At 39.9% G+C, this 288,358-nt stretch overlaps 6 protein-coding genes and 3 long non-coding RNA genes across 16 annotated transcripts; 5 read left to right on the forward strand and 4 right to left on the reverse strand.

The window, feature by feature from the left end:
• Nucleotides 1–11,476: 11,476 nt before the first annotated feature.
• Nucleotides 11,477–13,984, reverse strand: TMEM74 (transmembrane protein 74). 5 transcript variants are annotated; one of them, XM_053994988.1, is made up of 2 exons: nucleotides 13,900–13,984; nucleotides 11,477–12,830 (listed from the first exon to the last, which is right to left on the reverse strand). In XM_053994988.1, exon 2 carries the CDS (start codon nucleotides 12,665–12,667, stop codon nucleotides 11,717–11,719), a length of 951 nt encoding a protein of 316 aa, XP_053850963.1. In that variant the 5' UTR covers nucleotides 12,668–12,830; nucleotides 13,900–13,984; the 3' UTR covers nucleotides 11,477–11,716. The 5 variants fall into 5 exon arrangements, with proteins under 5 accessions (XP_053850963.1, XP_053850955.1, XP_053850972.1 ...); XM_053994980.1 differs by having other exon boundaries at nucleotides 11,477–12,878; nucleotides 13,900–13,961; XM_053994997.1 differs by lacking the exon at nucleotides 13,900–13,984 and adding an exon at nucleotides 13,617–13,876.
• A 15,289-nt stretch (nucleotides 13,985–29,273) lies between these two features.
• Nucleotides 29,274–30,128, forward strand: LOC128813652 (uncharacterized). Its single transcript, XR_008439125.1, has 2 exons — nucleotides 29,274–29,346; nucleotides 29,431–30,128. It is a non-coding gene; the product is annotated as an uncharacterized LOC128813652 (long non-coding RNA).
• Nucleotides 30,129–49,361: 19,233 nt separating this feature from the next.
• Nucleotides 49,362–55,734, forward strand: LOC128819864 (uncharacterized). Its single transcript, XR_008440772.1, has 3 exons — nucleotides 49,362–49,575; nucleotides 51,234–51,558; nucleotides 52,862–55,734. It is a non-coding gene; the product is annotated as an uncharacterized LOC128819864 (long non-coding RNA).
• A 14,580-nt stretch (nucleotides 55,735–70,314) lies between these two features.
• On the forward strand, nucleotides 70,315–81,962 carry TRHR (thyrotropin releasing hormone receptor). The gene is made up of 4 exons (XM_053981267.1): nucleotides 70,315–71,109; nucleotides 77,248–77,544; nucleotides 79,964–80,020; nucleotides 81,933–81,962. Exons 1-4 carry the CDS (start codon nucleotides 70,315–70,317, stop codon nucleotides 81,960–81,962), a joined length of 1,179 nt encoding a protein of 392 aa, XP_053837242.1.
• A 20,413-nt stretch (nucleotides 81,963–102,375) lies between these two features.
• NUDCD1 (NudC domain containing 1) lies at nucleotides 102,376–140,095 on the reverse strand. The gene is made up of 10 exons (XM_053983980.1): nucleotides 139,909–140,095; nucleotides 130,619–130,773; nucleotides 120,515–120,700; nucleotides 118,594–118,774; nucleotides 115,850–116,035; nucleotides 113,218–113,425; nucleotides 111,016–111,160; nucleotides 109,593–109,718; nucleotides 107,725–107,884; nucleotides 102,376–106,065 (listed from the first exon to the last, which is right to left on the reverse strand). Exons 1-10 carry the CDS (start codon nucleotides 140,024–140,026, stop codon nucleotides 105,773–105,775), a joined length of 1,758 nt encoding a protein of 585 aa, XP_053839955.1. The 5' UTR covers nucleotides 140,027–140,095; the 3' UTR covers nucleotides 102,376–105,772.
• A 158-nt stretch (nucleotides 140,096–140,253) lies between these two features.
• ENY2 (ENY2 transcription and export complex 2 subunit) lies at nucleotides 140,254–144,682 on the forward strand. 2 transcript variants are annotated; one of them, XM_053992925.1, is made up of 5 exons: nucleotides 140,254–140,336; nucleotides 140,720–140,813; nucleotides 142,586–142,656; nucleotides 143,451–143,525; nucleotides 144,450–144,682. In XM_053992925.1, the coding sequence occupies exons 2-5, from the start codon at nucleotides 140,746–140,748 to the stop codon at nucleotides 144,524–144,526; spliced, it is 291 nt and encodes a 96-aa protein (XP_053848900.1). In that variant the 5' UTR covers nucleotides 140,254–140,336; nucleotides 140,720–140,745; the 3' UTR covers nucleotides 144,527–144,682. The 2 variants fall into 2 exon arrangements, with proteins under 2 accessions (XP_053848900.1, XP_053848908.1); XM_053992933.1 differs by lacking the exon at nucleotides 140,254–140,336 and adding an exon at nucleotides 140,454–140,548.
• Nucleotides 144,683–148,016: 3,334 nt separating this feature from the next.
• LOC128816545 (uncharacterized) lies at nucleotides 148,017–155,025 on the reverse strand. Its single transcript, XR_008439941.1, has 3 exons — nucleotides 154,866–155,025; nucleotides 150,104–150,196; nucleotides 148,017–148,096 (listed from the first exon to the last, which is right to left on the reverse strand). It is a non-coding gene; the product is annotated as an uncharacterized LOC128816545 (long non-coding RNA).
• Nucleotides 155,026–155,136: 111 nt separating this feature from the next.
• Nucleotides 155,137–173,234, forward strand: EBAG9 (estrogen receptor binding site associated antigen 9). 2 transcript variants are annotated; one of them, XM_053986754.1, is made up of 8 exons: nucleotides 155,137–155,298; nucleotides 161,015–161,189; nucleotides 162,066–162,163; nucleotides 165,502–165,580; nucleotides 165,803–165,961; nucleotides 167,625–167,732; nucleotides 168,753–168,844; nucleotides 172,703–173,234. In XM_053986754.1, the coding sequence occupies exons 3-8, from the start codon at nucleotides 162,081–162,083 to the stop codon at nucleotides 172,821–172,823; spliced, it is 642 nt and encodes a 213-aa protein (XP_053842729.1). In that variant the 5' UTR covers nucleotides 155,137–155,298; nucleotides 161,015–161,189; nucleotides 162,066–162,080; the 3' UTR covers nucleotides 172,824–173,234. The 2 variants fall into 2 exon arrangements, with proteins under 2 accessions (XP_053842729.1, XP_053842737.1); XM_053986762.1 differs by lacking the exon at nucleotides 161,015–161,189.
• A 4,716-nt stretch (nucleotides 173,235–177,950) lies between these two features.
• Nucleotides 177,951–218,025, reverse strand: SYBU (syntabulin). Of its 2 annotated transcripts, XM_053997039.1 has the most exons (7): nucleotides 217,902–218,025; nucleotides 217,536–217,722; nucleotides 204,152–204,346; nucleotides 184,882–184,984; nucleotides 182,307–182,510; nucleotides 181,180–181,329; nucleotides 177,951–179,998 (listed from the first exon to the last, which is right to left on the reverse strand). In XM_053997039.1, exons 1-7 carry the CDS (start codon nucleotides 217,926–217,928, stop codon nucleotides 178,900–178,902), a joined length of 1,965 nt encoding a protein of 654 aa, XP_053853014.1. In that variant the 5' UTR covers nucleotides 217,929–218,025; the 3' UTR covers nucleotides 177,951–178,899. The 2 variants fall into 2 exon arrangements, with proteins under 2 accessions (XP_053853014.1, XP_053853022.1); XM_053997047.1 differs by lacking the exons at nucleotides 204,152–204,346; nucleotides 217,536–217,722; nucleotides 217,902–218,025 and adding an exon at nucleotides 186,765–186,867.
• Between the last annotated feature and the right edge of the window lie 70,333 nt (nucleotides 218,026–288,358).

The following is a 288,358-nucleotide window of genomic DNA, read 5'->3' on the forward strand; positions in this document are numbered from 1 at the left end:
GAGTAATACAAGAGAGATAAATTTAACAGGAGAGGAGGTGCTGAACAAGGAGAGGGGTGAGGACACAAGCAGAGCTGGCAGAGCAGTGAGGACAGTTGCTGTGACGATTAAGGACATAAGGACATAGAGGCAATTGCACTCCACTCAAGCTACCTTTGTCCAGACCTGGATGAAGCAGGCAGGAAACACTTCCAGCCCATGACCCACACAGCTGTGTGATGTGCTGAGAGGCACAGCACAGTGCTCAGGCCCTGTGCCCTCCTGCAGCAGCTCTGTGCTGCCTGGGACAGCCTGCACAGCTCAAGCCAGGGTCTGTCTGCCCCACACACACAGCTGGGCCCTGAGAAGCAAATTCCCAGGAGCATCTCAGTTTTTCCCCAAGGTGCTCATGAGTCTCTAACTAGTTCTGAAACTAGTTCTGAAACAAGATGAGAAAGAGAAATATATTGCAAAGTAAAGTAAATGGGTCATATAAAATGGAAAAAAGTGATAAAAATTATGCTAATAATCATCAAATAGTCTGGGCCTACCATTGGTATATAAGGGGGCTGATGCACAAGGCAGAGAGGGACTGCAAGACTGGGAGAGGTGGGAGGGGGAGTGAAAGTATAAAAAGAGAAAAACAAGATCCCCTTTTGGTACATCACAAGATGGCTGGATTTGTTCAGTGGTTCATGAAGACTCTAGCTAAGGTTTTCAGGTGATTTGTGCCTTTAGGGAAACTTGAAGAATATAGAGTGTTCTGGAATAAAATGCAAAATCAACTTTTATTCTGAAAGACAACAGAATGATGTGAGAGAGAATTTAAGGTCTGTCCAAAGCAACTAAATTATAAAAATTAACTGGAAACATAACTGGTCTTATACAGTGTAGTGTAAAAAAAACTCCTGGAATCTATCTCTTCCATTAAAGCAGACAAGAGATAGGAACCTTTGAAAACACTGGATGGAACTAGAGGACATATTTTATGAAAATGAGTCATTGCTTTCAAAATCAGGACTTTCTATTACTGCTGATAAATTGGCTTACTAGTATAAATAATGACTAAACTGTAAGGGCTTACCTTTGGATTTTGATTCTTTTTTTTTTATTCCCAGTCTTGATTAGCCTCCTGTATTACAACAGCATCAATCAAGCTGACTACAATCAATTCAATATGAATTGTGAAATCTATTTCCACAATAATTATTGACTGTAGCTATTAACTTTATGATATCCATGTTCCAACCTGCTTGCTGACAAGACCTTCACCTCCCTTCCATTTTCTTCTTTTTACTTCCACATACTTTCCCTGACAAAAAAACCCAACAAAACAAAACAAACAAACTTTTCTTATTTTTCCCCCTTCTGTTCACTGAGGTAAAATAGTAAGAGGCACAGGTAACTGTATGGTAAACTACCTTCTTTTGAAGAGGAACTAAACCAAACATTCTCCTATATAAATGACAGTAAACATCATGGGATCCTGTGTGGACATAGAAGTTAACCTAGGGTTCCCACAAGAGCTCAAGCTAAAGAAAGATGGTATTTTTGTGACAAACTCAACTCCTGTGGTGTTTGGATACACACCTTCCAATGCATTGGTCCATCCTGTGTGTAAGTAAGTAGTGTAGTTATTTATGTAAGTTTATTGTTATGTATCCTGGAACTTTTAATGGAATGTGGGGTAGTTTCAGTGAAGGATTCTTAAATAGTGTACAAATTTTCCACATCTGTCCTCCATGGCCTTCATTCTAGTCTTCACCTTGAAAAAAAAGCCATTAAACCCAGCTCTGTATACTGTAGTTAAGACAGTGATTTTAAACAATAGACTTGAGCTATTAGTGCTGTGCTGTGCAGCATGCCCAGGAGCTGTTTATCTCTCCAATTCACAACTACTTTCCTTTCATCTTGCTCTGTGCAGGAGTAGTAACTTATTACTGGCCTCAAATTTTATCTCAGGCTACCTCAGCCACCCAGCTGAAATGCAGGCTTAATCCCATCTGAATTGAAGGGGAGGTATAAGAGAATTGCCTTTTATTTCTATGCACTGGACACAGAACCAGATAATAGTAGGGCAGTCAAAGAGGAGGAGCCAGTTCTTTGCTGGGCCACAGAGCACACACACAGCATTCCCACAGACAGATGAGATTTGGGCTCTCAGATGACAATGCATCAATGAGATGTCCATGCATATTTAAATTATTATTTAAGACTCTCTATGAGAGCAAGTATTCCATTTCCAAGGCTCACACATGCACTCTTGGAGCTGCAGCAGTGCCATGTGTCACCTGGACACTGCCCACTGCCACCAAGCAGGAGTGGTTCTGTTTGCACACGTGGCTGCATGAGGCTGACCAAGAACTGCGGAGCTGGCATCAAAGTGAAAAGCAAGAACACCACAAGCAGAAATAATGTATGACCCTAAAGCACCCCAGACCTGAACACAAGTGGGAGTTATCTGGATAGAGGAAGATAGACAGCTCTTTGAATCTAAGCACTAAATAAATACATGCATTTGTGGTGCTCCTAGAAAGGCTCTGTTTCCAGAAATCAGTGCAAATAGTTGTTCAGCGCAGTGTGCAGCATTTTTCTCCCCTTCTCAGGCAGCCTAATTTTACCTAGAAACTTGCTGCCTACGTTATATCTCCTCTGTATTTTTTCTGCAGATGATAAGGCATTGTCCAAAACTGACTTAATAACAGCAATAAGAGAGATGGATTGTCACTTTAGGTTACTCAGACAGTGGTTAAAGTTAATAAAGGTTGAGACTGCTTCTTTGTGCTAGCTACAAATGCTGTGCAAAAGATTAGCCTGCTGGGGAGCACAATTGGAGGTGCTGGTTCCCCAATCACTCCTCAGATGCCAAGATAGTGGCTAGAGCATTCATTTTCTCATGAAGACATCTGACATTTGCTTCTCTCCATAATTCTCTATCCCTGCTGGAAAGCTGCAAGCTTAACCTCAGCAGTTAATTTTCTTCTCTCACACATCAGGACAAGAAATACCATTAGTGTGTGAATGATGTATGAGGTGTAGGGCTCCTGCAACCCTCCCTTTTTGTTCAGGGGTTGAACATGAGCTGTTCTTGCTCTCCTTCCCTCTCACAGTCCATCATGGATCTAAAGCTTTGACCCTCACTCTCTGAATGCACTTCTCCTATGTACAACTGCTTCCCAACAGGGCCTGCAGAATTAGACACAAGGCAGCAGCATATGAAAAATGATGCTTTTTTTGTAGACTGTGCAGATCTGGAGGTCAAGCACACTATTAATAATTCTCTGACTTTTTAAAAGCTGTATTTCCTCCATTTGTTGGCAACATGATTTGAAAGGTCTGTACAAGGCACTTAAAACAGCAGCTGAACAGAGGCATTTCAGCATTGCACAATATTGATTTTTGCTTCTAACTCACCTCTTTGCTAAGACTGGTTTCAATATCCTGTGAAGTTTAAGTGAAGACATTTCCCATCTCAATAGCTGTGCGTTGTAATTTGATCCCACAGACAAGCCCAGAGTATTTTCCTTAGCAACATGGCTTGGCTCAAAGAGCAAGACTAACACAAAATCTCCACCTTGGACCACTGCTGCCCACACTGAAGAAAGGCTGAGTAGGGAACAAATGGAGGTGGGCAGGAGTGGGGATTGTAGTCACCAGGCTGTTCACTGAGCTCAGCTGTACAAAAAAAAAAAAAACCTCACAATATAGGGCTGTTACAACAGAGTATTTCTACCTCCAGGGAAGTGGTCCCAAGGAACAAGAAACTTCAGTAAATTCAAAGCACTGTTAGTATGCTCCCACATAGCAGAAGTTTAAAGGGAAAAGAAATTCAGGAAAATTTAGCAAATTCTTAACCAAAATTAAGGAAACAAAATACCATATGTGACATGTGAAAAAGTGAAAGAAAATTAACAATAGTAAACATGGATTTGGCTAACCATAACAATGACCTAAAATTTAAGACATTTCCCCATTGGGGAAATTAGAACATATAAATAATAATTTTCATTTATTTTGGAGGGTTAAGCAAGTGACATCCTCATAGAAGAGAAAAAAACGGTCATGAGGAAGTGCTCTATATTTATACTAGAAAGAAGAAAAAGACAAAGAAAGAACAGGTTTTCTGCTTGGTGGGGAGTGAGACAGGACACAATTGAAAATGACATTGGGAAGGCTGAAGTGCTTCAACCTTTCTTTGCCTCATTAAAAAAAAAAATCTAAAAGTATTCAGACTATACACAGACTTCAGAACTGAAGAACTTAGGCTGGTAGAGAGCAGAAGAAGAGGCTGCATAGATACATAATGCATCTGTAAATCATGTGAGCTTTATAAAATTCACACCAGAGTTCTCAGAGAATTGAGCAGCAATTTCACAAGCATGAGTAATCATCTTTGAGGACTGATGGAAGGTGAAAGTTCCGGAAGACTGGAAAATGACCTCTCAAGAGCTTTTCCAGCCATGGTTACCATTCCTGTAAGGAGGGAAAAACAAAAGTAAGGCCGTGATCTATTGATTCCTTCTTTAGGAAGCCACAGTGGCAAACAACTATTTGGTATTGCCCCTATAGGAAGAGCACGAAGTTTTGAGAACACAGGGTCAGTCTGGATCAAATCAAAGGTCCATCTGCCACAAAATAGGCTCAGATAAGTAGCCTGCAGCAGTTACAGCTTTATCTAAAACCAAGGGAAGGGCAAGCATACACCAGCACATTCTCTCAGCTCTTAGCAATCAGAAGCTTAGGGACTTACAGAGCTAGACTTGGCATCCTTCTGTTAATAGCCCTCCATGACCTTTAATAGCCCTGAAGAATTACTAATGAAGAGATCTCTAAAGTGCTGTCTTTATTACATGAAATCAGAATACATAGGAACTGAACAGTCACATACTTTCTGCTGCTCTGCTTTTCAGTGAATATATTTTTGTTCTTGGCCTGGATATATTGTTATCCCATATATATTCATTTCATGAGCAGCTAATCCTTGAGAAAAGCAATACCAAAATGTCAGGATAGCAACTCTTATTATTTACATTCAAGCACAGTTACTCTGGCTAGTTTGTCAGAAGCTGCTTCATGTTAGAGCTCAACCAAATTTATTTTAAGCTATAAAGAGACAAGACAATCCCATGTAGACGGATACAATGCAGTTAGAGAATAATGATTAAAGAACTTTATTTACATTTCTAGCTGATCAACATCTTTTAGATTCTTCTAATGGGAAGAATTGATTTTTTTCCTCTGCAAAAGGGACTTAATCAATTTTGCTTCTGGAGATGTTTTATTCAACAATAGCTAAATTTCCCTGCATAGACATCTGTCAAAACAGAAACAATCATTGGAAAAGAGAAGCTTTTTATGCTGATGTAAAGATATCTGTTTTATTCTTTCAACAAAAGCCTATTGATTTTTTTATGCCTTAAAAAAACTAAATACAAATCCCTTAAATGTGCAAAACCTTACCCAAATACCTCCAAATATTAGCAAATTTAGTTTAAGTTTTCAATATTTTTTTAAAGATTATTTTGTACTTTAAATTAAATGTAAATGTCATCCTCCAGGAAAAAAAAATGTGATCCTTTTCAGATTAATTTATTCTAGTGGTTCTGTACTAATTTAGCCTTTTCTGCAGTGCTGGACTGGGACTTAAGAAGCCTTGGTTCTCCAGCCCTCCATGTGGCTCTCTTTGGTATCTGTGTGCAGGAGACTTTTTGAGAACATTATGCTCATTATCTCATTTCTTCATGCAGATGGAAGAACTTTCAGTGGTCTATGGGTTACACACTGGGTGCTGGTGAACAAAACCCACACTTGTTAGGTTGTAATGCTCTCATTCAAAACAATGGCCAAATGCCCATGAGGTGCAGCTCAGTTAATGGCAATAGCTGAGTATCTTTTACCATATGTAACAGAACATGGGCCAATCTACACATAAATAAGCAAAGAACTCTTTACAAGTTTTTAATACAGCACGTCTGCAGAAATATTTTAACAATGATTTTTAATTGAAAAACTAAATAAAATGTGCATTAATCGTCTCAGCTTCTACCATGGGCACTGCATTTACATTTACACAAACAAATATTAAGCAAGCTCATTTCAAATAAGAGGTTCTTGTCTTGCTTGGTTTTATGCAGATTTATAATATCCACAATTTAATTTAAACTGATAAGAAAATCAGAGAAGTCTCACCTCCTTGCAGACTATAGGACCCTTGACTTTGCCAGGACTCATAAATAGAGGGGAAAAAAAAACCCTGTGAATACAGTACATGACACAGAATCCTTCAAAATTTAAAATGGTAAGAAGAAATCTGTAAAAAGAGTAAAAATTAATGTGTGTGTTTGCTTTCAGTTAGAGTGCCTCCCAGTTCTTTAAGCTGATGGATTGTCATATCTATAAATACATCTACTTTCTTAACCTCTTGCTAACCATCAGTCGCACACCATAGTCTGCATTTGGCATCAGTGCAGTCACTGCAGCCAATTTGGCCACTTCTGGGACACCTTTATTACTCCTGTAGCAGTAACAGCCTGAAACCTGAATAGTGAACTGGGGCCCTGTTGTACTCTGTTCTGTGGTAACAGGTACCATTAGTAGACAGTCCCTGCTCCAGCCTGGATCCACACCACCACAGCGCTCCCATCCACATGGTGATTCACAGTGGCAGAGAAGGGTCTGATTCTGTCACACCAGAATGAAAAGTGACCTGACAAGGCATAACCTGTGTGGCAGACCTTTGAATTGTGTTTGGGAGGGAGTACAGGTTGTCAAAGGTGCTTAAGGTGCTTACCTGACATACACTGGAGATCTGAGAGAAACAAAAAAAGCCAGGAGAAAACTGTGGCTCCCTGGAGGTCCTGCTTAGCTGCTGGCCCCAGTCGCTGCTGCCCCCACACCAGCACCCTCTGACTGCTGCCCACTCTGACACAGCTCTTCTGGAGGGAGAGGTGAAGCTGACACTGAGGGGGCAATGCCCAGCCCACAGACCTCCAGGAACACAGCTCCTGCATCTCCCTGCATCGCCCATCACCTCCAGTGCTTTCTGGGAGCTGCATGCCCACCCATCCTCACCATGGCTGGTGCTGGGCCCAGCACTCTCTGCCCTCCTGCCCTAACCATGGCCAAGCTGGGCCAAGGTGAGGATGTGATACTGAAGTGGTCATGCATGTGGTGATGGTGAGCAGGAGCTCAACACCCACCTCCTGACACAGCACCTCTGCAGCTGCCTGCTCACACAGCCATCGCTGCTCCCGCACACTTTTTCTTTTTTGTTTTGGTTATGTGGAGTTGGGTGGGACACAAGTGCAGCAGGCTTTGAAACTGCAATGCTTGGCACTTCTGTCTGGGAAGGACGAGCAGCAGGGACATGATGGAGGAGTGAGCTGGGGATGGGCTTGGTGCGCTGGCACAGCTCAATCTAGCACCACCTCTGCCAGGTGGCCCCGCTGCCTACATGGGCTCCATGCCACTGAGGACTTGGGACAGCACCCATGGCATGGAGGGAAGAGCCAATCACTGGAATCAGCAAAGAGCAAAGAGGCCCACAATGACAGTGCTCAGCTTCACAGACTTTTATTTTTGACTCTGTACAGAACACGGCTGCAATTGGAATAAGGCATCAAATGCGCTACTGAACAGCTCATGATGGACTGTGATGTTTCACCCCGTTGTGAGTCAGAGTCTTACAAAATTAAACCAGTTGTTTTCTTAGTCAGTAAACTCTATACTCATTGCAGACAGATTTTTAGAAGAATTACATAGACTAAAAAATTGTAAACACATAAAAACCCAGCAACAACCCAGTGTAGCTTCCTAGGAGTGTCTTGGGCTCCTGCCACGGGGCCAGCTTCAGGCTGGCAGGAGCAGGCGAGGCTGGTGGGAGAAATGCTGGGCACCCGCAGTGTGTGGGCTGGGACGGTGCAGTGACAGCCTCTGTTCTGATGAGCATCCCCAGCAGATGCCACGCAGCTCCCAACGTCCAGCCTCAGCCACAGTGTGTGACTGAGAAAAGGGAACTGAGAACACGGGCGAGCAGGGAGCTGTTTGAGCAGCAGGGAGCCGGACACTGGCAGCTGTCACCTCCCTTCCCGCAGTTCAGGGAAGCATGGACAGCCCCAGTGGGAAGGTAGAGGCCAGGGCTGGGCCCAGCCAGCTGATGTGTCATGAGGTAGAAATCAGGAAAGTGTCATATCTGGCAGTTGGGGCTGGTCAGAAATAAACTGACTAAGGGCACAAATCCTGTTCTGTTTCCAGGGTACTCAGAAATCCATATTCAGAATCGGGATGTTTAAAGGGCAGCTAAAACCCACTCAGTATATGCCAAAATTTAGTTCTCCAAAAAAGAAGAAAGCTCTCCAGTGAATCAAATGACAACTTTATCCCAGGCAGTGAAAAAAATCACCAACAATTCTTCTCCCATTTGTACCTTTAAAGCATTTAAATTTCGAGCAGGGGAAGTCAAATTGCGAGGGTGCATGAGGGGGCAATAAACGTCCCTTGGCCTCACCCTTTGGTACCCTCTCATGTGAGGTGAATGCTGTGAAGGCCTGTCCATTGGCCAGTGGGCTCATATATTCATTTCCACCATCAGCCACCAGACAGCAAGTGCTTTGGTTTCTGTCTGTGTTTGGTTTCACAGCACAAGAACCTGACAGTCTACAGGTTTTATATTGCACCGCTAACTCACATCATGCTGCAGTTTCTAAAGCGATCAGAGAAATGTGCTGAGCGCTTTTATCTGCTAAATTCCTGTGCTCTGAAGGCCTTCCTTCACCTCTTTCATGGCACACACTTACACTAAAATAAAGAAACTCTGTTAGTCATGTTATTTAAATTTTATTACTCCTCACACTTCTGCAGTGTACATTTAGATTACTAGGTTGACTAATGTTTCCTTAAAATGCTCAGAGAAAATTTCAGGGTTCATTAAAGTATTGCAGGTTCATGATCTGTGACAGGTATTTTACAAAGTGTCAGAAAACTTCTCACTTGACAATAACATACTGACAGTCAGGGAAGCGTTCCTTTTTCTAGTGCTCAGCAATCAGCATTAAGGCATGTCATGGTTTCTGCAAGAAATCTGTGATCCGTACAGCTTAAGCTGACATCTTTCTGCAATAATGGAATGTACTCCAATTTCATGCATATGTATAATTAAAAAATAAAAAGAATAGCTCTCAAAAGCACCAGCCTCAGTTTTAGAGCTTCTGTCACATAGGTGAGAACATGGGGCCCATGCAGGCAAAAGGGTTTTCGTCCCCCAAGATATCTGTTCCCCACCCTACACCTCCTTGCTGACCCCAGGTCAGCAACATTTGTCCTCTTGCTTTCCCTGGGAAGGCCAGCCCCTTCCCATCCTCAGGGCAGGATGAGAGGAAGGGCTGTTCCCACCTCCCCACCTTGAGAAAAGTGTCAAGCTCTGCAGGCTGTGTCCACATACCTCACCTGCTGGCCAAGGCCAGCAAAAGAGGAACCTTCCTGCTCTGCATCCAGGTTCTCAAGCTAGTTCCTTCCTCACTTGTACTGATCACAACAGGCTGAGGTAGCTTCCAGATATAAGACATTTAAGGTATTTATCCTAGAGATTCAATTAGGAATCTCTGATGACACAGCCAGAAGAATGTAAGTTCTTCAAAGATGACTGTGGAGATGCTGATCACTGCTGAGTTACTGCCGGTGAACACACTCTGTATCATGACATAAACTGGGAGAATCATTTACTGGGCAGCAGCTCCCTCTAATAAGGCAGCTCATTTAATTACGCAGTAACACGGACCTAAAGCTGCACTTGGAGCAGAGAACACGTGAAGCAGGATCTCTTTTGCAGGGCCAGCATTAAACCCCGGGTACCACACTATGGAACTTACTGACCAAAGGTGTGAATCTGGAGCAGAACAGCTCCTTGGGCCCTTGTCACAGGCATCCGTACCAGCAAGCATGAGGGACTGAACTAATTGAGTCAGACTTGGGTGCTGCACTTATCTCCTGACAAAAAGAGCCAGAGAAGCAGAATAAAGAACCAAGTGGCAAAATAGTGTTCGGTCTCTCTGAGAGGAACCCATGTTTCCACCATCCACTTGTTATTTTGGACTTTGTGCTGCCACATATTGTGTGCTGGGTAAAGGGAGCATAAAGGAAATCTCCTCCCACCTTCCCATGTGTACTCTTCTCCTGTGTGTTACAGTGGGAAAAAAAGTATTTTAAAAATAATGCATATTCCTGATATTTTACAGTTAACTCACAACTGAGAAGGCTGTCATAGTGAAGCACATGTTTCTTGTAAGACTGCAGTCAGAGACTGCACAGAGATCTTCGTCCATGTTTGGCTTTTCATACATATAACAGACATATACTTATTAACAAGACACATATATATATATATGTATGTATTAACCATTGCTCAGTAAGAACTGACAGCGGTGCACGGAACAATTTTTGTTGATACTCCCAGCACTGCAAGAACACATCAGTGTTCCCCAGAAACTGGCTGGTAATAAAGCAAATAGCATCAGTGGTACAGGTTTTTGGCTACAGTGCCACAGAACTGAGATTAATAGCAACATGTACCCTTGACCATCCCCTATGTTAAGTGAGTCTCTTGTCAGCCAGTAAAGTGCCTGATACTTAACCTCTGTATTTCCTGATGATTTATTCTTTACAAATAAATTGGGTTTTATTGAACAAGTCTCAGAGAGCTCCTTCCTGACCCTTCCTTGCTGGTTATGAGAAAGTTGACAGTCTAGTGACATAAAACTGAAGTTTCAAAAAGGACTAATAAGATGAAGACAGCCTCAGTATATGCAAAGCCCTGCAGCTGAGCTTAAATTTCTTCTGGCATATGTACTGAAGAAGTGTCCAGTCTCAGCATCCCCATGCTTTTTCAGTCTTTGGGGCTTTTGAGACTCCTCACAAGAGGTCTGTTAATTCAAGTTATGGCAGTTTTCATACAAAGACATCTGTCCACCAGGAACTAAACTTCTTTTATATGGGTCACTATAGCTATCAGAAGTTAATGACTATCAATCATTGCTAATCTGAACTGAAATGGAGCCACTGACCTCAAGCTGAAAGAGCCTTTTGTCTCCTACCAGCACCATGAGCCATGTGGTTTCCTGCCTTGTGCCTCTTATTTTATATTTTAAATAATCATCACTAATTGTACAATTGTTTGAAAATATGAGAGGTTTGTGGCCAGCCATGACCAAGTGGTGTTCTTTCTTCCCATAGCTGTCACTTAATTGAAGAGAAGGGATCTGCTTAAAATTAAAGAATAAAAAAGCATCTCTTAATGAAATATTAGCCCTGATATTTGATTATTGGTCCTGCTTCTTAATATTCTGTCAACTAGACTGTTAATAATCCTGCAGGCTTCAAAAATTAACAGCTTCCAAACTGTCAAGGTCTTTCTTGTTCTATATGGGAGTAATAAGAAAATTATATAGGCAAGACACCAATGGAATGTTTTCTATTAGGATAAATGAGTATCTGAGGAACCTACTTATCACAAGTCTCTTTTTATTCAGTGGTTTTCATTATTTTATATAATTTGCATTTCATCTGGCACAGTTCCCCTTTACAACAAGTACTCATATATTGCAAACATTTGATTATAGAGCTTAAGATAACACCATTCTTGTCAGACAAATAAACTGCATCAGCAGCTATCTTTAGCTGCATCTGCTTTCTTTAATGAAACGTATTTTCCTGTAGAAATGCAGCCTTAAAAATCATGACCACACTAATTATCTATGGCAAGCACATCTTCCTCAACTAACGACAGCTCAAGCATATTATCATTTGCTCCAGACTTCATTCTAAAATTGAAAGATCCATACAGCTTGGCAGACTCCTTGGAGGATGCAAACCTGCTCCTCCGGTACAGCTCCCCTTTCCACATGGACATCATCAGCAGGCTGGAGAGCACCACGCCCCCCAGGGTTAAGAGACACAGCCCAGCGATAACACAGCGGTCCAAGTGAGCACCAATCCTTGCACTCTCATTCTCCAGCCTCTCCATCTCCCGGGCAGCCACAGTGTTGGGATCCACAGTCACATCTCTGGGTACCACATAGGAAATTATCACCAGTAAAATGCCACTAACCAGGAACAAAATGGCACTAATGAATCCATAGTCAACGGATTTCCCAGCTGCTGCCTCCGAGGCAGCATCGTCCTCCTCGGAGACCAGGGAAGGAGAATCGTGCACCCATTCAGGTGGCAGCTCCCTGCAGGAATGCTGCTGCAGGGGGGCATCCTGGCTACCTGTAGGAGTGGGGGGACTTCTTGCATGCTCCAGATTTACATTTTCATCCACATAGGTGAACGATGTCTCGAGTTCCTGGGCACAACAGCAGGCTTTTTTCTTCCCTCCATCCTCTTCCCTGGGCAAGCGCTCTGCTGGGTGGCAGGGCTGGGAGGTGCTGGAGGCTGCAGAGTGCTCCTGGGGCAAGGTGCCCAAGGAGGAGAGCTGGGGTGCCAGGGGGGGCTCAGCCACAGGGTCCCTCTGCAAGGGCTTGCAGTGCCGTTCACAGTGCAGGGCTGCAACGGCAGCGGCTGCTCTGGGGTCCACCTCACCCCCCTCACACTGCTGCTGCTCATAGGGATGGGGGGACAGGCTCCAGCCAGTAGCGGTGCCCAGGGGCACCTGTCTGCTCTCCTCGGCCAGGTAGAGAAGCTCCATGCAAGCCATCGACCTCGTCCCCACGAGCCTCACCTCCTGGGCTACGGCATCCTCCAGCAAATGCTGCTCCTGACCTGCAGAAGCGGCTTCACAGTACTGGTGCTGCTGTATCCCAGAAATCTTCTTCACCACTTTTTCACCAACGTTTTGTTAGGGACATGGCTTGTGTCAGCTGTTAAATGATTAAACAAATCCTCTCTGACATTCATTTCTTTTCAGTCTGCAAATGAAATAGCAGAGGGGGAAAAAACAACAACAACAAAACCGAACCCGACAACCTCACAATGATACATTAATAAACCAAAGGGAAGATAACGCCAATGTAATACATCAGCCCTCCTCTCAACTGTTTGAGGGGAGACGACAAACACGATTGTTTTAACCACGCATTTAAAACTGCAATCCTCTTGCAGATCCAAAATCTATTGGGGAATCTAATCAACCTTTGACACCACTATCCAATTAAGGCAGTAAGTATGCACAGAGCACGGGATAACCAGAAAAACTGTCTAAAATGTCAGAGAAAAGATATGTCTGTTCTTTTAGAAGCATATAACTCCCATCCCCCCCTTCCAAATAAAGAATTTTACACTCATATTCACAGACTAATTAGAAAGAAACACGCAAATCCCATGTAGCTCAATAATCCAGGATCTGTATTCTCCGGTGGAAATCTGATAATCCTATGGGAAAAGCAGTGCTTTCCTACACAAGATCTACCATTCATCTAAGAGCTTTTAGAATGAAATTATGCCTCAAAGACTGATGACTCAAAGACGGATATTACTTCTCATGTGCAATTAATTCGTTATTACCCCTTTCGCCTGGGCCCCATCCCCCTCGAGGCCGCCCGGTGTCACGGGGCGAAGCCTGCAGCCCGACAAATGTGTTGCATGCGAAGGAAACACATGTGCGTCTATAGCACATACGTGATCGCTCACAGCCGCTGCTCACTCACGCTCTTCTCGGGACCTCAGCGAGAACCGGCCGCGCTGGGAAAAGCAATTCCCGCCGGCGCCGGGAGCAGCTGGATCCACCCGCCACCGAGTGACCCGAGCGATACCGAGGTGAGCGGCGCGCAGACACGCACAGGCACACACGCATCCCCGGCAGGCAGGAGCACGCCGCCTCCTCCTGCTGCTGCTCCTCCTCCCGCTGCTCCTCCTCCTGCCCGCGGGGCTCTCACCTGCCCGGCACGGCGCCGGCCCGGCACGCACACACGGACACACGGACACACTCACCTTCCTCCCGGCCGCATCCGCCTCCAGCCGCGCCCCCGCCCGCGCTGCTCCCAGCGACCCCGGGCGGCCCAGCCCGGCCCGGCCCGGCCCGGCCCGGCCCAGCCCAGCCGGGCAGTGCCGGGGCGGGCGGGCTCCGCTCGGCACGCCGGGAGCTGTAGTCCGGGGGCGGCGGCGCTGCTGCGGCAGCGCCCGGAGCCGCGCCCGCCCCGCGGCCCCCCGGGCTCGGGCGCTGCCTGCGGATCGTGCTGCCGGGGCTGCAGTCACCGGACAGTCCCCTGCGAGTGCCGGGTCCTGGCACGGGGCCGACAGGAGCGTCCGTGCAGCCTTATGCGTGCGTCCAGCTCAGTCATCACCCGGAGTTGTTTTCCATAGTCTTGGGAGCTCACGACTTACTCCAGGGAAAGATAAAATCAGATTCTCAAATGATCCCAGAACTGCTGGAGCTGAGACGTCAAGGGACATACTCTCTATACAAGACTTACTGGAAAATCTCAGGAGCTCACCCGTGTTGGCAGATTGTCCATGCGCTTCCTCTGGCCGGCATAAATTACTATTAAAAAAAAAGACTGTTGCCAAAAAATACATAATAAATGAATGACCATTTCATTTTCAGTATGAACCTTCACTGAGTTTTCCTGCCAGTGCTTTTCCTTTGCCAGTGTTAGTGATAAACTAGAAGATGAAAAAAAAGTGTGGAGTAGTCTGAACTGAAGGTTTATCAGAGCTGAATACTGTGTTGTTGTGGAAAGGCTGGGCTCTGGGGAGAAAAAAAGCAAGCATGGGCAGAGGGACCTTTGCCATGGAGCTGAAATGAGGGTGCACACAGGAATTAGAAGTGAACAGCACCTGCTTGCATGGCTGTTGGGCAGGAAAGCAGAGGCTCAAAATGAACAGTGAGCTGGGGAAACCAGAAGAGACAAACACAGACTGTCTGAAGGAGTTGGCCTAACATCAGAGAACAAGGTGATTCTCTGTAAGGACTCTTTGCCAGTTCTGAAGCAATACATTAGGCAATCAAATCAGTTTTGAAGACATATCCTGCTGAGACCCAAAACACCTAGCACAGAAGGTTCAAATCTTAGTGGGAATAACTCCCATGAACGTAAAAATTACTTGCCAGGATGTGGCGACAGTAGGACACTCACAGTGCCCATCACACAGATTGCTCAGTGCTCTGGGGTGCTTTGGATATCATTTCAAAGCAGCTCCAGGCAGTGTTTCCATTAGCGAAGTGCAGTTTCAATGCATTGAATAGTGTATTATTCACCCTTTGAAGAAAAATTGTAAGGAGAAAATTATGGAGTTGGAAAAATGGTGCAGGCTGTCCTTGGAGCTTTTTAATAACAGTGCCCTCTTTGAGATAATTATAAAGGAGCAAATAAAACCTAATCAAAGAAACAAAAAAGCCTATCTGTAAATTGTTCAAATAGTTTCAAGTAAAAGTAAAGACAGAAACAAACTCTCTTTAAGTCTATTGTACTTTTCCATTTGGGAATTAGCAGTTGAGGAACATTCAGATGTTAGGCACTGACACTGCAAGCTGTACCTGCCCCATCTGATAGATGAATCTTAATTAAATGACTGACAGGGAAAAATGTGGTGCTCAACCCTGGCAATGCAGCCTGGAAGAATGTGAACACCTTTCCTGGGCCTCGGCCAGGAAAATAACAGCCTACCAAGTCCTTGGGTGGGTATTGTCTTTCTGACAGCTGATACAAAGGCAGGAAATTGTCTGCACACAACAAATGGTCATGTTGTGATTCCTTCAAAACCCAAGAGCTACAGCATGTACTCTTGAGCACTTACTAGAGCCTTAGTTACTTGTTATTTAACCACACAAATATCTTGCTGCTCTGCCACCCACTCTCCTCCCCATTTTGTGCCAGCGTGTGTTGGGCAAGTGTATTAATTTGTTGCTGATAATTGCAGTCCCGCCAACTATGGAGCAAACAGAGGGAACCACAACTCTGTCAAACCAAGTGTTGTCTATTCTTATGTGCCTTCCCATGTGGTGCTGTGTCTCCTTTGGCTAGTACAGTTCACTTACTCTTAGAGTGAAATCACTGTCTAGTCACAATTCCTATTACTGGCATTTCATTTTCTTAACTTTGGATGCGACGAGTTAACAGCATTTTCTTGTAACAAATGTGATTGTTGCCAATGCTCTGAGGTGTGGAGGTGGTGAAATGAATGCATAGCAACGCGTACTCTGCAAACACAAGTACAGCTGGTGAAAAGATTAATCAAGTAAGGACGGGAGTAAGAATATTTGTCACAGGAAAAAAAAGTGGCTCTGTAGAGCTAAAAAACAGAGTGATGGACACAAAATGGGACAGGAATAAAAGATCTGAGTAGACTGTCAGGGTGGATGAGCCTTGTTCTCTCTGCTGCAGCTGACCACATAATACAGCCTTTTCAGACACTGAGCGGGGCTATGGTAGCAATACAGTGATAATATGGAATCTGACAGACGGCTGATAAAGGTGTCTCAGTTGAGATACATGCAATTAAATTTAAACCATGCTCTGGAGCATCTTGTAAGCTCTCTTCAAGTTGGCCCACTATAAATGAGTATGTGAACTAGATTTATATGTTTTTTTCCCATTCTCAGTAACCTATGGTCACTGTAAAACTGGAAGGAGGCTTGTGAGGAACTAAAAGTTGTTTCACACTTTCTGTTTGAAGCCTCACTGAGGGCCTGACCAGATCTGAAGGCATCAGAGGAATCAGGCAAAACTGGAACAAGTTTTCTGAATGGTGAATCCCATCATGGTCTGGTAGAGGATAGGTTTTGAGATATTCTACTTGCCATCACAATTCAGAGAATTTTCCAATGTTATATGGGATCCTCAGTGAAGCATTCCCCCAAACATTTTTATTCTTCTTTTCCCTATCTGATAACATGTATACAGAGTTCTTCAATGATCTTGTTTTCATAGACTCTTCAATTTGTTGCCTCACATAGTCACAGGACCTTAGGTTTCCAGTGGTCCTTGTGCAAGTATTGCAAGACTGCAAAACTTCTAAAATAAAGGGGCACTCCAGCCAGTGTGGCTCAGAGAATAATACATTCAGAGAAGTCTGGAGAGAATATTACATAAACTTCCCATTTCCACTTGAATAGATCATACTGTTGAGTAAAGTAAATTGACTAGGGAGCGAATAACATGGGGCTGAAGAAAAAATTAAAACCTATTAGAGAAATACATGGATCTGTGTACTGGTCTGTGAAAAATAACAAAGGTAATAGATGGGAATGAAGATGCAAAGCTAAGTTTATATATAAATGGCAGAAGAAAAAAGTGATACAATTGTTTTTTGACTTAGAGAATATAAGTATTCTGAGGCTAGCAAGCAAATATTTGGACAACTCACTTTGAAAATAAAAATTCACCATTTCTGTGTGTTTAAAACACATTACTGTCACAGATCAATAAATGTCACAGATTAATAAAGCAAAAGTAGACATGAAAGCAATTTAATTCTGCTTTGGTTGATTCACTAATGCACATCCATTGTGCATTAATAAAAGACACAGTAAGTAAATAATTTTACAGAGATACAAGAAACCATAGCTGTGTAATATGATGTTCCAGAATTGACACAAGTAGATTACATCCTTGATGTAATCCCTGTGCTTCTCATGTCTGAACACATGAAATCATGGTTTGAGTATGTAGAGCTCCTGAGGATGAACAAAAAAGTCAGTCTCGGTCTTAGAGTGAAAGATCATCTGGAGAGCAAAGGGCCTGTTGACCATTTGGAAGACACAGTAGTTGTAGCCCCACTCAGGAGCTAGTGAAGGACAGGTAGGAATTAATGAGCTGTAAGGCTGAGGTCTCCTCCCTGGCAGAGCACATGTGGAGCCTTTACCGGCCTGCACTCACCAGGAGGGAAAGGGCCACGTCTGGATGTCCCTGGGCTGCTGTTTCCCACCTGCTATGCCCGCACCAGTGACTCCAGCTGGTGACCTGGTCAACCCCACTACCACAGGTTTTACTGTTGATCCTGACCACCCTTCCTGCTTTCCCCCTTCAGGAGCTCATACTCTGCCGTTTTCCCTTCTGAATCCCCAAGCACCTGAGCACCCCTGGGTCAACAGGCCTATCCTTGACTGTGCTTGATTGTTCTAGTGTCCTGCTGACTCTCACAGCTCTGCCTCAGCAGTCTGGGCTCAGGGTGCACAGTGGGACATGGCCGAGCTGGCCCTGCTGTGCCCAGGGCAGACTGGCTGCTGAGTGCCAGGTACCTGGAGACCACTGTGAGTGCCTAAGCTTTGGACACTGGGGTGGAGGAGACACCTTCTGCCTCCCTGTGTGCCCCCTCAACGCTGAGCACTGAGCTGTGTGATCTGAAGGAGCCTTGACAGAGCCCAAACAGCTCCTCCTTGCTGTGGGCTTGGGATTGCCACATGTCACCACAGCTTTCTGCCCACTGATGGGGGAGTACCAGCACTGTGCTGTCACCGTGTTGTGAGAACCAAAGTTACCATTTATTTCCCACTGTGGTCATACCTGAGACACAAAGGACATGTTTCTCCCTGGGTCAGCCCACAGACTGAAGACCACAGCCCTGAACCCTCTGTGGCTGCTGAGTGCCAGGTGTCATGCACATGATTGACTCCTGTCATTGCCTTTTTCAGGTGCTTTCCTGGATGGTTATTCTCTTCACTTTCCTGCACACTTGCATGGAAAGACAGAATCACCTCCAGTAATCACACAGATCTGGGAGATGTAGTCCCCCTGTTATTCTGTACAAAAAGACCTAAAAATACTAATTACAGAATGAAGGTATTTAAAGGGAAAGTGAGATAATAGACTACCCTGGAGGGAAGCCCAGGTGAGGCCGCTTAGGAGAGAAATAAAGAAATCACCAAGGAGATTTTAAGCAAGGGATTTAAAGGATAGAGAACAGTGCAGAAATAAAAGGGGACTGCAGCATAATATGAGGAAATAATAGCTTGACTCATAAAGTTGTGGGGGGCAGTTATACTGAATCTGGAAACAAAAATTACTCTTAGCTCTTGCAGTACTCATAAAACTATGGGTGAAAGAAGAAAGTGAAGGCTGCAGTTTCTGACAAGGCAAGGACACACAGTCTTCAGTAATATATATATTGCTGGTGACAGAATGAGGTTTTATAGAAATTATCAGAAATAGTACACAGGGATTCTATATTATCAGCATGCATTAAAGAGTTTCTTCAACAGAAACATCAAAGATATGTTCATATTAGAGAGGTAATGCTGATAATTTGTGGAATTTACCTGTATTAAAAAGACTAAACATAAAAAATAGTAAAACCTTCTTCTCTTGGTAGTACTTTATGTCCACATACTATAAAGTACATTAAAAAGCTGAAATCAGTATTCCCATTTTAAAGGCAAAGAAGCTGAAACACAGGAAACTTCTGTAATTTGTTACAATCCAGGCAACACAGAACCAAAATCAAGGCACCAAAATTAAGATAAAGAATTGGGCCTTGAGCCCTGTTCCTCATTCCACCTGTTTTAGCCAAAGGGCAAGCAGTGACTTACAAGGGAACTCAGTTCTTTTCTTCATACCTAAGGAGAGAACTACTGGTATGAGGGAAGAGAGACATAGAACTATTTTAAGCTCATAAATCATAGCATCAGAGATATGCCAGGAAGGTGTATCAGTGGGGTTTTGAAGCAGAGCTAGGGTCCATGCAGATTGCTTGTGGTAATATTTGTATCTAAATTAGCAGCCATAGCATCCCATATTTGAGAAAGTTCAAGTCCTCCTTCTCTTCCTCTCTTTCACAGTCCCTTAAACTGACTATCATGCTGAATTTATGTGTGGAGGAAAGCCTTGCCCATGTGTCTAGTCCTGGCCCCAGCACAATCACTATAGCATTTTTGCAATCAGCTTTAAACAGGCCAGGATTTCTTACTGTCCTTCCTCATCTAATAATGTTGAGGTTCCTTCTAGAACAGTGTTTGCAAGGAGTTGTAAAAGACCCTGGTGGAATACAGCATGCTAAAACCTGGAGTAGATAAACCAAATGGGAAAAGTAAGACTAATCACAGTAATACAGGCCCTGACAGGTCTGCCAGACTCTTCCAAAGGCAACATTTCTTCTACAGTACTGAAAAACAGTGAACGAAGTGCTACAAAATAGTCTGCAAGAAGCAATCCTTCTACAGGGCCATGTGAATGAGCTAGACCATTTATCTGTGCATTTTCCTCTCTGACACCCAGTGATTTGATTCTGTTTACTTTCCAAGGGAGTATGATCTGACTGAAACTGTAAGGAAAAATATTTGATCTTTTTAACAGTCAAACCTTTAAAGTCCAGCCTGTCCCCTGAATTTTGAGAATGCAACTAGAGGTTTTTAAACAAGACCTCTATTGATGTTAGTGGCAGGCATTGCAGACCAAACACCCACAGAGCAATAAACATTTAATTCATTAGATATGGTTAAGGCTTTTAACATTCTTTTTCTTGTCACGTAGGCACTGTCCATATTCCTTAGGAGGTTCTACTTGCTGTCCTCCTTTGATTGCCTTGGAAGAAGGAGGAACATTCTTCTTAAGGCTGAACTTAAGAGAAGTATCTGGAATCAATAGTGAAAAATAAAACCTGACCTGATGGTTTTGGTTTTATTTTAGTTAGAAGGCATGGAAGGAAATATGATGTCATGCTCTATATTAAACCAGCTCTCTGAAAGCTTTTAATTGCAGTGGGTTTTGAAGCCATATATTCAAATGGTGACAGCACACTGTGTTGGCTCCTTCACAAACAGAAGTCTTAGAGAGTCACATGCTGCTAAAGAAAATGTTTTACACTTTTCTGTTCTTGACACATCAGAGTCATTTTTATCTGGTTACTATGTTATGCATGCAACAGAACTGCAATGATAGTAAAATCTGCGACATGCAGGCAGAACTGCAGGCACAGTATGATAAAAAGGCAGTCACTTACTTGAGCAGTTGAAGAGCTCCTAATACATTATTTATGGGAAATCAATATTTTTTGTAATAAATACATGCACACATCTATCTATCCATTCAGGAAAACAAAGATGTCTCTATCCCACAGTCGGTGAAAAGCAGAAAGCAAAACTACAGAGACCTTAGTTCACATTGGCTAATTACCAAGTCTTCCTCTGGCAGTGTCTGGGGAGCCAGCACAGACAGGTTGGGCTTTGCAGGAAGGTTGGCTCTTGAAAAGAGGAAGATAATTTTTTACTTAAACTTTTAACAAAGACCTGGATCCTGGGTAAGCAGGTCTCCATTACAGAGCTCTGAATGCTCTCTCCATTGCAATAGAATTTATTTCAGTGTGAGACAGGGACACGTAGCTGAGTGTCTGGTGAGAAATGCCTTGGTGTGAAACCTCCTGGAATGGAATCAGAACAGGAGTGTTGGTGTGGAGGACCCGAGAAAAGGACTGTAGTGATCCAGGCACCCCTGGGGTAGTTCCTAGGTTTGATCAGGGCAGTGCCTGAGCAGGCATCTTGTGGGGGCAAAGAGATCCCTGCAGATAGATAGCTTATCCTGGACAATGGGCATCTGGTGGTGGATGAGCAAGGAAGGAGGATTTGTTCTTACTGCATGCTAAATGTATTACTGTTTTGTCTTTCTTTGAATAAAGATTTATTTGTTTGTAATTTTTGCAGAGTCCTCAGGAGTGGGTAGGTCAGACCGAATGAGGGCTTGTGGTTTTCTGGCACTTCTTGGGTGGGGATTAAGCTTGGTTTAATAATTTGCTTCAAGAGATGTCAAATACATTGATGCTACTGGTTTCTGTTCTTATTAACCACCTGGCTGAGAATTATGTGTATACATTATATTGAGGTAATAGGAGTTCTTTGGTTAATCTTACTTCTGAGGCATCCAGGCATGTATACACACATAGGTACTCACAAATAGCTACGTGGAGTTTCTCATGGAGAGTGGGAGATTTGGAAATGAATTTCCACTCCAAGTCACACACTCTCCCCCGCACAATATTATACATAAAATGAACCATGGAGAGCTATTTTCCCAAGCAGACGGAAATGATGTTTTTTGAGGTGGGTAGCTGCATTTCAAAGCCAGAAATCTGCATGGAAGATATTTGTGCAGTGCCATCTGGACAAGTTTTTAATTAATGTGGAAAATGAAAAATTAACAGAGGGACTAACAGTTTCTTCATGTTCAAAGACATAATCCTACAGGGAAAAAAATACCCATGGTTATATTTCCAAAAGATTAATAAAGAGCTTCTAACATGGGTATATAAAAATGAAATCAGACTAAGAAAAAATATTTTAAACATTTATCATTAGTTTTATTAATTTATTAATTTTATTAATTTAGAAAATTTCTATTTCCTTTAAGAAAAGATAACAAGAAAGGATAATAAGAAAGGATAATGACAAGTAGATAAAGATATAATGCTGTGTATTCTGAATGAGGGATTCTTTCCACCTAATAAAATAATAATGATAACATTAGAGGAGGAAAGAAGGAGAGGAGCATCACTCTGTTTTGGGGCACGTAATAGGAGTTTAGCTATCTATCCATTTACATTGCAATCACCCTTTTTGCTACCTGAACATCAGACAGTAATAAAACATGGTAAAACTAGAGACTGAGTTTTCTGCCTGTCTTCTGAAGTTTTGAGATACAAAGTGTATGAAGACTATTTAAATTGCATTGCTTTTCAATCTTTGAGAAATATTGTCACTTTTAAACAACTGATCTGCTTCTTCATTTGATTTTCTGGTGATACTTTTAAACCAGTAGCATTAAAATCATTATTTTTGGATGATAGGAGAAATCAAAGGGTACCTTGACCATGAAAGATTTTATCCAGTTTGTCTCAGAACAGATATAACCTTCTATATCCATATATATCCACATATTCTTCTTGTCTGGTGAGACTTGTTTAATTAGTTCCAATCTAAGAGGGTGTTTTTATATCCCGGATTAAAATTCAGCAGTTTTGTGCCTTGCTAAAAATCTGTCTTGTCCTTCTCCTTCCTCATCATTTTCTGTAACAATTTTATTAATGTTTTAATGATTTTGAGATCTTGGAATAATATTGCAACTCACAGTTAAACTGAAATGATGCTTTTTTTTTTTATGTTAGAGAAGAAACAAGCAGCCAGTAAATCTGCAAGTGTGAACCCAAAGGCAGAGGGAACATATGTCTCCCATGGGAGCAGAAGTTAACTGATTCAATGTGAGTAAAGGATGGTAAGATTTCAGCATGAGGCAACATCTCAACTTAAAGTGAATCACTCCCCAAACTGACCAGAAATTGGAGCAGAAGGAGAAAAGATTATGACTCTGATATTTAGGTTATCATGAAGATAATTCTTTACTCTGCACTAATACTATTCTTTAAATCACTTAATAAGCACAAGCATCTATGGCAAAGTCTAAATTTAGGAAATGTACTTTAAGCACCAAGGCAATGAGTGTTCAGGAGAAAAATCTAAATTTATTTCTAATATGATTCATGTTTGAAAATGACGTTGTGTTTATTTAGCATGTTAAAACCCATGAAATGTATTCTATGGATTAGTGCAAGATGTTCCGTGGCCTCCAAAAGTTCCTACTTACTTGGGCATCTTTATTCTGTGCAGACAACTAAGAGTGTCTTCTGTTTCCTGCTGAAATTTTCTGGCTGTATTTTTAACTGCAGATTTTTCCCTGACTTGCTCTACTACTCAATCTCAAAAATGATCTGGATCCAGTGGAGTCAGGTTTGGCAGTCATCTGACTAAATGTGGAGCTGGGACACAGACTTCTACTTTGAACTAGCTGTCTTGATGGTTGTAACTGGGAAGACCAACACAGTAAACAGAATTAGAGATGAGATTCTTCTGACCAAGTGTAGGCACTTACTTTAGAATTGGGTGAATAGTGCACCTAACTGACTGTGATTGCTGCTCACGTTGCTCTGTCACACATTGTTATTCTCATTGTAGACAGATGTGTTTAGATCAATCCCACCATAATTGGGTAGTTATAATTAATTTTCAGGGGATTATGGTAAAAATCTCATTTTAAAAATGCTGCCTGCCTCCTTGTCAGTAAGGATCCCCAAACCCATGCCTGATCTGGAGTGAGGTGGCTTCAGCTTCTCTCTGAGCTTGTCCTCTCTTTCTCATGGCTCACCAGTTTTCCCTGTTGCTGTCATCTCTGCTTCTTCCGTGCTTCCCTCATATGTTGAATATGACATTACAACAGAGAAAAGGGAATGTTTCCACCTCTATGAACCACCACTACATGAGTGATGTTTTGCTGAATTTAATCTATTTTGAGCCAATATATGAAGCATTACTTTGAGAAAGAGACCAAATCTTCTTGTGAAACCCCACCTGGAGTACTGTATACAGTTCTGGTGTCCCCAGCATAAGATGGACATGGAACTCTTGGAGCAAGTCCAGAGGAGGACCACAAAGCTGATTAGAACACTGGAGCACCTCCCCTATGAAGACAGGCTGAGAAGGTAGGGTCTATTCAGCCTGGAAAAAAAAAGGCTGTGTGGGGACCTCATAGTATCTGGTGTCAGGACCTCACAGCATTTTCCAGTATCTGGAGAGGGCCCTTACAGGGCTGCTGTAGAAGCAGTTCTTTGTTTGGAACTGTAGTGACAGGACAAGGAATATTGGGTACAAATTGAAAGAGGGGAAATTTAGGTTCGATATTGGAAGAAATGTTTTACTTTGAGGGTGGTCAGACACCCCTCTGGGAACAGGTTGCCCAGAGATGTAGGTGCCCCAGTCCTGTCACTGTTCAAAGTCAGGTTGGAAAAGGCCTTGAACAGCCTTGTCTAGCAGGAGGTGTCCCTGTCTATGGCAGGGAGTGTTGGGGCTAGATGATCTTCAAGGTCCTTTCCAACCCTTTAACATTCTGTGATTCATCCTGTGATTCTATGATTCAGTGAAATGGGTATGTGGCAGTTCCTCTAAAATCTAGAATTATGCATAAGAAATAGCAGTTTCGCTGTTTTGCAGTAATGAATATATTCTATCGACCCATGACTTGTGTCCTACTCACTCACTGCCTGTTCCACTGTTGAGTTTGTAAATTCCTCAGGGCAAGTGTAGGGTTTGTGTTCATCATCACCTCATCATCCACATCTCCCTCTAAAAGATGGGTGAGTGGGTGAAAGAGAAATCACCTGACTACTTTGCTCTGTCTCTATATATATTTATTCATATTTGATCCTTATTCTGCAGAGCATAGATGCAGCTAATTAAGGAGGTGATCAATACTCTCACAAAGTCACATGTGACTACAAATTTGCATTATTTGCTATTGCAACAAAAATGAGTGAATGGATTTTGTAGGTGCAGAGATGCCATTTTGAAGATGAGCATTAAATAATAGAGGTTGCCAATTAGACAAGGTGTTAAAACATATGTATAGTTGCCAGCATATGTATAGTCTCACTCTACTTATGTGTTTATAGTGCCTTTTGGATATGAGCCTAGAAATTACATTTTAAAATAAATGTATATTCTTATACTAAATTGCATTTCTGCTTAACAATATTTTTTTTCTGCTTACAACTTGTTTTTTATTTTTTTTCCCATAACAAAAACATAAAATTACCACTTTGAATTATGAATATATATTGATGTGTGAGCACCATATAAAACTTACTTACTACCCAGGCCATACTGAAGCTTGATCTGAAATTTTCTATATGTATGGACAAATGGTGATTTAATCTAGATATATTGAAAACATGCATGCATCTTGCAGATTATATTGAATTACAAGAATATGTAAGAAAATGTTTAAAATTATTCTTGGAAAGTATGAATTGTGAAAGTAGTTTGGTATAGATGGTGTTACATCATAAATATTGGTGTACATTTAAATGTGCATTCACTTTCGTGCAGGTGTTGCAAGGATGATTTATGCATTTCTGGAAATGCAAACACTCCATTTTCTTTGAGTCTGGAGGTAATGCCAAATGCCTGCTCATTCCAAGACGTGCTGTTTGTGTCTTCAGCTGCAGCAAAACAGCAGCTTGATTTAACTTCTGTCTGCAGGGTCCATTCTGACACCAATTACTGGAGAAAATAGCCTTACTTTCAGATGTTGAATTTAACTTTGCAAATAATTCTTCACAACTAGAAAGTAAAGGTATGCAAGTAGTTACATTGTTCTGCCACTTTACTCTGTGTAATGTCTATCCATTCTTCATTTAAGAATAAATTCATCTACTATTGTGGAAATAAGCTGTTAAATAAAGCTGATCTTGAGGCCATGAGGTTATCTGAATATTGTTTGATAACGTTGCTGTTGTTCTCAGTCTTTATAAATTGTGGGAATTTATTTCTAAAATTGCAACCTGGAAAAAACTGCAATATAAAATTAAGCCACTATCTTTGATTTCTTCATTTTAGATGATGCTTCTTTAAAGCAGGAGATGTAATTTGATGGAATAATTGAGGTTTCAGAAAATAAATATCTGTAGAAACTTACAGAAATACTCATCATATATTTAGGTAGATGTTAAACTATGATTCTTTCAAGCCTCTTAGATAAAAAGTTATTTTATATAGATTTTATGATGTTTAATAATAAATCATTTATTTAATGAAGGGGCTTCTGGTACTTTAATATTGTTAAGAAGAATATATTTTATAAGGGAGGGAAATTGTAACCATTCTCCAGTTAGAGTTCCACTGAGAACTCTAACCAGGTTTTTACCCTTTGCAGAGGCATGCTGAAAATAAAATGGATCAATACTGAACAATGAAGAAAAAGAACAGCCATACAGAGTTACAGGGTTAAGATAGCTTCACTTTGTGATGTTCAAACATCTCTGAAGATGATGTTAGAGGAAAGGACAGAATGAATCATTCAGGTATTTAAATACAGACTTCTGGTGTTGGTTTAGCTATCAAATAGCAGTCATGACAGCAAAACCCAAAGTCCAGAACAATTGCTAGGTGTAAAACCCTAAAGCATCTAAAATGGCACTAGACATCCATCTGGCAACTGAATCCCACCCAGAGAGCCTACCTTGATATGATAAACAATTCCAATGCTAGTTTAGAAAACAGATATAAGTAGATAAAAGATCACATTTAACTTGGAGATCTCTTTTGGTCAAGGTATAAAACAAGTTCTTGAAATCATGTGTCAAAATTATTATCATTGTCTGAAGAGCTGGAGGAAGTTTGGAGGCTGCAAAACCAAAAGATGAATTTAACCAGTGATGCAAGACGTGCCTGGGGCCTTGATAGCATCCCTTTTCATTGTGACTGAGTGCCTAAACAGGCTCATATTCTGCTAACAGAGCAAAGACCTCTTTTTCCTTGAAGAATTCTAAATTATTATAAGACAGGGAGAAAGCAAAACATGCTCAGAAGTTTGGTGGACTAATGCAGGGAAAGATCAAAGCATGCCTAAGAGAGAGGAATTAATCTAGCTAAAATTTTGAACAGGTATGAAAAGTTCTGCTGCTGCTGGTATTTTTGGATGTATTTTTTTAATTGTGCTTTTAAATTTTTGTCAATGGCATTTAGAGCACTCACAGGATATCCTACAACATGGAATTTTTAAATGGGAATAAGTAAACACTACCTTATTTGATGGAGCAAGGTGATGTTTCAATAAATGTGAAAAAGCAATGTAAGTCATCTCACAAAATGTCATGCTGGCCTCTTATGCTAAGGCAAGAAAAAAATTTCCTGCAGAATATCCTTCTTAACTGTTACCATCTTCTAATAGTTAATAAATCCCAAGTGAAAAAAACAATACATTTTTTACCCAAAACAAGGGGCAACCCTCTAGGACAGCATGTGATGTTGAGGTCAGCCAGAAGCCAGATGTGAAGGTCTCCCTACATTATCAGTGTTGTAAAAGACTGTTGGAGAAGTTGCATTGGCTAGCCAGGAGCACCTTTAACTGATGCAGAGAAATGTCCTTCCTTGGATCTGCATGGCTTAGAGAAGCCCTGTGTCCTTCCAGGAAAAGAGAAAAGCCAGTGGATCTTTGGCAGTGGTGATCCAAAATCTCTGTCTTTGAAAACCCCACTGGGGCTTAACTGATGACACAGAATTTTACCCAGGGCAAAGTTAGATTGTGTTGACTGGAGACGCCCTAGCTGGGCAGATATGAGATGATGGGAGAAGGGGAGAATGGGAGAAAGGGGAGAAGGAAGCAATCCATGTGCTTGCTGAAGGGATAAATATGATGTAGATGGGAATGGTCTCTTCACCCTTACTGAGACCCTCATGTTTTCCTCATTTCTGTCTGCCTTTGACTTTAGGCCTGTGTCTGATATCAGTAGCATGTTTCACAAAAGATCCTCCTTCTTTGCTTTCCTACTCCTCTAAAAATGAAGAATTAAATGTGAATGTGTATTTTAATGTTATTTGGTTGTTCCAATGCCACTACCAATTTAGATGCAGTATATTGGCTTTTGTAATTTTTATGCAATGCTATTGATGTGTGGATTTCTGGTTGTAATTTACTTCATATAATGAAGACAAATCAGGATAGAAAAGCCCAAACAAATTACTAACAGAAAATTTAGATTCCAATTCTAATATCTGTATTAATATAAATTCAAATTATTTCACTGCAGCCATTGAGTTATATGCCTATGTTTGTTAAATAACCAATGATTGAATGACATATTGATTTTCATCAAGAGAATGTTATTCCACTGAAGAAGATATGTCATTGCTACCATTTAGTATTGCAATGGATGGAGTTTTTCCAGTCCAGAAAATTTCATGTTGACATTTTTTCAGGTAGCAAATTAATCAGATAGAAGATAGAATGGAATTTTAAAAACCCAAAACCAAACATCTGCTAATGTTGCTATTGCCAGCTTGTAATTCAGCATTGACAAGTGTATGTTTTTCACAGTGGAAGATTTTATTTTTGAGTTACTGGATGCTCTGAATGAGCTCAGAATGAAAAGCTGAACATGCATTGTTGATATCCATTCTGTGCAATAGAAATATTAAAACAGTGGTACTTCTACGCCTCTAATCCCCAAATCCACCCCATTGACTGAACATTGCTCTATTGATAAGCTTGCTGGTGCAAAGTGCAAGTATGATCGTCCTCTCAGTCACAGAGTGACTCGCATTTGAAGTTTTTTAAGGATGTTGTCTGTGCTGTGAAGCAATCCCAAGGCATCACAGGAAGATAAGAGGTTGCTTTGACAAAGTGAAGAGATTATTTGGTCTACCTGCTCATTTTTCAATTTCTCAAACGCATTTGAGAATTAATAGCCTCCTCTAAAGCTTGTCACTTTTTTTTCCCTGACAGGTATTCTGAAAATGGGCTCTGTTCCTAAGACCTCTGTACAGTGACATCATAGACTGACTTGCTTCTAATGGTTTGAGGATCCTGAGCACACACAGGCTCAGGTTCTATCTCTAAGCCTTTTCCCCCCTGCCTGCAAGTACCTCCTCATTTTTAGAGTCAGTCAGTAAGTACTGGTGTCTTGGTAGGCCTTCAGCTGCCTTCATCTGGTCTCCACTGTCCCTGTTGTGCCTGGTGGACACCACTCTGATTTTACTGTGTGCTTTAGCTTCTGCCAGGAGCACCCCTTGCTGTGTGCTGGGAAGGGGTGCAGCACATGCAGCTGTACAGAGGAGCTGTGGTGCTGAGCAAGGACAATCTGAAGTGGAAAGGAAAGCCACAATATTGTTCAACACTGGCCTGAGACAGTTCATGTTGGATTAATTGGAGAGGAAGAGAATTGTTTAGCCTAAGTTCATAAGGAGCACAAAATAACAGAACACCTGGAGATACAGGGCATTCCAGATGACAGTGCCATTTTGAACACATGCTACAATCATTTCTGCCTTTTTGAGTATACTCATGCAAGCCTCAGAAGGGACATTGTTAAGAAATTCAGTTACACTGGAGTGAGGTGATGTTATGACCATGTCACTCTTCAGCTCCTGCATGGTGCACCAGGTAGTCTTCACACAACTGTTCTGCAGGGACAGGGCTGCAGCAGCAGCAGATCTGGTGTCCAGGGACTCAGTGCCAGCTCTGGAGTAAGCAGCTCATAAGGCAGCATCACCATGTCATTTATGGAAAGGTTTTTCTCTAAAACATTTGAGAGATACATACAACAAGTTGGACAGTAGCACCACATTTAGGCCTGAAGTTAATGGGTGCTGTCATGGCTCAGCATCCCCGAAAAGCAGCAGGTTGAGGAAGCTACTGATGGGCTTTGGTACTAGCTGGTTTACAAAAACTTGCCCTGTTTGAAATAGCCTTTGTTACTTACTTGAGTGTTCAGGCAATGTGTATAGGCAATGAAAATATTGGGAAATGCAGCAAATAAAGATAAATGCTGAAATTACTACATTTATGAATTAATATATTAAGTAAAACCAATCATCAGTTAGCATATTAATTAGCTAAAATTTTACATTTCTTACTAAATATTATGTATGTTTTATGTTTATTCTAGAAAATACTAAATACCAGTCCTTACAATGCCAAAGCAGTGGGCAGGCAGACCTAGGCAGGACTGTGCTTGGAATGGCAGTGGGAAGGTGGGGCTGCACAGTCCAAGAAGCCTCTGTGAGGAGAGGAGGATCCTGACAGTACCATCCCAGGACTGTATCTGCAGGGAAGGATTTCCCAGCCTTCATACCCGGCCATCAGTCACTCCCAGCATCCTTAAACCACTGCTCCTCCTGTGGGCCATGCTTCCCCCAGAGTGCCGTCGGGAGCCGACTCTGTGCCACCATGGCGAGCCTGCTCCCAGGGCTGGGGGAGTTCTCTTATCCCCAGTCCATCTCAAGGAACTCTGCCATTTCAAATATTTTGAAGCAGATGACAACCAGATGAAAACTAAGGGTGGGAGGCCTTTAACATTGCATGCTGAAATTGTGCAGTGACTTGTGTGAGCCAGTACCAGGCCAAAGCTCCCACTGGCACTGCCTGAGACTGGCAAGGGACTGCAGAGACCTCCACAGTGGCCAGGGGCCAGCACCAACTGGAGCAGAGATAGACTCTCCTCTTGCCTACAAGCAGAACTGAAATAATACTTTTCCTTTGGAAAAAGTTGGATTTTTCAATGTCCATGTTAAAATGGCAATACAAGACTATTTGGAAAAGTTTTGTAAGAAGCGTTGCCTGCTTCATGTGTTTAATCCATGAAGAAAGTATCTGTGATTTATTTAATATTTTGGTCTCTTTTTAATTATGTTTCAATTAGTTTGCTTCATGAGTACTTATAAATAGATTTTTCCTGAAAAATGTAATGACTTCAAGTGAGTAATAGGCAATTCACTGGAAAAAAAAATTAATGGTGCCTTAAAAGAATAAATAATGAAATTCTTTTATTAAAATCAGATATGAGGCATGATTTATATGTATTGCCACCGATGCTAAAAGAATATGCTTTTCCTCTCTCCTGAAAACCTTCAGGCTTGTGACATGGTGTCCAAATGCAAACTTTACAGTTATTGCAAAAGGGTATATCGATAGTAGCTTCAGCTGGTTTGATATTTTGAATTTTTTTTTTTTTTAAAGAAGACTGTACAGAATCATAGAATAGTTTGACTTGGAAGGGGCTTTTACAAGTCGTCTAATTCCAACACCCCTGCAATGAAATCAAGATCTTTGTATAATCAGCTGAAATTATACAAATATATGCATATGTTTCCTTCAAGCAATATCTACAGCTAAGTTAAAGGTTTTCTGGGATGAGAAACATTTTTATCATAGAAAATTGTGAAATAACACATGTCTTTTTGTAAAAAAAAAAAGGAAGACAAAATTGTCACAGCTAAAAATTGTTTTCTGTAGCTGGGTAAGTTGTTTATTCATTTCTAAGGGGCAACCTTCAGATGGTTTTAGATTCTTCGAGAACCCACCTGGTACTTAAACTCTCTCTTCAGGTAAATTTTTAACCCTTTTTTTCATCAAGGTTCATACATTCTGACAACCAAAGATAGACATGAAAAGCCATGTCAAAAACCAAAACAACATCCAGCAATTGCTAAAAGTTGCTAAATTGCCTAAGTTACACAGATGTTGAGTGACTGAATTAACTGAACACCACTGAACATCACAAGTTGAAAACATAGTTTAGCTGAGGAGTTTATTAACAAGAACTTTCTGTGCTGCAGAAAGCCTTGGAAGTGCCGGAATTGGTTGAATTGCATGGGTACTTTGAGCACATCTTAGCAGCAGCTTTTTCTTTCAAAACTAATTGAGCAGGGGATACCAAGAGGCTTGTATTGGCCTTCAAATTATCTACTTGTCTTATTCAAACTTATTTCACATGCTGATTTTCTGGCGTGGACATGCTTAGACACATCTGCTAGAGTGCCTTTGTGATTCTTCACATCATAAACTGATGCAGCAGTTGCAGATGAGCAAAGCACCAAGCCCACTTCAATATATGTTCTGGGATAAATGTGCAAAAATTGCATATACAATCCTGTTAGGAACAATGAGCTGCAAATTTTGTCTATGTGCTTCCTGAAAAGGGCCACAGCAGGAGCATTTTGGCTCATACCATTAGCAAACACTTTTATCCTTAGCTGCCTTTGCTGCACATTTCTTGTTTGGGGTTTTCACAGAAAAGAAGCAGTTCTCTGAATGCACACAGTTATTTGGGAGCTCAGCCCTCTGCACAGCCACTCTCTGTGACAACTAGAAATAACTGAATTTTCAACGCAGTTTTCAATACAGTCTTTCTTTGTCACTCTGCAGTATCACTTAGAATAGCAAAGCTTTGACATTTTTTGTTAAAATCAGAAAATGCCAAAACATGACTATCACATGTTTAGGATGACTCATGCCCAAATCTATGACTTCCAGTCCCAGCTACAGCAGAAACTTCCTTCTTCTTTATTCTCTCTCTCCTGTCTTCCTAGAAAGAAGGCAAATAGTATTATTTTTCCTCTCTTCCTCTCCATCTACCCAATATAAATGACTGTTTCACAAATGGAGCACATCTGCACCTGATCAATATTTCCCCAACACAAAAATAGGACTAGGAGAATTCTGAATAAAGTAGCATAAAGATAAATGAATAACCAAATAAAACTGATTATCCTGAAATGCTCCATGGAAAAAAAGAAAACATAAGGAGATGGAAATATAATTCAAATGGCAAGGAGTAATGTCTATCTGCTAACTAGTTCAGAGGGTTATTTCATCAGACTCCAAACCTGTGTGTGAAAACCCATTCCAAAGCAGCTCCTAAGATGGACATTCAAGTAAAAAGGCTCTTTAGATAACCCCTTTGAAGCCAACTACTTTCTGTCTGATTCTAAAGGCAAAGATTGGCATCAGGGCCTGTCAATATGCACCCAGGATGACAATTAGGATGACAGAAAGGATGGCAGTGGATGGATCAGGGAAAGAAGTTAATGTATTTTTGCCTAAGCAAAAACCATGCTTGGGTGATATAGTCCTGTTTTGTGTCCTCAGTTCATTTTGCTTGTCATGGAGATGATGTCATGGCATGATCTGTGACTTGCTGCAATGAGTAGCTTCCAAGAGGAAAGGATTGCCACCCCACCCAGGGACTGTGGTATAGGCTGTGCAGCACATGGTGTGGGGTGTCCCCAGGATCAACAGGTGATGCAGTAATATGGCTCAGAAATTAGTGAGAATAAGCAGAATCCAACTCCTGAGGCATCTAAAATCCCACTTTTGCTATCTAAAACAGTATAAAAGGGATAGAAAATGTGATCCACCTCCAAATATGTTTTCTGTGAGGGCCAGAGGGAATGATTCTGATAAGAGGGGAAAATATAAAGGATGTTTTTTTGAGGTATTTATTATATTGAAATATGCACAGAAAAAAACTAGCCCTAAAGAAATAGAGGGATTTTAAAAAATTTATTTCGGCATATTTCACCATCTGACTGAACTCACTAAATACCCTTTCAGACCCATATAATTGGCAGTGGAGTGGCTTCAGATGTACCAATTGAAAGACAGTGAAGTTCAACATCTTCATTAGGAATCATTTGTCTGCGTGAGAAAAGGGACATGGTATTTCACTTCATTTGCCTCTAAGAGAGATGGTCTGAGCCATGCCCTCTAGTTCAGGCCCTGATGTTATTCACTGTCCATGTGAATAACAGTTGTTGGAGTCCCAGTGGCACAACAGACCAATTACTGTCATGTTAGTGAAAAAAGAGATGAAAGCAACACAGAATATAGGATTTAATCACCTTTGTGCTTGTGATGTATGACTACAGTTAATTTCTTGCAGAAGTCATGCAATGTTGTTCCTGCACACCCATGGCTGCCACATTCACTTTAAGGCGCCAGCTCTTTCTAAGGCACGGTGATTAGCAAAGGCTCATTAACTGAAGATACAGCTAATGACCACAGAAGAAGCTGTTGCTGTCTCAGGTTTTAGCCTGGGATGTGCTCCATGGGATTCTGACCTCTTTAGCTCAAAAGAGCCATTTTGGGTGCTCAGGCTGGTTGGTATGCCTAAGCAGGGGGGTGAAGGCCCACAGTGAGAGGTTAATAAACCCAGCATGGAGCATGAGGCCAGTGCTCTTCTCCTCCTGATCCCATCACCACCTCCATGACCCAGCTCAAGGAGTACAACCTTTATGTAATATTTAGAACTTGTTGAAGTGACAACAGCCTCCAAAGCTGGACAATTAGAAAACTTGCACATGACAAGGCAGGAAAGTGCCCAGGCTTCTCATAAATTCAGCCAATTGCACAGACTATCTGTCTAAGGAAGACTTTGAAATCCATGCTAGGTTTTCATCCTGAGCAGAACAAAACTTCTTTACAGCATGTTCTGGCTCTGGGGCAAAATACATTTATATTTACTGAACACTAAGAAGTATTCAGCTAGCTTAAATGATATGAAAGAGAAAAATGTATTTATGCCTAAAGGTTTCACTTCTCTTAATGTAAGACTTGTATTAAAAACACCCTCCACCTGACAGTTTCCTGCATTTTGGCCCACAGATTCACAGCTTGGGGGTCTGTAATGAGCTGGGGAAAAGGAGAAGCTATGCAGTAAATCATAGCTTTCTTTCCTGATGATCACCACTTGCACAGAGAACAAGGAAGGCAGGTTTTTTTTTTGTTTTTTTTCACATTTTTATCTCCTTGCAATTTCCCAGGGTCCATAAAAATAATTATTAAGAGGTCAGCAATCCAGTTACAATGGACATAGTTTTTTTTTCCAGTAAGGGAGCCTCTAGCCCTTTGTATTTTACAAAATAGAAGAGCAAAAATATTAAAAAGGCAGAGTTAAAAATGAAAAGATGCAAAATAAAATAGGGTTTGTTATTTAAACCCTGGGGTTTATTATACTTAGAGTGATCTTGAAAATATATCTTTTCTTCTCCCATTGCTCTCACCAATATCCACATAATGGAGAGGAAAAAATAAATTATTCCTGCAACTTTAAAAGTGCCTCAAATTTGCAATGACTTTTGCAAAAATGAGGAGACTAATAACCATTCAACACATTACCTCCATTTGTCTACTACTCCTTCTATGTGAAGAAGCTGAGCAGCAGGTGGTAACTCCAGCTAGTCTTCGTTAAGCTTGCTTTATTTACATACAAATTAATGGTTTCTTCTGTATTATTTTTTTGTCACCATCTCTCCTCAGATTTGGCAAGTGGAGAAATACAAATGACTTTGCACTACAGATATTGCTACCATAAATGAAGCCTGGTGTGAACTCCACCTTTTTATTCCAGATCAGACATTGAAAAGTTAATTAGATCTCTTCCTCCTTCCCTGTAAGAGTGCTTGTCTGTCTGTGAAGGATGATGCATGCCCAGATATTTTAGTGGAACACCTGAAATCAAGAACAGAATTTATTTTAAGATCAAATATTAAGCAAAGATAATAGTGTAACAAATATTTTCTCTTTAGAGGACTGAGCCTGCCTGAATGTGAAAATGTTAACTTGCTCTAGTGATTTGTGCCCTTCTTTTTTGGACTGATGCATGGGCCACATACTTATTCAGAGGTTTCTCTACAAGGAGATAAGATCTACTGCTGAGCTGATATCAAAACCTGAACTAATAAGGCACACAATGTGTCTAACAATCCTGTACAACTACTTGGGGTTTGGTAGCCTTAAAATGCCCCAGAAAAAGTAAAAAATATAAATACAGAGTGGAAGAATTCTTCCTATCATGTAAAGTAATGTCCAGAAAGTTCCATTCCCTCCACCTAGTCCAGGTCACCTCTGGTATGGATTTGTCTGGTGACTAAAGGGTGGTTACCATTACGTTGTCCCAAGGATTGTTCCCAATTTGGAATTTCGGTGTTATTGTGGGTCAGATATGACTGTGGATGTGCACAGGCTCTGTATTTGTAGCAAGGCTGCATCTTTTGCTTCTCTGCGCCTCTCTGAATGTTTCACCCTCTTTCCTTCTCTGCCATCTATTCCGATTTAAATTTTTAGGACAGCAGCTCTCATTTGAATGTGCATAGATGAAATCCACAAGAAGGTCTTTTTTTTTTTTTTTTTTGTAGCAGCAACAGAACACAAAAGCAGAAACATGCTCCAGCATGATATTACTGTTGTTTCATTTCTCACATTCCCATTGAGCCCTCTAACAATTGCTTGGAACAACAATTTGTTTTAACAACTTCTTTGTTGCTGTTTTAACATTTTCACCTCTAATATTTGAGTATTAAAATTCTCTCACAACTGTAGTTGATCATGGCTTTTTTGAGCTCTCTCTCATCTTGCTATTTTATCTGTTAATTATAGATATATATTGAAATTATAGGTTTCCATGTCAACAAGGTTTCTCTCTTTCCATCCAGCAAGCGCGCTCTTCTTGAAAGCTCGCCAGCTGGCTTTGGGTTTTTTACCTTGGCCTGAGTTTGTGGTGAAAGTAGAAGGCTTGTATTTCTTTTTAACTGTGTGGAGGTTGGCTGCATTGTTATGAGTGTGAGCATATTACCTCATATTAAATATTTGTAATAAGCCGAGGACAAAGGCAGCATCTTTCAGCCTTGGCTGTCCTTGGCTTCAAGTGTGTATTTTGTGTAGCACTGTAGTAGAGAAAAGAGGAGCAATCTCACACTCAAGAATGTGTGTGGGGAGCTGTAACTATGACTAGGTTCTTCATAAAAAGTGAGATGCATATAGAGAGAAGGTTCAACAAATCTGTCCTCCCTGGTTTATGTAATTCTAAAATTTTTGAACCATCTGTCCCATAAGAAATGTTCTCAATTTCAGAAACAAATCTTTAAAAATATCAGAAGAGTGGTAGAATAAAAAGAAAAATACACTTGGAAACACAAAATACACTCAGAAACATTTCTTAGGCTATTTTCCTGAGTTTGGCAGCTCTTGAAAGGAACCTGTTTCCAGTCAGTGTCAGATCAGGGATTTAAATCAGAACAATATTCTGTTGGGTTCTATTCGCACCCGAATGGTTTATTAAGACAAGAAAGGTGGCTGGCAAGTTGGAGAGCAAGGCTGAGGCCAGTCAGAGGTGGGGCCAAGGTGGTTTGGTAGTGCAGCAGATCATGCTGGGGATCCTCTTTGGCACCAGAGGTCATCTCCAGCTTCCACTGACCATGAAGCAGGAGAAGCACCTGGACACCAGAACCCAGTGGGAAGGGCAGTGGCCTAGGAGGGAAAGTGTGTGGGGTCACTGTCTAGCAATGTGAAGGGTGACACTCAAGCAAAAAAAACCAACCCAAAACTTTTAATCATTCTGCAGTCTTTTGATTTGATTAATTTTGTTATATTTATGAAATGCAATCTCTGTGTCTCACACTGCCTATACATAAGTAGTTCTTGATATAGGTTTTGCCAAGTATCCAAGTGAAAGGCAGTGGAAGTGTGGGGCTTTCAGAAGTATGCCTCCTTCTCTGGAGCATGCTCAGGGACAAATGTTTTCACTCGTGCCTAAAGGAATAAAGAGAGTTAATAGATTAGCACTCATAAATGCAGGATGAAGACTATGAATAAACTCTATGCCAATGCATTTGTATGAACAACTGATGTAGTTGCAAGCAAAATACATCACAAATTAGAAGTGCAGAGCTTACAAGGATATTCATAAATGTAAATAACTGTAGAAAAAAAATGAAATCTTTCAGAAACACAACTGAGGAAGTGAAAATATACAAGTAATTCAAACAAGCATCAAAGGCCTGAATTTCTGAGGAGCTGGTGCTAATGAAGAAACAATGGTCTTCACAGAGCAGCAATGCTAATGAACTGTGCTTTACAGATGATAATGAAGTATTTTTTATGAATGCCTAATAAAGACAAAACTGGTGAGACAATGAATAATAATGGAAACTGAAAATCTCTTAGAAATTAAAGGAATTGTGAACAAATATGCTTATACTGTACTGAGAGCAATAATTACTTATGTTCTCTTTGCATTTTCAAAACCAAGAAATATAAAGTTCAAATTCTCTACAGTATTTAAAAATAAATTTAAAGCAGAGCAGCAGATTAAATTTGGATGTTAGCAGGCAGAATGGCTTGGTATCCATGGAGAGTAACATATATCCATAGATAACCAAATGCAAGGTCTGATATGAATAAGTATGATGTATGGTTGCTATACTGGACTCTGTGGGAAGCCAGTGGGCAAATACACTGGGCTGTGTGGCAGTTCTGCCCCAAAAGTTTGGTAACCACAACTGCTGCAGAAAGATGCTGCAGACAAGAGTAGGAAATAGTCTGAAAACTCCCAAAATACAACATGGTGTTTCCAGTCAAGAGGTCTACAGCATTAAAATACCATGCTCTGAACACGGGAAGAATCATACAGACTCCTGCTCACAGATTATGGATTTTATGATCAAAAGATGTGGATTTAGGAAATATTAAAACTGCATACATGATATTTTAAAATTCGTTAAGATTAAAGTCTTTTGCAGTGCATTTAAAGATATTTTGTCAGCATCTGTAATCATGGGAGCAGTTACCTGGCACTTTTTCCCAGAGTGACATTCAGCTGTATACTTAATCTCCTTGCACTGTTAAGGCTTCCTACTTTCGAACTTGTAGTAAAAATATTGTTCCTCACATCAATGTTGGTTCCAAGCACTCCTCAAAAATAAAATAAAGCTTATCAAGTCGAAAACCTCACAGAACATAAGGCCAGAGACTTGCTGAGCTACCACCAGGTGTCAGTCTGCCAGTGCTGGTTCCACAACAGCTGCCACAGCTGGAAATAAGGCACTGGGGGAAAAGAGGAGGGAAGTGGGAGTGGCAGAGGGTTCGGGGGTGGAGGGGGCTGATGGATGGGACGGGGTTTTTTTGCAGTCTTTTCTGTAAACCTACCGTTTTCTAGACACAGCTGTAGCATAAATACTGAGGCATTCAATCTTCTTTCGTAAACACTGAAACCTCTTACATGGGAATAACCTTGTATGAATTATTATGGCTACAAAAGTAAAAGCAAAAACATGTTTACCAGTTAAATGTAAAAAAAAAAAAATCTCATGTTAACGTGGAATTTAAAATATCTTTACTGGGAAGCCACTAAGCTTTTTTCTCTTGATGCTGAATCATAATATTTTTCTCCAAAAATCCCTAAATCTCTGTTAGTTTCTGGATTTTTTTTCCCCCTGTTATCTTGCTATATCATTTGGAAAGTTTATTTGCTCACAGATTTTTACTAATCTTTTGATATGTTTAAAAAAAAAAAAAATCTTTTGCATGGTCTCATACAGCTGTAGGGATTCCTGTTTGCCACAGGTGCTACCAGCTTCTCTGAGCACATGATAAGCTGCAGGAGCAGACTTAGAACCCACCAGGCACAGGCCCCCATATGTCTTATTAAAGATGAGAAAGTTTAACTTGACCACCTTCTGAATCAGCTGTTTATGTTCTTTGCTGTCCTGGAGTCACAGGTTTAGTGTCTCCAGCAGTGAGCTTTTTAACTTTTATTTCTGCATCTGATCTAGGCCATTTGTTGGTGCTGTTTAAGTGATCAACAGGGAAATGTTGTTATCTAGGAAATAATGTAAACTATTTTTCTCCTGTATTTAGGTATGGCTTCTTTATGCAGACAATGAGGGTATCAAATATGTCGACAGCATATTGACTGTTACTCTAAAATCAATATATACCCTTTGTCACATCACTGAAATATTTGTTTATCCTAGATGTTGCTCTCAGCCGTTTATGCTTTAAATTTGTCCCAAAAAAAAAAAAAAAGTGAATATCATTCTAAGCTTCTTCTCAGCCTTCCAGCTGGATCAGCAGCCACCCATCATGTTCTCTGTTAAAATCATATTCGATTGTGATGGGGTGCAGGGGGTTGTTCATTTTAATCTAATGAAAGCATCCTATTAGATACTCACTTTTCAGTCTGAGGGTAGCCTGGAAATGAATAGATGAGACTAATGGAATTCTAATGGCCTGTAAAAATGAATCTTCTATTGTGGTATTTTAAAGTCCTAAATGTGTTCTCTTGCTCTCTGAGTGCAGAATATGGGCACAGTGCTTCAACACGTTAGTGAATTTGGTTTTGTTTCCTCAGTATGCATTATGCAGGTGCCTTTAGTCAGACTGCATTCATGTAAGTTGGTAAGCAAATAAATAGAAATATATTTAAGGCACCTATTTACACTCTGAAGAGTCTTTATGGCAGCTGGGAGACTAGTAGAAACCAAGACTATAATTGCTAGTTACCTGTATGTGTTCATGCTTTGGATGAGTAGACAGGACTTGGCACATGCTCACTATATGCCCAAAAAAGGATTACAAGTGACATTTAGATGTTGACAGCTTAAAAAATAGAGCAGGGTAGCCAAGAATTATAGTGTGACTTCAGTTATTTAATTTATTGACTGGCTTGTCTAGTGCCAAACTAGAGCAGTAAAGCACTTAGCTGAAGTGAGGCAGATGGTCAGTGAAACAACATTTCTGTGGAGAGTGGTGCTTTTATCCATTTTTTCAGTTCTCTTAGTTTTATTATCACAGTATTGATCCAAACATCGGATTTTGTATCAATTTACATCCCCTGATACGTGATCAGGATAAGAACAAATGTAATCTTTCTCCAAGAAAGATGCAATTTTAATAAGCCTTCTGGAGAAAACAGATATGGCAATTTTCATGGAAAAATAGAGGTCAACCCACAGTTAAATACATATTTAAATCCCTTAAATGCATTATTCTGCATACACATTTCTGTTACATTACCTTTAAAAACATTTTGTTCCTTGTTGCTTAGGAAGATACCAGTGATCCATAATGCAGAAGCTCCTGTTTTGAGTTCCACAGTACTAAATGGTACTAAGCAGGTTGCTGCTAGCCCTGTTTTACAATTTTTTCAAAAACAAAGTGGTTTAGAGTTTGGAGATTTTTTTCATCATCACAATGAAACATTGATATTTTCGTGAATCAGCCGCTTTTAAGATGGAAAATGTTACTCTATATTTTTGAGACCAAGTTTACTGCTCGGGTGAGTCTTAGTCTCTGCCTTTTCCTGCTCTGGTTCTAATGAGTAGATAAGCTCAAATGGGGATTTTTTAATGTCCTCCACATCCTGTATCTGAGCTCTGGGGCAGTAAAATGGGAGTTCTGGATGCCTATGGCAGCTGGTGGGAGTGCACCTGCACCAATGGCTCCCCTCGGCCATGCCTGGAACTGGCATTCCTCGCAAGGCACAGACCCAGTCACGGTCTCTGAGAGCAGCCAAGGTACAGCACACCATGATATTTATGCAGTGGGTTTGACTGCAATTTTTGTCTTATCTCTGTCCTCTAGAGGCATGACAGTCCCCAGTGTGGGCTGGTCTATGAGGCAGCCCAGGCAAGGATCTTCAGTGACTTCAATTTTCTCCCCCAACTTCCATTCTCTTACATAATACATGCAGCATTCTCAGATTTTATTTGTTTTGCTTGCTCCATATTTTCTTTTTTGCAAATTATTTTTGGTCAGAAAAGTAAAAAAAGGGATGCCAGAGTACAGCATGGTACTTGCAGTGAACTACAATTCACCCCCAGGGCTTTCACTGGGATGTAAGGAGAGTGGGACTGAATTATATGGCACTGCAATGGTTTTATGTCCACACCACTGGCTGCTCAACTGCTTCCATTTGGTATAGTCTTATTCCATTAAAAAAAATTTAAAACCTCAACTTTTTTTTAAGAATAAGCAACTCTCCTTTACTCTGGATTTTTGATAGAATATCAAAGCTACTCTAGAATACAGATATTTTGCTTTCAAGATATCCAGTTGAACCTCTTCACTAAAATGCCAAAAATTGCAGGAAAATTAAGATATTCTTAAAGCATCCTGGAAGTAGATTTTTATGAGCAGTTCTTGAAGATGATAAGAGTTTATGTGGGTTAGGGGTTGATTTGACAAGTTCATGGAAGTGAAATCCTTTGGGATTTCCTAAGTTCCCAAGTCTTGTGTAGTTCAAGAGCTGCAAATGACTGGAGAAGACCAATAAGTCTTGTTCTTGTGCTTTTGCCTAGACACCCATTTCTGACTTTAGATTGATTCAGTATGTTTGCTCCTATGTTTTAGCACTATGAACTCTCTGCAGAACCATGGCAAGACAGAGGCAGGACTTCAGCCCAGAGCATGAAGCACAGTGTCCTAAACCATCATAAGGGAGTGTGGTAGGAAGCAGTTTCATTGAATCTGAATTTGTGTTGGAAGAGATTTTAAAGGTCATCTAATTACATGTAAGGACACCTTCCCTGAGACCAGATTGCTCAAAGCCCCATCCAGCCTGGCCTTGAACATGTCCAGAAATGGGGCATCTAGACCTTCTCTGGCCAACCTGGTCCAGTGCCTCACCACACTCACAAGAGAGAATTTCTTTGTTATACCTAATCTAAACCTGCTCTCTATATTTTTAAAATCATTACACCTTGTCCTATCACTATGATCCCTCATGAAGATTCTATCCCAGTCTTTCTCATAGGCTCCCTTTAAGTACTGAAAGGCTTTAAAATCAAGTTTTAAGGATTCCCCAGAGCCATTTCTTCTCCAGGCTGAACAACTCCAGTCTCTCAGCCTGTCCTCACAGTAGAGCTGTGAACTTCCTCCCGCAGGACAACATCCTTGTGCTGAGGACCCCATAGCAGGCACAGACCTCCAGGTGGGGTCTCAGAAGAGCAGAGTAAAGGGACAGAATCCCTCCCTCAACCTCCTGCCCACGCTGCTTTTGATGCAGCCCAGGACATGGTTGCTTTCTGGGCTGCAGCACACATTGATGGGTCATGCTGAGCTTCTCATCAATCAGCTCCTAAGATTTTCTCACCAGGGCTGCTCCCAATCACTGAGTCCCTTTGTTTGTACTGATATTGGGGACTGCCACCACCAAGGTGCCAGACCTTGCCCTCAGCCTTGTTGGACTTCATGAAGTTCACCCAGGTCTGCCTTTCATCCTGTCCTTCTGTTACCAACAGCACCTCTCAGTTTGGTTTTGCTGAGTGATCACTCAATCCCACAGTCCATGTTCCTGACAAAGAGGTTAAATAATATTGGTCCCCATAACATGAGGGGACCACTCATCACTGGTCTCCACACAGACAGTGAGCCACTGACTGGCACTCTGTGAGTAGGACCTCCCACCAATTCCTTATCCACTGGGTGGTCCACCTGTCAATTCTATTTCCATTTTAGAGACTCTGCAGGACAATATCAAAAGCTTTGCACAAGTCCAGCTTTCCAGGCACTGTGTGGTTTGGCTCAGAGTTAAGAAGTTGCTGTATTGTGTGGTGGTGGTGGTGTTTAACATACACACCAAAAAGAAAAGAAAACACCCCTGAAAACTCTTGCTCAAATCCAAACCCAGCAGTGATCTGCTTAAGAAAAATAATTTTACATTACACATTCCCAAGGTAAGGCATTTTCATGTAAAAGTAATATTTGTCTCTGTGCTGAGCTTCAGAAAACATAGACTGACAGATTCTGGTTGTGTAACTTAACAAGCTATCGAAAGCAACTCTTCTAAGTGTAAAAGGGATGAGATAGTGCTAGAATTGTTGTTTATACAACAGACCATGTCTCTGCTTTGACTAAAGTTTCCTGAATTGAAACTTAAGTAAAATGATAGCAGTTATTTAAAAATTACTGTACTATAGAAAGAGTTTCTTGAGAAACAATCCCAACTGCATGCACAAAGTAATGGCAACAAAAATTCCCTCCTCCTTATCCTAAATAATAAGTTGTTTTCCTTTTCTTTCCTCTCTAAAAGAAAAAAAAAATAAAATAATTTATTTTTCCTTCACTAATATCCATTATTAACATTTAGATAATTCATTTTTCCTGGTAATTTTTCTTTGTTTATAATTTTTCATAGTAGGAAATTTTTGAGATTCAGAAAGCATTTGGTTATCATGTTCCTCCTCTGGCCAATAGATGGGACTCTTACCTCTGATATCCCTTCTTTCTTTGATCTAATTGCATAGATAATAATGCAAAGACCATTCTTGAAATCTGAAACATGAGAGATATGTTTCATCTCTGAAAAATGTATCAACAAGGGATACAGTTGTTGACATCTCAAATAAGCCAGATATGCAGGAGATTGGAGATGCAGAACTTGAGGTTAGAGCAGGTTTATCTTTCAGACAAAATGTTAAAACCACTTATTGCCTGAAGGCTTTTTCCTCTGAGGAAGGATGCATATTGTAAGAGCCAGGTAACATAATAAATAAAAACCAAACCACCAAACAGGTCAAGTTAATTAGGGGAGTTAGTCAGGACTGTGTTCCTGTTGCTTTTTACTCTCAGACATGAGACTGACACACAAATTCCTAAAGCTTATTAGGAGCTGGCCTGCATTGGAATAGCAAAACTGGATTTTGTTGGAAAGCACTGGTTTGGGTGATAAATAGTTCTAAGGTGAAATGGTTCATGGAAATAGCTCTTTCCTCTTATTTCTGATGAAATGTAGGTGGGTTTCAGCCTAAGTGGAAATGCACCAGCTCCCACGATAGACCTAAGGACGGACTCTTGTATTCCAGCTTTCCTGGCTGAGAAGTTATTGGTGAAAATACTGGAATATTATCAGTGACATTTGGAGTCGGTGTCCTAAACTTGATGGCAGGGAGTCTGGGACCTCTTTGTGGCTATTGTGGTGTGTGGATAGTTCTTTTGCAGAGAGTCAGGGAGATGAATGCCTGGAAGACCTACTTCAATTAACACTGTGTTCAGAGATTGGCCCTCCAGATTTAATTTCCATTGCTTTTCCTTTTTCCTGTGAAATTTTTTGATTAACTTGTCTTTCTAGGTTTTGGAATAGAAAGGAGAAGATGAAATCCTAAAGCAGAACTGCAGTGTCCCACAGTGGCATGCATTTTATTTTATAGCCCTCAAGATGTGAAATGGTGAGCAGTTCAAGGGTGTGTTGCTGTCTGCTGCCCTTGTTGCAGCATTGTCCCTGCACATTTCCTTTTAGTTCCCGTGTGTTTGGTTTCCCAGTGGATTGTGCCCTGTGCCTGTTGCCTGAGCACCTCGGGGGATGCTCAGCAATGGCCTGAAAAACACCACACATTAGGACACAAATGTGAGCATATGCAGAGTGTGTGTGCAACAAACACACAGCAGCGCCCCGAGGGCATTTGCCCAAAATTGATCAGATGAACGGGGATGATGCCATCAGGCCCCATCTGATGGTGCTGATGGGTGGGATGGCCATCAGTCAGAATAAGCAGCAACCAGGGAATTGTGCATGACTTCTGACACAAAGGAGTCACACAGAAGAGATATGAAAGGCATGTAAAAAAGTTGTGACAGAGCTGGGTTTGACACAGCCAGAAGCTGCCCCACCAGCAACACCAGCTCTGCCCAGGCCAGACAGAGCACCATTCCTGAGGGTACTGCAGGTGCCTGTGTCCAGTTGGACAGGACAGCAGCACTCTGGACAATGCATACTTGCAGCATGCAAGCCTGAAAACATGGAGTGCTGGCATTTATGTATTTATTAGCAGTTCATTATGTGCTGAAAATTGTGGATATTACTGATGTCATCCTAATTTTACATGAGACTGTCAGGAGGCTTTGCCTCAGCGTGTGCCTGGCTGGACCTTGTGCTTTGAATGCCCACAGGCTGCTGGAGAGCAGTAGCTGCACTCCTGGAGTGTGTCTCAGCTTTCATTTCATCCAGATGGAATCTGTTCCGCACAGAAAGAACTCAGCACTCCAAAACCGTTCCCAAAGCATGGAAAACAGGCAAATGGAAGTGTTGCTGACTCACCCAGCAGAGTGCTAGGGCAGTGTGCCCTCAGCTGAGCACAATATGTTCCCATCACATTGATATCTTGCCACCAGGTCAGAAGCACGAATGAGCTGCAGCAGAGGGGCATTGAAAACACCAGTGCTAAGCTGCCTGAAAGCAGCTCAGCTTTTCAGGTGGTGTGTCTGACTCTCACACCCAAGTTTTGCTGGCAAAATGAATAATTATGTAATGTTTTCATTCTGTTCTGCAATAAAAATCCCAAATGAACTTGATTGGTATTCTAATTTATTAGAATTTTATCTATTGTTTTTTAAGCTAAAAGCAGTCCTATTTTTAATTGCAGATAATTCAAGTCTCAAAAGACAGGGAGGAGAATCTCTTGGCTACAAAACATGGCAATCCCTTACTGAGCCATTGTCACTACTGTAGCCCCCCCAAAAATCTTGTTTATGTTTTTTTGAGATAATAAGGTATGTCAACTTACCCTATCTTTGTGCAATAAATGAGCTATTGCAGTTCTACACTACAGGCAAACCTGTCAGCTGGTAAAATGAAATATTTCCATTTTTTTGGGTTTACAGTCTCAAGAGACTTTCCTTTGAAGCAGGCAAACTCCACCCCCTGCAAGCTAACTGTCAGGTGTGCCATTAGTCAAAGGGCTTTTGGCAAGTTGTGCAGCATCCCTCTCAAAGCACATGAAAAGGAGTGGAGGTTGATCATCTACTGGTTATAAAAGGGAAATAGGGGAAGGGAGAAGGGAATTTCTTGATCATGTTGAAGTTCTACAAACAAAATGTGTCATTCTCTTTAACAAGGACTTTCATTTGTCCCCAGGCTGTCAGCAGGCCGGCCAGACTGCTGAGTCAGATCAAATGTCATCTCAAATGATCGAAAGTTGTCTTCGTTCACGCTCGCTGCTCTTGGTTTCCCTTTGCAATGCTCTCTAAGTGTTGTTTGCACAAAACTTTGCTTGGGAATTGCTTTAGTGAGCAAATGTGAAAGTGCATGTTTTTTACAGGACAGCTCAATGTCCAGCACATAAGTACTGCACAGCAATAAATTAGAATAGAATAAACATGGCATGTTTAGGTAGCACACATGTCTCCGCTGTCCCTGTTAGGTAGCACATGTATCTCTGCTGTGGAGGAAATGTGCTTCCAGCTCACAGAAACACCTCCTCTTGTCACATTTTGTCTAAATTATTTCATTCATTTTTTGAACCAAGCCAACAAGGTTACAGAATACTGAGTTTTCCTGAATGTTTGTGTTGTTGTTAAATATTTCTCTTGTGTCCTAAGTGATGGATTTGTTTCTCACCTCCTACTTGCCTCCCCTGCATTCCCCAAAACATGATGAAATTTATGACCTGAACATTTAGAGAGATGAAGGGAAATATCTCCTTATGTTTGACATGATTAACCTCTATCTTCAGCAGCAGAAGACAACATTACTCCAAGCACTACAGGTGTACTTTGAAAAGAGCAGAACAATTTAAATGCCTAGTAGCTTCACAAACAAATTCAATTTATTGAGAGTAGTCTGTTATTATATTTTAAATGCTGCATGTCTGTATTGGAAGAGAAGAAGCAATAGAGTTTCCTCTAGAGAGAGAACTGCCCAACATATCAGTGATTTTCCTATTATACTTTCTCAAGAGTATAATTGTCAGTGTTGATAGCTTGAAGCTCAGTTTATTGAAAGAAAAATCTGAAATGTAAGGAAAACCAGTTCTGCTTTTCATGGCAACTTGAAACCATAATGAGATGTTTCTGACCTATGATGCACCTGTGTGTGCCTTTTCTGGCCTCCACACCTGAGGATGATGAGTAAGAGCCTCATTAAACTGCTTGGAGTCTGTGGCTGGTTGCATGAGGGGTTACTTCTGTACTGTAGCTGTGATGAGGGCTGGAGTCTGGCAGCCCAGAATTCAGGCAGGCTGCACTGCTTATCATCTTCTTGATTCTCTGTGCCTTTTGCCTCCCTCCAAGGGCTCCACAATAATCCTTGGTGTGCAGAATGTGAGGACATCTTACAGTGTTTTGTATTCCTGGGGAAATGTGAGTGCTAGGTCAAATGATGCTTTCAGCTCCCTCTGGCTAGATATATTGATTGAAGTGTAGTCCATTAATATAATAATTATGAACCCATGACCCAATGTTTTGCTCTCCTGTACAGAACAGTTACTGTTTCATAATTGCTTTTGCTGTTTTCCAAGCACACTTAAAACCCTCTGCACTATCTACTAGAATGGATGACCTTCTTTGGCTCTGAGTTCAGGTAAATGATATAACCAAACATTTCTACCCCAATTCTCCAAAAATGATAAGAGCTGAATCAACCAAGCAATGACAACAGAAATGCCAAATAAACTAAGGACCCAGGATGACCTTACACAAAATTGATCAGTTTAATCCAGGATAGCAAAAAACTTTGTCAACTTTATCTTTGGGAGCTAGAAGAGACTGCTGTTTCACCATGCTCTGGTGGTGAGATATGCAAGGATGTGCTTCCAAGAGAATGACCAAATTTGGTAAGAAAAGAGGGCTGAATTGCCCACCTCTACTGGGCACAATAGCTGGTGATAACATGTCCAAGAAAGGGAAAACTGAAAAAGATGAAAGCATCTTTTCTGAAGATTAAGACCCACTGGTGGCAGACTGTTAAATATGTCTGTAGGGATTTGGTCTTCACCAAGAGAAGGCCACCCACTCTCCCAGGTTCCCTCATCATTTAGGTTCCCTCCCAGGTTCCCTCATCAGCAATCCAGAGGGAAGGAGGAGCAGGTGGGCTTCTGCTTGCCCTGGCAGCCAGCAGGGAGGAGCACTAGCAGGTGGAGGCCACCTTGCATGGCTGAGCTTCCTCTGCAGCTGGTAGGTCCAGCACTGGGAGGCTCTTTGTGAAGCAGGATGGCAACTGAGCACTTTGCTTGCCACACTCTTGCAGCCTAAGAGGGAAAGGTATGATGAAGAGTACAGACTTGGTGTTCTTCTCCATGCAGAAGAACAGTAGGGAAGGTGGTTTCCAAAACCAGGCAGCCAGCTTCTCTTCTGACAGTGGAAATAGGAGATCATTTAACCTGCAGCCTGCTGTGCCTGATGTGTGCCCAGTGTGCACCACACCTGCATTGCTGCACCCTAAAGGATCACTGGAATGAAGGTGAGACTCAGAAACACTAATAATTTTTGCAGACAAATGAACTAACAAGAAATTACTCCGTCTGCAATGCAGAAATGTTTTTATCTTCTTTTTTTTTTTTTTTCACTTGCTTAACAAGCCAGCAGTAAATAAGTAAATAAAATAACTTTGGAAGAACGTGTTGTTATCAGTTCTGCACAGCTGTAGTTTAAAGGAGAGAAAACTCCCAGCTTTCAAAACTGGCAGTCCATGTTATGGTGGAGGAACCCATTGCAGAAGGTGCACATCCTGGTGTGGGTCTCTACCCTGACCTCATGAAAAATCCTTGCCTTTCAAGCAAATCTAAGAACTGGCAACAGTTTCACTGAGCCGGACTGGAAAGGACTGTCTGCATCACAATTGCTGCTATGCAAGTTTCTTACACTGGTAAGTGTCAGGTCTTTGGGATGGAAAGAATTAATTGCTTTTTCAAAAGAGGGGAACAGAACAGCATTACATTTTCACATTTAGAGGAAAAGATGTGGTCCTTTCCACTTTCTAAAACATAGTTAGTTTAATTAGCAAATTTCTTGCACTTTTATTTTCAATTCAACAAACTCTTAGAGCATCCCCTCTTAGTTCTTGGTGCTATACAAACATAAAATAAGGGTGAATACCTGACAGAGGGTGATCTAAAGAGGCAACAGAGACAAAAAGTAGGACATAATATCTTCAGTTATAGCTGGATACCAAGGTACAGAACAGCTAAGTCATTTACTCAGGTCATGATTGGTGTGGATTAATGTTTCTTGATCTGGTTCAGCTCTTAGCCCAGTGCTTTATACATTGGTGTTATGTACAAATTGACAAAAATGCTCTTTTTTGATCAATTTATTATGATGAACAAGTGAGATTTAATTGTAAGATTTGGGACCAGAAGTATCATTATTACCAGATCTTTTTTTTTTTTTTTCCTATTGGCATGTTGTAATGGGACATAGTCCTGAGCAGTCATAAATTTGTCAGATATTATCATAAAAGCTGCTTTTGTGATTAGTACCATTCTCCTTAAAGCAAGGAAAAGTATTTCAGCCACAGCTATTCTTTTCTAGGAAGCAGAACATTACAATGAATGTGTCTGTCTTATCCTCCTGTGAAAAATCAGTATTATATAAAACAGGGGCATATAGTATCTATAATAAAAAGTAGTGCTTTTTAGAAAAGAGAAATTATTACTTAGGTGGATTTTTCAAAAGCAAAAGAAAGAAAAGTCAAAAGAAAATTAAAATAGCCAAAGCTATTTCAATATTCAAAACCAGTGTTCACAGTCTCTTCTGAGTTATATAAGAGAGCACACTAAGAGAAGGAAAGCACAATTTATCTAAGAAAACATTTTTTCTCTTTGCCATTTTTCCTCCTACTTTTTTCTTTTTTCCAATGTCTTTTTCAGTACTTCTCTGATACTGAGTTGAATGCTGACGAGTCAATACTTGAAATAAATATATATGACCAAGATGAAATGCTTGAAATTTGTCACCACCTCTGACTTTCCTGGCTGAAACCTGAGAAATTTAGCAAGGTCTGCATTTTTTTGATGAATTATAAAAAAACAAGGTCTCACTGAATGGCAGCACAGCCTTCAGGTGTATTGGCCCCAGTTTCATAACATCAGCAAACTTGCTGAGGGTACATTCTATCTGTTTGTCTCTTTTGTATGTTCACAAGTTAAAAATAAAACCACCAAATCAGAAAAAAAATGTGTCTCTAAAATCATTACACTGGCAGTGGAGCCAGAAGCAGGTGAAATACCTTAAATGAGTTCCAACTTATTTAATATCTCACTTTTTCTTTACTTCTATGGTAGACAAATAAATTAAGAACATGTAGGTGCAGACACAAACTTGTTTTCATGTATGGGTCATTAAATAATTGACATCTGCCATAAGAAACAAAAAAATAATGATGTGTTCTTTCAGGCTCTTTTCAATTATGCACATTATCAAGTTAGCAGGAAGGAAATCCAAGTTTGAAGGCTCTGTACTGGCTACTCATATTCATGAGGTAGATTTGGGAAGTATAACAGATCCTTTTATGTTTTGTTTCAGTGGTCAGGAAGAGTTAACCAGATGAAAGAAGGATGTCATATATTTCAACAACTAAAAAAGCAGTTGAAGTGGGATGCTAAAAGTCTGTCTGATGGCTAACAGAAGGGAAGAGAAAAAGGAAGAGTTGTTCAGTGCCTTTCCTGCAAAGAGAAGGGGATCAGATGAAGCAAGAAGCTGGAAAATTAAAAACAGGAGTGTGGACATATTTCTTTTCATGATGGTCTGAACTAGTATGGCTGTCTTATATTAAAAACTATTTCAGCATAAAACATCCAAGCTCAGTTTCAACTTTTAAAGCATACAGAAGGAAATATTTTCCATTAAGGTAAAGATCCTGTAAATCAAACAGAAAGACAATCATGTCCTGGCTGCATCGACAGCAGTGCAGCCAGCAGGGTGAGGGAGGGGATTCTGCCCCTCTGCTCTGGTATGACCCCATCTGGAGTTCTGTGTCCAGCTCTGGGGTTCCCAGCATAGGAAGGACATGGATCTGTTGGACTCCAGAGGAAGGACATGAAAATAGTCAGAGGGCTGGAGCACCTCTGCTGTGAGGAAAGGCTGAGAGTTGAGAAGCTTGGAGAAGAGAAGCAACCCAAACTCCCACAACAAAAGAGGGCTAGTTTACAATATTTGAGTAAATTTCAAATCTTCCACAAGATATTTCCTCCATGAAGGAAATCAGAGTGCAGAACATACATGTAAAACTGTTTTGTTTTGGGAAAAGGATTGAGAAAGTCATTGCTTCCTTTCATTAAATTGACACACCACATGGAAAAATATCAACATTAACTTAAAATCATATGTTATTCCTTATTCTCCTTTGAAGATTTTGTGTCATTCACATTTTTCTTTGAGAGACAATTTATTTATTAGAGGTTTTTGGATGCGTAAACATCAAGTCTGATATTACTGCACTTTTAGCCCAAAACACCTCTATTCTCTTTTAGGAAAATAACAAAATAAGAACTGCCAACACTGACTCCACTTAAAGGTCTCCTGATCCTTACAAGATCAGGACCAATGGATTTCATCAATAGTTGATGACAGCTGAATACCTTTAGGTTTGGATATAGAAATTAAAGCTTCCACTAGAGCAAGAAGCAGCTATTTCACTTGGTTAAGATGTAATATGTGATAGAACTGCACAAAAAAAATTGTTTAACTCCAGTTAGACATTCCTCTTGTTACTTCCATTTTGCCTCTTAAATAGACTGCTGACAGCAAAACCCACTTCTCCTCAAAGTCAAGTGGAGGAGTGACTAAAATCTTTGGATTTTAGGGAAAAGGCAGGACCTAGTGTTACAGTTAGTGAGTTAAGAAGAGGCAGTAAGGAGAAAACTGGTGGGTCTGTCTCCCTGGGGCTTTTTTTTACTATGAACTTCTGCAGCCCACATGAATAGAAGGCACATGGAGAAATTCATATCTCTGTGGGGAGCCTCAGTCCAACTCTCCAACATGAGCCCTGGCCACACTCTTCCAGCACATTTTCACGTTATGTTTTGTTTAGCATAAATAAGCTTTTTTTTTTTGACTGATGTGTCATTAAGTGTTTCCAAACCCTTTGATACACAGCAAAAAAAATCAGAACTACTGCTTGCATTTTGACAGGTTTCTTCTTTTTCTGGCAGGCTGTGCTTCTCCCATAAAAGAAGAGGTATTTTAGAAGGACATCTTTTCATTTGTGACTCATTTTGCATAGTAGTATCTTCATTGACTTGAGGCTGATAAAATATTCTGTTTCTCTTTCATGGCTCCAGGGCTTTTTTCCTTTTCAGAACTGGTTTGGGTTTTTTTCTATAATATCATGAACCCTTGTTTGTTGTTCGGGTGGTTTTTTTTATCTTGATGTGGGAACTGCTGTCTGTTCAACCACTCTGCCTCTTTCTTCTCCCGCATTTTTGGACTGGAATCTTCAGTGCAATGCCACAGAGGGATGTCTGCTCCATGTAGATGTAGAACCTTACTTTGCCTTTTGTCTTTTCCTTATTTGCTTTGAGAGCATCAGCATACCTGCATTTCCTACGTATGAGATGCTGATGCAGAGTGATGAGAGCAAATCTACAAATTATATTCTGGAGACTTCTCTGGAGTTACTATCTATTGATTCTGATACCTCCTTTTTTGTACTCAAACAAAGCACTATCCTAATCCACTTATTTTGCATGATAAGCATCATGAAATGGACTTTGCTGATGATTTTTGGAAGCCATTTTAATTCCTCTGAACTATTTTATCACTTCAGTCTGAAATTACCTTTCTCGGATGAATTATTCTGTGAAAATAATGATATGTTTACCATAACTGGCTTGCTAAATAAGTGTTGAGTCCCCTATGATTAATGTGCTTATTCTTGTCAGCAGAATGAAGCTGTAGCCTATGCAAATATGTCAGACATACCATGGAGCAATTTCTAGAGCCTTCTGGAAATCCTTTTGGTGCAGTTCTGACCTGCTCAGAGAACTTCATCTAGGTTTATCCCTGCTCCCATGCAAGTGATGATATTTGCAGTTCTAAGTTAGTGAAAGTTGTGATTTAGGAATGTTCTTCAGTTTATTACTCCTGCTAAAAACACTGCCAGTCACAACTCCCCTCCAATGGGAGGCACAAAAAGCAGAGATTGATGTAAATAAGAACAATGTACTGGAAACAGCAATGACAGAAGAAAACAAGCAGTAACAGCAATATCAATAACAAAAGTATACAAGAGAAAGTGATTCCCATGCAAAGATGTTCACTGTGAGCCCCAAGACAATGAACAAATGGTGAACAGTTTCCAACCTCCAACCACCTTTTTCTCTATTGAAAGCCACACCTTTCTTCTCAGAAGCCAGCCAGTCCCTTAGCTCCTTCCCTGGAAATGATGTGAGTGCTATGGAATAATCTTCTGGCCATGTACACACAGGTCTGGGCTGCATCCCCTCATGACTACTGCAAAATAAACGCCTCTGTACTGGAAGGAACCAGGACAGAGTATTGGCTTTGTGAGGCAAGATTTTGGTAATGGGGTCTCTTTGGCAATGGAGGGGGCTACAAGAGTGGCTTCTGTGGGAGTTGTTGGAAGCTTCCCCCATGTATGGCAAAGCCAATGCCAGCCAGCTCCAAGACAGAGCTGCTGCTGGCTGAGCCCATGGGTGTTGGTGGTAGCACCTCTGGGGTAACATATTTAATGGGGGAAAGAAAGTGGTGCAACAGTAACTGAAAGAGAGGAGTGAGAGTATGTGAGAGAAACCTGCAGACAATGAATCAGGGAAGAAGAAGGTGGAGGAGGGACTCCAGGCACCAAAGCAGAGGTTCCCCTGCAGCCTGTGGTGCAGACCATGGTGAGGCAGCTGTGCCCATGCAGCCCATGGAGGTGCACACTAGAGCAGAGATCCACCCGTGCTCCATGGAGGACCCCATGCTGGAGCAGGTGGATGCCTCAAGGAGAGTGTGACCTTGTAAGAAGCTCATGCTGGAGCAGGCTCCTGGAAGGACCTGTGGCCCCATGGAGAGAGAAGCCCACGCTGGAGCAGATTTGCTGGCAGGAGTTGTGATCCTGTGGGTGACACCTGCTGGAGCAGCCTGTTCCTGAAGGACTGAACCCCACAGAAGGGACCCTGCTGGAGCAGTTTGTGAAGAACTGTGGTCTGTGAGAAGGATTCATGTTGGAGAAGCTTGTGATGGACCATTTCCTGTTGGAGGAACTTCATGCTGGAGCAGGGGAAGAGAGTGAGGTGTCCTGTGCCAGGATCAATGGTCTCTTCTACTACCAAGACTGGCCTCAGGGCATTCACCATGGTTTTGGGACAAGGACTTTTGGAGGAGTACATTTGCTGAAAGGGACCAGCACACTTGCTTGCTAGAGCCTTCACGATGTCAGCCTTCACCACAAGCACATCATAATTTGGACCAAACTTGTGTGGAGATGTGACAAGGGAAAGAAGCCCAAGTGTTGCCCTGTTCTTTTAAAAATTTAAAAGTTCTTTTAAAAGTTTTCTATGCCTTCTGATGTTTACATATTTCTACTGGAGTTTCTCACGCATGTTCATGTAAATAACTATTGTTTTGCATTCTTCCTTGTGGGAGGAGAGAATTGATGGACTGTTGGTTTGACCAGTGTGGTTGGAGAGGTGGCAATTTCATCTTCCAATCCACAGTCACTTTTGGAATTCTATATATTGCGAGATCAGAAATAAAAGTTGCTTCCTTTTGCTCTTTTGATCTTAGTGTAAATGCGAGAGTTATTTTGTGTCATAGTGCGACACCCAAGTGCTTTGCTTATTTCATCGCTACAGACTCCCAGCAGAGTCACAGAAATTCAGATGCATGAAGGTTGCTGGCTCTGCTCCAGCTCTGAGCTCCTTTCAAACAACAGCATGCCACAGCAGCACTATGCCCAGTTACACTTCCACACAGAGTTCATCTTTATTTTGAATCCTTTTGGTAGCTCCCATAGATTTTAGCTACTGTTTGTCTGGTGTTCAAACAATGATTAAAAAAGAATTACTCCAGTTCTTGCTATAACTTCAATCATAATAAAGTCTTCATGTAAAGAAAAATGGCTGTTTTGTTTGTCTCAGAAAACGGAATGACACTTCCAGAAACAGACAATGCCTTTTTCAAACAGACTGATTCACTGTGAATGAGGAGAGCTTCCCAGCTCTGCAGGGCCAAGTAGGATGTCCTTGATCTGCATCACCATCAGAACAGAGAGGGGAATTCTGACAGATTGCTGCTGCACTTTTATTTTTGAAAGATAAGAGATGTGGTACCTAAAACTATTTTATCTCCGTTCACACCCACTTCTGTCTCAACCTTGAATGTGCTGCCTCAAAGCCCCTGGATTTTTCAGTTCTGCTGTTGTGAAAATGCCTTGTGAAGCAAGATTAAGCCTTCTGGAACCTGCTGTCTTCAGCCTAAATAAATTGCAGAGGATGCAGGTTTCAATGTATTACAGGTACTTAGAAAATCCACAGAGCTTCCATGTGCCTTAGCTGTATGTATTTCAATATTTAACATAATTTCAGCTGTGATAAAATGATCTGGCCATTAATGCTGCGTTGTCAAGGAGATTATTTGACCTCTTTCAGATGGAGTTCACTGTGTGGAAAGCAAAACGTTCAGCATAAACAATTCATTTTAAAAGAGCATCCATGCATAATCATTGATGCTGTACAAAAAAGCAGTACTCATTAATTCCTTCTTTCTATCTCCATGAAAATCAATTATCCTAGTTGGAGTTTTTCAGTGCCCAAACTGGATGGGGTTTGACCTCCTAGAGAAGATATATAACAAAGTCTTCTAGGATTTTTTTGACTGTCAGGGAGCAAAAGATGGGAAACAAATTGTGACTGCAAATTACTGCAGTAGCACCATATGAGAATTTATGAGAATGATGTGTTATAAGAGCAGTCCAGTTAGAAAGTTTTCATGCCTAAGAATAACAGGACAGAAAGTCTTTCTTTGTCTTTTTGCACAGTCAGGCTCTGATTTGATGTCTTTTTGAGTCAATGAGGAAAGCTCCCTCATTTTGAGTCCAGTCTGTGTAGAAACAGGATTATGACCAAAAAGAATAATAAAGAGCCATCCAATAAAAAATGTCTTTAAAATCTGTAAAAAGAACAGGCTGTACATGCTCTCAGCACAACTTGTTCAATTTGAGGCTTTATAATAAATTTTGGAAGGGACAGGTAAAATGAGGCTGGAAGTATCCCAGCCACTGTTTTGACATGGTTAGCCACTCTGTGCTTCTCCTGATGAATAAGGAAATGCAAAACCAGTTTGAGACACTGGTTTTCCCACAGAAATTGTGGATATTTTGATATATCCAGATTGCAAACAGTTGTTGCAGGCAGGTGAAACAGGAAAACAAGGCTTAGAGACACAAGCCACAACCTCTGAAGCAGAGCCAGGCCTTCATTTTGAAAGAATTTCCCCTGGCATGATATAAAACTAATTGAAATAATTAGCAACCATATTAAAGCTCTCCAACCGATACCATCCAGCAATCCCACTTTTCAAAGAAGTCACTATTTTGTTACTTTATCAAGACTAAACATCTCCAACTGAATTGGACTTTATGGGCACTTGTCAACACAAAGGGCTGTGGCTGTGGTGCCCTTCTTCTGTAATGAAGCTGTGACAGGACATGCAATTCAAATTGTATTTCCCCAGTTACTCAGTATACGTAAAAATTGCCATCCTATAAAAATCATGACTTAAAACTGTGGTGTCAGAGCTGGAATGCTCAACAAGAAATGGACCTGTACAACCTGCTGTGCTGGGAATAGATGCTGTGGTAAACCATCATCTTCTTTATGTGCTTTCCATCCACAGAACACATCCAGTGTTCAAGCATCAGGGTGAATCACTGAATTCGTTTTCCACTCTTCTTTTGGCAAGGCAGTAAAAAAAAAACTTTTTTTAAAAAATCAAGCTTTGTTTTAAAGTGTTGATATTCAAGGATATTTGCAGTTCATAATTTCCAACGCTTTTTTTTTTTTTTTTCTTTTTTTCCAACTAAAGATCCTTTGCACAGGATTTGGGCCTGTAATTGCCCCAGGAAAATGTGAGCATTAAATGGGTGTAAAATTAGATTGATTTGATCTGATCTAGTCTATGTTATATTTTGCTTTGGTGCAGTTTGGACACCTATTTGTAATGATAAGACATCAAATAATAGTGAATACCAAATGACACCCAGTATGTGCTGATACAGACATGGAGATATGAAGAAACACTTTGTTCAGTGTGTATTATGAATGCCCATTCTTATTTTCTGAATTCATCATGTTTCCAGACATCTTCTGATGCATATGTACCAGACAAATAGCTTATTTTCTTTGAAACAGTTCATAAAGTGTCTGCTGCTAGGCTAGCTGTACCTTTTTCAGATATTTGTAAGGATGGAAGCTTCCTCCTTCTTTGTTGTTTCAAAAGCATTTAAAAAATGAGGACTCTTGTCCTCAGCGCACGCAGGGATGTGCACAGCATTGAATTAAAAATCACAAGCCTTAGAGTGTTGTTAAGTCTGACTTGCTGTATCTTCATTGCTACATGCAGCCAAGTACTGATCCAGCTGAATGTATATGTTCGACCATCCTAATTTTTAAACTTAAGTTTTAAATACCTGGGGCCTCAGGACCTTAGGTGTTGATTTGATACTGCTTTTACATTCATTCTCTGTTTTACACTGTTGAATTCCATGTGCTTTGGTGCTGTTCCCTCCAAAAAGCTGTATGACCCCTCCCCTGGACACCATTTTAACAGATGGTGTTTATACCATCTCTCTTCAAACTCAAGTGCAATGCTGGGCCTTGTGCAGCCATTTCAAGTTTTCCTACCACCTTTACGAGCTAGTTCCATCAAAAAGTATTACAGTGAATTTAAGGACTATATATTTTTCCTTAATAACCTTTGCAACGGTGGAAAATGCAAAGCAAGACCAACAACTTCTATGGTTGCAAATAGCCATGGCAACTAACAAGCTGGTTGAAAAACTGAGTATGTGGCAACTTGAAAAAAAATACTATTTTAATCCATGCTAAAGGAAAAAAACCGAACATTTTAGAACTTGTGTCTTTGTGTTGTCCAGTTTTGTGAGCGTGAAGTGATGATAAGATTCAGATGAGCTGTTTGAAATTGGCCAAAAGAGCTTTGTTTCTTGGAGTGTTAAATGAAGGCATAAATATATACAACTCACATTTCACCTCAACATTCTTGCTGCTGCTTCACCTCAAGATTAGCTGTTCAAGCAATGACTGTTGGGGCCAAGAGTCACAAATTCTCACCTTCTCTTAGCAGTGCTTATTCTGAGACATATTTTGTCCTTGTTTAGTTTAAGTTCTGGGCTTCCGAACTCCTTGTTTATATGAACTATATTTCGCATTTTGTGGTTTGTGTTAGGTAAAGGTAGTTTTTCTTGTTGAATGTCATTTTCCGTGGTCCTTGAATCTTCTCTGTGTGTGTGTGTGTGAACAGGGATATCACTTAACTGACTTGCTAAGGTAGAATGTGGTTTTAAAAAATGACCAAGCTTTGTCACCAAGCTGTGACTTAACTGTTCCTTAGCAATTACATAAACAATAATAAGAGACTGACAAAAGCCCAGAAGTTTATCCATCCAGATTTATAAAACACCTAACTTTACTGCTCTTCTTGTTCTGCTGTACTATGTCAGGTTCTTCCTTGCTCCAACCTGCTCTGCAGTCAAACACAGGTCCCAGCACAGCCTCCCAGTCCCTGCGTGCCAGGAATACACCAGAGTCTTTTACAGCATCTCCCTTTAGAGCCATGGAAACAGGCAGGTGGGAAGCCACCTCTGGAGGTCATCTAGTCCAGCCTGTTGGGCAAAGCATTCACAGGTGGATCAGGGCCTTGCCTAGGCAAGTTCAGAAAACCTCCAGGTTTAGTCTCCAAATCAGTCATCCAAGCAGTTTTCCACGGAACCTGAAGTGCAGTGTTACTGTGGCTAAACAGCCCAACCTCACCCAGTACCACTGACTCACTATTGGTTTTGAGAAGCAGAACTTCCCTCCCTTCATTTCAGGTGGAATGCTGAGGATTGACCTCCATATGGCAGTGGGCTGTGTTTCTCAAGGCTGATCAGGCTTCCAGATCTTTCTCCATCATCCTCTGTGAGGGGGCTGGGGCTGCAAATGTGGATGGGGTGAGTAGGGGGAAGGAAATAGTCTCCACCCCCTGGGAGACCCATAGGAGGTCTTGCTGGCTTTGTTTTGTACAGGAAATCAGCAAGAAGGTGCTCTCTCCTTCAGTTCACCCACAGCTTGGTCTCCTTCCCGTGCTGCTGTCAAGACCCAGTCTCAAGCCAAGTTAGCCTTTTGTCCTTTTCTTGGTTTTGTTTGTTTGTTTTCTTTTTTGGGGATTCGGGAAGTTTTAATTTTTTTGTGTTTTTATGTGTGTGGGGCAAGGGTGGTCATGGGTTGTTTGGTTTTTTTTTTTTCTTTTCTTTTCCCAGTTCATTTTTTTTGAGTTATGTGGCTTTCTTAACCCTCCTATGTCTCTTAAAAAATAACCTTCAGCTATATTTCCTTCTCTGCTGCTTATCCCCCACATCTTCTCTCAGCTTTCCTTAGCGTCCCCTTTCCTTATTTAGCATCTCCTTCTTCCACTGGCTCAAAGCCTTTTGCAGGAGGCAGCGAGGATCCCCGGGCAGCCAGGCTGTTCCTGGAAGTTGCCTTAGCAGCTGCTGTCAGACTGACGGCGTGACGCCGTTGAGCAGGACGGGAACAGAGAACTCCACATTAGAAGGCAAAGAAAATGAACTGATGTATTTCAAATGTGCTGCTCTATATATAGAAAACATCGTGCGAACTAATTTCATTGGTCTTAGAGTAAAAACATCCCACACCATTGGTGTGCAGTGAATGACGCACAGTGGCAGAACCTATCTATAAACAATGTGAACAACAAGGTAGATTAGAGAATTATTTACGTTCTTTCCCAACTGCTTCCCAGGCTCTCGCCTGGTTAGAAAACCCTTTTCTCTTTCTCTCTGACTGAGCTGAGAATATCCACAACGGAGTCCGTGGGGTTGCCAGGGAAGGGGTGGGCACCTCTGGGCTGCACCCGTGGGACAGCTGCGGCTGTGTCCGGCACTGTCCCTCGCTGTGTCCCGCCCTGCCAGCGTGCAGCCCGGAGCAGGCAGGCATGAGCAGCATGTGGAGCAAAGCTCCTCCTCCTGCAGTCGTTTCCTGTCTGTAAAACACTTCCAGATTTCCTCTGGGGCCATCGAGAGGAAAAGCAGGAGGAGGTGGAGTTCTGGATTATATATAAGCACAAGAAAACAGAACTCTCTGGCATGATGGGGAGATCAGGATCCTTCCCAGCCCTGCTCCAAGGGCTTCTGCTGGGCTTCACACTGGTCTCTATAGTAAAAGCCTGTGCTAGTGCTCTGCCAGCAATTTAGATTATAGTGATCAGCCAGGCACAGGATTAACATTTCTTTCAGACTATGACATCCATTTTCACTGCTACTTCTGTCCTCACTCACTGTTTTTTGTATCCTTCTTCCTTGTTTTGTTCCACTCCCATTTTTCTCTCTGTCCTCAGAACAGTATTAAACCTTTAGATTCCACACATGAAGTAACAATCAGCAGTGTGAAGTATCCCTTCTGTGGTATGTCATACCTTCTGAACCTGTTCTTGATGGTTTCTTTTTCTCAGTAAAGCCATTTATTCTCCCAAGATACTGGGAAATAGTAGAAAGTGCTGTTTACATGCTCTTATGACCTCATTCATCAGGCGTGAACAGTGTGCAAGTACAAAGCAGCATCAGGGAGAGAGTCCATGGTTCCCTATTACCACTCTGTATTGATGGAGAGTTGATTTTAGTCTGTGGTTCTAACAATTTTTTCTGGTAACAGCTCATTACTAACACAAGACAGCTGAGTCTGACAATTCACCTTGAAGATAAAACCAAAAGGTAACAAGAAAGAAATGAGGAGCAGCTCCACTGAACTCTTAAATCTCCATATATTATAAAATTACTGGAATAGCTGCTAGGGATTGCACTGATGCTCATTTGTTTCAGTGACTGAGCTCTGGATCAGCCCTTCTTCACTTTCTGTCCCATTTGAAACGTTTTGCTGCCTTGTATTTACCTTCCGCGTTGATGGGTTTAAGCTACACCTGAGCCACCAACAGCCCACTGTGCAACTGATTGCTTTGGAAATAAAAGGTAGAGCACTGTGGTCAGCTAAACCTCCACAGCGGGTGATACCAGGCTGAAGTCAGCTCAGCAGGGATTTTTGCCGGCTGTTTTCACTGACTTCAGCTTTGCAACTGAATAGGTGAGAACCTCATGTGCCTGTTACAGCTCCCACCGTGTCACATCGGGGGGCTGATGGAGTGGCTGTGGGGTGAAACCACAACAGACTTCTCCCTTTCTGCTCCAGCCTGCTGAGCTGAGAGCAGCTGCCAGAGGACAGCTCTCCAGCTGTGAACCTGTCTCTGACAGTGCAGCCTCTGATCCTCCCTACTGAGGTGATTATGAAACATGTTCGCAAAATGTAACAGGCCTATGGAGATAAGGGCAAGGGGGAAAACCTCATGGAATTGTGTGTTGTACCACACACAGTCATAAAGGGGTTTATGGAGGAAGAAGGATGAGAAAAGGGGGGAGCAGAGGGAAAGAGCTGTGTGTGCTAGGAAGTTGTCTTTCAAACTATGCTATCCATTAACAAAAACATGATTTTACAGTCTGGTAAATTAATGCATCAACTCTTAATTATTAATTCCATAATAATCTATAGAAATATATCCAATACATCCAAAGGTCTTGCATTCTCCTAATCAAGATATTTCCTTTGCATAAAGGACATTATTATAGCCATGGTGTAATACAATGAATTAAAGCTATTTTCATATGTTAGCTACATGTTCACTACTCATTCCCAATACAATTACAGCACAAGTGAATGAAGTCCAAAAGGACCAAACTTGCCATTTTTTGCCCTGCTGCATTCTAAGCAATAAAAGATTAAAAGTGAACAAAATCAAATCTCCAGGAAGGAAACAGCATTTTTTTTTGCTTTATCCCACAGAGTTACTGCTTGAGTAGGTTTTGATTCAGACCTATGTGCTCATCTCTAATTAATAACTTCAGTCATTTTTTCCTCTGATCCTCTGATATCATTGTGGTGGTTTTAATTAGCTGTTTCACACAGATAAGTCACTGCATTGCCCTTAAGATTGCACATCTCATCAAATTTATCAAACCTACACTTACAAAATCAAGGGAGCAATTGTCAGAGCAAGAGAAAAAAGCAGCTGGCTCTTTACAGAAATGCATCTTTCGGTTAAATTCTCTGGTATCTAATGAGGCATGAATTCTGATCCAAGTTTCTCCTATATTTTATGGTGTGTGTAATGGCTTTTCCTGATGCCCTTGTTCTCAACTTACTCCATTCCAGACACATCTGAAACCTTCTGTCCTTTATGTACGTACTTGTAATATTTGCCAGGCTTAATTTATTTGAGATTGATAGCCTGTCTGTCAAATGTGTCAGAAGTCCATTAAAGCCTCTGAGAATTACTGAAGTTGAACAAAAGAACAGAAGAGGCACAAGCCTCACTCCTTTCTCACACCTGAATGAAAATCAACTGGCTAGATTCTGATTTGGTACGGACCCAAGAGAAGGCATTCCTGCATCTTTTGCCATGAACTCATCCTAATTCTAACAACAACTCACTGGCTCTACTCTACTGCATTTCCAATTCTACTGTTTGTTCTACTTTTAAATCTAAATGGGTAAATGATTTTGAGATTCACTGTTTCCATTAAAGAGCAAACATGCCCAGAAAGATTAACTGAAGTGAAATAAAAACAGCCATTTTCAAAACTTTTATGAAGCTCAGATGTTATGAACAAATAAATTTACATTTTCAACTGTGGAACATGATTCTTTTCTGAATTAGTAAAATTTTGAAATGACAATATGCAACTGCTGAATTTTTTTCTTCCCAACAAAAGTACTAGGTTGAAAAAAAATTGGAAGTTGTTTCAGTCATCCTGGTTGTATTTGTTTCTACATGAAACATTCCTAGAGATCACTTTACTCAGCTATAGGAGTAGTTCTGTGTCCTTTCAGCAATGCTCCCATTTACTGATGGAAGTGGTGTGTGCAAGAAATCAGGGTATAAACAAATTTTCCACTGCCTTTGCATAATAAATCACACAACATTGAACCAAGGATGTACAACAGCATATTGTGTTCTTATGTTTGAACAGTTTTCAGCCTGCCCCGTGTTGTACTCAAACAACCAGCCACCATAACCAACCATCTCAGTCTGAGAGAAACCTTCCCTAAGGCTTTTTGCCATGCTCCAGTAAAGTCACTGCTGGGATCACAACTCCCATCTTCCACGTGGGGAACTCACATCTTCTACCATGGATACAGGGATCAACAGTGAATAGCTGAGCACACCTGGTTAGTCAAACACCAGATGCTAACATGCTGCTTGGTATTATTCAGTTTTTCATTTGCTGGTTAGGGAGAAGTCACCAAGCTGTACATCAATTAGGGGTCTGGACCCAGAAGGCTCAAACAGATCTGATGTTCTCCCTCCATGCTTGGAGAGCTATGGAGGAGCTATTGGACTGTGACTGGTCAGGACTCATCCTGATAATGCATGAGCTAAGAGCTGCTGTCACTGACACTCCTTTTCTATTACTTTTTTCCTAAGATTTTGTTGAGTTATTAATTCATCAAGGAAAAAAAAAGTGTTTAGCTATCAATTGCTTTGCAATACCAAGTGAGTCAACCTCCTTCCCAGCTCCCAAATTATCATGCTGAACCCACTGAAAATCTCATTACAGATATGCCAAATTGCCTGTTGATGATCAAGGTACTCAAGTGAGATGAGTAATTTTCACAGCTAGGAAGAATTTGCATTAAACATTATCAAAAATATAGTATCTTAATGAGTGAATTAATATCCTTGTGTTGCTTTTCTTCTAAGCATAAAAAGCTTGTATTGTGCTGAATTATGACAAATCCTTCTACTACAAATTTAAATTAATATCCTGAAATTCTGTCTGAACATTCATTACTTTATCCCCTAGAATAATAGACAAGCAACTATATTCTTTATGAAAAAGCTTTGTTTAAGGTCATTAGTAGAATTAGTATTTATTCTCCTGTCTTGGGGCTCTCTAGAGACACAAACAGATGACAGAAAATTTGTTTTACCTAGGAACTAGGAAGTTCTGTCCTTGAAGTAGAACTATGGGATCTGTGAGATTTAAAACTCATAACCACCAAAGACAAGAGTTCTGCTTTGATCTTTTAGGCAGTTATGTTTTTCATTTATTTCAAATATTGGATCTCTTGTATAGGCAATTGGTGTTAATACCTACAACAGTGTGCTCATAGAATCTGAACCTTAAAGAATGAGATCCCAGCATAATTTTAAAATAATTTTATTTTTAGTAATAATTTGAAATTATAATCTAAATTTTGTCCATAATCATAGAAATCTTTCTGTGGTGTTTTTTTTTAAATAGGGGCAACAACTTTAACCCAAAGTACATATATGAAATATATGCATAAAGCAGACTTTGACCATATACATTTTATTATCTGAAATTATGCATTATCAAATAGCATTAACAGTTATGTTTAAAGAATGGAATGACATGATATAAACTAGGAGAATGCCCAGCTTCTGCTGAAACACTTTGGATGAAAGTTGGATTTCACATCAGCTTCTCATCAACCTTTGTACTGATGGTTGCATCGCTTGGGTTCAGATGAGCGGCTTCTACAGAACAGGGTACTTGCTTGCTCCTGCCAAAGTGTACCACTTTGTGTTTTTCCCTACTGAACTGCACCTCCCCTTTTTTCAGATCATCTTTCAGTGATAATTATGGCTTAGCTGATAGTCCCTTAAGAAACAAAGTTGAAGGGAATACAAATAATTATGTGATAAAAAAATCCATAAAAGCAGTTTTCCTCATCCATTTTTAATTTTTGTTTTGGGCCATCTTTCTATATTTATTCTGGCAAATTTCCTGCTCCTTCATAAGGCTCTTGTACACTTTATCTCCACCCAAAAAAAGAGCAGCCCTCTTAAAGTTCTTCCAGACTCCTTTGCCACATGATCCCAGATCTGTCTCAACAAACCACAGTATCCACTGGTCTTGTTGACAGGCAAGAGATAAACCAAACTTCCCATGTGGGCCAGCTGATTGCCTAAATCCATTTTTCATACTTTTTGTGGCAACTGTTTTTTCAGAACAAGTAAATTAAAGATTCCTTATTACTTGCCTTGAGCCAATACCAGTCCAAGATGAAGAAAAAAAGAAATATGCAAAACCCCTCACCTTTGAAACACAATTAGACTCTTGCAAAGATTAAAAGCCCTTAAATCAAACAGCATTTGTCAGACACAGTTATGACCTCCACCTCATCATAAGCCCTAAACCACTTAGGCATGTTTGGAAAACCCACCCAGGCTTTCAGCAGTAGTTCAGTGCTCTCCATTGACAGGCAACAAAAAATAAGTTAGAAAGAAGGATCCCTGCCTTGGGTGATGAGATTTATCTCACAGAAGATATGTTTGGTTCCCTCACAATCTTTACTTATAAAAGGCTTTTCCAGGTGCAGGTTTCTCCCACAAACCAAACACTTATCCATGGGCTCACTACAACATCACAAAAACACAGCTACATGGCACAGCAGGTGTAGGAAAAGAAATTCTAGCTGACCACAGTTGCTACAGTATTTAACCATGTCAAGTGTAAATGTCCCAAATGCATTTGGAGCTGATCATGTCAGTAGCTAGTTACAAATTTTAAAAGCCAGCCTCTGGATGGTAATAAAGCAATTACCAGTGATGGCTTCTGTTCTCAAAAAATGCAGCCTTGGAAATACTTGTACAGCAGTAAGTGCTCTGTGCTCCATCAGAGGTGGACACAAAGAATCCAACTTAGCTGTGATTTTTTTATGGACCCTGACTGCAGGAGGTAATAGACTATGAAATTGCCTCTTTTTTTTCTTTTTTTTTTTTTTTTTTTTAGTTGTTTATCAAAACAGAAAAGGCCCACTGGGGAAATGATCTGAGTTAGAGAAACAAAATTAAGAATAATTTATGACAAGTGGAGTAAACTACTATAATGATTCACTGTTCCACCTCAGTGTGCACTTAATGTTATCAGACAGTTTGTTATGGGTTAGTTGTGACTCAAGTGAGCCGAGACACATTTTAATTGAGACAAATGGGAAAACAATTGGGACAAGGATACTGTTGGCTAAGTGCATGTAGAACAGGTGGTGTCAACATGCCTTCCCCTCTCCCTCCTGCCCCAACAGCTGTACTGAAAGAGATGCATTGGCAAAAGTGAGCACATTTCCAGGACTTGTTTTTCTGCTTGCTGTTATTGACTTGCAAACTGCATATGCCCTCATTTCTACGTGCAATGCCAGCTGATGCTGGACCAACAGGTACAGGCATCAAATGGAGTAACAAATATGCAGTAAAAGTTGCACAGCAGTCTCTGGGCCGCCTACTGTCAAAATTTCCCTGGCACAGCTGCCGGGCCTGCATGTATTCATGCTGAGCTGCTTTTGAAACTAGCCATCGTATTTTGAGGATTGCATTAACACAGCATCAGCTGGGAGAAAAGATTGGCCTTTTACTGATTCCCAGATTCAGTATCTGATCTCTGCCTGATAATCATGCTGAAAGGATAATTTGAATGTATCAGGCAAAGTGTATCATATGATGTTTCAGTGAAATCCACAGCACTAGATGCTCTAATTACACAGAATATATATTTCCAGTCTTGAAATTCCTTCTGCAATTACTGCAGGTTTTACAGAAACATGGTAGGTTGTGGAAATATTTTATTAAAAGAAAAGGGAAATGTTTCCTTATGTTAATACTGATAGTATTTTCATCAAATACTTACTTTTTGATAAAATACTTAAAATTTTGATTTTGATAAAATCCTCTGAATGTCTACTGTAGATTTACTTCCTTATAGCCATACAGTGGCAACTCTATAACATTTTCACTACCAGAATGCAACACATGATAAAAGTCATAGAAAGTGACCGAGACAAGACAGTCTATCCTCTCTCTGACACAGACCAGATGCAGAAGAATGAGGCAAGCATCAGATAATACATGTCTTGCACATCTTCCAAAGCTCCAATATTCATTTCAAAGTCCTGGCCTTTTAAATATTCCACCAGCTCCTCTGCATGCCATGTCCTCAGCCATTAGTTCCTGCACTGCAAACACTTACATGCTCTCAGAGGTGCTGTTTCTCATGCCAAGTCAGAACATACACATTGCCTACATAAGCTAGCAGGATACACAGAAATAGGAGCAGCAAGACTTCACTGTGTGACGGAGTGGCAGAAAGGCATCAGTCACCCCTTAAAGAGAAATCAGTCTATGGAGGTGCCAAAAACTTTTAATTCAGGTGAAGTCCCTGAGGATTGAGGGGTTTATCCACAGAGCCATCTCACTCAGTTTCCTGGTCTGAATCTTTGATTCTGTGCCCTGCTGGATTTGGCCCCTGCTGGGTCCCTAAGTGCTGACTGACTCTATGATCTCTCAGTCCTGGGCTCCCTCGTGGTGCATTTTATGCTATGGGCTTGAACATCAGGGGTTACCCCCACTATGGTCCCACAGCCTTAAAAGCATGGATTCCTAGGGGGAAATCTGTCCATTTTGAAGGACAAAATGTTGTGGAGTGTAGAGAGGCTAGAAGAAATATTCTTTAGGACACCCAGGCATTACAGTAGCACTGACCTTCTTCCTCTTTCAGCTGTGTCCAAAATAACAGGATCTGCAGATGGTTTAAAGGACAATCAAGATAATATATTTCTGTTGATATACTGCTGGTCAAGTAATTGGCAACCTGCATTTTTCCACAGGTCAGTGAAAGACGACTGACAAAACAATTTAATTCTTTTCACCCCTGTTTCTTGATCTATTAAACAGGAAAAATTATATTTGCTTTACTTCATTAGGTATTTTTGCATCTACAGATAAAATGAGATCACAACAGGAATGTGAAAAGGCAAATGGAAAAAAATTACTGGAAAACTTAACTGAGTGGCTTCAAACCTCTGGAATTGTTTGAGTCTGATTTTCAGCTCTGATTCAGGCTATACTCTCTTTTTGTCACCACCTGTTGTTTAAGTGTACTTAAAATCCTAGTTTTGCAAACGTATGCCAGTGCTAAACACTACAGTCTGTTTTCAAATCCAAGATGCCTTTCCTCAGTTGTGCAACATTTTATTTTGTTGAAATTTTCCTGAGCAAAGAGCAAAAACAATTGCCCTAAATGCAGAAAAATAAGGGATTTTAAGACAAATTTGCTCTTAAAACTTTTAACACAATAGCATAAGGAGAAATGATGGACTGTGGGACTGTGACTGGGAGTTGACAAGGGCACTTTCACAGAGCCTTACAGAAGGGTTTGCTATTGTTTCTCTCACTAAGGCATTTAGATAGCAAGTGAGACAGGAAAGTGCAGTCTCCAGGGGCAGCTGGGCTACTGAATTGGTAGGGTTTCATCTGTACTGCTCAAAACAGTTATTTCCACCAGTCTTTGATTTGTCTGTGGTTTGACACAACCTGACTGACCGTGGAGGAGTTTATTCAACCAGAGGAGAATCTACATTGAGGAAAGAGTGGTAGATTAGTGACACTGTGTGTGTTGTGTGCATGCACGCATGCACACGTGTGACTGATCTCGTTAAGAAGCAATTTGTGTTGTGATCATTTTATTGTTGCTCTGCCGCAATTCAAAAGAGTTGAAAGGACTTAGGAGCGATGACAGCAGTAGCGATAGAGGTTTTGAACAGAATTTTCTATTAAGTAAAAAAGACCCCTACATTTTTTCCTACTATTTTCAAAAGCTGGGATGCATTTGTTTCTGTAACTCCCCGAAGGGATTATTACAGCTCCTTGCAAAGCAGGAGGCAAGTGTAAATCGCCGTTACCTTCACAATGACATGGCTGCAGTCAGAATTTAAAAAATCAGTGCAATTTTGTTGCCAGTCAGCTCTCCTTTGTTTGCCAGTGTGGATCAATGTGATCGATGCTGTCATTATAGCTGTCTGAGAGCAGAGAGGGAGAGCGGAGTGAAGCAGAAAAACTTCACGAATCCGTCTCGTTTCGCCTCCTGTGCTGTCTCCACCCTCGGAGCGCGGTGGCTCCTCCTGGCAAGCGGCGCTGCTGGAGCGGGAGCGGCTGAGCCCGGGCGGCGCTCAGCAGCTGGCAGAGCAGGGGCTCCACTTCCCCGGCCGCTGCAGGCAGGAAACTCCCACCTCCGCGGGCTGGGTCTTCATGAATGCCTCAAACCATCTGTGAGAAAACAGCGTTTTAGCCTGTGCAAGTGAGCTGGGGACTTAGAGGGATTAACCCATCTGATAGTTGACTTTATAAAGACTGAAAGTCCAGGTGCTTTAGGGGGAGTGGAGGACGGTACAGGAATGGGACTGTGACTACATGGAGACCGAGTTCTGGGGCTGCAGCTCACCCAGCGACCCTTTTGCAGGGGACCATGGAGAGCAGGTGCTGAGATCGAGTGCTTGGCAGAAGCAGCGGTGGGCTGGTGAAGATGGAGAATGGCACAGGAGACGAGCAGAACCAGACTGGGCTGCCACTATCAAGCCAGGAGATCATTACAGCTGAATACCAAGTGGTTACTATCCTCTTGGTCCTCCTCATCTGCGGGCTGGGCATCGTGGGCAACGTCATGGTAGTTTTGGTGGTCCTCAGAACCAAGCACATGAGAACTCCCACTAACTGCTATCTGGTGAGTCTGGCTGTGGCAGATCTCATGGTGCTGGTGGCTGCAGGACTACCCAATATCACAGAGAGCCTGTACAGATCCTGGGTGTACGGCTACGTCGGGTGTCTCTGCATCACTTATCTCCAGTACCTGGGAATCAACGCTTCTTCTTTTTCCATCGCTGCCTTCACCATTGAGAGGTACATAGCCATCTGCCACCCAATCAAAGCTCAATTCCTGTGCACTTTTTCAAGAGCCAAAAAGATCATTGTTTTTGTTTGGGCTTTCACCTCCATATACTGTATGCTCTGGTTTTTCTTGCTAGACCTTAATACAGTAGCCTACAAAGAGACTACTGTTGTGTCCTGTGGCTACAAGGTTTCCAGGAGCTATTACTCTCCTATCTACATGATGGACTTTGGTATATTTTATGTTGTGCCAATGGTACTGGCAACTGTCCTCTATGGCCTGATTGCTAGAATACTGTTCCTGAACCCCATCCCTTCAGACCCAAAAGAAAACTCTAAGACCTGGAGGAATGATGTGGCTCACCAAAGCAAGACTGTGAATTCCAAGATGACTAGCAGGAGTTTCAATAGCACTATTGCTTCTCGAAGGCAGGTAGGAACAACTGTTTGAAATGGCTTTCTGAAACCCAAACAACTTGTTTTAAAGCTCACTTGTCTGAAGCTGTGAAAAGAGGTAAAATATATTCTTCCTTTTTTCTAAGCAGTCAAGTTCAAAATCAGTGATACACATATGCATGAAAATACATATTTTTTCTTGCTTGTACATTATTACCTACTGCAAGGACCAAAAAAACCCAAGAAATAGTATATCAGAAAGCAATTAGGAAGTGTCAGATATGATGGAAACATTTTTAACTATAATTTCTTTACATTACAGCTTGTTAGTAATCTTGTCAAATATACAAAGTGACTCTTGACTTATTTTTGAGATATGAAGGGGAGCAACTATTCTGGGAGTTTGGGACACTTGATGTTAAGTCCCAGCTAAGGCACTATGTCACTCAGGAAATGCACTCAAGCTGTAAATTTTCCTGTCTCTAACTCTCCTGTGAAAAGTCTGTTTGAGGAAGTCTGTACATAAATTGCTTTGTAAATGCTAAATATCTTTGTTTCTCTGTCTCTCAGAAAATATTTTTGTACTGATGGCTCAAAACTGAGGCATAGGTTTGAGCAGCTTCTTTTTGTATTATTGAATATGTATGCTTCTGTGTGTAACAATACCAGTGGAATATAGTTAGCAGGTTAATTACTGGCTGTTTGCAGTAAACCACATGGTATGCAGCAGGTAGCACAGCTGGTGCAGTGATGGGAAACACAGGGTGCATCTTTTGCAGATGGCTCTGGGGATATTCTTCTTATTCTTTATATTCTTCTTATTTTGCTTCAATTGCTACTGTTTATGAGAGGGACCATGTTCTCTTATCACAGAGATGGGAAAACCCTCAGAAGTTAACTGAGCTGCCTTCTAGAGCAGCGAGCCCTCAGAGAGCACTAGAGCTATGCTTGGAAACACACAACAGAAATACAAGGGCTAGGTTAAATTTAATTATGTTGCCAATTATAGTTAGCAGTCAGGAGGTGTGTAATGTTGTTTTTCTTTGTCCATTAATTAGTAGAAGAAGATAACCTGCTCTTCAAGTTAATATCACTTTACACTTGATTACATGTGCGTAGTATCACTTGAAAAACAGACAAATCTTTTACATTGAACACTGATGAATATGGACACTGTTATATCATGAAACCAACAAGTGAAGATTATAATGTGATATCTTTTATGTCTTGTAATGACAGTAAGACTTTCTCTAAAAGCCTAAGCAACCTGATTGCTTAAAGCTGCTTCATTATAAGTAAAGCTAGAATTTGCATATAGTACAACACAGGAAGCAAAGCGAGGATAGCATGGCATAATTGGTAATATTTTTTGTATAATAGCAACATGCTAAAGATAGGCAGTGATGTAAAAAACAAGAAAAGAGAAAAAACAAGTACATATCAGAAAAAAATCTAGAATCTCAACAGCTAGTAAGAAACAAAAAGGAAAATTTCCTGCCATGCTGACAAGGACATGTATAGCTGACAATACAGTCTGGCCTGACAGTGAGTCTGGCTGAAATGAAACTGTGAAACTCTGTGTCTTCCTGGACCTGTGTTTGCACTACGGGGATTGAGTAACGTACAATATCCAGCATGTGATCTGTAGAAAAGGTGTCTGAAACTTCCTACTTCTGTAGCAGTTCTCATATTTATCCAAAAACATTCCTATGAAATTAAGTATATGCATGTTTCTGTAGTGGGGTTGGCTCCAGCTGAGAATGGGAGAGAAAATGGGAAATGCTTCTATTCTTCATGATCCAAGGCAAGGACAGGCAAACAAACTATCAGTTATTGTCATGGGCAGTGCAGAGTCAACATGGGGAAAATTAAAATTGCCAATTTATTGCCTGTTGTAGCCACAAGTTACACTCAGTCCCTTCCCTGGCAGCAACCAGCAGTGTGGGGCCAGAGAGTGCTGCAGTCAGGTTGCAGAAGTTGGTTCCTTGTCACTCCTTCTTTCTCACCCTTTTCCTCTGTTTCAGTGTGGGTCCTGCAGCCCACAGATCACAGATTTTTTTTCTTTTCCATTCATAGTATGAATACTGAATTACATGTTTGCATGTAGGTTTCATACTTTCCCCAAAGGAATTCCTACTTTCCTCAGATATCAAGGTGACTGAGAAAAATAAATGCAGCCTTACATAGCAAACATGCTGGTTTAAACTTGAGATGGAATTCAGCTCACCTAACGGTATGCGTATCTCACAAAGCTAGTTGATTAGTCCAATCAAATAATCTAAGGTCACCATGGCTATCATGGTCACTAATAACAGGTAGATTGCCCTCTAGAGAAAGTCCTCTCTTAGTGTTGCAGTCATGACCTGCTCACCAGAGAAATCCCTCTGTTCTCTCACAGCACAGCAAGAACAGATTCCAGCTTGCAGTGCAGGATAAGTTTTGCACAGTTTCCATGAAATCCTCAGTCTTATCACTTGGTTTCACTTGTGGTGTTAGTTTATCAAGATCTTAATCCTTCTATTTATTTAATTCTCCTCCTCATTGCACAACTTCTTTTTGATTAGGAAATCATGGACTGGGATATGCAATCCCTGTGTGTTGCAATGAACATGACCAGGCACAAGAAGAAGGATGTTATTACATGGCTTTAAAATACCAGAGTGACTATTGCTTTTACCTATCAGTGTAAGAAAGATTACTACTCAAAGGAGAAGGAAGCAATATTAAACTGTTTGTATGAGGATAGTGAAAATGTCTAATAAAAACCCTTCCCTAGAATAAGAAGCTTTTGGAGCAGGAAGAAAAAAGAGGATACTAGTCCAGAATTAAAATATTGAGACTCTGTTTAGTAAAATATGTTTTAAATATTCTTTAGAACTTCCTCAGAAATAAAAAGGTAGGGCTTGAAGAATGTTATATGCAGGCAGAACCATATTCAATCTCAAGCTCTTTTGTTATCATTCAAACTACACTTGAAATTTGGACTAAGCTGAAATTGTTCAAAGTCTTTTTACCATGTTTTCAATCTCCCTAACTAAGAATAATTTGTATCCTGAGCAGAGGACATACAGTGCACATCCACAAGAAAAGATCAATCTGTGTATGCTTGCCTTCACCTGAGCAGTGAATTGAGAATATAGTGCTGCTGCTTTCAGGGAGCTTTGGTGTATGCTTACAGGTAATAAAAATAATGTTCTTTTAAAATTTGTTCTCTTAGCACTCCACTGATGTCAAATAATTAGCCTCCTCCCAATATATGTTTAGTTCTGTTTCATATGAAATTATTTGAAAAAGGATATGGCATTTTGCTTAAACAAAGAGGACCAAACTTTCCTGTAAATGATTTATGTTCAGCTGTAATGACTTGTGGTGTGGATAAGAATGAAGCTTTGGCCTCAGTCATGTATTTAGATAATGGGTTCACCTATAAAGCAAATTGAGGTGAATTTGTGTCAAAAGCCCTAAGCGGTGCCTCACCTTGCAGTGGAGTGACAACCCCCAGGGTGGGACTAAGTAAGCCTTGGCAGAGCACCTCCTCAGAACTGCTGCCTTTTGCACATAGGTCATGGTCTGAGGTAGCTGAGCATGAAGAACCCTTCCAGAGCCAGCTTAAGGAGGATTTACCAATGAGTAAATAACTACCTGAACTCAGGGCCTCATTGTGTGTCTCTGAGACAACCACAGCCAGTCAGATGGATCAGGAAACTGAATTTATGACAGGCAATAGAGATCTTGTGGGAGGTTTGTTATTTTTGGCAGCTTTGGAAGGATGTGTACTGCAGACAGTTTAAAATTATAGTGAATTCTCCTCATTGTCCTGTATGGACTGAACCACCAAGAGATGCCACCCATGGGTTCTGCCTCTTCTCTTGCACTGCATGTAGACTCTGTGAAGGCGTATGAGTACATGAGTTGGTTCGTTGACCTGAGCAAAATGAAAACCAGCTCTACAGAGTGCGTAGTTTCCAGCAGTAGAAGCTTATGGTGTTAGAAAGAAAACATGCATCCAAATGCCAATATACACAAATTCAGCTAATAATCTGCACACTACATACATACATACAAACATACATATATTTCATATATATATATATATATATATATATATATATATATATATATATATATATTTGCAGTGTATGGGATACAGTCACTTGAGGAGTAACAGGTTTTTTTCACTGCTGTACAGTGTTAATTGTGTGACTCTGAATGACCCTCCTTGACAGTAGGAATAATTTACTTCTAGTCCAGATTCAAGCTGATAGCTGCAACACTGTAAATGATCCTCTGAGCAATTTTTCCTGAAGGAAATGTAAATTGCCAATGACTAGTAGGTACCACAATGGAGTGTCCTGCTGAGCTTCTGGTAGCAAAGTACTCTGATGCCTGTGTAGGCTGTTATGCCCTGAATGCCTGAGCTGATGGAATACATCTGGTATGGTTTGGCTCTGTCCCATTGTTCACCCAGGCTCCACAAATGGTGGCTTTCTTCCTTTAAATGTGGATTATTTTCTACAGTGAATGATTGTTCTCCACTGAATAGATTTGCTCAGTTTGGAGGCACATTTGCTCAGCTGGAGCTGAACTGGAGGGATGAGAGCAAGTGGGTCAGAACTAGGTCAACTCTCTCCTTGCCACCATGTTCACAGGAATGGCCCTTTCAGAAGAGGAGATAAGGAGAGATCATCCTTTGAGTTACCTGGAACATTCACATTTGTATTTTGTCTATTACAACGACTGTTCACAGAAAATTAGAAAAGAAACAGTGTAGAAGTCATAATGAAATGTATCAGTCAAGTGACAAAAAAGGAGATAGCATTTCTCAGTCTTATTTCTTACTTCCACTGAACACAGTTGTAGAGAAAACAAAAGTAGGGGTGAGGGAAGAACTACAAGATAAAATTGCAGCCTTTGAATATGCACATTCAAAGATCATTAAATAAATAAAGATACATCAATTTGTAGAGTAACTTTGATTTTCATCACATTCTTTATTATAATACCTATAACAAACCAAACAAATTGGCTTAAAAGTGTGTCTTTCTAGATAGATAGGAGAAAATACATTCATTAGGCAATGTGATGGCAGGATTCTATATAATGAGCTTATCTGGTCAGAAGACAATAGAATTATATACTCACAACTTCAAACTAAAGCCCAGATCTAAAACTAGCATGTGTGAGTGTTCTTAGTGGAGTTATCTCCTATTGAAACTCTTATAAATCTACAATCAGAAGAAACAGTTGTAGCTCATTAAAATGTGTGCCAATACTTTCTATTTCACACAGTTAATCAAGTCATCTTCTGACTTCCATGAGGCTGTGCCAACGTATTGTCCCATGTCACATTACTGTGTGCTTTCTACTTTCTTTTTTAATAGCTTTCAAACTTTCTTTAATGTAGAGACTGTTGAATACTGACTACACTAGAATTAAATTATTTACAAAAGACAGACTAGTTTTAAAGTGGGTTTATTTTTTTTTTTATTATTTCTTGTTAATTTCATTTCAGCTATCCTGGGTATTCCCAAAGGTTTTTCTTTTCTTTTTTCAAAAGAAAATTACATAATAGAATAAAGTTCTTATAACAAGTTTGACTGATAATCTTTTTTTCCCAGGCTCTGTAAACTTTATTTGACTTTTCAGAGTAAACATCAAATAATGAAGATCTAATTAAATATTGAGGATTTGAGAAAAATTAATTAATCTAATTGTTCTCTTTTTTCCTTATTTTTCGCTTTGGGAAATTGTGGTAGGCTGACTGTTAAAGCAGATAACCAAAAAAGGCTTCATGCTCAATTACTCTACAGGCTATACTAGTCTAAAGGTAGAGATCTAGTGTCTTGGAAAGAAAAATACTCTCTATCCTTTTTTCCCCATTTGAATCAACACCCCCTTCCAGCATAAGAAGTGGAAATGTCTAAGGTCTACAACATTTAGCTTACTGGGGTACCATCTGGAAAGAGTAATTTGACAAAAACTAGGAAAAATTTGAAGCCAAGGTTTTTGTACTTCCTACTGTAGAAACCTTTCTGAGTCAAATATTCATCAGAAATTCCTACTGAAGGATCTGCCCAGGGGTTTGGTTTGGGCCTAGAGGGTAAGGGAAATGCATGTGTTCATTCCAAGCGGAGTACTGACCTTGTGCCCCTCTTCTGTCTCTATGTTCCCTCAGGTTACCAAGATGCTGGCCGTGGTTGTGATCCTATTTGCATTCCTATGGATGCCCTACCGCACCCTGGTTGTTGTCAATTCCTTTCTTTCCAGACCCTTCCAAGAAAACTGGTTCCTGCTATTTTGCAGAATCTGTATTTATTTAAATAGTGCCATCAATCCTGTAATTTATAATCTCATGTCCCAGAAATTCAGAGCAGCCTTCAGGAAACTGTGCAACTACCAGCAGAAACAGGAGAAGAAACCTGCCAGTTACAGCATGGCCCTAAATTATAATGTCATCAAGGATTCTGATCATTTCAGCACTGAGCTAGAAGATATTACCAATACCTACCTGTCCTCTGCAAAACTGTCCATTGGTGATACGTGTTTGTCATCCAAGGTAACCATTAATACATTTCAGTGCTGGGGGTCCTCCAGAAGCAGAGCACGTTGCTGGGCATGGGGCTGTGCTGGGGTAGCTTTCAGCCAGGGCAGCACTGCAGAGGGCTGGGAGAGGCTGGCAGTGACAGGCCATGCACCAAACAGGACATGGCAGGGAGGGACAACTTCCCAGCTCTGGAAAGCTGTGCTTTCAAAGTGCCTTGTGCCAAGCGTGGGGGGACTTGGAGGATCTGAAGCATGCGGAAGGATGGGAAGAAACAATCAGGTTAAGCCTTCTTTTCTGAGGAACAGTGGGCTCTAGTGGAGCATCAGCAAGTGGTTCTCAGGTGTGGTGCCTCAGGTGCACATCTGACAGGAGGGTGATGTTGGTGTCTGAGCTCAGTCATTCCTCTGCGCATGCTCTGGCTGGCTGCAGGGAGGGCAATGGGGCGTTTTCTTGTGCCTTCCCCCTTGACTCCAGCTGGGGGTTAACTAGCCTGGTGCCACCACACAGCTGGTGCTAAGGAGAGGCTCTCCCACACACCAGCACTTTCATTCTGTAGTGTGTAGCACATCTCTTTAACCCACTTCTCTTGATGATGCACATTACTGTCTTCATGATGCTTTTTTTACACAATACTACCTAAATGTTGTATGTGAACCCATGCATTTAGATCTTAAAAATATAGATGATCTACAAAGAGGCTTAGTTTTCATTTGTTTTTGCAGATTATATGAGAGTGTAAAATATTTTTTCTCAGTTTGCTTCTTCTCTCCTCATTTTCAGGCCTGAGGCCCACCTTGTTCTGAGTGTGCAGCCATATAAGACATTTGGATGCTCTGTTCCCACCAATTGTATGAATTGTAAGGACATTTCTGCTCACAGAATTGCACAAGCTACCATACATCTTTACATACCTGCCTGTGCCCTACAAGAAAATGCAACACCTTGAGGAATGAAAAGAGTATATTAGTGAGGCTAACTGAATGAAGTACTTAATACAACCTAACTTTAGGCAGGTGAGTTGGTTCCAGGAGAATATCTAAATTCTTCTTCCCATTACCTGGCTGAAGAGTGGTCTGTGATCTCAGAATGAGCAAGGCTTGCCAGGACATGTCCATGGACACAGAGTGGGGCAGGGAATGATAATCCCTGTGAAGATGAGAGGTGAGGAGAGGAGCTGCTCTAATGTGTGCCTGCACTGGGCAGTACCTGGGGGACCTTCCAACAGCAGCCAAAATTGCTGCTAATAGCAGTAATTACCTGCCACTGACTCCCATATCCCACATCAGTGCAAATCTCATTGCAGCCATCACAGCATGCTTCAATAAACAGGTATCTGATGGCAAAAAGCACAAAATCTTTCCTTTTTTTGGTTTATTTTTACCTTGAGCAGTGTGAAATAGGAAGACTATTCAATGAATTTGCAGCAGGGAACAAACAAATTAAAAAGTCAGTAAGAAGCATTTAAAATATCTTATTTTTTCAGCAATCAGATTTATAGATATACCACTTTAAATGTAAGTCTCAGCTATTACTGAATCCTGTTGGAAATTGACAGATATTGAAGAGTATGTAACAGACTTTTAACAGCTCCTTTTATCTTGGTTCAATACCAATTGTATCTAAGAGCACTAGAAGGGGTTTAGAGCTTTAATATCGATAATATCTAGGGAAAAGAGGAGAATTCAGAGAAAAATGACACTTTTTAAATGTTTAAATGTTTAATGTTTTTAAAGTTTATCTGTTAGAATACTTTAGGACATAAAGTGTCAGAAGTCATCACGGCTTTTTACTTGCCAGCACAGCCCCTTCCCTGCTCTTCCCACACAGGCCCACGATAAGCAGCCTGGAGCCATAGTCTCCCTACTGTAGCTTCAGACAAAATGTCATGTCGTGCTTTGGCTTTGTTCTAGACCAGCTCTTGTTCTTGCTAGAAGTACATTTTCTCACTTCTGTGCTGCAGAAGCCCATGAAAGTGCCTGTGCCATGAACATTTTGCACAGCTTTTGTACATGATATTCAAAAACCTGTAAAAAACCTGATTCACAGAATTGCAGAATAGGCTGATTTGGAAGGGGCTCAGAAGGATCATCGAGTCCAGCTCCCAGCCCTGCACAGCCCCATCCCCAAGAGTCAAAAGCCTGCCCAGTGTGGGTGAAAGAGGCAGCCTCTACAGCATTGTAAGGCTTTCCTCTCCAGTGTTCTTTTGCCTACACAGCTACTTCCCTAATTCAGGCCACTTTCCCTAATATTCAACTATATTTGCAAACTTAAAGAGAACTAAAAATACCCTTATAAGCCTCAGATTTAAATGTTAAAAACCATGAACCTGTGTCATCTGCATCCGAAGGACTCTACTGGGCATTCTCTACATGGCAAGGAGGACACAAACAAATTGCCCAGAGAGGTTGTGGAGTCTCCCTCACTGGACATATTCAAGAACCATCTGGACTCAGTCCTGTGCCATGTGCCCTGCTTGAGCAGGGAGGCTGGACCAGATGACCAATTGTTGTGCCTTCCAATCTTACTCTGTGATTCTGTGATTTTGCAAACAGTCTGTGTCCTGCTCTGTCTGCATCCTTGCTTTAACTCCTGTTTTACCTTTGTAGAGCTCCACAGGCACTTTCCAGCTTGGCAGAGTGATGGCAGGGCATGGGAGGGACCAACAGCAAGGAGGTTTTAACCAGCAGTGCAGGTGTGACAAAATTCCAGAAGCTGGCAGAGCTTTGTCTGGAGCAGAGCCAGAAGTGGGACCCTTGCAGGCCTTGTTGCAATCTTTCCCAAATCCTCTGCATTTCCCAGCTTGCCAGGTTGTTTATCTGAGCAGCACAGGCCACCAGGCAGGCATATGCAGTGGGGTCTATTTCTGTGCAGATGTCTGAACCCCCACAGGAATGGAAGGCTGCTTTTAAAATAATAAGGAAGAACTAAAATGACAGAGTAAGTCATGTGTCAGCCAATAAAGGAAAGTTGGCTGGGGCTCAAGAGTCAGAGAGAAGGGTACCAATGTATTCTCAAATTAGTACCCAGCTATTAATCTCATAAATTCAATTCTGTAGCTGTGACATACACTTTGGGCAAACCTTTCCTTTGTAGAGCTTGATGTGAAAATACGGAGTTCTATAGCATTTTACTGCTTAGACTTGCTTAAAGCTACAGATTGCCATGATAAGGGAAAGTCAAGGAAAGACACCACAACCTGTTTAACATTTTCTCCAAAGCACCTGTCACAGAGAAATTAAATTATCTGTGGACCTTACACAGGAATTTATGGTTGCTTAGCCAAGAGTCATTCAAAGTAAAGGCAAGTTCCTGTGTCTGACTGAACAAAGTCTTTGTCTGACTTTGCAAACTCTTGTGATGAAGCCAGGACTGCTTCCAGCTGCTGGGAGCTGATTCCCAGTCCCAGGGGCAGAGGCTGCTGGTGCTTGGAAATCCCTTTGCCCTTCACATGCTGTTTTCAGCCAGGCACATATTTAGTGCTTTCAGAGGAGGCCCTACTTTCCAGAATTTCTCAAGAGGTGCTAGAACTAGTTGCTTTTCTTACTTAAAAAGCAAGATGTGCAGGTCTAGCAGCAGGCAAAGTGGGCATTCCCTGGAAACCTGGCTGTCTGATGAAGAGCGCAACTGGCTCAGTATTTGTGTAATAACAGTAAAAACTGAGCTCAGTATTTCTGTAATAAGAGTAGAACTTAAACTTTTATCTCAATGTTTTCAGAGCACAGGCTGAATTGCAGCTTTTATAGACCAACAGTACCAGAAGTGAATTCTCTCCTTTATTTGCCTTTTTGCTCAAAAAGTAACTGTCAGCCTCTGCCTTCTCAGCCTCTGCTCCACCAGATGCTCAAGTGAGATATTTAAGCCCATATTCTTTGTGATGTTTCATGAAGGGCTAAAATCTATGTAGGTGACTTTGTATCCACCATCACTGGGAATAACAAAAATGAAATTATTTCTTTCTGATATTTATTTGTGCTAACAGAAATTATTATTATTGCAAAATTGTGTGCAAAACCACAATATTTATAATTGCATCTTTAAGCTAAGGTGTGATTTTAACTGATAATGTGATGTGACTGTATCTTTATAGATGTTAGTTGTGAAATCCATGCTAATTTTATACTGATATACAGCTAACACTATAGAACTTTGTCAGATATCTTGCTGATGTGACTGTTCCTGTGTTTGCCCTTCTGTTTAGAACAGCAATCAACCTTTTTTCTTGTACCCAGATGTTGTAAATTATATATGTGAGAATGTATTTTTTTTTAATTATGTGGATTTAAATGTATTGATAATTATATCATTTTTTTTGCTAGAAGTGGAAGTGGCTGGATGTCAACTACTGACTGCAGTAATATAACTGTCTTTGTATATTTAATTTGTGGATAGCAAGTCCTTTGCAACATTTAGTCTGAAAAAATTGTCTGTTTGGTAGTGATATTGAAATCCATGCCTATATCCTTATTTAACATCTTTCCAGTAAGGGATTGCATTCTTATTGGACTTTTATTTAGACGTTTATTCAGAATGTAACAGAAGAGGTGCTGCTTTCACATCTGGCTTGGGGAGCTATGCTGCTTCCTTTCTGAAATGCTGAGATTTCAGAACCTTCAGTGAAGGTAAATCGTGCAGCTGAGAAAGATCAGGTGTATTTGTAACACACTTTGGTTCAAATTATCACATGATCTCCCTGAGTTCAGAATAAAGGATATATCAAAGAAGCTCCAATGTCCTGTAAGAGGGTTTATGATGCTTCTGTGGAAATGGAAGACACAAGTCAAATGATAAAGATCTCACTAGCATCACTTCAAAAACAATTATCTGCAAAATGGACTGAAGGACCTGCTGCAGCACCTCCCCAGCTACACAGTGAAGGCTTGGATCAGTCACTTTGGAAGTTGATAATTTTGTTTGTTTTTAAAAAATTATAAAAAAAAATCACACACACTCACACCCCTAGATCTGAGTACTGTTACCATGGAAAAACCCCATTATTTCAAGAATGTGAAAAGATAAATTGATCTTTCAAGAGTGAATTAATTTCTTTGCTATGTGTGTTACTTTTGTTGCAAAAGTTGTTTATTTTGATACAAATTGCAGTGAAATTTGAAAATTATCTTTCTATATTTTGTATCTTCTTCAGACAGAATTGTTTCTTTGCTCTTTTTTTCTTTCCAGTAAGAGTTTATTTTCTCATGATTCTTTCATTACTATTGGGATACAGTGATACAGCAAATGCCAGTGAATTGGCTCAAAGTGATTTGGACTCCTGAATTCATTAATTTGGGAGCTGAATCTTGGAAATTTGAATTCTAACAAACTATATAAGAGCAACTGGTTTGCAGGGAGTTTTTTCTTCACCTACCGAAAGTAATTCCGGTTTCATTCTGTCACTTCATGTGGTTTGTTTATTTATTTATTATAAATGGTGTGAAATTGTTCAGAGAAATGTACTACTGATAAATGTAGAACAATTTTTGTTCAAAAGAAGCATTTTGTAATTATTGGATGCATGCTACTGTGGGGATTAATTTGTAATGGATTTTTGTTGCTATTCTAATAAAATGTTGAGCAAGATAATTCTACTGCAATTTAAATTTTTTAACAACTGCTTGAATACAACCTTTTGTCTTGCTGTCCTTGGCAATGGACAGACAATGTAACAACATACTTTTTCATTTGTAGGGGAATAAGATCCTTTTTTTCCTGAAGGAAGAGCAGTGTGCCAGTAGTCTAGCAGCAGTTGCAGTACTTAAATGTGAGGAGATTCATAGAATCCTTGTCCCTAGTTATAAAGACTATTTATGTATTTTACATTCGACAGCATTAAACAAAATGAACAAACAAATTAAAAAGGAGAAAAACCCCCACATCTTGGGAGTAGGGGCAGAGCCCAGAAGCCACTTTGTTCTTTGGTCAGCACAATCAGCATAGCTGGTTCCTGTACTCCATGGGTACTGCTTGGCTTTTCTGGTGATGTCAGCCACTTGTGCTTGAACCCAGCCCCAGGAGGATGAGTGGAATTGCTTCATCTGCTGTTTTTCCTCAAGGTAATGCATAGAAACCTCCTGAGGATCAGGATATACAGAAAAGCTAAACTCCCTAGAGCTAGACTAAAGCCCCATTCATGCCTCTCATTTCTTAGGTAGGTGCTCTACCATTAGTCCTAAAGACAGAGGGCTCCCTCTCCAGTCAGATCTTGCTGACTTTTGTGAATCCCAGGCAGTGGGTTTCTTAATCTTTTCATTTGTACCCAACTCACATTGTCTCCGTGGGGCTGGATAACCCCATACACTGGTAGGTGGTGGGGCTGAATTCAGAGCAGCTCTGGGACATGAGGCACTGTGGATCCTGGTGAACAGATTGACCACGAGGCAGCAAAAGCCACCTGCAGCAAAGATAACCATTTATATCCCATACCTTGGTTATATACAAATATGGAGTAATGAAAATAAGATTATAGTAATAGACTTTCACCCAAAATCTGCACTTAACTCATAGCTTCTAATAAAATAAAGCACAGAAAACAGGTAATGTCCAAAATAAGTGTCACCCATCCAAAAAGTCCGATTTTTGAGATGAGCTCTATCTGTGATGGACATACCTTGAGCTTATATTAATTTCAGAATACAATTATGCAACTCTACTGCCAGCTCCACATCAGAAAGAGGTCCTATAACAATGGATCAAATCCCTGTTGATCACAAACAGGTTTTTCTTTCAGGTTCTAGACAATAACTGTATGAAAGAAATCAAACAATAACACAATGCAGCTCCCAGTGTCTGGGGAAAGTACAAACAGCAAACTGGGACAACAGATTTGTCTCATGCCACTGATTTATATCTGAAATACAGCAAAGCACATTTAGAAGGCAATTATGGGAAGATCTAGGGTATCTTGAAAGGCAGGTTGTATTATGGTCAGGCAGGCATTGTCATTCAGGAGAGCAATGAGCAGAAATTACAAAGGGTTAATAAGTTATTTAGCATATAGGACACACATTTAGGAAGGAAACAGGAAATGACAGTTCTGAAAGGAGCAAGCATCTTCAAAAATTGACTCTTTATCATGTAAACATGACATTTTAAAGTGTTATATTGTATCCTCTGTTTATGCAGAACAATTAGAAGAGTGAACAAGGCTGTGAGAGGATACAGTGGATGTGTGGGAGAGGCAGATGGCCATGCCTGCTGCAGTGAGAACAGGTTAGTCTAACTTTTTAGAGATCATGTCTAGTAACAAGTTACACACCAAAGAAGCTTCACAAGCTGTTGCTGTTACACTAAAATAGCACGTGACAAGATTGAAAAGAGACTGTTGTGTCTGATATTCTAGAAAACACAAGGGGCCATGGACAGAGCTCACATCATAAGACTGCATTTTTCTAAATTACAAACACTAGTTTCCTTTCCCTGGTGCTATGACATTCTGGACTGTCAGGCTGAAGTTCAACAGGCTACTTCTATTATGACTTCTTAAAATAAATGTTTTGGTGCTAAGGAATACTATTCTGCAGGTGATAATTGCAGAATAGAAGTGAATAGTAGTGAATGAAGCAGCAGGTCAGGCTGGGCACTGTCCTGCTGCCACCAACACTGTCAAGCTGTTGTTCAGCCTCTGGAGCACATCTAGCCCCCAGCAAAGTGACACTCTCACAGAGAGATAGCCTGGCCTGGCAATACTCCAAATAAGCACTTTGGGTGTTGCCACCCTCTTTGTGAGGGTAAAGGAATTTATGTGATACAGACACAGACCATGTGGTGCCTGTTGGGTCTTGAGCTGGCAAACAGATGGTGGTCTAGTTTGAGAGTTAGCATAGGCACAGCCACTCTACCTCATGGGAACTAAATTACTAAATTACTATCCTTTATTTATGACTCCTCTTCTCCAAAGGTTTCCACCCAGTGTCCATAACAAAGTTAAACTCAGAGCAGTTGTTTTGTTCTCTGCCAGCAGTTTCATCCTTCACATCCAGAAACTGACTTGTGCACTGGAAAGAGTGTCTCCTGCCTGGAATAGGAGATAAAAGATACTACTTCTCTCTAAAAGTATTATTCTTCTTCTATTATAAACAAGAAAAAGAAAATAAACTTTACTGTAATATGGAATTATGTTTTTTACAGAAAAGGTGTTTTACAGTGTTTGCAGATTCTGTTGTTGTTCACCAGAGCCTAATGAAAGGATAATAGAAATGAGTATTACAATGCAACGAAAGACCAACTGGACATGGCTAAAAAGCAGTATAGAAGGGGTAAGTACCATCCAATACTTATGGTACTAAATAATCACAGTTTTGTAAGCGCCTGTCTCAAAGATTCTGACTTTGTGCTGAAGTGCTATTAAAATTCTATCTACCACCAAATTTATCAAACACAAATACACTCTTGGTGACCTCTGTGTACTTAAAAGCTTTGCAGAATAGCATTGGCTAATTAATTACAAATTTATTTTTAAATAAGAAGACACTGGAATGGATTTTCTTTTCCCACTTAATGAGAGCTGTCTAAAGTCAGATTTTTCTGATATGGTTTCAGCAATATAGCTGGACTTCTGTGAATATTTCAGAAATCTAATCTCTAAGACTGTGCCAGAAGCAGCATGAGCATATTAAATGCACAGTGGGGAATAAAAGACTGCATCAAAAATACCTCAAATGGGAAATACATTCTTTTAATTCTTTCTACTTCAATACTCAAAAGACAGTCTTTGAAGGGATATCCCTCAGTAAACCCAAATGAACACCATGGATATGTAGGACAGCTGCCATCAGTGAAGAAGCCAAATGCAAATTTAGAATGTATATCTCATAAGGCTAAAACCTGTGTTTATTAACAGTGGGTGTAATCCACATACATTGACATCAGTAAGAGAAATGAAAAACAGGTAATCTCTGAGCTCTGCAGCAGGGATTCAATCTCCAGACTTCTGGCTGAAGATTTTTTCTCTCTAGTCTGCTCAGAAGGATTTATTTTTTTATTTTTCCACCAAAGCATACTATCTCGTGTATCCTTTCCCTTTTGCTCTAGGCCATTTATTATCCCTAATTGTGCTGTTCATGCTGCAAATCTCATTTGATGGTTTTTGGCTGGGAGGAAGTCAAAGTTTGATTTCTGACTTCAGTTGGTTTTCTTTGTTCACTAAGAATATTGAAACTCTTGGGACACATTAAAATTTGGACAAGTCCTCACAATCCAAGTGTCCTTTCTGCTCTCCAGAACATCTGCTTTGTGCAGCTGCTGTTTTAAGAGGCTGACTTTGTACAAGGCTTACACTTGACAGGTACGTGTCTCTGGTAAATCCAATGCCTCACTTTCATGGAAGATGCATCAGTGAGGACATCTCAGGGGCATTGTCCTGCAGTCAGTGCACTCCACCATAATGGTTGTAAGAATCAGTGAGTCTTTATGGGGATGTCCATGCAAAAATGTCTTTGAGCATTTATTACCATGAGTGCCGCTCTGATGTTTTGTAACCTGGTTGTCCCAGTTTCTGGGAAGCTCATGGTCTTATCTGCACTTATTGCCACAGCACAGGCAGAGAGGGGCTGAGACTGTGCCCATAATGAAGGCATAATACATTTATAAACACAGAGTCACAGAATAAGCTGAGTTGGAAGGAACCCACAAGGATCATTGAGTCAAATTCCTGGCTCTCCCAGGACCACCCCCAAGACTGACACCATGTGTCTGAGAGCACTGTCCAAACACTTCTTGAACTCTGTCAGGCTTGGTGCTGTGACCACTTCCCTGGGGATCTGTCCCAGTGCCCAACCACCCTCTGGGTGAAGAACCTTTTTCTAATATCCAACCTAAACCTCCCCTGACTCAGCTTCAGGCCATTCCCTCGGGTTCTGTCACTGCTCACCACTGAGAGGAGATCAGTGCCTGCCCCTTCTCTTTCCCTCACAAGCAGTTGTAACTGCAATGAGGTGTCCCCTTAGTCTCCTCTCCTCCAGGCTGAACAGACCAAGTGGCCTCAGTGGCTCCACATATGTCTTCCCCTTAAGGCCCTTCACCATCTTTGTTGCCCTCCTTTGGATACTCTCTAATAGTTTAATATCTCTCTTATACTATGGCACCCAAAACTGCCCCCAGCACTCAAGGTGAGGCTGCCCCAGAGCAGAGCAGGACAATCCCCTCCCTTGCCCAGCTGGTGATGCTGGGCCTGGTGCCCCCAGGATACTCTTGGCCCTCCTGGCTGCCAGGCACAGACCCAGAGGCAGCTTCCTGCATCCATGCTCAGCCCAAATCGGATCAAGCCCAGGGCAGGCTGCAGTGCCCAGGCTGCCCATGTCCCTCAGCCCTGTGCTGCAGGGCAGAGTGTGCTGCTGAGGCATTGACACAGGTCTGCACGGTGGGGTAGGTGAGGGGAGCCCTGTTGTGCAAGTATCCTGAAGAAACAAACTTCTTGGAGAATTTTACTGATGCTGGGTGAGGCAGTTGCATTGGAACACAAATTCTTCTTGCCATTAAAATTTCCAATCTTCTTAATGTCTTTGAATTGTTTCCAACAGAAAATTTCTCCCATTTCATTTATTCATTTTCAGGAAAGTTCCCACTACTTAGAGAAGCTGTATAGAGCATTTCTTTATGGGTTCCTGGGTTCTATTTAACTTATTTTTTTCAGTTGTTCAATTGTTATTTCCCCAGTAAAATGTGTCTGGAATTGGCTAATGTATGAATTGCAAAATGTGTGGCTAAGCAATGAGTTCTTTGCATTACCAGGGACCGTGTCTTTATGAGGTTGAGTATTTAACGTTTGCAAGGTTCGTTTGGCAAAGGATTAATAGAAGTAATGTTCAGATCCTCCTGCTTATTTTCCCCAGGTAACTCTGTAAAAGAGAAACAAGTTATGAAGGGGAAAGGGGAAATTTTATCTTTAATTAAATTATAATCCACTGTGAAGGTTGAAGTGCTGTGTTACTGTGGCATCTTTTACAGAATGACCAAAGGGTTCAAAACCTAATTTTTGCGACATGAAGAGAGAATGTCACATGAATCATTCCTTGTCAGAATGACTAGGAGCTGTACCAAACTAATCCATCATTTCTACACTCTTCAGACTGTCATTTTTCATAGTCCCTCATTTATGGAAATTAATTGAAAATTAATTAGAATGAATTGAAAATTGCTGTCATGTTTTACTGATCAGGAATGGAAGGACAAGGCAAAACACCTTCTGCTTCTTCATCTGTTACCATCAATCCCAGCAATAAATACAAATACAATACATACAAATACAATAAATACAAAGTCAAAAATTGGTTTGGTATTGTTTTCAAGTTGGTTAAAAAATAGAATATTAATTACTTATGCATAGAGTAATTTCTCTCACTGTTATCCAGCTGGTAATAGAAATGAAAGAGAGCAGTGAAAAGTTTGTGTAGCACAGAATTTGCCTTTTAGGATGAGTAGTTTCAGAATTGCAGTGTTGGACGATGGAAAACCACAAGATTGCACTACTCTGTATCTCCTTTAATAGTGCCACATGAAATTGGAAGACAAAACCTGGTAAGAAATATTTTTTAATCTGAATTTTATATCAAGAACACTGTTTGGAACTTGCAAATTGAGGAGACGAGTATGTGAACCAGAGATAAAAATACCAGATAAGATTAAAGATACCAGAGTCCATCACAACATGTCCCGCTTCCAGCTCCATTTCCCTCCCTTCAGCTGCCACTGCTTCTTGAATAAATCAGCATGAGGACTGATCAGGAAACATCCTTGATTTTACACAAGTTACTTGTTTTCAAAGAAAATATTTGCTAAGATTCCTGCAAATATAATCTTTTTGTATTAAAACTAAACTATTCCTAACTGGATGAGTAATCAAAGCTGCAAAGGGCTTATGTTTGGGTAGCTAATCAGAGCTGCAAACTGCCTCATTGCTTAGAGCTAGACACGCTTTCATGTTAAGCTAAATAATTAAAATAGAATATTTTCCTGTGCAAAATGAGATACTCAAGGCCTAATTTGCAAAATATTTTAGTATGAGGAGCTTGAATCCTCTGTGAAGCTAGAGAGGAAGAACTAAAGAGCCCTGTAGCTATCTAGGCTTTGAATTAAGATTTGTTTTCCGCCAGTGGAAGTTCAGCTTTTCAAAGTAATCAAAGTTGGGGGAAGATATCTCTTAAACAGTGGCTGTCTCAGAGATTCCATCTGGTTCAGCTAGGAAAGATTAAAAATAAATCCACACAATTAGGTGCACCTGCTTCAGTCACAGTAAATATTAGAGTAATGGAGGACTTTGTAATTTTTGTCACCAGTGCTGGTACTTGTGAGAGTGCTTTTCAATTCACTTCAGACACAAAACAGGTTCAGCAGACAGAGTGAGTGTGTGTGGGGAAGGGGACCTTCAAAGCAGTTCAGTGCATCACCCAAGACCTGTAAGAGAAAGCATGCAGCATCCAGATATGAAGTGACAGAAAACAGATATGAGCAGCATGGAAGGACAAAAACCCAACAAACCATCAACAGGCATCTGGGTCAGGACTTGAAAAGGCAGAACTTTAATTAATTTCAAACCCAGATAATTAGTTAGATTTTTAGCCATGGTCCCTGTCCGGCCGCATTCTCTCCCAGCGTTGCCTGTGCCAACCACCAACGGTGCATGTCAGGCAGGGAGCTCCAGCTCCTGGGCAAGACTGGGCCTAGGGATATCATATCAAGTGTTAAGTTTCTAAAATATCCACAGACAGCCTGATTGCCAAGGCTGGGTATGGCCAATCTTCACCATCATCCTGTTTAACTCTCCTCCAGGTCAATGCTGGTGTCCTTGCTCATGGTTCATGCTTCCTCCAGGTCTATGCTGGTGTCCTTCCCATCCTCAGGCACTTCCAAGCTGTCTCTGCTATTCAGTCAGACTCCAGACTGGACACAGATTACACCAGTGTGTATTTAAGTGTTTAGTTAATGATATGCACACTCTTTGGAACAAATTGTTCCACACTTATTAAGAAGAGAGAAGTCAATCCTGTTTCACAGAAATTTCTTTGAGGAATTTCTGACACTGGTGTGAAAGAGAAGTAGCTCTGACTAAAGATGTCAGAGCTTTGCCTCAGCTGTGGCATTACTAGGGTTTCTTTCCTCTTCTCAGTGTCTTATTTTGGTAAAATTTATAGAAAACATATTTTGTAGAGTTCTTCATGTCGCTGTTGGACTGTCTGGAAATCAATCAATGTAGAAAACCAAGCAAAAACTAAACTAATTTTTCATTTAGTAAGAATGTATGTTTTTTAGTTTAGTTGAGAGCACAATCAAGCTGAGAGCATTCTTTACACTTTGTGAAAAAAATACATATCTTCCAAAAATTCAGTGAGTAACAATTCTAAATAGCACTTGAATGCTATGGCATATCAATGGATCAGATTTCGCTCACAGAGAATGAATGGCTGGTGTGCAACATGCTAGACATGGTCTTTTGTGGTGTGATTGAGCATACCACAGAAAACACATCAATTCCTTTTTGTGAATAAAAAGCTGAAAAAAAGACAGTGGATAAACCAGGCTGCCAAGATCCATCTTTTTTGATGTAGTGAAAACAAACTCCTGTCAACTAGAGTTCTCCAAGTGTCACAGAAAGAAAGGTAATAGGTTTATTCCTACAGAGGTGATACTTCTAGGATATAAAAGATCTCTCTTTTGTGCTTTTTCTCAGGTTCAGACTGATTTTTTTCCCCTTCCACCCTCAAGTGTTTCTAGTAGCCTACTGCAGGTACAAACCTCCTCAGGCAGACAAAAAGCAATCTCTCATGGGCTGGTTTGCTGCCCCTAAAGGCACATGAAAACCACAAAAATTATGTCTCTGTTTTGACTGTCTTCAATATTTTCTTCTGTTCTGGCAGCAGAAAAGGAAAATTCTCTCCTACCACAGAATTATCCCTGGAATGAATGCACACCTGGTGGTCTCTGAGCAAAGGTCTCAGAGGGAAGGACAGAGCTGGGAGGAACTTCCCTGGCCCCCACAGCAAACAGCAGCAGGGACAGGTCAGAATCCATGCAGGGAGAACAACACACTGAAAAGGAGAGCTTTCCAGAATAACTGCATTTTCAATTTCATACAAAACACTAAAAAATCCCAAAGGTTCAAGATGTGCTGTTTAACTCCTCTCACAACAGAACTTTGCTGTGAACTTCCAGGGCTTTCTAGGAGAATACTACCATCTCTTTTCAGCTACTTAACTAAGGAGAAATCATAAAGAAGCACCTAAATCCCACCAGGAGAACCAGGTGGGATGGAAGTTCTCCTGCTTCCACTCATAGCACAAATTTTAGCACAACTTCATTTTATGGTGGAGTTGGGTTATTCTCCACAAGAGTAACTACTTCACTAAGAAATGTTTAATACTGTAAATGAAAAACCTTTAAAAATGTAATTTATTGAGAAAGCAGAAAGCTTTATCTCTGTTGGCTTTTGCCAAACAGTCCTTCCTCTTTCTTTCATATACAGCTGCAGAGATGAACTCCAGAACTCATCTCTTAACAGTGCTGACCTATAACCAGTTCCTTAGTGTTCCTTTGGCCTCATCCTAGAAAGGCTAAGTGTGTCAGTGAGTAAGTCTGAATCCTTTCCAGGAAGGAGAAACTCTAGCAAAGGGGTGTAATCTGGGATATTGACCCTGTGTTAGGTGTGTCTGAGCCAGCATATGCCAGGGAAAAGGCAACCCATGCATCCATTTCTCCAGCTGACTCACAAGCACTTACACACTGCTCATCTCAGTCAATGCCAGAGTAGACTAAAAAAATAAAAGTTTAGCATTTTCCTTTGGGATCACTTTTTAACCCTGCATAAATAGAATTTGAGCCCAAGGGAAAATCCAGCAAAATACAATTTAGCATAAGAGCTGTGGTCAAACAGGTGCCACCTGAGCCACCTCTGCCAGCAGAGAAAACCTGTCATGGTTTCACAAACCTGTGTTTAAAACCTTAAAATGAGAAGAAACAAACAAGCTCTGCCAAGCAAGACACCAATTCCATGTTTATCAGCAAGCACCATAATTAAATGGCTCTACATAAATAGGAATCACTAAATCCTCTAGTTTAGGCAGCCAATTGGAAAGCAATGTGAAGATGTAATTCATCTGAGGTATTAATCCTCAGTAAGTGGCAGCTAAATAATTTCTATTTGTATATAGAGCTAGGTGTACTGAGTACTTTACAAATACTTGGATCCCAAACAGCTGATGATGTGAAAGTCTGAACTTGCCAATATTTACTTTCTGGCATGCAAATGAAAGCCAGATAAAATCCCTAGCAGCAAAAAGAAGTGAGATCCATATGGAGAATATGAATTGAGTAATTGTTGATTTATGTCATATCTTCACAAACAAGAGCTTTCTACCCATATTGAATCTTGACCTATGTTTTCACACTCTTAAGCTGAAGATTTCTAATGGATTTTGAGTCTTTAGTTTGTTGAGGAAATCACTGGGTTCATAAGTTCCTGGGATTCAGTCTTCACAAAGCAACTCAAAAGATTAATGTGTCTAGTAACATCATGGACAAAAAAAATCAAAGTTGAAGCAACAAAGAACGTGTTTCAGTATCTCTACTTCCACTCAAATTTTTATTGAATGCCCAAAGGACCTTGAATTTTGAGGGCATCACATTTTGTGGGGGCTTTTGTGGCGTTTGTCTGCTACGGCCTCAAGCAGCTGGGGAGCCTGGCTAGGCGCTGCTTCCGTGAGACTGCAGCCGCCGTGTGCGCGGGTGCTCCAGGGCTATGGCGTTTGCCTCCCTGCTAGTGCTGAGCACTCCGGCGTGGGTAACACAGCTTTGGTAGCTTCACACTGAGAGGAAGTGAAGGGACGAGAGAGGCACACTTTGCTTGCGGGCTTGAGAGTGTTTTATTTCCCGCGTGGTCGCAGCGATGGTTGGAGCGACCGTTCCCAGCACGGTGCAAGGCAAAATGGCGCCGGGACAATAGAGGGCATCAGCTTAAATAGGGGGTGGGCGGACAGAGTGGAACCCTGTCTCGCCCTATAGGGACAGACGAAGGAGAGTGACATGGGACATAACGACCTATGGGAACATAACAGATGTGGGTACAGTGGTCTGGGGCAAATAGCATTGCAAAGGTGGGGTGATTGACACAGAACTTTCAAGAAGAATCAGGGAGTGGCTACAAGATTGACATGTAAGAGCTCCTGTGGTAAGTAACTTGGAGTAAACCGTTGTAGGGGAAATAGGGATACAGGGAACCAACTAACTAGCATTTATTAAAATCCCTAACTGAACCAACCCAACCTACAACAGGTTTTTTTCCCCCAACTTACTGCAGTCCCTGTTGAATGATTTACAATACATGGCTGCCTTTCAGGTGAAGCCAGACACATTCTTCTCTCTTGATTACAGTGAAATTTGGAAGGTAGTATAGATCCATGCTGTGATACTTAGCCTGGCTAGGCACTCCTCAGCCTGCCAGGCAGCTGGAATGGTAAAAAATGTAATTTACAAACAAACAAACCAACCAAAGCAAAGCAAAGCAAAGTAAAGCAAGCAACAAAAACAAAACAAAACAAAACAAACAAAACAAAACAAAACAAAAAACAAAAACACCACCAACAACAAACCCTGGGAAAAAAAACCCAAAAACCAAAACCTCACAACCCACACCCCCCCAAAAAAAAACCCCAAACAAACCAAAAACCAAAACAAGAAAAACAGGAGGTGGCATCTGTACACGATGGCTGCAGAGTAGGTCTTTGCAAACAGGACAACTCAGAACTTGATGTAAAAGAATACAGGTAGAAAGAGAAGTCAGAATGGATATGCAGTTATTTCATCTAAAGATAAAAGACTCCCCTATCCTCTCCCCAAGAAAAACAAAAACATTAAAATATGTACATTTATGAAAGAATGCTTCTGAAAACAAGTTATTGACAGTCACATCAGCAATGGATTTGAGCAATGTGTTGAGACTAGAGCACATTCTTCACGTTCACCACTTAGACTCAAGTCTATCCAGGCCAAATTGGAGCTGGCAGAGATGCTCAGCAGGAGCATCAACTCTCTTGCACTTGCAAGAGCATCAACACTCCATCATTTAACAGCAATCCTGACTAATCCAGGGCATCCCAGTTGACTAGAGATCAGCAAGTGTGACAGTCAGGGACAAAAAGGGTGAGAAAGAGGATCCAGGGAACTACAGGCCTATCAGCCTGAGCTCAGTGCCAGAGAAATTCATGGAGCTGATCATTTTGAGTGGCATCACACGGCACAACAGAACAACCAGGGGATCACTCTCAGCTGGAGTGGGTTTGTGAGAGGCAGGTCCTCCTTGGCTAACCTGACCTTCTACAGGTCAGGTTAGCCAAGGTCTACAAGGTGACTTGCTTGGTGGATGAGAGAAAGGCTGTGGATTTTGGCTGCCTGGACTTCAGAAAAGCCTTTGACACCACTTCCAATAGCACTCCCCTGGAAAAGCTGGTTGCTTATGGCTTGGACTTCTTCAGGTTACTGGAGACATTGAATGCTGCTGGTTGTCACTTAATTAATACCTGATTACATCTCCTTAAAAGTTCAGCAATACCGCTCTCCACTCTCACATGAATATGATGTGATTTTTAATATTCCTTTAGAGTAAATCTACACAGACAGTGTGATGCACTATTACTGTTTATCATGCCTGCTCCTTTTCTTTTCTAGGAAAGCACAACATTATGTGGGTTAGGGCCTATAGGCCTTGCAAAGTCTCAGCCTAAGTGCAAAGAAACCACTAATGAGAACCTCTGCTGGGCTGTTTATGGTCTACTGTGGAGAATTTACCTTTGTGCAGTTTCCACTGCACGTCTTTCCTCATAAATATTTGGTCTTCTGACAAAGACACAGAGGAAAGGAAGGAATCTTGCATGCAGATTTATTTTTTAATGAAGATGGAAAGCCTGTATTTTGTGATTGGTGTCTCTAAAGGATTCTTTTAATTACTCTGATTCAGTAATTCAAGAAGTTAATATTGATGTTATTACAATATTTTTAGAGGTTGAGACAAAAAACCTGTAAACAGCAGGAAACATACTTAGTATGTACAGTAGCTACAGAACAGCAGAATATATAAAAATAAACAAGCTCATTTTAATCTTATATGACTTTCAGTCTTAACAGAAGCCCCAACCTTTTTTCTAAGTCCTTTTTAAAGGTATCTTCTCTGAATTTTTAAGCTGGATGCTGGCCAAGTGTTTTGTCTTTCAAATGTTTGTTTATTCATTCAGCTGGTTTCTTAAAGCACCAGCATGAGAACATCTGAACCCCAAGCAGGCTCATATATATCAAAGCTTAGAGTTATTAATTTCCCTAAGCAGTAGAGCCATTTGTAACCCACTGCCATATGGCTCTCTTCTCTCCTCATCTTCTCTGCACATTTGCATGCATATAAACACATATGATACTCAATTTATTTAAAATGCACCCTTGTCTTCCTCTGAATAATTTTCTCACTTGGCAGTAATCATATACCTTGTTGCCACTCAATTTTAATGGGAAGAATTTAAAACAGCTTTAAAGACAATGTACCTTCCTTGCCCTGGCTTTTGAAACATTTGCCTGAATCTGGTCTCTGTACTGTCATCACAGGAACTGTAACCCACACCACAACTAAAGGCACAAAAGTTTCCATCATTAAAATAGAGAAGTGAAAGCTGGCTCAAAAGGGACATTAAAGCAACACAGCTTGGCCATGGCTCAAAAAACTGCAGTCTCTCACAGAAACCCTTTGGACTAGACCTGCTCATACCTATCATGCTACCTTTGAACTCACCTTCTTATAACTCTTCAAACCCATTCCCAACATCTTTTAGCCTTCACTCGCCTGCCCCTGGAAATATGTTTAGAGCTTACCTCTGCACGTAGATAAGGAAATCCTCCAACAATCCCCCAGTGTGCAATTCAGCAGTTTCCTCTGGGCTGTTCAAGCACACACCCATTGCCTGGGTGTGCCTGGGATGCACAGACCCATTGCCTGAAGCCCAAGAGGGCTCAGTTTTGCCGTTGTCCTGGTTTTGGAATAGAGTTCGTTTTCTTCCTAGTTGTTTGTGCTGTGGTTTGGATTTAGGATGAGAATAATTTTAATAGCACACTGATGTTTTAGTTGCTGATGAGCAGTGCTGACACTAAGGCAAGACCTTTTCAGCTTCTCACCCTACCCTGACATGAAGGAGGTTGAGGGTGCACAAAAAGCTGGGAGGGGACACAACTGGGACAGCTGACCCCAAATGGCCAAAAGAATATTTTATATCATATGGTGCCATGTTCAGCATATGAATCAGGGGGAAATCTGGCAGAGGATCACTGCTCAGGAACTGGTTGGGCATTGGTCAGTGAGTTGTGAGCAATTGCATTTTGCATTGCTTGTTCTGTACAACAACAAAACAACATATTGTTGTTGGTGGTGTTATTATTATTATTATTATTATTATTATTATTATTATTATTATTATTATTATTATTATTATTATTTTGTCTTCAGTTCCTATATTATTAATCCATTTTAATCTTAACCCACAAAGTTTACTTCTTTTCCCCTAATTCTCTCCCCCATCCCACTGGCAGTGGGGAGTAAGGGAGTGGCTGTGTGGTGTTCAGCTCTCTGCTCTGTTAAACCACGACAGCCACAGCCACACAAGGCAAACCCTTGCTGTGGTGTCTGGCTGTAACTTCCAGCACATGACAGTTTCCTCCAGCTAAATGGCAGAGACATCAAGAGCTGGGCACAACCTGGCAGGTGACAAGGAAAGCTGGAGCTGTGCCATTTGGTACCAGCACCACAGCTGGCTACAAAACCAGCAGCCCAAAGCTGAAGGGCTCAGGGCTGCAGACAGCACAGCACTGACTGCCTGTTTGCTCATGACAAAGCACGAAGAATCATGCATCCAAAAGCAGCTGCTTAAGGGAAATGAGAGATGGACAGATTGAGCTTTGGCCTGACCACTTTATTATATGTTTTATATCTCACATCCAACCACACATATTTCAGAGGAATGTGCTGTGGGTATGGACACAGCTGAAAATCACTGGTACAAAGACATTATTGTTTTAATTCACACATTCAGAATCTCTGCAGAGCTGTAAAGCAGGAGGGGTTGCGTTCTGGAGGATGCTTCTTCCTAGGCTATAATCTTGCTTTGGAACAATGAGGGCTGCTAAACTCAAGAAGTATGCAGAAGTGGTGGGATTTAAGCATCTGCACTCCCTTTGCATTGGTACAGCATGCTTTTAAAGCACCATGAAGTTCTTCCTAGTCCTCTCTGGCCTTGTGGACTTTGACCCCTGCCAGTACTTAGGAGGCAAAGTTCCACTTTCTTAGTCAGCATCACTTAAGATTGCAAAGCGAACTAGTTCCTATAGGTTTCAAGAAATTTAGTTCATATAATGAAGGCAGAATAACCAACTGAAAACTAAATGAGACGTGCTAATTATCTCCAGTTCTGAATTAATGTTCTTATATATTTGTTTACAAATCTGTGAATAATTCCACCAGAAAATATGAGTTGTGGGAATTCGTTAACTGTAAACATTAATCAACTTGTAGTCAAAACCATGTAACTGATTTGTCATGGTATAAATCACATTAGATATAGAAATATAACTTCAAGAATCTACTGTGTGCTCTTTCCTTCCACAGCAGACACTGCAGTCAGTCAGCAAGTTAACTTATTTGTTATCACAGAAAACAGACAATGGAAAATAATTTGAGATGGCAGGTAACTGAGTAAGAGCACCAGACTGTGTAGAGGCATCAGATGGGTTCACACAGTGAAATGTGCTCACAGCTCCCTGTTTGGGCACCTGAACCTTCCAGTATGTTGAATTATATGAACCTCAGAGAGTGCAGCCATGCAAAGAGACATGGTGAACCTATTAAAATAACCTGACTTCACTTTCCCCACTTCCTAAGGGAACAGCAGGCAGTCTAACCACATTGCACACTAATTTGTCTCTGAAACTCAATTGAATCAGTGATAGATATCCTGCTGTCCCCATGGCATTAAGAGACATGAGGCTTAAACTTTGAGGATATTACATCTTTCTTTATAGCACAGGAAAACATTTCTAAGAGCAGAAAGAAAAACATTATTGGTGTACTTCCCCCACAAAAAAAAAAAGTGAAAAAATAAAGCAGTCTGAGTTTTAGGTATTTTGGTGGGTTTTTTGTGTATTGCTTTGTTTGTTTGGGTTTTTTGATCTGGGTTGTTTTTGTTTGGTTGTTTTTTTCTTTTTTTCTTCTTTTTTGTTCATTTGTTTTATTTGAAAAGGCAGATTTTATCAGATGTCACATTGGATGCAAAGAGGCTCAAAACTATGTTGCTAACACCAGCCAATTCTTACACCTTATAACTATTAACTATATATTATGTAACTATAATTATATATATATATAATTATATATATAGCTATTTCTGTAGTTAATGTAACTATTAACTATATATTATAGGACTATTAACTGAATTTTTTAGACAGCAGCAACCACCTGGAGCTACACCAGGTAAGAAAGGACAAAAAGAGTGACTCCAATCACACCAGCATCCAGGCAGTTTTACTGATGACTTACCCTTGCCACATGCAAAGAAAATGACAACAGAGCAGGTCTTGAGAACAAAGAAGTTCTTTCTGATTGATCCAGCTGCTTTGAATAAAGTATTGCATACATCCCTAGATTTTAAAAGGGAACCTGTGTATGTTTTATCTTGACTAAGCAAGCTTATTGTCCTGTGGAGACTGGCAGTGTCAGAGTGTTCAGTCCAGTGTCAGGCAGTGTTCAGAGAAGAGATGCTCCAAGGAGATCTTAGAGCACCTTCCAGTACCTAAAGGAAGCCTAAGAGAGAGCTGGAGAGGCACTTTGGACACGGACATGCAGTGACTAGGACAAGAGTAAGGATATTAAACTGAAAGAGGCAGGTTTAGATTAGATATTAAGACATTTTTTGTTGTGAGAATGGTGAGGCACTGGAACAGACTGCCCAGAGAAGCTGTGGCTGCCCCATCCCTGGAATTGTTCAAGGCAGGTTGGACAGAGCTCTGAACAACCCGGTCTAGTGAAAGGTGCCCCTGCTCGTGGCAGGAGTGTTGTAACTAGGTGATCCTCAAGACCCTTTCTAACCCAAACCATTCTAGGATTCTGTAATGATTCTGCACAGACTCCCACATTTTTACTCTTTTCAGAATCTGAAATTGCAACTCATGAAAGTGTCTTCAAAGCATCCATTTTTATTTCTGCTCAGATGGTCACCAACCCTTGATCAAATCAAGAGCCTGAGTTCCTGGTCTTTTTATGACTGGGCACATCCATCTTGTGCCTCATGCTCATATTTTAGATACTGCATATGCAAGCATAATTCAGTTATTCAGAAAATTCCCACAAATTGCTCAACCTTAAATTACCATAAGTTACTCTACATTTATTACAGGGGACACATGCAACAGAAAGAATGAGTAACTTCACAGAGAAAAATCATTAAAGGCCAATCAGCTGCAATTTCAATGCTGAAAGTGACTGAATTAGTATTCAGTGTGTCTTATTTCTTTTCCCTCTAAACATCACTTATTTTGATAAAAATAAATGCTTATCACATCTGCATTGATTCTGCCAACTTGAGGCATCTACTCAATACTTGGCCTCTGAACTGTTTAAGTTTGGGTAGAATGAAATACTGAAATAGCTCATATTTAATCCTCAGCAGAGGAAGCCACCACAGGACTCATGGCAGATATTTTCACATAAAGCAGTTATCATGACATTACAACACATGTATGGCAGATTCACAAACATGTTAATAAAGAATCCAAGCTTTGCTGTCACTAAAGTTAGAAGAGTCTCCTCTCCAAAAGCCACCCCACCCTCCTCAGTACCTCAAGGCAGTATGAATTCATACAGGTGTGTGCATTTACAGATGAAAATACAATTGTACATGCACACAAGTCCTGCAGATTCAGAATGTAACTAATACATTAAGAAATGTAGTACTAGAATACACTACTAGAAAGTGTACATTCATCACAGTATAATGAAAGTCATGTCCTAAAATGACCAATTTTTTAAAATTTGCTTTCCTGTGTTTTTTCTTGAGAATTCCTTGCAACTGATATTGGATTGCAAAAATGCACTGGAAGGGTTTATAAAGGATATTTTGCACAGAGCATTAGACTGGTAAAGACTATGACAGGTATTTTCCAGGTTTGCATCTGAAACTCTTAATTAGATCTATTTTAATCAATATCCAGCTACCACTTCATGACAAAGATCTTTGTGTAAAGAAAGCTTCTCAGAAGGACCTTAAACATTTTATAAAGGAAAACTATTACTCCAGCAAACACTTCTCCAAGAAAAAGGGACTACACCTTGAGTTTGAAATGATTGCAATAGTCTTGATGAAAAGGCCTGCTTGATGCTTGGCTCTTCTATGTCAAAGATGTCAAGTTATCTTTAGACCTTGCTGATTTTTATCCATAGCACAAATGAACATGTATTGCATAGGGAGGAGGGGAAACTAATCCCACCAGATTTCCAGAAATACGTTACAAATGGCACATAGGACTGACGGCACAAAATTTTAAACCAAAATTTTTATTACATGGCTAATATGTGATTGACTGCAGGCTTCAAGTTCATCTAATCTGCATAATGAGAATAGAAAACATAAATTGACACAAGGCAAGGAAATGAAAAAAATTCTAGCAGCTCATTATTGAAACAAAGCACAAAAAACTGAAATAAAATATAAGCTTTAACCCTACTTGTTACTCTCATAGGATCTGTTGTTTCATTAATGAAGAGCCACTTTTTGACAAAGGACAGACATACAGACCAAATCCTTCAGATTTTCCTTTACTTTCCTGCAAAAAAGCACTCATGTTGAGGTAGGGGGAGAGGAAGGAAGGAAGGAAGGAAGGAAGGAAGGAAGGAAGGAAGGAAGGAAGGAAGGAAGGAAGGAAGGAAGGAAGGAAGGAAGGAAGGAAGGAAGGAAGGAAGGAAGGAAGGAAGGAAGGAAGGAAGGAAGGAAGGAAGGAAGGAAGGAAGGAAGGAAGGAAGGAAGGAAGGAAGGAAGGAAGGAAGGAAGGAAGGAAGGAAGGAAGGAAGGAAGGAAGGAAGGAAGGAAGGAAGGAAGGAAGGAAGGAAGGAAGGAAGGAAGGAAGGAAGGAAGGAAGGAAGGAAGGAAGGAAGGAAGGAAGGAAGGAAGGAAGGAAGGAAGGAAGGAAGGAAGGAAGGAAGGAAGGAAGGAAGGAAGGAAGGAAGGAAGGAAGGAAGGAAGGAAGGAAGGAAGGAAGGAAGGAAGGAAGGAAGGAAGGAAGGAAGGAAGGAAGGAAGGAAGGAAGGAAGGAAGGAAGGAAGGAAGGAAGGAAGGAAGGAAGGAAGGAAGGAAGGACAGATCTCTCTCTTGCATCTAGAAGGGTTTGTCCAGATCATTTGGATTTTGTACATAAAAAACACAGGATCAGAGGCAGAGTGTGCACTTTAACAAAAAAATACACCTGAATACTTATCAACCCTCTCCAATAACTACCTCTGTAAATGTGTGTGTTGGCAGAAATGGAACATTAGCAAGGCTGTATAGGGGATTTCAGAGATAAACAAGGAGTACAATAGTGCATGTCTTGGCAACAACCCTGGCCCTACTAGAAGTTTGCCCTAGCAGAAATCTACTTAACATAAGTTTTATTTTAAGGAATTTCCTATTTCTATTTTTCTATTTTATTTCAGTAGCATAGGAAGACTACACATTTGAAATTTATATAAATCTTTTAAAATAAGTTTAAAATTTTAAATTTCCCTTTTATTTAAACTTGTAGAAGAATACATTATGCATTCCAATCATACAGTCAAGGAAAGCACTGAAGAAGAATACTAAAATCAAATAATGCAGTAACAGCCAAGTAAGCCTTTAATAGTCAAATATTTTCTCAGAAATTCTATAAATGTATTGTGATTGGGACCTCTCAGGAAGAATTGTCTGAAAAAGTAAGATTTCAAGAAACAAAATCCTAGAAAAATTGAAGCATGGTTGTCAGAAAACCATCTCTTTTAAATATCCACATTGTATACTTTGCACTATTTAGGATATATTGAACAAATAAGCCTTAAGAGTAATTCAACAGATAAATGGAAATGCTGATAAGGAATGTCTCCTGGTGACTTGCAGCCCTTTAATTATTATAGAATGGCTGGAAAGGGACCTTAAAGATCATCTAGTTCCAACTCCACTGTCATGGGCAGGGACACCTTGCACTAGATCAAGTTGCTCAAAGTCCCATCCCTTCAAGGGACAGGGCATCCACAACTTCTCTGGGCAACTTTGTCCAGTGCCCCACCACTCACTCAGTAAAGAATTTCCTCCAGTATCTAATCTAAACCTACTCTCTTTCAGTTTAAAGCCATTATCCCTTGTCCTACCACTACATGCCCTTGTCCAAAACCCCTCTCCAACACTCTGGAAGGCCCCCTTTATGTAATAAGAGACTGCTCTAAGGTCTCCCAGAGACTTCTCTTTCCCAGGCTGAACAACCCCAACTCTCTCAGCCTGTTATCCTAGACAAGGTTCTCCAGCCTTCTGACGATCTTCGTGTCCCTCCTCTGGACTTACTCCAACCATTAATGTCTCTGTTATGTTGGGGTCCTCAGAGCTGGATGCATTTCTCCAGGTGGGGGAGTCTTACCAGAGCAGAACACAGGGGCAGAATCACCTCTCTAGATATACAGGCCATGCTTCACATGATGCAGCCCAGGACATGTTTGAATTTCTGGGCTGCAAGTGAACACTGCTGGGCCATGTCCATCCTCTCATCCACCAGCACCCCCAAGTCCTTTTCTTCAAGGCTGCTCTCAATCCATTCTCTGCCCAGCCTGCCATTCTCTGCCCAGCCTGCTTTTGTGCTTGGGATTGCCCTGCCTCAGGTAGCTTAGAAGCTTGCTGTGCAACAGCACTCCAGGTTCCTCAAGGTAAAAAATAATTTAAATTATAAAATATCCTTGACTCATAGAAGCAAAATAGGAGAGACTACTTGATACATCTTTCCTGGAAACCATGATTACAAACAGATGAATAACATGGAAAAGGGATGAACCTTTTCCCTGTGTTATTTCCAGATGCAAACAAGAACTCCCTTCAAACAGACACACATTTGGAATGTGAGTTCTAGTCATTGCATATTGTAATACCTCTGAAGAGGTAACCATTTTACTTGACTTTGTTTCCTCTGTTGCAGGAGACAGCAGAGCATGTTTCCAGACATGTAACTCACAGCAAGAAGAATTTGACAAAGAACAGCTGAAATTCTCATCTGTATTAAAGCTGCCTGCAGTAGACCAGAGGTGAAAAATGCATGTTGGCTATGATTCCTTTATTCTTTCATTCCTCCATTTCCTAAATATCACGTTCTTAACTCTGTGTCCCCAAAGATTAAATCTCAGGTTACTAAGTAACATTCATATACATCTAAAAGCACTTAATTTATGCTGTAAAGTAATAAGCTACATTTTCTTTCTATAGGACCTCTGCAGGAATTCTATCACTTTGATTGACATTATTGGACAAATAAAATTTAGATGCAAAACAGTCATGCAATGGTAATACATTCACTGAGCCTTTCCAAAAAGCATTTTCAAGACAGTTTTAAAAGGACAGAATGAAAAGTTGTTTACAAATCCAGTCTGTTTTAACTTACCTAAAAGTAAGGAAAAGCTTTTCAATATTGGATATACAAACTAATCTTGCTGTGAGGAGAAGGAAAATCAGATTCCTTGAAAAGCTTCTGCATTTGGATGGTTTTTGCAAGCCACAGCTGCTTGCCTCCCTCTTGTTATTTAATCAGTTCACTGATACAAATCTGGGGAATTTACAGGAGAGTCAAAACAATCACAACTAAACAAATACTTACTCTTCTCTCAGTAGATTCTTACAGAGTTCTGAAATAATATTGGTAAGGAGATGTAAACTAAAAGGCTGCCTGTATTTGTGTCTCTCTGTGTACTTTGGTACCACAGATGACAGCAGCTTTCCTGTCAGTACACAACATATTAGGCATCCTTTGCTATGGATTTGTAAGCCAACTATGAAAAAAGTCCAACCCAGGGGTGGAGCTGTCACAACTGACTCTTTGGTTTAAATGTATTGACAATGCCAATTTAAAATAAGAAATCTTCAGATACAACTCTTCAACTCAATTAACCATACTAGTTTGTAAAACCAAAGCATCCGTATTGGCCTGAGTGCTCTCACATTTGTAAATATACCACGTTTTGACTTAGGCATCACAGACAGAACAGTTAAGTGACAATGCAGCATTTACAGTGGCATCTGAGGCAGAAGCAGCACCTCTGAGTGTCCCATTCCAGGTTACAATACCAGTGCTTTTTCTGTCAGCCATTTTCTCATTGTAAATGAGTCACTTGAAATGAAGTATAAAGTGAAAATGGCACAACTGAGAGTATGACAAGACCTTAACTAACAGCACTCAATGTATAATTGCCAGCTATATATTGACCCTTACTTTGGTTCTGGAAAAAGCTACTAAAACGTATTCTAGAAATGTGAACAGACTTCACTGCAAGTATAAAGTTCCAAACCAGTAATTTAAAAAGTGCACATACAGTAAAATTGCTCCATTTTATTACCTGCATAAGAAATATAATACCCCATTCATTTCACTCACATTTCACTCAAAACTACTGAATGTCAAACTATCAAATCAGTTTTTTGGTCAAGCATATTTGAACTGGAGATTTTGTTTCTTTATGATACATCTACTTGGCATATCATATGCTTGTAACTCTTTATCTGACTACTTTTTTCACAGGTAAACAGTGGCATTTAAAAACAGTAGTGAATTCTCCAAACTCAGAAGAGAGCAAATAAAGTCACTTGGAAAAAGCAATGCATAAATCTATTCACCGATGCAATAGCAGCATAGCAGCATCTGACAACTACTTTTACAAAGATGTTAATACAGAAGACATTTTCCCATAGCTCTGAAAAAGCTTACTTCCATGGCAGCAAAGTCAAAAAATGCACTTTCTTACAGAAAAATTCTAATGAAGAAATTTGATTCCCCTGTAAAACATCCCCTTTTTGATTTTCAGCAAATTGAACTGAAATTGTCAGATAGTCAACCTATTCACTTCTGTAACAAATTGTTAACACAAACTACAGCAGAGCACACTGAATAATTAATTTCCAGAGTTCACCTTTATTAAAAACAAGGTTTTTGTTGTGAGAACAAATAATCTCTCACTCGTAGCTTGAAAGCCTAAGATAGGATCATTGGCTTCCAGGGTTGCTACCAGCTGCTTAGCAACCTGTCCTACTTGTCTTCCTTCCTTCCTGTTGTAGAGAACTGTAGCCAGAGGAGTCGGCTGGCGATAGATGAAAACTCTTCGCAAGCACTCGCAAAGAGCAGCGTAGGAGTAATCTGGAGCACAAGCCATGAACTTCTTGTCTTGCTTTGATGCTTGGACATAACCTGTATAGCCCAAAACGAAGTAGAAGGGATAAGTAATATATGGGTTTCAACAGAACTTTAATAGTTAATACTGTAACTTTAACAGTTAGTTTAACTGACTGATAAAAATGCAAGCTTAACTTAAAAAATGATATGCAATTTGTAACAGAAAAACCCCTAAAACAACAATCAACCAAAAAAATTCCAATACCAAAAAAAAAAAAAATACCCCAAACTACCAAACCACTCTTATTATATAAGCCAGTACTTTCTGAAGAGATGCATTAACCAGTTTAATACCAATATACAATTCTCATGTACCTCATCTTAAATGGAGTTTTGGATACATATATACAGCAAGATACTCCTCCTACTCTGGCTCCTTTCTGCCTCACAAGTTCTTTCATTTTCTCAGCAGGCCACAGATATGGTCCATATGGGCAATCTTGGCCCAATATTAGCAGTCTAAGTAGAATAAATCTCTTCTCTCTCCTCATCTCCCAGTGCGTAATTACATTTAAAATTTTTGATTTCTGAGCCTACCTAATCTTGAACAGACACTTAAAACTTATCTTCTGTTTAGAACTGACTAAAAAAAAAAGTTACTTTTCAACACACTGTAATTTCTGTTAATATTCATTCAGAAGGAAAAAAACCCTCCCTTTTCCACTTTCATTACATGACTCTAGTATCAAATTGACTCATTTCAGACTGAAGTCCTTTCACATTTAGGTAAAGAGAACTGAGATGCAATTTTGCAAAGTGATCTACCGTCTTTCTGCAAGGTTATTTGTTTCACTTCCAATGAAAAATGCATGCCAATGGTTATCACATGGGTCAACAAGACAGGAAAAATCTAAAGGTCACTTATTAAAACTCCTTACGTTACACACACCGAGACAAATAATCAGTTAACTGCAGCTATTGCCGTGATGATGTTTGTGCGAGAATTACGGTGGTGATTATGCTTTTCAGTCTCTAACTCAAGGTCACTTATCCAAGGAACTCTTCTTTTTACTATGCAGTTCTGTGTTTACATCCTATACATGGTCTGAAAAGGCTTGTCCTCCTCCCAGAGCATAAACATCTCATTTCTATGTTCTCTTATTTCTAAAATTAAGCTACTGTCACTGTTGACTTTGTGTTAGAGATAGAAATGAGATGAGACACTTCTTTCTTTGTGCCTAAGAGCCAAATTTTTACTGTGCACAGCTCATTTTTACATGGTATCAGAAGGCACCATGTTTGCCTCTTACTGGTTAACAATCCACTGAAACTCACTTCACTGCTACATATATGGCCTGTGTATGGTCAGTCAAACCTCCCTCTCTCTACATAGGTTACATATTTCCTTCATGGATTCTCATGGGATAGACTTCTTGTTTTTACAGGTGCAAACACTCTTCTTACAAAAATACATTGTTATGCAAACTAATTCTCATTCTTATGATTCTTTTCTTATGGGAACTTGACAGGCTAACAGCAAGGTCTAAACCATGTCTTACAAGGTCTCTCTTCTATAAGGTTTTACCTATATGCAACAAGCTACCATGCTGCTTTCAACAGAATTATAGTAACTTTCAATTCAGATTTAAGTAAGTGAAATATCAACATAACCAAACCAGCAGTATTCATATAGAAAAGTCTCAGAGGTGTGTGACACAGAAGTTAATTTCTTACCTAAAGCATTAAAAGTTGCAATGTGTTCCCACATATTCTCTGGTTGGTCAGAGTGAGGCTGCCAGAGAAGAGCATCAACATCATGCCTCAGGCAGAAGCATGGCATTTCTTTGGGATTCACAACAACAGAGAAAAGATACTGGTTGCTTCCAAGATTAATCTGAAAACAAAACAAATACAACATATTGATTCAAAGCATAAATAGCAGATTCTGTTACACATACTGCCAAAGTTAGATGATCAAAAGTTTTATCTTTGTTACTTGACAAAATGTTTGAATACATTACGCTGCATCCCATTGATCAACAGCTCAATACATCATAGGTGCCTTACACATTTCAAGGAGACGCTATTAAGATTGCTGGAAACATTCAGAGAAACATTATGTCCACTGCACAAACAAATGGGAATGTGTTTTGTGCAGAAATGGTTTTCTAGGGTAGATCCTAACCTACAACTTCTCATGTTAGGAAAAGATTCTCTCTTAATTAATCACATCTGGTATTCTGCAGGGCTAATAGGGAAGGAAATACTGTCCCTCTCAGGTAAAAGATGGCAAGCACTGAAACAAGGATTAGATAGAATACTAAAATTATGAAATGTCAACATTTTTCAATTTACTTGCAAACAAGTAATTACTAAATTTCACATCAGCACACTCATCAATAAAAATGTTTGTAGGATTTGTGGGTAAAAAGCTATACTAGCCCCATTTCTGAAGGAAAAGGCCCATAATTGCTAACAAGAAACCCCAAACAACTTGAAAGAAGAACTAAATCAAAGTGAAAATATATTCCTGTATGCTGAAAATACTCATATTTCTACATACTCTAACAAGGACCAAAACTGCAAGTTCCAATAGAAGGGGCTGAAATTAGTGTTTCCTACCCACAATAAATGTCCTTTGATCATAATGTTTTAAACACATTAACTTTTGAATTACTTTTATGTCACCCATTTTAAGAACTCTTTACAAGCACCCTGGAGCTCAAACTTGCTCTACTATGACTTGCTGCCTGCTAGAAAGCAGCCTTTTTTGATGCACAAAAGCATCCCTTTTGTGATGAGCTCATGTTCCTCCTGATCTGTGGACTCTGGGGTATTTCTTACCCTTCAGTGTGAAAAGCAGTAGTTTAGGCTGAGTTATTTAGAACTTTATCCAGCCTGGTCTTGAAAATCTCAAGGACAGAAGTTGCACAATTTCCTAGGCAACCCAAATCATGCCACAACCACAATGCAGTTTTTGCTTTCATCCAGTTAAAAAAAAAAAAAAAAACTCAAAAAATACCACAACAATGAGTTAATCTGTAATGTTTTCATATGATTTTGTTGTTGCCAACTCTAGAAAATAGCCCAGATCAAATTCTAACTTCCTGTTACTTAGGGCTGCTTACAACCCAGATGAAGCCTGCTATTGAAGCATTTTGCCCCCAGTCTGCTATTTTTAGTGTGATTGACAAAGAAGTATTATAAAGTGCTCTATGGTCCAGTTTCTTAGTAAAGAAGGTCAGGTTTCTACCGGGCTATCGGAAAAATTTTTGAGAAAAATGCAAACTAAGTCATCTAAAGAGTTGTATACCACTGAAAAAGACCCTTTCCTTATAATTACTTTGATATAACTTTGTTTTTTCAAATGGCTCATTTGTGAAAGTGTATTTTTTTTTTATGAGAACAAAAGGAGCTTTGTTTTTATGCTAAAATGACATTGAAGGACACATGAATTAACAATTTCCATTGCTACTGTGGTTTGATATTATGGGAGAAATTTATGTGATTTCAAGAGTCTACAAATTTTTGTATTCAAAATAGAGGTCCATTTCCAAACAAAAATATTTTAAAGTATTTCTGTAATAATTTGCAGTACTTACTATATGAGTGACTTTCAAGGTATCACCATCAAATCTGCTCAAGCTTGCACCATCTTCAAGAAAAGCATCACATTCTTCTAACTCTTGAGCATTACAAGGTGGGTTTTCCTTTTCGGGGTTTGGATTCTGAAAAAAAAGAATGAACTACACTGAAAATCGACACTACTGAATAAAAAAAGAATCCTTTTTAGAATAAAAAAAAAAAACAACCCAAAGAACAATTTAATGTGAAGAATTATTTGCATATCCATACATACTGAAAGATTAAGCTATTATGTACTTACTCAAAATTAATAGAACAATTTCTGCTCTGGAGGACAGCAGAAGTGGTAGGTACAATACAATCAATTTCAGTTTGAGGAAAGGTGCATAAGCCACTAAAACATGGACAATAAATTCCCTTCTCTAAGTAGCAAAAGCATACAATCCTGAAAACATACGCACATTTAGTAAATGTACATCAGTATAAGATTGTCTCATCTTGCAATCAGTAATGCTATTAAAAAATAGTTTAATTAATTTTATAAGCAGCTCCGAATATATGACACATTTTTGTTTTGTTATTAATTTTAATTTATTAAAATATATTATAAATTAATGAAAACTTTTGATTAAAAAATCATCACTTTAAGCTCAGTATGAAGTACAAAATAAAAAAAAAATAAAGTTAAAAAAAAATCTATGGTAAAAAGATATACTAAATATCTTGCTCATGAATACTGAGGGAGAGAGGAGAGAAATCAATCTGGAGTACTAAATGGAATTTATTTTAATATCACTTTTCAGCCTTTTTAAAAAGAAAGTAATAATCCAAATCTAATATATCAAAAAGCCACAGGGAGGCACACTTCACAAGTTTCAGATGAAGTGCCATTTTCTAATTAAGCCAAGTATCAAGTAAATATCAACTAAAAATTACATTTTAGTTTAAATAGACTTCCTGTATAATAAAAATGCCAGAAAGTTCATGAGTCATATTTATAGTTTCCTAAATTTTCCTTTTAAACATCATTTGCACTCTGTAGGTCAAGTACAGTATTGCTAGCAAGACAGTAAAAAAGTTTTGCTAACCTATTGATAAACAAGAAACAGACATCTTTCAAAATCATTTAATTAATTGCTTTAAAACAAACTGGCACGTCCTAAATGGTGGGAACAAAATTTATTTTCAGTGTTAAATCAGGCTTCTGTTTGGTGCACAGGCACCATCATAGAAGTTAAATTCAGTTCCCCTTGAAGATGGTTTTACTGTTCGAAGTGCATTCACAACTCTAGTGCCATTAGTTTGTTACAGTTTCAATTAAAAATAAATAAATGGTAAAAGAACTGATGAGCTGGGTCAATGCAGTGCAAATAAGGGTAGCAAGAAAAGACAACATGCAAGAGCACAAGAACTTTAAGTGTTTGATTCTTGACTCTTTACCATTACTTCAGAGGTAAGATGCATCAGGCTTTCAGCTATTTCAGAGCATTGGGAGGGGTCCATAATGAATTCCCCTCTTGTGTCACCAACGATTAGCTCTGTCCACCTGCATCCCTCATTTTTCTTAATCAGAGAGATTTCCAAACTGAAATGCACAGAGAAGACAAAAAGCAGCACATGAAAACACAACATCCATTTGTAAGATTAATCAAAAAGCTGTAAGGGTACATAAGAGAACTTCTCTTCAAAATGAATTCATAAGGAAAATCACATACCAGAAACCATTAGCATTCAAATTATAAAATAAACTATTCCAAAGAAAAACAGACCAAGGGCGTGATTTGTAATACACAAACCTCAGGGTTTTCAATATAAGTATAGTTTACCCTGAAGCAGTCTCATTAAAATATTTAAAATATGGCAGGAAATCACTTGTAAAGCAATCTATTCAAAGACTGTCATAATTTTATTACAGAGGTTTATTTGTAACACAAGCAGTAGTTCTTAGGGCTACTTAAGTGTGCCCTACCTCTAAATAACATCTGGGACAAAAAGATTTGTATTTTACAGACCTCAGAAATAATATATCAACTAATTATCTATACTGTTTATCTAAAATAATATCTCAGAAGAGATAAGATTTCCATAACAAGAAAAAAAACCCAACAACAACAAAGAGAACCCAGTATAATCACTAAACTATTGGGAATAGCTAATTAAGTAAATGAAATACAAGACACAGCCTGACGCACCAACATAGTAATTCTATTTAAATACCGTGTTGGACAAACACAAAGATATAATGGGAAAACTGAAGTAGATTTTATCATACTCACTTTTTAGATACATTTATAGGTTCTGCAGCAATGACAGCTGTCGTGTTCCTGACAGAAAACCCTCTAAGTTACTCATTACTGCACCCTAGCAGTAACTATTTAGTGAACTCTGAAGCAATTACACTGGTATTAGGAGCATCATACTTTTACAGAAGACATTTGGAGCGAATTTTTGACTTTTAATCAATAGATTTATATTAGTGTTGCAGTACGAGCATTAAGAACTGAGTGCAACTTATTATAGTGAAATATGGAATTACCTTTTCTCATTAAAGTAAAAGCCTGATATTCATGCAATAACACTCACTGGAATGAGTAATAAAAAAATTAAGTTATTCAGCTTATAAAAAATCAAGATACTCAGTTGTTTTTCAGCAGCAGGTTTTATTAAAAACCAACAACCTCACACGTTTTAATCACAGTCAAATTTTAATATACAGTAATAGTATATATTAGTCCCTCTATTTTTTTTTTTTTTGAGAATTACTGTCCTTTACAGATAACCTTTCGGAAACTGCAAAAAGTCAACCTTATCACAACTTGAAGGGCAGCTTTTGTTTTAGATAAACAGCTATGAGCTGTTGAGTGGATCACCTGGTGGTGTACATGTTTCTTCTTGAGTTCATTAAAGGGTGTGAATATCTCTGCGGTAACCAGACCAGTGTGGCTGAGTGAATACATGGCTCAGCCCAGGCAGAGTATGAAAACTAGACAATACACAGAGAAAAACCTGTGTTTTAGGGAGCTCCGAATTCTTTTTTTGCACCCTCTCCATTCTTTTATATTTTTATTTCAGAATGAGAAAAGCACCTACAAGTTACTTTTAAAATAAAAGCATTTCTATTTGAGGTCTACAGCATGTTAAATTCACACAGATTCATTTTCTGTAAGGCACATGATATATAATTATTTAGGAAAATATATTAGGGAATTTATAAGTCAAGCCTAAAGAATTTTGGTTGTATTATTACTAAAATGCTTGTTTGTGGAAAGTAGAAAAGAAACTAACACATATAACAAGGTACATTCAGACTAATCAATCCTGAAACATAGTGAAAAAAATAATTGTTGAACCAATTAAGTTTATTCTTCTTACAAATCTATGTTTTAACATTTTGATACTAGGCAGGTTTTTTTCCTGGAAAATAACTGCAAAAGGAAGGGATCACTTTCACAATTAGATAAAGAAACAGTACTGAGACAGCAAAAGCCAGTGAACTGTTTCCAGGAGAGGAGACATTCTTGCAAGAAGAGACATGGGGTGAAGCATTAAATGAGACCATCCCAGAAGGGTCAGAAATCAGATGTGGCATATGTTTTAAAATCAGTTCCTATCAATAAAAAACCTAAAACATATATAGAATACCTTTTGTCCTCTCTAATTATCCACGTGCAGCTTTCATGGTCCACAGATGAATAGAGCTTTCCTTCCATCAAAGGAGGCTGGTCTTTTAGTGTAACACATATATTATTCGGGGAAAAATGTATTTTTATGTCATCTCTTGTGATGTCTTGAGGCAGGTGAACTGTTATGGTCACATCATCTTCCGTCTGCTGCCAGTAGTAGAGAGGGTCTACAATTGGAAACATGCAGCAAAACACAAACTAGTTCACAAGGATTACTGGATTCCACAGCATTCAGTGCTGAGACACATGGAATGTTCTGAAAGTGTGTTTTTGAAAAAGTGGAAATTAACTTTTACTCTGAACAATTTATACAAAATATATTCTGAACTTAAAATGGAGAAACACCTTTTTAGTAATCAAGCCTGTTTGTATCCCTCATTTGGAAAGTAATTTATATTCATGTCTATACTCAAATATGCTGATAGTTATACAATGGGCATTAATTATTACTGTTAAGTTTACTGTAGTATTATGAAATTGGAATGCAAAATGTACTTAAATACAACAAAATATTAATGATTAATAATTTGGTTGAGGAGACATCAGGTGCAGTATACTGAACACTTGCGTGCATCCAGAGGAGGGCAACAAGGCTGGTGAGGGGCTTGGAACACAAGCCCTGTGAGGAACAACTGAGGGAGCTGGGGTTGTTTAGCCTGGAGAAAAGGAGACTCAGAGGTGACCTTATTGCTCTCTACAACTCCCTGAAAGGTGGTTGTGGTCAGGTGGGGGTTGGTCTCTTTCTCCAGGCAGAAGCTGAATGAGAGGAGACAGTCTTAAGCTGTGCCAAGGGAAATATAGTTGGATATTAGGAAAAAGTTTATTATGGAAAGAGTGATAAAGTACTGGAATGGTCTACCCAGGGAGGTGGTGGAGTCACCATCCCTGGATGTGTTTAAAAAAAGACTGGATGTGGCACTTAGTGCCATGGTTTAGTTGAGGTGTTAGGGCTGGGTTGGACTCAATGATTTTGAAGGTCTCTTCCAACCTAGGGATTCTGTGACAAGCTACTGCATGCTAGAAGTACAAATCATTCAGAGATGTGAACTCTTTTTTCTTATATATTTTGCCAGAAGCTATGCTAACTACTCAATAGAAATGATTTTATATTACTAAGTAGCCTTAATCTGCCTCAGCTAATGGAGATGAAATAGAACTGCTTGCCCAGATATAGTGATCGACTTTTATTACTGTGTTTAGAAGCTGTCTGATTATTAAACTGCTAGAAGAAATGGCCTTTTAAGAGAAATGTTTATACAAAAGGAAGGCTATGACAGCATGATTGGGTAATGCATAATACAGAAAATACAAATACAGATTAATATATTTTCAAAAGAGCAATCTTGTAAGAGTTACCTTTCTATTTTGAGAAAAAGTAAAGTATGGCCCTCAAGTTGTCACAACCCAACCCAAGATTCCACTGATCAAAGCCTCATACCAGCAACTGTGACTCTGAAAGGACTCTTGCACTGTTTCCCTTTGCTGCAACTGCCCTGGTTGCAATGGATCAGTCACAGGTGCTATAATTATACTTCTCCAGAAACTATCACTATCTGAGACATGAGAGCCTTTAAAATTGTGAACACTGACACAAACTGTATCTGATATTAAAAGTCCATTTTACCTGCAATTTTATATAACTGTGCAAATAAAACTGGAGCCTACATTAGGTTCAGCAAAAGACAACTGCATTATGGCGCTCAGTGCACTGAAGAACTTCTTCGCCTCAAGATTTATATGTACAGACTATTCTTAATAAAATTACATATACAATATAACACTTGTCACAATGTATGACATTAACACATTCCAGAAATTTGATCCTTTTGAATTGTTTTCCAAACAGATTTTCACACTATTGACGAAGATTGTGCTACTATCCTTCACTCAGAATTTGTTCACTAACCAATGCCTCATAGGCAGAAACAGAAACCAAATGTGAAACAATCCAACATAATTACATAAACATAGACATTATAGAGCTTAGTGATACTTAGGAATAAACAACCTTATAAATAGGTTTTTGTGTACTTAATTTTGTTTTGACTGCAAAGAAAAAAAAGTAGGAATGCATTTTGTTGAAATTTTTATGAACTGCTTTCCCACTGGAGAAAAGAGAATCTTTTAGAAGAGTCTCATTCTTTAAAAATATTTTTCAAAATAATTATTTGGATTTTAAAAAAGGCAGGAATAAATTACATATCAAAAAGCTTTCTGATGAGTAACAGTATGGGGAGGTCCGTGCCCCCCTCCCATCCAGGAAGACTGTTTTCTGAATTTGAGTACTTCAGAGAGATGCCTAAATTTAGGCATTAGCAATCCAACTAATACCAAAAAACTTATTATACATCTGTCTGCAAAATATCCTTTTCCTTAAGACAACAAAATTCTTTAAGGGCCTCCTATCCATAAAAAAGAACCTAATATAGGTTTATGCACAATACAACTTCCAACAGCAAAGGCAAACAAACAAACAAAAGTCAATCTGTCCATAAGACAGATATTAAAACATTTATTGCTATAGTTTCCAAACAAATGCTAAACTAACAAGATTTGTCCTAAGTCAAAGAAGAGAGCAGCCTGAGTCTTACCTTTCTTTTCATTTGATACTTTTGCTTCATCATTTTCTTCCAATTTGTCACTTTCACTTTGCATAAATGTGAATGGTTTGTGGGAAACAATCATTAGACCATCCCCACTTGGCTCTATTGCTGCATAATGGGGAACTGATTTTCCTTGCAAAACTCTCCTTTTAATGATTTCGTATCTATGATCACCTATAAAATAAAATTTTAAAGTCATAATGTATTTCTAGAAGACACATGATTATCTAAGGAACTCATTATATTTAAAAATATTATGCACTCCAACCTATTAAATCAGAGTACCATGGTTTTCCATATACTGGATTAATCTAAGACTGCCTTTTATTCTTATGATGTCTTTGCTGATCACAGTTAGCCCAGCACACCCTCTGTACAAATAATATTTTTCTTGTAGAGAAGGTCAAAAGAAAGCTAAGCATGTCACATTTTCTGAATCTCATAAGGCAGCATGATACTTGCAGCTTTTACAGCAAGTATTCCTAAAAGTTTGGTTAATAATAGAAAACTAACTTTGAAAGGGTATACCTTTGTTACAGTCCTCTGAAGTACCACAGAAGATATGAAAAGACTTAACCACTGCCCCCATTCTGATTTATTTTCATGCTTCCCTTTTTTTTGTTCTTTGGTTACACAATAGTGGTGAGTGTGATCCCCTTGTCCAGTCTGCCAAACAGGGCAGAGATCTCACATTTGTTGATCAAGAGACAGAACCATGTTTTAAAGCTTTGCTTTGATGAAGCATAGATTTTGGTAATTTAAGAAAAGGCTTGTTGATTAACTACTTACTTTTACTAAAATCTGATTTGATAAACTGCATTCACAGACAGTTTCAAGGAAAGGCAAGCAACAGTAATTGACTACTGGTGAAAGAGATTGTAAACTATTTTAATTCCTCAAAACAGCTTTTATCTTTGAGACTGGTTCATACATCAGTCTGATTTGTGAGATGTTTGTTTAAATGAAATAAAAATTTATTTCTTTCTTCATAATTAAAGATTGCTTTGAATTTTGTTATTTGCATCTCTAGTGACAATAATTTCAAACATTTTTTTGTTCCCTGGAAATGCTGGAGAACTGGCAAGACTTTTTGAAAGATTTTTAAATCCACTTTAAGGGATTCCAAGAATATTTGTCATAAGTTATAAAACACACAATGTAAACAAGAATTTTTTATGAAAGAGTGCAGTATTAAAAATGTAATAAAAGTCTGTGTTGATGCTCTTATGAGTAACAGTCTTCAGTTCTATACTGGCCATGTTACTGATTTAGTTTTTCTTCTAAATTATAAACAGTAATGTTCAGAGGTTTCTTTCTGTTGTTGAGCTTGCCACAAAAGCATAAGGCAGCTGGTCTCATATGGCGTTCTGAGAAATATTTCCATCATCCAAGGTTTCAACAGCAGGAAACAACTAAAGCCACTGAGGGCAACATAGCTGGTGAAAGGTCTAGAAAGAATGTCCTGTCAAGACTAGGTGAGGACTTTAGGCTTGCCTAGTTTGGAGAAAATGAGGCTGAGGGGCAACCTACAGTCTTCCTAGGGAGGGGGAGTGGAGATGGAAATGTTGAGCTCTTCTTGGTAGCCAGGAACAGGACATATGGGAATGGTTCAAAGCTGCACCAGATGAGGTTCAGCCTGGACATCAGGAAACATTTATTTCCTGAGAGGGTGTTTAAACACTGGAACAGGCTTCCTTGAGAAATGGTCAAAGCCCCATCTGTCAGTGTTTAAGAGGCATTTGGACAATGCTCTTAACAACAGGCGTTAACTGGTCAGGCAGTTGGACTAGATGACAGTTGTAGGTCATTTCCAAATGAACTGTTCTCTTCTGTGCTATGTTATCTGTAGTATGTATGTCGAAGATGGAAGAACATTTGGCTAATAATATCACAGTATGCCTCAAATGCTTTAGTTCAACTAGTTAAAAATCTTGTTTCTGTCAGTATCAAAATTTTATTTCTTAGAACATAATGAGCAAGACCGTATCACAGTCATTCCAAGAATGTCTATTAATTTAATCCACACATGTTTAGATCAGTGACACATGGGGTCTTGTATCCTATATATGGGGACATATATATGGTCATATTGAACATATAAAGTATCATTTGTAAAACTTTATTAGGATAAAACATTAATTAGTAGGTATTAATATACTAATATGTTTTCAATGTGTTTGTCTAAAATTAATGGAATAACTTGATACTCTTATTGCAGGAAAACCTAGAATATGCAGTATTTACTTTTTATGCTATAGGTCTTACATTTATCTCATACTACTTCCAATCCCCTACATCATTAATTGGAAGCTAGGAAAAAAAAAAACAACAATAAAAAACAACCGAAGACCCATATCCAACTGTACAATATTTTATGAAATACAACAGACATTAGTTAGAAATAGTTCCGTATAACCTCGATTTTACAAGACCAAGCTAAACAGAAATTGCATTTCATAACATTCAAGTAAAGTGCTATCTTGTTTTCTAATTGTCTTAATGACACAAGTGCAAAACTTTACTTCTTCATGTTTTCCAAACATCTGTCAAAATTAGGTCTATAACCAATAACTTGATCTCAAAATATAAGAAAAAATTACCTATGTAAAATCTAAGCTGTGGAAGAAAAATATCAGAACCTGTGTAAAAATAACTTCTAAGACAAAGAATAAAAGCAAGATTTTTATTTTTTTTTAACATTACTCACCAATAATATAGATGCAAAAACTTACCCTCTTTTCCTTCTGCAATTGTAACCCATTCCAAAGTAACATGAAATCCACTTCCTTTTGTGTCCAGTTCATCTTTTTCTACCCTAAGCAACAGCACAGCTACTGAATGTGCATCAGATTTTATAAACGAAACACTGTGTGCTACAATAAATGGACTTCCTAGTTCTTCATTAAACACAATCTAGAAGACAAAAACATAATAAAAAGTCAGACAGTTAAAGCTGGAAGCCTTGCTCTTTTACAGAAAGCAGGGAAGGGTTTTAGTGAATGTCAAATCAGTAACAGTTTGTCTCCCACAAATCTCTCTGCCAATATGAACCCACAAATGTTACACATTTCTGATTCCTCCTTCTGTGGCTATCAAGCTACTGTACTGAAATGTTTTTAAACATTATTGTTTATATTGAACAATCACTGGGTAAGAGCCCATTAAACAAAGCACAAAGATCCCCAAACCTGTCTGCATTGTGGCTTTTTAGCACTGCAATAAACAGAGGTACAGCAGCTGATGAGAACAAGAGGGTCCATAAACACTGCCTATCAACTGGGCAAACAGTCTCACACTCAAGATGAAAATGCAGGCATTTCCCAAGGCCCTCACTAGTTCTCTAGATACTTCAACATTCTGAAAATCTTTGTAGACCTTGACATGTGCAAAGAAGACAAAAAGGTCCAAAGTATCATTGCCAGTGTTCAATCATCAAACGTGCCATTATTTAGCTTTGCAAAGAGATCCCATTTTCCTCCTCTATGAAGTAAGAAACAAAAAGCTATAATGAAATGAAGGAGAATAATATTCATGTTCAGGAGAAACTAGGGTTAGAAGTTCTTGAATTTTTATTTATGTACACGGATTGGAAAAGTCCATCCAATATTTGAGTTAGGTAGGCAGAATACATAACTATTACTGTCATACTGAAAGGCTATTAAGCACCACTGTGAATATAAAATGTCATTAATTATGAACTTAAAGTTATACATTTCATTAATTCATGAAAATTATTTCTATTATATGAAAATTATTTCATTAATTTAATACAGAAAGACACCATATCTTACAGCAAGAAACATTTGGTACCTATAGCTGGAAGTTTTAAGTTCAAAAACCATGTATTTCACCTTTTTTCAAAAAGTACTTATTCAGCAAAAAAATGAAGAAGATAAAACCAAAATGAATCCAAACAACAGAGAAGAAAAATAAGAAAATAAGCATTATTTGCTAGAAGATTAACACATAAAAATGAAAGAACAAATGAAAGAATAAATTACAAAGAATTCAAGCTGCAGCAGTTGAATGAGTATAGACTCAATCCAGCTGTTGTTATTGAAACCCGATAAAGTTTGAGGATTTATAGGGTTGTGACATTACTCTAAACAACTCTAAACCACTGCGTGCTGTACATACTCAACAAGTCAATTTAAATGATGACAGAACCTCAGATATAAATCTTGTATTTTTGTTACACTGACAACTTCAATGTAACTTATTTATGTGTCAGCATTCTCATACAGAATAAAAAACTAGATGGTATTTATTACCAAGCATCTAAAAAAAGGATGATCAATTTCCTTTACTGAGCTCTCAAAGGATGTAGAGAAGGGAGTTAATCCATCATGTTGAAATCTTCCACTTCAGTATATACACCTACGTTTCTGTCAATACTGAAACACCTGTGGTTGCTCAGGAAACTACCCTCTAATAAAGAAAACAGATACAAAATGCAGGCACTTTTTACCAGCTTCACCTTCATAAACAGAGGAACTAACCACAGAACATGAGACTCATAGCTTCAGGCAGAAATGTATCAATTGTATTTGTGGTGTCCAAGCAGGATAACAAATACCATTATTAATGCAGTTAGATAACTTTGAAAGGGATATATGTACAGCTCCTAAATATATTATTTATTGCAGGACATACCTCCCACTTTTCAGTTGCACTGCTTCCACGCTTGCCTGATTTAATTAAATACAGTCTTCCCGTACCATCAGAAAGGGTAACCCACGTGGAGGATGAGAAATGCATTGAGGCACAAAGGCGATTATCACACGCAGTCAAGTCTGTAGGTAGCCTGAAAACTTCTCTTGGTTTTTGCAGAGCAGTGTCCTATAAACAAACAGTTATGAACTAAGACTTTATGAAGTATTTATTAATTTCAGTAAATATTACAGGCAAATTAAGAATAATAAATCTCAGTAGCAATGTACGTTCTGTGTATCATTGAGCATATTTGGAAAAAAGTGGGCAGCAAGCATAATTCCCACATATGTGGAAAAGGTAGTGGAAATTAATCAAATTTCTTTGTAGGAGGTTTTTCTAAATGATATTTCAGCTCTCTTTTTCTTCAATTTTAAGCAGTAATTACATTTTGCATTAGAAAAGGCTGTTATTTTTCCCCTAGCATTCCTATATAATAATCACTTACCTCAAATAATTCTAGTCCCAGGAAAAATGTGGAGACTCAAAAAGAAATGAAAGCCACAGAATTGTACTCAAACTAGTACATAAAACTCACCTGTAAATTTAAAAGAATTTTAACTTATTCTGTTGCACAACTGGCAAATATAATTTCCCCGTTTTTCTAGAGTGGTCACTTTATTCAGTAAGTTAAGAGAAGTAATACCTATCATTAGCCAGCAAAGAAAAGCTGTGCTGATTCCTACCACATTTTCAGTAACTTTTCTATCACATTATTATTATACTATGAAATTAAATCCAGTTGGTGGCCAGTCACTAATGGTGTTCCCCAGGTCTTAGTATTGGGGCCAGTCCTGTCTAATATTTTTATCAATCATCTGCATGAGAGATTTCAGGGCACCCTCACTCAGTTTGCAAAAGACACCAAGCTGGGCAGGAGGGCTGATCTGCTGGAGGGTTGGAAGTCTCTGCAGAGGGATCTGGACAGCTGGACTGGTGGGCCAAGGCCAACAGTATGAGGTTCAACATGGAAAAGTGCTGGGCCCTGCCCTTGGGTCACAGCCCCAGGCAGCACCACAGGCCGGGGGGTAGAGAGGCTGGAAAGCTGCCCAGTGGAAAAGGACCAGGAGCGCTGGACAACAGTAGCTGAACATGAGCCAGCGTGTGCCCAGGTGGCCAAGAAGGCCAATGGCATTCTGGCCTGTATCAGAAATAGTGTGGCCAACAGGATAGAGAAGTGATTGTCCCCCTATACTGAGCACTGGTGAGGCTGCACCTCAGGTCCTGGATTTAGGTTTGGACCCCGCACTATAAAACACTGAGGGGGCTGAAGCATGTCCAGAGAAGGGCAATGGAGCTGAAAAAGGATCTGGAGCACAAGTCCTATGAGGAGCAGAGCAGCTGAGGGAGCTGGGGTTGTTTTGCCTGGGGAAAAGAAGGCTCGGGGGGACCTTATGGTTCTCTACAACTACCTGAAAGTAGGTTGTAGCCAGTTAAAGGTTGGTCTCTTCTCACTAATAACAAGTGACAGGACAAGAGGAAATGTCCTCAACTTGCTCCAGGTGAGGCTTAGATGATATTAGGAAAAATTTCCTCACCAGAAGAAAAACAGGCTATAAAACAGGCTGCCCAGGCTGCCCTCACAGGAAGGAAAACAGGAAAACCTATAAAACAGGCTAGTTGGTCCAGGCCCAGGGTAGTTGGTGCAGTCACCATCAATGGATATATTTCAAAGATGTGTGGATATGGCACTTCGGGACACAGTTTAGTGATGGACTTAGCAGTGCTCGGTGACTGGTGGGACTGAATGATCCTAAAAGGGTTTTTCAACCTAAACAATTCTATGATTCTACTACATGCAGGATAAGTTTATATGGCATTGTGTTGCAGTGCCACACTGCAAGCTTTTTTAAGCTGAACTACAGATAGCTTTTGAGCAGGAATAAACAGACACACTATGGTGAACAAATTGCACAGATGATATAATTCTTCAGTGAACAATCAAGACATACAGATTTTTTTTTAATTATGCATACCACTACATTTTACAAAAAAACAAAAATCAATTATTTCCTACTCTGTTAACTTTACACAAATCATCTCGATTCAATAACAGTGCAAAATGGATGTTAGATTAACAATTTCATCTACATTTCTAGTAATTGTTCCCGTAAGTCCCGCTTTAGTTCTGTGTTGTGCTCTTAATTTCCTGATAATTCTAACAGAAAAAAAACCTGCTTTCATGCTGAAAATTGGATTTCCAACTGCTTTCATTAAGTACAGTGGCATGTCTTCCAGCATATCTTTTAGGGATTATTCTTTATCTTCTGCCTTCACTCTCACATACAGCTCTTTTTTTGCTGAATAAGGCTTTGTGACCAACTTTCTGCTCATTATTTGGCTCATGGAATGTCAGCCATGCTGCTGCCTGCTTAGGATTAAAATTTACCTCCATTTTTTGTGTTGAAGTAATCTCCGAATACCCAAGAGGCTTGTTAGGTTAAAAGAAAACTCTTAACAAAATCTTTATGATTTGGAAATAATTTGGCGTCACAGTTTAAAAAACAGTCAGGACATGCTTTATCTTTATTAGCAATACAGCTTGATCAGCTACTTATGAAGTAGATCAGGCTGCAGTATTAAGAGCACAAACAAAATATTCTCACAGAAAAATATAAGATGCAAACTGGAGATTCAGCAACATCACAGCCACATCTCTATAATCTCTTAACTGAAATAGAACTTAATCATTTGAAGTTTTTCAACTGAACTAAGAAGCTGTTAAATAAAATGGGCTGGCAGTCTGTCACAAGTGGGGTCCCCAGGGACTGATACCAGGCCCCACACACAGAACATCTTCATGAGGTACCTGGATGACAGGATTGAAAGCACCCTCACCCCATTTGCTGATGACACTAAACTAGGTGATGAGGTAGACATGTGTACTTACAAGGGAAATACATGTGGCACAGAGAGCCTGGAAGAGTGAGTCAGAAAGAATACCGGGAAAATAAGCAAAGACAAGCATGGTCCTGCACCTGGAATGGAACAACCAGAGAGCTCAGAACAGGCAGGAAGAAGCCCCAGTGAGGGAACAGGGATAACAAGCTGACCATGAGCCAGCAGGGCAATGCTGCAGCACCAAGGTAAACTGGATCCTGGGTTGCATCTGCACAAGTATCACTAGCAGAGATAAGAGATGTGATCATCCACTCTACCCAGTGGTTGTTAGGCCCCACCTGGAGTAATGTTGTAAGAAGACATGGAGAGATTGGAAAAGGTACAAAGGACCACCATGAACACCATCAAATGACTGGAGAATCTCGCCTATGTGAGAAGACTGAAGGAGTTAAGCCTCATCTCCCTGGAGAAGATACAGGGGAGACCACACCACAGTGTTCCAGGGCAGCCACAAAGAGATCAGGGGCTCTCTCTTCACAAGAAGCCATGTAGAGAAGACAAGGGACAACAGCTAAAAGTTGCATTAGGAGAGGTTTCATCTAGGCATAAGAGAAGTTTTACAATGGGAACAATCAATGATTGGAACAACTTCTCCAGGGACATGGCAGAAATTCCATCACTGGATGTTTTCAAGACAAAACTGGACAGAGTGCTAGATAACCTCACCTAGACTCCTTTCACCATGAAAGCTTAGACTCTATAATCTTTTGAGATCCCTTCATCTGGGCTGTTCTAAGATTCTGAAATAAGCAAAAAATATAATTTAAAAAATCCAAACCTACACCATATTCACCACCTTGTCCCTCTTACAGATTCATAGACTGCAGAATCTGATCTGCAGTCTTCAAAGAGGTCTTCCAGTAGTAACAAAGAAAAACAATACCTGTTCTTTTCTGTATCTTTGGGGGAACATTTCACAGGAAGTTATGGTTGTTTCCCCTAATTTACAGAGTATTATATATATACACATATATACATACACATATATATATGTATCATATATGAAACAAAATTAGATAAAATGGGTTTCATAGGTATTTTACAAGCTAGTGTAACCACATGTATTTAAACAATAAAATTATTTCTGTAAAAAAAGTGGTGCCTGACTGACCTTTAGAGATCATCCCTTTTTAAACCCAATCTATCTTCTTAAACCAACAACAAATAGACCATGTTGAAAACATAAAAAAAATGTTACAGAACCAATGAAACTATTTTTTGTTTTATTTTACTAGGCTAATTTCCAGTCAGTTGATCTACAATTATTTCTGAAGGTCCACAAATCAGAAACCTCTGTTTAACAAGAGGGAAATTCTTCCCTCACTAGTAAATATCAGCATTGCTGTCACTAAGATGAAAATATATTTACAAAGAAATGTATTTATAAAAATAGAAAAACAAAATTTGAAAAATATTACAGGGAAAGTTTTGAAGATATTGACAAGTATATAAAAGGAAGCACAAACAGAAGAATACTTTTGTATTGACAACCTGGGTGGGAAACAATTAATTTTTGATTCTGTGACACAAAATGTTTCTTAGTCTTAGTTAAGGTCCATCCTTAATATAGTAAGGCATGAGACTAAGAAATAGCAGTGAGAACATTCAAGATTAAAACTGTGTCTCATTATAGACCTCGAATCTTCAGCCACAAATCATTTAAACATCTTCTGTCCTTCTATTTTCACTCAAACAATCAGTAGCTTGGGGGGAATAATCTAGCAAAAGAAACTTACTCATTCTGCTCTGTGAAATAAGGCAGACAAAAATATACATACAAAGGACCATCTCCAAAAGAGTCCTTTGCACTTGGGCACGTCAATGCAATACAGAGAGAGCACACTGTGCATGCAAAGTGTGCAGCAGCCTCATGTATTGAGAACCTTGCCTTCGAGGGCATTTCAAAACATTCGTATTTTCCAGATGTTAGTAAAATCAGATGTGCATTTAACACATCCTGAAAGGTAAGTAAAAGAAATTGCATTTGGGTAAGTACCACTTTAATAAGCAACAGCAAAAAAAGACCAGATAACAAACAGATAGTCTGCCTGCCTTTTGGGCCTACTTAAATTCCTATTAGAGATTACTGTGTGCTACAAGAAGATTATGAAACCTGCAATGGAAAATTCACAAATTTTTAATTATTAGAAGCATTCAGGGTCAGTTTCTGGAGTCATTGTATCACTACACCCCTTGGACTATTCTGCTAATTGATAACACATTTAGAAGGGGAGAATGAAAGAATTAAAAGGAAAAAACCCAAAATAAACCAAACCCACAACCCAAACAAATATCACACAATCACTAGATACAATGAATTTTGGCTTTATCATATTTTATTTAATTTTCACATTTCACTGAAAGGCTGTTTTTTTTTTTTTTCCTACAAAGTAGGAAAGTTTTCCATTGTAACTAGCAATGATTACTGAGCTTAGGAAAAAAAAAGTCCAAATCCTGCATATCTTGTCATGGAAAGAGGAAGCATCATTCCTCTTAACAGTGACTTACAGGGGTATACTATATAATATTACAGAAGACCACACTTTTGTTGGCCTTCAAGGGCATTTTAACAGTAAGCTTCAAATAGTTTTGGATGCACTTAAAATAAAAAACTATCAACTACTTAATCTTCTAAAGCTCACATCAGATTTATCAGCATTGAGCATGAATTTCAGAACTCAAACTCCTGAAAAATTATAAACAATCTTTACTACAAAGCCTTTCAAATTTTCTTTCAATAGGCAAGAAAGGAAATTATCTTCTTCACAACCTTTCTGTTCACTAATTTAACCTCAGGCATTTATTAGAACAGTCTCTAATCTCATTCTGACAATAAAAATGATGGACTTCCCTGAAGATGAAACAAAACCTCCTCTCAATCCCCTTGTGTCAGATCAGCTTTTTGACTGACTGTTTCTTTGTTCACTAGGTGGTTAACCGGGTATAATAATAATAACTCCCTGCTTCAGAAGCATGAGGGGATGGTGAGAGTCTGTAGTCATGTATTATACCAGCAAGAACTGGCTAAGGTCATTGGTCAGCGCTGGTGAGCAACTGTATTGTCCATCACCTGTTTTTCCTTGGTTTATTTCTCTCTCTTTTCACTACAGTTATTATTTTTGTTGTTATTATTATTAAATTTTGCTTTATATAAATTGTTAAACTGCTCTTACCTCAATGTGTGGGTTTTACCTTTTCTGGTTCTCCTTGCCATCCTACTGGGGATGGAGGAGCAGCAGTGAGCAAGCAGCTGCATTGTACTTAGTTGTCAGCTGGGGCTAAATGGCAATACCGTACAAACATGGGAAATTTTGTAAAAGATTTAAAATAAAAATTAATTTTTTCAAGGAAATAACTGGGAATGAGAAAGGAATAAAGGAATAAAAAAGAAAGGGAAAAAGAGGTTACAAATCATATGGCAATTCCCACAAAGTAGAAATAACAAATACAAGACAAAGTTTTTATGAAAAATCAAAATACCGAGGCATTTGACACATCTCTTTCACTGAAAAAATGTCCTTACCCAGCATTCTGAATAACAAAGAGACAAGTATTTAACACTCTCAAACACAACATTTTGTTGTTCTCTGTCTGCTTTCTTATTCTGACTTGTTTCAAATAGAATTCCCACATTGTGTCTGGCGCCACTAACAGTTGTTCTGAAGTTAACTGAAAATTACAGAAACAGCATTCCATAGCTAATTCTTATTGGAAATTAAAGAGATGAAAAGATATATACCATTAAGGATTTTAATTAAGTGTGAGAAGAGTTCCTATTGCCACAATTTTTCAATTTGATTATCTGAGCATAAAAAGAAACCAAGTTGTCTTTGCAAGAAGAGTTTAAGGTCAAGAAACCAAGTCCAACTGCTAAAGGAGAAAACTTTGAATGTTCTGCAGCTATGTTTGAACGCTACAAACACCAAGCAATCAACAAAGTTGAGTCAGATGAATAGAAACATGACCAATTAAAAAATCTGAAATCAGTAATCCTGACACCCTGCGCACTGGGTGTTTAAAGCAAAGTATTGATTGCTGCTGGCATACTGAATGAAAAAAGTCCAACAGCTGTATCAGGAGAAGGTTAAAGCTATTATATAGTATTTCCAGACAAGTTAGAGTAACAATTTCCTCAATCTGATATAAAAACCCACCTGAATACTCATCCATCAACACAGAAGAACTGCTTGTGTTGATTACTTTTCTTTTTTCAATTATGTGTGATTTTGAGCCAGTGGCAAGGTGTTATGTGCACTTCTTTCCCTTCACAGATAACATCTGTTTAAACACCTAAGTTGCAAGGATAATTCATGATATATGGATAACCAACACACTGTCATTAGAATCAAAGCTGCAACTAAAGTAAGAAATAAAACCAGAAATAATGATGTGTTAGAAAGCCTATGTGTTCTTTCACTCTGATTTTAGGATGAACACATTACCCTGTTTCATCCTCTGTTTTAAAAAGACTGACATTAATTTTAAGCTGTACTTGGCCAAAACCAATGCTATTTTTAATATACATTTAACTAATATATGGCTGGGCACATTTGTAATGAGACACCTTGTTGACGTTTCTGAACACACATTCCTTTTTATTCATATGCAAACATGTTTCCTTTGCAAAACAGCACAGTATCATGTATTAGGACACAAGATGGTGCCTTATTTATTTCACAGTTTAATCAGTTTTATTTTCCCCTTCAGGTGGAACCAAAACCTGTGACCAGATATTAATCAAATGCCATTATCGTGAAATAGGTCCTAGGGAAGAATATTTTTTATGTCAGTTTATAGGCTGTTGTAAAATATTTTATCTGCTAAGAAATAAATTTACACACATAGTGCCCTTCTAATAAAGGAATGTATTGGGTGTCTGTGTTGTGCAGGCAGAGACCTGCAGGGGTGGCCTCAGTGAGGAGGGGCCAGGGCTGCCCAGTGCACATATAGCCACTTCCAGCTGGCTCCACTGTACTCTCGATTGGAGATAGTTGAGCGTGTCAGCTAAGCCAGTGGAACAGAGGTTTGCCTGCAGCCCTTGGAGCAGACCATGGAAAAGCAGGCTGAAACTCACTGAGGACAGATATCCACACTGTTGCCCATGAAAAAGTACACAGTGGAGCAAGTACAAGTTTCTGAACAATGGAGCTTGTTCCTGGTACAAGCTTTGTGTGACCTTCTTTCTTACCATCCTACACTAGTCCTAATTGGCAATAAATTAAATAATTTTCCCCAAAGTCAAGTCTGCTTTGCCCATCGTGGTAACTGGTAAGTGATCTCCCTGGTTTATCCTCATTCACAAGCTTCTCTCTCTTTTTTTCTCACCATCTTGTAGAATAGGGAGAGTGAGAGAGTATTTGGGTGGGTATCCAGCAGCAAGCCAGGGTTAACCAACCTCAGAGGATAAAACAAAAAATGAGATTATGACAAGCCACTGTTAAGAGAAGGCTTTCTTTTAGATGCTTCTACTAGGAATCCAGATGATCTGAAAACTTTTGGAAGAAGTCCTAGAAGATTATTTTGTCACAGAAAGAGTCTGCCAATGTCTCCAACTGCTGTATACTGTGAAAAGCAAAGGAATATTTTGCAGCTTCAGTTCTCACCCTACCATCCTCTGGAAACCTTTATTTCCTGAAAATCTAAAACTACAGTTTCAGAATTTTTCTTAGTTTAGTCCTGACCTAGTAATTTCTGTCCCCAGAACCTTGCACAGACTAAGCCACATGCTCTCAAAAACCCACACATAGCCCTGTGTTTTCTTTTGTCTGACAGGGTTACAAGTCTGGTAGTATGACAATAGGTATTTTCCTTTCCACACAGTCTTTTGTTTCTTAATGCCCAAGCACTACAACTGTATGTGCCAGAAACATGGTGTCCATAGAACCATGTCCTCCCCTCTCTGAAATGAAGTATCGTTTTGTAAAGGAAACGAAAGCATCCGTGCATTAAAATGGCTCAAAAGAAATACAATTTGATTACTTAGGACCACCAGTATAAAAGCAGAAATTTTAGACTTGGCCTAGCTTGCTTACACTATTTCAACTTCCCTCATAGCCGCCAGCATCTTTTTGCCTCCAACAAATGAAGCCTAGATTAAGCATTTCTAATTCTAGCATATATACAATAACTGGGTTTTCAAGCTAGCAAACAAACATCAAGTAATGTCAGGGAGAAAGAGAAAAGCAACTAGAAAAAAGGCATCTTCCCTTTCCTTCAGCTTGTTGTCATGTCTATCTTGCCCAGAATGGAAGCAGATGTAACACTATGTAGAAGCCTAAAAGAGAGCTAATGTGTATGTGTCCAGCAGTGATAGCCATAAGCTATGGACTGTGGACTCAACCAAGGCTTGTTGGTAATAACACACTGTGAGAAAGAACAGGATGAGGCTGGAGACAGGGGCCACATAGAGGCAGGATAGCACTCTTCTGGGACAAACATCCTTGTTCTGGCTCCTAGAGATAAGCACAGCACAGTACAGCACGCATATAGGAACAATGCGGAGAAGTGCATGTGGACATGGACTGCAGGGGGGAGATAAGACCACCAGAGACCCCCTAAGCCCTCCAATCTATTTCCAGAAGGGACTGAAAGAACAAACTTTACATGATAACTAAGCTGTACAGAAAGTGACTCACCTATTTTCCAAGTGGAGAAAATGACCCATAAACAGGTACCCCCACCAAGCCCAGGCAGCACCACCTGGACCCTGAACATCCCATCAGCCTACTGCTCAGTGTTTGTATTAGGAGTTCAGGGACTAACATTTCCATTTCTATACCAAATGTGTAACTCACTAAAAAGCCTCTGTAAGCTTTTGTGAACCCTTTGGCTCTTGTTATTCCTTTTGGCCACAAGCATCTTCAAATCCTGAGTGCTCATGTCCCCTTAAGCGGGGGGACAGGGCTATTGCAACACACACTGTAGCAACACTAATGCAATAGTATTAACATAAAGAAGTCAGAAACCTCACTTAAAATCCTTTTATCCTTCCTGCTGAAATGTATTTTTATAGAAATATCTTCCACTTATCTTCCTGGCAATAGCTTCCCCCAAATTTTGCATTTTGATCCTGCTTGCAATATTTTCTATCTCATCTGCTCCCATCTTTTCCAATTCAGTGGTTTAAAAAACAGATTTTATTCTTACCAGAGTCACTGACAGATTCATAACCCTTCCAAACTGATCAACATAGTAGACATTATCCTGGTACCAGGAATCAAGGTGAAGATAATTATACATGCCAAAAGCACGCATGTGGTCAAGGGTATATTGATCATCACGAAGCTGCACTTCTGCTACAGCTGGAGGGAAAAGAAAAAAACTATTTTAACAATTATTTATTTACAATTTAGTAATTTAAAATTCAAACTAATAATTTAAAAATAATTCTTCCATTTTCATTCTGTAGTTTTGCTTTATTTGAAGAAAAATACATAATGTATACATAGTTTAAAACTTCACCATAAACTCGGAAAGCAAGTCATCCACGCTGAAGGCCACTGCAGTCATTTGCTTTGATCATTTCATCATCATTACCATTTACAGTGGCCGATTGTGGTGGGTTTGCCCTGGCTGGATGCCAGATGCCCACTAAAGCCACTCTATCACTTCCCTCCTTAGCTGGACAGGGGAGAGAAAACATGAGGCTCACGAGGAGGATAAGCACAAGGAGAGACCGCTCACCTATTACTGTCACAGGCAAAACAGACTCAATCTGGGGAAATCAGTTTAATTCACTGCCAATCAGACCAGGGTAATGAGAAATAAAACCAAATCTTAAAACACAATCCCCCCCCAACCCTCCCTTCTTCCCAGGCTCAACTTCACTCCCACTGGTCACTCCCTCCTCCCCTCTCCAGTGGCACAGGAGATAGGGAATGGAGGTTGAGGTCATTTCATCACACCTCTCTGCTTCTCCTTCCTCCTCATTCTCTTCCCCTGCTCCAGCATGGAGTCCCTTCCACAGGAGACAACCCTTCACAAACTTCTCTAAGGTGAATTCTTTCCACAGGCTGCAGTTCTTCACAAACTGCTTTGGAGCGGCTCCCTTCCACAGGTCACAGTCCTTCAGGAAAGACTTCATCAGCCCAGCAGGGTCACAAGTCTTGCTGCCAAACCTGCTGTGGTGTGGACTCCTCTCCCCATGAGGTCACAGGTCCTACCTGGAGCCTGCTCCAGCATGGGCTTTCCATGCCATCACAGCCTCAGTCAGATGCATCCACCTGCTCCAGCATGGGGTCCCTCCCAGGCTGCAGGTGGATCTCTGCTTCACTGTGGGCATCCATGGGCTGCAGGGGAACAACCTGTCTCACCAGGGTCTTTATCACAGGCTGCAGGGGACTCTCTGCTCTGGCACCAGGAGCACCTCCTTCCACTTCTTTCTGACTGACCATGGTGTCTGCAGAGTGGTTTCTCTCACACAGAAAGACTCACTCCTCTCTCTGGCTGCAGTTCCTGTGCAGCAGTTCTCTATACTTTTCCAAGATATTGTCCCAGAGGCACTACCACCATGGCTGATGGGCTCAGCATTGGCCAGTGTCAGGTCCATCTTGGAGCCAGCTGGGATTGGCTCTGTCAGACATGGGGGAAGCTTCCAGCAGCTTCTCCCAGAAGCCTTCCCTTGTAGCCCTCCTGTTACCAAAACCTTGCCATGCAAACCCAATACACCTCCACCCTGTCTCTCACCAGCACATGTTGAGGTCCAATTTATCAATAATCCTCACAGGATGAAACATGTATCTACACACAAGCAACAACAATGTCAAAACTACTCCGCATTATAGTAAAGGAAAAAAGTCTGCTCTATAGTTACTCTAGGAAAACAGCAGCCAAAAGAAATATTCCATATAACCACATGGATTTCATGGTCTTAAATTCTGGACTACTCTACCAACACTTGCAAGGCAAAAGATTAAAACTGTACAAAGCAGACTTAGTCCACAGTAATTACAAAAAAAAAAAAAAAAAAAACACAACCAAAAGCACAACACAAAATAACAACAAAAATCAAAAGCAAACAAACAACAACCCCCCCCCACCATGTTTTTAGCACTCTGAGGCTGAAATTTCTAGAAAGGTCCAAGATACCATCAAAATTTCAGACTAAATTTTTCTAATTGAAAGAGGCTGCAAAGAATGGCTGTCCACTAGAATACTACCTTCATCAAGGCAAGAAGCATGCTACCTACAGTCATTCACTTGAGCAAGATTTTTCCTAACAGAAGACATCTACTCAACTACCAGTAATCAGAACTGGATTATCTGCCAAAGACTAACCAGGTTTTTATTTAAATTATGTGCAGCCGTTTTACTCCTATTCCATATCTATACAGAGATGAAGCAGCTGTAGTCCTGACATCTCAAAATACATTAGCTAGGTCTAGTCCATCCTTCTGTAAATAGTCTCAGATAGACCAGAACTCCACTTCATTCTCCACTACAGTCAACCCAGGATTCTGAGTTTTCCTGCAGGGAACTTATCTTGAACTTCACACAAGAAAAATCCTTTGGAAAGTTACACTAAACTCTGTCAGTCCATGATGATTAGTGCTCAAGCCCAGAGCATGGGGAAAGCACTTCAAGGCTAATCCTTCTCATAGCAGCAGTTCACAGTTATTGCAGCTCCTAATCTTTCAACTTCTACTTTTTTCCCTTTTCTGCTCAGAAACAGAGCAAATCTACTTCCATTATTTCACTTCCATCCCACCCCCTAATGGGGACCATTGACAACTCTCTGCAGCAGCACTCAGACTTCTTACTCTTCTTTAGCATCGACTTAAACCCAACTGCAGCAGAAGTAGTTTACTGTGGCAGAACACCAATTCTGCAAAGAGCAGCTCATTTGGCAGTGCCATCAGTGCCACTGCACAGCTATCACAAACTCAACAACCAGAAAATCCCTATATGGCTCTGAACAGGCCCCATTAGAGACACTGGCTATTAACATAAGAGTGGCTTTAGGAAACTATGCAAGATTATACTGCCTGATTAATAAAAAAATCTAGTCATACTATACAAAATGCTTGCAAAATGCCAGCATAATTAGCAATTAGACTCCTAATCACTGTTGATATTTGCAAACCACCAGTTTTAATTCCACCCAGATCAAATCATTATTCATATTCACCACACAGGAGGGATTTCCGTACCTCTGCAATTAATAAATTACTGTTCCACAAGCTATGGCCCTTCAAAACAAGCTAGAATATCAACAAAGGATAGAGAAGAAAATACACCTGCCTTAATAGCAAGGACTGCTATTCATTCCAATTCCTACTTTAATTAATTAGACTATTTTACTCTAAATTACACTATAAAAAAAAAAAAGAATATATTGTGAAAATGCATTTTAAAGCTGTTTGTGTAACCAAGCTTTATCACAGAGATATTTTTCCCAGCACAACAAGAGGTGATATGAATGTTTTGTAAACAATTAAAGACCAAACCAAATGTAATCTAGGATGATTATTTTCAGTGAAACCAAGCACATATTGTCTACTTCCTGTATAGCTGATCCTATGAAATTAGAATATACATGTAGAAACATGTAAAGATTTTTTAGCAGAAAAACCCTGAAATGATAAGGCTTCCTTTCTCCACTTTTCCCTCCCCATTCCCCTAGTTATGTTACTCCTGTCAGAACTGTAACTAAACAGTCTTAATACTCCAAACTAGATGATTCCTGAAGTAAATGTACAAGTTTTCACTAAGATTATTGGAACAATAAACTATCGATTAGCTGATTGTAAGGTGATAAACTTTATAAAATCTGGAAGAACATGAGCTCTTTGTCCTTGAGTTTTCTAGACTGTAGTTCTGATAAGCCCTGAATAATAAAGGGGGTCAGGAATAGGAGATTGAAATCCCTTGTATGATTGCAATATGTAATTAATTCCACATAAACAGAAGTCAGAAACAATACAAAACATAGGTGATTTTAAACTAGCAAATCTGACAAATGTGTCCTGTCTTGTCAAGAAACACTTCAAACTAGATAGCCAAGTGCTTTCAGAACATTTGCTATCATACATATGTGTAGCTCTGCCAAGATGAAGCAATTAAATAACCTATTCCATTCTCCATTAATTGAAACCCATACTGTGAAATCTGTGCACAACTGCCATTTGCTATCACATACCATGTATTTAACATAGCTTATAGAAAATTCTACACTAGGGTGAAATTCATTCTTTCCTTTCTAAAGCCTTCAAGATTCAAGGTTTCTTGATGGTCCTTCAAAAGAAAGAGAAAACCAATAGAGCTGAGTGCAAAAAAGTAAAGGAGAAAAGAGATGGAGACTTTTAATAAAGTAAATTCAGAGAAAGGTAAGTTAATATAAATGGAGAAGAAGAAATACTTCAATCAGATCATCACCTTATTTAATCTCACAGTTACACAGTTTTATGAGTTTTAATTTGGTTGCTCAGTCAGGATTTTTTTCTGATTTGTTGTTGTTTGGCTTGGGTTTGTTTTAGGGTTTTTTTCCCTGGTTTTTTTTTTTTTTTTTGGGGGGTTTTTTTTGTTTGTTTGTTTGTTTTGTGTTTATGTGATTTTTAAGAGTCACACTAATGCACCAGTCTCAATAGGCTCACTAGTCTGTTTGGGTTCAATTAAAAAGCAGCAGTCAATGGCAGCTATTCAACCATACATGGTCTCTTTCAAATTTCTGATAAACACACCTGCACCATGATAACCCAGGAACATTGATTCATACACTGCTATTCACACCAGAAAAGAAAGTATGTATACAAAATGTATAAACTAAATCTCAGCTTTAAATATTATGTCCCAACAACCCTAGTTGCATGGGATATTTTGGACCAGTATAAAGAAAACTATGCTACTTTTCTAGAATTGTATTTATCTCTACTAGTTCCATGCTTTAAAAGAATAATTTGACTCAAAATAGTTTAAACATAATTAAAGAAAAGATTTGCACTCACAATGCTTTACTTAAAAGCAAAAGCACTAAATACAAAGCAATTCATGAGAATCAACAGAAGAAGGAACACATCCCTAACCTGTTATTATAAGATCCCTAGTTAAATATTATTATAATTATGAGTCTGCAAGGCAAAAAAAAATCTTCTCTGAATAAAGAACACCTTCAAGGAACTTATACTTTAAATGAATAGAGAGGTCTTACATCTGCCACCAAACACTATGAAGCAGAAATGGGGTGAAAAAAAAAGAAACGTGGACAAAAAAAAGGGTGAGGAACAAACCCCAAACAGCCCCTCCATCTTTTAAATGTTTTCCTGAATACACCAAAGCAACTTTACAAAACTGCAAAACATGCAAAGTAATTATACCACCATATTTTGTGGCATCAAATATTACATGCTTGTATGTCATGCCTTGTTTTGCAATGCCACCCAGTGGAAGCAATTTTGTATTGCAGACACACTGGTCTATTAGTGGAAGAGATTATTTATTTTCTAGTATCAGCATTCAAAGATCCTTCTAACCCTGCATTAATACTTTTTCTTTTAATTATAAAAACAATGCTTTTATTATTAAAGGCAGCATCTCGTTGTTGTTGAGTAAATATGTACCTGAGACCTAAACTTCTATGAATTACAGCTGTAAATGTCTCAAAAAGCTTACAATTTCTTACTATTGCCCATACACTACTTTAAACACTTTTTTTAATATTTAATTTTTCAAATGCAAATGGAAAATGCAAATTAAAATCTCTGTAAATGTTTGAAACATACCAGTGCCTTTTGCTCCATAAAAAATCACAAACAATTTTCCATGTAATGAGCAACTTTTCACTGAAGCAGACCTTCTAAGCAGCATGCATTACCACCATTTCTCAAAAAAAAGTGATAAAACTGATGAATGCACTTTGTGATTAAAGGAATGCATTCTCTCTATATGCTCCTGGTTTGCATCAGCAGCTCCATCTCTGAGCAAATGTTTACTCTGCCTTCCAGCTGGAGCTATACTGAAAAGCATCCAATACTACATTAGAGGTACAATGGTCCTGCCAAACAGACGAGATAGAGAGGAAGGGGATCAGGGATATCCACATCTGAATAAATTCCAAGCCTCTGGAAAGGAAAAGGAATTATGAGACACCTAACCAGTAAACAGCAAAGGTCTTGATCCTTTAAAAATGTTGTGCAACTTGGACATGTTCCTTGCTGGAGACAAGGATTTGCCCCACAATCTCTGCTTTGGACTCTGCTGAGCTCAGATTAGGGCAGAAGAGATAACCACAACCAAGATGCTTATTCGTCCCTCCTAAACATTCAGTGATCTAAAAAAAAAAGGCATTACAAAACTCAATGCAAAGGAAACATTTGAAAATAAGTTATGGAGATAAACATAAAAAAAGTAAGGAGAAAGACAAAATCTACAGTGAAGAGCTAGGAATTGAAAGCCTAATAATACAGGACTCATTACTAGTTGAAATATATTACCAGGAAGAGAATGAGAAAACAAATGACTGTGACAGTTTAGCATTAACTACGACAGAATGGCTTGGAATAAGGAATAAAAGAAGAACACGCAAATCATAGTATTCAAATGAGAAGGAAAGGTATCGTACTTCCCCCAGTCTTCTTCACTGTGACCATACATTTTAAGAAATTGACTACAGAATCACCTTCTATCACAGATCTAATAAATAAATAGTTTCTTTAAATGTATTTCTTTGTCAGTTGCACATCTGACCACAGCAAATTCCCGGCAACCATACTCAACCAGTTGAAGGCATATTAGAACTGAACACTAAGTTTTTCATGATAGTCAGAAAATGAAGCTCACTGTAGTCCTCAGGAACAAGACAAGCACCACAAATTGTCACACACCACCACATGCTGCTATCCACTTGCTCCAGAGGCTGAACTCTGCATCAATTCCACAGGGCAGTATTTTTGGTCATTTGATTTTATAGCTAGCAATGAAATTCACGAAAATAGATAAATATAAAAACAGAGATAGAATACTGAAAGAAGATTGATACTCTCAAGTCAACAAAGAAAGTTTGTAATAACACTGCATAAACACTTCAACTACAGCTGACTTAAAAATCACTTCTACTTAAGAACAAGCACTTATTTCTTTTTATTGTCATGTATTCCAAGTACTCTAAAACTCACATATTCCTCTTCACTGCCACCAAATTTGGGATACCACACAGGCAGAACTACAAATCCCAGGTCATTTGAGACAAAAACTCATTCAATCTTCTTCTGTAAAACAAAAAAATCAACTGCCTTTTTATATTAATCTTCCAGCTTCTACTATGTTATTTTTGCAAACAGTTGTGAATAAAATCAGAAATAGTTGTACTGACAGTGTTCCTAAACATTAGACTTTTTTTTAGCTATTGCACTCAGTCCCACTTTAAGGAAATGAAATCAAATTCTTCACACAGTGACAAATATTTATTTAATAATCCAAAAACTACCAAGCTCTTCATCATGTTCTAGAGGCTTTGAATCTGCACACAAGTGTGCTGGAAAGCATAAGTTCTTGGCTTTCCCACACAATGCTGGTTTCTTCTCCCACACAGTAATTTGAAAAAGGCACAGCCTACACATCCACTACCATCCACAGTCTCTACAACTCAACCCGTTATTCCTGCACAACACAAAAATCAAATTTTGGAAGGATACCCTAAATCTAACGTATGCGTAGACCACTGGCACTGGGAAATACAAAAGTCAGGTACAGAACACCTCTGCACTGTGAGTAAACACAAAAGAAAACCAGCAAGGAGAAAGAGACAGCTGTACAGCCGAAGAGTAGGCTTCAATCAAAACATCTGGAACACAGATATAAGGCCTGATATATTTCCTGTTTACACTGATACAATTCCAAAACACAAGAACAATAAAAACTTTCCACTCTTCAGACGACCAGTATCTATATCTAGATAGATAGATACGCGCACACAGGACAGGAAATATGAGTTAGTGTTAGTGACTTTGTAGCACAGTTGAGTAAGTCAGACAGAAATGAGTCAGGGTCTTTGTGCTGTGGGAAGTGGGAAAAGAAAAGAACATGGTCACACATAGCAATCCTCTATTACACGAGTTTCTGTAACCATTACGTAAAATATCTCAACAGACAAGAGCCGAGTAAATCCATCTCTCCATTAGCAACTCCATTGTTCATGTATTTTAATGAAGATCTTTAATCCTCACCTATTTAGAACAGGTGCACAACTGACTATCCAAGAACCACAAAGGTTGCTTGACCATGGGCAGAACAGCAAATAAGAGACAAAGTCAGGGAGTGCACCAATGCTACACTGCTGCTATCTGACACAACTGCAACACACTCATAACACACACCCACTCACCCACATTTGGGCTGTCTTTTGAACGGTGATGCTTACAGCAGTCTTACAGTAAAAATGTTACTCTTGTTTAATTTTCCAGTCCTACCATAGATACACTCACAGTCTCATTCACATAACCTTCAATGTAAAATTTATCTAAAAGCTTCCTTCCTACTGCTGACAACTCAGCATGGCAAATATACCTTTCTGATCTACTAAGAATACAGTATGTTCTACACAAAACTAAAGCAGCATGTAATGGGTCACGCTGTAGACAGGTATATTGTTCAGTAAATATATAGAGACAAAGATTAGTCCACACAAATTGTGTTTACCGTCTCAGCTTTACAAAGAAAACCAAACTAATTTATCCACCTTACAAAAAGACCTGAATTTCTCAAAGCAGTAAATGTAGAGTGCTGAGATACTTCAGGGCATGGCTAAGATTGTAGGCACATATCCGACAGGACTTTGTGCTAATGTACTCCTCAGTGAATTAGCCTGTTAATGGACCAGCATCTCAAATACTAATGATGCTTGGCAGAAAAAGCAGGGTATGGAATGCATGGCATGAAGATCCACCTCTGAACTCTGGGCAGAGTAAGAAAGAAAACCAGCTAATTTGCTGAAGCTTGTGCAAGACGTTAATTTCATATGGATTTCTCTAAAACGCATGTGCTCCGTTCACACTCCGCTGTGAACTACCTCAGCTGGTCATCTGGCCTCACCTTGCCTGTACAAGCAAGAGCAGATTTAGGACACAGGTTTCCTTACTCATTTAGGAACTAAGCACACCAGAAGCAGGCTAAGGCCGAGGTGACAAGTCAGAGACCTCGGTCCACCACGGAGCCACCTGGCGGGGAGGAGGCCGGACGGCCCTGGCCAACTGCAGCAACTATAACGAGAAGAGCCGAGACGGAGCGCTCGGTCTCTGAAAGCCCCGCCATTCGAGAGGCGCAGGACTGCCGGGGCTGCGGGCCGGCCTGTCCCCAGCTCGGGAGCACCCTGCACCGAGGGCCGCCGCCCGGCCCGGCCGCGGAGCACCGCGAGGGGACGAAGGGAAACGCGGCGGGATCCGTCCCCCCCGCGCTGCCCTAGGGATGCCCGGCGGGATCAGCCCCACTCCGCGCCCGCTCCTCACCCGCGTCCAGACCCAGCTGGTAGCAGGCCAGCGGCTCCAGCGACAGCTTGTAGCCCTCGAACTTGGGGTCCAGCAGCAGGCGCTTGGCCTGCAGGGAGCAGTGGGCGGCGCCCGCCATCCCGGAGCTCCGGGAAAACTTCGGGGAGCGCCGGCAACTCCGCGGGCCCTCGGGGAACGCGCGGCAGCGGCCGCGGAGCACCACGGGAAGAGGGTGCGCGGGCGCCCGGCCGCCGGAGTGCATGCTGGGAGCCGTAGTCCGGGCTAGAAGGCAGCCGCGCGCCCGGGGCGCGCCGGGAGCTGTAGTCGCCGAGCCCGGACTGCATTTCCCGGCGGCACCCGCGCCCAGGAGCGGTGAGGTTGGCGGCGCGTGGCGCGTCCTGCGGGCGGCTCCGCCTCTGCTGCACGGACCGGCGGGGCTGCGGCGGGCGGTGAGCCGGGAGCCAGCCGGGAGCGAACCGGGCCGGGCCTTCCCTTCCCTTCCCCGCGCCGCTCCCTCGCTCCGGGGCGCCGCTGGGCGGGCCGAGCGCCGGGGGCGCCGAGCGGGAGGGCCGGGCTGCGGAGAGGCCGCGCCCGGAGAGGGTGGGCCGTGCCCGCGCAGGCGGCCCGGTGAACTGCCGGTGCCCGGCGCTCGGGCAGCAGGGTGGGTGCCGTGCCGAACTCACCCCTGAGCCGGTCACACACTGGTGCTCCGGTCATTAACCGCGGGGATGTGTCAGTGGACAGAACACTCGTGTCATTCTGTTTTGGTCACTTTTTTTTCGTTGAGTGAATGACACCAGCATTTGTCGAAACTCTGCTTTGCTCCGTGTAGGTTTGTGGAAAACCTAGATTTCCAAAATGAATAAAGATGCGCAGATGAGAGCAACCATTAACCAAAAGCTAATAGAAACAGGAGAGCGGGAACGGTAAGTTGACTTCCTACTCCATGCCCGTGAGAGGCTTTAAGAACATCAAGACTGCACTACAGTAAACTTCATAAAGTAAACTCAGTTCTAAATTCTTTAAATGCTTGCACGTGAAAGTCTTGAGTGTCATATAAACTATTTTAAAAAATACCTTTTGAACAGTTTTATTTTAATTTTCCAATTGAAAAGAGATAGTGGGGAAATAAAGGATGGGATAATTGGTTACACAGGTATTTTGTGTTGGAATGCCCTAGATTCATGTAAGAATCATTATTCCATTCAATTTGCTGCAGTTAAATCTTGTTATTTCTTGATAAAGAGAAGGAAACAAAACTTCCCTTTTTGCTTTTAAGTTTTTCTTGTGTTTCTAGCTCTTGTTAGGTAAAGCAATATATTGTAGAATACATAAAGCAGCGCTCCTGTAAGTCATTGTAGAGATCCCAATCAAGGCAAACAAGTAAATTGCATAATTTTTTGGCCTATTGTTGTCTCTTCAGTCTGTTTTTATTTACATATTACTAGAGTGCTTATGACATTTTCCTCCTCATCGTTTCATTGTGCTTGCAACACCATGCACCAAAAGCTCTGTTTCCTTCATTTTTAAAGGTCTGTATGAGAAGAAATTTTTTTCCTGGGTCACGGCATAGCCTTGTGCCTGGTGTAACTGATGTGGTGTCTCTGCTCTATATTTTTCCTGGTTGTGACCATCCCCTTGAAGATTGCACAGAGCTAGAGAAAGCAAGCAATTTCTTGAAATGGTACTGAGATTTATTTTAGGCTAATTTAAGAATAGGAAGGGTTTTATCAGGACATCAAAAGTTGTCCTACAAACAGACTTTATCACAGCTGTACCATGATCAGAGGCAGAGCACTTGGATTTCTTGAACTGAGAAATATCTAGAGGCAGCCAGTTTCACCTGTATTCTTACTCTGCTTTTTGTCATCAGTTCATCTGCCCTCTACACAATTCACTGAGTAAAAGGGATTAGACTACACTGTTCAGCCTCTTGCTACAATCCTTTCATTCATAAAAACAGGGTTTTGCTAGAGTTATTTAGGATAGTATAAGATAAGCAGGCTTCCTAGCTAATGGAGAAAAGGGTAAAAGATATTAAAGTTGTTTATCATATCTTACTTTAATTTTCCCTTCTGTTTTTCTAGTACTAATTTTCACTTTTTAGCTAACTTTCAATATTCAATTTTGATATATGGAGTTGATGCTTCATTGTGGCAGATTGTTGTGTCTTTTCCATTAATGCCTGAATCCTTGTTGCTTAAGCTTACATAGCTAACCATGCTTAGGAAGATTAAGATATGCGATCCTTCATTTTCACCCAGAATGAGGTAAAGTGTAACTGAGGAGATAAACCTGCAGTTGAGTAGTGCAGAACTCTTCCTGAAAGGTGAGGGAGAAGGTTTTACTTATTTTTAAAGACCTGATATCAGGTGAAATACTCCAACTTTGAAAGTTTGCATACCTCTGCTACCAGAGTAGACTCAGTCAGGTCGAGTAATTCAAGGCCTTCTACCTTTTTCTCCCTGGCTGCGAAGCAGTTCTGTGAGTTAGCTCCAGAGGCACCAAATCCTCATAGTCCAACATGGTAATCTGAAATTGGAACTCATTTGGGTTTGGATTCACCTGCTGTTCAACCATTTCTGCTGCTGCTCTGAGAGCTCTTGGGTAGTAATTGTAGGCCTGACTTTCAAACTGGCCAGCAATGTTTGCTCCAGCAATGTTTGCTGTTCTAACAAGTTTTATATTGTTTTAACAGCCTTAAAGAGTTGCTGAGAGCCAAATTAATTGAATGTGGCTGGAAGGATCAGTTGAAGGCACATTGCAAAGGTAACAGTGGTCAATTTATTAATTTCCTTTGTAGTCAACTGAGATTCTGGCCAAATAAAAGTCCCAGATGAAGGCTTTACTGACAGTTTAAACAAGACCTGGGCAAGAAGAATGCATCCCTGGCAACTTGACATTTATGTTTAAACATGCTACTGAATTGAGATTACTTTTCAGCTTTGATTTCTGTATTTTTCAGTAGTGTGCAAGGCACTATAAGTAAACAGTTGTTTCATAGTGATGTGTATTAATGATAGCCTTTATTTTGTTATAGATTTATTCCTTTCTCTCTGACATACTTTTTGACTTGGCTGAAATATGTACAGAAATCTTGTTTAAACCACTTGGAAGAATAATAAGGATTTACTGTCTGTGCTCTTCCTTATTGTATGTTCCAAAGTGTTTTTCCAGTTGCACCTTTCTTACTACTGTGTAAATAATGTGTTTTAAGAGATAAGTGAGCCAACTTGTGAAGTGCTCCAACACTCCAGTAACAGGCACATCTGGTAATGCTCAGATGAGATAAAACAATTTCATGTTTGTTTTTAAAATATGAGCTGATCAAGATGCATCAGCAGTGACAAGTTCCCATCCTTAAACCTATGGCATGAGTGAGAGACTAAAATCCACTGTTCAATGCAGTAGGTACTGAGCTCATAACCCATATTTAGGTCCCATGCTACTTTGTATTCTCCCATGACTATGTAGGCAGGTTTTGTCTCTTAATCAGGAGCACAGGTTTTGTCATTTTATGAATGGATTAAAAGACTCAAAGTATCGGTCTTGGTCTTCCCCAGATGTCATTAAAGAAAAAGGATTAGAGCATGTTACTGTTGATGATTTGGTGGCAGAAATCACTCCCAAAGGCAGAGGTAAGAAAATGCAAATGTGGATGGAGTAGTACATCAATAAACGTACCTACCTCTATTTCATTAGTATTTTGAAAGGAGCATCATGAGCTTGCCTGTGTTGGATTCAAGGAAAAATGTTAATAGCTTGATATTAATGACAAATAAAATGTTAATAGCTTAATATTAACTACCATGTAGTGTGACATGTGAATTTGTATTGTGAAGCAGCCTTTAGATTACTTTTTTTGTAGATTATTTAGTCATGTCTATATTCATTTTTATAATTGACTTAATGGTCCTGAGTTGTGTATGCAACACAGATGTTTTAAAATTCCAAATCTTTTAAGATGGAAAATCAGAACTAACAGTTCTAGTGTAATGGGAATGGGAAGAGTAAAGAACATAGCATACAGATACAAAAAAATGAAATCACTTAAGGAAACTGCAGTCCTCTTTATATTGTTCCTCTCAGGCTCTCTAGCAGGGTTTGATGTTAGTGGTAGAAACTTCATTAAGTTCTAAATAAAAATAGGCATTCAAAATAGCTTGCTCAAGACCCTTACTCAGAGACCAGATTTGAGATTTTTTTTTTTTTGGTCTTAAATTTGTGAAGAAAAAAGTAGGATAATCACACTTGTTCTGGTGATTATATCCTGTTTCCTGTTAAATAATCATTTTCCTCAAACTTTACAATTTTCTGGACTATAAATAGGAAAAAAAACTGACTAGTAACAACATTGTTTTCAATAGATCCCAATTTTAGCCTATTTTATATGGGGAAAAATATAGATGGGGTATATGAAAATCAAGTAGTTTCAATTACTTTAAGTATTAACAGGATTGCAAGAGCAATGAAAGAATAGAAATGGATATTGTAAAAGTATGGTTTTAGCATACTTTTTATTTTGTCTTTTTTTACTTCTTGCTTTCTTATTTGTTTTTCAGCTTTGGTACCAGACAGTGTAAAGAAGGAGCTCTTGCAAAGAATAAGAACCTTTCTTGCTCAGCATGCCAGTCTTTAACTTTGACATTCATCTGGGATACAGTTTCCTGTATTACATCAGTCATGTCAGGATTGGAATGCAGTTTACATAGTTAAGGATGAAAAATCATTAAATTTTCTTTGCACTGCATTGATTTCTTAAAGTTGGTGTTATTTTAATAAAAAATTTTGTGGATTCATGGTTCTAAGGTGGTTCTCTCTCTCAGTGGACTGTAATGTGGTATCACCTGTTCCAGTTTTTAATAATCTGTAACTTTATACAATTGTGCAACCTTGCAAAGATTTTCAGAAAAGAAGCACAGTTAACAAGTATGTTGCCCAGAAATGCAGAAAGTTGTAAAAAAAAGCGTGGAAAATGGGATATGACATACTGCTGAAGATAGTCTTTCTGATTTTCCCAGAGTAAGCAAGAGGAAGTTAAGACTACGTAAAACTGTTGATGAAATTCCTTTTGTACTTCTTTTCTAGAGAATGAGTTGTTTAAAGTCTCTGACATGGGTTGCAAGTATTTACTCAGCAATTCATAAGAGGTTGAATTCTTTAAGGAAAAGGCAGCAGTATCATCCATCAGCAATTCTTTTCACATTTACTTTGAGTTGCTATTCTACTTCTGAACAACTACTGTTTTCTAGCTTTGCCCATATTACTGGTATTTTTTTCATGTGGATCTTTGGGGCCTTTTGAAACTGAAGTATAGTTCAATAATTTGCCAATGTAAGTCTCCTAACATGATGCATTTTTAATTCTTGTATCTGGAACTGTAACATAGCCAGGTCTATACATAACTGCAAAAATAAATTTGATGAATAGAGAGGATCAAGAAAGAGGCTTTGAAGTGAGAATGTTTAATTTTTCCTATCTTTTTGAATTGTCTATAAAGTGGAGTAGAAGCACAAGCATAAGCAAAAACTGAATGAGCAATTGGATATTGTTGTGACTCGGTGGCCATTGTGAAAAATTACTGACTGAACATAACATTCATATTCCTAATTAGAAGAGTACTGTAAAAGCTGTCACTTTTTAAAAAACCGTTCCTGTGCCAGTGGGTTGTGCTGTTCCATCACTGCAGCGAGCTCCCGCCTGAGGAGCCGCTCGGGGGCACCCGTGCCCTTCGCACGGGAGGGTGGTGGCCGCTCCCAGTCCCTCTCCAGCCCCTTGGCCTGCGGGGAGAGACCTGCGGTGCTCTGGCACGGCACAGGGCGCGCTCCCCTCGTTTCCCGCCCGCTGCGCTCGGGCCGCAGCGTCCTCTGCGCGGGGCTGGGCAGAGCGACAGCGGCAGTGCCAGCTTGAACGGGCTCCAGTGCCGGCTCACACGGGGAAACAGGTCTGGGAGAAATCTGGCAACACCCAAAGGTGAAGTTTGGCAGTAGACAGGAGTTGGTATAAACAGGGCAATAACAACATCAACGGGACGAGATGTAACTGGTCACGAACATCTTTTGTCTACAACGAGCAAGTTCCTGCTAAGACTGAAATAACACTGAAGATTGTGGATCTGCTGCAGATATTCCTCCTGTGCTGTTTTAAATCTACCTTCATGTCAGTTTAAGTGTATTTGCTGTATGTCATTGTCTCTGCATTGTTAAATAATGGTGGAGGTCAGAAAGAAGACAATTTTTTCACTTAAAAATCCATCTTGTTTTTTAAAATGTGTTTTTGCATTCAGTATGTATCATGGATTAACCCCTGTTGGCAACTCAGCCTCACACAGCTGCTCACTCACTCACCCCAACACCCAGTGGGATGAGGAAGAGAACTGGAAGCATTAAAGTTAGAAAACTCATGGGTTGAAATAAAGAATTTAATAGGTAAGGTAAAAGCCATGCAGACAACCATAGCAAAACAAGGAATTCATTCACCACTTCCCATTGGCAGGCAGATACTCAGATACCTTCAGGAAAGCAGGGCTCCATCCCATTTAAGTTACTATGGAAGACAAATGTGACTACTCCAAATATCCCCCCTTCTCCCTCCAGCTTTATGTGCTCACCCCACCTTGGGATCAGCTGTCTTGGACGGGTCCTCTCCCCAGTCCTTATGCATCCACAGTCCCCTCACTGGTGGGGTGGGGTCAGAAGGAGAAAAGGCCTTGATGGTGTGTTAGCACGGCTCAGCAATAATGAAAACAGCCCTATCTTAGCACTATTTTGAGCACAAATTGAAAACAGCCCTGTAATAGCTACTATGAAGAATATTAACTCCATCCCAGCCAAACCAGCACAGTATGTTAATTCAATGTTTGTAACTTTATTTGCTTTATGTTCTATTTGAATTGCATATATGTAAAATTATTATGAGTTCTTCATTCCAGACTTAATATACCCAATGCTAGTACTTGATGGAGTACATTGTTTCTTCACACAATCTAGCAGAAAATACGCTACTTGAGCATGTTTTACATATGTCAAAGCTGTAAATTACCATCAGTAGTTATACCCTTTTGTTCTTAGAGGTCTTTGCTAATGTTCTTCAATATTTTGCACATGACTTTAAAAGTCTTGCTTAATGAATAGCTGCAGCATATCATGGGCACTCAACTTGCTCCAGAGCTACCAATTGATTTCCTTCACTGTGGTGGGAGAGGGCCAAATTTATGGTATTCATGCACTGAACTGTGGAAGACTTGTCTCATCTGTAAACATTTGAAGTTCCATCTGGAACACGACAGCTGAAGTGCAGTTGCTGTAAGTTCAACGTAGTCCTCTGCAGTCAGCTCATACTTAGCACAGAATAAAGACTGAACACTGTAAAAATTTTCAGAAAATTGTGCTGACCAATCTGAAGCTAAAGGCTTGACAACAAGCTCTTTCACATGCTGCCAAAAAAAAGCTGTAAAGTTCTGCCCAGACTGGCTTAAAATGCAAGCATATTCAGAGACCAAGAAGGAAGAGGAGAGTGACTGCATTCCAGAGATACACCAGTGGCTCCTGTCTCAGGGTACTGATGGCTGCTCTTTGATGTAAGCAGCCCAAAGCCACTTGTTCCCCACCTGAGTTCTGTTAATCACACCAGTGCAGCCTCCATTAAGTAGCCAGGCAAGAACATGTGCAGATCCAAATTAGACTGGGTTATCCTGGTCAGCAGTATCTCGATGGATCTTGTAAGAATGAAGTTCGATTTGTGGTGATATCAGCAATGAGAGATGGTTTCTTTGTGGCCTCCTATTTTTGTTGTAACTGCAGGTTTATTCTCAGATGCATAGGCTGGCTTGTTTTGTAAACTGTTCCCTGCACAGTCTAAGTTTCTACTTGTTTGTTTGAGTATTGAAAACAGTAACATTTAGGATTCAGTCAGAGCAATGTCGTGCTGAGTTTTTTTTTTTCCCCACTGAAAAATACAATGATATTTGTTTTTAAAGGTTCCATATCTCCACCATATACAGGCAGATAGATGCATTAACTAATTTTTCTCCCAAATTTCCACATTTTCAATGTCAGGAAATGCACTTACAAACCCAGAACTAACAGCCATGAAGTGAGAATTCAGGATTGATGTGAATTACCTCAACTGTGGGAATATATTTCTTTTGGCAGGCCCAGTGCATATACATTCCAGTAGCTGGTTCAGCTTCATCTTTTTGTAGACAAGTCTGCAAAAAATAAAACAGTTTGTAAAGAGACATGGAAATAATGGGCTGGATAAATTGATATAGCTCTGGATGTGCACTAATCCAAATTCTATGTGACAACAAATTGAATATTTCTCCTGCTGTCAGTGAAAGGCCAATAGAAAAAAGCTAGCTCAGCCTATCCCTTAGTCAGGCCCTGAGGGATCTAAAATGCACAATGAGCTGAAATTTGTTTGATCCTAATTTGTTTGATTCTAATTTGTTTGATAATTATTCTCCCATGAACACTTCTCTATATTGACATATTTCAGTCAAAAAATGCTACAAACCAGTGACATCACCAATAATTTCTGCTGGGATGTCAAACTTTTATTCACATCTTAGATAGAATGATTTTGCTACCATAGGTTTTTCAATTTTTTTTTTTTGGGGGGGGTACTATTTATCTTCTTTACTCCCCATTCCTTCTTTATTCTTGTTTACTGCCATAATATTTCAGTATGTCCCTTTATCACTTGGAGAACAAGTACACCTGAAGTCTGTTTAAATCCAGTAAAATTCCGTCAGTGCTATTAAAAAATATTTGCTGCTTCTCATTTCTCTCTGGAGGGTCCTTTGAGGTGACAGCTCCGCACTATCTCATCCATGCCATCATATTATGGAATATGTTTAATTGTAGCAATTGTGGCACTTGGAGAGTTTGGCTTTAACTTAGTGATTGAGTTTTCACTGGAGCAATGAAAAACATTGAGTGTTTCTACCTGCTGGGTCTCTTTGGCTTTATTTAAATTTCTAAGTATTTGCAATTGAAATCAGAGTTGTGTTCTACATGGCCTGTTTTTCTCAACTATCCATTTTCCAAAAAAGAAACAGCTGTGGCTCCAGAGCCAAATGTGTAATGACTGGAACTCAAAATGAGGAAAAATAAATTCCTTTCCTCATAAATAATTTATATTTCACCACCTTAGTGTAATAAATAGATTAATTGGTATTCTGCTTGGAATAACAAAAAGCCTAATCTCACTTTATATTTCACATTTACCATCATGCTTTCCATCTGAACAGTATTTTCTCAAAAATGTTTTTATGTTGTTGTTTTTATGTTGTTGTTTTTATGTATATCATTAGTTTTTAACTAGTGATTTAGTAACAGGTCATAAAAAATGTCCCTCTAAGAAGTCCCTGCTAATTTCTCTTTGCTGGAGTCACTAGAAAAGAGGTATCCATTCTTTCAGTCACTGATCCTGAGGTAAGATGTAAAGTAGCTGTTGATCAATCTGTGTTTGGCAGCCTGTGGGTGAACACTGACAAGGGCAGAGCAAGCTGGCCTCTTCTGATGCCTGGCTCTCATCCACTGTCTATGTACAAAGTCAGCACAGTGTTGGCTTTTGCATCTAGTGCTCAGGGCAAAAGGAACACAATTCCCTGGAGATCAATGACACTGGAAATTGCAGGGGAAAATTCAGCATCTGCTTCCAAGGGTTCTTTGAATACATATGAGAAGAGACGAGCATAACACTGATCCTAGCTTTGTATGCTGCATTGGTGAGTCTGATGCTCAACTTGCAATTTAGAAAGGAAGCAGGAAAAAATGGAGCACTGAAAGAGAAAAGGGAATTATCAAGGGGTAGCTCTGCTAGCTACGCTTGAAAGACCTCCCAGTGTTATTCTATTGAAAAGAAAGCTGACACAAAATATAGTTGTGATGTGTCATAATCTTCTCAGGGAGAAAGAAGGAAACAAAGAAAACTTTAACAGAGAAAGGATTAAAGAGTAGATGAAAATAGAAGTCAAAATCCAGATTTAAAAGAACAACTGCTTAATCACTAGAACAGTGAAGAAGTATGGTGGATCCTTCATTTTTCAATGCTTTCCTGAGTGCAACATGCCTTTAAGGAAGAACTGCTTTAGTTCAGAGTTAATCCAAATTTCTGGAAATACAGTACTCACCTATTTATGTTCCCTGGAGCTGGCAGCAGTTGCTCAGTTTCTTCCAGAAGAGAAAAGAAAGCCAGAATAAACACTTACCACAAAGAGAAATGCTGCCTTAGTTGAACACAAGCATAAGTGTGTATGCACTCAAACAAGGTGTAGGTGGGTGGAATGCGTTGTCCTTGGAAGCTACAATAGAAGAGGAAATAAAAGTTAAGCATTACAAAATCTTTTTTTTTCTAACCTGAATTGAAAATGCTGTCTCTAGCTAATCTGTTAACATTTTCAGGCACATTTCATGCTGAGGTAAGTTTCTGCCCAAACCCTGGATCAATTTGCTAATATTTGAGTTGTTCAGCTTACATTTCAAAATATCTGTTGATGCATATTTTGCAGGAGGAGTTTCATGAAATAGTCAATAGCCAGAAGAGGACTGTTCTTCCTTTGTTGAATAAAGACAAAAAAAGAGTGTGATCTAAGCCTGTTCAGCCTACTGACTGCTGTAATGATAAATATAACTTAAAATGCTTACTCACTATCAGGAAGTGAACAGGAAAATTTGATAATCACAGAATCACAGAATAAGCTGAGTTGGAAGGCATCCACAAGGATCATCAAGTCAAAATCCTAGCCCTGCATAGGACCATCCCCAAGAATTACACCATGTGTCCGAGACCATGCTCCACATGCTTCTTGAACTCGGTCAGTGATGCTGTGACCACTTCCCTGGGGATCCTGTTCCAGTGCCCAACCACCCTCTGGGTAAAGAACCTTTTCCTGATATCCAGCCTAAACCTCCCCTGACACAGCTTCAGGCCATTCCCTCGGGTCCTGTCACTGGTCACCATAGAGAAGTGATCAGTGTCTGCCCCTCTTCTTCTCATCATATGAGGAAGTTGCATAATGAATGAAAAAAGGTATTTATTTTACTTCCTTATATCCCTTCTTTGATTGCTCTCTCCTTAAGACTGTAGGTACATGAGGTTACACAGTTATATTCAAAATGAGCCATTGGTTTTTTCCCACATCAAAACTAGGATCTCGTTTCCCAGTCCAAATTTTACGGAGACAGTAATGTTTGTCTGAAGCTGGCATTGTTTTTAGGCACATTTTGGGAACTCAACACTTCCAACATCACTTGGTCTTGGCACACTGGTGTTCAGATAAGAATGCAAGTTGAAGTATTTGGGCTATAACATAGGTCTTTTTTGCAGAACTGATTTGTTTTAAAATGGGAAAAGCGAGGACTCATTATTGATATTTTTCTATTAAGTTCTTTTCCAAACTTCAGAGAATTCCTGCTTGAAATTAGACCATTTGATCTGGCAAATGACATGAATTAAAGGAACTTGCACTTTCTAAATTCGTATAAATTCCTCTAACAAATGCTGAAATACGAAGAAACAAAGAACAGCTTCATTATTCTCTCCCCTCAAATACCAGCCAACCAACCAACCAACCAACCGACCAATCAACCAACCAACCAACCACCAACAACCAAAAACACCTCTTGGAAGAAAATCCTTTGCTTTCCTAAATGTTTTTTCCAATAAATTTTCATGATGTTTTGTTTCCATGCTATGCCCCCTCTCTCCTGTTTTCTTGCAAATAGTAAATTTGCAGGCATGCACACACAAACCCATCCATGTAAATAAATATTTTTATAAAGCAACATGTTAGCTACTCAAGTATTTAGAGGATTTGAATTCAAATGCTAACATGGTGCTTTGGATCCAGTTTCTGAAAACTTCAACTTAATGCATTTTATTTCCTTATAAGAACAAAAGGCAGGCTGTGTATGTAAGTCAATAAAGATTACTTAATGGCTGCATATGGCAGGATGGAAAGAAGGTTTTCTGTTCAGTAATGGACAGAAAATAGCTGTATAGAAAAAGAGGTCCCATTATCCTCTCCTGAATTTTTAGTTGAGAAATATGAGTAATATTGTAGGGACAAAGAAAACTGGATTTTGGTAACACTCCTACCATCTATGCTGTATATTAACTCATCATATTAAATACAGAAACATTTTAGCAGAAGGAGGTGATGCTATCAGCAGAGAGGAGAACCCAAGATAATATCTTCAGGAAATTACTCAGCAGTAGGCTAAAAATCACACATTCCTTATCATTTAAGTTCTTATAACACTGAAAAAAACAGCCTCTTTCAACCTGGGGAGGGTATTCCTCTAGGATGACTGGGGATTCTGCCTTGTAAAAGGTCCTGTCAGCTGGCCAGGCTCCAGTGGGAAGATCAGTGCCTCAGAGAGAGATGCTTAAAGGAGAGAGAACCCCTGAAACATTCTCAGTGGTGCAATGAAACTGCCCAGTCCAGCAGAAGACCAGACCTACACAGTTGTCTCAGCTCAGGGAGACCTAGGCAGTCACTGTGCTCTTTGGCATCTTTTGGCCACTGCTTCCAAAAAAGCTGCTTGGAATGTGCTCCATTTCAAAGTTACAAATATTATTTTTATACATTATGTGCTTGCTAAAAGTCAGTTTGTTGAATTTTCTTGTAAAGGCCTCTTACCAAGATCACTGGTCTGGAATTTTCCTCTACAAGGTATATCAAGTCTGAGTAGGAATAAGGGAAAGAATTTAAGATATGCCAGCAGAGGCAGAAGAGTACAGTTTCAGCCAGGAAGACGTTTAGAGATGAAAAGGGGCTTTTGTGACTACTTGGCTACTTACTTGGGTCATATTTTCACACAGGCTAGGATACAGATTCGTCTAAACTTAGGCAAATTATTTGGACAATACTTAGATATTACCCAAAATATGTGCTCAGGAATACTACAAAGGAATGGAAAATGTATCAAACAATGGAACTGCCTCTTCTCATCTGGAGTCTCAAGACATTCTAATGATTAAATTTGTAGCAGCAGTGTACAAAACTACTTCTGAAATTTACAGTAAAAACCTGCAATTTTTTTCTGTGGTTAGAACTATGAAAACTCTACTTTTATCAGAATCAAAGACTTATTGAAGGTTAAATTTATTCCATAAATGTAAAACTTGAATTACTACAAAATGCATCAGGAGTGTAATTGAGGAAAGGTACTCTTAGTTAAAAAACTATTTGTAGCTTTAATAAACCACTTGAGAGAACAAACAAACAAATGAAGCAAATATCCCATAGGAGGGAACATACATTTAGAAAAAGAGACTGTATCACTTTTACAGATAGAATGAGTTTATTAAGTAGAAATTACTATATCAGGATAATGGAACTATCAAACTTTGAAGTGATGGAAATTGTCATAGATGTAAAAGAAGTGACATTAGCACATTGCAAATTGTCAAGTGATGTGATTTAAGTCTTCAGTGATGTTTAAGTTTTAATATCTGTAAAAGATATTAAAAAGGTATAGTTCTCTAACAAACTTGATTAGTTTACTGTAGCAGTAGTGCATTCAATATGGCAATGAAATACCCAAGACTATAGGAGATCTCTTTAGGAAAATTAACTGAGCCAAAGGAATCCAAGTTTAAAACTTTAGAGCTGGAGGTTAATGACATTTTTGAACAATGAAGTATTTATCTCTGTGAACACTGCTTTTAGAAATTAAGATACTTTTATTTTATTACTGTTTTTGAAACTGCATAATTATATTTTTAGGGAAGACTTATTTTCCATAAGTGGTCAGCCAATTTCTAGCCTTTTTTCATTAATGCACCAGCCACACAGGTCTGTTGTGCATTTAGGTGGATAGTGTAGGTGAGCCTTTCTGGCAGTTTTTATATTAAGTGTAGGTGTTTATATGCATATGTTAAAATCCTTCCTTCTCACTGTGGCATATTCCTCACTGAATATATAGATTGCAATGCCAAAATCTGAATGTGTTCTCAAAAGAAATGTAACCGTGTATCTTCACAACCTGACCTTTCCCAGTGTGTCACACTTGCAGTTTTGCTTTTCTGTGTGAATGCAGATGAAGATTATCTTCCAGTTTCTGCTTTAGACAAAAGTTATACTGAAACCATTTGCTACACAAATGGTTTTGAAATTAAAACCAGCATTGCATATGGGTTTCTCTTATTGAAGGTGGGTTCTGCAGGCATAAGGGTGTCAATCCCCACTTCAACGACATCATAGGAATGCTGCCCGTAAGCTTGGCCACAACTGTGTCCTGACTTGCTATGGACTCTACTGATCCTGGACCAGTGCAGACTCACTGGCTTGTCCTCAGGTCTGCCTCATCACCAGAAACCTGCCTGGTAGTCTGGACTCTGAGCTGCCCCCAGATCACCCTGCTCGTGTCCTAGCTGGCAGGGACCTTGCCCCATGGTCAGCTATATCACGTTTGGCTCCTTGTCCTCTTCCTGATGAAGAGTTGCAGAAATGCAGTCATAGTGTCTGCTAGGACATGGGAAAAGGCAAATGAAGGAACTCTGATACCAGTGCCTCCTCACAAGAGCCATCATCCTTCATCCATCTCCTCACTGCCCTGATACACACAGGGGACACAGCAGCTGAGTAAATTCAGTGGCAGAACAGAAGTCTTTATTGGAAGATATTTAAAGACCACACAAAGAACTGAGTGCTACAGCTTGGAGTTGAGTTGAAAGGAGTGCTGTATTAGTGCTGCTCTAGAACTGATAGCTTTCCATGGGAGAAAGAGACAAACACCCCCTTTACCTCACCTACCGAGTGTAGCACAACTGGAGGGTTACACAGAGCTCTGGAATGCCTTAACATTAACCTTAAAATCACTTAACCGGACATTAAAAGGGACAAGCAGTTGGCGAACAAACCGGGACACCAGGGCAGCACCTGTCAGAAGCAACTTCAAGCAATGTTTGTTTCTTAGTCACATCCAAATTTACAGCTCAGCATCCTATCTACCACAGAGGAACACCTTTACTGCCACGTGTGCAGTAACCCGACACGGTTGAAGTCCAATGCCTTTTTCTCGCAGCTCCCCGGAGGGCCAAAGAGCCGGCTCAGACGCCCCCAGCCACTGTGGGGGCCGGAGGAAGGCGGGCGGGGGGGGTCGCGGGCAGCCCGGCGCGGCAGGGCTGTGACCGTGCCCCGGCCCTGCCTCAGGCTCTCGGACGGCCCCGGTGCCCGCGGCCCCGCGAGCGGGGCGGGCGGAGGGAGCGCTCGGGAGGCGGTGCGCCCGGAAGGGGCGGGCGTGTCTCCCGGGTGACGGGGCCGAGATGGCGGCGCGCGAGGCGGCGGCGGAGCGGCGCGGGCCCGGCTCTGGATGAGGGGCGGCCGGAGGCTGCGGGAGCGGCCGCCTCGGCCCCTGGAGCCCCGCGACCCCCGGCGAGGCCTCCCCCCAGGGGCAGGTGAGCGGGAAGGGTCGGTTCCTGCGCCGCCGGGTGCCGCTTCCGCCTTGCTGGGCAGGGGCCCGGTCTCGGCGCCTTCCCTCCCGGGGCAGAGCCGCCCGCGCGGTTCTCCCGCGGCAGCGCCCCCGCCACGCTCCGCTCCGCTCGGGGCACCCCGGCCCCGCAGCGCTGTGGCCGCCGCCCCGCGGCTCTCGCCCAGCGGCGGAGCTGCTCGGGCGGCCGGGAGCGCCAGGCCCGCGGCCTTTGCCCGGCCGGTCCGGGCCCCTTCTCGGGCTAAGTGGGGGGAATCTCATGGGCTGCGAAGAGCATGAAGTGGCGAGCAAGTCGATAGGCAGCGTTTGAGGACTGAGCGACTTCGCACCCTGTGGGAAAGGGCGAGGGCACACGTCCTGTCAGAGCTTGTGGTGGGACGGCATTGCTTGGGGTTACCTGCTATTCACGCTGACGGGCACATTTAATAACACATAGTGTGAAAACTTCTTAGCACGCTTTTAAATACTTAAGAATCTCTAACAGCTCACAGAAAAATAAGGACTGCTCTTTGGCTTCGGTGATGTCTCTAATAATGTTCAAGACTCGGCTGGTCAGTAGAATAGTATGGCACTGCTTTTTGGTAATGAATTCACAGTGTAAGTGCCTGAGTTGCATATCTAATGAAAAATGGCATAGCTTGCTGCTTTATAGCTTGTTAACATACATGATTTATAGCTTTATAGCTCTGTGGAAATGCACATGGGCACTGCAGAGATTTCTTCAGGCCGTCTTATAGTGTCATTGTTTGTAAATAGCTGGTTCTCATCAGGCATTGCAAGATGATTTTGTAGTAGTAACAAGGAGTGTGTGTTAATTTGTTGTCTCTGGCATTGCGTGTAATTACAGAAAACTTTGGTATCTTAAACTGTGGTTCTGTGTCTGAGAATTTCAGTTTTGTGAAGTGAGTTACATGAATTCCTGCATTATTTAAAAGACTTGCTGCAAAGTGAATGAAGTTATAGTGTGGTGCATTACTTCAAGCTGTATTCTTTGTGCTGGTTTTCACAAGACAGTGGCATATATAGGTAAGGAATTGTCAAAGAATAGCTGATCATTTAGTGGACATAAACTTTCTATCTTAACTAATGCTGCCTTGAAGAGCAGAATTTATTCTAATTTGAAACAGAAAGCTTCAGGAGTTCACATTAGTGAGTTTGTAGCTAAATTCAGTTTCTTGGAGAGGAAAGGGTGAGATGTGGTGGTATTACTACAGAAGTTTTATGACTCTGGGAGTAACATCTTAAAAAAAAGAGTTGAAACTCTGTATGTTGTATATCAGAGTATTCCAACTCAGGAATTGCTAGCAGTCACCAGTTTTTGCTGCCTTTAGTTAGAGAAGCAGACATTCTGCCTTGACTTTTGGTATCTTCTGCAGCTTTTGATAGTATCTCTTTCTGGATTTGAGTGCCTCTGATGACTTCACTCTGCCTATGATTAATGTGAGTGAGCTGTCTTCTGTCCCAGCTACTTCAATTCCCTAGTTAGGGTATTTGCAGTGAAAATTGGAAGATCAGTATTGAAACTACAGTACCTTTACAAACATCCCACAACACTTACCTGCAGTTAGATAGAGGAGATGCCTCCTGATCTTCCCTTTTCATTCTTCTTCTCTCTCTAATGCCATAATAGCATGGCTTTAGGATTCAGTCATGGTGCCACTTAATGTATCTATTTATCAAGCTCAGTGGTCAAGACAAGATTTTTTTTCCCTCCACACACGTGTTCCCAATATTATGTTTCTGTGTAAAGTGATGAAAAAACCAAGAGACCAAACAAATCAACCAGGAAGAGGGCAGTGGAACCTCTCAGTAGGCTACAGAGTCATGGTTGTTGTCATTGAAATGCAGGAAGTGCTGGTTTTGTCTTTCAGTACCTGATTGAAAGCTATTCTTGAATCATTACTTTGTCTTTTTAATATACAAAGTGTCTTTATGTCTTGTAACATACATGATTTGGAGGAGGGTTTATGTGCTTGAAAACAGGTTTTTTCTCTCTATCTACTAATCTTAATAAAATTCCATCTCTCTATAAACCTACTTATGATCTTTGATGTGGCCATTCTACTAGAACTTCGTACAAGATCCCCTTTTAAGTAATTCTATCCTTACCACTGAAACTTTGCTAGGGTCTTTTCAGCTGTTCTAGTGACAACACAAAAGCACTACTGAACCAGTATGGATTTTTGGTGCTGACAAATGTAAAGGCCATGTTAGTCTTCAGTACTAGGAAATGAATTTCTTGTTTTGCTTTAGGAGGGTGAAGCTTTTTTTGTGTCTCCTTATGTAAATTGGAGGGGAGCCTTTCAGTTTCAGACAAGTTATTTTAGGTATCATCATTTGGTTATTTATCTAGCTGTGTTTAATATGGGCTGAAATCACTAATCCCAAGGTGTGTTTGTGTTTACATTCCAGAGTTACAAGTGAGCTGATGTGAAAGAAAACTGATGTGACAGTAAAATATGAGTTCAGTAGCAGGGAACAAGTTTTTAAAATAATTTTAGTGCCCCAAAGTGACTTTATTTTAGAATTGACTCTGTCTGTAGAAATCCTGTTTAAGTGTTATTTGTGTGTACAGTTAGATATGAAAGAGGAAGTGTTTCTCCAGGTGCCAGTGTGCTTATTGTACAATGATAAACAGTGAGAGTCTTGCTTATTGCGCCATAGCTGGTTAACCAATCCACCTGACGGTGGACTATGCTGGCTACTGTCAGTGAAATCAGGAGTTCTAATAAGGCCACCATTGCAAGCTGTAAGCAGAGTAAAAACGTTCAATAAAATTCTGAACTTTCCCTCCGTTCTATTTCCTTTATGGGTCCCTAAAATGTTTTAAGTTTCCTCATTCTTCTGACTTGGTTCTAAAGTGTTTAACATCTCATGGCTGTTGTCTTTTAGTCCTTTCTGAGCTCATATTCTATGTGAACACCTGTTGTAACTTTTTACCAGTGGAAGGCAGTATGAGATGCACAAGTCAAACTCCAGCTAAATTTGGTGTCTGTTACAGAATTCTTGAGTTGACCATGAGTATTAAATTGATTAGAATTCATGTCTTGAAGGGCCAGATTTATTTGCTTGTTTATATCTGTTGTAATGGAAGTTCATTTGACCCTAAGTCTCATACATGTTACAAAGCAATTCCAGTAGTGGGAGAAGAAAATCTATCCCATTTTATAAAGGGAAAGCTGAGGCATGAGGTGTGATATGCAGAAGGATGTACCAGGCTGGCAGACAACTCTTACCAGATTTTCTGAATTTTAGTCCAGTGTTTCACATTTGCCTCTGTCTGTTAAGAAATGTTTTAGGATTCTTGATGTAGCATTGCAACTTTGCATTATGTCTCTGTCATCCTGTATTATAATTGACTGCTGATACAGTTGTGGTTCCTTTTGGAATTGTTTATCAAGGATAGGCTTAAGAAAAGAAAGAACATTGTGGCCTGCCATTTACCATTACACTGTTCAGTATTTTTTCCCAGGTGAAAGAGAAGGTACATGGCTGTGCTTCTTTCCAATGAGAAAGATTGGACAAGAAAAGGATGAAAAACTTGTTTCACTTCACAAGTTTAGTATAATGGTATTGTGTGAATTAAGTTCACAGTGAACTGAGGAAAATTAGGGTTCTGTGTACCTCTGTATTCATACAACTACTTATGAATATAAAATGGTTTACCTTGAGAAATTTAATCAACATAAAAAAACTCCCAAGCACAAAAGAACCCAACCCCAAAAGGCACCAAACAAAACTCAAAACCTTTAGCAAACGTTTAACTTTTCCAGTAGTGCTGTTCTTAGAGCAGCAATGCACATATTTCAGGTGCTGTTTCAGACAAAACAGAAAATACTTGACTTGTCCTTACCTTGAGACAATAATTGGTTCAAGATTGTGCTTTAAATTAATTTATAAAAAATAATATTCATTAAATAAATACATACATATATACTGCTTCATATCATAAATAGCAGTATAAAAAGCAGGTGTATTGAGGAAAGCTCTTTTTAAAGGTAAATGATTGCTAACAATACTATAGCTGATAGCTTATTGTTGACAAAACTCTGGTTGTGCATCTGACAGCTGGGAGTTGACAGTGTGGGAGCTTAACTGGGAAGACTGCAATCAATGCTCAGAAAAGAGCTGGGCAAAACAGTACTTACTGTCTTAAATCATAGAGTCACTAAGATTGGAAGAGACCCCCAAGGTCATCAAGTCCAGCCTTTGAAGGGCCTAGTTCTAGCTCAGCTGAAATGAAATGCAGCTCTATCACAAATGTGTTAACTGCCCATATGTCTCATTGTAACTCTGAAATCTTTGCCTGACACATGGAAAGTGGAGAGGTGCAAGTTATCTGGCTGTCATGGACACAATGATAGCTGTTGAACTCTGCCAAATGGGCGTACTGGTGATACTGGAAGTGTAGCCACTCTTATATGGGAATGACCTGGGAAATGGATTAACTTTTGGTGATTAGTTCTTGTGGACTTCACAAGTCCACTGACTCTGCAAGCCAGAGTTCTTGTGGAATATTCAATTGTTTAACTTTATATTGAGAACTCAGTACAGTATGCAATTTGACACACTGGAACATTGTTCTGGTTTTAGTTTTGCACTTAGTAATCTTCCTAGTTCCTTGACTTTAGGCATAATTAATATAGAGTCTGCAAAGGTTTTTGGTGGCTTCCTAAAACAACCTTCTCAGTCAATAGCTAGGAGTTTTTAAATTTAGGGTCTGTCTGTACTGTCCAGTGTAACAGTTGGATAGCCTGAACATGGGAAAAGAGCTTTACTCTTGCTAATATTGAGTACTGTTCTACTCCTTCCCTCCTGTCCACTAAGCTGATAAAAGAGTGAATTCTGGTAGAGTGGAGTGAGCTTCTAAACAAGCTTCATTTCAGAAAAGATGTGCCTTTATAATCATTTCAGCAGGTCACGTGCTCTTCATGCCTCACTCACATCCCAGGCAGATAACTTCTAGCTGCCTCTCCTAAAAAAAACATTTTCTTTCACCAATTCAGTGTTAGTTTGCGATAATTTCTCCCTTTAGGATAGAGAACTTTCCATCTTATTACTGTTCACTCTTCTTTCACTAACTTCCATTATTTCCTAATCATTCAAATTCTTGACTGATGCATTCTTCTGTCATCTAGATATTGTCAACATTGCTCATTCTGAAAGGTAAGGAAGTGCTTGAGCATAATACGAAATGATGGTCTAGTCTTTTAAACTAAAAGCTAAATATGTCGGACCATGTCTGTTCTTGCTTCTTTGTGGGAACTGACTGCTTTCTAATTCTGTTAGATGAAGAGCCAGTCCAACTTTGGGTAAAGTTCTCTACATTTTTAAGTCTCCCATGAAATTAAATAAGGTAACACAAATGTTGAAGTAGAGGTGATACATGTCCTATGAAGCCTTTCTCCTGAGCTACAGCTTGGTAGTGCAGCCTGTAATTTGGTGGTAACTACTAAGCCTTCCATTTTGTAGTTAAAGGGCCAGTTTGTTTAATAGCTTCTGGATGATTTTTCAGTAGCAGAAAGTCCTGTCCTGGACAATATGTAAAGCAATATTTCCAGTACTGTATTACTATAGTGTTTAATAGTAGTTACATTATTTAGCAAATGAGCACCAATAAAAATACATCTATGCTCCGTGAAGCTCACAAATCCCATTGTGTACCTTTTTAATAAAATCCTCAGGACAGTATTGGAGCAGCCTACCTACCATCCACCTTCCTGACTCTTCCTAACTTAAAGCCTGGAATATAAAAAGTGATTTAAATGCCATAGCATATTTGAAATCAAGCTGTCCTTCCATGGAATACTCATGGCCTGAGGAAAATGTCACAGGGCTGCCTTCTCTTCTCACCAGAAGGTATGTTAAACTTGCAACAGAAAATGTTGTTACAAGTGTAGATGTGTATAATGAAAAGCTATTTGTGAAGCCTAACTTCTTATTCTTTACTCTGAAATGTTCACCTATAGAAGAGAAAAGGGATCCTTCAGTTCTAGCAGATTTTTCTGAGTCAGTCTGTAGCTATTCAACATGGTATGTTGGTATGATGTGATATGATGAATATAAATTCTCTAGATTTTCAAACTGTCACTGAAAAAATAGCTACAAACAGGAATAGCCTCAGCCAAAGATGAATTTTTTCTTTTCTGTGTTTGCTATCATGATCCAGTCAGGCATAGAAATATCAGTAGCTCTGTGGGTTAGCTGGTGCAGTAGTTCACACAGGATGAACACTCTTCCTTCGATGATGATTTTTCAGTGAGACTAGTTCTAAAATTAGCAGTGTTCTCATCACACATTTCCATCAAAATGGAAGGTAAATTTAAACAGCTAATTTTGGAGTTTCACTTAATGACTAGATCTATAATTTGTATATGCATGACATGCTCAAGAAAGAGCTTTTCTCTGATGATTATTCTGTTTTGCATTGCCAGTGTTCAGGCACTGCGGATGGTTGCCTACACTTCCCCTTTAAGAGTGTCTTTAACTTTGACTCTACCTGTGATTTTGTGCTGTTTCTTTAAAGGCCATATATATTAGATACTTGGATTATTTACATCCGTGAAATATCCTGATAGTAGGGAGGTAGCATCTTTGCTCCAGGTACCTGTTCTCTTTCCTTGCATTAATACAGTTTCACGGAATGCTCCTAACTTAGTAGCAACTAAGGTAATTGGCTTTAAGTACTGTATAAAGTTGTATAATCCTCTGCATCTAACTTTTTTTCTTTTACAGGAAGGGTTTCTTACCATGGCCATAACACAGTTTCGACTCTTTAAAGTCTGTACTTGCCTGGCAGCAGTGCTTTCTTTCATTAAAAAGTTAATATGCAGGTAAACAAGTCTTACTTAATTTGGTTACCTTTTTTTTTTTTCCCTGTTTTTCAATTACAGGTTCTTGCACTTCTGCCCTTCCCCCAGCACCCAGCCACCACTTTTACCAGTTCTGATTTTACTAATTGCAAAACAATCAACACAGATGAAAACTAAATCAAGTTAATTCTTTAATTTGTGTATTTGTTCAGAGTTCCAAAAGTCTATGTAGAGCATTTGTGAGTGTATTTTGTTGTATGGTAGCTGAATGAGGTTTTGTAAACAGCTATGACAGGGTTTTAAAATGGCTTTTAAAACTATTCTGTGTCAAACTTGAAGAAAAGCTGTGCTGCACATTTTTGAAAAGTACTTAGCAAGTGATACTTTGTGTTTTAAGAGATTCAGTTAATGGGAGCATCCGCTCTCTCATCAATCAGTAGGCTGTCATTACAAATGTAGGCAATTCTCATCTTGTTTGTCAAAAACAGTTGCCTGAGACTTCAGATTCTTCTGCATATTGAAGATTCTTTCAGAAGTTTGGAGGACAGTGATTGAAGTTCAAGGGAATGTTTTTTTTTTTCCTTTTTAATGATGAAGAATGGTTTATTTTTTACACTCTTAAGTCATACATGGTGTCCTTTTGAGTTGTAGACTCATGAATGCTGCAGTGTAGTACTTAGAAGCAGACTAAAAACCCTCAAGGGTTAATGTGGAGTAGTAGAGTTCAGTAATACAGTAGTAGAGTACCTGAGGCAATTCTTGGCACTGTGCTGTCATATGAACTGCTGTACTTCCTGCCCTTTTGCAGCATGTTGTTTACATAAACAAATACCAATCTAGAGAAATGTAGTCTCTTTTTGTGTGTGATGACAACTACTTTTCCAGTGAGGATTAAAGCATATGCAGAAGATGTGGTAGACACAAAATAACTGTTTATTTCCTCTTCACCTTTACTTATTCCAAGAATAAGAGGAAGCTCTTGACTTGTTGGTAAATTCACTTGCAGATCTAGTGAAGCATTAAAAATATATATTTTAATGCTGCATACAATTACGTAGATGTCAACCTTAGTTCTGTGATTTGAATTCCAAATTAAATTAAGAATATTTGCTGTTCAAATTCTGAAAGAAGTCAAAACACTGAGTTGATCATAACTTTTATATTATGTGGATCCTTTATTTCTCTGAGTGTAAAGATATTTTTTGTAAGCAGATAGTTGGGTTTTTTTTCTAAGTGTAGTGACAGTATTTTCATTTTTTTTTCCAACTTCTGAATGACCTATGATCTTGAAATGGCTGCAGAGTACATAAAATAGAAAACCCTTTATTTGCTTAATAACAATTAGTTGAAGAAATGAAAATTAAGTCTTTCACATAAGCAAGTCACTGGATTGCATTAATTCAGACCACTAACTACAGATGTTTCTTCTGTTCACTGTCATCTGCAAAGTGTAGTTTGATAACTTTTGTTTTTCTGTGATACACCCCTGCATATATAACACTGCCTAATAATCAGCAAATGTGATTTAATTAAACGTGCAGTTTAATTAAATGGATATGAGGTAGTACTTACATAGATTACATAGTTTACATTAGGTTTTCATTTGAACAAGTGCCTGTAGAGATTGTGCAACTTTCTAGGCAGCATAGAGCTTACATACAGTACTAGTCCTTTTTTAGTTAAATCTTTTCTTGATAAACAACAGACTGCCTGAATCCAGTTTTCAGGAAATAAAACATGTAAATATAAAAAGAGATGAAACTTCCTTCCATTTAAAATCTCTAATTATCTCCAACTGAGAAATCTGGATGCTGCTTATTAGTAAGGAGAAACAAATCCAATCATTCTTGAGGCATTTGGCATGCAGAGCAGTGATCAGTATCTAATGATGGCTGTGGAGCAGCTGTTTCTATAAGCATCTTGTTCCCTTCCTAGAGGAAGTGGAGATCTGTAGCCTTCCTTGGTGCTGCTCTGTGTACCATATCCTTTCTGATGTTGTGTGACAAAAGCTCTTTCCTCCTACCTTCAGCCCTCTTGCTGTAACCATTTTGACTTGATTAATGTCTGTTACAAGCCGCTTGCTTGTCTTGTAGAGCAAGTCAGTGCAGAAGTGATGGTTTGTAATAGTATTAAATGTAAATAGTATTAAGGACATGTATGTTGTAGAGGTCTGAAGAAGGATGTTTCTAAGCTTGTGTTTCCTTTAGAGATGTCAAGTAAATCTTGTCAACCAGAAGTCTCTAATGTGTTTGAGGGCACAGTGTTTTCACCTTCCTTTATCCCTAAAATCTGTTGCTTTTCAACTTAAAGGAACAGTTTATAAAGGGAGTAGAGTTACTTATATAAAACTTGAAAATATGATGATAGCACCTGACCGTGTTTGTTTGGTCTTGAGTAGAAAAAAATATATCTAGTCACTCACCAGCATACAGCAGAGGTGCTATTACAAGCAGTTTAGCTTGTCAGTTGGTAGTATGTTCTCTAATACTAAAACTAATGGATAGAAACTAGAAATTGAAATTTCCCAGTTTATTCTCATCAGTAGTAAGAAAGGTTAATTACATGACTATTTTGCTGTAGGAACTTACATTCTTTGTGGAAAACACAAGTGTGAGCCTGAATTGCATTATTTTGTGTTGTAAGGTGTTAAAATACAGTGAATGCAGCTAGGAATATTTTAATTATTATTCTGATCTTTGAACATTGTCATGAAGTAAATATCTAAGTAGTTTATTTGCAATGCATTAGTGTTGTTTTCAATTAAAATTATTTTATATAGTTGCTGAAATGCATTGAAACAGTATTCTCTAAGTAGAAGCGTGGGTTGAATTGAAGCTGATGACTTGCATAATCTTGCATTACCTCTGTTTAAACTTTGAAGAAAAAAGCTTTAGAGGGGCTTCCAAATCAAGCAGCTCAGAAAGCTATTTGTTAGACATAGCTTTAAATTTAAGACAAATAGAAAAATTTCTCATTTTACAGTAGAAATGGTTCTTTGGCAAATATAGATCGCTAGTACTTGCTTCATAAGCACTGACAATCTAAAAATTGTAACTGAATTATGCAGATGAGTTAGTCCATTTTCTATTTCTTAGAAGTATTTCTCCTTTATTTCACTGCAATTAGAAAAGTAAATTGCACTTTGATATTCTTGTGAACACAACTTTCAATTCATGATGAAATTTCTTTGCTTAGCAGACTTATTGACAGTAGTTAATACAAAGGTAATGAAAGCACTAAATGTTTTAGCCATGACTATTTTCAGTAGTGCTGTTCTCAGACTTGCTTTTTTGTGTTTTTTTTTTAAACTTAGTGCTCATGTTTTCAGAGCTTGGAGGAATCCTACATTTTTTTTTCAGGTCTGGAAGAGGGCGAAAGTTAAGTGGAGACCAAATAACTTTGCCAACCACAGTGGATTATTCATCTGTTCCTAAGCAGGTAATTGTTAAAGTGGTAGGTGACTTAATCCCTTAACAAGGTGATTGTAGATGCCCTACAATATTGAATTGGTATATATCCAAGAAAGATATAATATAATGTGATATATATGAAACATATAATAATATGTGATACAGTATTAAGTATATATCTTAGCAAGATATAAAAAGACAAGTTTTTACTTGCAGATAATACTAACTTGTACCATATTCTTACATTCAGCCTGAAGTAGAAGACTGGTCTTCATGGGATGAAGATGCACCTACAAGTGTGAAGATTGAAGGTGGCAATGGTAATGTGGCTGCTCAGCAAAATTCTTTGGAACAAATGGAACCTGATTATTTCAAAGATATGGCACCAACTATAAGAAAAACTCAAAAAGTAAGTATTACATTTTCAACTATACTTATGGAGGGCTTTCCTTGCTTTAAAATAAAAGCGAGTAAATTGGCAACTTACAGAAGGTGCTATTGGTAAATGAGAATAGATGCTGGTGTGTAGTTTATCATGTTTAATGTTAAGACCTTTGAGATCTTAACAGTTGTGATGCTATCACATGCTTCCATCTTTAGTCTTCATGTTATTGGAAACTTCTGAATCGTTTCATACTCTTAGAGTTCTGGGAAGTATAATGTGAGAACCCTCTAGTCATTTGTGCTCATATCCTTATTTGAACAAAGACATTCAATGTCTTGCTCTTTTGAAGTCTGAGGGAGCAACCCTGCTGTTTCAGAAAACTGGTTATTTGTTTCACCAAGTTATATTGGGGAGGCTGGAATTAGGGAACTGATATTTCAAAATAGCTTGTTCTTCAAATATCCATTTTTACTATGGAGACAAGACAGGAGGGCATCTCTACAGGAGCATCAAGGTTGTAAATAAATGCTGATTAAAATCTGATGATTGCAGGTTTTGCTTCTATGTGCAAATATTTTAGCTGGATACTTACTGGTCCTAGAGTCAATTGGAAAAACCTCACAAGTATTGGAATAGGTTACCAGAGAGGATGTGCAGTAGATGTCTCCTTTATATCTACTGACATTTTTCCTCATAGAATGAGCTTCAGGTTCAGAACAAAACTGGGGAAGAATCCATGCTGTTTGAGTACTGTACACTGGGTTTAGTTTAAATATATCTCTAGGGATGACTGCAAGCACTGTAAAGAACATCCCTCTTAACTTGGCCAAGTTAACACCATTCAGTGTGAATTTGTGTTTATTTCCACTGAATGTCTCAATATAAACCTTGAGATTTGAGGTACAGTCTACTCATGTTGTCACTCATCTATACTGATCTATTTGAAAATAGAACCTCAGTCAAATAACAGTCTGTCGTTGCTCAATAAGATTGTCTAGTCCTGTTTCCTTTCTTGGATTGGTACAAGCATACAGGCAGTGGAACTGTGAATCTGCCTCATTGGGAAGCAGAAGAAGCTCAAAGTAGGCTAAACAAAGTTTGTGTCTTGAGGTCAAGACAAGTGAAAATGGTATGTGATCTTGGTAATTGTTTTGGGAAAAGCACTGCTTTTCAGCCAAACCAATACAGAGCTTTACTAGTTTTTGTTGACAGAGAATTTGCAGCTGTTGAAACTGCACAGAAACACTCCTGGAGTAGTTGAGAGAGCTGACATTACAGTGCAGTACAGCTGTGCAGACAGCACTCAAAAGTAGTACCTTAAGGTGATCTGACACAGAAGCAGGATTTCTCCAAGCAATATATCACATAATTGGTAGCTTTTATGAGTACTGGGAGATGTGACTATTTGATCTGTGATTCTTTGTGCCCATTCTCTGTATTGATACAGTCACAGGTTTCTATGTGGCTAAAGAAAAAGTTAGTGGGGGGAGGAGGAGTTATCTTTTGCATTTATCTTTCACTTACAAGTTCATTTGGCTGTGCAGCTTTCAGAACCTGGCCAGGCTTAAGACACAGTGAGGTGTTGTGTAGCTGAACCTTCACGGGCACAGAGTTATATGATCACCAAGAAATCTCTGCAGTGCTTTGATGTACCACTCTTCTGTTCCTTTTTTTTGAATATTTTCAGATAGTTATTAAAAAACGAGAGCCTTTAAATTTTGGGATTCCAGAGGGAAACACAGGATTCTCTAGCAGATTAGCAGCCACACAAGATATTCCTTTTATTCACCAATCTGTAAGTATGCTTTAGGTATTGATCTTGTATTTGTCAGTTAAATTATGTTCTCTAGGGAAAGGAATAGTCTGCCTAAGGTGTGCATTGTGGGGTGTAATTGGAATAGTTGGGGAATAATGTAAATTGTTTTAAAATTGAGTGAAGAATGAAGCAGTCCAATATATTCTGCTGAGAAACTTGACAGATCAGTGATAAAAAGATATGAAGCTTCCATATACTTATGGGATTGCAAATCTGCTAATGCAATGAACTATAAGTTTTGGATTTTACACAGTAAGTTACTAACAAAAGAGTAGAAGTCTTTTTTGAAAGCCTCTAAGTTACCTTTGCTTTATTGTTTTGGACCCGTTTTTAACCTTCTGCTTCTACCTTCCTCTCTGTAGGGATTGTAATGTAGCAGTCTCCTAATGTTTGCTTCTTAGCCTTTGAAAAAATTGTCTAGTTGCCTAACAGCCTGGCCAGTTAGCAGAAGATGCTCTCCCTCCCTTGCCCTTTGCCTTTTTTAACAGTGTTTCTCTTTTGATAAACATCGTGCACAAAAGGGTACAGGCAGGAAGCAGTACAGAATGGTCATACCACCTCCCTGCACTGTCCTTTATGAAAATAGTTCAGGAAAGGACTTTCAGTGAGTAAAAGTGTCACTCAGCTGATACTGGACATAAAAATGTGGGTGTATGTGTTGGTTTGTTCATGCAACTGCCAGAAATCTTTTACACTATCTACTCATAAAATCTGCTCAATCTATCTTCCTCTTGCTAAAAATGCACTCCATTACTTCCTTCCTGTCTTTGTTCAAAAAACCCTTTGACAACTGAAAAAACTCAGTATTATAGCAGGAAAAAAAGCATGGACAATAAGATGAGAAGCACTGCCATACCTCAAATATTTCTGTAAGTCTGAAGCATTAAGGTTAAAAATAAATGATAAGCAAACTTTGCTGTCATCCAGGAGCCATTCTGGCAGTCACACCAGTGTTTTATCTATTTTTTCTATGTGCTTAGACCTTATCTTTTGTTTCAGCCTGAACTGGGAGACTTGGATACTTGGCAAGAAAATACAAATGCCTGGGAAGAAGAGGAAGATGCTGCTTGGCAGGCAGAAGAAGTTCTTAGGTAATTGAAAGTAATATAACACTATGTAAAGGTTTTACATGTAAAAGAACCACATTTGTTTATTTGACATCTTTCTAGTAAGTGCCAAGAATTGTTAAATGCCTCTTAAAACAAAATATTTTTATGTATCTGATCTCTGTGTAACCAGAAGACATTTTGGATCGATTTAATTTAATAAATGAGATAATAGAGGAAATCTGAAAATCACTGAAACACTGGAACAACACATTAACACGTGTGCATGCAGGCGCTAAAAAAATGGTGCTCCACCAATCCCAACAATTTATTATATTCAGATCACATTACTTTATTAAGTAAAATACCACTTGATGTCCTCATGAAAAGTATCACAACCAGTGTTTAAGGTAAAAATAGTTCAGGATAGAAGGTGAAGTGATAAGTATGTGCTTGGAATCCCTTTAGGAGCTAGGCTTTTCTGTCTTAACTAAACTAGCTGATAAGGCTGAATGTAAAATCAAAGTCTTGCACAAAGTTAGTGTGAATACTTCAGCCATTCAGTTTGTGTTTTTTTTTCCTTTCCTTTAAGGGGTATGGAGGGTAAAGAGATGCAAATTAAGTTTATCATACACAGTGATTTGAACTGGTAGTGACTTACAGTTGTATCAAACTTTATTGCTTGCTACATCATCAGTTAACCAGCCTCAGATAGCTTTAGCTTCCTGGGCTATCGTAATTCTACTCACTAAATCACAAGTACATGGTTTCCATGGTCCACTAGTGATAATATGAAATAAAGACATGATATAGTCAAAAATCATTCTAAGGAAAATGGGTATTGTGAGGAAAAGAAAAGATTAATCTGATCAAGTATTTATTTTAATGCTTTGAAAGATTTACATTTTCAGTCTGTGGAATAAGACAAGAGGGAAGGTAGCTCATTTTCAATGTGCTAATCATAATTAGAATTTATTCAATTTATTATCTCTGTCAGTCTTGCTTTGCAGCAGCTTAACATGTGAGAATAGGGTTGTAATGCAAATATTTTTGTAAACTTTATCTAGTATCTATGTGTACATTCTGGTCAATAGCTTGCTTGTCTTTTTTTTTTTCTTTTTTTTTTTTTTTTTTTTTTTTTTTTAACTTGATTACTGTTTCAAGTCTTGTACTGAAGTACAAGCTTTGTGATATGAAAGATGTGCTTTTGGGCTGTTTTTGTTCCACGGATAGTACTTATTCCTCTAAAGAATATCTATAGACTCATTAAGATCTCTAATAGCTAGAGTGCAGTCTGCTGAGACTTAAATGAAAGACAATGAAAAACTCTTTTTTTTTCTCTTTGTTTTTTTGTTTTAAAGGAGAAATGAAACAGCTACTTTTGCTACTGCAGAGGCTACATTGTATTTACTTCATCCTTGCCACATTCCATTACAGATGGTCTTAGGACTATCAAAAGTAGTATTCAGACTTTCTGAAGCAGGGGTTTGTCGTATATGAATTAACTACTAAAAATTACCTAGTGTATGCATATGCCAGTTTATTCTTGGAGTGTAAAATTTGTGCAGTGAACATTTCCAGGATGGTCAAAGTTATATTGTTTGCCAAATGTCAGGTTCATGCTCTAGAATACTTTGGAAGAGAGATCTCTTACATGGTGATAGCAGTGGGGTTTCCCAAAAACTTTTAATTTTCCAAAGTGTCATGATATTTGGTTGAACCTATCCTAAAGATTTCAGCCTACCATCTTTACTGTTGAAAGGGTTCTACTCAAATGGTTACTTCTCATAGGATTTCTTTTTGGCCTCACTAAAAAGTATCAAACTCCAGTTGTTATAGAAGGGATGTGTGTCTAAATACTTCCAGCAGATAAAACATAATTAGAACTCCAGCTGTCTGTGGCTTACCACTTGTCCAGCTATGGCTGGCTACCTCAATACAGCTGTTCATTATGTAAGCTGTATCCCAGCTGAGTGACATAAAACCTTTGTTTTATTCATGACACAGAAATAACAATGTTTATCTGTAAATGAGTCGAGTCCTGGCTGATTTTTAGCAATATTGATTAAAAATCCTGACTGGATTTAGTTTCTCTTGCAGTAGACATCACTGGTGTCTTTAACATCTGACATTTAACATTAAACTTAAGTATAGTACTGCACAGGCCTGGCTCTGCTGTGGAGTCTCTTCTTAATGATAGAAGTCTGCAAAATGATCTGAAGATACTGTGGCCACTCTGGTGACTTAATGCATAAGTGTAACACTTGAAAAAATCTTGTATAATATTTCAGACTGCCAAATAGAGGACAGAGTCCCCCTAATGTTCCAGAGTGTTAATACTGACTATCCTCCAGTGGTGCTTTTTGAGAATGAAATGAGTGTGCAGAAAAAGTAAGGGTCTCCCTTAGCCTGCTGTGTCTGGTACCTTTGGGTGGTCAGTAAGACCAGAATAATTTTTGTGTAGTAATGGAGTGGAGATCAGTTATGCAGAAGTGGGCTGTGTCCTCCTAAGTAGCAGTGAAGACTCTATCCTTTGGCCTCTCTGGTGAGTTTATGTATAAACATAACAGTTGAAATGAGCACATATAGTAAGTCAGTATATTCTTCCTGGAATTAAGGCATGCAGAAAGACAGTGATGAAGAGTAGGCTATCAGAGCCTGAGAAGTTTCTGTAGTCTCTTTTTTCCCCATTTTCCAGCAGGTTCTGGGCTGGGATGCACTGAAATTTTCCAGTCAGTGATGAATTGATGTAGTGGATTATAAACTGCATTTTCAGTTAACTTGAGTTAGTTGGAACTTAGTTTCTTCTGCAAATTTTAGATACCTGTCTACAACTCAAGACTATATTACCAATGCAGTTTTTATCCCAGTGGAAGCAGTTAAGCTCACACATTTTTAGTTTATAGCAGCTACTTGTTTGTATTTTGTTGGCCAGTTGCTGTGTGTGAGGCGAGGTGAAGGTCTCTCTCTGGGCAGGACTGAGTGCAGGATCCCAGACTGTAGAGGGCGCAGAACCGCTGTTGCGTGCAGGAGCTCGGTGTCCTGCGGGTCATCCTGGGGAAAGAAACAGGAGCTGCCACGATCCCTCCCTTCAGAACTGCACGTGAACAGCAGCATTAACACCATGTGGCTTTTTGGAATTTTACTGTCTCTATATTGGCTGGTGTGCATAGCACTTCTGCATCAGTTCAGAGATGTGGGAAATACAAAAATCTGCCACTGTAATGTGGCAAGTATTATTACTCTGCATATTGCTAGATTGACAGCTCTGTCAGCTGTCAGGTAGAATGTACAATAATGGGTGACAATCTCAAAAAAACCCTCACACCAACAAAACCTCAAAACTTTTGAGCTGCTGCTGAAAGTATTAGATAGATTTTTAGTTTCTGCTCTAGGCTTTACAACTGTCCTTATACTCTCACTGATTCATTTACTCTGAATCTTTGAGAAGCTAGTGGCTTTTAAATTGCAGAATAATTGAACAAATATTATTGCTTAAAACTAGATTGGATTGGTTGGATGTTATGAAAAGGTTCTTCACCTAGAGTGTGATCACTGGAACAGGCTCACCAGGGAAGTGGTCACAGCACTAAGCCTGCCAGAACTGTTTGAACAACACTCTCAGGCATATGGTGTGATTCATGGGGATGGTCCTGTGCAGGCCAGGAGTTGGACTTTGATGTTCCTTGTGGGTTCCAGTTCAGAATATTCTACAATCCTAGATTAATCTGAAAAAAGGACTTCAGCATAGTAAAAGAATGATGGGTCTAAGCCTAATGGCAATAGACTGAAGCTCTGTTTTTATTAGTTATAATAACCTATGTATTGACAGGAACTTGAGGTATGACCATGCTGAAAATTGCATGTGTGTTATTTATCAATTCATGTTTTCTTTAATTACAGACAACAGAAGATAGCAGAAAGGGAAAAAAGAGCAGCAGAACAGCAGCGAAAGAAAATGGAGAAAGAGGCACAAAGGCTAATGAAAAAGGAACAAAACAAAATTGGTGTAAAACTGTCCTAACAGAAGCCATGCAGCAATGGCAGTGCCAGTGAAAAGAGAATTTCAGCTCCACAACATACGTATTGGTATTGATTTAACTATTTATAGGACTTCAACACACTGCTTGGTTTCAATGCATTCTTCAGGTCATCTTGGAAGCCAGGATTTTCCCAAAATATCTTGAACTACTAGTACGTAGTTCGTAAGGAAGAGAAGCCCCACAGAAAATCATGCCTTGATGGAATGTTTCCTGCAATAGTTATTTTCCAGCACCCTTCTTTGCAGCAAAAGTGATTGACAAGGATGTTGATTGAAAAACACTCTTAATGAACGGCTCAAGCCTAGAGAAAATAATGTAAATATTGAGTGGTGGGAAATCTACCTGTATTGTCTGTGCTTACCTGAAACATGTAATTAAACAGTTTTAAAGAACCTTTTGTTTCCTGCCTGATAAAAAAGTCTGCTTTTGCTCTTTCATGAAAGTATTTGTAAACACTTGAAAGTTCTCCATGGGAGATCATATTTTCTTGTAGAAGAAAATAACTTTTTATGGATGACCTGCAACTCAAAATGTGCTCCTGGTAGGTTATCCAGCTGAACACTGAATGTGGATTTCTTGTCACTTTGTCACTTGCAGCTTCCTGTGTTCCCACTCACACGTGACACTGCAATGACTGCCTGCAGTGGCATCACTACACAGGAGTGGTGCAACCTACAAAGGCTGATGTGAATATAAGGGAGCATTTTAATAATTTACTTGTATTGGTAAATTTGTATTTCTAGTAGAAGTTCTTATACTTCCTATAGATAGGAATCCTCACACCTTACAGTTGTTGCATAGTTAGCATAATTGAGAAGAAAAATTGTGTCTTCCTGCTAATAAAGCTAGTGTGAAAATTCTCAGTTCAATTACAAACACTTTTCAAACTCCATTTTTTGCACACTTTATGTGTTTACTCTGTAATTTCCCTGGTGAAGTGTGTATGGTAAATGTGCAGTAGAAGGCAACAGAGCTTTAGTGAAGTTCAATGTCTGATGGAAAAAGCTGTATGGGAGGGGGGTAGGGTCTAGGTGCTTTATCCAGCCCAGTGCTTCAGTGAATGCTTTTTCCAGGTTCTGTTGTGTGGGTTGTATGGATTTCTTACCTTATGACAGATGAGTCAGCACACTTTGCACATGAGACTTGTTTCCTGTTCATCTAGGGACAGCACAGGAAGTGTCAATTTTAAGATAATGGGAAGGGGGGGGGGGGGATGTGACTAGATCTTGCCTGCCTACAAAAATAGAATTTGTAACTAAGTTCTAGTAGGTTCTGGCACAAATTTTGCTGAGAGTCTACGTAATTGAGAAAAGAAGACAGTAAGAATTAATTTTCATGGCTTTAGTCACAGAGAAAAGTTTTTTAAAAATGTTAAGTATACTTATATAGGTGCAAATCTTGCACAGCTCAACTGATTTGACAGCAATTTTCAGATGTTAAATTTTGAAATATATTTTGAAGCCAACAGTGCCATGCATGTTTTCTGCACAAGTCTTCTGGCTGGAGTAGAACAGATTATTTCATGTGTAGACTTCAGCAGTATGGCAAGCAAGTCTGCTCCTATTACACACCTCCAAAGTATCTGACAAGGGATGGGAGATGAGAAAGTTTATGAATAAGCTTTAATAAAATCTGTGTTTCTCCTTTTAACAGCACTCTTACCACTCACAATTCTTTAACTATTGCTGACACAGGGCAAGGAAACTGGCTATCTACTGCCTGTTTAAAGTGAAATTCATTGGAAGCTGTCTCATTTTCTAAAAAAAATAGTGATTACTGTTGCTATTTTTGAGACAAAATATATGTAAATCAATACTATTTTTTAAAAATAACAACAGATGGACCAGTTACTAAGTTGCAAATAAAACCCCTGAATACATCATGAAAACACATTTGATCGTTGAGCCTTCAGCCATTTTAAAAACCCTTGAGTTCTGCCACCTTCTGCTTGGGAGTCCTCTTGCACTGCTTTTCCCTCTTGCTGCGTACTGTTTTGCTGTTCTTCCTTCCGTCTACCTGCCAAACTTGAGCACAGCTGCCCTAGATATTCCTCCTATCTCTGCCCTGTGTTGACATGGTGCCAGTAGAGAGGATGCTGCTCTTGGAGGAAGTCTCTTGAATGGTGATAACCCATGCATTAATATCAGTTCTGTCTTTTTCCTATATCTTGATTTTTTTATCTTTGTAAATAAGAAAACACTTTTGTTAAACTTACTGAGGCTGCTGCTCTGATACTATCTTTTCCATTGGTTTGAGTTTCTTGAAGATCCTGTATACCCCTGTGTGCATTCCTTGTCTTTCTGCTGTCATATGCTCCTCCTTTTCTCATTCATATTTTAGTTGTTGGCCATGTGATTTTTTTCTTTCTTGGCTGAAAGCTGGACTTGATTGCTTTCTCTGATATTCTTGACTGTGGAGGATTGACCTGCCAGGATAACTGAAAAATCCTTTCCTTGACTGTGCTGTAGTTGTTCATGCTTGCCAGGTCCTGAATTGATTTGTCTGAGGGAATGTGGGGCAAAATTCTCACTTCTTATATAGGGCATATGTAAAATAGCGCTAAATGTGTTTCAGGAGTTTGGGATTAAGAGAGAGTTGATTTGCAGGGAAAGGAACGAGAAATGTGTAATTACGAGTTGGGAACAGCCTTGTGAAAAGGACATAAGGAAGAGTGAAAAGAGTGAACAGGCAGAAATTGATGGCACAGCTAGTTCTACCTCAACATAAGGAAGAACTTCCTTACTTGAGTTGAGTGTGCACTGGAACACTGAATGTGCCCAGAGAGGTTGTAGTCTCCCCCTCTAAAGATACTCCAGAAGTGCCTGGATGCAATCCAGTGCCATGTGCTCCCTGCTGGAGAAGGGAGGTTGGACCGGATTACCAGCTTCCAACCTGACACAATTCTGTGAAGGATAGAGATTAATCTCTGGTGGGAAGGGGGTCAAATGAGCCTCAACATTTTCAGCAGCAGGGCATGTTGGGTACCTCTTAAGGCTGAATATGAAAGAAAGGCTTTTTTTGTCTCTGGATTAGAAATATAATGTATAGTGGGATATGAGCATGCATCCCTTCAGCCCAAGAAGAAGCTGATTTGGTTCCTATGCTGTAAGCCCAAATTCAAGTGTTCACTATTTTACCCATAATGTATGAGCTGCATGTCCTCCTCACCTCCATGTTTTGAGATACGAGTTTCCAGTGGGGTATGGGTGTGGGTATGAGCATTTTCTAAACTCATAATAAAAGGATGGGAGTTTCTGTTGAACTGTTTGCAGGCTGATGGTCCTCCCCTAGTTGTCTACAGCACCAGTGAGATTCAGGTGAGACATGACTAAGTCTTATGTGTAATATTAGAGGGGGAAAAAGCGAAGTTGGTATGTTTGGAGCAACAACTGGCATATCCTCTATGGATCGTGGAAGAAAGACCAAAGTCTGGGACTTGTGCATTATAGTAATTCAGGTGTGTTCTAACAAAGGGCACCTTGAGCTGTCTATGTCCTTGCAGTGCGGAGGAGGAAAGGTGGAGGCTTAGAATTGAACTGAATTTTAGATAGAGATCAGAGCAAAGGCTTTTATCAATAATATGATCGGAATGCTGTCACCTCTCGCTGAGCATAGCAGTTAAATGTCTTATGAGAGTTGAACTGACTGAAGAATCTTAAGGGAACAAAGAAACTTCGACATTGTTCTGGTTATGAGATCGGCCTATGGCATCTTAAACGTAAGTATAGTTTTTTGGTGCTTTGTTGCCTCTTGCTGCAAAAGCACCCCACAAAGTCAATAGTGAATACATCTAGGACTGGAAAATCACTTTTTCTTCTACATTATGGTGCATTTCACTGTCACTCAAAGATCACTTAAACAATAATGGCTGTGAAAGAAAAATCTAAAATTGTAATGAAGTTGGTAACATCAGATATAAAGTACTGCTGTCCTGGCCCTACAGAGACATATTTTGGTGTAGGAATAAAATTTTCTGTAATGTGTTTCAGTCCCAAGAAGAGATATTCAGGAATTATGAAAGTCCATGGTTGTGGAAAAATTATATTAATATCTCCAACTGGTAATTTTGGCCCTAGTGTCCCTATGATGTAAAAGCTTTTGAAAGTGACATTTGAGTAATACTCAGTGCAGCAGTGTCACAAGGCAAGCCAGATGGCGGCAGGCACCCGAGGTGGGAGAGCATGGAAGAAGTAGTTATGGCAATGTAAACAAGATGCTCTCATGTCCATCTCCGTTAGATGGGGATTATATTACTTCAAATGATCTGTTAGAGTTCTCTTCCTTAATGTAATGCTTAACAAAGCTCTAGAATCTATACAGCAAACAGAAAATAATTCATCACTCAGGCACCGCAGGACATGAAAGCTGTGCAAGTCACCTCTGTAAGCATCAGTATCACCCTGTTGAGTGTTGGCAAATGCTCCCCACACAGGGCAAATTACACTGCTTTGTGGATTACTCATAACTTCCTTCCCAAAAGCTGCAGAGCAATATACATGGCACTGTCAGGCTTCCCTGGATCCCTTCTTCTCTGGGTCACGCAAGGAAATATTACATTTATTTTGCTGAAAACAGGAGACCAGTGAGATTTGAATGGGGAGAGCTGGGGTTGAAAGCTTGGGTGGGGCCAGACAAACCCCACTGTTTTGCCTGTTGGGTAGCATTGCTGTCCTCTGATCTATCCACAGATCTTAGGTTTTGGACATGGAGAATTAATGTTTTGATGGTCACAGTGTGCATGCACACTGAGACCACATGACTGTCAGATGGGTTAAATGCCAGAAAGACTGGTACTATTCTGGGATTGCAGCGCTGAGGAGTTAGAGGTTTCCAGATGATTGCATTGGGTTAAAGACTAGGTCACTTGCATCTGTGAAGGCTGTGTAAGGCAGCAGAATGGGTTGTGTGTGCAACTGCAGCCCAGCTGGAGCCTTTAATCAGCCTGGTGAGTGCTTACACTTAGAACTGTATTCAGGTTTTCTCAGTCTAATTCTGATTTCCTGGAGCAGTACCTGATAGAGTACCTCCCCTAGCTCAGCCCCTGTATCTGACAGCTCAGCTAGAATGGGGTGTTTTTTTATACCTTTCTACAGTAAAACACTCACACGTTTGACATATCTATCATGCTTTACTGAACTTGTGATTATAAAGGTAATTTACAATAAAGCAATTAAATAAACAATAAGTTAAACCACAATACATTTATACATAGTATTTCAAAGGGCTCAAAAGACTCTCAGGTTCCAATACACAAAGACTTTAAAACAACATTAAGAGTCGAAGTGTATCCACGCCTATACTTATCATTGTAACAAGTGTTAAGACTCCCAACGATGTAAATTTTTGGTTACAGACCCTGTATACGCACAAGACCAGTGAAATGCTCAAGCAATTGCACAATTGAGAAGAGCACTACATGAGACAGGCACAAACAAAGTGCTGGAAGCTGCCTGGGGAATACGGGGTTTACCTCTAAATTGAATTGACACTTGGGACAACAAATGGAAAGCGCTAGCATGCCTTCTGGAGCACAGGTGTGATACCCTAAGGGAAGGTTAGTGCTGTCTAGAGAAATACCCCACCTTTCTCCAGCCACTTGTTCCCTTGTGCATCTTGCACTACCCTTGAGACAGTGCAAAGTGCTTGTACATTTGCTCAGTGAACCATCCAGGGAGAGTGACTGAGCTTAATCCTAGCTCAGCAGTGGAACATGAAAGAGCACTAGGCTCGAATCCCTATTTCCCTTGTTATGTTCACTGTGAAGATGTGCTAGCACCAGAAAGTCACCAGCACAGGGGAGGGACATGGTGCCTGGGAGCAGGAGGACTATTTCTGTAAGCAGCAGTACTGTTAAAAACCTCGAGTGGAAGTACGAGGTTCAGCTTATTTTTTTTTATTTTGAAACAAGGAACATGTTTTTGAACTGATTTATAGTGCAAATCAAATAGTCAAAAGCAAACGACAGACTCTGCCAGAATATACAGTAACCTTTTATGATCTATCTCATCCCTCTTTCTCTCTGCCTCAGCCAGTTGGTGCCCAGGGACAGAGTAGACTTTAGGTTTTGATATTGAAGGGTGTTCGGCGTAAAGAGTGCAGGGCCACCAGGCAGCAACCACGAAGCAATGCTCCAATATTGTAAATAGGATCTGTTCCTCCTCTCTGAGTACTCAAAGCCCACACAATAGTTGGTACAACAGGTGCTGCTACAGCCAGAAGATCGCCGAGGAGACTGCTGCTCCAGTATCTCCTCTTTATTCCTGTATTAACATACTCAAAGGCTTCATCATCATGACTTTCTGTAAAATCCAGTTCTTTCATGAAACGGTTTTCATTAACTCTGTGCTCCACCCTCCTGCATGGAGACTCCATAGGAGACAAAAGGATGGCAGAATTGGGATCACTTGGAGTTAAGTCCACTATGATACCAGAATCACTGAAGCTTCCAAGAGAAAAATCACCCAATTCCTTCAGTGAAGAAGGTGGGCTTAGAGGACAGGTGTCTTGAGCTCTGAAGATACTTTGAATGAGCTGCTCCACATCTAAGCTATATGGCACCACATCAGTCTGGATGGCCTGTTCCACTGTCATGTTGCTTTTTTCTTCCTCCTGGCAATAAGTTAGTTTTCCATCCAGAATGATTTCAAGCATCTCTTTATTTACTGCAGCACTGAAGGGAGCTGGATCACTCAACTCAGAGGTTGTGGTGGTCAAACTCTCTCCAGATGAGTCAGTCCCATTAGCTCTGTCCTCACTAAGAAGCAGATCACTGTCTGCCACCTCCTCCAGACCTTGGTCCTCTGTGATGGGGCTGTCTGGCAGGGTGGCACACAATGATAACAGCTTCCCCTCTGAGTCGCTCGTGTACTCCAGGCACTGCTCATCCCTCACAGAGTGGTTCTGAGCCATCTCCATGCTCTGCAGCAAAGACTCCAGTTTCTTGTTTTGAATGTTTATGTCTGTGAAGTATTTCTGAATTTTTTTGTCTTTCTCAGCCAAGCTATTTCTCATGCTTTCAATAACCTGCTTGAGTTGTTTAATTTCGCTTCTTGCTTCCTTTAAGGCCAGCTCTGCCTCCACACGATTGCACTCTTCTTCAATCCAGTCTTCCCTCATCCGTCCCAGCTGAGCTTTAAGCTCTTCTATTTCTGTTTCCCTGTAGCAAAATAAAAATGATGTAACACTTCTGCTGACTGCTCAGTGAAAGTCAACATGAGGCCCCACCACACAGTGATGGCTCTGCTGCTGAGATGCTCCAAGAAGGAAGCAAATTTTTCCAGGTGCCATTTGTGGCCACCTCTGAGAGAGCCAAGATATGCCAGCTGATTGCTAATGGGAGTCACTGACCTCCTCAGAAAACCAGCAGCCTTGTGGCTGTGCCATGATCCTGGACAATCTGAGGCACAAGTGGTGACCTCTTAAGTCAGGTCTAACCACGGTAGTGCTTAAAATCTCTCCTACTGCCTCACCCTGAAGCAAAGGGGAAACATCTGCCTGGATGCATCCCCAGTGCCTGCCAGCAGCTTGTCACCCACTGCCAGAGCCAACACTGGCCTCGGACAGCCAGGGAGCTCAGGTCTGCAGGCACATGGCTGGCTTTCCCCAGCAGGGAGCCAGAGGCTGCTGCAAGCACATGGGGAGCAAGTAGGGGAGAGGGGACTCCTATGTCAGTTCCAGGCCTTGCTGATGCAGAGGAAGAGCACAGAGTCCCTGGAACTCTGTCCTGGGCTCCATTCAAGCAGCCCTTTGTGCCCCCTTGGGTTGTCTGTGCTGGACAGCCAGCTCTCAGAGTGCAGTTTTAGTAAAAGAGACATCTGTTGCTGCATAATGCACATTGTCACTTCTTTGCTCAGCATCCATACAAAAGGCTATTGTGAAAAATTCAGTATGTAAGTGACAAAAACACAAATAGGCACAGTGGTTTGGGTACTAACTTTTCTTTCACTGGGGAAAAGGGGGGCATTTGCAGTTCTACTTCACTGAGAGAGGCAGAACAGGACACTAAGGTAACACATGCTGGCAGGTAGAAACTGTTCTATGTATAAAAGGTCTCAATCTAAATCAGACTTGTAGAAAGTTATCCTTTTAAAGTATTTTATTGTGAATGTTTCAAAAAGGAAAAAGCGACAGCTATATTTATAAATAAACTCATTGTTTTGCATCCCATTAGTACACTCTGAAACCTGAAATACTGAAAACAACCTAATCAGACTGATCACAGTTCAAATTTCTTAATGGAAACTTCATTGATCAAGAAATGAGTAAAAACACTCAGGATTCCCACCTGTAAATGTTCCCAAATAAATCTTTCTGACTGATTTCTGAAGTGATGTTTACCTTTCTTTAAGTTTGCTTTCAGATTCCTTCAGCTTGGTTTTCAAATGTCGTACTGCCACTTCTTTCTGCTGCAGAGGAGTCAAATACTGCTCTGGATTTTGTGGCTTAATGCTGTGATTGTCACCACAAGAGTTGTATCTCCCTGATCGCCTGAAAAAACCCAAAACAAACCATCACATAACATCACTCTTACAGTTCTTAAGTCCTGGCAGAATGAAAAACATCCCGCTGACTGATAAATGCAAAGCTTGACTCATCTGGGGCACCTCAGTGTCCACAGAAGTTACTTCACTTTGCAAATCAAAGTACTTGAGGAAACAGCTGATTTGTAGCTACAGTGCAAAATTTACTATTAATTGTACTTGGTTTCAGTGTCATTACATCAAATGAGGCTTTTAACTTTATTTTAACTTTAAAATACCTGGCCACCCCCTCATCCCAAATGCGTGGTGTGCCCAAGAGCAGGCAGGGCAAGGGCACCCATCTACAGCCAGGCAGGCAGGCAGCCCAAGGACTGAGTCCAGCTCCACAGAGGATTTATAAAGCTGAGCACATTGAAATCTACACTCATCCTGTCTAGCTTTGGGCGTGTTTCTTACATGCTTGGCTGCTCAGTTGTCTGGGAGAGACGGCAACAGCAGCAGCATGGTGGCCATTTCTCCTCTGCAACATGTGTCACATGTTCTGGCAGGTATCTGTGTTCTTTCCTAAACAGGAAACTGCACTCCTTAGGGAGGTGCCTAAGGCTAGGCGAGATGAATTTTTGCCCAAGTGTATCATGTTTCCTACACTACCCCACCCAATTCTCTTCGAAGTGAAAAGAACCCTACAACAAATGAACCAGTAAATCCTCATGAGAACTGATGGCATGAAATAGCCTGCCTTGGAGTGAAAACCAACTGCAAAGGACTTTGACTTAAAGTAAATTTGAATTTTACAGTGCTGAAACAATAAAGCTTTTACATGGCATTGAGAACCTTGCTGACTGTTAAGTCACCTATTCAAGGCATTACAACTATGGTGAGGAGCAAGATGACCTGCATGGCAACTCCTACAGCTGAACCCACGCTACAGTGCAGAGAGAGTGTCGATGTACCCAACACCAGGAGGCTGAAACACAGACTTGCCTCATCACTGGACTGCTGTCACTTCCTTTGTATGAGCCTGAGTTGCTGCTGCTGGCTGAAGAAGCCCTATAACTCTGATGGATGTTAGCAGGACTCAGATGGTTTTTGCACAGTGCTGATGAAGCGTCCTTTCCGTGTGAAGCAGGTGGACTGGCTCCAGACTTGTATGATAACGATCCATTATTTCGACCATAAGGACCACGACTGGAGAAGAACCAAAACGGTGAAAGCATTATTCTTATCACACAACCCATGTGTCTTATTTTACACAGAAAGTTCTCTAAACAATAAACCAGAGAGATAACTGTGAGTGGCTGGAAAGAAATAAAGTTCTGACATGATCAGCCACTGCATGTTCTTTCACTGGCGGGGGCTCTCAATCTGAATTACATGTTCTAAGGAAATCTCAGCCATTTTACATCTCTCTGCGGACAGCGCAGGTCCCAGTGACTCCCTCAGATCATCCACGTTCCCCAAATCTTTGACTCTGTTAAGTAATGAGGGGCCTGTGGTCTGGACTAATGCCAAAAGAACCACACTCCAGCTTTCCCTGGCCAGGCCTGCAGAGCGGTGCCTGTGCATGGAGGGTTGCTGTAAGACTGCTTTCACACTCCTCGGCAAGCAGCCTGAGGGATCACAGTGTGCAATGAAAACAGATTTTGTTTGGGCCAATATTCTTTTCTGCCTTTGGCATACTGGGTGCTTCATCTGTCATGGTCAGCTATTCATTCACTTTGATATAGTCTGAACCCCACGGAGAGCAGGCCAAAATAGTATTAAAAGAGACAAAGAAAAGCAAAGTATTTTCTTTTTTTTTCTTCCAGTTTTTCTCATACATATATTTACCTTTCTCTTCCCATTCTTTATTAAAGAATCTGTCAACTGTGTGTACTTGAAAGCAATTGGTATCCTCCCTGCCTGACAGCTGCCCAAGGGCTGGAGTACTCTGAGACCAGCTTCCCGGGATGTGTCCCTTTCCTGCTCACTTGGTTTGGCATCCTACACTACTACACTGCTACCTTCACTCTCCCACTGAAGTTGTTCTTCTAAATGGTAATGAAAGGGCAGGTTTAAAAAAAATAAAATTAAAAATCCAAACAAAAATACCAGGAAAAGGCAAACCCAGCCAGCAAAAGAGAAGGCTTGAATATAAAAAAAATCAAATACCACAGAACTATGAAGCAACAGCTCTTCTTTAAATTGTTTCACTTGGTTTTTTCCCTTCTCAGCAAATGGAACAGTTTATAAGGAACAGATGGTTGAGTGGCTGCTGTGAACCTTCATCACACTGCTGCGGTTTGGGTGATTTTGTAATTATTTTACAATGAAGTACAGGACTGTGGTTTGTGACAACGCTGAAGTGCTTCATAGCAAGAACAGTTAAAAAAGAGCATATTGCAAAGGAGATATCTCTTTCCACTTTATACAGTGTATCATCAACTCTGGCGTGTGGCAGAACTTGCAGAGACTGTACTTAACATAGCAGTGCATCTGAAGAAGCCTTATTACAGAGGACTTTTGTCCAATGCAGGATGTCAGTATGCTCTAGTTTAAAGTTATATTAAAATGCCCAGTATATGAAATGATACAGAAGCTTACTGAAATTAAGGTGATTTTAGGGCTTCATATTATGCTTAGTACCATTTTTTCCCACAGCCAGTAACTTTACTTGTTGAATTTAATCTAGAGGGAACTTAAGTGGTGTTTATTTTTCTAAAAGTCTCATGGAACAGATAGAAAAGCACTCTCAAAGCCTCATTCTGACGGCCTCTGTGTGCCGGGGCACACTGCGACCTTCAGGACGCCGGTGTGACTCAGGCACACGGGTATCCTGCTCCCGTCCCAGCCTGCCTGCCAGCTCTTCCACATCGGGCAGGAAACCAGTCCTGCCCCTGTGAACTGCTTCCTCCTGCTCCACAAAATGTAACCAGCCGGGATTGTGTGGGCAGGACTGCTCCATCCCAATGCCCCTGTGCTCTCAAGCTGTCTGAATTTGCAATTCAGATATGACAGGGAGAAATCTTACAGAAATCTTTCATGAAAGGTTCACTTAGACAGATGACTATGATACCATTTTTAAAAAAAAAAATTGCCTATAGGCTGGTCAAGGGTATTTCAGAAAAAAAAAAAAAAATTCTACACCAAAGGCAATACTGCTTACTTCTTACAACAAAAAATAAGACCATGATCTGGAAAGGTGTAAGCTCAGCTGACAATTTATGACATAGATAAAACAAATTGTTAAGACTGAGGTATTTAGGTTAACTGGTTAGAAATACTGCTGTTAACTAACACACCCAGCTCTCTCCACTCCAGCCAATGCCTTTTCTGCCTTACCTGATTCTATTTTCCATACTTGCCATGAATAAATAAAAAAACCCCAACAAGCTGGCTGATCTGGCATACTGACAATTTTTGTGCACTGAATACAGCATTTTTTTGCTTTCTTATATTGCAGTTCTCACCAGTGTGCTACCCAAGAGCCTTGTGTTAACCCAATTGCTTTAAAATGCAAGACCTTACCCAGTAGTCTATCTTTGCACTAGCAATATTTAGGAAAAATTGCTTTGCTTACTTGCGAGAAAAAGAAGATCTCTTGCTTCCAGCAGCTGACATATGGACTTCAGGTGCTGAAATACTGCCTGTGCTGCTTGAAGAGCTAAAATCGGCTTCACTGCCTGGAAAGGAAAAGGAAAGAGTGAAAACATGATGGAAATTATAACTCAAAGATTGTTTTCAAAATAACAGTGAATCACAAGCATCCTTCCTTTGTCTGTTCTGGGTGAATTTCAGAAGTTGCATAGATTTTCAAACATCCCTGGGGACAAGAGCTGGATTTGTTCCAGATTTTCAACATTTCTTCAGAACTGGCACCTCAACAAGAGCAGAAAAAAAACATTTGGACACAAAACCCTCACACTACAGAAGCCATTTTAGGTCTCAGAGGAACACTTGTTGTGACAACCTGTTTGCTCTCTCACAGACATCGACAGACGAATGAGGCTGCTCACGTGGCTCCTCTAGGAGCACAGTGATTAGGAACACACCACTGTAACTGGGTATTTCTCATGCTTCCAACCATGCAGAAACACTGCTCACCACTTCTGTTTTGTTTCCTCAGATAACATAAATGTACACATATATAGGGATAAACTTGTACAGGCTAATATCTATGTATTTATCTACACACATATACAGGTTTTCATGTGGTACAGAAGCATAGTGAGGCAGTTCTAATAACCTCAAAATAATCCAGTAATCACATGTAGGTCTCAAGTGCTTCTCAGGTACCAAGTCATCTGATGACTGATTTTCTACAGATCACACCTTTTATTTCACAAGCTCTGGCATATACAAGGAAAACTGCCCTCATTTTGCTAAGGTAGATAGATGTATTAAGAAAGTCTTATCTCCTGGAAGAAAAACAGACCAAAGCTATAATTTTTTTCCTAATCTGTCAGTCTAATGGCAAATGTCCTATGCCATACCCAGGTCTCATGCTGTTGAACCACAATAATGAATGGTGACTTCAGCTGAGGGGATGGAAATAACTCTCCAACATCCTTTAAGCAGCTGGCCAAGCAGAGCATTTCTCACCTGGGACTTTTCTGGGTGTCATCCCATGGATAGACATCCCCAAGCCAGCAGCTGCAAACTTGCAATTTTTGCTATCTTTTCCACAGAGGAGAGATGCAGCTGTAGCCACCATAATTCCCTCATTGCAGCTAGACCTTCTAGTCCTCAGTCTCTCTTAAATACTACACAGAGCTGATAGTGAAGGGTGTATCACTCACCCTGAATGCCTGAGACGGAGAAAAGGCTTTATCAGAGCCTGGCTTCACAGCCTTAAAGAGGCTGATTCAGCCAGCAACCATTCTTACCATCAGGCAACACTTAGCAACTGGCCTTAGGATAAGGTGTGATTTGATTTAACCCAATAGTTTCCCTACTTCATGACATCTGAGACCAGCCTCCATTTCCCTGTGCCTCTGCATCAGCCCATCCCATTATATTCCTCAGCCCAATTTCAAAGAGCTCAGATACAAAGCTTAGCTCTTCAAAAGGGGATCCCAGGGACCCAGCTCTAGCACCTCTAACCAGCTCCATACCCAGTGCAATGCCCCTGATAATCAGACCCAAGCCACCACACCCATAACCAAGTCAGAGCTGTGTGCAAATTTGCAAGCGGAGGGAAAGAAAGCAGAAAAGCCACTTGATTTCATGGAGTATTTATATCATGTTTACTGATGTAAGTAAGAGTGACCCTCTCCTTGGGGAAGCAAAATGATCATGGGACATGATGTTCCAAGATGCAACAGTGTTTTCCTGATAAACAAAATATCTCCATCTACAAGACTAATGTACACTCCAAATAATTTCTTGTAATATCACAATACACCCCAAAATACTTTTCTAACCAAGACCCAAACAGGTAAACATGTCACACAGATGTCATACCTCTGGTGTTTGGGTCCCCAAAACATTCTCGTGCTTGCAAGACACCAGCAGCTTTCCCAAGGCAAGTCCTGGCTGTGGCACAGAGAGCAGGAGCCCCAGCCAAGGTTCATCTCTGGGTAAGTAGATCACATCATAATCAGATCTCACTATTGAAAGCATTGCCGAGTAGCAAGGCTTAGCAATCGCCTCTCCCTGACCTGCCTGGCTTGGAGCACCAAGAGCTGCAGGGCTGGGCACTGCTGGTAAGAGCCAGTGGAGCCTGAAAACACAACCACACCATCAGCAGAGCTTTCTGAAAGACTGAACTGCATCTGAGACCAGGAACAGTGTCTGCAAAGCATGAAATAACCTTTCTGGCCCCAGTTCTAATAACAGCTACACACAAGCTTAACACTTAGCACAGGAGACTACTTATGTTTAAAATTAGGCATGTGGCTATTTATAGGATCTTTGAGAACATTTTATGAGTTAAAGGGGTCACTGCTAGTAATGGTTCCAAGGGTACAAATTATGTTCAAGCCAGTATTGTGTGTAGCAGAGCTTGACAGCAATGTTGTTAGGAGACTTTAAAAAACATCTTTTCCCATTTGGTAGACATCTCTGAGCAAAATAACATGGCATTTATCCATAAGACATCTATTGCAACATATTCTCCTGGGTAGGCATGACTTCTGTCTTACAAATAACAAAACATGAAACTGTCTAGCAGCAGGAGCTGAACGTGGCTTCTCGTTCTCCTAATGCCATTCTCCAGGCCGACAGCTTCCTAAGGATGACTGTTGATTATTTTTGTTACTGTGACTATGTAACGGCAAAAACTCACACATGTAAGCTCCAGAACAGCCCATTAATTTAGTGCTAACTATGAAAGAGACTGACATTTCTCAATCCCGCATTCCTTTGTCCTAACTGGCCGTAACACTTGCTTAGCTCCAATCAGAGACTTTCCTCTTAAAAGGACTGTCTTACCCCTTCCTGCAAAAGATGCTACACGTTGAGTCACCAACTTCAGCAGTATGCCATTTGGAGTTCACTCGCTCGCATTCTTCCGCGCTGCAGCCATCGGTGTCCCAGCCCAAGGAGCCAGGCTGGTGTCCACGCTGGGCAGCCCGTCCTCCGGCCCCCCCGCCCGGCAGCGGGCTCCGAGCAGCACGCCCACGCCATGGGAGCAGAGCTCTGCACTGCTCTGTGCAATGGGAGGAACAGCACAAGGATGGCCAAGGAAACACCGTCACATTTTCCAGGGTTGCTCTTTGCCGGGAATGGGGATCTGAGGAGCAAGAGCGCAATCCTGCAGAGCCCAGTGCTCTTTACCGCTCGGTGGGCTGCGGCAGCGAGCTGAGAGCGCTCTGCAGGCACCATCACGCTCTGTGCTGCCTTTTCGCCTCCTTGCTGCCCTGAGAGCATCGCGACAGTCACTGGGCTCGGCTGACCCCGAGGGAGGTCCCCGGAAGGGAGCCCGTGCCAGCTGCGGTGCTGTCCGTGACGAGCCGTGCGGGCAGCGCCACCCGGGCAGGGGCGCACAGGGCCACCACGGTCCGGCAGACGCGCGTGGCATCTGCCACCACTGCGCGGGGAGCGCACACTCTCCGGTCGCAGCACGGGAATCAACTGGGCGACTCTTATGAACGTCCCAAGGGCAGGCTTCCCATCCTGCATCTGATGCAGTTACAGATTTGGGGGCGGGATTGAGGAGCGGGAGAAGGAGCTGCCTGTGCGAGGGCCGCTACGCCTCCAGCTGGCACCGCTGCGTGTTTACTCCAGCGGCGCAGGGCGGCCACCACGGCCACATTCTGGGCGTGGACAAGCCTCACCTTTAACTGTATCCTCTGCCCTGCCGCAGCCACAGTGCAAGGACAACAGCGGTACGGTTTCTTCTTAAAAGGACTCTTACCCCTTCCTGCAAAAGGTGCTACACGTTGAGTCACCAGCTTCAGCAGTATGTCATTTGGAGTTCACTATACATATACATATATACATATACATAGGTCATGTTTATGGAGTCAAAAGATAGATTTTGTACATCAGAAATGACCTAGGAAAAAAAAACCAAGCTGCTTACATGCACTGAAAAATGTAAAAAAAAAAAAAAAAAAAAAAAAAAAGCTGCAAAGAAGCAATGAGATCTTGCTTTAACATTTCAGGCTTTTCTTCAGATAACACTCTTAAAAATGACATATCCTTATATGTATATCAGTGTTGAAGTAGGTTTTGCATATAGCCAGTGAAAGAGAGCTGTAAATAAAACAGTGCTGACAGTAACAGCTTGTCCTCAAAATGTAAAGCATTTAAATTTACTGAGCTTTCTTGCCTTCAAAAGCACTCTGTGATACAGCAAAGTGACCAAAATATGCATACATATTAACCACTTTGGTGTAGCTACTTGTCAAATAAGTGTCATGCTGTCTCTCTAGATAGCTTGATCTAGAGACTCCCAGAGCTTGGGCCTGACTGTGTGAAAAAATATCCAGCAAAGTCATTAGAAGCAGCTGGAAAAGTAGAGAGAATTCAGTTGTAATGCCCACTACTGAAAGGACCTGTATTTTTAAGAGATTTGGTTCAATTTATCTTGAGAGCTTTAAGTCACAGCTACATCTCTAGCTCCAATATTTAACAGCATAAGCAGTATATCTCCAGGAAGCACTAATGCTGCTTTTATTTTTCTATTTAATATAAGGTTGTTTCTGCAATATAGATTTTGTACACTAAAAATGACCTAGGAAAGAAAACCACACTGCTCACATGCACTGACAAATGTAAGAAAAAACAAGCTGCAAAGAAGCAGTGAAATCTTGCTTTAACATTTCAGGCTTTTCTTCAGATAACACCCTTAAAAATGACCCATTTTGAAGTCTCCTCGTGGGAGATGTGCTGAATTCAAAGTCAAGACCGTAGATGACAGTGAGTTTTGGTTCCAGTCCCTGGTCTTTGACTTATTACTTATTTGACTTAGGATTATTGTATGGGAGACTCTTATTTTGGACTTAACTATTAAATTTCTCGCTGAACAGTACCTGGGTAAAAGCAGATATACCTTGCAATCAAGGAACAGGTCACAGCTCTCCTCCATATGGACTGTTGAAATCTTTGGGTGACAAAAGCTGCTCCCATATGCTCTGCCTTTGTCACTCTCTCCACTATAATGAGGTCTAACATCAGCGGAGGAAGCTGAGGACAGGCTGCACTGGTTCAGGAACTCCTAGGAGAAGTGTAGATTTGGGCTCCTTTCGTCTAAAAAGGGCACTGGACTCAGACCTTTTCCTCAAGCTCTAACTGCTCAGGTGTGACACAGCACTAGCACTGCCCATATTTCAGAGGAATGAAACCTGCTGAATTTCTGCACTCACAGAGATGGTCTGGCTCTGATATGGAGGTTCACAGTGAATCCAAGGCATGCACGTGGGCACACCCAGGACTACAGGCAGGTGACTAAGTCTGTGAGATGGGCACTTCTCCCTGGCATCTCCTGTGGGCATGTCTGGCATGGTCTCTGCTGTGAATCTTGGATTTTAGTACCTAATTACCCCTCTGGTTTTATATGAGGTTTAGTCACCGAACTCACATTTGTGAGTTGTGCTCCACGAATAATGGCAAGAAACTGGGTACAGCAATGTCTGGCATCCTCAATCCAGGGTACCAACAGGCATCCCTTCCCTATCCCACTGCACTGGGCAATGAATGAAGCCATCACTCCCCACTCTTGGGTGGACATCCACCCAACTGCTCGACAGTGCTCCCTCAGCAGACAGGTCTGTGGTCACATTTCAGCTGAGTGCTTGGCCCAGTAACAGCTGGCAGCTGGCAGAGACACAGTCAGAGGGGATATGGAGAAAAACTTTGGGCGTGGGTCTCCATAAATTGTTCAAACATGTTGGGCAAGAAGACTTCCAGCTCAAAACCAGACAGACTTTTGGGAAGGACTGCAACACAGATCCTGCTTCTCTGTGTTTGGATTGAAATGCAATTTTACAAATGATTATTTATCTTGATTTTTGCTTATTTTTCTTGCTTATTCTTTTTACTTTGAAAGAAGGATTGTTATCAAATAATTAATCCCATTAAGCAGTTTTCTGATCTAAGTACTATAGTTTTAGTAGTAATCTGAACCACACTAATGCAAATTATAAGCATTGCAGATCTCAACATGAATACATAATGTGACTTATGTATTCTGTGAAACCACAATCAATCAAGCTCTTCTCTCAAAACACAGTCACTACAAAATAATTACTGACATTGGCTGAGAGCCATCATGCATATTCTGCATATCACTATGATCTGGGCTTGTATTTTTCTTAATTGTTTCTAATTCACTGATTTGTAGAGAAGCCAAAAGCAGATGTTGGAACAGACAAAGAGCATTACAAGTTGGAGTTTTTTGCTGCTTTATGTATTTTTAAGTATATTTTTCATACAGAAGTCAGCCTGACCTAGTTTTTTTTTTGTGCTTCTGTATGAACTTGAGCCATTCTAACAACACCTTAAAAATGTCTCCCATAATTTCACTTTTCTCAGCCTGAAGTGACCTTTGTCAGGGGGAACATATGCTCATGGAGCAGAAGGGAACAGTCTGGGGAACTTATCTTCATGTTCAAACAAAAAGGCTCTTTGTTATCAGAGACAGAAGGATGCTGCTTTCCTACACCAATCTCAATACAAACATTGAGACCGGAGGTTCAAAAAATACACTAGGAGTTGTATAACATAATGCTAACTTGCATTTGACAGTTTTATAAATTATATCTTTAATCCACCTATGGACAAGTATATTTAATAAGCAACCATGCAGTAACACCTCAGGGGATATTTTAATGTACCGGGCAGTACTATTTGGTCTGTTTGAAGGGAAATGGATAGGCTGGTCAGAAGTATTTTTAGGAACTGGAAAATGTCATCTTTGGCAGGGATAACTTAGCAGTACACAGAGAGGCAGCAAACTTCATCACAGACTGGGAAAAGATCCCAGCCCTCCCGTCACGTTGGTGGCAGAAGTTTAACAAAGGGCTTTCAGAGGCCCCTTCAACAATCTCCCAAATCTGGTTCCCGTGTGCAAGGAGGAGGGCACAGTGTATCTGCATGAAGTTGCATGAAATTGCATGAAGTGCATGAAATTGCATGCAAAACCTGATTCAAGTGAAAGCTTCTGCATAGTCACCCTTAATATAAGACATATGGTTTTCATTTCAATGTGCATAAAACATTTTAAATCAGTTTGACATGTTTTCAACAGGCAAGGGGAAAACATTGGAAGGAGAAATGTATCTGGGGGGTAACTGATGAAACAACCCTGCAATTCAGGATGAAAAGCAAAAACTGTCATAAGCTAATCAAATATTTACTGTAACACACATGTTGAAATTATTACGAAAAACGAATGAAGTTCAAGTGCCATCTGTTGAAAAGAACAGCAAAACCTTATGCCATTGGTTGCATAAACTATATTTTTTACAGTAACAAATCCAAGGTAGGTCTGAGGTCAATGCATTTCAAGTTATGACTGCCATCATTTGCTGCTTTTTTTTCACTCTTACTATTAAGAAGCAAAAATGACAAGCAAAAAGCCTTTTTCAGCTTATTAATCCTTGCAGGTTTGTGGTCAAACTGTACTCCACCAGCTCTAGCAAACAGACACAGCTTGTCCAGATTTCAAAAGCCAACAGCTTCCTATTGCTTACAGAATCTAAGAAAGGTGGAACACAGACCTGTAATAAAGTGCCTCAGCATGGAAACAAGACAATATAATACTAATAAAATATGAAACAAACCTGGTAGAATTTTAATTTCTTTAAAATATATTTTATGTAATTGTGTATATAAAATACACTATTATAAAGCAGGTTTGCTATTTTTTATGCCACATTAAAGGCAGTACATTTCAGATTCCTTGGGGAAGCCATGTCCCTCTTGCAGTGGTTGGAGGTTGAATGTACAAAACAAGGCCAGGTCTCCAGCTCCTGGGGAGAGTTATGGCAGTTTTGGAGCTGGTGCTCTCCCTAACTGCCATCTCTACTGGGAACCACCTTCCACCAGTCTCACTCAGCAAAGTTTCTCAGCTCTGCCAAACTCGTTTCTGTGCATGCCTAGAAACAGGTCAGCTTAAAAAGTGGCGAACAGTTTGGTGCCTCTTTTGAAAGACCTGGGTGTGTGTTTCACAATACACCACATATATCAGGATCCACACAAAACAAACCCAGTGACAGCTCTTTTATGCTGTCTGCTTTACTGGGGAAAGAAAGGCTCCACCTGGGATTCTTAGTGCCAAACTTAGCTTTGAACTGGGAGGATGCTGCACATGATCTCCCCATCACACCCCCAGGAACACAGCATCCAGCAATAAGAACTTGATAAAGAGATGAGGCCCCGTCTTTGCAGCTTGTCATGTGCTTCTCCAGCTCCATAAAACCACCTAGTAGTTTGGAATGCCTGTCTTCATTAACCCCTGCTACATGGGTGAAATCCATACAGGCCTGAATTTCCCACCGTCCCACCTCCATCAGGAGACTCCACCCTGCACACAACACAGCTGAGAAAACTGTTGTCTGCAATCTAAAATTTTAGCAAAGTTGGGCAACTTCTATCTAGTTGTTCTGGCTGCTGGGTTTTATGAGTATTGCGGTTTCTTTACTGGAACAGGGACTGGGCATGCATTTTTCCTTTCTCCTAGGCTCTTCCCAAGCTCAGAATTCTTAACTTCAAGGGAGAAACAAAACAGAGTGAAGACATCTAAAGGATCAGGATTTAGATCTCTACATACATAAAAGCAAGTCAAATACCACTGCTTAAATAGGCCAAATGCTTAAAAAGACACCACTATCTGCAAAGATCCAGTAAGTTGTTTATGCTTGACCTTCCCCTTCTGAGGCCAGTCACTACCCAGTCACCAATGCCTTTATATGACAGTGAAATCAAGTAAGTGAGATTTCCATGACTAAAATAAAGACATTCCCATAGATTTCCATTTCTATGCATAAATACAGATATATAAACACATACTGATTTATCCACTCAATACTGTTCAAAAGTACTTGAAGTAATGACTCTGAGGGAAACAAATCTTTTAGGTAGTAATTTGGTCACCAAAAAAAGAGATCAGAGAGCACTGAAAATATTTATGATTTGAAGTCAAATATGACCAGAAAAATGTAAAATCAGATTTTTCTAATTTCTGTTCAAAATGATGCTTTAATTATGAAAACTAATAAATGCCTTTCTTCTTTTAACAATGGGGTAAAACATAAAAATAAATCCCCCAAAATTAAAAATATTTTAGATTGAATATGGCCTTTGTTCAGTTTGAAACAAAGATTTTCTTTAATGTTTTGATTTCGCAGCAACCCCCAAATCAATTGTTTGCATAGCTCTGCTTTGAACATAGTAAGATGTCAGACAAAAAAGCAATAGAGGATGAAAAGAAGAATAGAAAAGGAAAACATCTATCAATTCCTGAGTAAACACTGCTCAGAAAACACTTTAAATCCCATGATTCTCATTAAAAAAGCATTAATAACCTGGAGAAATTCCAAAAAAGGTCAACAATAATAATAACAGCATGGCAGGACACTGTTTATGAAGAGAGATTAAGGGAATGCAATTTGTTTATTCTAAGATAAAAATGCATACTGACAATACAGTTTATCATGGGAGGGGGAATACAGCTGGAAAACTGTAAAGAAAACTTTGTAGCAGCAACAGAGGGTTCTGGCTGTGATGCATGTTATTTCATGAAAAATTACTTGAAATAAAAACTTATGGTGAGTGGGAGTTGTGCATAGTAAAATGTGTCTGGAGTAGGTTCAGAATACTTTAACCAGGGAAAGTTAGGAAGCTATTTTAAACATTGGCATAAATAATACAGATTGTAATTTAAAAGCAGAGGACAAAAAAAAATTCCTAAGGGAAGATTCATAATGGACTCTTTCTCATGCACAGCATTTCATTCTGTGAAGTGGGCTGAAACCCACAGAAAGCAAACTCAAGGCACAGAAAACTCACTGCAGTAAATATACAAATTTCAAGGCATGTTCTATGTTGACCTCACACGCATTTTAAACCAAATACTTAAGAGTCTGCAGTGTGTATAGCATCGGTTTCTCCTTTCTGGCTCAAATTTCACTCTGGATTAGCAGAGGAGAAAAAAACCCAAACAAACCTGCTTGAATATACAAAAATAATTTTATTGTTTTTACTAAAGATTACAGCTATTGCCATCTTCAATACCTACCTCTAAACCCCAGGGCCCTTCTTATGCCAGGCCCTCAGCTGCCTTTTCCCGATGCAGGAGCACGTCCCTGCAAGCCCTAGGAGACCTTCATTTCTATCAGAAGGCATTTGGGTCTAACAGATGTGTTGTGTGGCAGGGATGTCATCCTCTGCAGCATCCCAGGTAGTCCCTGCAGAAGCCCCACACCCAGGTCCCTCCTCCCTGTGACCTGCAGTCAGAGCAGCGGCTCTCTCGTAGACCAAGAGCGAGGCTGAGCTGGAGGCCATGGGCATCCTTGGGCCATGATCTCCCTGTGACAGTGGCTGTCCCACTTTCTGTGTGTCTGCAGCAGCAGTACAGTTAATGGGTCAGGGAGAGAGGGAAAAAGGAGCTACTGTGTGCCTGCTGGGAGCTCAGCTCCGAGCCCCCAGTAAAAGAGTAACTGAATTAAAGTGGAGCAGCTGCCCTGGGAGCAGACACCCCACATGCCCTCAGCCTGCCCAGCAGCTCTGTATTAGGGCACTCCTCTGCTTTGGGCTAAAGTCCATCCCCCAAAAGACACACAAAGACATCTAAATCTAAGTTCCTTTTCCATTTACTGAACTAAGCAACGAGGACATCCTTTTATTTATTTATTTTTTGTAAGGAAGGAGGTATGTAACTGCAGATTTTTACCCAAAGCCCTGAATTGCAGGTGGCCTGTGCCACCAGCCCAGAGCTGCGCAGGTCACTATGTAGGACAGGTGTGACTCAGGCTTTCAGCTTTTACTTGCCAGGTTCTCCTTTACAACTTGCTGGCTTCTTTTTTTGCAGTGACATCTGTGCACTTGCTGCAGCCTAAGAGTCTTCCAAACAAAGTAATATATTTTGAGAGGCCACAGCCTACCCGCTAATTGTCTATGTCTCTACTAAGGAACATCTAAAATAATGTTTTAGAAAGGGCTGGATTATAAAATTTGTGACATATAATTAAAAGATGGTTTTTCTATGCCACTTCAACAGGAATTTGTAGATCTGTGTTAAATACTATGAAACACTTTGAAGCTGAAGAACTACTTGTACCTTCTATTTTGCTTATTCATGTTTATAAGAAATGTTTGGGTATTTGAACATGTTCATCCCCAGCAATTCAAGCAAATTTGTTTAAATTAAAAGTTTAAATCTAAAATACATATAAATTTAAACTAAAACCCTACTGCTATGCTAATAATGTTTACCTACCTTTCTAAGCATCTTTTGCTTAAAATATTTAGATTCTGGTTATATTCCAGTATTATTTTTCAGAAGCTACAGAGCCCTTATTTCACTTCAGTGTATTTAGTTAGCTTTAAGACTTTAGTTATTCCTAAAAACATTTAATTTCTGTGAATCCATAGCACAAAATGGGATTCAGAATCTCCCTTTGCTAGGCAGCTTGGGCAGCAGTCCTCACAAAATGGACAAATGGAGAGTGCCTAAGATTATCAGGGATGAACAGAAGAGGAAAAAGCTCTGATTAGAGCTACTTTAAGGTCCATGTGTGCTCTTCAAGCACAAACTTTCTTCCACAACTGAATGTCTAAGAGCATCCCTTTCCATTAAAAAAAGAATGAAGCCAATAAAGAGAAAGAAAAGCCGCAGAGACTGTGGCTGACTTCAATAAAAGCCACCAGCAGAGGTTTGAGAGGTCTGATGAGGACACAGGAGTGGCAGGTTGGATTCATCTGATGAAACGTGGAAGTCTTCCATGTCTGAGCCAACCTCGGTCCTAATTCTCAGTCAACATAACCAGTGAATCCTAAAGTAAATGCTTTAATATTTGTGGTCAGAAAGATCACACACCAGATACAGTGGACTTATTTGTTCTACTTCCTTTAAAACGAAATAGGACTTTAGTGTACTCATGCAGGCAAAGATAATTAATCCCTACACTACATATTGGGAATTGAGGTCAGATAAATTAGGGGCCATCTCTGCTCTATCCAACTTGGATGAAGACCACGAATTCACACGTCCCTCACCTCCAAAACAGCTCCTGCAACCCCTAGAAGGGAAATGGCAGGTTCACCTGTTAAAGCTATTTTGTGTCCCTTGAGCAATGGAACCAGTCACTAGGACCAGTGACAGTCAGACCCCATCTGCTACTGAAGGTTGTCTAAGGAGATAATTAGATTCCAGTTTCACTTCCTCTGAATCACAAAAGGTGAGGGATTCATGCCAGACAGAGAAGCTCCAACCAATGGGATCTACTGGCTGTGCTGGGTCTAGAACTAGAAGGAAATATTCAAAGGGGCCATAAGAATCCTGATATCCCAGAGTATGCAGGGGAGGCTGGGCTTTGCAAGTGCTGGACCCTCAGCAGTATCACCCCCACCACCATCCCCCAAACCTCACAGGCTGGCCACCTTCCAGCCCTTACTGACTGCTACAACCACCGAACTTCCACAGGGAGATGTCCCTCTGGGCTCAACTTTGCAGTACAAGCTCTGAGGATGGCATGGGCTGGAACCCAGGCACCGTGTCCTCACTCCTGGAGGGTGAGATGTGCATGTGCATCTCCCCAGAGCACACCCTGCTCCTCTGGGACCCATGGAACCAAGGCCTTAATAACTCCCTGTACTGGCAAGTGAAGCACACAAATCTGCACTGCTACATAGCAACAGACATGAAATTAAAGCAGTAAAATATGCAGGAGGACTCAGCACACACAGAATTATTATCCAGAAAGTTTTTTTTTAATTTAGAAAATCAGCAGTAGCTATTCTGTGTGGCAAAATGAAAGGTTAAGGGAAAGAAGAAAAGCAAAAGTAACTGAGGAAAATGAATAGGGTCAAAAACTGTCTCAACTGTATTTGTTAGTTTCTGTATTAGAAAAGGTTTCAGGAACTTTAGTGTCACAAATGAAATTATGAAATACACATAGTAGAAAGGGAGAAGAGTGTGACTGAAACTGTACAGTAAACATAAAAATGTTGCATACGGTTGGATTTGAATGTCAGGATGGTTATAATGGCTGCTATCAGGTGTGGGAGAGAAGTGAAGCATTCAAAGCATGTGCTTACATCTGAGAAAGATGCTTCCTCCCTTTTTATTGCCCAGGTGATATTTTAAAATATAGATCAAAAGCCTTCCAGAAGCACAAGTACTTGACCACTGTGTATCTGCTCTTTGCCAAATATCAAGTGGCTTAAAGATATAATGCTCAAGTTAAAGCCCTCCCCATCTGATTTAAGTTACCAGGGAACCTGGGCTTTTGCTCTTTCTCTTTCCACTTGCAACCTCCTCTGTACCTGTCAGAGAATCTATGCTCTACACTTGTCAATAAACATTGTCAGATCAAGAGATTCCTTGTTGTTAATTCAAGTACTTTAAGGGAAGAACTAATGGTCAGTCATAGGTAAGACGTTCCATCATTTGGTATCAATTCAAGTCACTTGGTCAATCTTCAGAACCTTTTTTTGTTCTGTGACCAATTATTTAAAGTACACTGAACCTGGAGTAGCTCATTTCCTAATTTCAGCATTTTTATGCATGTGACACCAGCCACATATCTAATTGCATATTCCTAGGAACGGAAGCATGAATTTCCCAATTTCACCACTCAAGTATGGTTATCTGGTTGCAGGATGGGAACATGGTGATCACCAATTAAATACTGCATTTGTAACCAGGTTAAATGTTCTTTGCCATACCCTTGTTCTAAATTATCCCTCCGGCAACAAAAGGGGCAGTCTTGGAATGTGGGTTATGAGGTGCTGTTAAGTAAGTTACAGCAAGAAGACAGACACCAGTCTTCTTATTGCTCTTACCTTTGTGGGATGGAATGAAGAATGCCATTGTTTGTTTGAAGGATCAGTCAAGGCACTTTGCTATCTCCAAATAGAGGTCTTCCATTGGTTTTGGTGTGTTTTTTTTTTTTTTTTTTCCCAACCACCAAACAGTGTGACTTTGTGTTAGAATACACAGTACACCATCAGCATTTTAAGAAGTGATTCAACATAATAGGTAGAAGTCCTAGCAAGTAGTTAAAAAGATTCATGAATTTCTTTGTGTGCCATAGGAATTGTTCAAGTTAGCACATTCTGTAACTTGGTTTTTGTATTCTGTACTGCTGCTCTTGAATAACAGGGACAACAGATCTATTATTTTCCAACTGCTTGCGAAATTTCATACAGAGAATAAAGAAAAGTCATGCAAATACCAGATACAATGTTCTTGGATAAATGTGCTGGTAAAACATGTCTTTCTAATGTTTTATCAAACTTTCCAAGATAAACGAAAGTCCTGTCATTGCAAAATGATGCACTCACAAGGAAGTTCTTGACAGTGAAAAAAACTTCCAGAATTACCTGTAAGACAATGCTCTCACAGAACTTATACACCAACTCATCTTTTTCAAGTGAAGTACATACACACACATATATCAGAGTCAGACACTGCTATTCCCCACACTGTCAGACTGAAATGAGGGAATGAGTTGACAAAAGACCTGTAAAATAATACAGCCAGATGTCAGGAATATAACCTAAATCAAAATTATGTTTGGTTTTTAAAATAACCAAAGTGACTGCCTTTAGAATACAGACAGATATGGAAGTGAAGTAGCAATATGGATTAATTTATTTGCTAATTTTATACTAATGGATTAACTAGTCACTACTCCTTGCTTTCACAGGGGACTCCCAGAAATAAGTTCTTGGACATTTAGTGTCCTGGGAATCTAATCTTCACGCACCAGACAATTAAAAAAAGAATAAAAAAACCCCAAACTTCAGGAAAAGCATTATGTTTTAACAGCTAGACTAGCTATTTTTAACAGATAAAACACATAAAACACTTGCATTTCTTTTTCTGATCTGTTTGGCTTATTTAAGTTCTAGTCTTAATATTTCCAGTTGTCTAGGGTATTTTTCCTTGCCTCCTTTTTGATCACTATCAGCTCCAACACTGACTAAAAAAGCACTTGCACGTATTGAATATTCACAACCAAGTAAGGGCAACACATTTTGCTCTACCTGTCTCTCCTAAAACTCCTACTTGTCCTAAAGCCTTCAAAGATTAATCTGTTCAGACTGGGACACCCTATCCCAAGGCTCATTTATGGTGACTTAAATAAATTCACAGGGAAAAAGTAGGAAACATGTTGAATACAAGATTACTTACTTTGCCTTGTACTTACTATTTGTTAAATAACATTTTTAGTTGAGTAGTGACTGTTAAAAGATGATTTTTTTTCAATACACCTTCATTTTTATGAACTTATGTGGCCAAGCAAGGGCAGGAAAAACACAAACCGTGCCTTGCAACTACTTAACTACAGATCTAGCTGATGCACTATTTAAAGGACAAGAAAAAGTCCAGCAACACAGGATTAGAGAATCGCTGGGAGTTAAAAGGGACATCTTGAAGCCACCCAGCCCAATTCCCCACTCAAGCAAGTCTAGCTGGAACAGGCTGTACAGGACCGTATCCAGTTGAGTTCTGACTATATCCATGGATGGAGACTCCACAGCTTCTCCAGGCAATCTGTGCCAGTGTCTGACAAAAAAAAAAAGTGTTTTCTTGTGTCCAGATAGAATTTCATGTTTTTCAATTTGTGCTCTTTGCCTATTGTCCAACAAATGTAGATGCTGTGTGTGGTGGAAGCCTCTGAGATTTTCCCATTAATCTGAACAAAAAAAGTTTTAATGTCTAAACTCCCAGTGATGACCCTTCTTGAAATATAATCTGTAGCAGTTCAATGACACTAAAATCCAAAATATTGCTATTTTAGCCAGATTCAGTAATAAATGGCCAGATGTTTTATTAGAAGTGAAAAAAAAAAAAAACCCCCCAAAAAAAAACCAAAACAAAAAAAACACAAAAAAACCAAAAAAAAACAAACCCTTTTTGCATAGTCCTCTGCTACCTGGAATATTTATTATTGTACCAAGAGATGAATGACAGACAGGCAGTCCTTACAAGCTTTGGGAGCTTACCCTAATTGGGGCTCACTCAGGGCTCCTTTTGTGCCATGGTGTTTACACATCTATTCTGCAGGATCCTGAAGGTGCTAAAAGGTCTGGGACAGCCTTGATTAACAGTTTCATGTGAAACTTCAGTAATTCCATGGGCTCTAAGAAACAGCTCCAAGAGCAAACATTCAGTAAAGTGCCCCAAGTGTGCCTGTAACACCAAAATCAAGAAGACCTGAACTTTACAGAAATGCTGAACACAGCTGATCAGATGCCCTTCTCAAATTCTGATGCTCACAGAGATTTAAATACGTCTGTGTTAGTTTAAACATGCAAGACTTTTAAAAGTTATTGACACAACTTCTGCTAAAGATTTGTTTCTTTATCCGTGTCTTTGAAAGACACAAATTTTGAATCCTTTCACTAAGCATTCTAATGGAAGTCGAAAAAGCAGATGGGAAAGACTGTCAAAGGAAGCAACAGAATTCCCACAGCTCTCAACAGGATGTGGACATAAACTACAGGAATTCAGAAGGGATTTTTCTAGGAGGACTACACAAGAATGTGAGCATGTAGAAGTGCTTATGGTCCTGTTTATTCAATTACAAAAAGTGTAGGATTCAGTACAGCATCTTGATACAAAACTAAGACCAACATTAATTAAGTCTTTTTGTGCCTTTTTGTGAGGACATTTTCTGCAACACATTTTGTACTGCTTTTAATATTATGTAAATGAATCACATCTAAAAGAAGGACCAACTTCTAAAATCCAGAAATTAAAAGGCTTGTAGCTATCTCTGAGAGTGGATGTTCTATTATTTTCCTTAATGTTCTTCTTTCTCCATCCTTCCCTGGGAAAGCAGGCACAGGTTTTAAGCCAAATTCACTTCTACACTGCTGTGATTCGGATTTAATGCAGAATAGAAACCATTTCCATCTCTCTCAAATGAATAATTTCTCCATTATTATAAATATTTTATAGGCTTAGCAAGAGTATTCCAGGATTATGTATGGTTCTCTAAGCAAACTACATGAAATATGAATGATAGCCCAATCTATTTTGTTAATACTTCAAGAGGTGAAGATGGCTTAGATTCATATAACAAGGCCTTAGCCTGTTTGAGAGGAAAAAAAGGCTATGTGCATTTTGAAGTACAGAAAAGAAAGATGAAGTGATGTTACCAGACGTGCAGAAAAGTATCAGAGCTTGGGAACAGCCTAAAAACATCCCAGGGTTCATTCTCAGTGCTATCCCTTTCTGACATTTCCTGAATTATCTAAATATTTGTGTGTTTCTTTTGAGATTCAGCATGTCCCAAGAAAACAATACTGGATTTCAGCAAAATGACAATTTCAAAATGAATTTTGAAGGTCCACAATGATGGATGTACTTGTGTAAAAAATGTAGTGCAGGACACAGTAAAAAAAAGTGGTAGGCTAGATTTTTGTCTCTCATATATGACTATGTGATCATTGTCACAAGCCATTTCAGATTAATATGAAGTAGATATAATCTCTATAAATCAAGAAGGGCTTTTGGTAAAGAGAAAATTACACACAATTTCTTTTATATATAAGGACATGTTGCTGTTATTCTCCTCCATATCCCACTTCCCTTCTACTGATCCGTTTCCTACATGGCAAAACACATGTCTTTGCACAATGGCTACATCTTCTTAACTGAGTCACCAGAAATTCATCTGCAAGTAGGTCATGAGGAAAAGACTGGGTCCACCTGAAGCTATGGAATGAGATAGCAATAGAAGAAAATCACATTAACCCCTGTGGGCAACACTGAGAAAAATGAACCCCAGCTGTCCCCTGGCATCCATGTCTGACATATCCCTCATTTGTGTCAGCTCTCACACTATGACAGGATTGTGAACAGCTTTTCACAAAAAAATTGTGATATATTTGGCAGGAGGAACTTAGAAGTACTCTGTAAAACAGACCCAGTTGCTGAATATTTCCAAAGGCTAATAACTTCATATTATAAGGCAATTAAAGTGTAAAACTGAAAACAGTGAATTAATTTATTGAAAAAGGTGCATAACTCTTCTCCATGAGTATAGAACTCTTCATCAGAAAAAAACTTTTGCATTAATTATTCACATTTTGCTAAGTGACATTCATATTCACAAACAAAATGGTTGTGGTAGCCACAGCTGCGGATTTGACTGTCATATACCACACTCAGTGTAAACCTTGTAAAAATTATTACCTATCACCCATTATGCACAGCAGTGAAAGACTGGGAACACTCAAGTAACATGATGCTATGAAATGAGCCACAGAACTTACAGGGATAGTGGTAAAACAGATTTAATCAACCCTTCCAATGACCAAGCCAGTGAAGAGATTTTGCAACAGATTTTCCACTGTTTCTGGATTAAACATGGTGCTGGCAAATCTGAGCTGGTTTTTCAGGGAAGTATCTAAATTGCTTCCAGAGGTAAAGTGACTCTGGAAACAATATAGCCAGGAGGTACCTGAGCTCATAAACCATGTCAGTTCTGCAGCTGGCTATGTACAGGGCCAACTCTGTCTCCATGATTAATTAAACAGCAGCACAAATATCCTGACCATGTGTAATCAAGAGCTGCCTGTACATGAATCAAATTATATAAAATATTTTATATCAACTCACTAAAATTACAGAAACCAATGGCACATCTGGGTATTTAGTCTTGGATGTGCAACAAGCAGGTGCTGATTTAGCTGGTGGTCTGAGGTGGCCCATTAGCCCAAAGCACTGGGAGATACACTCTTGATTCAGCCCCCGCAGTACAGGTCCAAGTCTGCCCAACTCCCACACACAGGCTGCCTGTCAGACATCTTGTATCCCCAGAGCTGTCAGAGCCTGGCAGCACAAAGTTTAGGCATGATCCATTAAAAAATGTAAGGACATCACAAGACTTTTTTCTTATATTAAGAGTAATTTATCTTTGGGCACTGAAATATGTGTGTAATTACTATGAAACAGAATAAAATCCATTTCAGCTATTTGATATCACCATCGAGCCTCATTAAAAAAGTGAAGATATCAGTTGATTATATTTTCATGAAAAGGTCAATAACAATAGTGTTTTCATATCTTTCAGGTGGTTCCACAGAAAGAAGCCACCTATTATATTTACTATCAGCATTAGTGATATGACAGGTGGCACAACACAGGTGTCTATGTATGTAGACACCTGTAAATATACAAGTCAATTACAAAGTGTAATTAAGGAAATGAAAGGAATTATACTCACCAGGCTTCACAAGGCTTGTCTTTGTCTCCTTCTTATATCGAGCCAGCTGCGTATTCCCTTCACTCATTGACCCTGCACTGAGTTTCTTCCTGGAAAAGTCTCCATCGCTACCAGTGCAAAAACTGATTGGACTGTTTCCAGCATCAGGAGTCTTAACTGGAGATACTGACTGGCTACTAGGACAGCCAGTGTCATCTGAAGAGAAAAGGGAAAGCATCAACATTTCTAACATGCATATGAAAGTTAGCAGAATAAAAGAAAGTGTGTTTGAACTACAACTCTTTACAGTAAGTGATATGTACAACCTTGGCTCTGAAACCTGGTGAGAAGCTATTTGTTTCACGTATTTTGTGAAGAAATCTTGAATGCCTTGTGGCAAGCTAAAAGGGCAAGTACTTGTTTTACCCAGTCTGACAAAATACAAAATCAGGGGCTATATAATGAAAATTCCTATCTAAGACAAATTCCTTTAGCAAGGTTAGGGAATATTGGAGCATGAAAACACCCGAGACACAAATGTTGTGCAGTGCACACTGGCTGCAAGAGCAAGCATGGGCCACGTGCTCTCCTTCAAGAAATGTTCCCATATCTGAACAACAAGACAACAGCCTACAGCCCACATGCATGAAGTCAGGAATTTCATGTAACTGGAATTAATACAGGTTCCTCAAAATTGCCCTTCCTTTAAAAGCAACCATGATCATAGAACTCCTCCATTCTTGGCAAGTGCTGTGAAGTACCTAGTTTAGAAGAGAGTGGGTTACACACAAATTGCTTTTATTTAAAACAGAATTCCTCTGAGGGCACACCAGCACTCCAGGGCATCAACAGCCACCCTGGGAACAGACCCAGGTTCCTGACCTCCAGGGATACAAACACACCAGCCCTTAACAACTGAATGCAAAGTAAGCAATCTGATTTTGAATGAAATCCACATATCAAACCCCAACTTAATCTAATCACGTTCCATGTTATCTGGAGTAATTGTAGTTTCCCTAGCAGTCATGGTGGTTTAATTGATACACAACAAAACCAAACACGCTATTCTGACTCTTCTGGAAAAATTTAATTATTCTTTCCCAGGACAAAATGAAAGCTGCCATCTGAATTATGCCATTGCACTCTTCTCCTGATGCATTATCTTTAGCTAACATGAAACCCAAAGAAGTACCTGCAACAGAGCCAAGTAATTTGCATGACTGTGTTGCACTAACCTCTTCCACCCTGTTCATAATGTAGGTCAAGGGTCATTTTGCACTGAGTTTTGCATGGGCATATTGATTTTAAAGTCAGTGCATGGCTGCACATTTATGAGATAGAAGCACCACCCATATCTATCTAACACCTTTCTGCCTACCTCCCCTCAGCAGGAAAGAACAGCTTTTGCTTTTTTTAGCTATTGCTCCCTCAATACAGTAGAAAAAACTTCATTCTTTCATGTGATCCAGTTTTCCTTCATGCTGGGGCAGCTGTTCTACCCTCACTCATGTGTTCCAAGGTTCTGCTTCTCATTTCTCCATGCCCTGCCTTCAGTTCTGAGCAAGGTACCCACAGCTGCTGACTGTCCAGAGCAAGCTGTATGTATTAGGCTGCAGGAGCATCCAGCAGCCTGAAGTGTTGCATCCCAAGCCTGCCAAGTGCCAGGCATAATGCCAAGCCAAGGGGCAACCCAGCTTACTGCCAGAAACACCTCCCAGGGCACAAAGGGCAGTAACAGTGCAAAGCACCTAAACAATCCAGTTTAATCATATTTAGTTCTTTCAAATAATCCCAATTAAGCCCAAAAGCATCTCTATTTGCCATCTTGCTGCTGCCTTCTGTAACTCAGAATTAGTTCCTAGTAAAATAATAGAAAAAGCTGCTAATAAACTTTTCAGCCTGTCCCTACCTTCATTGCTGCCCATATGACTTTAGTTTACTTTTTTATCCTTTCCCTTCCCACCAACATCACAATATAACTCAACACAAAGAAGAGAGAAGATGGCAATTTCCTCCCAGATCAGTATGTGTTTTTGTTTCTCCGACATTTGGAATCTCTTCTGCAGGCTGAATGAATATTACCTGCAGGACAGTGGATCAGCACAACTGAGTGAGCTCCTGAACTGCATTTAAGCAGCTGCTTCAGCTGTGTCCAAAGCATCCTCTCTTTGGAAGCACACAAACATTTATAATCAAATATATTCGGAAATAAATGACAGCTTGCGCAGTTTATTTTTGATTATGATTTTTCCACTTAGATGTTTCTGTATGTGGTATTAGTTTCCAAACTTTCTGTTAGAACAAAAACAACAAAGAATCCCCACACAAACAAAAACCCACTCAAAACAAAAAGCCAAAACCCAAAGCAAAGTCCCCTCCCAAAACCTTCCACCCAAACCCACAAGAAACTATTTACCTCATCTCTCCACCAATACAGTTTCTGCAATACCTGCACAGGTTCTGCAGACCTGACAGATCTGTTTTATATGGGAGAATTTATGTAGAAGTAACTCCAAAAGCTATAGAGATGCAGCCTGGAAGAACCACAGGAGCTGGTAAAACTTCACACAATGAAAAACTAAACTTCAGTGTTAAAAACTGGGGCACTAAAACCCCCAAATGTACAAAACTAACTACAATTAGGAAAAAGGTAGCTAAAGAATACATACTATAATACCACAAAAATGTTTTATCTACCACCCCCCAACACTGCCCGTGATAACACACTGGTGACACTGTACCATCAGATTATTCTTGTTTTACTGTTAAGAACTTCAGCTTTCAGTGCAACAGGGCATTTTTTAAAAGAACAAATGAGCCTGGCACAAAGAAGAATAGCTCTTCTCTACTCATACCCCTTGTAACCTTTAGATACACCAATAACCAGGTGAGCACTCACTCCCACTCCAGCTACAGAAAAGGAATGATTTTATTGTATTCCCTCTCCTCCGATAGTTTATTTTTTTATGTAATGTAAAACTTATCATCCTTCTACTACTATTATCCAGAATCATGAACAAAATTATAAATTTTCCAGAACTAGGGCAAGCTGTAGAGAAAGATTTTTCTGTGTCAGCCTTTTGAGTAATCAAGATGTTTGCTACCACAGAATGGAAGAGCTGCCTATGAAACACTGGTGCTCACTGTCAAAGCAAGCAAAGCTCTGCTGTACATCGGGGGGATTCACCCGACCCACAGCTCATCCTCCTGGCACATGGCAAAATCCTGGTGAAGAGCAAGATGCTCTCTAGCTGCTTAGTGCCAACCAATTGCCTGCCTACCTTCATCTTTCCTGCAACTGAAACCTTAACAAGCCATTGATTTGCATTTAATACTGTAGGTGAACTCCCCACAGGAGAGCAGCAGACCTCCCTGTGGACCCTGATGTGGAGCTGATTCCCCCTCAATCTCCAGACAGCCTGACCACCCTCCCTGCTCACTGCTGCAGCAACCCCTCTGCTCCTCACCTGCAAGCAGAACGTGACTGTGGCACGGTGCGCTCAGTATTTCCCCCAGACCTGCAGGCTCCTCCTAAACCCTGCTGGAAACTCTGATGGAAGGAAGTGAGACCTCCACCTGCCCAGAAATGGGCCAAGATAAGGAATCTCTCTCAAAAAAGTGGGTAAGGAGAAGATGAGCCCACAATGGGATTCACTCTCTGATATGATGTGCATATAGTTTCCAGCAAGGTCAGTTAAGGATTCAATGCTGTAACTCAACAGGAGTTTTGTCCCAGTAAGGACTTCAGACCTTAGACTCCTTAGGATCAGAGGCAGAACTGATTTACCTTCTCGGGCACATCAGCAACAGGAAGACAAAAAAGAGAAAACTGGTAAATAGTGCTGTGAAAGCCTGGACTTCTGATCTTGCCTGAATTTACTTGCACAACAGGTAAAACCACATGAATTCATAACACACGATTTCCATTGCTTTCTTTCACAGTGTCTTTTTTTTTTTCCACAGGGGCCTCCTAGGAGCATTCTGGGAGTAGACTTTTCCTTTGAACATCAGCTGGATTTCATCACTTGAAATTCTATGTCCAAGCCCTCTCCCAGATCAGACATGCCTGCCAAATTTCAAAGCCAAGCACGGGATAGTGTCTCCTCAAACAAACCATCAGGAAAGTTGCTCAGAGCACTCTGACATTTGCATGCCCTGACTAACCTTTAAACAGTAAAGTCAAAATATAAACAACAGTATTAAAGATAATAATACTCTGAACAATTGACAAAAATACTGTTCTTGTAGACTTTTAGGCTATATGTTAAGATGTGATGATTTTCTCAGCACAGATATCTTAGAAGGTTCACTAGATTGTGCCTCAGAACCTTCTTTAAAAAAATACTGCCTTTCCCAAAAGGCTTCAAGAAGCTTCGAATATACAACCTCCTTGTAGAACACATGTAAATAATTAATGATGCTCTCGCTGAGGAAGCAGTGACTTCTTTTTACTTTTATTCCTAGCTGCCAGATTGAGTTAGGCATTCCTGTGACACTGAATGGTCCAGTTCCTGCCTGATCCCTATTTCACTGTCCAACATTTGTCTCCTCCTAAGAGTCCCCTGACCAGTGTCCAGGCTGTACACAGTCTGAATTTCCACCAAGAAACGTGGATTCTGGAATTAAACACGTGGCTCTAACAAAATTTTGAATGTTCAGTGTACCAAGATGAAAACAATTTTGTGGCTTTTACCTGATGGTTATGTTTGCATTCATCCCAGGATCTGTTAGTCTGGGTAGCCACAGCTCTTCCAGGAAGGTGCACTGCAAGCTGGCTATTGGCAGTGAGGGTACCACAAAGGATAATTTTTCAGGGTAATCTCCCAACCTGCTTGTCTGCCTCACCTCTTTTGACCCTCAGTTTTTGGAACTATTTTGGTCTTCTCTTCATGGCCAGCCAGCCTTGTAGCACAGGGATGTTTATTCAATTATGAAAGTTGCTGACAGACACCAAAGGGAATACAGCACCTCCCTTCCACCTGTAAGTCTTTTTCTCTATTAAACAGAGAGAAAGAGGCTTCTCTGGAGGGCGAGCCAGAAGGACAGCCCCATTCAGGCTAAGTCATCCCAGCACTCTGAGTCACTGCTTGCAGGGTCGCAGCTCTCTCCAAGGACACAAGCACTGCTCTGACCTGGGCAGCTGAACTAGGGAGTGTAAGGGCTCAGTGCCCAGCAGAGAAAACTGCTAATGGGAGGGTCACAATGTCATTCTGGAACAACTGGGAAACACAGTAAAAGCAGCAGACAAAACATCAGATAAAATTAGTACACATAGAAAGGCAGAGGTAGGGGCATATTCACATTCACTCCAGGAGGGTCTCAACAGGCAAAAATGCTATCTCATACCCCTGGAGGCACCCTCCCCTTTCCAGCAACCACTGAGGGAGCACAGCCTAAGGTAAGTAGTGGGGATATTCTCCTCAGCTCCTGATTATACTAAAACCTTTCATTTTTACTGAGGTGTAGTGGCCATTGCAGTATGCGATTGTATGTACTCTGTAAGTTTAATAATTTGCTAGAAACAATTTGTTGCTTACAAAATCACACAGACTTTAGAAAAATATATTTATTAACTTCACTAAAGGTAGAGTCCTAAAAGCGCTAATGGTTTTGGTCCTTCTGATCAATTTAAAAGTAATTTCTTAGCTATTTTGAAGACCTGTTTGGCTTGGTATTTAAGAAGCTTTCTCAGAATATGATGTACTTGTGAGCCAAGTCTCTTACCAAAAGTCAAACACAGTAAAGCAGAGCTGAAGCACAAGGACAACTACAGCAGTGTCAGGAAAAGAGAGGAGGTCTACTTATGCAAAATCCTGACATGCAAATAATTTCCACATTTAATCTCAGTGTCTCTGCAGGCAAAACTTGAATTCACTCTGCTCCATTTTGTTTATGAACAAAGGCTGGCTAGCAGCTCTACCACTCCCTGAGGTCACTTACAGAGGCTGTGCAAACTCTTCTCCTTGAGGGGTTTCTAGACTCTGACAAATACGTGGCTGCTGGGATGTGCTGGGAACAGTCCAGCTTCAAAAAAGAGGCTGGATTAAATGATATCTACAGGTCCCTACAACCTACATGCTTTTCTTTTTGTCAGATATTCCACATCTGGAAAACACCCTGCTATTCACGGTCCATCTTTCAAGCTAGAACTTTTGACTGTAATGTTCTAGTCATAAAATCTAACCCAGTAAAATCACGACTAAGCATCTTCAACTGGTTGCTGAGGACCATCAATGTACAGGCAACTTTTATACCTGTTGCTCACCAGCCCCTTTGAGCTGGCTTCCATCACACCCACAGGCTGCCCACTAAGTGCTGAAAATTTAGTATGAGAGCTGCTCACTGACTTTGGTAAGAAGCCCTCTCTACTCAGTCACAGCATGGCAGGAGTGCTGACAGGCTGAGATTATACAGAAGAGGAGAGAGGAAGGTGAAAAAAGATGGACTGCCCTGCTCCTAAGCTTGGGCATCTTTTGCAATGCAGGATTTCACATAAACATGTCTTTAAAGCTCTTGATGTCTGACTGTGCAATTGCTAAGTCATACTGAAGTAGCTAATTTTAATTGATTTTGGCAGCAAATCTACTAATGTTCCTTCTACTTGAAGATTTCACTAACAAACAGGACTGACATGAGCTCTGTCAAAACATAGGAAAAGAAAGAGGACTATATAATTGTGGTTTACTGGCTTTGTCATTACATTTATAACCCAACTAATGGTGTATTACAGAAGAGAAGCATAAGGGCTTACTAGTAAAAATATCAATAAAAATAGTACTGTTACTAGGAGAGCTGTGGTCAGGAATAGCACAGCTCCCTGAGTTTCATTGTCACATCACAGAAAACATCTGGATAAGGGGTTTAAGGTGATAAAGGACTGAAAAATCTATTTGAAAATTTTATAGAAATTTTTAAACTAAATGTAAGGACAGGAAAGAATCTAAAAAAAAAAGAAAAAAGACAAAGAAGAGTCTTTTCTGTTTGGAATGGATTTCAGCAATTTAGTAGACCTCATTAATATTTTGAGGACAACAGCTGGAAGTGGAACCACTGCTGCTACCTCTGGGAAAGCATTGCCTACATCCAGTGTAAGAAATACTATGCATTTAATATTAACATTAAGTGAAATATATGTGTACATATAGATGGGTTTCTGTGGGGTTTTGTGTGGTTTATTCCATTATGCAGCAAAGAAAGAAATTAGAAATATTCTTTCCAGTTTTGAAGGCATCATTTTGGGAAATAAAAATCTTCAACAGATCACAAAGAATTTTGTACCTATTCCTCAAATGGTGCAACATGTTATACTCATTTGGTCTCATATAGCTCTGCCTCCATGGCTAACAGCATATAACTGTGACCCTCATAGCTTCAACATCACCTCATAACATTGCCCTGCTTACCTTCTCATGGAAGGAAATAATATATGTTCTATCCATTGTTGTTTTATGCATATTTTTCTTTTCTCTTTTCTTTTAACTATCCTCAAGCCCAGAGTGGCACTTAGCAGCACCATAGAATCTAGTCACATACACTTCAAAACACTGTTTGAAAATTTCATGGATATATACTAATCCTATAAATTTAGGGCTAAAATATGTAATGCTGAATTTCTCTTAAAACATCAAGACTCTCTTTTAACACAAAGTAAATCCAAGACTTCTGATTAAAGTCTCATTCCTGTTGTGATTTTCTTCAGAGTGCATGACAATATTCAACTCAATAGAAAGTTGCATGAAAAGCACTGTAAAAAAAAAGTATTGGATTATGCATTTGTGGTGAAGAAAATACCAGATAGTGTTTAGAATTCCCCCATAGTACACAACAAGCTACAACAAAAAAAGGGCAGTAGAAAGTCTGAGGTGTAGTAGAAAGGGTGACTGTTCTCAGGACACCATGCAAAATGTTCCAGGGAGAATAGGAACTGTCCTAGTGATCCCAGGAGGCTCTGGGTCGGGTTTTAAAGGTTCACAGTACTGACAGACACATTAAAAGGTGGTAAAAAACATCCAAAAGGTCAAATATTTTGGCTTCCAGATGTTGTTGTGTGGCAAAAGGAACAAAAGGATTGTTACTTAGGGGGATTAAATACTGAAGTTGAAAGGGAAGCAGGGAAAGGCCAAAAACTGGGGAACAAGCAGACTTTGCTCTTTAGTACCTAGGCACTGTTCTTATTTCCAGGATTGGAACAGATCTCTATGCCACAGTGACAGAACTGGTGGCTCATAACATGAAGCAATAATAAATTATTGCATGTAAGCTGGTCCAGCAGGAAATTCTCTAGGGAAGCAGCAGTGAGAAAAGGAAGCATGTCACCAGTGCCACGCTCCTGAAAAAAGGCCATATGTGTATTTTTGAAAGCAGATTTTGTTTCAATAGTTTTGTAAATTAATATCACTGAATTGCCTTACAAAGTGCTGCAAACGAAAGTGCTAGAAAAGACCTCCAGAAGTATGAAAAAAAGGCAAAATGACTGTGGGAAAGCTTATAATAAAGGACTGCAGGAAAGAGAATCTAACTTTGAGAATCTAACATTGAGAACTTTTAAGCATGCTTGTTTGAATCAGTAACTCAGAGAAAAAAATCAAACACATAAACCAGTAAGGAACTATTTAAACAAAATATTTTTTCATATACCCAGAAACGAGAAGAATGAGAGAGCTCACTGTTTCCATAGTAATACATACATATATATAAACAAATAATAGGAGCAACTACTTTCAGTAATTTAAACTAGCTGTCTGGCCTCAGTCTGTTGACTTGTTAAACTACTAAAAATTTAGTTTTCTGTATCTATTTCTATTCAGGAATATATATTTCAGTACACATACTTATTTAGTGTGGTCTCCAAAGCTAGCTGCTTTATAATGCAACCTGCTTCAATGCTCTCACAGAGAAAATATTTACTGGAGTGCAAGAAGGTACAGCTTTTTTCTTCAGTAACAGTTGTACAACCTCTTCTTCTTGTCTATGGCAAGCAAAATGGGTTGTGCATTCACATGGACTTAATAAGCCTGTCTCAAGCCTACACGCTTTTTTGGACACACACTGTAAACTCAGCCCCAGCATCCACCAATAGCTGGGCCAACTGGCAAATAATCTCTGAGATCAAGGGCACAGGAGCAAGTGAGCAAGGAATGGCAACACAGAGATTCTTGCTGCAGCATCCACACCCCGGGCTTACAGCGCAGCCACTGTACACGTGCACATTTATTGTGCCACACATGCAAAGGACAAGATTTAAATAAAATCTCTACCCCAGAAAAGAAGTAGTTATGAAACAAGGATTGAACTTGAGTGAGTGTTGAACCAGATCTTGACGTTTTAAAGAAAAAGCAAAAACAAAGCTTCAACTCCTATTTTTGAAGACTGCGTTGGAGTGAGTCGCAGCCATTAATGTACAGAGATGCTGGTTTTCAATAGCTCGTAGGACTATTCAGTCTAATCAAAAAGGTGATTTACAGATAAGCCCAAGAAAAGAGAACCTGTTTGCTACAGGTATAAACCAAATCCTCTGGCTCAAAAATTCCTTTACTGAACTAATTATTAAATATACAAGTGCTTCCTGCAAAGCTGCATCTTGGTTACCAAAGCTTCACTGCATTCCCTGCCGAAATTCTGGCAGCTGGCATCCTAGAAAAGGCTGAAAGAGAATTGGGCATTGTTGTAAAGTCATCTTCATACAGAGAAATTTAAAAGCTGAGCTATTCAAAAACCAAAAGTAGAAAAGAACATACATCCCAGACTAAATTCCTTTTTAAAGGAGAAGCTGAATACACTTACTGAGCTTGGCACAGGCTGACTTCAAACCAAGGACATGTACTCCAAACCCAAAGATAGTGCTCCGCCCAAAGTATCATATTTCTTACAGAGCAAACACTAACTGGAATGACCAAAGGCCCAACAGCTGCTCCTCCATGGATCCCTCAGCAGGAGGCTTGTTTGAGATGCTCTGGATCACATTCTCTGCACAACTGACAAGGTAAGTGCTCGCAGACACTTGGAAGCCAAGCACAACTTAGGAGAGAAACACGTGTGACACAGGCAAATGCTCCGTAGCAGGTTAGCCACACCAAGCTGCTGGGAGAGTGTTTTCCCATCATTTGACATCGTATGAGTTCTGTGGCTAACATCCAAGCCAAAGAAGAGAAGTGCTCCCATATCAAATGACATCCAGGAGCCCAGATGCTCTAAGGTTTTAAGAAAGGGTTGTGCATAGTGAATGCAAACACAAAAGCTCAGCTTGCCTACCCAGCATCCAGACAGCATCCACATTCACTTGGCAGAAACAAAGAATATTAAAACACATATAAAAGCATTTTAAAATTTTGTCAGGAATAACACAGATATGACTAACACTCTCACTGCGTTTCATATGGACTTACAAAGCAAAACTGACATAAAGTCAACTGCAAATAATTGACCAGCATGATCAAGTAAGGCTCTGATTCACTCAAACACGACAAAGAAGGAGCTGATAATGCAAATTTAAACTTATCACAGCCAGAACTAACAACTTCTTCAAAAGAAACTAAGCATTACAAAAGCCATCTCTTTTCTGTTGCCAAGAGATATTTTTTGCTGTTACCACCATGCTTGCAGCACTGCCATGGTTCCCAAAACCAACATTATTAATACCTACAAGATTTACCCTCTTTTAGAAAGAAGGAACTCCAAGCCTTCACTTAGGCACTGAGACCAGTGTAAGCACACAAGAAAAATGGACAACATCAGAAGCTCTAGGGAATGAAGCAAAACATGCATATTTCATGGATGAGGGGAAAAGAGTAATTTCTTTTGGGGTAAAAAGAAATCTATAGATCATTACTTGGTGCCAGTAATAATGGAAGAAAGGTAGAGAACAAATTGACAAGAGAAGGGTAAAGAGGAAAGGAATTATTCCAGGGATCAATTCATACTATCTGCTGCTTATCAAAAACATTTTGGGGTTTAATGCTCAAAAGAAATGACAAAAGAGACATTCATCTAAATGCTCATGAACTTTCTCAAACTGCTACATTAATGCTCCCATCTGCTGTCGTCTTCCAAATGTACTACTTGCTAATTTTAAATACCCTTTTTGCACATGCTACTTCTAAATTAAGAAGAAGCACCAGGAGAGGCAGGTTAGGCTGTGGCCCCTCCACTCACCTCTTACACATCTGTTCACCATCTCCTCCCCAAACAGGAATTAGCAGCCACCTGCTGCCCCTGGGGGATTTCACTCTAAATCAGACAAATGCTGATAAAGAAGGATCATAAGTGGAAGACAGGAAAGAGATGTCAGAGAACGAGGAAATCAAGTCAGTGACTGTTGCTATACCTGCATCCCAGTGAAAAATCCATCAAACCTAGCAACAACTGAACCAGGGTCTAGGATGGAGGACAGTGCCTTGGCTGATCCATGGCTGTGTGAGGTCTGAAGACGAAGAGCAGCAAACCACATAGTGTGTACCTGTATGGGTGCTGCAGGCAGCTTTAGAAACACAAAGGTCTCACATGGAGAAAAAAAAATCAAATTACATCATTGCAGCATGCAAGAAATAATAAAAGATGAATAAAATAAATAAAAGAGATGAGCAGTTGTGCTTAAGATGCAGGTTAAGAGACCAGCATTGCACACTGCAATATCTATAAGGCCCCTTAAAACTGTCAAGCCATGAAATCAGACACACCCAGAATAAAAACAACGTGCTGCTGGGATTCAAGACAGCCTGTGCAGTGCAGTGGGACAACAAGGGTATATGACAGTGGCAGCTACTTGTTGAGTAGATCTGAAGACCAGGGTACAAATGCAAAAGATGAAAAAATGTCAGTGATCAAGATGAAAGGCTTGTCAACACAGAAGGAAAAAAATCAGGATGAAAAGCAGCCATTTGGGAGAGATCATAAAAATAACGTTTTTCTAGAAAGCTTCAAAAGATTTTATTTCTTTGAAACACACGAACTCAAGCAGGTAAGGTGAAGGGATTAAAAAGGCATGGGAAAAAGACTCCAGCATTCTTACAATCCTATGATGTTTGTTTAACTCTCTGCATTGTTCATTAAACAATGACCAAATAGATCATTCCACTGAGCCTGAATTGCAAAATCTGGCAGAGCTAGACTCAAACATGGATATTGTGTTTCTCATCTAAGAAAACTTGTACACTGTGTTCAATACACTGTTTTTCATGAAATGAGTTTAAAAAGTAACAACAGTAATCTAATCCACTGTAGTGAAGACCAAGATAAATAAGAGCATTCCTGTCTATTCCCAGGAACACCTCTGGTAATTGAAAATACTTTATGAACTAAAAAAAAGAAGGAAGCTTAAGAAGTTTCTCTGATAATAACTATTGTAAAAAGACTTATAATTCAGATTTTTAAATAGAGAATCACAGAATCATAGAAACATTTAGGTTGTAAAGACCTCTAAAGTTATTGAGTCCAACCTAGCACTTCCAATTCCACCACTGAAAATGTTATGCTTTCCAAAAAACTGACTATTGAAAACAAATTTCTCCACACCAGAAATACCTTTTGAATAACCGTAGGCATATTGAGTCCAAGCTGTTCATGATGTGACCCTCAGTTTTGTTATGCGTGTAGAATAATGTCGTTTACAGTGAAGAGTTTCACTGAATTAAAAAATTACTCACCACTAGTAGGCATCTGAGTCTTTCACTGCCAGTTGAGGCATTTAAATTGTGCTAAACTCTACACAGGGCAAATATTCAACATAAAAAAATCTGGCTTTGAGTTGTCGCTCATGTAATATTTTGAAGAGCAGATGACATTTTTTAGTCTACAGTTGGAGAGCAATAATTTACTTCTGATCAATCACACATCCATTGCCCTCTCTGTAGAGAAGCCATCATGCCCAACTCATATCTGGCAACGCACTCATCAGTAGAAGCCTGAATTCTGAAATAAACAAAACGTATTTCAATATGACAGTGAAGACTTCACCTATATATTCTGTTCCAATTCATGGAGATCATTGTCAAAAAACCAAAAGGAATTGCAGTCTGATAGCAACTCCCCTGTTTTACCGACTTTTGATTTAAGGGCTTTTCAAAATGCCTTAATACCACGCTGCAGTTGTTAAGGCAAATATTTCTCTTTAAAGCAACGCTTTTGCCACAATAAAACCGCCAACTTTTTTAGCAGTGGATAGCAGAACTCGGAATGGAAACATCTGGTGTCGCTTACGGACACATATTAAAAGAACAGATACTAGATTTCCCTGGAAAAATCAATGGTTGCCCTTCTTCATCGGTAAAACGGATTGCTCATGCGGGCTCGATGGGAGCCCGATACACGGATGCTGTGGCTGGGATGACAGCGAAGCCTCGGGGGTGCCGTGTGGGGCACACCGTGTTCCCCAGAGTGCCCGAGGCTGGGGGGGATCTCTCTGCGGTACCTGAGCAGAAGCTGTTGCTGCTGATAGTCCTGCCGGAGCCCGCGGAGGAACTGGGCGGGTTGAATTCCCGGCTTTCCTCTTCCGAAAAGGGCGATTCGGAAGCGGGAGATACCTTCTGCTGCGGCCGAAGGACCAAGCGGGGGATGCGGCTGCGGGACACCTCCTTTTCCAGCTGCGTCCTCTGCTCCTGCTCGGGAAGGGACACCCCGTCAGGAACCTCTCGGATGCGCCCTCCTCCTTCCATCATCGAGGCAGGGGCAGGCAAATCCCGGCCCCTCCGCCCCCCCCAGGGCGGGGGCAGGACGCGATTTGCCTACCCCTGCTTCTCCTCTCTCCCCGCCGCGCCGTCCATCCCCTGCTCCTCACCTTGCTGCTCTCCCGCAGAGGCCCCATCGCTCCTCAATCACGGCGCAGCCGGAGACAGGCACCTGGCATGGGCGAGAGGGATGCGCTGAGCGGGGCTGCGCTGCCGCTGTCGCTGCGCTGCGGCGCTGGGGGTGGCGTTGCCCGGCCCGGCCCCGCCGCCGCTCCCCGCCCCGACACGTGGTGCCGCCGCAGCGCCCGCGCCGCGCCCGCCCCCGGGGCTCCGGCAGGTGCGGGGCTGGGGCGCGGCCCTCGGCCCCGCGGCCGCAGCCCCTCGGCACCGCTGCCGGGGGCAGCCCCCGCCGTCCGACCGGGCTTGCCGGGCCCTGGCCGCGAAAGGCGGAAAGGAACGCGGGCAAAAGGAGACAGGGGCAGAGGGCAGATGATGCCGATACAGATACGCTGGATGTATAGCCACAGAGTTAGCAAAATGCACCGTCAGACTTCTCTGCTTCTGAGTCACAGAATCACAGACTGTTAAGCGTTTGGGAGGGACCTTAAAAATTATCTAGTCCTGACCTCCCCGGCCATGGGCAGGGACACTTCCTACTAGACCTGGTTGCTCAAGCTCTTAGCCAAACAAGTCTTGAAGATTGCTGCTGCTGGGGCATCCACAATTTCCCTGAGCAACCTGTTCCAGTGTCTCACCACTGAAATCAAAAGAATTTCTTCCTAAAGTAAAGAATTTCTTCCTATTATTTTTCAGTAACGTGTTTATGGAACGTGTAGAGAGACAAAAACTTACTTGATTCTGACATAAAAAAGTATTTGATTCTCAGATGATACATTGCAATATATTTAATTGTAGTATTTTCTCTCTTAGCATTCATGGTGGTAATTGTCGTTGACCCTCCTATTGATTAATGCACATGTGGTAACCTTGTTCATCTGCTTTCTAGAGAGGATCTATTTAAAAAACAAGCATTATCAGGACTACATTCTGGGCTATAAGCATATACACACAATGGGTGAAAAGGACTGCTTTTCCACAAGAAGGATGATGAAATTCTCAATATGAAACTCATTTGAGGTTCCACATATATGTCTACTTATAGGACTTAATGAGCTTGCAGAAGTTGTACTTTCAGCAATCATATTTTTGGGCAAAGATTCCCTTTACATTTGTGCTTCCTGATTTCAGCTGGGATATAGTTAATTTTCCTGTCCTGGTTTCAGCTGGGATATAGTTAATTTTCCCATGACACCTATAAAAGGCCCCAGTTTTTCTTGGGAACTTCTGTTTGCTATTAGATTGTAAATATTAAATACTGTCTCAAAAATAATTAAGAGCAAATCTGCTTTTAATGTGTAGTGCAGAGAGCACAGCAGCAGTAACAGGAAAGGTGATGCATTCATCTAGACCTCAAAGAGGAAAGAGGACACTGGTAAGTACTGACGCACTGATTGTTGTATATCCAAAGAGTCATAATTACTAATTTATTAACCTGGCATCAGAATTAGATCCATTACTTATGTAGAGCTCCAAGCTATGCTTTGCCAAAAAGATGATACCATCCTTCCCTGGCAGTGACAAGACATCTATAATTCAGAGACGTGAGGTAGTTACAGCTGAAAAAAAGCCTAAAATTCCTGTAATAAAAATTCTGTGCTTTTAAAATACCTTCTAAGCACTGGCACCTACCTTCCTGCCACAAAAGATCAGGAAGAATTCTGGACCTTTCTCTACTGCTCCAAGACTGTTTCCATGGAAAATTGCAAATCACATATTTTAATCACACAAAGTTGCTCTTCTGTTCAGTAGAGATCAGGGCACCTGAGACTGTGGGCTTCTCCTGACACCATGGGCACCCGTGGCACGTTGGGGTGGAAAATTCCCACGTACATTTGCAAAGCTGCTGTACCAGTAGTAAGAGTAAGAAGAAGCTGTGCAGCAGCACTGCCATTGCCATAGTAACTCAGCTCCAGAGCTGCTGGTGCTGCTGATTCAATTGTCGGAGCCTGTTTTATCTTTTTACATTTCAAGCTCAAATTTTTGCCTTGTTAAGAAACAAGATATAAGAAGTGAAGTCTTCAGGCTGCCTTAGGATTTATAATGGGATGTGATTCCTTTTGATCTTCTCTCCTCTTGGCATAGAGATTTATGGCCTTATCATAACTCATAAAACAATCATTAACCTTCAAGCAAACATTTTTTTCCCCTTACAGTTATGTGTATCTTATAAATATTGAGGAATTAAGTCACTTTTCAGTAATTGATGAATTAATTAACTTTTAAGTCACTTATTAAAATATTTTTACTTTGGACTAGTTAACCATCAGTACTGTGAGAAACACATATTTGATATGAACATGTGATATCACTCTTATTCCTCTCATGTCTTTTACAAACTGTCAAGATCTCTGCACGACCTATAAAACTAATTTTATAACCAGTGTGTAACTGAAGAAATCTGTGTTTGCTGGAAAGAAAAAATGTTATGCATTCATAAGGGCCTCAGAAAACCTACAGAACAAACTGTCTTCTTAGCCTTTCCTTGCTTTACTCCCTCCTGAAAAATAACAGCTCTCCAGGAAGCTGCAGAGTGCTGCAGATTCAGCAGAAGCTCCTGGACTCCAGGAGCTGCCAGGGGAAGCTGGGCGCTGTGCCAGGCCCTGGGGTTAGACCTTATGCGTTCCTGAGTGTGGAGCAAGGTACATGAAGTAGTTTTTATTCCAGGCTTTTCTACCAAGTTCTTCATTCTGGTAGAGTGCCCTTCCAGAGGTAAGTTGTGGGGGAGAGAAGATGCGGTGAAATACAGAGGATCACAGAGTACGTTTTGCTGCTGCCTCTGAATTTTCTCAGTGGGAGGGGGAATGGGATTCTAATTCAGCAGAGTTTTGCTGGCCAGCAGTTACCTGTGTCCATTAGCACAGTCACAAGGAACTCATTGCATTGACATTTCCACATCTGAACTGCTGAGAGAAAAGCTTCACCTGATGTTTTTGCAGAGCTTTCTGTGAAATTTGTTTTTCTAAGTTTATTTGTGCCATCTGATTGCACATTGTTTCGAGACATCCACAAATGCTGTTTTCCAGTTTGCTTTCTTGCAGTGTAGTAGTTTCACTCATGACCTGCCAGAATAACAGCAGGAAAGCAGTACAGTAAAAGTCTCAATATCTTAATTAAGTGCCCAAATACCTCAGTTCAGAATTGGGCACTTCAGAAGAATAAGGAGAAACCATAACATACTCAGGAGAGAATTGCCTAGAGCTCAGCAGTACGTACAGGAGTCCTTTGCACCATTCCACACAAGTGGTTTATTCATGCTGCCAGCAGAGACCAAATCTCAACTGCGACCTTCTCTGTAGTATAGCCTTTAATGTTTCTTTCTTTTTCCATGAATTTTCCTTTTCTATGTAGTAGCTCAGCTTCAGCAAGAAGGCTTCAACTCCTCACTTTTGTTTTGACCAGTCCTTCAGGAAGTCAGAGACAGTAATCATCCCAGGTGGCAAAAGGAGTGGAACTTTTTTGGGTTTTTTTTGTTGGGTTTTCTTGTTTGTTTTTGTTTTGTTTGGGTTTTTTTTGGGGGGGTGGATGTGTTTATGTGTGTGTGTGCAATAATTAAAATAATTAAAAGGCTGACCAAGGATTCCTGTCTTACGTGAATTCTTACTAAATAGTCACCTCACGCACCTTTGCTATTTTTATGTTGCCACCATTTGGTAGTTGCATATACTTGCGAAATTCGACTTTGTGGAGAAGTGAATGCTTCCACACTCGGATTATCACCCAAAGAATGCTGGTCCAAAACCAGGCTGGCTCATTGCTCAGATCAGGACTGTTTCAATTTTTTATAATGCTGAAAGTACTTGTGGGCATTTGGGATGGAAACCAAAGACACATTTTGTGATCTTATGTTCACTAGGGTTAGATGGCTCTCTCACAAAGTTATTTTGAATTGGAGAGTTTTGGTGCCTAAATCTCTCTAGATTCAATTTCATGGGTCTGAGTTTTTCTTTTATGTTTTGGCACTGGGCTTTCACAGGTTGACAAAGTGCAGGCAATACCTGTACTGGCCATAGGCCATGTTTTGGTTTTGAATTACCTCACCCTCTGAGGTCAGTGATGAATGAGGCAGAGGGCAGAGCTGGGCCCTGTAATCCCAAGACTATATGATTTCATTAATGCAGGCACATAGCTGATAATGCTTCTGTTGGTGACTTAGAAAGCATCTGTACTTTGCCAGCTGAGACAAGTTTGCTTATCAAATGTGTTGATCCTGTTTTTCTATTCAGATGGGTTGTATAATATCAGCAGATCTCACTCAAACACTTCAGAAATGCTAAAAAGAAAACCAGCTGGAGCTAACTGTTTTCATAGCAATAGCTTACATTGGAGGTCAGCAGAGAATTACCTGGAAAAATTCTTTCAGCTTCTTTCAGAAATACTAGAAAATGAGAGAAAGATGAGAAGACTATGAATATCATTATAAGACAGAGAAAACAGAAAAGGGGAAGAATTGTTTCATGCTTGGGCAAAATAATAGAATTAATTTGAGACTCTGAAAACACAAATCATAGGTTAAAAATATTAAATTATTAAATATTAAATATTAAATTAAAGTAACAGGTATCAGGACATCTTTATAGGAAAAAATATCTTGTAAGAAAGGCTCATTGGAGTGAATAGTGACATTTTACAACTTACAGCCAAACTCAAAGAAAAAACATCTGGGACAAATAATAAAGCTCTGCCAACAGGAGGGGAAACTGTTTTGGAAAGCAAATTTGAGAAAAATACTTTGAGCCCTTAGTAGCCAATATCTCAATATGAGTTCTTAGACTTAGACTGTGGTTAAGAGAACTAATGCAGAAGAAGTGGAATATTTAGCTGAAACAGGGGAGGGATCTTGCCTGTGTACACAGTGTAAGATGTCTGCTGGAACAGTGTGTTCACTGCTATTGGGAAAGAGTTCAAGGGAAATACTACTTACTGCAAGACATTTATTTAATCTGACTTCTGATAAGAGCTGTGTGATCTGTTTGTATTAGACAGATCTCTGTCAGTACTGCTCAGTGAAATGCAAGCCAGAAAGCAACCTAAAGCACTGTGTACTCTCAGATGTTTATGAAGCAGCTTATATATGTAGAAAGGATGGGCTGACTTGTCTGACTTCAGGCATCTGAAGTTACTGTGTGAAATTATGAGATATAGAGAGGCAGAAGCATGGCAAGCAGGCACATCTGTGCCTGTGCCCACACTGGAGAAGGAGGTGCAAGGAAGGGTCTGTGGCCAGCAACTGCCTGGATTTAAGCTTCTCTCCCCAGGGGTCCCAGAGGTCTGCCAAAACTCATGACTCAGCTCTGCATCCAAACAGTTTGGTAAATATGTGAAATTTGGGTTAAAGTACAGATCTGATCTGCTTTTGAAATAGTATAAACCCATTCAAAAAATCTATCTAGAAATGATTACCATTACTTATTGTAACAGGCACTCCCATCAAAGTCTGTTGGTTTATAGATGTGTGGTCTAAGTGGCACAGAAGTATTCTGTGTTTTAGACTTCAGCTGTGCCTGAGCTGTAACAGAACTAAATATGATATTGCTATAAAGGTCTGATTTTTCTAATTCATAAAATGGTTGTACATAGCAGGACACATATTTTGATAATCTCTGAGAAGATTACTGCATGGTCCCGTGTAAAAGATTAGGAGTGGCCTTGTTATGATTCCTAAAATCCAACCATCTAAGCTCAATAATGGTATCCTACTGCAACATATGGCTTTTTTTATATAATGTAAATTCTATACAGATTTGCAGTAGAGCTTGGGATGCAGCTGTAGTGAGGTCCTGAAAAAGATGATGGTGTGCAGCTATTTCTGGCAGATGAGTCCTAGTGTAATCTTCAACCTTAATTGGTTTAGGTTTTGGTATGATATTGCTGAAACCTGAATACTCAGGGGAAACAGATTGGTCAGACATGGACACACACAATGGCTCTTACCTCGTTTTGAAAGCTTTTCTGCTTTGGGGCAAGTGCTCATTTTGTCTTGGCTCAATAGTATCAGCCAAGCATTATTTAAGCTGGAGGATACAGACATGGTACCTCTGAGAGACATTTTTTATATTGTCAGAATAAGTGAGGAAGTAAATAGTGGTGGTATTCAGCAGTTAATTATTTCTGAGTGCTGCATCTCATAGGGTTATCAAGGAAATGATTTTAGTATCTTGCTTTATTTTCCTCAATATCTTATGTGTGAAATTACGAGATATAGAGAGGCTTATAGTATATAGCACTTGCATCACAGAGTGGACAAAAAAAGCATTTGATTGGGAATCTGAAGTCCAATTTGGATATTTTTAGTTCTATCTGAAAACAACTGTCATTTGTGAAAGGATTTTTATGACCCCAAAACAGGTGTCTGAGAAGTGTCTGCTCATTTAGCTTGCAGGCCTAACTGGATTTCTGATCTACTTTTATTCTGTTCTTAGAATGCAGGTAGAACATAATTCGATTTTGAATCCTCTTCACTGTGGGAAAGGCAAAGGATGCAGTGAAATGTGTATATCAGAAAGTTTTCCAGGAATTTAAGCACACCCTTGCAGAGCTCTTAAGGTGAGCTCAAAATTGGTTGAAGTAATTTAATATGTTTAAAAGTATGAACTGTCACTGATCTGGTGTCTAACATGGTTCTTAAGAGCTTTCTTCTTTGAATCAAAGTAATGCCTTGCCAATTACCACATGCTTCTGCCAAAATGTAATGGTTGGAACCAGTATGAATTTCATCAATTTATAAAAACACTCTCCCAGGAGTGAAAGGCAAAATGAGATGCCATGATGGTGCAGAAGGAGATGGCATCTAGAATGTCCCCAGAGGCTCCTCTGTATGAGCCAGAGAGCACTGCATGTGCTGTAGCCAAGTGAGATGTGATACTGGAGGTGGCAATGAAGCCACCTAAGGCTGTGGGAGGCGAGCACAAGGCAATGGAGAAAGGATGTCAAGGGTGCTCATGTGATCTGAGGCACTGCTGGTCAAATAATGATATGATTTCCCATGCTCCATAAATGAAGCACGAATCCATTTCAGCTGCAACTGAAGTAAGAAAACCAGCATAAACTGTACATTATTGCCAATGTCAGTAGCTGTCCAGCTTCAGGGAAGAGCAGAAACTGAATTAGCAAAGCATTGTAATTTGAGCTCTGGATAACTAAATTGAATTTAACCATATTTCAAAGGTAACAGCAGAAGAATGGTCAAAGCAGCTTTTTACTTTGGTCCTTTTAAATGGCAAAAGTATGAACAATACTTCCCCCCTCCCACCACCACCAAGTAGACTAAAAACTAAGAATCTTGCAAAGGCTTTTATCTTCTTGTTAAGCACCCTCTTAGTCCTCCTGGAGTTGATTTAAAAACAAGATTTGGGATATGTATGAATTTTTCAGTACTGAGGTTCAGTATTGAACAAGTAGGAATTTATAGATGTGTATTTATCTGTAAACTAGTTCATGAAAACTTGAAGAGCTCAGAAGAAGAGCCAGAAATATGTTTTTTAAATTTTTTTCAACTGATGTTATAGTATTTATATTTTGATCTTCTTAGAGCCTGGTCTTGCTTCTATCAACTTCACAGTACTGATGTATATAAGCCAAGGAGCATAACACAGTTACTGTCCTCCTCCTGCTCTTGTTCCTTCCTGTCTTCACTGACATTCTTGGCTACACACTTACTCAGCAGTGTTGCCCACATAGGCACTCTCTCAGAAGGTTTGGAGGTGGAATTGTGAACAGGGACAAGGTTTTTATATCCATTTTTTCAGTATCTATTTCAATGTGGTCTTGAACAGGACCCTGAAATGCTGATTCATATAAACAATAGATGATAATATTAATATGAGTAAATGGCTAAGCTTAATGACTTCAACATCAGAAAGATTATCGGGATGCCAGTTAGGCTACAAATTCTTAAATAGTCAAATGGAATGATTACTGAATGGATTCAAAATCACTGGTGTAAGGGTTTTGGAACAGTGTGTTTGTAGTTCACAAGCTACATTATCCTGTGTATGGTTCCTGCCAGGTAACTTCTGTTTGATAACACCCACCTACATAACATGGGAATAAGGTCTGTTGTTACCATCCTCTCATTCCTTTTCAATAAGATAAGCCTGCCATCTGGGACATTTGAAAGGCAAATGCCATGCCTTTTTTAAATTTTTTTTTTTTTTTATTTTTTATTTTTTTAATCTAGGCATCTGCTTTAGACAACGACAAAATCACATTTTCCACAACTGTCAATAAATAACAGTGAGACTGCCTTGAGTAAAAGCCTTGTGAAGTTTCTGAGAACATTGAATACATGAAGGGCATAAATAAGAATGCCTGACTTTAAAGAAAATACGTATGTTTGTAGGGCTACTGAAGATTTTTAATGTTTATAAATGTCAAGAAGAAGAAATGAGGATTTTAATCTTAATTTTGCATCTGTTTTGATAATTTTATTTACACTCTAAGTTTGTAATTTTATTTTGTTTTTCTCTAAAAGAAGACAAAATAATCATGAAAATATTTCCAACGGATAAGGAATTGTTGACTGTGTCAAATATACTGTTGATTTATAGTGTGGTTATTGAGCTGAAAGGACTGAATGCAGTTTGAGCCATGAATTATGGGTGACAGTGCAAGACTACATCAGCCCCCCTTACCAATTTATTGAGACTCAGCTGTGTTTTGCAGGCAGTGCCCTTCTCTTTAGAGAGGCCCTTGGCTGCAGTGGGTGAGATGGCAGAACTCCTGCTGAGATATGTGTTGGCTTTCTCTGTGTTGTTCCAAACTGGCTGGAGGCACTCAGCCAGTAATCCTCAGCTGCACATGTCTGACACCCAGTCCCTCGGCTCCATTTAATTGCTAATTGCAACAAATGCCTCCCAGAATTCGAGAGCAGGGGCATCTGTGTAACTGTAGGGACAGGAAGGGATCGCGTCAGAGCTGATTTCATATCCCATTCCCCCAGGAGCTGCCCTGGGTACTGTGCCACCTGGCACCAATGGATTTCAGCATGCCCTGCAGCACAAAACAGTGTTGGGCAAGATTTAGTTCAGGCAAGATAAGGGATTGGGCTCAAATATTTCTGAAATATGATTCAAACCCACAGTCCTTGTATACTCATAATTAGCAGCACACCTGAAAGGTTATGTTCTGCCCTGTAGTTCCTACCAAAAGTAAGGCCTAAACTTTGAAATCACCCACTGAGGAACTGCTGTAGATAATAAGAGGGACTTGAATTAATGCAGTTATTGCACACTCATTGGTGATAGGAACTTCAAAATATTCAAAATCCTTGTTAGTAAAAACATATGTTATTAAAAATTGCCTATTCTCCACATGAGTTTTCCTGTTTTCCTTGTACTTTGCTCTCTTAATCTAGATGTCAAGTGGTCAGTGGGCCTTTTAAATTATTTGGAGGGTAACCAATGCCGATTCACGTTTTCAAAAGTGTTAATTTTTTCCTTTGAAAAGTGTATTTAAGAATACATTTAAGTACGCTAAGTGGTAGGTTCCTTTATTATTCCATACACCTCTTATTTTTTCTTGTCATTTTTATTTTAATATAGGTATTTTATAAGTCATTATGAGAGACTATCATGATTGTTAATTGTGGGTTTCAACTGAGTTTAAGCAGTCAAGAACACCCACTCAACCCATTCAAAACATTAGTCTTGAGTTTTCATGGAGGGCAGATTTAACCCACATCAGCGCACAATGCCACAAATGCAGGGCTTTGATGCAAGGAGGACTGCCATTCTGCTCATGGCAAGTCTGCAGGATCTGCCCTCAGATCACTATTAAAATTGTAACACTGCTGTAAGATAATAAAACTTGATAAACAATATTTAAATAACACCCAGTGTTACTTTTTATGGTATCAGTAGAGTTAAAAGAAACATACTTTGAGCCTGGACTCAAGAGAGAACTTGTGACAAAATGAAATATAGCCTGCTGAAAACTACTGTAAGCAAATACCACAAGCTGTGCCAAACAATTATGTTAGTTTCACATTAAAAGCAATACCAAACAGAAAGAGAGGGCTTACATATTAATGCCACCACTGTTTTTAAGTGGTACACCCATGAATAAGGCTAGCAATCATCTGGCAAAAAAGCCATTAAACCATAAACTGTTTATACAAATACCCAAGACAGAAATTAATTTTAAAGACTTGTTTTTTAATAAGGAAGAAATGGATTTGAGTATCAGTACTACTTTCTAATACTATTTAGGAATATTAGAAACACTGTTGTTATTTAAGAATTTAGTTTTCATTACAGTTTAAATAGGGGGTGGCTCCTCTCATCCTGTATACATACAGGATGTTTTTTTACTTTTCATTGTGAGATGTTATTGTGTAATATCTGCTCTTTGCAACAAAGCAGCAAATAGGGGATTAGTGTTCAGTTCATGCCTGGTACGTGGCAACACTTTTGAGTTTATAAATGGATTTTGGTGGACACCACTGAAGTGGTGAGATTATATCTACTTAAAACATCAGATGAGGAACTCGTGTCAAACCCGACAACTTGTGGTGTACTCTTGTCCGAAGATACCAAGATTTCTATGCTGTTGATTGGTGTGAGATTTCATGCTCCTGCCTCAGGGACATGATACAATTTCTCATCAGATACTCCAATGCTTTTGCAAACAGTCTGTATCTGTGACCCGACCTTGAACTCCAGAGAAACTCCCTTCTCCACTGCAGCAGATGAAACTGGATGTGGCTGGAGAATACAGGGCTTCGTAATGAGGGGGCATTTTCTCTTTAGAGGTTGCCAGAACATGCTAACGATTTTGATTTCAGAGCTGAGTTCAACTTTTTTTTTTTTTTTTTTTTTAAAGAATCTCTTGTTTTTGCCAACCGGGAATCTTCACAAATAGGTTTAGCAGTGCTTCAACAAAAATGCAGGTACTTCTAGGTTTTAAACCTATATTTTTCAAAAGTTTGTATATTGGTTTATTTGTTGCCCCAAAAATGTATTGGAAGGCACCTTTCCCTTGGACCTCACAAAACTTCCTTTTCACAGTCTATTGTGAATCAAAATTATCTACATATCATTAATCCTACACAGTCTAATCTCACCAAAATTTCTGTATTCAGCTATATTTTTTGTATAATTTGGCAAATCATTCAGTACATTTTCAGGGTTCCCTAATTTATCTTCTCCTAAGTACAATTTCTTCTTCCAACTTTTGTGTACGTCAATATGTAAGAAATATTAGTTCAGGAGTCTGAAGTTTGTTTTAATATAAGATAAGAACATTTAGGGATTTCAGAAGTTAGTAGATTTTTTGTACTTTGTAAGGTGGAAACATTCACTGACAAGCCCTCTTTCAATGACAGGCAACTAATAACATCAGCAGAGGTGGTGTTACTTCTTTCTTCTTCAATTAGAATTTCATGTTCTGTAGACAGAGGGAGAGCAATTATATCTCTTACTGGTTTTGTATAGTAACGTGTCACAAATGCTGTTCATACTCCTGACTTTTTCACAGATCTTGGATGGTGGGATGCCTTTTCTAATTTTTCTTAATGATCACTTACATCTGCTTTTATTGAAGACATTGTGGGTTTTCTCCAGCTTCTTGTTAGAAGCCATTATTCAATTCCAAATAGGACTAGAAAAAATATGAACAGTATGAAGTCATACTTGGAATTGTTTCCACTCAGAAAATGCTTTTAGATTAAGAGTGCAACCTCATTCAATATTTAAAATAATGGCAATACTAAATAAACCTGAATTCTGTCCTGTGGAGTGAAGAAGTTAAATTGTACCTTACTCCTCAGATTAATTAGGAAGTTTGCATGGAAGTTGGTTTAATGTTTCAAATAACAGAATTTTTTTATCATCATCTTGCAGGTTCTGGATCTTGGCAAATATATTTGTCATTGAGGTAATTATAAATGCATTTGAAATGTTCTAAGTGGTCAAATGGCATCTTATTCTGTTGCTTCTTATGGGAGTGTTAGAGCAGCATGAGAGAAGCCTTGATTCTGCAGAGGCAATGGTGTGCATGTGCCTCCCCCAGGCTGTGTAGAGGCTCAGGCATGTGCTTATCTGGTGACACTCAGATTTTTTGTTGCTGAATGTAACAAATCAGGTTCCTTCCTATCATCAGTCTGTATGTGGTTTGGTTTTCTCCTCTGGTGAATATATCCAATAATAAATATGTTCTCTAGATGGTAATAAAAATTATTCTGGGAGTAAGAATTTCAACTATACCTATATTGATTCTGGTAGGTACATGTCTAACTTGCTCTTAGAAGTCTCCAGCAATAAGTGCGGCTTGGGTTTTCGCTCTCCCCGGCTGCACGCGGCTCTTGGGAGCCCGGCTGTGGTGTAGCTTCCACGTGCTGCCGGGGTTTGCTGCCGCGGGTTCCCGGACACGGCTCCGTGTCTCGGGCATGTGGGCTGGCCAGCCTCTGTTACCGTGCGCTAGGGACCCGGCAAAGAGGTAAGGAATTTGTCCATTTACTCTGTGCTTGGCAGGAACGGTTTATTGGTCACACATGGCGCGGTTCGATGGAAAGACGCGACCGCTCCCAGCACTCGCATGGGAGAAAATGACGCCTGACTGCCGGTGGGATAGGGCTTTATGGAGGGGCGGGGCGAGAGGATCCACGGCCTGCCGGCCAATAGGGGCGGTTGCCATGGCGGTGACGCCAGCAACAGCGACCAACCAGAGAACCCCGCAGGGGCGGGCACCGAGCCTTGGGCTGAGCAGGATCGTGTGGCTTGGGGTGGCCAGCACGGGGTTTCCCGGGGCTGGATGGCAGGGTGGTTACAGGAGCGGCAGAGGGGGAAGAATCCGTCAGCGGGCAACATGGGGCCAGAAACCGCGGGGGGGGGAGCAACACGGAGGAAACGCGGGATTACAGAACTTATTTTAACATAAATTAAAAACCCTAATCTAAACCCAAACTCCAGGATGCAACAATAAGTTTCCATAATTTCCCCAACTACCTTACTCTTCCACTCTTAGTAATCTTTACTTGTTGTTTGAACGTTCTGTGCTAAAGTCATTGCTTCTTGTCCTGTCTTCTACAGCCATGAAGAACAGAGTGTGCTGTTTTTAGCAACTTTTTATGCACTTGAATATTGCCCCTGCTTATCTCAGTTCCTCCTTATTCTGTTTAGCGCATGATTCCTTCATTTATTTTCATTTATTCTGTTTAAAACAATCATCGTATTATACTCAGATGATATAACTTGTTATGATTATTATAAATTCTAACCATTCTTCAAATCTCTGACAGTCCCATTCAGCTTGGAGTTGTCGGCACATTAACAATATAGTCCTTATTTCATTATGCAGGCCACTAATGGAACTGTTTGCCAGACCCAGGATGGATCCCTGAGGACCCTACTGAAATACATGTTGCCATTTTTACAATGAGCCATTGATAATTGTTCTCCTGGTATTATTTCGTAACTGGTTTCACATCTAGTTAAAAGACAGTTCCACCTCTGTCACGTGTTCCTAGATTGCTTTGAGAATGCACTGTCAGTACAGTGTCACAAGTACTAAAATGAAAATATATGACTTCAGCTGTTTCTCTCTTACCCATATGCCTGTGACCCTGTCACAAAGGAATTTATATCGGCTTGACCTAATTTATTCTTAACTAATCCACACTGACTCTTAGTCATCTCCTTCTCTGCCGTGTGCTTACAGATAGTTTGTAGAAAAATGATCATTTTGGTTCAGGGAGGGAGCGGGGAGGAATTGACATGAGACCATCACCATGGGTGGCTGTCAGCTAAATGTCAGTGGCTAACACCAGAATAAAGCCTACCTCTTCAGACTCTTCACCCTAGCTGCCCTCCAGACTGCAGCAAGGATCCTTGCTGCCTGGCAGTCAGTAACAGGCTGTGTCTGTGCCAGCCAGCCCTTGTGCCAGGGACTGGTTCCTGGCACATTCATTAGACTCCTTGGGATGCAGCTTCATTCTTCTTAACCTCTTGCATCCCTTTTCAAAGCTGAAATCTATCACAGTTCTCACCAGTGGTAAATACTTGATTGGCAAGTGATCTTTTTAGTGAAATGAAACTTGGCAGCATGATTTGTTCATACCCACTGAATGGTAGACTAACAGTTCAAGTTTCTCCCTTATGATTGAAGTCCTCAAAAGTCTATTGCATCAGTTTTTTTTCCCTTGTATGAGAGTAATAATTTTGTCTTGAAGTTAAACTCTGTTATCTGATAGCCCTTTTAGAGTAAATTTTATTGAAGTGTTGGCTCAAGTGCTTATTTTCACTAAAATGTGACAGCTTAATAGTTATATTCATCTCACTACATTTTAAAATGATATCTGGTGAGATTTTTTTCCAGAAAGTGAACATGTTGAACATGAGAAAAATAACATAAACCTATATATATATAAAATAACATAAAACTATGCATTATATATAATATAATAAAGGTATAATGTATAATAATGTATAATAATAATGTATAATAAATGTATTTATCTAGGAATAAACTTCATATGTGGGCCTTTAAAAATAAAATTATAATCAAAATCAATTTAATTAAAGTTATTTAATTATCCCATACCTCTAACCCAAAAAAAAAAAAAAAAAAAAAAAAAAAAAAAAAAAAAAAAAAAGAGACAGTCCCCAGGTGTTCAGGTGTTGCTGGCACATTCCCTGAATGCTCCTACAAGCAAGCTGCAGCACTGCCAGGGAGGGCATTCTGGGGGAAGGATGTTTGCATGTCCTGTAGACTCAGGTGTGATGGGTAGAAAAGGTGAAAAGGTGCCTTAGTAAGGTTGTCATTGTTCTATTCCCAGAGCTGTACACTAAAGGTGGCCTTGCTGTCTCTTTTCTTCCCTTTTGTGACTGAACCAATGATTTATACTCATTCCTCCAGTTAGGAGTTTGTTCAGGCAACCTGATGCAGACCAGGTGACCTAAGTTCCTCCATTTGAAAGCTCTCACACATTTAAAAATAAGCAAAGATAATTTCAAAAGCAAAACCAAACCAAACCAAAAAAAAAAAAAAAAAAAAAAAAAAGTCAGGTGAACTTTGGAAAACAGTTCTCTATAAGTGATAGAGTGATAGAGTAAATTATTAATTCCAGAAAAAAATCATTATGCAGTTAGCATTAACAATATGGCAAAGAATTCTCTTACTTGTTTTCATGGATATCACACAAAGGTGTTTCTGCTATTAAGACTGGAGGACACACATGACTTGTAAACGTGGAAGCTTCTGAAAATAATTAAAGCATGGGAGAAGGGAGCTTATAGGCTCTCTATGCTTGTCATAAATAGTTATGAGCCTGAAGAAAGATTTTTGTCTGCCTGAATTTAATGCTATCTTTCTTGTTTTTATTCTTCAATTACTGCTGCTATTTGTCATTTTATGAGGTTAGGGGATCACAGTAACATTTATAAAAGTAGGAACATCATGTACTAGTGTACATGCATCTAAAAATATCAGAATTTAAAAGGTTATATAGTGCACGATTTAATCTAGATGCTTCCCATTCCAGGAGACTTCTGTTTCCTAATTCTGGGCTGCAGGCTAAGAAAAGTAATAAATTTGTTTTTTGCAATTTGGAGAAACAATTTGATGGATAAGAAGCTTGCTGGATGGCCACAGTTTTAAACTAAAAGAGAATAGGTTTAGATTGGACAGAAGGAAGAAGTTCTTTACTGTGAGTTACTGGAGCAGGTTGCACAGTGAAGCTGTAGATGCCTCATCTCTGGATGTGTTCAAGGCCAGGCTGGATGGGGCATCCACAATCCAGAGAGCAATCTGGTCTAGTGGACAGTGTCCCTGCCCATGGTAGGAGGGATCAATGATCTTTAAAGATCACCTATCCAAATGATAATAGATTTTCCAAACCAAATGATTCTATCATTCTGTGGTTCTATGATTTTATACATAACCTTTAAACTGGTGCATAGGTGAGACATAAATTCAGATTCAGCATTAGAGGATATTAAATATTTTTCAAATAACAGGCAAATTTGTCTAAACAAAATTCCAGACCTGAAAAGATCTGGGTATAATTTGTCTGTACTTGTGATATGCCATTTGAAAGGGATAGAGTGGATACCAAGAAGCTTCAATTAGCAAGAATTAAAGAGATGAGATAGCAGAAAACACGATGACAGTAATGGACTTCGGTTTGCATTTTGAGGAACGAAACTACCCAGGGAGCTCTTTGCAGATGTGTTCTCCAGCACCCTCTCCTGGCTGGCTCAAGAGTGGCAATACGGCCTTGGAAGGTGCCAGGTCTTCTGGGGAAACAGAAGATGACAGACTACACCTACATTTTCAATTGAAAGTTAAAGTGGAAATGAAGTGGATGAGAGAAACGAAATTATTTTTCTATTTCCTGTATGTACCATGAGCCTATCTGCAGGATTGAAGAGGGGTTGTGTTTGTCATAAAGTATTGTTCATTTGGGAAATGAAATCATGCATTTGCATTCTTACATGCTTGGGCACAGACCCAGAGCAGCCACCTGCCATGTGGTGAAGCCACAGTGCTGGTGCTGCAGAAAGGTCACTCCAGTGGGTCCAAGCACGTCCACCTCCCCTGTGCCTTCCCAAACAGTGCATCCACTGCTTCCAGTCACTAAGCACAATGTATCCCAGGGAACACAGTACAGAGCTTTAGCTGTAGTTCTGGAAGAAGGAGAGCAGTAAAACAAAATCCATGTTCTGTTAAAATTGGTTTCATGCCTAATGTGAATAATTTCTTCCAAGTATGCAAAATGGAGAGAGAAAGGACATTTTCTAACCAGGTCATCACTTACTTCAGTTGCAAATGTAGTCCTAAAATGCAGTAATTTCATAGGTCTTAAATTTCACTTGATGCATATGAATGTAAGATGTTATGAAATTAAAGGCAGGGCTCTTAGTACCAGGCTGTTTTATGAAAATGTTGATATTCTCTATTGCAAGAATGTCTCAGATAAATGAAAGGTAAAAGTTTTTCATGCTTTTAAGGATTTTGGTAAGGATGTTCATACTTAGAGAAGTATGCAATACATAAGAGTAAATTAATCTTTTATAATATATATGTAAAAATAAATGCATGTAGAAAAGATTGCATCTAAAAGAAAATATATTTCTAAATTACTATGAAGATGTGAGTGATTTTCAAGGCTTTTGATAGCCTTTTTCTCAAAAAAGTCAGAATAAGCCAAATGCAAGGTGATAGTTTATTAGAGATTTGCTATATTTAATCAGCAGGTATGCCATGAAGGTACAAAAAAACCCAACTTCACGCTGATAACAAACTCAGCCACACTTCAATACACAGCCAGAGCCAAAGGCCAAATCTCACACATCAACTAACTCACAACGGGGTAAGCACGGCGACGCCCCAGTGACGATTCACAGGTTACAGGATTGGTGCCAGTTACCAGTCAGGGATATTAGAACCAAAGAATCATGGAATTGCCAAGGTTGGTAAAAGACATCTTAGATCACCAAGTCCAATCACCAAAATGGTGGCACAGCCACCATTTTCACCATTAAGCCCTGTGCCCAAGTGCCATAGCCACATGCTTTTTGAACATTTTCAGGGATGGTGACTCCACCGTTTCCCTAGGCAGCCTATTGCAATGCTTGGGAATCCTTTCCATGAAGGAAGTTTTCCTGATATTTGATTTAAACCTCTCCTCGTGCAACTTGAGGCCATTTCCCCATCCTGCCACTTGTTTCTGGGGAGAAGAGACTGACACCCAACTAATTTCAACAACTTTTTTCAGAATCATTAAATCAGTCTTCCACGCAGAGTAACAATAGTCATGCACCAGTGTCTCCATCGACATGAATTTGACATAAAATCACCCCCCTTGTGCTGTATGAACAATGGGAGAGAAGATTTTTTTTCCCCTAATGCATCTATTTCTACTGTTAGAGAAATTATTACTATCTGAATAAGAACAAAAATTGGTTGGAACTCATTTATCAATATTCTTTTCATTTGCCAGCTATTTTTAGGATTTTAGAGAAACTACATTTTTGGCAATTTTTCAGGGGAAGAGAAAGTCCCTAAAAGATTTACTTACTCCAGTGTTAGACAGACAAATGCAACTGTCCAACTTGTGAATCACAGAGGGGTCTCAAGGGACAAAGCCAGTAGCAGTGAACCTCTGCATAAAAACCTTGGCACCCAACATCTCTGCCTTCGTGGGCTTCATCTGGCCTGTTTGAACTGATGGATTTTAGTGGGTAAAAGCACTTTTCATTCTTTTAATAGACTCTGAAATAGCCTATGAATATTGCTAGAAATTTTGTAGAATGTTATGATTATTTTCCATGAAGAACAATGTATAAATAATGGCAGTCATGTTGATAGTCTAGACTCCTGCAAAAATTCCTGCAATATTTAACATCCATTTGCCAAAACATTCAGTTTTGTTTTCTCTATAAGAGAATCTACTTTCAACCCAAATGAAATTTAAGTAAAAATTGTATTGATATAATTGAATTAATATAAATATAACTATCAGATTCTATTTTGAGTTTTTTAAAATATAAGGATCTGATCTTTTATACTTTCCTTCTAAATTCCACGTCTGCATTCCAACCAAATGCACTAACAGTTTCTAGAAATACTACAGAAAACTAGGTCAGGAAAAATACAGTGCTACACTCAATTTTACAGAATTTTATGGTATTACAGAAGTTTCCAGACCTAATTTTTTACCAATTCAGTGAAGTGGCACTATTTGAGTGACCCAGTCAGTATAGTACCACTGTAGCTGACATAATTTGAATTAACTATTGCTATTTAGGCTCAGAAATAATCTTATGAATAATACTTTCAATTCTGTTTTTATTGAAATTTAATGATAAGTTATCTTCCAAATCTTAGTATTCTACAGATCTGTAGTACAATATCAATTTATATTTATCGTATCAGAATGCTGAATTCTTTTATCATAGAAATGATTTTAAAGAATTTTCAACTAGTTTAGCATTCTGCTGCTCTTCTTTTAAGCAACATGAGTCATACAACCTTTGAAATGCACATAAATTTATTTATTAGAATTTATTTCTTTTTGAGGAAAGCACAGAATCAAGGCTTTGCTGAATATGTACTAGGAGTGGTGCTCTGCTAACTATTAGACAGTGGTTATATATGAACATCATTTGTAATTGCTAATCAATTATTAGTAGTATTTATATAAAAATCCAAGTGAGATAGGGATCAAAAATGTTTTAAATTATTTAGTTTAGAAAGAGAGAATCTGATAAGAGATGTAGTGTTTGATATCCATGTGTCTGATTGAATGCTTCTTCAGTATCTAATGTAAGAGACTGGTTGGCCTTTAGACTTGCCTGTATGAATGGTGGAAGGGGCAGTGGAAGTATGGACAATGAACTCGTGAATATAAAAATATGATGTCTCCTGCTTCTTTGTCTATGCTTCACATTTAGGTTTTCTCACACAAGTGTGTTACTGACACCACTATGGAGAGCCTCTTGGGTAATTGTCTATCTGGAGATTGAGAACATTGTCTTGGATGTGGTAGTACCTCCTTTACTTCAGCTGAGAATTTGAGTCACAGCCAAGAATAGGACAACACCTGAGGGCTTTGATAATTGTCAGGTGGAGGCTCCCAGCCTATTTGCAAATTATTAATTTATAATTAATTAGAGCCAGAAAAAGAGTTGCCTGTCTGAACAACTCAGCATTAATTTCCAAAATTATTTTCCAAGCTATTTATTGTCTTGAAGAAGATAAAAACTAAGGGTCAAATTCTTTGCATGAGTAGAGAATAGAACAAGTTTGTCCCATTATCTGACAACTTTTCACAGGGACAGTCAGGGTCTCCTAATGGGTTTTTAGTGGAATTTGAGTCAATTTACATCTTCTATGCTAATGTTTGTTGATGCATTTTTTCAGCATTTTTTCTGAATACTCAAAATCTTCATACATACATACAAAAATGAAAGGAAATCATTTCTTTTGCCATTTTTCTGAATCTATGGCATACACAAATGAGACATGATATTTATTAATTGCTCAGCTTTACATGTATTCAGCACATCTTAGAGAAAAGCAATTATAATTAATTTTTTCACAAAATTGATAACTTTACTATGGTAATTCTGTGAGCACTAGCAGACTCTGAAGCAAATAACCAACATTTGTAATGTTATTCAAAGCTCATTATCATCAGATGAATTATCTCTTTAACCACCTTTGGTCCAAGAGGATATATTATGTTGCCAGTGATATTCTTTGTCATTATATAAAGCAATTTAATTAAGATCATAATGCATTCCATCTCTGTTCTCTTGCACAGTTTATGTGAAAAATGCAATTAATTTATTTTTGCAATATAGAACCTTTAATAAAGACAAATGTGTAAAATAAATGTGTCTCTCACTGTTGTTTTGCAACCCCTACAATTAGTTTTTATTACAGGCTAATGTATTTGCTATGGAGAGATCAAAAATTAGTGAATTTCTCAAAAATTCCATAAGCCTTAAACCTAGCACTGTATTTACTTGTAAAAGCAAAAAAGACTGATTCCAATGAAATCACCATGTTCAGTTCTAAGCATGTTTTCTAAAGTTGCTCCAGGTGCATTGGAAAGTTATAATTTCACAGCCTGATGTGTTGTTCTATTCTACAGTCAGCATAGGCTGAAAATCAAAGAATAGAATCTCCTTACTGTCAAACCTGTGTGTGCACAGCTGTACAAAATTACTCTCCTGTTCCTTTTTCACAGGTGATGAAGCAAATAATCCATATACTAATACCATATACCAATACCATGAATGATCCTAATAAAAGAAAGGAGTCAGGCACAAATCTTCTATAATGTATCAAGCTAAATTTCATTAACTGAGCTATAGTGATGAGCTTATTTTTATTATAGATGCAAACTCAAAATGATTTGAATTACATCACCCTTCTGCCAGACTAGAAAAGTTCACCCTGTAATTCAGCCGATATGTTTGAACACTTGTTTCAGTTGCCTTTTTATATGGAATATTTTGTTTACATTTTCCTTGAATAAATTAAGATACTTTAGAATCTCTGCATTAAATTTAACCTTTCTGAAGAGTGAGGATAGTTTATGCTTAAACACTTATGCATGCTGTTTTATTTACTTCATGTCTCTAGAGATTTAAAATCTAATAATGATCTTGAGTGTCTAAGAATATTTTGATATTTATAAAATTTTATAAATATAACCAGTGATTCAGTGTATCCCAGATTATACAATTTATCATAATCCTTTCCCTGTAGAAGATGTTGTAAGGTGAACTAGCACATCAGCTAGCTTCTGTACATCTGTAGTTTTCCAGCAATTGGCTTTGGAATTGGTTGCTTCTCTCAAATGAATGGAGAAGAGCCTTTCAATCTACAAAGGGTAAGCTTTCTTAAATTACTTCACACTTTTTAGGAGATAAGAGGGCATGTGGAAAATTACTGTGGAAAAAATGCTGTATGGTTTCTTATTCTGTGCACTCAAACTCCAAGCATGGAATTGATGGTAAACAGTATCACAGCCTTCCCTGTGGATGGTTGACTGTGAAAGAGAAAATTACCGTGAATTATTAGGGAATTTAAAGCAAATAAGCACAGCAGATCTGATGGAGCACCTTTCCCTTCTTAATCCCTAGCCTAGATATTGCTAGAAGCAATTTTTTTCTGAACTGATTCTGAGAATCACAAGTTTTATCAAATAAACTGGAGATGGAATAAACTCATTTTATATAATTTCAATGTAAGTAAAAATAATTTACAGAGAACCTTTCCTTAGGTCTTCTGAACAGCAAACTTTATGTGTGGCTTTGCGACAAAATGGAAAACAATAAAGAATTGAGAGAATATCTTATTTCACAGATGTCAGCTATATTGAAGTATCCATTCTTTATAGCATCCAGAACCAAAAACCTGTTTGTACAGAAACTCCATATGAACTCTTTATATGAGTCAAATAATTCCAGTAAATTTCAAATTGGACAGTGTGCATCTATACTGGAGTAAAAGCTGGCATTCAATGTCATGTACTTTATTTATGCTGACTTCAGCAGGACTAACTGGAGTGTAGCAGAATGTGAGTATGGCTCTGTGAAGCACATGGCTGTGGGCATCCTTGTAAATGGGAATTTCAGGTTTCATTTTCCTGTGAAGATAGCACAGAAAAGGAAGCTTGGCTATTCCTGTGTGCAAGCTTATGACAGCAAAAACTAGGGCACCTGTCTGTGGTGGCACTGCCTACATTTTATTCAAAATCATAGGCTCTTCCCATAAAAATTTGTTGCTATTCCTTTCTGCCCTGTAGCACATTTACTACTTAACATAAGGAATAAGGTAGCAGTAATGAGCTTCAGTGTATACTCTCAACAGATCAAGTCAGAGAGAACAGCATGTACCTCATGCTGCTCTTCTGAAGTGCACGCTGAGCACCGTGAAGAGCTTGGAATCAAACACAGAATGATGCGCTCTGTTTGTGAGTCCACACCTCCAAAGGAGAACGTGCTGCCTTGGCAGTTAGGCAAAGTTGGGCCTCATGAGATGAGCACAGTTAATGTTCCCACTTACACTGACCTCCTGAGATTATTTGAATTTAACACTTTGATGTTAAATATCAAGATTTTAGAAAAAGAAAAGGATTAAAAAAATTACATCAAATAAAATAATTATATAGACTAGACCAGACTAAACTTGTTCAGTTGAAGGGGATCTACAACAGTAATTTATCCAATTGCCTGACAACTTCAGAGCTGACCAAATGCTAAAGAATATTAAAGACATTGTCTAAATGGCTCTTGAGCATTGACAGGTATGACAACCTCTCTAGGAAGCCTGTTTCAGTGTCTGAATATACTCTTGGTAAAGAAATATTTTCTTTATACACTTCAAAACTAGGGAAAATTTGCACTCATTTTTCAATTGCAGGCCTTTCCAATAAAGTTTTCACTTCCAGAAAAATTACAAGGCTAAATAATTGTAATCCTTAATATATATATATGTGGGATCTGCAATCAAATTAATAACTATTGTTTGTCTGTCAGACACTGTATAGTTATGCTGGATTGTAAAAGATATCTGGGATGTTTTACACTCATCTCAAAACGCTACCTATGTTGATAAAGACTACTAAAATCAGCTAGTATGAAATTATCTCTAAAGGCTAAAAAGTATCAAAAGTAATATTTTAAGGATTATTGTAACAAGGATTAAGATTTATGTGTTACTTTTTGAGATGAAACATGCTGATTTCTTGATTGCTGTATTATTTTGAGCTATGAACATGAAGAATTTCCAAAATTAGTTCCCTCCCACCAGCATTATTCTCTTAATCGTTTTAGTGCTGCTGCCTGGAACAAGGCCTGTTGATTTGATTCAGGAAAGCAAGCAGAGCTTCAACCAGCAGTGTCAGTACAATAGGAACAATAAATCTCCTCCACAATTTAAACAAGAAAATACTTGCCTTTTGAGAACAGATGAGATAGCACAGCAACAGCTGTGTTCTTCTTAGAGAACCCTGTCTTGGACACAGCAGTAAAAGATATTTTCCTTTTTGATCTGGATCCAAAAAATAGAGCTGTTTAAATACACTTAACATGTGGCTGTTGCACCCTTTCCAAACAGAAAACAAAGAGACATGCACTAAGTTCTTATTTGCTGAACTGCACCTTTGTTCTAGGCAGAATGCTAATGGAAAACCTGCTGCTTACACTGCTCCTGCTACTTTGCAAAGCAATGATTTGATCTGACAAAGAGCTTCTAGCAAAAAATATCCTGTTAATAAAATCAGAACCACTGTGCTGCACCCTTTCAGAGTGAATGTGGGCATGTGGGCAGAAACCAGCAGCAGTTCAAGGCATGAATAAATGAAGCTGAAGGATATAAAAGCCTTGGCCATGGTAGTGCATGGTAGTGTTTGCTGCCCTTCCAAGAAATTCTTGTGCAAGCATATTCAAGCAATGAAAATAAGAATTGATTGTTGATTAATTCTATCCATTTCTTAACATGCTTCTATCAACTCCATTGAGGCTGTCTCAAAGACAGTGTGAATCAGACATGTCAGTCCTTTCCTGGAGCGCTATACCCCTTTTGTGAAGAACGCAGTTTGTTTAAAATTAAAAGGATGTAAAAACAACTGTAAGGAGATGGTCTGAATCAAGGAAAATGCAATGTAAAATTAGGAATACTTTTTTGGTTTTAGTTTTTTGGGGTTTTTTTAATTAAGTCCATGATAGTATTTGAGTAATTTAATTCTATGAAGCATAAATCAGTGGATTCTGGTTTGGACAGTGCCATCTGTCCCATGGCAAGTGTCACAGCTGGGACTGGAGAAAAATATCCATACTTTCAATGAATCTACTCCCATGCTTTGAATATTTTAAGTAGAAAGAAAGTTGATTACATTGATGTTCAGCTTTTTTCATTCTTTAGTAAATATTCAGAAACTCCTAAGTAATAGGGGGTAAAAAGGTATGAAAAGTAACAGGTAAATCATAGGATAGCAGTGAAGTTAATTGCTATTCTACTGTCTAGAGACAATCTTATCTATCGCAGTTCCTTGGGGATTTTCTATGTCTACAGTCTAGGTAGCCCTTTCTGTTTTGGGGGATTTCCATCTTGTTTTCTTTGTCTCAGGAGTGCTTTTCTGCACTGCTTTTGTGTGTGACTGCTTTATTGTCCTTTTTTACGTGAAAATCATTCATGTCCTTCTTTTCTGGCCACTTGCCAGCCAGAGAACAGCTTCTCATATCCCATTTATCTTCCTAATAAGTCTCTTCTTGAAACTCTTAGGGTCCCCATATAAATGACTCACAATCCCCCTGTGGAAGTAGCTGCTGTCTTAAGTGCTTCCTTGACTCAGGTGTTTGATCTTGTCTTTCTCAGATCTCTTTGAAGTACTTTATTAATTCCAGAGGGAAAAGAATGTCATCTGAAATCCAGGTTTCTTCTTCAGTTCAGCCTCGATGTTGTCCTGTTTTCAAGCAAGAGCATGGAATCTCTTGAAGTGCACTGTTAAAATCAGCTAACACTTGATCACAAGAACCCTTCCACAAGGTAAATATGATTATTTTGTTTAAACCTACAGAAGATTTTGAAAAATCACTGGGAAAAATCATGGCAGTAGGTGCCTGCACTTTTGCTGGAGAAAGCTGGTTTATTCTAGTGACACTGATATCAAAAGGAGGAGTCTGTTTTGGAAAGGGATTAGCACTGGTTTAATCTCTTTAATATTCATAGAATCACAGTATGGTTTGGTTTGGAAAGGACCTTGAAAGATCATCTAGTCTGTCCCATGTGAGGCAATATAAAGATGTTTATATACGAATTAATGTTCTTCCAGAGGTTTTTGTTTGTGGGTTTTTTTTTTTTTGTTTTGTTTTTTTGGTTTTTTTTTTTTTGTTTGTTGTTTTTTTTTTTTTTTTTTTTTTGTTAAATCAGTGCGGGAGAGACTGCCAAGAGCGTTTCCCGCGTGCCGCGGTGGCCGTGGCCGTGCTCCGTCTCCAGCACCGCGGACAGCGCCCGGCGGAGCGCGCCCGACCCGCGGCGGCGCCGCGCCCTCCCCGCTGCCCGCGCCCCTTCCCCGGGGCCGCGCCGTGCTCAAACCGTTCGGAAGTGCGCATGATGTATAAATGCGACGGCCATTAGTCTTAATGGGATGCAAAGCAGACTCCAGTCTTACGGGAACCGCGCTTACGCAAGGAGCATGACTGATGATAATGGGAAATGGACTCACCCTTCGACATCCTGAATAGAAGAGCTGAGTGATTTGCACCTCTCTGAATGTAACGTCGAGAGGGCTTTGAAACAGCAGAAGACACATAACATAGCAAAGTGTATTATGTATACGCTGAGGTCCAGTCAGTGTTACATTAGATAAATTTTATCTGTGGCATAACCTGAGTATTTCACTTAGATGAGTCAGAGAGTGTGCTTCATAAAACTTATGCTCCAGGGTAGATGGCCTGACTTGCAGAAATGAAAAGGTATAAGCAGAATATTATTTACATCTTATGTTCTTTAAAGGGTTGAATCTATATAGCAAATGCCAGCAGTTGTGATGGCAAATAACACAAGTCAATAGAGCCAACAAAATAACATGCAAGCTGATCAGATAATCTTTCTGAAGCTTCTTGGATGATTCCAGTGCTGCTCTGTTGCTTAGCAGATGGGTAGAAGCTCTGATGTTTTCTCTAAAAGCTCTGCCTTTATTGCACATGTACCTCTGGCTGTGGAGCACATCCATTAGAAAATCTTCTGATTTTCCTGTTTGCTAGATTTTGGCTCTTGATGAAAGCTCAGAGCTTATTGCTATCATATAGTGCATGCAGAGTAATTTGAGCCCTTTCATCTGAACTCAAGTATTATTCATGCAAAACTTAAAACAAAAGGGCAATTCTTAAAAATCCATGCAGGCAAGATAGTTCAGTGGAAAGAAAAAGTGATTTTTCCAGTGTAAAAACCTGAATATATAGTAGTCCTGGTTAAGAATAAATGGTCTTGATTCCGTGTGTTTAAAGCAGTACTTGATATTATTATTGAAGTTTTTACATGCACATTAAATTGGCTTTTTATGCATACGGTTGTAGCTCTTTCTCCAGTCTTGAAATACGAAATGGCTTTCAAAAAAGCAGACATACTTCTGAGTAAGTGCAGCCTGTCAAGTTCTGTGCATGAAAAGAAGTCATCCTATGACCTGCTTTTCTGTTCAATGTGTTAGCTAAAATGCTTTTGGGCACAGCAACAAGAGAGATGGCTCCTTGGCTCCTTGCCATATGTATCTATTTCATACCTGGAGCCATCAGCTGCTTGACTCCCCTCCCTCTCTTCCTCACTGTAGCCCTAGAATACAAAATATTCTATAAATATACATTTGCCTGTACATTAATTATAAAGGTTTTCACACCCCAGTGTTAAATTGAATGTATATATGAAGTTTTCAAAAATGGGTGGATAAGAGATCCTGTCTGTATGCTTTTGGGCAGAAATGAGATAATTCACAGTAGTATTTTTAGAGGTGCATGTGTTTAAAGATTGTTGTTTTTTTTCCCTTGAGCTTCACATAGTCCAAAGATGCACTGACACAGATATTCTTAAACACAGCAGTGATATGGTACTGTAACAAGCCATGATCTAAGCACAAACTGAACAATAATCAGTTTGCCCTGTAGTGTTTGTGAAGGACAGAGAAGAGACAAGGAGCAGTGCACATGCACCCCACCAAAACTCCTGTTGCAGCTGTGGCGAGAGCAGAGTAAGCCGTGGAGCAGCCATGCCATCTCCATAGTAACGAACGGCAGGGATGACGACTCAGTACTGAGCATGCACTATGCCTATTGCTATGCAGCCTCTTGCCTCAGGAATTTTTCTGTGCTGTCTCCAAACAGAACCTTGCTTTTCCCCTCAACCATCTGGAAATACAGAGATTGCAGAGCAGTCCTGTACTGTTAGACAAGACTGAATAAAAAAAAAAACAAAACAAATTTTATGTCGGAGTGCTAAGCCACCACAAATGTAAAAGCCATAGATCTTCTTGTTGAAGAGACTGTGGAAAAAATACTGCACTTATTGAGTAAAGAGTTAGGTGACACTGCATGCTTTTAGACTCCTTCTGTTCCCTCACCGCTCAGGAAACTCAACTGTAAATTTTCCTGTTGCTCAGTGAAAGGAGGTGGATTAGACAGTATGTTACCCACAACCATCTCTGCGAATCATTTGGAAAAATCTGTTGATTTTTCATCAAAGAGGAAAGCAGAAATGGGTTCAGATTAAATTACCTGAAAATATCAATGGGGTAAAGGTAATTTCTAAACAATATTGTAAAAGCCTCCAGTGGTTTGGAACCCAGTTATTGATGGGTACATCTGTGTGGCTCCTTGTCAGCAGACTGAGCCTGCTCTATGCACACACCAGATATCTCCACTTTTCTTCAAGCCAAGTAGTACCCAGATAACTAGAAGTGTGAATGTATACTATAGCGCACTTCTCGTCAGTGTTTTATAGCACAGACTTACTGTCATGCTCACCACAACTTCTGAGGTGCAGACAATGTGAGCTCAGTGTTACCACAGACAGTTTAGCAGATACACCATTCTGTTCCATGGTTAGTGCAGTAAATTTGTATGCAGACACCACGTTTCACATAACACATGCCTGAGATCAAGTTTGCACACACCAAGGGCTGAACATGATGCAAAAACCCACAGCTCGAACCATAACCTTTCTCTTTGCTTATGTTTCTGAATATAATGCATATATTTAGTATATAAGGAAGTGTGACTTGTTCATCTCTACATTTTTTCCAGATTTTGTCCTTGTATTGGCACCTTTCTCATTTCTTTCCCCAGCAAATTAATCTCTTTTCTCTCTGTGTACTGTAAGGTTTTCATTATTTTACTATTTTTATTGCTTCTTTTTCTGGGATTTCCTACTATGTCTGTATAGAGAATGTTGGCATGGCCAATGGGCAGAAGGATTGGAATCCCTAAGGCAGGAAAATGTAATCTGATTTGCATAGTATTTTTCTGTAATGGTGAATTTTCCACTGAAGCATCAAAAAGAGAATTTTTACATGGTCAAGGATTTAACCCATAGTTCCTGGATATGATGGTGATAAATATGCCAGAAATTCACCCCCAAAGACATTATTGTTAATATGTGCAGGAAATTAACTATGTAGAGCTGCCTGTACTTGTTCCTTCTAATGACTAGATTCTGAATCTTTCCCGGGATTTAAATGAAATGTTTTAATTACATTTCTTTTTTAAGTTGTGTGTTTTTTGTTTTTTTTTTTTTTTTTTCTGAAAATACCAAGTGGTGACACATGAAACTGCATGTCTTAAGAAGTGAGAAGAATAAAGAAAAGGTTTCTGAGATGCTGTTTTTGATACTAACATTTACTGACAAGTTTGTTACACTACCCAGCAGTGCTGACCTTATTATGCCAGTCTCATCTTCAGGCAGCCTCTGTGCAGCAATGGGAAAAGAGGGTAGCCTATTTTTATAAAATACAAAATGTTCACAGATCACAATTCTCACTGAAGCAAACACATCTTATGATGACTTTAAAGGAATAATAATAATAATAATAATAATAATAATAATAATAATCAGGTAGTTTTTCCTTGTAAGAGAAAATCTGCTACTATTCAAAGCACTGTGCTGGATTATAACCAGGACTGATAGGCTGCAATTTTGCCTGAGAATTCAATGAATAAGGCATTTGAGAATAAATCTCTAAGCCAGATGCTATTAGCAGCAGTATGTTTGTTTATGTGCCAAGGTCTTGGGAGCAGGGGGGCTGAAGGAATGGCTTCTATGAGAAGATACCAGAAGCTTCCCCCATGTCAGACAGAGCCAGTTCCAGACAGCTCCAAAGCAGCCACTGGCCAGAGCTGAGTCCTTTAAGCTTTATTGGTATTGCCTCTGTGATAACGTGTTTAAGAAAGGTTAAAAAGTGCTGCACAACTGTTGTGAGAGACAAGTGTGAAAATGTGAGAAAAACAGTCCTGCAGGCACCAAGGTCAGTGAAGAAGGGGGAGGATGGGCCCCAGGCACTTGCAGCCCATGGAAAAGACTGGTGCTGCACATTGACCCCCTGTGGCTTGGGGAAGACCCACACGAGAGAAGGGGGATATGCCCTGAGGGCACCTGTGGCCCATGGAAACCCTATTGTGGGGCAGATTCCTGGCAGGAACTGTGGCCTGTGGGAGATGATCCATGCTGGAGAAGGCATCACTGGCAGGATGTGTGGAGGGCCCATCCAGGAGCAGTTTGTTCCCAAAGGACTGTTCTCTGTGGGAAAGATCAACACTGGAGAAGTTTCTGAAGGACTGTATCCTGTAGGATGTGTCCCATGCTGGAGCAGTGGAAAAACATGAAGAGGAAGGAGCAGCAGAGACAAAGTTATGAGTTGTGAACTGACTCCAACCTGCATGCCCCATCTCCCTGACCTACTTGGGGCAGAGAAAGTAAAAGAGTCAGCAGTAAAGTTAAGCCTGGGAAGAAGGGATGGTGGAGGGGAAGGTGTTATTAATTTTGGTTTTATATGTCTCACTTTCCTACTGTTATTAACTGACAATAAATAAAATTATTTTTACTGAAGTCATGTCTTTTTTGCCCATGAAGGTAGTTGGTGAATCATCTCCCTGTCCTTAGCTCAATTTATGAGCTTTCCTTTGTTTCTTCTCCCTGCATCCTGCTGAGAAGAGAGTGATGGAATGACTTGCTGGGTATCTGGTGACCAGCCAAGGTCAACACATCACAGGGTGCTTCAATTTGAACAAACACATTTCACACTAGAAAGTTCCTTTTACCTCTTTTTGGGCATTAAAATTCTTAATGAGCTTTAAAAAAGTAACAGGTATTCATAGGTTGCAGAGCCTTTCTGTTCTTTGGAAAACCTTTGGTCTAGCTCTCACCATCTACAGGTCTTTTCATGCCCCACTGAAAAGGGGCTCACATTCTCAAGCTGTGCACCACAAGTTTTAGCCCCGTCTCAGAAACTCATGAGAGATGGCAGCGGAATTGGAAATGGATGATCCTCAAGGTTTCTTCCAAAGCCAAACCATTCTTTGATTCTATGATAAATTTATCTGTTGCCCAAGGCTCTTCCTTCTGCAACAGGTTCACAGAAAAACTGATCAAAGATAAATATGCATCCATTCACTGGAAGTTGAGGAGCTGGCTTCAAACCAGAACATGGAATTCAAACTTCATAGTGCAAAGAGAGGACTTTTTTTTTTTTTTTGAAGGGCAGAGGAAAGACATCCATTCTCTTCCTTCTTAACTCCTCTATCTCATGTGATGTTGCAGACTTGTTTAAGGGAGTTAGTAGAAATTCAGAATAATTGGGTAATTTTGTATGAATACTCCCAAGTTGCAACAATAAACCAGATAGTGATTGAAAGTTTGACTTACAGAATAATACAAGAATTAGTTGTTTTTTTATAAACCAATTTAACAACTACCTGCAGATAGATTAGGATGATATGTTGCAACAGGTGATATAAAGTTATCTGAGCTTTATCACATATGGCAACAGGACTGTCAGAAAAAATGTAATTATTAGCATACATCCTGCCAGTGAATGAACAGGCAGAAACGGAGCAATTCTGGACAGTCTTGGTGCAGTATTTTTAGTTAGAAACACTATAACTGTGACTGCCTAGTTCAGTCCCCTAGTGAAGATCACTGCTGTATTCTTCACTGACATTGTCTCATCCATTTCCAGTTGACTTCTATTTTTCACATTTTTCTGCTGTCTTTGCAGCTCTGATGTAGTTCCATGATCCATTCAATGGACCCGAAGCTCCCAGAGCTTGGGAAGCTCAAGCTGGTACATACCACCATGGAATTAGTGGCAATGGGTGTTACAAACCCATGAAAGAAGTTTCAACTCAGTGCTGATTTCCCACAGAAAATCACACCAAGTTTGAAACATTTGTCTCTTGTTTTCAAACAATTAAAACACTTGGGTTCAAAGAGTCTAAAAAGTAATTTAACTTTCTATGTTGAACATAATGACTGAAGATAAAGGAACAAGGAAGTGAAACAAGTTAATCACCTATGCTTAATACAGTACCAGAAGAACCCGTAGTATGACAGAGAAAAAAAGGATAAAAAACACGGACACACGTGTTGTAGTTTGGCTCGCTGCAACCCCAAGTCTGGTTCAGCTGGGGGGAAAGTGGCAAAAATAGAGGAATAGGAACAATGGACTTGCCCAAAAAATAAAGAACTTTAATAGCAAAATAACAAATGTAGAAACCGCATGATCTGAGGGGCAATATCCAAAGACCAGGGGCCATGGTGAATATAACAATATATAAGGGTATTTTGAGGGCAGGGCTCCAATCACAAACATGAACTCAGAATATGACCTTATATGTGACGTGTCCCAAACCAACTGAGAACAAGAACCAGAAACATGACCTATTATAGAATAATTTCATTAACATACTAACTCCCATGACCACACCCTTCTCACCATAACCTGACCAGCTATCTCCCTTTCAGTATCCTGCTTTCCATGGTCTCAGGCTGATGCCTCCTGTATATGCCACCGAGGCTAGACCAACATTCATCCCAGCTGGTTGTGTTCCTGCACACACTTGCTGATAATCTCAGTGGAGGTGACATAAACAACTGCCTTTTGTCACCAAAGCGGATCACTTGTTTGGATAAGTGAACTGTGCTTGTGAGTAATGGCTTCTCTTATATTTCAGTGGAAGAACAAGGATTTCAGTTTCCACAGCTGTCAGTCTGATACGTGTTTCGATGTCTCATACCTCCTGATGGTAGTAGCCCTGCAGAGCTTTCATATTTCAGTTTGACTCAGACCAAAATGATGTTACTGACAAGGAATGAGATCTTTAGAATATGATCTTCTGCTCTGTGAGCTCATTTCATTTGAAAGGGAATCATAGAATTGTTGAGTTTGTAAAAGACCAGCCAGTAACCCAGAACTCCTAAGTCCACCACTAAACCTTGTCCTTATGTGCCACATGTCTGTTAATTATCTCCAGGGATGGTGACTCAACCACTTCCTTGGGCAGCCTGTTCCAATGCTTTACAATGCTTCCAGGGAAGAAATGTTTCCTAATATCAAACCTAAACTTCCTTGGACACAATTTGAGGTGATTTCCTCTTGTCCTATCACTTGTTACTTCACAGAAGAGACCAATTCCACCTTACTACAAGCTCCTTTGAGGGAGTTGTAGAGAGTGATAAGGTCCCCCTGAGCCTCCTTTTCTTCAGAGTAAACACCTCCAGTTCCCTTAGCTGCTCCTATCAGCTTCCTGCTGTCAGTCTCAGCATTAGAGTAGATTTATACCGTTTATATAGTAAAGAAAAAAAGAAAACTTGATTTTCTGGAGACTTCAATCACTTGCTGTTAAGAAAGCTGGGAATCTTCTTGTTACCAAATTTAGAACTTGTGCACTTCTTTGAATCAGACAAAGTGAACTTTGGTGCTATGGTAACCAACCATTTAAAATCAGATAAATGAGAGATAAAATGTTCTAAATTCCCATAAAGCACAAACTGTAGAACAATATGTGAAAATATGAGTTTAATGAAGGTGCATGCATACAAAGAAGGTAGATATTTGCTGTAAAACTAAGAACCAAAGTAATGAGAAAAAAAGTCTTCCTTACTTCAATGAAATATTGAGTTTACTTAATTTTCTATCTTCCCAGTCCCTTTAGAATTAAAGGAAATGTGGTATATGTTTTCCTCTGATGCCAAATTCTGTTGTGAAGTCCTAGTGAGACTTTGTGAGTATTGTCCAGAAATAAATTTCCCCTCCTATTTTATAAGTAGATTAGAAAAATACAAAGCTGAATAAATGTAGCTTTTTGCCAGGCAGGTGGATGGATGCACCTTACCCCAAGTTGCAGTCTGTTTGAAAGAAATATTGCTTAGCTTATCTGTAATTTATCATGACTAGTCTGGATTCCTGTGCTTTTTACATGAAGTGATGGTGATGGCATGCTAGGAGTATTTTACTGAACTTCAAAGAAACCAGGCAAACAGAGAAAAGAGTGAGAAAAGTTGAACACTTATCAGACTTTCTACCTGTCAGCAGTTGCATTTTAGATCAAAGATGTTATTTATGTGCAAAAACTGTAGTCCATCTCAGTAATCAAAACCATTTCTAACACCACAGTGAAAACAAAGCCATAAGTTTTCCCAGTGGTTTTTCCAATGTTTCCATAGGATTTCATCATCCCTTCTCCACTGACAGGAAACAGGAACCCTTGAAGAGTTTTCTTTTTATCTTCTCATCATCCTACAAAATGTCTATGTTCTGTGAAGAAAATCTCTAGATCCACCCTCATGCAACCTCCATTGTATTCATAACTGAAAAATCTAAAAAAAATCTTAGGTATGTAGATGGTATCTCTCTTTCTTCTCATTAAGCCCTTTTGTTCTGGTGCTGTGCAACAGAGACCTCTGAACCTGATAACTCTTGATGAGGGTTCTGCTGTGTGAGCTGATCTGAAGATACTTTCACCCAGAGAATCTTCTTACTGATTCTTCTGAGCTGGTTTTATCTGCAACCAGTTTGTTTCAGCAGCACTTCTATTTCTACTCGTAAGCATATAAATTCTGTATATTATTATGCAATTTTATCAATTGCAGAATGATATGTAGCTGGTATTTTGATTTTAGACTATAGTGTATTTTAAAATATGTGACAGCATTTCTTTTAAATTATAATGTGGTGGCCATCCTTGATAAAGCTTGTTCTGAATTCAGTGCTGAGTACTTCTGCTCTTACATTCACAGTTAATATGAGAAAAGTAGGGTAGCAGTTATCAGACTATAAATTTATCTATAAACTCCTACCCCAACCCTCACCCTGTAAACGAAAAAGTCTTAATGGAAGACAGAAGTAGCTGACAGTAAGAAAAGGTCACAATCACTAAATCACATTCCATTTGTTCAGGCAGTCTGGCTTTCCTCAAGCTTGTCGTGAGGGCTGTTTTTCAGTAGAGACTGTATTTTCATGCACTGTGATGCATTGAGGAACATCAGAACTCAGTAACTCACTTTAATTTTCTCACTGAAATTAAGCATTTATGCTCCTTTTCTGCTGAAGAAAATTATAATGAATTCATGACTAGGCACATCCTGAGAGCTGTTCAAAGCAACCTTGACTTTCCAGTCTATCTCTTTGGTTTGGCTGTGAGGTTATTATGGGCTACTTATGCCTTGCTAAAGGCACTTAAACAGGTTTCCAGCTATTCTATGACCCATTCATCTCATATTACAGAGCCATCAGGCTTGTCAAGTGGGAGGTACCCTTGATATATCTGTGCTGGCTGCTCCCAGTCAAATTTTTTGTGCCTGAAAATGTCCTCCAGGAAAGTTTGCCTCCTAATTTTCCTGTGGATAGATATTAAGCAAACAGGCTTCTTCTTTTCTTGCCCTTTGAAGATGGGTGCTACATTTGCCTTTATTACAGTCATGGGGGATTTCACCTAACTTCTGTGACCTTACAATGCTGACTTCAAGTGGCCTTACAATAGCAAATGGCAGATCTGGTACCCACAAACACATCTCATCTAGTTCTATAGGCTTTTTTACACCCATTTTTTAAAAGTGATCTCTAATTTGGGTCAAAAAGTCAGAGACAGCTGCATAGTGGGAAAGTATCTTCACAGTCAATCTTAACATGGGAACATTTACACCATTTTCATTATACTTGGTAGTTATAAAAGCATCTATAAATCCAAACCAGCTTAATGAAGCATTGAAAGGGGGTAAATTGGGCTATAATAATACTGCTCCACAATCTTTAATTTAAATCAGACTACATTTATTCTGGTGTGGATTTCCTCTTACATAAATTTCAGGGTTTTGGAGTTTTGGTTTGTTGGTTTTTTTGTTTGTTTGTTTGTTTGTTTTTAATTTAAATTTGAATCTTTCTTCTGGCAGATTTATGTAGACAAAACAACTACGCCTGACAGAGTTACTCAGTAAATGTCATGCATTAAATCTGATCTGAAAACAAGTTTCTTTCAATATACAAGATAACAGGGGCTTTTGAATGTTCACTCTTTCTAAGGCATTTATTGTCTTAGCGCACATCTGAATGCAATGAATAAACACTGAAGAAAATTTCATTAATTCCAGCATAAAACTGGAATAGAGCTATGTTTCAGGGGGAAGCATTCTAAAAACATACTGTGTTTGTCAGATTGAACTTGTTAATGTATGGTGGTATGAATATAAATCCACATGGGACAGGACCATTCTGGTTTGCATGCATGAATTATCACTTTCTATTTTCTATTATCTACTTCTATTTTGTCAGGAAATTCAATCTTAACTAAATAACTTCCTTAGAGAGATTTTTTGGTGAGGTCTGTTTGTTTATTTGTTTGTTTGTTTGTTTTTTACATTGGAGTTTATTGGATTATACATTGTACTGTTGGATTCAAGCACAGCATTGCCATCTGGTCAACACACCTTGAGTGCTGTGTGCAGTTTGGGGCTCCACAGCACAAAGTTTTAGAGAGAGTCCAGAGAAGGGTCACCAAGGTGGTGAAAGTCCCCAAGGGCAAGACTTACAAGCAGTGGCTGAGGTCACTTAGTTGGCACAGCTTGAAGAAAAGAAGGCTGAGGAGTGACCTTATCACAGTCTGCAACTTCCTCAGGGAGGGCAGTGGAGGGAGAGGTGCCGATCTCTCTCTGGTGACCAGCAACAGGACACAAGGAAATGGAATGAAGCTGAGTCAGAGCAGGTTCAGACTGGACAATAGGAAAAGTTTCTCCACTAAGGAAGTGGCCAATCACTGGAAGAGCCTACCCAGGGAAGTGGTCATGGCACGAAGCTGGCTGGAGTTCAAGGACTGTCTGGAGGATGCTCTTAGTCATATTTTTAAATTTTACCTAATTCTACAAGGGGCAAGGAACTGGACTTGATGATCCTTATGGGTACCTTCCAAACCAAAATATTTTATTATTCTATGTGTCTAAATGTGCCTAAATAATAAGCAAAATCTTCTAGGCAGACAGATTTCCACAGGATATGCTTATACCCAGGTCCTGGGATCTGGAGAAATTTTGGCAATGCCCCTGAGTTCACATACCAGGAGCTACAGGAAAGCAGAGAACTGGTCCCCTGGGGTGTTGAGCTCCTTCAAATCTTTTGGGTGTCTCTGAGATTTGGGTGTTATGAAGAACCCTCTATGACTGAGCCTACAGAAGCCGCACTGTGGCCCCGCAGGGTTTGGGAGCTTTCTGTGCGCACCAGGAGAAAGACTGAAGGTTTGCTGCATTAGACAGGCATTATGGTCCTCCTGTTTAAATAGTCACCATCCTCTTCCTTCTTTACTCTGCTGCTCTTCCTCCCCATGATGGCCTTGACTCTGACTACACTGGTGAAAAGCAAATGGTCTTTCTATAGCTTTTGTCTCATTTTTTGACCACCTGGCCACAATGACACCTTTTGTCTCATTTTGTGACCACCTGGCCACAATGACACCTGGAATAATGCGGCCTCATGCAGATCTTGTCTCCCAGAGGTAAGCTTTAGCTTAAAAGGAAAAGCTGTATATAACATATGCTTATCTGATAGTGTAGTAAGTAGGTAGCATAGTAACTGCTCAAACCTGTCTTCTTTTTTCTTGCTCAAGTCTTGCAGTCTGAATTTTAGGGAAAAAAGGTTAATTCAGAATTGAATCTCCCTTTCCCTTATATCTTAGAAGTGAAATCCTGAAAAAAAAAAAATCCCTTCTCAATCACACAGAGAATATAATTTTCTGATTTATCTTGATTATTCCAGTTTTCTTGAAAAGTCTCATAAGCCAGATTGAACTGTTCAGACAAATTCAGAATTATAACTGGAATCTGTCTGGCTTCATGGTTCTTTAGAGACAAGCGATTTTAAGGACAATTTGTGTCTCCAAATGAGGGCAAATGCTGACACCCGGAGGCAGGATAATGTAACACGTCACAGTGGCTCATGCAAATGTGAACACTGCACGTCAAAAGAAGCTTCAAGAATGGCTTTTGGGGAACCTTTTCACATATTTACAGCTGTAGTTCAGGTTAATATTGGTATAAACCAGCTCTGAGCAGGCACTCAAACTAGAGACTTCATGAGATACCTTCCAGCCTGAATTGCTCCGTGATTCTGTGGCTGAATTCACACATTACGTGTTAAGAAGAGTGTGGGACTGGGGACTACTTGCAGAAAACTTCACTTAATTCATTAGCTTAGCACCACTTTGAGACAGCTACTTACATCATCACATCATTTTTTTCTCATTCTGTAGAATGAAGTAAGAATAATCTACAAAGCTACCTTTTAGCCTGAAATTCAATCAGTCTGGAAGGCTGTAAAATATGAGAAAATATTAGACCATAATCCATGAAGATATTTTATTAAAAAAAATACATCTGTCCACAGTAACAAAGCTAAAAATAAAATACCTAATGATCATTCACAGCTGCTGTGGATTTGTTGGTCTGCAGAAATATTTCTAAATATTGAACAGTCCTTGCCTTACAGAAGAAGTGAGGGAAGACTGATCTAAGGAACAGCTTCCTATTGTCATAAGGGGCCAGAAGATGATTACCTTAGACATTGCTCAGAAGTAAATATGCCATCACATAACTCATAACTCTGTTATTATGCTTCAGTGCTGGCCTTTCCTAATTTCCAGGAGCCTTATTTTATAATATTAGCAATATTTTCTTCTCATAGACATATTTTCACATAGGATGAATGTAAATGTTGGAGTTATTAAATTCACTGCAAAGACTTTAGGGATTTTTTTTCCCTGCCTTTTTCTCACCAGAATGTTCATCTTAAAAACATTCAACTTACATATTTCTGGTTGGAGTGCACTGTGTGCATGAATCCAGACTCTAGAGACATGAGTTGTGCTCGGTCTTTGCCTGCCCTGTAAAGGAAAAGGATTTCTTCAATAACTTTTGCTGACACTGGCCTGTGTGGATGTTGCAAGCTCCCACTGCTAACAGGTAAGCAAGACGTGGATCTGATGCCGAAAGCTCTCCAGGGATCTCAAATGTCTCTAGCTGGGATAAAGCAGATTGGTGTGTGAGATTGCATGCTGCTGGATGCAATAAACTGTTTGTAGAGACATATCTTTTGCTGATGCTCAATACTTCTTGTGGCTGAGCTGGAGCCAGCACATGGTGTCGTAGCCATGGTGTGTTTGAGGAGAGGCAGCCTCTCTGCATGGCTGAGCACATTACTGTACAGTCCCAGCCATTACTGTGATGTCTGGTGTATGTGAAAGACTCTCCTCTGGAAGTGGGACAGAGCTCTTTGTTGTTGCTCCAGCCCTTTCCATCTGCCTTTTGGTTGTCCATGACAGCCGCGTCCTGTCCTCATATTGGAAATAGGAAATTCAATTTTTTCCTACTTGTTGTGAAGCCTTGGGTAGACTCTGCTCCTGTGTTGCACCACAGCTCTTTCCTATCACTGCTGATCCTTATTCAGTGCTTCCAAGTCTGCCTGTGGCTTCTCCTGGTTTCTCCTTGCTAAACATTATCCCTTCCACCTCTATATCACTTTATCATTCCCTTTAGAAAAAAATACAGAAGGGAAAAAACCTAGTTATTCTAGATGGGTTTTAATTTCTGGTTTGGTTCATTGCCCATAAAACATATCTCTAATCCAATCTGGTCTTCTGTTGTCAGTCTGAAGATATTCCAACCTGTTGACAGGAACATTTTATTTCAGACTTGTCACCAAATACTGGAAATGGATGGAGCACCTGTTACCGTGTGTGTTTTAACACATAATTGTACAGTCATTTAAGTCAGAAAAAACCTTTTAAGATCCTTCAGTTCAACCATTAACTTAACATTGCCAAGTTCACGCCTAAGCCATATCTCTGAGTACCACATCTACATGTCTTTTAAATACCTTCGCAGGTGGTGATTCCACACTTCCCAGGGCAGTGACAAAAGGTGTCTCTGAACATCGAGAGGGAATAAGCTCATAAATGTGGGTTGGGGAATGACTTGGTGCTTCACTGTGTGTCAGACTGGGACAACGGCTTTAACTGGAGTTGAATTAAACTTTTAGGGCCACAAGGTGGCAGACGGGAACAAGGCAAGACTGCAGGGAGGGGATTTACACAGCTCTAGGTTTTCTCACCTTTGAGCCAAATAATGTTATGAACAGTAATACATTTACCTCTGGGACACAATGGGATCTCCATAGCAAATAAAGGAAATGTCTTCATTGATGCGGAAGGGAAGCAGGTGACACTCAGGACACAGTTGACACTGAAAAACTGGCATAATAATAACTCAAAACAACATAATAATAACAGAGACTAAAGATGTCAAGAGTCAAGGAGCATTCTGGCTTTTATAATGATGGTCTTTAAAAGAAGTATATTTAATAGGTATGGATTTTATGCTCTCAAGTAAGAATATGATCATAATAAAAAAACCTCTTTTTTCTTATTTTGTACTTTTCTTTTTTTTTTTTTTCATTCTTGTCTCAACTGAATGTACCCAGCAGGATGCAATCCCTGTCCTGATGCAGTATGTGCTTATCACAGGCCATTCCCTTTTCCCTAATTTAATGTAAATAACTGTGTCTCCTTAGGTGGCCAAAAGCCTAAGCAATCTTTTCCCGCTCCTGGGCTCTGCCCTGTTTGGGGCAAATAATGTTCCCAACAAAGCTGAGACTTTCCTGCTCTGAGAAGCTCAGGGCCCCCTGAGAGCTCATGCCCTGAGAGTGGCTGCCGAGGTCCATGCCATACACAGTGCCACAAGCAGCACTCACCAGGATCTGCACAGGGCCAGGGCCATTGCTCTGCTAAGTGCTTGTGACTCTTGCTAACAGTCCTGGAAGCAATTAACAAGTCAGTTTTGCATCCAGTGGATCTGGCCTCATGACTTACCGGTGCTTCTTTGAGTGTTTATTTGAGGGAGGGTAGTGGCTTTGTGCAGATTTGTCACTTTGCAACATAAGCTGTGTACAAATGACAAAAATACACCGTGACTTAGCAAGGAGCTCAATAGCACCAGCCTGACAGCTCTCCAGGGCACAGGCCCACTCAAATACAAGTGAAAATCAAATAGAGCAGCTTTTAGCCATTGCCCACCATCTAAAGCGTCCCTGTCTGAGGGCCCCTGTCTTTGTGTCCTCCATGCCCTAGTCATGCGCAGTGTGCAGAAGTGGGGGATGTGGGTGTAGTGGTGTCATGGTTTAACATGACTTGATTTTTAGTTAAAGAGGCATATTTGGGATGGGCTGAAGCCGGGCCATGGGCTTGCATATAGGCCCTGTGGCGGGCCAGGGTAGGCTGTTGTTCTGTGGGGGCTGCAGCTCAACCATTAGAGCCCCAGTTGAAAAGCAGCTGCCATAGGCCGGGCTGGGCTATGGCCAAGCAATCCCAATGGGATGGGGGCTGCCTCAGCAGCTCCAGCTCTGAGCTGGCCATGAGTCCTGAAGACAGCCCTCCTACCCTTACCACTGTAACAAAACTTCATATTCCTATTGTTATTTTAGTCCTATTGTTTCCTGATTGGGATTGTTGCCTCCTGGCATTCAGGTAGCACTTTAAGCTTTTGATTTTACCTAGTAAGTCCTAAATAGTCAGTTGATGACAGTTTGAGGGATGACCTGTGCTGGCACATGTAGTCTGGCTGGGAAAATGGATCCCACCTTCACATACAGAGTCTTGACACATGTTTCCCACAAGGCAGAGTGGAAATTAGAGCAGTCTTTTATGTCCCAGCAGAGTGATCAAAAGTCCAGACTGGAGAGGTGCCTTTGGCTTGTCTAATTGGGCTGATCTGCTATCTGTAAATAATTACATATTTGTTATACCCTTGGCTCCGTAGTACTTTCCTGTCCTCATTCAACATTTTCACTGGGCGAGAGACTCGACTGTCACTGGTTAATTGTTCAAACAATCAACCACTTAATCGCCCATCACCAGAGGCTACAGTTGGATGTTGAGCAAGATAAGGGAACAGGCTGATAAGAGGCTGTTGTAGTGTACAGCTACGCAAACGGAGCAAAAAGGCTTTGTGAATTTGAAATGGGAGTTTCTGTTTCCTAAACCTAAAGCTGGAGTTTCTATTCTGTATTTTTACGTGTATTCATCCTTCCCCCTGGAGTTATTCCCATTGGATTTTACCTATAATGTATTCATACTGGGCATTGTTCTATTGGTTTCACCTTATCTCTTATTTTCCGCATATAACCTGTAACTCAACCCCAGACCATTGTCACTTGTACGTGCGGTGTTCGAGCAAATACAACCTACTTTGGACTGCACAACAAGTGTCCAATCTCTTGAGTCTCTTTATCCTGGTCTTGATCGCGCTCTCTAAACAGCTCTGTCTGTATCAAACAAACCCAAAAAGGTGTTTGTTGCTTCTCTCCGGAAGCTGCTCCCGGAAGCTGCTCCTGGAAGCGCCTGGCCAGCACCCCGGGAAAGAGGAGCTGGGCAAAAACAAGGAAGTCGGAGAGAAAAGAAGCAACAAGAGGCAAATCCAATTAAGTTGGATAGTGCTTTTTATCATGCCAAGGTCCTTAGTGGGTCATTGCCAAGGTCCAAGTAGCTCAGCTGTGAAAACTCACCTCTGGAAAAATATTGGCACATTCACATGTAGCCTGATGGTATTCACCTCTGCTGATGACCAATAATGGTCAAAAACTGATTCTGCTGATGTAAAAGGCATCTCAGAGTGTGTCATAGCCATCAAAGACTCCCAAAGTGTCCCATGATCCAAAGTATTACATCATCTAGTATAAATCCTGCCCTAGGAGAAGTGCCTGGGTGTTCCCACCCTGAATCTGAGCAAATATAAATCCAGTGGACTCTTTGTTTCATGGGCTTCCACCACTCCCAACGGATCAAGACCAGGACCCTCACCACCAAGAAGACCAGAAGAAGAGGACCAATGAGATGCTGTCAGGATTCATGTGGTGGTGATATTTTTTTCTATTTAATCTGTCTCTCTGTCACTCTCATTTTCTCCTCCCACTCTCTTTTCCTATTTTTTCTGTCTCTCTCACTCTATGTCACATTTACGGTTAAATAAAAATCCACATTATTGACTTAAGCATATGGTCTCATTTGAACCTTAATTTGGACAGAGGCATCTCTCTGGTAATTTTAATAACCAGTGCACACTGTACTGGTTCTCTTGGCTTGGCCTCTCATCTGAAATCTGGACATATTTAAGGAGTCCATGCAGAGATGCTCCTCAGGAAGCTGGATGCATTCTGAAGGAACATTAAAGTTTTGATGGAAGTAATGAAAGATTGTCCACCTTTCTGTAAATGAGTTAAAAATATTTTAAGGATGTTTTGACAGGATGCCCGTCAGATTAAGAGTTGGAGAATGATGGCAGAATTATCCCTCTTGTCTATTAGGCTGCCTCGGAACCATTTTAATGTTTAGCTTGAAACAGATGTAATTTCTTGGTCCTCAATACAGACTTTACTGCCTTATCTTCCTGTGCTGTAGTGAAAGGGCAAGAATATGGAAGGATAGATGATTTTGTGGAAACTGAGAATGAAACTGTTACTGCTTTATTCGGAAATAAAACAGTTTGTTAAAGATAGATATAGCCTCACTGAATACTGTGGAGTAGAAAAAAGTTGCTTTCTTCCATCTATAGATGTCCATAAAGAGCATGCTTTTCTGACTGTTCTCTTTCATGTTTCCTATTTCCCTGAATATTTCACGTGGGATTTCTCCACAAGAGCGGTGACTCAGTCCATGCAAACCACCAACTCTCCCACTTACCCTCTTATGAAGGAAAATTTATTTTAGCTAAATTGGGTGATTACAGTCAGGGAGGAGAAATGTTTGCCTTTTCAAGTGGAGGAAAAGTCAGAGAACCCTCAGAGTTCTTAAATGAGATGAATGGCATCTCCTAGTTGATCCCCTTGTACCACCAAAGTAAAAACAAACTTCAGGCAAAACTGGATGTGCTCTGACTTCAAGCCAGGATATGATCACTTACCAGTGCCAGGATTCCTGCCTTTGCTCCTATTTACAAATGTGTTCATATATAGCAGGGAAAATATGACTCAAAACACTCTCTGATAATTTAGAAGTCATATGATATGGACATTGCAAGACATTGAAACAGATTAGACATCAGTCTGCAATAGCTTGGCCAAAAAAACCCAGGACAATATAATATTTCTTCTTTGATGTCTGAATCTATGTACTCCAAGCATGGTGCACTTAACAGTCATCTAAAAGTATATTTGCATGCAAATATAGGTATATATATGTGTGCATATATATATACACATACACGTATATATTTATATGCACACACATATGAACACAAACATGCACACAAATCTCTATATGTACACATATGATGGGAGCCACATAAAATATCTGTTCTGGCATATGCATGTTGTGCATATAATATGTATATTGTACCTATATGTGTGTATTTGCCCATATATATACAGATACATTTTACACATGCGTGCATACTCATATATATATATATATATATATATGAGTATATATATATGAGTATATATATATGAGTATATATATATACTCATATATATACATATATATATGTATTGTGACTATAGATGATCTACCTGTATGTGTACATACAGTACTTATATGATTCCTAAAATTTAAGCCTTTTATGATAATATGCTATTCAGTCGCCATAATTCAGCTCTTTGTTGCCTAGAGACTGATGTCAAGAATGAAAGCACACTGCTCTTAGTCTCTTTCTTTCAGGCCATCTATGAGAGAGAGACACAGTACTGAGGCAGAAATCTTGATTTTTGAGACCCCACATAACTTTCATACTGAATATTGAAATGTCAGTCCTAGTAATCATCCCAAGCACTCTACTGTAAACAGGATTTTTGAAGCCAATTGTATAGACTCTTGCTGATAGTAATTACCTTCTACTGAAATTTAAACAAATATGATGGGCAATGAGGCATTCCTTCTTTGAAAAGTTGTGTAATTGTATCAATCCTGAAAAAAACAGGCAATGCCATTTCATGTCATCATGTCCATCTGACTTAGTGCCAAAACATATCCTTCTGATGACTTTTTAAATACCAGGACCATAGCTAAAATGTTCCAGCAGAAGAGCTGATTGAGAATCAATTTCATGGCTTTTCAACAGCAATGTGTTCCAGCACTTCAGATTTCCTGCCAAGAAAAGAAAATAGAATTTATTCCTCCTGGGCATGCAGGAAAAAGAATATTCTAGGTTGTTTTCCAAAAGAAAGATTATTATGGGATTTCTCTGTCTGTTACTTCCCTTAATTGCAGTAGATTTTAAATCTAAAGTTTAATTTCAATCATATTTAATGTTATTCTAGTCCCAAAACTTTAATGAAAAATGATGGCAGGGAAATGAGAGAGATAAAATTAGTGTCTCTGATGAGAAAAAGGCTTAAGTCTGAACTCAACTGATATTTCTTTTGTGGTTTGCAGGTTAGTCATTCAGCGTTTTCATGTGGCAAGTCAGTCACCATGGACATAGTTGGAATCAGCTGGGAATTAGGACAAAAAGGAGTATTGTGAGGGTTCAGATGTGGGGAAAATGTACATAAATTTCAGTTTTTAAATTTTAAAAATCATCTGTTAGAAGACAGGCTTCATAACTGCAAATATTCAGAAACATTTTTTCCATATGTGATTAACACAAAGATTTGTTTCATCACTTACCAGCCCCATGAGTGCCCTTTGCAGCATAAGTTGGACAGAGATGCAGCTTCAGTATTAGAGAGCACTCAGGGAGGCTGTTAGGCCAAACATGAGACATGCAGTCATGCCATTTGCTATAGTTAGCCACTGTAAGCAACAGTATCCTTTGTGCTATTTTCACATTCTTTTGCATGTTCAGTTTGTTACCTGCTTCTGGCAAGTCATACAGCAATGGCTTTAAAAAACTCCTAACTTTTGTCACCTTTTCACAGCGTTTAGCATAATCTAAACTCCCTTGACTGATGTTCCTTAATCAATTACACTGGAATACTGAATTTAATAATCTACAATGGAAGTGTCCTTGCAATTTTTTTTAATCCCACTTTATTTCAGAAGCTATTTTTTTCTGATATAAAAAGGCAAGGGTCAGATATAGGTAAAATTTAGGGGATTAAAAAGCTTACAACTGACAAACACCAGTCTACGTGGGAAGGATGGTTAGCAGAAACTCCATATAATATTACTAAAAGGCTACGATATTGGAAACTGTTCACGGCCATTGGAGGTCTAGCTAAGAGTCTCTTGCAGTGGTGCCACAACTGTCCCAGCCCTCATTTAGAGTAAGATTAAGGTTTATAAGTATTTATCAGGACAATTGCTTCTATTAAAAGCTATAGTATCCATTTAGGAACATAAGAAAGACAATTCTTTATAATTAATCTGATTTATGTGATACCAGCTCTTTCCCATTTGAGCGTTTATTTATCACAGGCTTCTTCTATACAACCAGATCATGCAGGCCAAACTTTATCCTTTGCTTGTGAGGGCCAGCAGCACTTTATAGCCCACATCTCTTCATCTAAATTATATCCCCTCATAAAAGAATCACCTGGTTTATACAGCTTACTGGGGAGGGTATGTGTTTCAAGCTATCCCCTGAAACATGCTCAGACATTTCTTTCTGGTAGTGTTACTAGGTGGGATAAACCAAAGTCATGCAGGGCACGTGTTAATGGTTAAAGAATACAGTCACATTTGACTGTTTTAGTGAGACTTTGACTAGTAAACACATAGAAGCTGTTTTTCATATATCAACCACCTTCAGCCTGAAACATAGAGCAATATAAGCTATAGTCAATATCCACCATCTTTCCAGAGAACATTTAATTGTGGCATCTTTGTTGCATGACAGGTATATAACTGGTCACATGATGAGCACATCTGTGCGGTTGCTGGATCACAGATTGAAGAGGGCATTTGTGACATGCAAAGTGCATGAACTTCTGTTCTCTGGTCCTGAGAAAGACCTAGACTACCTATCTTCAAGAGGAGTTCAAAGTAGAATTATGTCCTAATAATGTCACAAAGCTGAAATGCACTCAGTCATCTCACAGCATTAGGTTGGATATGTTAAATACGTGACAAGCACAATGCTGTTAAATATGGGCTGTAAGTGTGTCTGTAAATCTCAGCAGAGTTTGCTGAAGAGAGGTGTTTCTAGCACCATTTTCTCTTGGCAATTTGGACTTTGTACAGAACAGAGGGTGCCTATGGCTGCAACATGCTTACACAAAAAATAGGGGCTAATTGAAGAAAAAAGTTTTATATAACTGTATTTCAGTTATTATAAGTAAGCAGATAATGAAACAAGATAGACAGACTTTCATGTTTTGATATTTAGGAGCATAATCACCATTATCTAGGTTTCATCATCTAGGTTTCATTCATCAAGAACAAAAGAGAAGTTTATTTAAAGACTGCAAAATATTTGATGTGACCCTGGAGTCAGGAAAAATCTCCTCTGCAAGAGATGAGGCAGCAGTGCTCTGAGGGGAAACAACTGTTATGGGAAAGGTAGTTTGAGGGGCCTGCTTAATTCATAGTATTAATTGAAGGAGTTATGATCACAGGGAGATAAAAATAAAGCATTTTCTCAGCTGCTGTCACAGATGTGAGTCTTCATGCAGCAAGAACACTTTAACCAGTAACAAATACAGAGGTGACAGCAACTGCTTGGAGCCTTATTTAATTGAGCAAGAAGAAGAAAGTACCTCTGGTACATCTGCAGGGTACTGCAAGGTCAAATCTGGTTTCTCTAAGTGCAGTGTATTTACTGCCAGCAGATATTTTTCAAGTATGAAGGATTCAGGAGGGTACAGTTCCAAATATTAATGTCATTCTTAGTACATGTTTCAGTTTAGCTCAATATGAAACTCATTAATAAGATGTACAGTATTTTTTTAGTAATCAGCCTTGCAGTAATTCAAAGATAAAGCCACACCCTGGAAATAAGTACCAATAAAATGCTATCTCTAATTACATGTGTCAGAACTCCAGAATATTTCTATTGTAAATGTGTAATTAATTTTCTTACTAAAAATATTTCAGGTCCTAAAAATATCTTAAACATTAATTATTGAAAGATCATTTCAAAAATGTAGGATTCAGGAAACAGACAAAGCTGGATCAGAAAAGTATTATCATGAAGAAATTCAGTAAGATTTATGTTGAATAATTAAACACCTGGAAGAAGAAAAAAAAAAGCCGCCTTAGTGAGATTATGCATTCACACATGTTTATTTCTCTTTATATTTATGTAGGGCAGCAAATTATAGACATCACAATGCAAAGGTTTTTCAGGACTTTTCTACTGAAAAATGATAATATCTGAATATTTCTAGCTCTAAATATTTGAAAGATATCTGGGGTCTGTGGTTCTTTGCAGGACATCCTTTCCACACCTAACAGTCACAACAATGGCAAATTTGTATTCAACCAGAGACAGATTATTCTGTCTGATTAATAAAATTATTTTGCCCTTTGAATTACCTTTCATTTGTGATTTTTTCCAGCTAAGACACAGATAGAAGGTTGTTTCTCTTCTTATCAGAAGAAACATTCAGTTGGCTTTAATTGGATGATGTCTGTAAGGATATATACATGAGAAGGAATGATCAGGGCACCTCTGAATCTAGAACCAATGGAGGAGAGAAATTAATTTCCTTTCTTGTAATGTTCTGTGTTTCTACACATTAATAGTGCTTCTGGTGGCACTTACAAAATATTTCCCCTCTGTACTGGGTAGTGTGAAATGAAGGCCTACTAGGTTATTAAAGTAGTGAAAGTCATTAAAAAGAGTAGTGGGGCTAAACTCATGTTACTTCTGACCCCAGTTTACCTGTGGTCTTTTTACTCTTTCTCAGGAATGGTGCATTGAAGATTTGTGAAGTCTTAGCCTGGGAATTTCTAGTATATTTCTTCACATGATTCCCATTATTATCTAATGGCATTCTTGCTTGCATTGCTTTGATGTTGGGACCTTAATGGATTTTATGAATAAGACAATTTCTCCCAAGGTCAAGATCAAGAAACATCTTTACATTAGAATTTAAGCATAAATTTATGGCTGCTTAAACGGAACTTTTGAAGAAAGCAAATAGGGTTTAGCATGCACTTAGGAGATCATTAACCTTAATGTTCTGTAGAGAGTGCCATGATGTTATGCCTCAGTGCAGCCTCATCAGCACTTTCTGGGACTCTTTCCATAAACCTTAGCTTGAAGCTCAATGGTTCATTTTCATCCAGATCTGCTGGGTAATGTTGCTTAGGTCTGTTCCATAGGAAGCAGAATGCCAGCTCATCTTCTTCTGGGACAGCCAGGTGCTGAACATCCCCTCTGAACTGAAAACTGCAGCATGCAGCAGCTGCTCTCTGAAGGAGCAGATACAGAGTATCCTGCCAGAATTGTGAAGATGAAATTAAAGGAGAATCTTAAAGTTTAGCAAAATTCATCCTATACTCCTTTTTCACATCTGGACTGCAACTCATCCCATGAGCAAACTTGTTGCAGACCAATCTTAAAACACTTAAATTGATAATTAAAAACAGAAGAAGCATAGGCATGCAATACCTCTGATCAGATAGTAATGGTTACTGTTGGTTACTTGACTGACTTCAGAAATAGGCTACTGAGAACTATCTCTTTTTAAGGAACTAAAAGCTGGTTTCTACGGAGTGTGCAAAAAATCTCAGTGGAAGTAGATGAGCTACTTTTCTGGTAGCCCTCAGTGCTGTTAACCTTCAATGGGGCGCATAGCATCCCCTCACATCTCCTCAAATAAAATCAACTAGTGCCGTTTAATTCAGTTATGCAGTGAATCAGAGAGGCAAAAAAACAAGAAAAAAATCAAGTTATTGCACTGAGAAGTTGCTTGTTATCTTCTCACTAAGGAAACTCTAGTTTCATATCTTTCCCTTAATATATTTAGCTGCAACTGACTGAACACAGCCATTTAAAATCTGCAAGTCTTTGGTGAGAGCAAATGTCCCATTAAGCATATTGCTGATGTCTTCTAGACACAAAGAAGTGCATAATTCCACAGGTGTGCATTCAGAAATATTTTCACATTAGCTATTTGGAGTTTAATTTCCCCTTGATAAAAGAAACCAAATTCAGAGAGCTCTGAATTGAACATATTTTGCTCAACAAAAATCTCCTTTTTTCTTATTTAGATGAGAAGCTTGTCTTTGTTTTGATTAAATATCATTAAGAAACAAAACTGATACAGTTTTATTATAATTTTATTTTCTTCCAATTTTGTAGTAGGAAAAAATATACTATGATAAATTCAAAACAACCTTAAGGTAGCCTGATCTTTTTTCTTCCTGAAATGGCTTTAGTACTCCTGCCAAAGACAAAATCAGCCAATTACAGTAGGAAGTACACGAATGGTCAAAGCTCTTTAAGTGCCTTATTGTCACTGTTCTGAAGTTCCTAGCTTTTAATTTCCTTAAAAAGGAAAAGGTAAAATAAAAATAAAATCATACAGCATAAAACTGTTTCTTTGGTTATAGCGGTGAAAGTGCTAAAATCACATATGTTCAGTTTGTTTCTGATGCTTTGTCAGATTATGTCCTTTTCAACATCTCCTATGCTTTTATTTCATCGTTGTCAACTTGAGGAATATCATTCATGTAACTGCTGCATCTGCTGCCTTTATAAATTTGGGATATTCCCCATTGATAGAGAACTTTTGTCTAATTAGCTTTTTAATTGGAAGCTGAAATCAGCAGTCTCATTTCATATTTTGATTTGCTGAAACCAATGTGAGGCTTAACCAGGGAACTGTAAATTACACTGGAAGTTTGGAACAACAGAAAACACTTTGTCAGAAGGAAACTGTCATGGCCATTTCAAATAGTGACATGCACTCAACAACTTCTAATGCATCAAACACAGTATGACCAGCAGGGTAAAAGAGGGGATTATCCCAATGTATTCACCATTGGTGGGACCTCATCTGGAGCACTGTGCACAGTTCTGGGCCCTTTTGTTTAAGAAGGATGTGAAAGTCCTGGAATGTGTCCAGAGGAGGGCAACACAGCTGGTCAAAGGGCTTGAAGGTGTATCCTGTGTGGAGTAGCTGAGGACTCACTTCCTACAGCTTCTTAAGGAAATGGAGAGGGAGGTGACAAAATATGTGAGAATTGTTCAAATCCATGTCAGGGGAGGTTCAGATGACATGTTAGGAAGCATTTCTTTACCAAAAGGGTAGTCTAATGTTGGAACAGGCTTCCTAGAGAAGCCTGTCATAGAAGAGAACCACTTCCTAGAGAAGTGGTTGATGGTCCAAGCCTGTGTTTATGAGGCATATGGACATGCTTCAAACTTTGATCAGCTGTGAAGAAGTGGTCAGGCAGTTGAACTAGATAATTGTTGTACATTTCTTCCAACTGAACAGTTCTCTTCTCTTCTCTTCTCTTCTCTTCTCTTCTCTTCTCTTCTCTTCTCTTCTCTTCTCTTCTCTTCTCTTCTCTTCTCTTTTCTCTCTTCTCTTTCTTTCTCTCTTGGGTGATAGCTGTGGATAAAGGAACATGAGTGTATACAGCTCTTGATCCAAGATGAGTGCTACCACCTTGCTTGTTCCAAAGGCAAGAACTGCAGAGGACTCTGGGAGCTAAATATCCAAGTTTGCACGTGTGCCTCTGTCATACAGTAGGGGTTCATGTGTTGTGGTCTCCTTATGGTCTACTTACAGCAAATAAGGAGAAATAATCTCTCTCAGTGGGTCTAAAAGGACATCAGTTCAGGGAGCTGCCTGAAATAATCCAGTCTATAGATAATGTTCAGTATATCCTAGGTCTGCCTGGGGTTTCTTTGTCTGAATAACAAGCAATAGGACAACAGGAAATGGACTTAAGTGTTGCATCCTGGGTTTGGGTTTAGATTAGGGGTTCTTATTTATGTTAGTTAGCTGAGTCCTGTGTACCCTCGTGTTCTCCCTCCCTACAGGGGTGTCCCCCCGTCACTCCTGTGACCACTCCCCCAGTCCTGAGGAGTTCTGTGTCTGTCACCCCGATCCTGCAGCCCCGTTTACCCCAGGGCCCCGTGTCCGCCCCTGCTGTGTTCCTATTGGTCACTGTAGTACACGTCAGCACCACGGCGTCTGTATTCATTGGGGGGGGGGCGTCTGCCCTCCCTGTAACACTCCCTATATCATCCTGCTCCCCCCTGGTGCCAGCGCCATTTCCCCCATGGTGTGGGAAGCGTGGGTCGCAACCCCCTACTGCAGCTCTCCGCGACAATAAAGCCTTCCTGCTTTCCTTTGTAGGTGATTTAGACAAATTCCTTCCCTCTTTGCCTCGGACCCTCACGCGGGTGACAGAACCTGGGTAAGCAGACCCCGACTGGCATGCCAGCCGCAGCGGCACATGGGAGAGAAGCGGCGAGCCCGAGCTCCGGAGGGAGGAGCACCGAAAGGCGCCGGAGCTGCCTGGAGCTGGGAGAAACAGCACGACGCCACACTTAAGTTGTGTGAGGGGAGATTTAGATTGGCTATTAAGGAAAATTTCTTCATGGAAAGGATTGTTAATCATTGGAACAGGCTGCCCGAGGAAGTGGTGACATCCCCATCCCTGGAGGTGGATAAAAGATGTGTAGATGAGGCACTTAGGGACACTGTTCAGTGTGGACTTGGCAGTGCTGGGTTTGTGATTGGACTTGATAGTCTTAGAGGTCTTTTCTAACCTGAACAATTCCATTTTTCTATTCTATAGTTCTATCCTATGATTATAGGTCCTGCTCGCCTCTGGTGCCTGTGTACCTCATTGAGTGGAAGAGATGTGATCCTTTCTTCAGTTTCAGCTGGACATCTCTGCTGAAGGTAGATTTCTGCGGCTTGAAAAGCAGGAACCAGACATCTATCTTGTAAACTATAATCCAGGCTAGTGATTAAGGCTTACATTTAAGACATGGGAAAATTATTTCCTAAAAAGAATTTAATTATTAATTGAGCCCCTTTTTCCCTTCTCCAGAGGGATCCAGAACAGAAGACGAAATACCAGATCCATTGGGCCCAGAGGAATTATGTGGAAGGGATGACAATTATGAAGACCAGATTTATGCCCTTCATGAGCATTATGTAGATTTAGACCTATATATTTGATTAGTAATAGTAATAGTATTAAGAACCCCCCAATCACAAACGTGTCATCCAATGAGGGAATTACATCCAGTCTTTGCAATTCTTCTGACCCAGTGACTCATCCACATTTCTGCACAGTAGCATACATTTGGCAAATATGGTATCTAGGATTTTAACAAGATAGTCGTATTTAAAATTCCAAATTTTTGGAGATCCAAGACCAACCCTCCCTGCTTCACCACGTATCTGTACCTCTGCCTGGACTACACAGAGCTCAGAATATAAATTAAAATATCCACACTGCCTGTATTTTGAACATCTTCATACAATGACTTGGAACTTTTCACTCCAAAATTCTGTTGCAGATTAACTAAAACAAGAAAAAAAAAAAGTGCAATATGCTTACATTTAGTCTAATTTGTAAAAAAAAAAGTTAGAAAAACTGTCTATACATGGCCAGTGAAAAGTACCTTCACTGGAATAAAAATGAGAGTGAAAACTGATGCTTTTCTGATTATGAGTCTTTTCTTATGAGAAACTCTTAAAAGGAAATAAATTTAAATCACTATGAAGAGTCATTGTAAACACTAGGTTTTAGAACTTCACATTTGTTACATTTTGTTAATACCATTTTATTATCTTTCTTAGAGAGGGAAAATAAATACTGTGATGTAAGGTAGGAGGTCTTGCAGGTTATTGCCCTATTCTGTTTTCCTATAGCAAGGGTACTTTGATATGGATCTTTGATTTTCTTGTTTCCAGATCTGATTTCTGAAGAGTTACATGAAACAGGAGTGTTTATTTTCTGTGTCTGAGTTGTTCTGGTGTCTTTTTGTTCAGAGGATCGTAGGGTGTTTTTTAATGTACTCTCTGAAGTCTTCAGTAACTATAAAAAGAATTGGATTTCTTTCCCATTAACTTCATGATGAAAAAAAAGAGCTGTAACCAGGTAAAATTTTACAATGCAAATAGAAAATAAATTTAGCTATTGAGGAATGGTTTAAGATGATGGTTTGTAGGCAGGGTATAAACTGAATTATTTTGTCTTATTTTCTAATGAAGGATTCTGAGATGTAGTTATTTGAAGTGTAGGCAACAGTTTCACTGCTGTTAAGCCATCATTTGCAGCCAAAGAATTCATCCCCTATTCTAGAGGGCATGTGGGCCATGAGTCGTAGTCTGCTATAGACTGCTTGAACTTTGAAGAGGTTTTGGGAGTAAGATTATCCTCAACTATCCTACTGACTTACTTTGTTGACTGATTGTGCTCTCTGCTTCAAACACGATGTGAGATCATGCCTAAATTGAGATCTTACCCAATTGAAGATGCTGACTGACCGTGTGCTGGGACCTTTCACAAATATTTCCTAAATTTTAAGCCTATGTTCTCATCTTCATAAAGGTAAATTATAAGATGACTATATGACAGAAGAAATAATAAGAAAGAAGAAGATGAGCAAAAATATTTTTGTTCACAGTACAGTCATGGGTACTTGTTAGTCCAGGTCCCCATAAAAAGCCTCCACTTGATATAACTGTGCTAGGTTTGACAGTAAAAGAGTTTATACAGTTCACTTCCAGGGGAATGTGAAAAAAGAAAAAAAATTTCATGCAGAAAAAGAAAGGGCTCAGATTTCAGAGAGAGCACTTCAGTTGTTGTTTTGTACTTGGTAGGGTGCAGAAATAACCAAGCAAATGAGAGCTTACTTTAAAAGTGGATGAAAGACGGTCAGAACTGAATATGTGAAGATGATAAACTAGAAAAGCAAAGAAAGCCTGATTGAGCAGTACACTTACATTTCTAGGCACACATGTAGATGTGGAGTTGGATATTTAAGTTACCATGACACATAGTACAGCATTAATAGCCATTTTCTACCTCACTATACATCAAAAAAAAGACTGTCATATAGTTCATTAGAGTGTTTTTGATGCATTATGTGTGTCTGTGTTGGCTTTATTGAACTGCTTAGATTAATCAAGGAGAGCACTATAAGCAAGATATCAGATTAGGATTCTGCTTGTAGGAAATGTATCAGAATTTGTAATTTAGCAATTTGCAATAACAGCAGCAAGTCCATTGCATAGTGATATTTATTTCAGACATTGTTATCAGTAGTATTGTCTTTTCACTGACTCAGAATGAAATACCAATCTTCATCCTACTGATATTATCAATTGTTTGAAATTTCCGATAAAAGAATATCAGAACTGAATCTGGCCAGTTAAATTAAAAGAAATTAAAAGAAATTAATTAAAGAAAACCCTCATTAATTTTAAAAGAAAATGTAAAGGCTAAGCAAGAGTGAAAAATGTACTTATAAAAAAATCCTGATAATACAGATAAAATATTATTGGAATGAATTGTATTTAACATGATATTGAAACAGGTTAGAGTGGTAGTTGAAAACTGCTTGCCCAAATGAATGCTAGGGAAAATAATAGATAGTTGGAGAAATCAAGGCTGAGCTTAACTAAACTGAAAGTAGAGCAAAATTGGAGCACTACTCTTATTCATTAAAAGTAACCCTGCATGCATGCCAAGATTCACCTATAGACATTTAGAGTGAAGATAAATTATCTTTTTCATAGTAAGTAATGGCATTTATCTTTTCTTATAGGGCTTCATTTTTTAATTAAATGATGAGTTGTTGCATCCCAGGTTTGGGTTCAGATTAGGGGTTCTGATCTATGTTAGCTAGCTGAGTTCTGTGTACCCCCGTGCACCCCCTGTGTTTCCCCCCCGGCAGTGGTCAGCTCCTGGTCTCTTACTATTGGAGCTTCAGCCTGCCACTCCTGTAACCACCCCCTTGTCCCCTCCGGAGGGTTTGGTGTCTGTTTCCCTGTTCCCGTGACCCCATTCGCCCTGGAGCCCTGTGTCCGCCCCTGCTGTGTCCCCGTTGGGCACTGTGGTCCACGTCATCGCCGCGACGCCTGTCTCCATTGGGCAGGAGGGCTCCTGCTCCCCTTGCCCCGCCCCTGATAAAGCCCCGTGCCTCCCTGGTTCCGCCGCCATTTTCGCCCACACGGAGTTGGGAGCGGTCTGCGGCTTCTCCATCGCGGCTCCTGCGGCCATTAAAGCCTTCCAGCTGCCACACGGATGAATTTGGACAATTCCTTCACCTCTTTATTTTGCCCCTCGCGCCGATAGTAAAGCGCAGCCAGCCCACCCTGGAGCGTGGCAGCAAAAGCGCCTGGGAATTGCGACAAGCACCGGCCCCGCCGAGAAGCAGAGGCGCCCAAGCCAGGCACTCGGGAGCTGACCAGGGCCGAGAAAAATAACGCATTGTCGCAATGAGTGACTTGGATGACACTATTTATGCTGTTTAATGTGGTGTAGGGCCTGGATGGCTTCTTCATGTATGCATCTAATTGGATATTTTAACAAATGGTCTTCTGACATAGAAGACAATAGCAAAATGAAAAAGAAGCATGCATTAACTAATAAGCAAGAGTTAGGTAGAAGGCTTAGAGATAAAAAATCAAGTGTAGAGGAACTGTACAAGCTCAAATCCAGTCAAGCAGTGAGGAAGGATGCTGGCCCTTAGGCAATGTGTATACTAATGAAACCAGAGGGGCCAGTCTCATTCTCTGCTTCTGATAGCAAGTAGATATGTTTATATCCCACTGTTTATATCCATACAGCCAAATTCTTTCTTCTTCTAGAACAGAATGTTTGGTCCTTTGTGCCTCCTTTGAATGGTTTCTGACTTTTACAAACCCTAAGCTACCCCAGGTGTTGCCTGTGAGAGTGCTAAGGGGACACACCAAAAAATGGGAAGGGATGGTGCTGTTTGTGTGAATAAACTCTGAGTTTATTTGATAACTTGGGCCTTGGTTTTTTTGGCAGACCAGTAAAAATATAAATTAAATGCCCAGAAAATCCTAATATCTATGCAGACCATATGCAAAGAAAGGAAATAACTGCTGAAAAAAGCACAGCCAAGGAAGCAGGGGGATATATAACCCAGTAATAGCAATATTTGGGGGATTTCTTCTGTATACAGATGAAAAAGAGGTCTTATTAGACCTAAGCCATTGAGGAAATAAGGCTAAAAGTATAAATTAGTTTATAAAGTAATGAATTCAAATAAATAACAGTGACACAAAAAGAGAAAGAAAACCCCAATGAATGAGTATGTATTCGCAGTGTAAAATTCATTCAGATTTCCAACTTAGACACCATTCTACTTCCTGCATGCTGAAAAAATATTCCTTTATTTATGTTTTGTCCTAAGATGTGGTTTAATAACCAAATAACAGGTCTGCAGTGAATGTTTCAGGTTGAGGGATTTTATTTAAAATCTGTACTGAATGATTCATGTAAGGATAGACAGTATCACACTGAGTCTTTCTCCTTGCAAGACAGGAGGTTTAAATTTGTCTCAGCCTAGAGCACAAGCCCTTCTGGAATAAGGAATCCCAGTGTTTTTTCAGAGAAAGTGTGGGCTCCAAGAAAACAGAATATTATTAAATGGACATTATTCCTTTTTTGAGAAGTACAGATGCATAGTACTATGCAGGAGCAAAATAGCATTCCCTTTTTTATACACAAAATCTTCTTTATGTTTGCTAAGGCTCAATGAGTAATGTTTTCAACCTAATTCATCAATTAGTCCATATAGTAAGTTATGTCCCTCTGAGACTAACAGGAAATATAGTAGGCTGTTGCCTATTGCAATTATAGATGAGAATACAGAATGTGATTTGTCTACAAATGAGTTATTGTAGTCACTCAAAATTATGCATAAAAAACTGTGTAAGAAAGTAAAAAAACAGCTGTGAACTGAATTATTTCTAAAACTTAATTTTTCATCCACCATGAAAAAAAGGCTACCTCTTTTAGGCTCTTTTACTCAACTTTGAATGTGTTCAGAATAATACATGGATAATTAATTACATTATTATTTATGAAGTTTGCATTCTCTGGTATTGATAGTAAGACATCCTTTTCTTAATTTTTTTTCCTGGCAAAATTTCTCCCAAGTGATTGCTGTGACAGAACCGAGGTAAAAAGAGCAAAAGAGAAAGTTCATCTGAAGGTCAGCTGGCAACAAATATTGTTCTCTTTCTGTGATGCTTTATTGCAAGTCTCTTAGTCTGACATCATTTGACCACCATTAGCCTCAGATCTGTGCCCTGCGAAATCATTTGACAAGACAAATACGAGCCATGCATGGTTACACATTCCCAGGATCAGTGTGCACCACAGGATGAGAAGATGCCTCTGTAGGTCTCAATCATACTGTCATGCAGAGCAGACTGCGTGTGTCCACCCTGTCCTTTTCTGGTCTAGGGTCTGTGGGAACGTTTCACAATCAGCTGGGGTATAGTGTCCATGGTTAAGTACCCCCCTCAATCATCAGCCCACCTGTATGTTACATTTCTTCCCTCATGACCTGAGGTGTCATGGGCCCATTGAGCCCAAAATAACTCACCCTTAAGTTGCCAATCCAGATTAACCTGAGACACTTTAGTCTTGGTATCTTGATCCACCTGTCCATTCTTGCAATCCTCTTCAGCAGCCCAAATCTACATGTGCATCTACAGGATGTACTTTCATAGTCAACTTCTCTCCCCAGGCAGCTATGTCTTGCCACAATTAGCAGCATAGATGGATTTTCCTCTGCACTGCCAATTAGTCTTTTTTGATTAGTCCAGTCACAGCTGTGGATTATTTGCTACCATACAGGAGTCAGTGTAGAGGGAAAATGCCAGCCAGTTCTCTTGTTCAGTGATATCTAAAGCTGCTGGATATTTTTCAGCTGTGCAACCTAAATTGATCCACCTTGTCCTTCAATAACTCCTGTGACTTGCTGCATAGGACTCCATATGACTTTCCATTTTCAGTATCTCTATGACATGGCAGGAGCCGTCAGTGAAGAAAGTATCACCTTTCATTTTCTGGTAGCTGATTATATAGTGGAGTCTCCTCTTCTGATGATAATTCGAAATTTTTGCTTTCAGGCCAGTTGGTGATGACTTCCAAGACCCTTGGGCAATTGGGATTTCCTGTTTGAGCTTTCTGTGTGATCAGAGAGATCCAATTGCTCCATGTGGCATCAGTGGCAAGACGTGCAGAGGGGATTTTCCCATTGAGCATCCAGCCCAGCACTGGAAGTCAGGGTGCCAGGAGGAGCTGTGCTTCAGTACCAATCACCTCTGAGCCTCACCCTTTTCCAGTGGAGCTTGGATCAGTCCATGGCAAATAGTGATGTTGTGTTTCTACCCCTTGGGCAGCTGGGCACACCCCTCTGTAAAGACGTACTATAGCCTGTACTCTGCTGCCAAAGGAATGAAGGAAAACACAATGATGTCAATAGTGGCACTATTTTACTGTCTTGGACTCCAGTCTGTACTGAAGCTCCAGCATGTCTGGCACATCAGAACTTAGAGGTGCTGGGATTTCATTCAGATCCCTGTCAGTCTCCATTCTCCCTTGGACTTATGCACTGGCCATATAGGACTCCTAAAAGGTGAGTGGGTCCTTCTGTCCATTCCCATGACAAATCATGTCATGAATGGGGGTGATGGAATCCCAGTGGATGGAAACCCCAGTGAGGGGCAAGGTATTTAGCTGTCTTAATTTCCTGTCCTTAATTTCACAGCAGCTATCCCAAAAGTCCAACAATGCCCTTTTAGGTCTTTGAAATACCCTCTCCCAAGGTAATTTTTAAGGATACCTGGCACCTCTAGGCCAGTCACAATGAGGTTTTTTGCCATTCATTTCCAATCAGGCTCACTTCAGTTTTCAATACAGACAGCTGTTGGGCCCCCTGCCAGCCCAGAAATAGAATGGATTCTGTTCCCACATATCTTAATGGCATAATTTTTGTTTTTGTTGAAATGTTTTAATAAGCTAATGTCACTGTGGCTAAATTGGTGCTTGTTATTGTGATACAACTCCAGTGAACAATAGTGAACAATAATGACCTCTAAAAGCTTTGATAAGTGTCAGATATGTCTAAAAATAACTGGTATCAATCAGGCAGTTAGTGACTTGTCCCATGACACTTACATTTTTCCACAGGTCTTCTGTGATATTGAGCTGAACAATTGCTTTATCAAAGATGCCTGAAGAGCAGATACTGCATCTGGCAGCTGATTATCTGTTTTCAGAATTTGTTCCTTTTAATTTACATTCCAAGGTGGGATTAAGATGGGAATCTGGAGCGTGAAAACATTTTTCCTTTGTTTTCAAGGCAAGTAGTTATTTCTGTTTCAGATCAGATCTAGAGATAAAAATAAAAAAAATGTTTCCATGGAACAAAATTACCTGACTTAGGCAGATTCAGGTAGCATATTGATGCTTTTTTAAAAAATCAAGTTACTAGTAGGGAATGTTAGTATTTCAGCTCTTCTCGAGTATGAAGATAATGCACCATGAGTTGGAGGCTTCTAATCAGTACAAAAGCTGTTGTTTATTTCAGTGCTTGTTACTTCAATTTTAGTCTTGCGATTGAGAATGAAGAGCAAACACACACTTGTACAGAAAATCCTAAATCCATTTGCTTATAGTTCCTTTAGACAGGTAATTATAAGGTTTGAGGCTTTAAGTATTTATTCTGAGCTCAGGAATTTAAACTTTGAACAAGAGTTGTGCAAGACTCATTTTTAACAAGTGAATATTTTAAAAATGCCTACTGAAGTTAATGGAGCTGTCGATCAATTTTCTTTACCTTGGTCTTCAATGCAATTTTTAGAGAAGTACTTCTCTGACTACAGAGGACTGTTCACCCTGGCCTAAGATTTTCTCTCTTTTCTTTGGTTATTGAAGGAATGTAAGCAATTACCTCAGACTGTTTTTAACCCTCAGATAGCTGAAAGAAGATGAATTCCATCTGCTTCCACATGAAGATTCTGTCAGCTCAGACACACATTTTGGGTTTGAAAAGGGCAAATTGTGTTTGTTTTCTCAGGCATGATCCTTAATATTTACAGGACTGGTAGGTGTGTTTACTGATAGGCAAGTAGCATCATGCTCTGCACTGTTTTCTGTAATGCTACTTTTTGTATTTTAAACACATCAGAGGTAATGAAAATTATTGAATAGAGAGACAAATCGATTGCAATTACATTAAAATAACACTCCATAGAAAAGGTCATAAACACGGTTCAGAAAGCAAATCTCACGGGGCCAACTTGGAACATCTGGTCAACCGGCTTTAATAGTTTTCTCTGTGTTTTGCCTGATGAGAAATCTAAGTCCACATGCAAGGAGGTTAGACTGCTTGCGGCATGGGTTTTCGCTCTCCCCGGCTGCACGCAGCTCTTGGGAGCCCGGCTGTGGCGTAGCTTCCACGTGCTGCCGGGGTTTGCTGCCGCGGGTTCCCGGACACGGCTCCGTGTCTCGGGCGTGTGGGCTGGCCAGCCTCTGTTACCGTGCGCTAGGGATCCGGTAAAGAGGCAAGGAATTTGTCCATTTACTCCGTGCTTAGCAGGAACGGTTTATTGGTCACGTGGCGCGGTTCGATGGAAAGACGCGACCGCTCCCGGCACTTGCATGGGAGAAAATGGCACCTGGGTGCCGGCGGGGTAGGATTTTATGGAGGGGCGGGGTGAGAGGATCCACGGCCTGCCGGCCAATAGGGGCGGCTGCCGTGGCGGTGACGCCAGCAACAGCGACCAACCAGAGAACCCCGCAGGGGCGGGCACCGAGCCTCGGGCTGAGCGGGATCGTGTGGATTGGGGTGGCCGGCACGGGGTTTCCCGGGGCCAGACGGGGCAGTGGTTACAGGAGCGGCAGAGGGGGAAGATCCGGCTGCAGGCAGCGGGGGGCCAGAAACCACGGGGGAGGAAATGACACGGGGGAAGCGCGGGGGTACACAGGACTTGGCTAGCTAACACAAATAAGAACCCCTAAAACCCAATCCCAGGATGGAACAGCTGCTAGCTGTGCTGTTTAAAAATTTCATCATTAGCATTCCTGAAGAGTTCATTTTGACTCATTGGAATGGATATGATGATTTATCAGCAATACAGAATGGAGTCTCTGAAAATTTGAATCTCTTTCCATTTACTTTTGGCATAGGTAAAGCACTATCCATTTACACAGCTGAATTTCCCATGTGGGCAGTGTGACTTGAGCCTGGTGGAGATGTGCCCTGTGTTGCCCTCACATGCTTTCCTGGGGCAGTGTAGAGCAATTGCATCTGGCTAACAAAAACTACTGTAGATAAATAGTACCTGACCTCAATGATGATTACAAAAAGGGCAGAAATGTAAGTTCAGAGGACGTACAGTCACTTTACACAGTGTCTGTAAGGGTGAAGAGAAAAAAAAAACCAAAATTAGGGTTTAAGAAAATCTTCGCTAAGGAAGATGCTACCATATCTCAACCACATTCCCTTCTCTGCTCTTCTTGTCCTTATATTATTCCTCATCCTTTCCCTACTCACTTTGTCTTCACACATACATGGCTGCCTCTCTGTGCCACTTATTGGTGACTGGATAGAATGCAAAACTGTGATTTTTTTCATTTATTCCCAAGTTCTAAAAGCATATTTTGTATCTTTCAAGCCTTTTAGGTCACTGAATGTATTTTTTATGACTGTTGTTGAGAGTCTGCATCTCCAAAGGTACCATCCAAAGGTTTCTAATCAAACATTCATGACACCAAATGTTCTCTTTGATATAGCACTTTGAGACAGCAATTTTATGTTCTGAAAATAAAATTGATAAGACCTTTTAAGAAATTTAAGGGTTTTAGCTTTATCAGGAGAAAAATACTCATAAATGTTGAAAATTAACAAATGTGAGTTTCTTGTAATTCAGTGGATGGCAGCACTGTACAAACAGTGTAGATGTGATTCTTGGACTATTTGTACTTTTTAAAGTACATGTTCAGAGTAATCCTTTGATTTTTTTCTTGGATCTTCATTAACTAACCTCTATCAGACTAAATTTGAAAATAAGAATTACATATTTACAACTGATTTTTTTTCACATTTTCCTCCAGATTTCTCACGATGCCAAATAAAATGCAGCACTTGCTTAGCAAAAAGGAGAATATCTTGTTCCTTACTCTCACTCCAATATGTTTTCAAAACACAGACTAAATTATTTTAGGCTCCCAGTGTGTGTCCTACTTGCTTTACTGATTTAAATCACTTCATTGTATTCCTGGGAAACAGGGAAGGCAAGATTTAATGCCTAGAAATAAAAAGAGGCTGGTGAATTATTCTTAGCAATTAGAATAGTTTCAAATTTGTGCTGTTGCACCAATAATTGCAGGTGGACAGACAATATTAATATGCAAGACTTCAGACTGCTCCAGTCATAGGGGATGCAAAGATTTATTGCCTGACTAAATAAAGCAGAGTAACAAAACCTCACATGTGATACATGAAATGAGTATGAGCTTTACTTGAGGGATCCATTATTGTATCTAAATTTGGTTTTATGTATCTTCCTTATGGATCTAGGGTACTTAGGAATAATGCAAAAGCTATACATTTGTCTCTATATGCAAAAGCTATAGATAATGTCTCTAACTGCATTATACCTTTTCTAGACATCAGTGCTGGTATTTCACTTAACTTGGCCAAAAATCCAGTATGGTAGGGTTTATTTCCCTTTTTCCTGAAAAGCTCTACTTGCATTAAATCTAACTGTTGCTATTTCAGGAAAAAAACCCTAAAAACTATGAATGAATAGATCCTAAAGATCTCATTAGGCCATAAGAACTACTAAATTTACAGTTTTAAAACCATTCTATTTCTGTGTTATGCAATGACTGCTCTGTATGTGATCATTCAGTGGTATTCACAATATTTTTTCCATACCCCAGGTACCCAAACCTGTGATTGCTCTCTCTTGCACACCCTTTTGTCTGGCAGAACACTTTCACATGCACTGTGGAGAGTTTGGTGCTTAGTTAAATGAGAAGTGTCTGGGTCCAGCTTATGGCATTTCACTTTAAATTTTTTAATACTTCCTTTGGCTATTTTAAACTCCTCCAGGTTAAATTTAGTCATTTTCATATGCATTTTGATGAGTTAGCCTTCATGATTAAATCTAAGGAAGTATTTCTGTGCTCAAAGACATATGCCAAAGCATCTAGGTGATTCAGTTTTGTAACTAAACATGTTCCTTCTTAATATATAGATTAACATGAATTCATGAATAAATTAAAAAGTAAGCTTTAAAAGTCTCTGGAAATCTGGGATTTTAAAAATCAAGTCTGCAAGTCAATTTTGCAAGGCATAGTGTAGCTATGATGTGTACCACTGAAGAGCAGGATTTGTTCATTAGATATATACAATTAATCATCTACACAGTCATCAATGGAAAGAGATTAGGCACTTCTAACCTTAAATTTGTCATTTCCTCTGGTGATTGTGTAGGAAAGATGGGGTGAGTTAGCTTTTGCAGATTCCTATCTTGGGTTCTTTAGTTACATTGAGGCCCTTAGTAAGTAGTTCAGTGTTAGTCAAGCACTAATATCAGCTGAAATTTCAGTCTAGCACAAGGATTTATTAGAATTGCTACACTGAAAGTATAGTGCCAGATGTTCTCTGGCACTGAGTTCAGCTGCTGTTATGTGGCTGGTATTTTTACTATTGAACATGCTTTTATTCTAAAATGCTGCAAAGTGATAAAAACTTGATGACTAACCCCTAGACACATGAAAGAACTTTATAGAAAACTCTGGCTGTCACTAAATGATAAATCCTGATAAATGTTACTCCTGGGCATAATTAAATTAAAATTCCCTTCTGTAAAAGAATTATTGAAAAAGGTAAGAGATTTACTGGTGATATGAACACTGTTTGATAACAGGTAACTAGTAAAGGAAAAGGATAAAAATGGGAAAAAGTAGAAATAAGAACAGTAGACAGAAGAAGGGAAGGCAATAGTACTGTAAAACATGGGCTGGTGCCAAGGACATCATCTATTGTACTCCCACATGCAAGTCTGTTGTGCTCTGCTGCTCAAACTCACTTTCTTTTTTCTTCCTAGAGTAACTTTCAAGACAGTCTTTATACAATCATATTTTATTGAGTCAGCTACATCAAATGTATTTTAGAAAGCTGCATGAATTCCTACCCTATTTCAATTATTGAAGCCACAATATATTATTTAGAGGTCTGTGTTTCATTTGTTTTAGTAAAATCAATATATTTGTATCAAAGAAATGTCTTTCTGATGTGTTTTTGAATAAATAGTATTACGTGTTACTCTCAAAAAGAATGTTTAGAGCTTGTAAACAATAGGTGTATTTCAAGAATCTATAAATGGCTCTTTCCTGTTTTATATGATAGCTTAATTTCACAGCTCTCAGGCAAATATATCCTGTGCAGTATAGCTGTATGATCTAACCTCTGGGCAGTGTAAATTTAACCTAAGTGTTGTTTATCCTACTGAATACAAACCAGGGTTTCTGTCATTTATGTTGGGTTTTACATGCTCTCTGAGCAACTAACTGAGCCTAGATACTGAAATGAGAAGGGACATTGCCATGGAGAAGGTCTACACACTCAGGAGGGAACTTTCTCTTCCTCTCAGTCTGATGGGGATTCTTCTCCTGTCTTTTGATACCTGCTTTTATTCATGTGCCAGAAGTGGTAGTGATGAGATTAAGCAGACCAAAAGCAATGTTTCCAGACTTAAAGCCTTTAGGGAAATTTCAGTTCTAGGGTGCCTGTGGACATGAGGGACCTTTGGTGAGTAGGAGAGGAAAAGAGACTTTCTGGGCTAGTCAAACACACCAAAAGATACTGAAACTAGGAGCAAAAATGTCATGCTGGGAGGAGAGAGAGCAAAATCTAATTGGATAACTGATGGGATATAGGGATTCTTGTGGTCACTTTGACGACAGAGGAGCATTAACTTAGAGCAACATCAAACACTGCCCACTGTCCTTTCTTATGAGGGAGGATCTAGACCTAAAGCAAGCTCTTCTACTGTTACGTCTTCTTACCTGCATTGTTAGTCCTGCCCTGAATAGCAATAATACATTTTAGATGTGGCTATGCTGGCAATTTCCATTCTATAATATCCACTGAAAGATTTTGTTGTCATTTGGAGAAAGTGATTGTAATTTGTAAAATTCCTGTAGCAGGGTAGTAATTTTTTCCTAGTTTTGCTGGAACAAATCAGTTGGACTTCTGATGCAGAAAATAATGGAAGGGTAAGTCATCTTCCTTCAGTTCTCCAGTTTTCCTGGAGTAGGGACAAACTGTTAAGTACTCTGATGAAGCAGGAATATTCCAAGTCCTGGAGCCCAACTCCAAGTGCATGTTCATGTACATCATGCTTTCCACTTGCCTTTGCAACAAGGAGCCAGGATCCATGTCATGATGCAGCAGGTATTGCAGTGTCTCCTTGGTGTAATGTATTCTGTGAGCCATTTAGTCCTCCAGGTGAGTTGGAAGAGGGGTAAAAGTCTGCAGAAAATATTTCTGAGAAGTGTTTAGAAGACCTATAATCTTTTTCATATTGAAGTGGCTCTATTGGGAATTTCCCAACCAGATTTGCTATTTTTCACACACATTGCTATTTTTCAGTTCATTAAGTGTATGTAAGTGTTTGGGGATTTTACCTTAAAATTATAATTAACTACACTGAAGGGAAGCTAAAAGTTCAAACCCTGTTTTCATCTCTTGTTTATCAGTTCCTGTCACTTGGATCTTATTGATTATACTGAACCAAATAATTAGGGAAAGAAGCATATTTTCTGTGAATGAATTGCAGGACTTAGGTGTTTGTTTGCATCTCTGTTTTTCAGGCTTGCTTTGTTTCCTTAGTCTTACTCATGTGACTTTAGTCAGTTTGAATTGCAATGTCTCTTAAATTTTAATAATTTACAAAGCCAAATAATTTTCATGGTTATATATATTTGTGAATAACAGTAATGCCTGGTATTTTCTACTGAACAATTTCTTTCAAGAGTCAGCAGATGTATATTTATTGTGAGAAAGTTGAGGACTAGATGAAGCAGGAAAGCTAAAGCCCTGATAGAGTAAAACCTACCAGGAAAAACAAAGGCAGCAAGAGAAGCTTCTAAAGGAACATTGGTGATAAAAAGAAGACTATGGAAACGTGTATCCTCTCTGGAAGGAAATGGGAAGCCTGATTACCTGAAATATGAAGAGTGCTGAGGTAATCAATTATTTGTTTCCGTCAGTTTTCACCAACACATGCTCCAATCTCACTGTCCAAATTGCAGAAGGCAAAGAATTGGAGAACTGGGAGAATGAGGAACCACACACTGTAGGAGATCATATTTGAGAACCTAAGGAACCTGAAGGTTCACAAGTCCGTGGGACCTGTTGACATGCATCTGCAAGTTGTGAGGAATCTGACAGATAAAATTGCTAAGCCATTATTCATCATATTTAAGAACCTCTGTTCCTGGTAAGACCATGGAGCAGATCTTCCTGGAGATTATACTAAGGTATGTGAAAAATTAGGATGTGATTGGTGTTACAATCAGAGAAGTGAGAAATGCCTCGACTGAACTAAGGTGTAAACAAGACCATATGCTGAAGTCAACAACACAGATTTTATTTAACAATAAATGTGAGGTAGAGAGATAGAAAGAAATAGAAAAGAGTGGGGAGAGCGTGGGGGAGAGGGAGGGAGAGACAGAGAGGGAGAGAGAGAGAGAGGGAGAGAGAGAGAGAGAGAGAGAAAGATATCAAGAAGAAGACAGTTCTCACCCATGAATCTGGCGGCATCCTGTTAGTGCTTCTTCACCCTGGGCTTCTCAGTGGTGGGGGTTGGAGTCATTATTCTGGGAGTACTATCTTTATACAGTTCAAGTCCTGGGTATCCATGGAGGCATATTCCTAATTTATAAGTGAAGCGAGAATGGATGTGCCTTCATTTGCATGTGAAGCAAGGATGGGCACATCCTTCTGTATATTCTTCCTCTAAGACCCTGGGGGCTTTCAATGGTCTGGTTTCAACTGGTGGTTGCAGATGCCGTCTGTCCTAACCTTCAGGTTATCTTTGTTTGACTAATGACATGTGTATGAAGAGTTTCTTCCTTTCCCACAGTTTGCCACAGTGGCAAGTTTTGTCCGGATGCATTAACCAGGATGTGCTAACCACCTCTCACCTCTGCCAGGCATATCAGCACTTTCCTGTTGCAAATTCCTCCCTTCTGTGCTTACCTCAAGCCTGCTGTGGTGGCTTATCGTATGACAAGTTCCTTCTGTGGCCTTGACAGGGTTTGAGACAAGAAACGGTGCTCTTTTACAGACAGTGATGGTCAACATGGCTTCACTGAGAACAAATCATGCCTGACATATTTGGTTGACTTCTATGATATCGTTACGGTCTTGGATGAGGGAAGATCGACTGACATCATCTACTTGCAAAGCATTTGGCACTGTCTCTCTTGACTGCTTGTCTCTAAATTGGAGAGACATGGATTTGATGGATGGACCACTCACTGAATAAGGAATTGGCTGGTTGGTCAAATGCAGAGTTGCAGTCAATGGCTCCATGTTCAAGTGGAGAGCAGTGATGAGTGGTGTTTCTCAGAGGTCAATACTGGGACAAAAGCAGTGCTTGCACTGTTTAACATATGTTTTGGTGACATGGACAATGGGTTTCATCCTCAGAAGGTTTTCTGATGACACCAAACTATGTGCTGCAGTTGACAGGCTGGAGGGAAGGGATGCCATACAAAGGGACTTGGACAGGCTTGAGAGATGGGACCATGTGAACTTCAACAAGGCCAAATGAAAAGTCCTGGACTGGGACAATCCCAAACAAAAATAAAGGCTGAGTCTGAGAGAGGTCTGAGATGGACATGGGTGTATTGGTGGACAAAAATCTTGACATGAGCTGTCAATGTGTGATAGGAGCCCAGAAAGCCAAATGTATCCTGAGCTGCCTCAGGAGCAGCATGGCCAGCAGAGTGAGGGAGGGGATTCTCCTCTTCTACTCTGCTCTGGTGAGACCCTACCTGGAGTTCTGTGAACACCTGTGGGGTCCCCATAACAGAAATTATATGGACCAGTCAGCGCAATCCAGAGGAGGACTATAAAGATGATCAGAGGGCTGGAATAGTTCTTCTATGAAAACAGGCTGAAAAAGGTGGGATTGTTCAGCCTGGAGAAGTGAAGGATCTGGGGAGACCTCAGAGCAGCCTTCCAGTAAAGGAGACCAACAAAAAATCTGGTAAGGTACTTTTTCCAAGGGCAAGTAGTGATAGCACAAAGGGGTTTTAAACTGAAAGAATGTTGATTAGATATTGGATTGGATATTAGTAAAATATTCTTTTCTGTGGGGGTGGTAGATACTAGACCGGGTTGTCCAGAGAGGTTGTGGATGCCCCAACCCTGGATGTGTTCAAAGCCAGGTTGAATGTGGCTTTAAGTAACCTGGTCTAGTGGAAGGTGTCCATGGCAGAGGGGTTCATGGCACAGGTGTTGGAACTGGCTGGATCTTTAAAGTCCCTTCCAACCCAAACCGTTTTATGGCTCTATGATTTTATTGTAAGTACAGTTCAGCAAGGAGAAATAATTCAGAACAAGGTCAGCCTGTTTTGTTTCCAAAACCTCAATGCCATATTGCAGTTATAATTCTACTAAAATTTTTTTTTCTAAACGAGAACATATGCATTTTTCTTAAAAGATAACATGGAATTCTACAAAGCTGGTGCGGAATGGTCTTAAAATAATCTATGATTTGGGCTGGCACACAAAGTGAAATTCCATTCCCTCCCTTCTCTATAAGCAGTCTGTGGGAGTTGTTTTGCTAGTGGAATATGTATACAATAATGGGACATACAGGAATTCGCTGTTTTGGTAATTACTATGTTGAGTATTTTAACTGGGACAGGTTCACACCTTAGGCCAGTAGCTGACATAGCCAGCAGTATTAATTTATTATTTATTTATTTAAGACAATGTAGTAGCCCTCATGTAAACATTCAGGCAAATCACTCTGCCTGTTGTCATTAGTCCACTGTGTGTTGTCATTAGTCCACTGTGTGATGGCTTTGCCTAGTGCTATCAATGTTGCCACCAGTATTATAAATGTTGTCTTGACTAAATCTTTTGATGTATTTAAAACCTTATTTTTGACATATAAAACAAAGGAGAAATAGTATTTCCTCAGCTGAGCATGTTTTATACGGTGAAATATCAAGGGTTGAGACTCATTAAGGCTAAGGTAATGGCAGCAAAAGGACATTTCCTCATCCACCTTTTTTTTTTTTTTTTTTTTTTTTTCGATGGATCAACAGCTTTTCTTGGAGAAAAGATCTATCTGGGGGAAAATGACAGAATGCAAAATTATTAACTCAGAAAAACCTGTCCAGAATCATACTTCATACATTTCTTGTTTGGTTGTGGGCCACTGGTAACTGGGTAACCATGTTTTATTAAACTAATAGAGGTATTTTTTAGTAGATGCTGCTGTCCTTGCCATATGGCAATAAAATAACAAAGAACACTACTTATGGAAGCAAGAAAACAGGGACATATGCACCTGCTCTTAGTACTGCTTCAGAGGTAAAATATTGCTACTTTTGCCAACCATGATGACATTAAATAACAGTTTTGCCATGAGAAATCAGCATTTGCTTTTTTATGGTTTAAATAAAAATGTAGTGCTGCTCTGAAAGCCTGAGACACTGTATAATTGCAGAATACAGAGACAGGGATATCTTTCTTTTTTTCTTGTAAAAAAAAAGCTTTTCTCTTAGCTCTTTAGGTGGAGTATTCACTGGGGTATCTTACTACAAAATTTTGATCATTAAAAAAGCTGTGAGTTGAAGAGATTCATATCATTAGAGCACTGGAATCATCCCTACCTTTGGTGGTAACTTTGAAAACAAAAACATGGGAAGGAGCTCTATGTTTTAACCTCTTCACAGTGCAAAGCAGCAAAACTACTCCTTTAGTTCTGCCCATTTCCCTTCTGGCTGGCATCTGACCCTGACACTGTTCAGCC

The sequence above is a fragment of the Vidua macroura genome, chromosome 1 (assembly GCF_024509145.1).
Source record: "Vidua macroura isolate BioBank_ID:100142 chromosome 1, ASM2450914v1, whole genome shotgun sequence".
NCBI lineage: Eukaryota > Metazoa > Chordata > Aves > Passeriformes > Viduidae > Vidua > Vidua macroura.

Excerpts from the sequence above, each read along its gene's own strand:
- TMEM74 (XM_053994988.1), bottom strand. The coding sequence starts at position 12,667 with ATGGCTTGCATGGAGCTTCTCTACCTGGCCGAGGAGAGCAGACAGGTG.
- TRHR (XM_053981267.1), top strand. The coding sequence starts at position 70,315 with ATGGAGAATGGCACAGGAGACGAGCAGAACCAGACTGGGCTGCCACTA. Across the intron at positions 77,545-79,963 it reads TCATCAAGGATTCTGATCAT|GACTCTACTGGGCATTCTCT; the intron begins TTCAGCACTGAG and ends CTGCATCCGAAG. Across the intron at positions 80,021-81,932 it reads CAAACAAATTGCCCAGAGAG|AAGTGGAAGTGGCTGGATGT; the intron begins GTTGTGGAGTCT and ends TTTTTTTGCTAG.
- NUDCD1 (XM_053983980.1), bottom strand. The coding sequence starts at position 140,026 with ATGGCGGGCGCCGCCCACTGCTCCCTGCAGGCCAAGCGCCTGCTGCTG. Across the intron at positions 130,774-139,908 it reads CCAGCTGGGTCTGGACGCGG|CTGTAGCAGAAGTGCAGCTT; the intron begins GTGAGGAGCGGG and ends TTTTCCCTCCAG. Across the intron at positions 113,426-115,849 it reads AGTATCAAATGAAAAGAAAG|ACCCTCTCTACTACTGGCAG; the intron begins GTAAGACTCAGG and ends TTCCAATTGTAG.
- ENY2 (XM_053992925.1), top strand. The coding sequence starts at position 140,746 with ATGAATAAAGATGCGCAGATGAGAGCAACCATTAACCAAAAGCTAATA. Across the intron at positions 140,814-142,585 it reads GAAACAGGAGAGCGGGAACG|CCTTAAAGAGTTGCTGAGAG; the intron begins GTAAGTTGACTT and ends TTGTTTTAACAG. Across the intron at positions 142,657-143,450 it reads GTTGAAGGCACATTGCAAAG|ATGTCATTAAAGAAAAAGGA; the intron begins GTAACAGTGGTC and ends GGTCTTCCCCAG.
- EBAG9 (XM_053986754.1), top strand. The coding sequence starts at position 162,081 with ATGGCCATAACACAGTTTCGACTCTTTAAAGTCTGTACTTGCCTGGCA. Across the intron at positions 167,733-168,752 it reads TTCCTTTTATTCACCAATCT|CCTGAACTGGGAGACTTGGA; the intron begins GTAAGTATGCTT and ends CTTTTGTTTCAG. Across the intron at positions 168,845-172,702 it reads CAGGCAGAAGAAGTTCTTAG|ACAACAGAAGATAGCAGAAA; the intron begins GTAATTGAAAGT and ends CTTTAATTACAG.
- SYBU (XM_053997039.1), bottom strand. The coding sequence starts at position 217,928 with ATGGGGCCTCTGCGGGAGAGCAGCAAG. Across the intron at positions 217,723-217,901 it reads CTCTGCGGGAGAGCAGCAAG|GAGCAGAGGACGCAGCTGGA; the intron begins GTGAGGAGCAGG and ends CTTCCCGAGCAG. Across the intron at positions 179,999-181,179 it reads GAAAGCAAACTTAAAGAAAG|GGAAACAGAAATAGAAGAGC; the intron begins GTAAACATCACT and ends ATTTTGCTACAG.